The sequence below is a fragment of the Nasonia vitripennis genome, chromosome 5 (assembly GCF_009193385.2).
Source record: "Nasonia vitripennis strain AsymCx chromosome 5, Nvit_psr_1.1, whole genome shotgun sequence".
NCBI classification, from domain to species: domain Eukaryota; kingdom Metazoa; phylum Arthropoda; class Insecta; order Hymenoptera; family Pteromalidae; genus Nasonia; species Nasonia vitripennis.
Window position 1 is genome coordinate 9,705,705 of NC_045761.1, and position 279,421 is coordinate 9,985,125.

A 279,421-nucleotide genomic window follows, 5' to 3' on the forward strand; every position below is an offset into this window, starting at 1 on the left:
TCGCATACCCTCGAGACACAATACTCCCAGTTAATACGTACACATCTGGATGTACATACACACACACACGGCTCCGTCAAGTTTCACGCATCCGAGAAAGAACTTTCTCTGCCGCGGCGACGGGTGAAAATATGAAAGTAGCTCACACCGCGAGAGCTCGACTCGCTATACGTATAATACACGAGTTACATGTGTGTATGTGCGCTGGTCCCACGGGAGAGGCCGATAAGGTGGATGGACCGGTGACTGCTTGTGGAGTAAAGCGAGAGATACAGCGGAGATTTATCGGGAGAGTAGGTGCTTTTCTGTGCTCGGCTGCAGCGGCGAGAACAACGTATGTTTTAGAGCCGATCGCGACGCCCATCTCCGAGATTACAAACTTGGCTGACTAGAGCGCGCAGAGAAAGCTGTTTGTTTTTTGAAAAATCGCGTTACAGTTCGGAAACTTTCCTCTCGGTGAGAACGTAATTATTACGGTCGGAGCACGATGTATGCGTGTATATAGCTTCAAGTTCATTAAATGTGTGTGTATCGTTATATCGTGACCGGGCGATTTACGACGCGCTCTCATTTCGCGTCATTAAGATGATTATGGTACTTTGTATTATGCTTACAAGCCCCGTGTATAAATTATCTAAGAGCGGGAATTTTCTCTCAGCGACTTAGAGAGGCTGTGCCGTTAAAATTTTTGGCTCGTGCTTTTTTTATATAGCCGCAACGATTTTCGCATTCTGTGCACATCCTCTCCGAGATAGATATAAATTCATTGTTTTAGAGCGCTGCAGCTGTAACGATGAGAAAAACACACATGACTGGACGCATTTGGAGAACAATCGAACATCCTCGTACACGCCGGTACACGTTCGACGAAAACGGGGTCATAATACACGCGTATAATGGTTTACATAATTGCGCGCGCGAATAATTCCTCGAAAAAAAGCGATCAATCTCATCAGAGCTACGGCTCTACGGTGTATACATTCAAATTTATACAAGCCGCTTGCGACACGAGGGACACGAACTTTTCGAAAACGAACTCACCTCGGAGAAATTCCCGAGCGCGCAATTTTCCCGCGCATAATCGAGCGCGCGCCTCGGCCGCTTCCAATTAAAGTGTGGCAAGTCCAATTTTCGAAAATTCTCACTACATTATACCGTGGAGTTCTCGTCGCACGTGCACACCGAGAAATAAATCTTCCTCGTGCGGTATGTTCTCCAGCTTCTCGTGCGGTCTTTCATTGTGGCGAACAGCGTCGTAAAAGCTAAAAATCTCCGGCGCGCTGTTTTTCTCGCATTTGAATGCCGAAGCGCCTCGTTCCGCTAATCCGATTCGCCAATTACGCGCCGGAGGAAACGGCTTTTACTCTCGCGAGAAGAAAGCGACGCCGTTGTGTTCTCCGTAATGCTGCGATAAAAGCGCGATTTCCATACGTCGACCAGCTGCGCTTCGGAATCGCGTATGCAGCGAGTAAAAGCGAAGCCTAATTTGACATTGAGATCGGTATGCTTAGCTTTAAATGAAAATCGTCCGGAGCTGGGCGTATCCTACTAGGATAACGTGACCGAACGAAACCTGGCACACGATATCGCGTGGGTGGGGCAGTACACGGGAAAAAAGGGTTAGTCAGGCTCTCGATCTTCGGCAGAGGTAAACAAGGCGCTATCCGCTAATGGCGTGTCTCCCAGGCCGCTCCGGTCTTTACGGAACGAACTGCAACGAGCGGTCGTAAAGGAAGGGAAAGTAAGTGACTCGCGCTTACGTAAGCGTCGCGCTACTCCGAAACCGGAGGAACACGAATGACGTCTCTGGTAGTGCGCCGCTGCATAATATACCGCTGCTACTCGATACAGTTCGCGTTTTTCGTCGTCGTCGCGATGTAACTAATCGCTGCCGATCTCGCTTAAAAAACATCGAGAGGGGAAGCATCGATGCTGGATGTCGGCACGGCCTTGCTTATGGAGGATGGGAAACTATCCTGTAACGCTATGGATCATCTAGTTCGGAGCTACGGAGAGAGGGACGCGCGTTGCGAAACTGACCGGTCGCGATGGAGAGTATAAAAGTTTGATTATGATTTCTGCATTGCTTCACTCTTCCTCTTCTTTTTCTGACTTACACCTTTCTCGATCTTCCGTCGACTGCTGTAACGATCGGCAGCTTCGCTTGAACGAGATATTTCTTTCTCGTTTTGCAACAATAGCTCTCGGCTTACCGATCTCGAACTCGATCGTCGACGGCTCGACGAAGACATTCGTTGACAAAGAAGCGGCTGCGTAACGGTAACACCTTACAAGGAGTGCACATGCGTGCGCGTTCGAAATCGGCTTACGGAGCAGCATGCACGCGGTAGTGGCTTCCTGCGCAGCTCTAGCTTGGATCTGCCGGCTTTATAGGGGATCTACCGGATTTTCCACTCGATCCTCGCGTTGGATAACGATCGTTACCGTTAGGGCATTATGAGATTTTGTTTATTTACGATTGGTTGCGTAATCGTGTGTATGTAGGTCGGGTTTTTTCAAAGATGAAATTACAGGTCCTTCGAAAAAGCGTCATAATCGCGAGCGCGGAAGCGGTTGTTGTTGTCGCGCTTTAAGAATCGCCCGAAGCTACACGTAGCGCGCTCGGTTGCAAAAATTGCGAAATAATCGGCTTACGCAAGCGGCGCAACGCTCAACGTGTATATAGAGCTTATTGCTTCATGAAAAGTTAATATCCTTCCCGTCCGCACGACGCGGTGTATATACCTAGAAGTCAATGGGGGAGTGACGCCGGAGACCCATGAGAAACGCCGTTGACGATTTGGCAATAGTTCCTTGGCTATCCCTCTACTGTGAAATCGCGAACTGTATACCAAATAAAATATTAAAAAGCTTATTCATCTCGATAGTCGATCGCGTAGATAACTTTTGAGCCTCAGTGTATAACGTGTAGCCGGTCTCGGAGAGAGTTAATATCCGCGCAGCTGTGCAGCGCGAAGTAGTAACGTTCGCGAGAGGAAAGCCGCACCTATATGCTTTCCGCGTCCCTTTCCAAATGTGTCTATACGTGTGCAGGAAGGAATATACACTTATGCAGCGGAGACACTGCGGCGAGCGTGTATATTCGCTTGTAATTCGATTCGCGCGCCGGCAACTCATTTCCGCCGCGACTGTTTTGTTACCGAAAATCGAGAGCCGAGCGATCGGCATACGGGATGTCGTCTCTTTGTTCGGCTATTTATAAGATACAGCGAGTAAAAGCTTCGAGAATATTCCAGCGAATATAGGAAAAAAAAGAATCACGCGCGTAAACGCGAGCGAACCGACATTTCAAGTTTTCAGTATAGACCAGAGGTGCTTTGTCGTCGTTTCATCAACTTTTACCGGAGGCTGTTCGCCCGGTAAGGTGTCCTATACCATTCTGGGGACTCCTCGTTAGAAAAGTATTCGCCTCGATTGCTTTCGATTTGATTTTATTGCTTCATTATTACTGCGCATTTTTAATGCCTGCGTGACATAACGCGTAGAGACAATAGAAGAAACTTTCCTTGATCTGCCTAATGCATTCCGGAATATCAATGAAACATTTTACACAACTTCTATACCGTGTCGCTTCTCGTTTATTATTCGAACGATCTCCATCTCCTCGTTTCTCGGGGGCTTGGAGGTAACTCGCGTCAAACTCTTCGAGTCTCTACGCTAGGTGGCGCATAGGTATTTTTCCATTTCCCTCGTCACAATCTGCGAGCACAAACGTATAAATAGGGCTGTGTGTGCCACCTTTGCCAAAACCGCCTTGTTGGGGCTTACTGCTTGGGCCGCTCGTACTATAACTGACATGACTCGTCTTTCTAATCACGTGCACAGGCATTATATAGAGAAGCGAGAACTCGACCAAGATTTTTTAGCAAAACGTATACATACGCAGTAAAAAAAAGTGGACGATTTCTCACTGCGGACAACAGTATAGCGGGGGAGATCCGCTCTACTGCGGGATGAAGGTTGCAAGTCAAGGCTATACATAGGAGAGCGCACTTTCACTCTTGGGAGCGCTGCTCCGCGACACTTCCCACCTTATAATGCGCTCACGCTCGATCGCAGCTCCGCGAGATATCTATATGTGTATATGCGCGCAAGCGCTGCTTGGGGCTATTTACCTCTCGTTCCCTCCACTATTCACTCTCTTTCTCTGGGGAGTGTACAAATCCGAGCCGCTGCACTCGTTTATTCTGGTTCGCGAGCCGACTCGCGGGCATCGCCGATTCAATTAGTTTAATTACCCCCCGTTCTATACAGTATCGTGTACGACTGTTTACGGCGCATAAGGATTTCCTCGGATCCGACCAGCGGTATTTCTGCAATTTGGGAAAATTATAACGCTGCAGAATAAACACGAAAATTACAGCGCGGATGTGTGTCCGCAGTCGTTATAAAAAATCCTCATACGAGAGGAATACGTATATCGAAAACGAGAGTATGATTGGCCGGCGGGAAAACGAGTTTCTCTCTTTTGACGCTAAGTACACCGGGATATACCTCTATACCCGAGACTTTCGTAACGCCGGCGGTGCAGCGGTCTACTCGCTGATCTTTTTTTCTGAGCGAATTACAACTTTGCGCTGCAACAAGTATGTACACAGTTATTATTTTTAAGCTTGACACGCGGAGATCTCCTTCAGAATTTTAGGATGTATACATTGTATCTTTCGAAATTCGAGCGCGATAAAGTTTCACAAGCCGTATATTAGCATTCAATAAACTCCGTCCCGACGGCGGCGCGCAGAGCTTGTCTGATCGAACTCGGTATTGAACTACTCGCTGGAAAAATAATCGCGCCGCGCTTATCGGCCTATATCGCGCACTCGTGTACAAGTATACATGCATACGTCGTAGAAAGGGAAAGCGCATATCCCATCGGAAAGTCGCTGAAACGATCAGTTCTACTTCCCACAGAACGTTTATATACATACGAAGCAGTTTAAACATTGGCGCATAAACGATAACGTTTTCAGGCTCGCTGGCGCAGAAGGGCCAGCAGGAGGACCCCTGCCAGACGAAGGCCCGCGTCGTGGGCGACTACGAGTACTGCGACCGCTACTGGGAGTGCGTCAACGGACGCCCCGAGCTCTTCGACTGCCCCAACGGTCTGGTCTTCGCCGGCAAGCATCGCGGAGTGACCGAGGGCTGCGACTACCCCTGGCGCGCGAACTACTGCGAGGGCAAGCGCCAGGCTAACCCTCCGATCTCCGCCGAGCACTGCGACTGGCTCTACGGCATCTTCGGGCACGAGACCAGCTGCACGAGGTACTGGACCTGCTGGAACGGCACCGCCACTGAGCAGCTCTGCATCGGCGGCCTGCTCTACAACGAGAGAGCCAGGTCCTGCGACTGGCCCGAGAACGTCGAGGGATGCCAGAAGCACCGTGAGTTTTACATATTCTCAGCTCCTTCGATCACTTATTTCAAAACATTGAGCTGTAATTCAATACGAATTCTCTCCGCGCAGCCCTCTGCAACGACGACGCCAACGGCAACGTGCCCCTGGGCAAGTCCTGCAACCGCTACTGGCAGTGCCAGGGCGGCTACCCCCGTCTGCAGCGCTGCCCAGCAATGCTGGTCTTCGACCGTCGCTCTCTGCGCTGCGTCGTCCCGCCGACCGAGGACTGCGACGTCCCCACGACTCCGGCCAGCCTCGACGGCGACCTGCCCGACAATCGCAACGAACAGGAGCCCGAGGAGGAGAACCTACCGCCCGGCGTAGCGCCTCTGCCTCACGGAGCCATACCCATACCCATCAGGGGCCAGGGACGACCCAGGAATTAAAAGCCTGTGACGAGTGCTGTGGGCTGCGACGCGACCGGAGATCGTATACCTTGTACCCCGACATCACACGCGCACGGACGCACTGCTTACCGATTTCTCATCCGATCCCTTTCCTATACACTCGTATGTTAACGAATATCCGACGAAATTACGTAAAACGTCGCGTTGCGTAAAGCGGAGAGATGGAAAAAAAATTAACGCAACCGAGGCGTGAGAAAAATCTCATCTTCGTCGTCTAAAAGTCCTCCCGAATCAGGCTCTGCGCTTTCTTTTTCTAAATTTCTATGCACACACACACACACACTTCTATAACGCTTTACATCACGCGAACGAATCGGAACTTTATACCTACTATACGGATTGCGCAACGTAGAGAATATACGCGTTATACGCGCACGCGCTTCTGTCATTTCTTTCACTTCGACTTCCTGATCCGTTACTTCTAATTCTACTTACTCCTTTTGCGGACGTGTGACGGTTACGATCTGATATTATAAACACACATACACACACGATTATATATCGGAGCTGACGATACGATATATTATCATCATGTGGACACGAACACACACGCACACACACACATACACAGGAGCCATCGACTACTTTGCGATTTTTAACTGCGCGAGCGCGATACACTTGCTCTTGCAATGTTTCGTTATTATTATTATTTTATTATTATTATTATTATATTATTTGTATTATTAGAGTTTATCGTGAACCTGAGATCGAGGATCCCCTATTTTACGTATATGATTTATATATACTTGGTGTAACAACGAGAGCGTCGAAACTATACACAAGCGGTACAATTGAGTTATGTCATACGTCGAGACCAAAAGTCCTTCTAAAAAGTCCTTGTACTACTGTAAAGTTCGTCTGTCGAAATGTAAATACTATATTTTTTCTCTGTCCTCTTCTTCTTATCCTATATACCTTGTAGAACGAAGAAAAGGCAAACAAACACACAAACACACGATGATTAAGGACGATAAAACAAACATTATTGTACGTTATATTGTGCCGTAGAATTTCTTTTCTTCTGAAAATAAAGTGAAATAATGTATTTTTTTTACATAAAAATAAGACACGTAATACGAGTCACGTATTATTATCTTCTTTCCTCTTTATTACAATCGACGTTTTTGTACTCGTTTATGTACTTATAATATCCAACGTTTTGTTTTTTCATATACACGCACAAGATCAACAAAACACGTATACGGAACGATCACAAAAGGTTGTCAACGTTTTGATTATCATATTTATTCACGAATGTGTTTAACCGCAGGTACCAAAGCTCGAAAACAGAATAAAACAAACTAACGACTTCGCCTCGTCCTCCCGCCTTCTCTCGTATACTCGAAAGACTCCTCCTGATGCTCATCGTCCATTGAATGATTATGCGCTGCGAAGAAGAACAAAAAGTCAAACGACTTTTTCCGGCTACGTAATAATCGCATCGATATGAGAGAAAAAATATGCTCACCAGTGAGGAAGCTCGTCCTTGTCGAGACAGCTGAGAGTCTCGGAATCGAAGAGCTTGTCCTCGCCGCAGGTGATGAGACGGGGATGACCCTCGACGCAGGTGATGAGACGTCCGCAGTCGCCGGGCACGGGGAACCTAAGGCGAGAGTTTATGTAAATTTTCAAGGATTTTCACGACAGAGTTTTCCACATTTATGAATTTTTAAGAGGCATGTATACCTGGGGAACGGCCAGAATCTAGCGGCAGCTCCAGTGGGCGGCTTAGCCGGACACTTGAAGCCGACGACGGCCTCGGGGTTGCAGTAGGGTATCAGCTGGTCGGGCCAGACGCAGGTGTGGCTCTTGTCGTCGTAGGCCAGTCCGGCGTCGCAGTGGGCCTGGTGAGGCTCGCCGTAGGCGCACTTGATGTACGTCGTGCTGCAGGAGTCGCTGTCGGGGTAGATGCCGAACTGGTACTCGCAACCGGGCGAGCTCAACGGAGTCACTGAAAATTTTCATTACCATAAGAAATATTCATATCGTTCAAAGATCGAATCGACTTACGGTCAGCCTTGCGGTGTCCGCAGTGGACGGCCCAGTTGTAGTTGCAGTGGTTGTGCACGGCGCCTTTGCCGTCGAAGAGCAGGCCGTTCTCGCAGTGCTCGAGACTGAGGGTTCCGTTGGTGCAGAGGAAGAACGAGCCGCAGTCCTCCGGGTGGGGGTAGGCCTGGACACCCCAGGGCTCGGGACAGGTCGGCACATCTCCGCCGAACAAAGCTGCCGCGTCGGCTGCTCATGCATACGTCGAAGAGATCGATAAGTGCATCGGTCGAATAACTCGTTTCGTATGCGCGAGACGAGCCATGCATTTCCTCCTCACGTATACGCGCGGGCCGTTATCACTACTCTACAAAAGACGCGAAGGGAAGTCCTCGGGACTGCCCGTGCATGTGCAATGCGACTAACGCTTCTCTCGTCTCCTTTGTGAACCAGCGGCGAATGTTAATCGCCTCGCGGTGTCGTCTCAAGTGCGCATCGATCGAAGAGTTATGCCACCGTCCGATACGCGTAACCGGTGCATGAATTATGGATGTTGTACGCACGACAGCTAAGATTTTTTTCGTCGGCCTTTCTCTTTTACGAGAGCATGGGCTCCTCATTTTGTTCTTCTTAATTTCGAGCGCGAGACACGGTGTAGCCCGTGCATTGATCCGTTGCTTCGTGTGAATACTATCGAGAGACGTAAAAGTTTCTCTCAAAGCAGCAGCGGCAGGTATAGTCGCTTATAAGCGCGGTGTGTATAATTATTTCGTCGTAAAAGCATATTAATTACGCTCGTTCGCTTTTTTGCGAGCGGTTCTTGTGCGAAAGGAAATTTTTAAGGCTTGTCATTATATTCACGCATGGATTTTATTTTCTATTTCACTGCTTTGGATGATACCAGGCGGAGGATCTTCGATCGGTACAATATTCTACGGATTATACGAGGAGTCGATGCGTTATGTCAGTCTCACGTCCATATGGCAGTGAAAGCAGTCGACGCAACGAGCAAGCGCATACCCGACGAGACGAGAGCTCGCTCCGCATCAATAGCGCGAATTTTTCTCCAAACGATTCTCCGCCGATTTTCTCGCGCAAGAGCGCAGAGCGATTATTATTATATATTATCCCGATACGCGCGCGCGCCAGAGGAAAGAACAATGGACGCGAGCGGTGTAAGTTTACTTTCACTCTCGGGCCTGGATTTTTCTCTCGGGGAAACAAAACCCTTTGTTACCGTGCTTCCTCCGTTCGACGCTAACAGGTTTGACGAAACGATGATTAAAATCGCGTAATATACAGCTATAAGAGTGAGAGAGACTTACCGGTGGCGACAAGGGCGAGAGCAGCAACGACGGCGGCGAGGGCTTGCATCGCGGGACGGCTCATGTTGGTTCCGGTCTGCGCTTTGCGGCCAGTAACAACGACTACTACTGAATTTCGTGGCCGCGACGCTGCGTGATCGGCTTCTCTCCTCTCCTCGCCGGCCTCGAGAGCTGCGCGCCTGTGTATGTGTTGCTATATATCCCCTTCACCTGGAGCCGACTGACTGACTGACTGAGCGATCGGCCCCACCTTTTCTTACTTGTACATGTACCTACCTATATACACACGCGATGGATATCCAACTCGTTTTACATCGTCTCGATTGTTCATTGTCTGCGAGTTTTCTCAGCTGCGTGTTCACTGGTTCTCGAGGCTCTGACGCGCTGTTTTGGGAGATGGATGGACGTGGGATTTGATTTTCTACTTGTAACTTGGATCTATCGCGCACGTGTAGCTTTTGGGGTGGTGTTTGCACGGGTTATCTACTTTTTCATTGATGAGAGTCTATGTACGCACGAACGTCACACGTGTTTGCACTAGTTTGTGGCGTGAATTAATAGGTACATAAATCTTCAATGATCAAAATTGTCGTTTGATTAATCTATAACCATACCTCGTGTTGGCATACGACACATGCACGTGACGCAGCTTTCACCGCTGGTGCATACGCTCTTATATCGGTTTTGCATTCCTGACTATTTATCTCCATATCGGCGCCGAGTATACAGTAGCACAATGATACAGCTTGCGAAAGCGACGCATATATGACATTATTTTTGTATCAAACTTATTTTGACGTATAAAGTATAGCTCACTACTTGAAAATAGAAGAATCAAACAGCGACTTTCGACAAACACACTATGTAGAAAATTTATTTATTCTAAACTCAGTTAAATACGAACAGTCTGCGTGATTTCGGAGTATTACATTACATAATAGTAAAGATTCGTTAAGATAATAAATTACACCTTTAAATATAGTTACATTTTAATAAAAAAAAAAAGTAGAAGAAAAAGTCTGGCAAGGTCAATGATCATCTGCGGTCGATTTCAATATAAGGGTTGTACAGCGTCATAATCTCATCGATGTTCACGACTCGTTACACAATAATAGTAATAAGTAATATAAGGATAAGAGTAAAATTAATAGTCGGCTCGTTCGCAAGCGCCAAGTCAACGCATCGTATCTGCGCCTGGCACATATCACGTCGTCGTGATCTCCTCGTATGATATCGTAAATTCGAATCGAACGTTTCGTTCGCTTCCCATGTCACTGCCCCCTCTCAGTTGTTTTTGCCTTTGTAGTAGTCCTCGCTGTAACAAAACGTGAAAAAAGAGGCCGAGTGTAAGTAAGTGAAAACATATCGTAACGTGAAATCGAGCGTTCGGCCGAGATATCTGGAGCAGAGGCGGTTTTAGAGTGCTAGGAAAGGCGCCACTATTAACGTTTCTCCTGTACATACAGTCGGGCGAAAATCATTAGCCGTCTATGCACACAGCCCGCAGAGTTTAATGAGCGTTTAATGACTTCATCGTGTCCGACTGTACCGCGGGCGCACAGCCGTTCGGTTAATTGAAAGTTTTGTTCGGTCTTTGCATGCGCGCGGTCGCGACTGAATGTGGCTTTTCGCTCGAGAGTGGGTAATTCGTCGAGGTATAATGAATGTGTCGCGCGGTTATAGGAGCTGTTTTTTTTCCTCTATAGTGGGTGTCGAACGAATGTAGTTTGAAAAATCGGTTTTGCTCGATCGATCGATCGGATGAGATGAAAGGAGATAAATCGGCTTTTTTTCTAAGAAAAGAAAGGCCGTGTATAGTATATTTTAATTCGTGTATTATGAGGAAGAGAAAAGAAAGTCGAGGGTTATAGCAAAGGATGATTATGCGGAGAGATTATTATAATAAATTGGATTTCCTCGCGATCAAAACGAGTGTTTAATGACTCGACGCCGGCAGTTTTGTAATAGATAAATGAAGCTTATAACATTGTAATAGCCCGCGGAGTCGTGCATAACGAGGAAAAGAATAGCTGCAGTAAATTTGTTGATATTGCAGTGCGGATTATGACATTACGTAAACTTCTGCGATCAAGCATAAATGAATTCAAAAATTTCATCGGCGCAGCAGCAACGCGTTCGTGACTCAGAGAGAACATCCTTCGCCTCCCCCTTTCGAAAAACCAGTCCCATCCATCCTTCTGACACACGTTCGAATCGTTTGTTTTTTTAAAAGTATAATTACCATCCAGGCACGAGGTCGGCTTCGGTACACCTGAACGAGTCCTCGTTGTAGACCAGGCCCTCCTCGCACTGTCCCTTCTGCGGCACCATACCGTTCCGGCAGATGTAGAACTTGGCGCAGTCGTCGGGGTGAGGGTAGGTCGGATGTGGAAGGACGCGACCCTGAGGGCCGATCACGTCACCAATGGGACAGCTGAATCCGTCGTCGAGGGTCTCCCGGTTCGTGTCCGAGCACGTCCTCGTCGCGTCGGCCGCCCACACGCACGAGGACTTTTTCTCCTCGTAGACCAGGCCGGGAGGGCAGGGCATCACCTGCGATTAATTAAAAAATTTCGATTAATATTAATATTCATATTGCGTTTAATTTTTCATTCCGTTTTCGAAGCGTACCGAAGCGACGCCGTCGATGCAGTTGACGAACTTGTCGCAATTCAGGGGGTCCTCGTGCTTGAAGTAGCCGTTGGCACGTGGACAGTCCTTGGTCGGCTGCGGCTCCTCTGAAAGAGCCAGAAGCAGAAATTGAAAGTGAAACACGCGATTCTCGACTGCATGATAATCTATTTCGGGAATGAGAAACGCGAGAAAAAAGAGAGACGACTGCAAGGATAAAGGATCGAGGAGCAAGAGATTTTTCAAGAAGAGCCTTGAGGAGACCGGTTTCGCGTGATCGCGGACTTTTCTGCAGTCTGAGACGCGGTATACATTATCGAGAATCGGGGAAAGTTGCGGGCGACGTTCGATGCGTGGAATATGGAATCAGCCGAAGTTCGCATATTGTGAATTTTCTCCCGTTTCGAAACGGCGATCGAGTAGCGGAAAACCGGGTGAAAATGAGCGATTAATTAGCCGTACCGATTGCGAGCCAGAGCTGCGAAATTTTCCGGGAATTAACAACGAGCATCGCGGATTCGAAAGCTGTTTGTTTATTCGCGCGCCTACGCTGTTGTTAATATTTATCGAGAAAGTAATACAACCCATAGACGCGGGCAGCTTTCTCCTATAAATTAGAAATTGATACGAGCCCGCCAAGTGTGTATGCTAAGACATACGGACGTACGCGAACATAAACGCGATATTTCACAAGTTTCATCCCGGCCGCGAGGGCAATTTCCGAAAAATTGCACATCAACGCGCGAGACGCTCCCGGTAATTGAAGCGCGAGCGAGTGACGCAACGAGAATCATTGAAAAACCGGTAGGTTATACCCGCGGTGAGAAGCTGTGTACTTGCCAAGATTCATACACGTCCCCGCGTAATACCTGATGTAACCCACGAGGAAGCGTCTGGGTATAATCTCGAAAAATAGACTTACGCAGAAGAGTCCTGTCGCCGCACTCGACGTTGGCGGGAATATCGCAGAACTCCTTCTTGGGGTTGTCGTCCCTGAAGACGAGGCCGTCCTTGCAGAGCCTCTCCTCGGCCTGTCCGTCGATGCAGGCGTAGTACAGGTCGCACTGCTCCGGGTCGGGGAAGAAACCCTTGGGCTCGGGACAGCGGAAGGACGAAGCCGCTTGCTGCTGTGCCTGTACGGCGCTACCGATCAGCGCCAGCGCGACAAAAAGCCCCGTAACGAAGCGCCTCATTGTCTCCGCGTGTATAGGATGTATAGAAGCAGGAATCGACGTTGTTATAGACAGGAGGAAGCGGCAGAAGAAGGTGCTGAGAGAAAGAGAGACCTCGGAGTCACTTCGTCCTCGTCACTGGACTGGTTTCGCTCGACTGCGTTTGCCGCGAGCAGCAGTTCTTGCTCCCCGCTGCATTTCACAAAGCTAAAGGCCCTCCCCCCCTCTTTCGCCGAATTCACCTATCGACTTCGCTCGACGACGCCAAGTTTCTGTATTATATTCCTTGAGCCACATCGGCGCTTACGTTTGAAGGTAAGTGTGGATTGTAACCGATGATGATATGGGTGTTGTCCTTTTTCGGGGGTATTGGTGAGGGTTTTCCGGAGTTGGTCGTCAGGAGGGAGAACGAGACTCGCGTGAATCGTTGGCTTTATTAGGTGCGCCGCGGTTATTCTAACGGAAGACGGTATGCATGCGAGACGATTTTGTGATCGCGATGGTATACGAAAAGGGTACGTATTAAGCCGTAATAATTTTGTTTGCATTTACGTATATTCGATAATACTCGAGATATGCGCGCGTACGCGAGTCGAACTGGATCACCGATTCAGGTTTAAATATAGCTAGCCTGTATGCGAGTATAGAACAGGTTTTATTCGCACAATTATGTAACAGCTCAAAATTCGATACGACGCGTGCGATTCGAACTATTCCGGACATTTTTCCCCCGCGCGCCTGTTCGAGCTTTCTTAGTTTCACGTGTCTCGCTTTTTCCCTCTCGCACGAATTTATGACGAAATTTCCGTAAACATTACGAGATGTAAACTTTCTCGCCAACGACAATACCGATTGACAAGCCATTAATACAAGCTATATGTGTCGATAGCGCTCTTATCAGTCGTCTCGCAATAGGATACACCCATAAATTATGTCACAATGAAAAGTAGAGTGTCTAGATAGACTGACGAAAAGCTGTTCTGTTATTATCTGTATAGGAATGCTTGAAATTCCGCGTTTTTTCGCTTAGTCGTAAAAAATGCCAGCTTTTGTTGTCAATGACCAGGTAGGTATCCCACTGGATTTTAACAGCCACTCCTGTGCATAGTCAAGCTTTCGCGATCGACGGAATTCTATGCAAATGCAGCTATTGTTGAACGGGCAACGTTATAGGGACCTGTATAAAAAGGTCGTTTGTCAAAACTTTCTTTCAAGCTGCTCTCGATCGATATAATTAATACTCTCGGAATGGATAAATCAACTTTTCCCGATAAATTATAACCAGGAGAACACGAATTCCCCACGTAGCTTGCAACAATCAGATAAGCTCGTAGCTCACGAGCAAAGCTTAATGTGGCACTCTCGCTCGGGATGAACTTTTCCCTCTAGAATTCGTTTCGCTAGATAAAATCGAATCGGAAATCTCTCGAGCAGAATCAATAGTAAACGGCCATTCGTACAGGCGCATGATCGTCGTCATTAAACCTCGGCATCGTCTCACCCACGCAGTCGGACGTCGGTATTGCACACGTACACAGCCAAGGTCCGTTATTGACCGAGAGAGACGACTAGAGGAAAGCGGAACCGATTTCCGATAAGGCACTTTTAGCCACGGCGCTGCAGGAGATCGATCGATCGAAAGTCTACGGATCATACGCGCGTTCTTATAATAGTACACACGCACACAATGCTCTGTTGAATATTCGAATGCAAGAAAGGGAGAAAAAAAGAAAACTCGTTTTATCATCTCGTGAGAGAAAGTCCGACATTCGGCATGAACGACTGCTGGCCCAAGGCCTCTCTCGTCGTAAAATGCGCGTGTATCCTTGGCACTATGCCCGCAGAGACGACGAAAGCGAGTAGGAAGTGTCTTCGCTGGATTACGTGTTTCGTTTCTCGTTTTGGAATATTTTACGAGATTTTAATTAATTACCGATGCTCGGATGCACCATTTTTATTGTATTATTTTGATTTTTGCGAATGAAAGACAGAGTGGAGAGCTTGGTCGATTTTTAAGTATTTATTAATTACAAAAAAACACACATTTACACATCTACAGGATCGACGATAAAACGAAGGTAAAATGAGACGGAGATATATTTATAAGTATACGGTGTCCCGATGCGGGACAAATCGATGTCGCGTCAATGATTTATGGCTTCTTGTCGTCATCTTTGTACCAGTCCTCGCTGAAAGCACAGAAACAAATGTTTCAATTCCTCATTCGAAATAAATCCTTAAAAAAAAAGCCAAAGATAAAAATACACACCATCCGGGTACGTTCTCGGGTGCGTCGCACCTCTGCTGGACCTCGTTGTAGACGGTGCCGTCGCTGCAGCCCTGTTCCCGGGGTGTGACGCCGTTCAGGCACACGTAGAACTTCTGGCAGTCCTCGGGATGGGCGAATTTCGGGTGATCGACGGCCAGTCCACGGCTGTCAACGCCGGCGTCCTTCGGGCACTCGAAACCGTCCGAGAGGGTCTTGCCCACTACTCCGCAGCCCTGTGTGCACGAGCAATCGTTAACGCGTTAGTCGTTTTTCCACGCCTCAATTTCACGCCCACGTCACCCGGAAGGAGACGGGAAACTCTTTCCGCGGGAGAACAAAAGAATCGATGCTTTTCGAGAATGACATGTCACTCGACTATACCCTCCATTGTCCATTGTTATGAGTGGCGGTTTAGCAAAGCTCGCTAATGAACTCTTTGTAAGAGAAAACTCTACGTTTGCATACCTTGCGTCCCGCGCTGTCGGGCCAGACGCAGGTGCCGCTGTACTCGTCGAAGTGCAGCCCGGTGGTGCAGGTGATCTCGATGGCCTCGCCGTCGATGCAGTTGTAGAAGATGTTGCAGACCGCCGGGTCGGGATGGGCGAAGAAGCCGTTCTTGCGCGGGCACTTCTTCGTGGGCTGGGGCGGCTCTGCGATTTTTTAAATTTATCCTGTTATCGGGGTTATCGGGGTACAACAGCGAATGCCTATACATCGTGGTATTATGTGCTTACGGAGCTCGAGCCTGTCGCCGCAGTCGACGTTGAAGACGTGGTCGCACTTGTTGATCTTACGGTTGAGCGGGTCGAAGACCAGACCGTCGGGGCAGTACTTCTCGATGGGGAGGCCGTCGATGCACTCGTAGAACTTGTCGCATTGCTTCGGGTCCTCGTACTGGCCGTCCTCTTTGGGACAGCTGTAAGCGGCGTCTGCAATAACGTAACAATGTGTTTCATATAGCTAACTATAATGAAACGAAGTCGTCTGTTTACACCCGCGCCTTCTTCGATTACACGACGCTTGCGTAATCTATCAGCGAAACTCGCAGGCATGAATTTTTCATACGCGTCCCGCCTCGGCTTTCGATTTTGCGGGCTCGAAATTATTTTACGTAACCCCGACGTATACGCGCTGCGCGAGTGTGTGGCGGGGCCGCGTCGAGAGAAAGAGAAGCAGTTCTCTGACATTTACGCTTTAGAAAGTACGCCCGAGTTTGCGAGCGAGCGCAATAACGTCAATTTCTGCAATGCTCGTGTGTGTGTGTGTGTGTGTGTGTGTGTATGAGCGGGTTGAGAGTTACGCGCCTATGATAGAACACAGCACCGGCACTATTGGAATATGTATAGATTCGAATTTCGCCGTAAAAATTCAAGTCTACCGCTTTCGGCCTTGACTTCGCCCGATCGTTTCACGACGTTTGATATAAGCACGAATATATAGTTTCTAGACGGGACAAGAAAGGCTCGCGGGGAAATTTCACTATCCATTAATTAGTGCGCTCGTATGTGTATGCAGCTGAAAATGGAACTCCTAACGGTCTCTCGCCGCGGCCCGCGAGTCGTGTACGCGCGTTAGTCTAATGATGCGAGTTTACACGCGTACAGGCGCATTGCGCAAAGGCTCTCTCGCTCTACGCGCGCGTAAGTACATAGAAATTGGAAGAAAAAGGTCGTTGACTCGCAGTCGCGTTCTCCACACACACACACACACGCACAGACCGGCGAAATTTCCTTTCTCCGAGTCGAGATCTATGCGCGTACGCAACGTGCTCTACGTACACACTTATATAGCAGTCATGCGGTTTACCGATCCGATATCGCGCTTTCGAGAGCGCGTTTTTCCCCGGAGACTTATGTGCGTTATACACTATGGGCTGTGGCGTTTGAATTTGCGGTGAGATCGAAAGTTGTTTTGCGTGTACGTGAGCGCGGACGCGTTTTTTGGAAAAATGGATTTTTTACAAATAAAGTTTTTAGGAGAAAAGCCTGGGTATACTTACGGCTAGCCGCTATCACAGCCAGGAGGCAGACGCAGGAGACGAACACTTTGGCCATGTTGCGTGTTTTTCTGTATACAGAGATCGGCGTTAGAAACGAGAGGGAAACTGTGTACTTCATATATAAAACTATAAGCTATGAGCAATAACTTACGGGTAAATCCTCCTTTATAGAGCTAGCGCAGTAGTTCAGTCTTCGAAAAATCGTGGCTGTCCCTCGTGCCGCTGAAAAGTCGTCTCCACGCGCTCAAGACTGCAGCCGAGAACAGTTCTCCACGGGGTATACTTTGTCATCCCCCACCTGTCGGGCCCCGCCGCGCATTTCCCCACTTTCGCCTGCCGCTTGGGCCTTAGGAGAGACACGCGCCTCCAATCCTGTCGCTCGTTCGCCTCCGCCGAACCTCCGAAAGTGTGCTCGGCCAGTAGGAGTATCGCATAGTAATCTACATATAGCTATATGTTAGAGGCGCATTTTTTCTCATTTGATATCCTACGCATGTGTGTGTGTGTGTGTGGGATGAATTTTGGTCGCGGTTTGTATGCATGCCGGGAGCTTTGCTCTCCGAAGCAACTGTTCCTTTGCGCTTTTTTCGGCTCATTTGGGATGCAAAGTGAACCTTTTTTTGGTCACTGGATCGATGCACAGCTGCACCGTTGGCGCAGACAATTTGCGGTTTGATTCGAGTATTTCTGCTATTTGCCTATTTTCATAATTGGCGGGTTAATATTTTATCCTGCACGTTTTGCAATAGGCTTGTTTGGAAAAAATAAAGATCTACCGGGTGTATAATTAATTTATTCGAATTTGAGAATCAATCTCTCGGCATAAATCATCGGATTTGCGTACAATATAACAATTTACGTAATACAGCGACGATGAGGAGGAATCTCCGCAAAATATGAAATCGCCAGGATCGAAGAAGCTATTTTTAAAAAAAATGTCGAAAGCATTGCTTATCCGTATCGAACTTTTACTCGGATTTTCTAATTTTCGATCTCTCGCCGTAGGGCCAAAGCAGCCGAGGAGATTTTTGGTGGACTTTCACTGATGTATCCCCTTTCTCCGTGTATCTTCCCCTCTCTTTCTCTTCTCTTTGACCTTTCTTCGAGTCCGGACTTTCTCACTCTCTTTTTCGACGATCCGTGACAGACTTACGGCCGAAACGTTCATTAGCATTTCTTTTCTTTTTTTCAAGCTCTACTTAGAATCGGAATCGAGTTTTAAGCCTCGATCTAAAAGAGTGTATGTGTGATCAAGAAATGAGCGTAAATCGTGCACTTCGTTGTTGTTTGTCGTTCTCGCGAGCAAGAACATCTTTATTATATTATCGTACAAAAAAAGAGAATTCTTATAACAATTTAATATCGTAGTAGCGTATAAAAACATATAGAAACTTCAGTCTTTGCGCCTCCAAATATTGTATCATCCTCTATCGGGAACATCATCGCGTCGAAGCGCGTACAAAAGCAGTTGTTTATTTTTCACATTAAGTTGCATAATTTATTGCGATTGAAAAGGAGGTCGTGTCGTTGCTTCCTAGAGTTCACAATCTATTCCGCGGCGGGTTCGGCTCCGCGCTTGGGTCCCTTCCTTCTGGAGGATCCGCTGGTTTTGGCCTTGGGCGGGTTCTCCAGGGCGTCGAGCTCGGCGTCTGTCAGCACACCCTTGTACCATTCCTTGCTGAAAGTCGAGGGTAATTCGATTACAGGGCATTGCTAAACTTCGATTCTCCAGCGAAAACGGAAACTCACCACTCGGGGACCTTACGGGCCCAGTCGCACTTGCCGGTGCTCTCGTCAAAGGCTTGTCCGAGCTTGCAGCCGCTCCTCCTGGGCGTCTCTCCGTTGATGCAGACGTAGAAGAACTGGCAGTCCTCGGAGTCGGGGTAGCGGGGATGGGTTGCAGCGACGGACTCGTCGACCTTGGGACAGGTGAAGTTGAAGAGCTCCCGGGAACCGCAGCCGGTCTTGTGGGCCTCGTCGGGCCAGGTGCAGATGCCGGTCTTCTCGGAGAAGACCAGGCCGTCGGGGCACTTGATCATGTTGAATTTACCCTCGACGCAGTAGTAGAAGGTGTTGCAGTTGGTCGGGTCCTCGTGCGCAAAGTAGCCGTGCATGCGCGGGCAGTGGGCCGTGGGTATCGGCGTCTCTGCGCGTATCACATTCATTGTTAAATAATTCAATTTAAACATCACACATACGACAGCGAAGAAAGCACTCACGGAGCTTGGGCCGCTTGCTGCAGTCAATGCCGAAGGGTAGGTCGCACTTTTCGTGCTGGGGGCTGAAGTCGTTGAAGACCAGGCCGTCGGGGCAGAGCTTCTCGGTGAGCTTGCCGTCCCGGCAGTCGTAGTACTTGTCGCACTGCTCGGCGTCGGGGAAGTAGCCGTTGGGCTCGGGACACTGGTCCGAGAACTCGCCGGCCTCCTCCTCGTCGTACTCGTCCTCAGATGTCACTCGGGCCGGGTGTCGGTTCAGCAGGGGCTGGTTGTTCTTGCGTCGGTTGATCTCAGCGGCTTCCTGCTTGCGCGTCAGCAGCGGCGACGTGACCGAAGGTGCTGCTATGCGAGGAACGAGATACGATTAGTATTTTTTTATAAGATTGATCGTCACTGGATTGAGTTATCATCTTCCGAACGGAAGAGTCCCGGGTGGGTGGCCTTTCTGCCAGGGCAGTTGGGTGAACCCTGAGATTTCGGTAGCCTCGGTATACCCCCCACGAGAGGAAGGGGGAAGGATCAGTAATGATCAAAACTAGTATACCCAGGCTCTTGTAAGCTAGTCGGGCTCTAACTAGCTGCTTGGGACTCTAGCCCTGGGAACGCTCCGGCGTAATGTATGGTTGGCCAATGCCAAAAACGAGTGGGACGTTTAAAACGTGGTAGCTTGCTTAGTACACTCCGGTGGAAACGTTTGTGAACTTTCTACTGGGGAGGATAAAATCAGTACCACGGGGTCGGGGAGCCGCAGGATAGTTAATCCTGTCCCGACAGGGTAAAGGACTCGTGCTGGCGGTGGTTAGCCCCCATGCTGAGCAGAAAGTTTATCTTTCGATGTGTGAGTTGCAGTGTACAACTCGGGTATTGACCTGCAGAGTCATGAGGGATTGGATGGGATCCCGCCGCCCATCCGAGCGGCCGGTTGACTTCCCACTCAATGTCACCAGGCATCGGTAGGTCATCGAATGTTAACGTGCATTCATTGATCGCGTTGGCCGAGCGTATGCCCATGGGGGGCCGTGCGGGGAAGCTCAAGGCATAGCCCACACGTTAAACAACTAGATTAAATGGATTGAGTTATCAACTAACCGGTTTCCTCCTCGACGGCAGCGTCGTCCTCCGGAGCGGCGGGTGTGGGTGCGACTCGGGCTGGTTGTTTCCTGTAGAAGGGCTGCGAGTTCTTGCGCCGGTTGTTCTCGGCGGCCTCTTCCTTGCGCGTCGCCAGCGCCGTCGCGACGCCTGCGTACAGAGAGAAGGAATCGTATTGAGTATAACAGTAAAGGTTTCTCAATGCGCCGCATACAGTTTTTTTCCTGCCCGGAGAAACGTCGTATCTATGCATTTATTTAGGCACTCCTAACTGTTCTTCGAAATTCAGAGCCGCTACACTTTCGTAAATCGTTATAACAACGCATCACCGCCAATAATACCAAGCGTGTAAAGTCCGCGTCAATGCGGCATCCGATCTAATCTCCGCGCGAAACCTCTCCCGGATTAATCATTATCACCGTCTCTCTGCATACACAGCAACAATAAAAGCCTGTACGCGTCGAAACTCGAGATTACACAGCCTTATCGTTATGTATATGCACTGGCCGAACGATCACCTTGAAATCGATACACATCCCATCGGATCCTTAAAGCCGAGTATAATTTCGCGCCGTCTCGCGAAAAAAAAACCCCAATTATAATTATAACAATAATGATCCGAGTCTGGGTCAATGTCATCGAGGGCAAAAGCTATCCGGCTCCCTTATCGCAGCTCTTCCGTCCATCAGCTGCTGCGCAGACGACGACCTCGAGGCTCGTCCCTGAAACGTCGGTCGACCTCGCGAAAAAGAGAGAAAGCACACTTTGCGCGTCGGATTCCCTTTCGTTCGCCTTGTCGCCGTGTGTTATACCTCGTTTTCCTTATTTTCGCCGATTCGAGAGAGGAGGAGGACGTGTTTTTGCTTTTTAGTTTCTGGTTCTCTTCTTTTTTTCATCTTCGCGCGTGCGTGTGTCACAAGGAGAGAGCGGGTTTTTTGAACTTGACAAGGACGTACTTTAAATGATCGTATAGTAATATATTCGTTTGCAAATTTACTTTTACAACAATCCCCGTATAATAGACGCGTGTCGTCGTGTTGCGTAACGTGGAATCCCGCGCGATTTGAATAACAACGATCGCGACAATATTTTTTTCCAATCACGAAAAAAAAAAACGAAAGCGCCGCACACAAAGACTTTCGCCGATTGTCGGTATAGCTCTGAGAGTCTCAAGCTTTCCCCAATCGCAGAGGACACCAAGTACAGCTAATCCTTATATACATTCTCGTGAAAATTCAAGTGCACAGAGCTGCAGCTTATACAGGATAGATCGTTTTCCTTTTTTAGCCAACTATGCTGCACGCGCGTCTCATTTGGAATGCGGCGGCAGAGCACCACCGCGACGCATACGTATATAGAATGTAAAGTTCAAGGTGGCAGTCGTCTCGGATATACTAGAAAGACGTTGGATTTTTCATCGGGATTTCGTAAAAAATGAAGAATTATATTAGAAAGTCCCCGCGGAGGATGACGATTTTTTAATGCAACGTACAGCCGATATTCGAGATATTTATGTAAGGATTTGTCAACGCCAGGATTTTACGGAGATACTCGGTGAAACGGAGAATTAATCAAGTTCGTATGAATTATGCAATTCGACCGAAAAAAAGCCATAACGAGCGATGAGTTTCGATAAAAAAGAAAGATCCCGTGCGCGCTGGTAAGGCAGCGCTCTACTCGGCGGCTCTCCCTGCCGAGAAAGTTAAAAGCGAACGAACTTTGTATAATATAATGCAAGCACTCACCGAGCAGAAGTAGACAGCAGAGCAGCACCTGGGTCCTCATGTTGCCGGCCTAAAAGAGCTCGATAGGGCCCAGAGTGAGAAGGAGATCGGTCAAAAATCGATGTGGCCGCACAGCTCTGCTTATGTGTGTTTGTGTGTGTGTGCGGGAGTCCCCGGGCTGCTGTGAATGAATGTGTCGATCACTAGAGACTACTACTGAACGGGACCCCTCGTGGGCCTTATATGCGTCCCCACCTTGAGGCCCCGCGAGCGCGCCTGCTGCTGGCCCGCGAGTGTTGTAACCGCGAAGCCGCAGCGCCGAGCGCGGTGCTGTGTGTGTGTGTGTGTGTGTTATATAGATATATACTCTTCAGCCTCATTGCACTCCGAGGATCGTTTCTGTATGCGCGCGCGGACGTGCATTGTCCGGAGGCTTATAGTCTGTGTAAGCTTAGCCTGTTGTAATTATACCGTTAGATTTGCTTCGTGAATTTTTAACAGGGCCGGCCGACGAGCGCGGCGTTTAGAAATTATGTATAGTGGGATTGATCGTTTATTCAATTCTTATAAACTCGACGAGTGTAATTGGTTTTGTTAACTTTGGTGGTTCGAGTGTTGATGCAACGGGTACAATTGTATAATTATAAGATCTTTTGATCGGATGGATAATTCAATCCGAAGTAGGCTGATCTCGAATGATTGATTTTGCATGAACAATTCGATCAAACAGAATATTGATATCGGATATACTCGGTTTATTCTAATGCGATGACGAGTGATTTTGATCGATCAAGTTTGGATCACCGTAGAAAAATCGTTATTTTAATTTTAATTCTATAATAAGCACTTATGTAAACAGACTTGTTAGCAATTTGTTACCCAATATTCACTCGTTATCTCATTACAACAAACATTGATGTCATTTTTTGTTTATCTTGTAGATTCTTATTCGCGGGAAACCAATGCATAATATGCATCGCAGAAGCATGTGCACCGAATCGCTAATTGTAAATAACAAATGCACACATGCGAGAAACGTATAGCAGAGATTTACACCGACCTTGACTTGACTTCTCGTTACAGTTATATACCTAGAACGCTGAACGTGATCGAAATTCGGGATACTACTATACTCTTGAAAACGAAGAATTCCTTGGTTATTTTTTCACAAATATTAACAAGAATCTTAATTTTGCGCGTGCGTATCCCACTTAATCGATCAGTGACTCCCGAAAAGCCAGTGTGTGCGTTCCTATTTATAGGAATTAGCACAAGGTGGTCGGGCGAGTTTGGTATTGTTATCGTCTTTTTAAACCAGACTTTCGGGGCGGGAATGCGAAAACGCATAGCTCGCGTGAGTCAAAGTCTTCTGACGGTATTCGCTAAAATAATAAAAGGAGAAAGCTCTCCAACCGCACAATACACGCATAAGTATCGAAAAGTATTTTCTGCCTCGACTAAAGTTGTTATTCTGCAGATTCGTGAGATTCTGAGGAATAACAGCTCGTTTGTGTATACTCGCTTTTAACTTTTGGATTTTGTCGTTTAGATATTTTCGATTAGCCAATTGTATATCATTTATTTGAGAAAAGAAAAATTATCAACGGATAAATACGTTTAGGCGTATATGAATGATTCGACAAAAATTTCCGCACATGATTTTTCGAGATAACGATTCGAAGCTCGGTCAGAGAAAGTAAAAACTTCCATAAATTACAAATCTCATCGTGGAAAAGTATAGACTCCGAACTTGAAAAATTTTCCTAAACACATGCAGCAATACGCATGTTATACAGTGTGCATCTTGCGAAAATCCGATTTTCAAAATCCATTATAACACCTCGGCTCTCTCACTCTCGCACGTGTCATTATAGGAGCGATTATTTCCATCATAAGCGCAAAAGAATTATGAAACGTTGTGCAAGCATAGCCGAGAAATAATTCGAGATCAGACCAATATTTATTTCACCTATTGCGGATTCGCGCGTACGAATAAGACTTACACGCGTGCGATGGAATATTTGGGAAAACAAAAAAAGTACAGCCGCAGTGTGGAGCCTTATCGCGCGGCAGCGTCTACTCTATATTATATCGTCATCGGCGGCGGCCTGTGTACGTGTACACATGTGTGCATACGCGTGTCTGCAATACTCGCGAAGTTTATTAAGTAGAATGTTTATATACTCGCGATGATCGTACATGCTTCAGACGAGTGTCGCAGTCGATCTTTACCTTTCGCACGGACCGGTCGTTTTTTTTTTTTTTTTGTTCACGGGAATATGACGGTAGTAGTAGTGCTAGACCATTATGTGTCAAATTTACACTGTTTTCTGTACATTATTGATTTTGTTTATTGTGTGTTTTTCCATGTGTACAGTCAGCTATAAGATACTCGTACAAGGGACTGATCGTCCCGGTGTTTACTCCGTTCAAAGCTAACAGGTGTAATGAAACAATAACGATTGATGGAGTAGCGCGTTTTAAAACCAAAATCTTCTCTGTTAAAGCGAAAGAGTCATCAATGCCTACCTCATCCCCCGCTACTCGGACTACCTCAGGTCCAAGAATATGCCGGGTGTGCTCGGTACGTATAATCGTTAAAAAACATCCCTACCGATTTTGATTTAAAAATCTGCATAAAAAATCTCTTCCAGTTAACGGCACTACCGGCGAGGGTATGACGATGTCGGTGAACGAGCGCAAGGAGATCGCCGAGGCCTGGTCCGAGGCTACCAAAAGTCACGACCAGCACATGGTGCTCCAAGTCGGCGGCGCGCCTCTGGCCGATGTCAAGGAACTCGTACGTACAGCGAATTAGTGAATCTTCGATCGTTCATACATATACACGGGGCTGACGGGAAATTTCAGGCGAGTCACGCGCAGAGCTTGAACGTCGACGCCATCCTCTGTCTGCCCGAGCTGTACTACAAGCCCAGCAACGTCGAACAGTTGGTCGAGTACCTGCAGGCCGTCGGTGAAGCTGCTCCCGAGACGCCCCTGCTGTACTATCACTTCCCCAACATGTCCAGAGTCTCGAGTGAGCCGATTTTGATATTATTGCTTTCGTTACATCAGTGTTATGCAGCTGATAATGATGCCTGAGCTTGCGACGATATAGGCTGTGAAAGTTGTGTATTATATGTAACCGATTTTCAGTACACATGGGCCAGTTCCTGGAAAGCGTGAGGGATCGGATCCCAACCCTCGTCGGCATCAAGTTCACCAGTACGGATCTCGAGGAAGGTTCTCGGGCACTGCGCGTCGAAGACGGCCGGTACACCGTCTTCCTCGGCAGCAATCAGGTATAATATTTCTTTTTTTGAACAAGGTACGTCTCAGCTCTCTTTTTTTTGCGCAAATCGCGATAAACACAACTCGGGATTGCTTGACAGCTGATACCGGCAGGCAGCGCCGTGGGAATGGACTCATTCATGCCGAGCACCGCGAATCTCTTTCCGGAGCTCGTCCGCGACATAATCAGGTACAGCAAGGAAGAGGACTACTCATCGGCAAAAAGCAAGCAGGAGAAACTGCTGCGAGCCTTCGAAAGCCTTTCTCAATTAGGTAACTCTCTATTCGCGCAACCCATTGTTTCGCCGTTGCATTTTTACGAGCGAAAAGAGGAAGAAAACATTTTTTTGACAAACGTCTTCTTCGTTGCAGGTCACCCGGTGGCGAGTATGAAGGCTGCGATGTCTCATTTGAGTCCCATCGAGGTTGGACCGTCCCGGACGCCACTGCCTTCGCTGGACAACGAGAACGACCAGCGCAAACTTCGCCACGTGCTGAAGGACATAATCTAGGAGCTAAGGAACTATATTTATCGTTGCGTAATAAATTATTTTTATAGTATGTTGCTTAATAGTATTTTGTTTGTAGCCCATTCTCTTTGATATTGGTAACTGGTTCGGTGCAGTGTACAGGATATATCTTATCGAAGAACTGTCGATAAGATTATTGCTGTATACAGGAGCTTTGTTGACGGGAAAGTGTTGCACCTTGGACCGATGAGTATTGCGTTGATGACGTAATTATAAGCGACTTGTCAAACTTATTTCAGGTGTTCCGATCTCCTCGGTATAATACAGCAAAATTTTGATTTCATCGTCATCGATAAAATGTAAACATTCCAAGCTTCCTAAATCGAAGTACGCGTTCGAACGTTCATTTTTCGCGGGCTTAAAGCGACCTCTACCGTAAGCATCGCGAAGCGTAAGAATAGGCAAGTATGTACTCGCAAGATAAGGATATCCATATCATGGTATTGATTAAAAAACGCTGCGCACTTCTCGCACATGAGCGAACGCGGTATCAACGTAGCGAATACGTCTAATGCGATGCGCGCAGTATAGGTGCCTCTTTGAAGCGAGTTCGTAACAGCAACAGCACCGCGAGTCGAGTGTAGAAGCGACTGCAAACATGACGGTAAGCTTATTTATTCGCAGTGGTTTATAGACGTATGTAGAGAATCGAGTATTAACGATTTAATTATTGTTTTCTAGGCGGCTGCAAAATTCAACTTCAAAGGCATCATCGCCACGGCTTTCACGCCGTTCAGACATGACAGGTAATTGATGATACGGATTATTATTCTGTTTATTTACTGTGCAATTAACGATTTTCTTTGCTATTAACAGTGTGCGAAGCCTCAATTTGGAAGTGATCCCTCAGTATGCCAAGTATTTTCAAATAAAAGAGTTCGGCGCCGTTTTAAGTATGTTTCTAAGTTATAATTATAATCATATTTCATTTATCACATTTAGCTTGCAATCGTCGCATTCCTTATCTCGCGAGTGATTTGTCTATATTATAGTGCAGACACTGAGAGGGGGTCTGGCAGGAGCGTTTTTCAACAATTATTCTCAGAACTTGAAAATCTCTTCAGATTTATTCTTATCCAACAATTCAAAGTAAAAAAGTAAAAAAAAACTTTTACCACGGCTATTACCTCCTACATTGATAGAGGTGCACTTGATATCCCCTTCAGTGCCTATATTATAACACACCGGTCTATCTCTTGATTAAGTATACTGCGCACATTCTCGTATTTCAAAAAACCGCCGCGATTAGCAAAAAGAAAGACGCGTACGGATAAAGCGTAAAAACTCTCTCCAAACAACTGTCCCCAGTCAACGGAACCTACGGCGAAGGAATGGCAATGTCGACCGAAGAGAGAATCCAGGTAGCCGAGGCCTGGTCCGAAGCTGTGAAGGAAACCAAGCAACATCTCATGGTCCAAGTCGGCGGCACGAATCTACAAGATGTCAAGAAACTCGTAAGAATCGGTGCTACACTTTGTAGCCTTTATCTCTAAATATTTGAACTACACTCCTTTGAGCGGCCCAAAATAAAATTCGCGTGTTTACACCGCAGGCTAGTCACGCGCAGAATATACGCGCGAATTCCATACTCTGTCTCCCGGAGCTGTACTACAAGCCAAAGACTGTGGAAGAGCTGATTGATTACTTGAAGGAAGTCGGCGAAGCAGCTCCGGAAATACCGCTTTTCTACTATCACTCGCCCGACGCCACTGGCGTGAATCGTAAGTTGGCACTTCTTGAAATAGAGGCGAGTATTTTGTATGGTAAATTTAAAAATGTATTTTTTTTTGTTCAGTGAACATGGCTGAATTTTTCAAAAAGGTCGACAACAAGATTCCCAGCCTGGGCGGTGTCAAGTTTGCCGTTGCCGATTTAGACGCCTGTTATAAGGCGCTTCGCGCTGCCGCCAATAGATTCAAGATTATCTTGGCCAACAACTACGTGAGTGACGTGTATTAAAGATTCGCGAAAAAAAAAATAGTGCATGACGATGAATGATCGTTGCAGATTCTACCTGCCAGCATATCCATCGGCATAGACACGTTCATGCCGACGAGCATGAACGTTGCTCCGGATTTGGTGAAGAAAATCGTTCGCCTAGCCGAGACCGGTTTCTTCTCCGACGCTCAAGTGTACCAGACCCAGTTGGCCCACGCCATAGACCAGATAGCCGATATAAATAACGGTGAGTCTATGTACACGACGTGTATTTTCGATTCTGCGCAAACGACGGAGTTAAGCTAATTTTTTTTTTTAATTATATACTTTTGCAGGTGTGGCGATGGCACCTATGAAGTACGTGACGTCTCTCACGGCGCCGATCAACGTCGGACCGACGAGGAAGCCCCTGCGCACTTTCGACACTCCGGAAGACGAGGCTCAGATAGTCTTGTTGTCCAAACATCTGATGGTCTCATAAACCCTTTTACATCGTGCCATATATTTATAATTATATTTTAAAGTAAAAATACTGGTGTAAGCAACATTTCCATACGCGCGCACGAAAGACTGAATTCCTGTACAATCAATGCGTCAATTCCTGTACGATGTACCCATATAACAAAGCGTATCTCGTAAAAACAGTACGTATCCAAACTCGTCTTTTTAAATATTCCCGCCACGCATCTCCCATCGCGTCCACGGCCTCGTCACATCCGCGAATCCGCGGTCCTCGTGTGGCATCGCGCCATCTCGCGGTGGCGTCCTCGAACCCCGGATCGTTAAAGCGACCTCTCCCGCAGGCGCAAGAGCGACAGCCAGCGCCACTAAGTGACGCTTACCATGGGAGCCGCTATACTCGCGCAGCACGTTCCATTGCAGTTCTAGGCGTGGGTCCGATCGGGAAGAAGCCAACCAGGCAGCATCATCATCGAAGCGACGCGCTCAGTCCGCAACGTATCGCTGCAGTCGCGCGCCGTGTCGTCGTGTCGCCGCTAAAAGTGTACCTACAGCCATCGTCGATCTCCGCGCGGCGGTACATCAAGCCACGGAGAGTCTGAGAGAGAGTGCGTGAGAGACCGCCGGACTCACACACACACAACCACACACTCACACGTTTGTCATCCGGGGGACGCGTCGTCGTCGTCGTCGGCGACTACCCGGGCGCCTCCATCTTTGCCGACAAGCGCATCCCCTCGCTCGCGCTCTTTCTCTCTCGAGTCTTCCTCTCCCGACAGGAAAGGAGGCGGTGGTCGCAAACATGGAGAACAGACCGGCGCCGTTGCGCTCCAGGCGCATCTGCAGGTTCTGCCTGACGGAGAACGAGCCGCTCAACTTCATCTACGACCGGGAGCTCAGCCGGCCCTTCCAGGTGCCGCTCTCCCTGCAAATCATGTCCTGCGTCTCCATCGAGGTAAACACTCTTACAATGCGATGAAGGCCGCTTTCTCTCTTCTCTGTTGCACTGGTCCTTGTCGCCGTCGTCGTCGTCGTCTCGTGCCTTGCTCAGTTTTTATTCTCTATATTCGCGCGACTTGAAAGCTAATGCAGCTGTGAGTTTTTTTACTCCTCTATGGGTTTCGGAGAGATGCTCTTGCTACATGTTGTCTTGGTGATTAGACTATTAGGGGATATGTGCATAGATTTTCTCCGGTCTGTCTAACTTAGATTTGAAATTTGATGCTAGGTTCAATGACACGCAGAGATGCATGTAATGGCATAAAGTGTCAATTTTATATATGCATTTTTCTCTGATCCTACACGGATAAGTTAGCTTCTTAACAATTTTGTCAGACCGACTAGTTTTACTTTTGAGAATTTCACATTTGCTCCAAAATTTATGGACTCTTACACAGATGGTAATGTGTCGGTTAACTGTTTTTTCAAGTATTTATGAACAAGAGAATATGAGAAGAAAATAGCAAAGTCAATAACACTTGCTATAAGGAAGGCATCTGTCGTACCTGTTGAGCTAAATATCGACTGTGTTCTTTCTTACCTCGCGAGCAAGACAGTTTTTTTTTGTTGATTAATCATTTTGAAAAAGACACTTAAATATTTTCATGCTTCAGGTGTACTCTGCGGATGGAATGCCACAAATGATTTGCTCAACTTGCCGTTTCAATCTGGATCGGTGTTACAAATTCAAGCAGCAGTGCAAGAAGGCAGACGAAGCCCTGCGTGCCTATCCTATTTCAGGAGTTCTTCCAAGACCAATGACTATAAATGTAAATGATCCATCCGAACAAAGTAACAAGAGAAATTTGGATGCCAAACAGACCAACGAACAAGCAAAGAAACCTCGACTTGACAATGGTGATAGGGAACGTCAACCAGTTCACCAAGGTATGCGTGATTCCTTGAAATTTGGAAAAACACTTCTATTTGTTTCATTATAACACAAATACTAATTTCTCAATCATAAATTCACCAGGTCAGCGACAAACTGAAACGCGCTCAGAGAAGCAGCAACGCGAGAAGGAGGAACAGCGCCGCGAATTGTACGAAGAAGAAGAACAGGACCAGGGCACCGATGGTGAGCAGGAGGCGATTGAAGGAAAGGAAGACGCGAAGCTCGAACCAGGTGAAATCCGCGTGCACGCGTGCAACCAGTGCGACCGCACCTTCCCTCTGCAACAGTCACTCCAGATCCACATACAACGGGCTCATCGCGATCGAAACTACAAGTGCACTGAATGCGACCGCATGTTCTTCTCCAAGTATGACCTGAACAAGCATATGACCACTCACTCGGAGGAGAAGCCCTATTCCTGCGACTTCTGCCCCAAGCAGTTTGCCCGAGGTAGTATGCTGCAGCGTCACCTCAAGATGCACCAGGAGGAGCTGAGATACGGTTGTCCAAACTGCGACCGCGAATTCTTGACACCCGAGGAACTCGAAAAGCACGAGGAGGCCGTGCATAAGGCCGTGAAGCCCTATCAATGCAATATCTGCAACAAGCGCTTCAATTACAAGCAAGGTCTTGAGAGACACGAGATGCTGCACAACGAAGACAAATCCTTCGTCTGTGACTACTGCAAGGAGGCCTTCCGCACGAGCACTAAACTCGCTCGACATCTGACCACTCACGCGGGCCACCGTCCTTACATGTGCAAGCTCTGTCCACGTACGTTCCTACTGTCGCATCATCTGACGCGCCACATGCGCAGCCATTCGGTCGAGAAGCGCCACCAGTGCGAGGAGTGCGGTAAGGCCTTCAAACGCAAGGAGAGTCTCGAAGTGCATCAGTTGACGCACACCACCAAGCGAGTCGGCATGGGGCTTACCTGTGACGTCTGCAATGAATCTTGCCGCAACAGGGCCGACTATGTCACGCACATCAAACAGCATATCGAAGCCGGCGAAAAGATGGGTCCGGATGGTCTGCCACCTGACAACAAGGAAGCTAAGCTCGCCGAGACCGAGAGCGAGGAGGAGGAGGAGGAAGAAGACCAGTACTCAGACGGCGATGACGACTACGAGCCACCGTCTTCCTACCACTATGCTGCTAAGAAGTTGCAGAAACCTTCGCCATCCAAGACTTTGGCCGCTGCCAAGATCGAAAGTGAGGAGGAACAGATGGATAAAGAAGAGGTTGTCTATATTAGAGGAAAAGACGGCGTTGTCAAAAAGACTATCAAAACTCTCATGCCGATACAACGCAGAGGTGAACAGCAGTCTCCTCAGGAGACGAAAAAGGTCGTGGCTAGTCCTCAAGTCGCCAATTCCAAGCAGATCAAACACGATGAGCCAGCCCCCGTGCAGAAAACTGGCAGACACGATGAGACCGAAGCTCAAGTGCAGAAGATCGTTGCCTCTGTATTCAAAGAGCACAAAATACCGCTTAAACATCAAGCCGGTGAGCAGGTCAAAGAGACGACGCAGACTGTTACACGTCAGGCCTCTCAACCTCTCCCAAGCATAATTAAAGAGGAAAAGCTCGATACACCCATTGCCTCGGCTAGCCCGAAGAACGTCAATACCGTAAAGGTAATTAAGAGGATTGTCGTCAGAAAGCCAGCAGGAAGCGCTAGCGATGCTGTGTCAACGCCGGTTAAAGAACTTGTTCAAGAAGCTGTGGCTGCCTCTCAGGCACAGGCTTCATCGACGACACCCTCGACATCTGGCCCAAAAGTAACGAAGCGAGTAATCGTTCGCAGGATCATTCGCCAGGGCGACACGACTCGCGAAGTTATTATGAATCCAGATGGCACGATCATTGATCCGGCCGAGCTTGCGAAGCTGCCAACCGGTAACGTAGTTAAACGCGTGGTTGTGAAGAAACCGCTGGACAAGGGTCAAAATATAGAGGCAATGTTGCAGTCCGCCGACGCCAAGAGCATCATAAGAATGGCCGAATGTGGTGAAGATATCTCTAAAGCTAGTAGCATCGTTACGACTCCCAAACCAGTTACGACGGTGCACAGGGTAGAGCATCACCCGCAGCAGAAACAGGTACATTTTATTTGACTGTCGCTTTTCTCTTAACTAACTGCAAATAAACTAATGCTTTTTTCACACAATCTTACGTGATCTAATTAGGTAACCCTACAGGAGGACCGTGCCACCAAGGAGAAGCTTGAACAGCTCGAAAAACGAGTCGAGCAACAACGACTGAAAATCGAAGAACTGCAAGCGCGAAAGCAGCAAGAATACGAGGCAGACGACATGATGCCGGAACGCCATGATGAGTCAGAGGATGAACAGCAGCTTCCACTTAAAAGAGTCTTCGTCAAGAGAAAGCAGAGCATATACGACGAAGAACGCGAGTACGCTGATGACACTGTCATAAGCTCAAAGGACAAAGATGATACAACAGTGCAACAATCTGGCATGGTAATTACTGCCGAGGGACTCAAAGAAGAAGAGCTATCACAGGCCTCGACCACCTACGAGATGGACCACTCCGAGGCCGCTGCATCCAGCAGTCCCACGAGAGCGATAGAGGACGCCAAAATTATTATCATCAAGCCGGAAGATAATGCGGCCGACGTTGACGAAATGAGTCGCGAACTATGCAGCATTCTCGACTCGACAGATAGCGTCGTAAAGATGCAAGAAAACGTGCTCAGCAATCTTACGCAGATCACGTCTTCTGTAAACGAAATGTCGGAGGCGGAAAAGAATTACGACGAGGTGGCTGAAATCGCTGCAAGCGTACAAGAAGAAGAAGCTGCACCGACCACAACGACGATGACAGAAGAAGAACCCATGGAACAGGAGGTTGTTGTCAGTAGCGAGGTCGAGGAACATAATCAGGAACAGGTGAACAATTAACACCGAAATAAAACCCAAAATGTTTTTGCTAGGATTATGTATTCGTTCTCAAATTTTATAACTCCTCCAAGTATGTTACACTATGTACTCTTAAAAGTAATGCATGTGATAAAAATTGTTTCTATTTCTATAGTTTGTGCTTTCAAATGCTCTTTGTTGCTTTTGCTTTTAAACTCAAATAAACACGAAAATAAACTCCAAATTAAACCTTCAATTAAACCTTAAATTACTGATATCTTAGGTTGAAGTCGGAGGCGATCTCGATCAAAATCATGCGGTGCAGATAGTCATAACTCAATCTGAGGAAGAAGGTATGAATCTTGAGGTACAGAGCTCTTCTGAAAACAACCAAATACAAGTCGCAGAGGACGGCACAACGACAATCGAAAGTACAACAGAGGATTGTCAAGAAGAATTGCCCTCGCTTACAGAGTCGAATGACATGTTCGAGACGTCCGAAACGGTAATGGAAGTAGACGGTAAAAGCATCCAGGAGCAGCCAAATCTCGACGAATCGGTCATTGAACTGTCTGCGAACAACGAAACGATCAATTTGAACGAAACCACCGATAGCAGAGACAGTTTAGAGGACAAACTTTCACAAATGGAAGGTTAGCGAGAAAATGTTGACGATCGATAGATAATTTTGTAAAATACTTATTGAACTGTGAGCTCCATGATGTCGAATATTGACGAAATTCTGGTGCGCGAGTCGTTCCAACCGCCGAGCAGCTACTTAGCGGTTTTTTAAGAACAGTTATTTTGATACGTTACAGTTGAAAAGTACATTAGCGACGATAAAATAATCATCTCACCAAAGATAATTTGGTGTTAGTTTTTAAAATCGTAAAGCAGCAATTGAAAATAAATTGTAAAAATGTAATTTCGTCGATGAACATACTTTTCTCCTCGTGAGAACTCGCGACCGTCTTAATAACTTGTTGATCTTTACGTGGCATTGTTTTTTTCTTATTCCTCTGTGAATTCTTTAATTAAGTCTGCTTGCCAAAGGCTCTCGCATCGCGATCTGAAGTATATATTATATACATTTAAATACTGTTATAGGCATACTGGTGGCTATTGATCAACTGGTTACTGTCAATCATTGCTATATCTGACTATTTTGTCACTGAATATAGAATTTTTTCCATTTATTCTATATCAAATCTATTTCATACTATTTTATATGATTAAAGGAAGCTTACACGTATTTGCGATAGGTCGAGTTGATGGAGAATTTAGGACGATTGTACCAGCAAAACTTTGTAAATATCTGACCATTCCTTACAGAATGAATTTTATAGTAACTTTTATCGACTATTGTAATCGTAAGCACATTTAAACTTAATTTGCAAACAAAATAATAGGAGAGAAGCCAAACTTATATGACTACAGATCAGATTTAAAAAAATATTTATGTACGCTTGAGGTGACAATGTAAAAAATAAGAAAACATTCGGGAACAAGTACACGCAATCGTTAAATCGAGTTTCTTTTTGCGATCTGCAGTAAAATAGGTTTCTGAAAACACATTATACATTTATGCAACTAAGATATACTTATCTCAAATATCACCATTCTAACGATGTCAGTGCAGCTGTATGTTTCAAAAAGTAGATTTTTTTTATTTGCTACTTTAGTAAAAAGTAGAGGAAAGGTGCCGATATAAAAAATGTAATGTTCGTTTATATGAAGAGTCTTCTTGCGGAGTCGAAAGATCGAAACAAGATACTTCTTCAACTAAAGAAGTACTGGCAAATTGTGTAGATTTATGTGGTGATCGAAAAGAGTCCATTTTTATTTCATATTTACAATTACTCTACGAGTTATAAAAGCGATTTGCTGTCGAAAATCAAAACATAATTTTATTTTGTTTAATACATAACAAAGTAAAATTAAACATGTACATTGTAATGCAGTCTCTTTTCGATGACCAATTTTCGTGTAACATGGTGTAAGAAAATATTTTACAAAAACGGTGAACCATCGCTATTACGTTAACAAACTCTGTATTAAATACAAAGTGTGGTGTGTACGTACGGAAAATCTTGCGTTTTTATTATCCTCTCATCTGCTTCTTATTCAGAGGTACACAGGATTCAAGCAATTATGATTTTTAATTTTTTCGTATATAAATTTATTAGTTTGTATAAACGTAACAGTGAAATCAATGTTTGTTTCGTTGATCAGAATGGATTGCTTGCAGTTATCCATTTTACATAGTCAGGTACAATCTAATTTATATGAGTTTTTACAAAATACAGAATGGACTTTGTAATTTAAAAAAAAAAATGTATCTTATGCAAAATATATGAAATTTATTATAAAAGAATAATTCTTATACTTTGACAGCAACTATAAAAAAAATAAAATTTGCTCTCAACACATAACTCTCCGAAAGCGCACATTCAAATTAAACATTATGAAAGATAATAAATAAGTATATTTCGTACATTAGTATCTACTCTATTTACGAGTGAGCTTAATGCTAAATTAATCATATAGATCTTACTATATTCAACATTTATAGGTATCGTGTAAAATAATGAACCGATTTGAATCTTGCATCTTGAACTTGGCGCAACAAAATAAAAGATTTCGATGATTTTTATCAACTGCTTTCATTAGTAATTACAGTTTTTTTTTCTATTGTAACAATGAAATTCGAATAAGATTGGCATACACATAAAAATACTCGCAAATCGTTCTAAATAAAATAAACGTCGGCAAGCTATATAAAAAACATATAAATCTTAGTCTCTTAATAAAATAATAAAGCGAAGCAATGTAGTTTCTGTTACGGAGTTTCACATTTTACAAGGAAACGAAGGTATTTCTGTATACAGTTGTAAGAGACACGAATCCGAATTTTTTAAATGCAAACGAAAAAGGCAATGACCAAAGCTCGTCGTTGTGTGCGTTCGTAAAGTTTGCCCCTGTATAGAAGAACTGGCATTTTCATTTAGTATGAATTCTCAGGCTAGAAAAATCAAGAGAACCGAATGCGCAAATCCAACTCGGCGACTTTCCCGCGGTGATGCTCAAGACTCTCATAGAGGCACTTTGTATAAACCACAGCAAAGCTGCATCACGAAGTCGTCGCGCGCCGATCGTGTTCGAGATAAGAGAAGAATCGAGGAAGAGAGAAAAGAGAGGCAAAGTACAAAGGAACAGCGCACAGGCTCGGGCACGTGCACATGCAGCTGCGCCTGTTTTTGCGAGCGTTAAGGAAAGGATGCTGGCGACTGCTGTAGCGGCGCAGGTCAAGCGGGCTGAGCTCCCTTCCTGGTGAGCCGGTGGAGCTGCAAAATAACGGACATACGATCCTCGATCAGTGATCTCTTTCTCGCTCTTGGGGGCGCGCGAGCGAGTGCGCTTCTTTCTATATTTTCTACAGGCCGCCCCGTCCACTGTCTATGTACTCGAACCGCTGTGGGGCAGACATAATAACGCTCGTTCAGTTCTGTCAGAGACTTTTTTTTGTTGTATAATTTTTTCTTTTTTCAATATAAAAAAATCAATGACGAGTGCTGATACATGTAATTCATAATTAATCTTAGACGCTATATTCAAGCAAACTTAGAAAAATTGTTTTTCCGACCCAAATTGTAGCGTAAAAAGCTGTGACATGCCGTCGAAGACTTTTCTACGAGAATGTGCGAAATGTGTAAACTACGTGTGTACAAATACTCTTAGATATGTAGTGGCACTTATCTTACTTAGATATTTTTCACGAAAAGTGTAGCTTTGCAAATTCGTTAATTTCCTTAACAATACACGCATCTTTATCCTCTTAATGTCTCTGAAATTTCATATGAATCGAATGAATGTCAATCAACAGTTATTAATAGACCATAAAATTGATGATAAGCCAACGGGAAAAAGCTTGATCTAGTAAACGCCCACAGCGATACTTGAAAATATCCACGAAAGCAGTAAAAAAATTATTTCTACTTTATAAATTTATTTTTAACTGCTACCAAGAGATATGGTGAATCAGCTTACCTCTTTCTCCTCGGTAGCGACGGTCGTGTACGATCTGGGCAATTCGGGCTCTTTGGCAGCGCCAATCACATGCGTGTAGATAAGGGCACCAGCGGCGCCTCCCAGGATTGGGCCTACCCAGTAGAGCCAGTGGTCGGGGAACTCGCCAACGACGACCGCACTGCCCAGTGCTCGTGCTGGGTTCATGCCGGTGCTCGTTCGCTCGATCTGGTGAATTTCGAGAAGACGGCGAGCTTGAGATTTATTATTTATAGATATATGCGTTACTTTTTGAGGTATAAACTTTTTCGTGGAACCGCATTCGTGACGCAAGTGATTTTATTCATAGCTTTGTGTAATACCGAGTACTTATATTAGTGTGTCGAATCGGTACGCCGACGAATTTCTGATAATTTTATTTGCGGATCTACAGTGGAATTTATGCGCGAGATTAATAATTGGAATCTTTCCAAATATTGCAGATGGCTTTACGACTGATGAGACATAGTTTCACGGACTGTGTATCGAGAGATTAATGGTTAAGCACGTGTATAGAAAGCAATAAGTATTGTTTAAAAATAATATTAAAAACAAATACTTATTGTTACGAGGTAAAAATACTTAGTTTTAAAAAAACCTGCAGAGCTAGACAGGATCGCATACTTTTAAATCTAAAGCTGCAATAAACCAGCAACAACAAGAACAATATTTATGATATACGTCGCTTTCGAGCTTTGATGTATCATCGCCTTATGTTGGCAAGACCTTTAAATCCCATAAAACGTTCCAATTTTCGCCACCTCGTTCCATTAGCACGTAGCCGTTTGGCGCTAGTGTGCCCTTATACCAAAGCGAAAAAAAGAGCTGAAAATTAAACTTACACCAACGATGTGTCCAACGGTGACGGCGAGGCCAATAATCAGCGGCGCCAGTGGCTTAGCTTCCGGTTTGCCAGGATCACAGGCACCGCAGACTACGAGGACGAGTATGAACGCGAGGAAGAACTCGACGCCCATACCCTTGGCGCCATCGGTGCCGTTCTTCAGCGCCACAGCGCCGAGCACCATTTCCTTCTCCGGACTGGTCAGCGCTCGCAACACCGCTGAGCCCGCGATCGCCCCGCAACACTGGGATATCACGTACAGCAGTCCACGGATCACCGGAATCTATAGGTATCGAAAGGAGTGCGGTTTTTTATAGGCTTTGTTGCGCAACATAACCTCCAAGTATAGTATTTACCTTCCCGATAGCAAGCATGCCGAAAGTGACGGCCGGGTTGACGTGTCCGCCGGAAACGTGTCCGATGGCTTGGATGACCGCGGCGACGGTCAGGCCGAAGGAGAAGCTGATGGCGAGAGTGTCACCGGTGATGGCCGAACCGCAGCCGAAGAAGTTCAGCAACATCGTGCCCAGGAATTCGGCTACGAGGGCGCGGTACAGATTGGACTTCTTGTCCGTGAGCTCCTGCGCTCCCAGGATATTCCGAAGGCTTGCCATCTGAAACGAGGTGAGGTTTGATATTTTTTTCTTGTATTATTTCTGTTTTTTAATTTATGGCTTACACTTGTAAAGGTTATTTGTGTGTTTACGTCTGTGCTCGATGACTGGCAGCTTCAGTTGAGTCAACTGACGTTACTTATGCGTTTTCTGGTATGTGTTTGAGCTACAGTTTTGATGAGTTAAAGAACTGTATAGCAAAGTATGATAAACCTAGAAAGTTATCACACGTATAGTTTGTCCCCAATTTAAAGTAATTAAGTGCTGAATTGTGTTTTTGGGGAACTTTTATCTAATGGCCAATTAAGCGATCGTTTGATTTAATCGAATTTACACGTAATTAAACTACTTTAATGAATATAAATCAAAATCCACCTTACGCTTAATGATCTATACCGAGTGCATCTACGCGTACAACACGAATATCACGATACGAACAAATGACTTTTATCTCCTCGGTACATACAATATTTTCGAGGTTCCTCGCTAAACACTCAAGATTCGTTCCGCTCGACGATAAAAAAAAATCGATAAGACATCAAACAAGTAGCCTAGGATTTGTTGGAGTACATCGAAATCATTTTAATTTGCATGACCAATCGATTTTTCGCCCCCGGTACAAACTAAACAGCCAAAATTTCCTACCACTAATACATCTATATAGTCTTGGAAAAAAACGGGAGCAACGATCGCATTCCGATCGTATCGATTCCAAACCGATCTCCTCAGCTGTCTTTCTATTTTAACTGTCTCGCGTGAGTATTATCCGTGACACAGTTATACGTTTTTTTCTCCGTTGTTTTTCGCGAGTTGGAAACACCTGGTTATCACATCTGCCATGAGTCTGTGCATGTGACGCTCAGAGCATACAGCTATACTAAGCGACGATGATACGTTTGAAGCGTTATCAGACGGCAGTCGTTAGAATTATACGTGCCCTGCATAAACATTGAGCGAATGTTAGTAGCTAATGGGCTGACGCTAGTGCTGTTATGCAGTCTATACAGCCTCGATTTTCGGAACATTTACAGTGGTAGGATACGGTGTATGATCGTTGTTTGCAAAATACGGAAAAATCCGGAGGATAGGCTTTAACGAAGTGGGCAAACTGCGGGAGATGACTATGCTAAAGATAAGAGCACACAAACATTTTTGTGTTTGTTTACAAAGACGTACGGCGCGGTAGGATTGTAGGATAGAGGTTTTAGTTTTATGAGTGTCGTACGTTCGAAATTGATCGAAGTGTTCGAAAGCACTTCAAACTCGCCTGAAAACACACACGCGTGACATCACTCGGGGCCACTTCGGCATTTCGCGTCCCTGACTGTTTTTTAAAAGTCCCAAAAAAATCTATCTCTCGTGCAACCCGCGATTCATTGTTTGTTTGGGCATATAATTATGCGTATAGGAATGTCAACATGAAATGTTCGCCGTTATGTATCGAGAAAAATCGTGAGAGAATCCAGAAACGGAGTCATGCGTAGGCAGATTGGGCGTCAGTACATAATATCGTGTAACAGCCTCTCGTCAATTAAGTAATTCCGCTCAATTGGCCCAAAGGAGGATATGCGCCGCCGCGAAGCATCGCGCGACACGCGCGCGACTTTATCACAGCCGTTTAAATATAAAAGCGCTTTCTTTGCTCTTTTTACGCAACGATATAACCTGCGGCTTGATTTCGTCGTTTTTTTTTTTCCGCTCGATTTGTTCCTTCGCGTACGCGAAACGACGTACACTCGGGCGGTAAAAACGAGCTGAGTGAAATGCGGGGATCCGCGTTTAATTGCGAGTTCTCTCTCTCTCTCTCTCTCTCTCTCTCTCTCTCTCTCTCTCTCTCTCTTCGCGAAAGCAGAAAGCTACCGTTAGGCACTAAAACGTGCATACAATCTTCCCGCGGCGAACTTTTCGGAGAAGAAGAAAAAAAGAGCGTAATCGTCCCCTAACTGTTCTCTCTCTCTCTCTCTCTCTCTCTCTCTCTCTCTCTCTCTCTCTCTCTCTCTCTCTCTCTCTCTCTCTCTCTCTCTCGGCGGTAATATACTCTCCTCCTCCTCCGACCGCTACACATACCGCATTCAAATTACCCGCGGTTCGCCATAATACATACACACAAGAGGGGAATATAGTCATCGCATAACAAACCGCAAATGAAACGCGCGTAAACCGCATGAGCGAGCGTAAGCATCCATCGACTCGTACACGCAAAAAGACAACATCGAGGATTGAATTTCGTCGTGAGACTCCCCCGCGACAAACAGTTGGTGGGTATATCCATTCTCGTGTATACACTTGGAGTAGCTCTCGCATCTTGGTTTCGTGTCGAGCGACGTCTCTCTCTCTCTCTCTCTCTCTCTCTCTCTCTCTCTCTCTCTCTCTCTCTCTCTCTCTCTCTTCTGTCCTCGATCTAAATTCACTAGCCCAAGCCGCCGCTTCTCTCTGCAGTGGCTCGTGTATAGATGTATAAGTACACATATACGTACGTGTGTGTAGAGACGCGGGAACCGCTAAATGACCGTTGCGCATATCGCGTGGGTGGCTAATTTTCATCGGTCATCCATCTGCCTGTATACCGACTATGCGGTGTGATCCGCAAATCAAAGCGTGAACTCTCTGAATTCCGCGGTTAGCTGCACTTGCCAATAGAAGCTATATGTTGTATCGTGTATGTGTGTGTGTGTGTGGCTGGGATTTTCGTTGGTCGGGTGTAAAGCTCTTAATGAAGGCTTTGGGATATTTTGCAAGTCGACGATTGAGAAGCTCGCGCGGTAGTTGGCAGGCATAAGCGTTGGATCGAACGGATCGAGGCCAAAGATAATATGTCGCGCTTGGCGCCGATTTCTTTGAGTAAACGTCGTTCGAAAGACATTATAGTTGGTATTGTGCGCGATTTTTACGAATCAGTTTTTTCCACGTATAGGCGCACGTGATTAAATGGAAATCACCTAATACCCAGGTTATAGCTAATAATAACGCGTAATCGTTCAAGTGTAAGGGGATCGAGATTCTTCTGGCGGCGCGTAACAAAGAAAACATTTGCATAATGATAGGAAGAGAACTGGGGCGATTAGTGTTGTAATATGCAGCGACGCGACTTTATCACCCGTGTACAGCCCGAAATTGCCTCTGCTTGCAAGCTCTCTACACCTGATGCACACGTGTGCGTATAACCGTATAGGTTTACGTATAAACGAGCGTTGAAAATTCCAGCGAATCCTTGCGTGACTTGTAAAAAGTATCATCGCTCGTTTGTATCGTCAGACTGTGTGTGCGAGACACGAGTGTAATTTGAAATCGGCATATCCGATCGCTGGCGCCGCCGCTGTGTATTGATTCATAATGAGCCTGAACAATCGCACACGCGGTGAATGACGAATCTATTCTCGTGCGGGCTCGGCCTCTAGATATCCGTCAGTGGCAATTTTTAATTCCGCGTAAGCTGGAAAATATCCGAAGGACTATACCCTCGTCGGTAATACACGACAGCGAAAATTGTTAATGCTATATACTCGATACAATAATCATATCCGAGAAATCGTGAAAAACTCGACGAAAAAAAAAGTTGCTGCCTGTATGCGATTGGTATTCCAAAAGGCAGCCCGCGTAGTTTGAGATTAATTGATAATCAGCTCGCGCACTCTTGCCAAAACGGGCTACATACACACGCCGCCGAGTGCTGAGATTTTTCACGTGTATTTCATAGCGAAAAAAACTGAACGGGCACGACTTCATAGCGTTAATATATCCTACACACACCATAAATACAAAACCGACTTCCGTTATAACGAGCGCCACACTGCGAATCGCATAAAATCCAAGCCAGCACATACCGTGTCGATACAGCCGAGATCGTATCGGATTATACTTAGCAGAGAGAACTTGTAAAGCCGACCACTTCATCCGTATACACTTCCCCGAATACCTCGCGCGCTTCGTACCGCTATATAGACGGCAAACGCGTGGCTTCGAATATTTATACGATCCTCCCCTAAATAATCCGCATATGGCGATATCTCCAACCGCGATCGTAGGCCCGCAACCGGTACAGGCCTTTCGTTCTACTTTTCAGGTAAGAGAGAGAGAGAGAGAGAGAGAGAGAGAGAGAGAGAGAGAGAGAGAGAGAGAGAGAGAGAGGTATACTGTGTAAGTATAAACGATGTTCTGTCCGATTAGGGAGAGCGCGTGCGTATACTCGCCGTGGAAAACCGGTAGATCGGCTCGCGTTCCACTTTTTCCGCCGCGAGTCCCCTCGCGCAGCTTTTATACGGACGATGATCGGCGTGGATCAATCATCGACGCGGAGATTCATCTCTCGGTGTATATAATTTTTCATCGAGTGTCCTTTTGCAGCACACGGCTTCCGGAGAGAGATCGATCGGCAATTAAGCGCTGAGAGATGTATACTTATGCTTTTGGAAGCGTTTGAAGTTATAACCGGTTGATTAAACGGTTATGGGGTATCGGTATCCTCCGAGGCTCTGCGTATTAAATTAGTTTTCTTGGGTGTGTTATGTGCGTAGATCAAATCTTTTGTATGTAGCTTATAGAGTCCGAGATTCATTAGGGCGGTGTACACGAAGCCTCTCGAACGCATACCGATCTTTTTACGATCGGTATAACGCATGAGAAGCTTCATCCGCTTTCGAGTTGGAAAATTCGCTCAGCGAAAAACACCGTAGCCTCGAAAACTCCCGTGATTTCTCTCATTAATTACGCGTCACAGATAAGAACTGTACATCAGAGAATACGAGTCGCTATCATACGTACACCTCGCGAAATGTTCCTAGTCATTCATCCGTCCCTCGCTGTATAGATATAGCCTATACGTAACTTCATCCCGGTCGGATCGTAAGTATTCGCTTTGTATAGCCGATTTATACTTCACGACGCTCGCTTTACAGAGCGAGACGGAAGATCGGTATTGCCTCTCATTATACGTTTTCCAGCAACTCGCGCAAATTTTTCCGCTCGTAAACTCCTCGTCCTTCCTTAGTGGATCATCATCCATACCTATAGATTACTTATATATCCACAGCCAAAGAGACATCTGTACACGGAAAAACGTATACAATCGCCAACTAGAGCAAACTCGCGCGGCGGCGCTTTCGCGATTTGTCCGAGCGAGAAGGAAAAGCGGCTCTCCTCACGCGACGCGCGACTTTTCCGAATATAGTTTCGCTCGCGCGCGTAGCTATATAGCTCCACTGTGTGCTGCAACGCGAGAAGCTGCTCTCTGCCGCCCCGAGTCCTCGGAAAACGACGCTTATATAATGGCACTTTATAGCTGTATGCACTGCGGGTGTATCGTCGGAGAATTTCGGGGATGTGTGTGAACAATCGGTTTTTGTCGTATTACACGCCGATTGTCGCGTTGATCGAAGTATACGAGTCGAAATTGAGATTGTCGCACGCAAAGCACCGGCTATTGTTAGCTGCCAGTGTTTTCATCCTGCATACATGCGGGTGATTCGCTCTAATCCAAGGCTATACGCGAGTGTGTATAACAGCACAGCAGCTCCGAAACTAAATGGATAACGAGTTTTCCGATGTACCTGCAGCTGTGCACAAAGCGATTCACTCTCTTGTATCGTCATCATCGTTGGATGAGCGATTATCTTTAATGAGTTTTCCGATTTCTCGGTAAATCGCTTCACTGTATATACTCGATTCGCATTATCCAGTTATACTGCAGTCATACGTGTCGTCACGATAAAAAGTAGCAAAGTCGTAAACGAGAGCGAAGAAGAAAAAGTTGACGATTAACAATGGCACCTTCAATATAAGGCTAAATTAAAGCTACTCCCGAGAAAGAGTATACAGTCGATCGTCCAATTGATTACTCCACCTCTCTCGACCGAGTTCCACATTCTCTGCTGGAGAATAACGATCTGTCGTAAAAATTCTTCACCCTCTCGCGCGACGAGCCCATCGCACGTGCGTATAATCATATCTGCTGTACTGCTCTTTATATAGAAAAACGACAAAGGCCCCACCTCGTTCTCGCGGTTCTAATAACCGTAATGTGCCGGCCGCGCTCTGGGCTTTTTACGAGCTTTGCGCGATTCCACGTAGAAATTTATCTCGGCCGCGATGATGCTGCGCGAAAATTATCTCCGATAAGCACCTGAGCCTATAAGTATATATATAGGTATATATTTAATTTGATCGTAATTCAGTATATTTTTATTCCGAAATCATAACGTTATTGGAAAGTTTGGCAATGGCAAAAAAAAATCTTGTTGTGTCTCGCTTTCTATCAAGCTTCCATATTTATGAATCACGTGCTATTGATACACACTGCAACGATGCGGGCCGATCCCAATGTTTGTTGTTACGATGTGTAACCGACTTTTTTCGCGCGACGACAGATTGTATACAAACTCGGAGGTGTCTAAATTTACGTAAGCTTCGTCAGAGAGACGCGAAAAAAAGCACATGAAGGTCTGCACTTTTCGAACGCCGCATCAGATGTGTATGGTTCACCGGATTGTGTGTAGCAATTTCAGAGCCCCCATTAAAATTCTTTTTTTGCATCGTAAACGTCAGTTTTTTTCGCAGGGATGCTATATACTCTTCATTCACCGACGCGCGCGGTAGTAGTAAAATGAAAAAATGTAGTCGCAAACTTTTTTACGGTTTTGAATAACAGCGCGCCGCGTCTGTAATAATTACATTTCGTTGGATAATGCGTGCGCTGTCACTCGCGGACTGCTATAATATATCAGTATAACAGTCGAGACTCAAATTAGCTCTAACAAGACAGTAACGTGTCCAGGCCAGAATTAGATCGTACTTATCGCGCGCGACACTAGCTGTCACCGTTTCTCGAAGTAAAGCCATAAAGTATATCATCCACACACACACACACGCATATCACCGCAAATAACATCGAACAACTCGAAAAAGATAAGCTCTCTCGCGCTCGTAAACGGGAAAAAAGCGTAAAATGAAAAAATAAACTCACAGTGCCAGGAGCGGGAGAAGCTCGAGTCGACTCGAAATTCGAAGAGAAGAATAATAAAAGGAAACCACCGGTCGCACTGGAACTTCACGCGCGCGCAAGGGTAGCAGCAACTGAACACACCGCAGCAGCCTAGCTCTCTTCTCGAACTGAGCCCCGCTATAGCGTCTGGCAATCTCATATAGGTGTACCTCTCTCTCTCTCTCTCTCTCTCTCTCTCTCTCTCTCTCTCTCTCTCTCTCTCTCTCTCTCTCCTCCTCGCTCCGCGTAGCTGTTGCGCGGCGCGAGAGAAGAAGAAGTAGAAGAAGAGCCGCCGACGTCGTCGTCGCGCTTAGCTGACTTCCTTGATGCGCGCGGCTGCAGTGCGCTCTGGCCGTGTAGCCAGGGCGCGCAGGTGAGCGAGGGCCGTTTTTCCGCGAAGGCTAGGAGTGCTCTATATACGCGATGCGCTTGTGCGAACGGAGTAACGAGCTGCTGCGGCGAGAGGATGTTTGCGCGTGATTGGAAATTCATTAGGGAATTAGTTGCGGAAATTGTATATATAGACTCAGAGAGGGGCCGCGGATTTATTGTGAATATGGAAGAAAGCAGCACTAGTTTGTTTGGATAAGGCTCGATTGAATAACGTGAAAGAAATTCAGCGTGTGTAAGAACGGGACTTGTCATAGTCGCCTGTTTCTACTGCGAGAGCGCGACACTTGTATACGCGCTGGATTTTTACTATCTAATTCAAAGCGGGAATTGAAGGTGGAGCGATTTTTGAAAGCGATCGTTCTTCCTTGTTGAAAAAATGAATAAGCCACGATTTTTTTTTAAATATACGTACAAAATACTGTATTTCGTCACTGTTTTTGTTCGATGGTTACGATTATCACAGAATTTTCTTTTCTTTCAACGCCAAACCTTATCATCAGATCTACAAATCCGACACATTAACGCAATCAACCCACGCGCCGTACTTCAGGGTACCATCAGGACGCCTGAAAGGGACCGTTTCACTCCCGCTGTACAGGCAAATCCGTCCGTTCTCCATATCGAATATCTTCATTCCGTAGTGCCATATTTTCTTCTCCGCTGCCATCATGGGCTCTCGAGCTTTTCCATCAGCGTCGATGCGCTGTAGGTAGTGACGTACACGTAAGAAGGATCGATCGCATGACTGAATATTTTTATTCGGTTGAAATAACGCTTATTCTACTTTCAGGCGCTTACAGCTCTCGATTCGTACTCGCCTCTCCGCCGCACATAACGCCTGACACTGGCGTCTGCGCGCTCCAGCAGATTAGGGGGATTTCTGACAATGAGTCATTACATGCATAGGTATCATCGCGCGCCATTTTTTCGTCTGTTTTAGTTCGCTAATATAATAAATGCATCAGGAGTTAGAAATGGTTCAATCTTATCTTCTCTAATCTAATCTCTTTTCTTACGTGCACGTTGCCTACTAATTATTGTCATAAAAAATAATAGATCATTTCAATTTTTCACTGCGAAGAATTCCTTAAGCTACTCCAACGAATCGCAATCGCAGTGATAATTCTCCAAGTTACCCAAGACGATTTCGCAAATCAAAAGCGATATCCTAAGCGCGCGTGCCTAATAGACTCAACAGGTCGCGCACACTTTAAAGCGTTCTCATGAATGAAAACTTCGCTCACGCCTACAATCATCAAGTTTGCGCTAAAATCTTCCAATTCCTAATCTCAAACGCTCCCCGACTACACATGCCCTCGCGTCGTATAATACCCGCGAAATATAACACACAAGAGTCGCCCGCAAGCCGACGAAGCTGCACACACACGGCGGCATTATAATACATCAAAAATAGCAGCCGCGCAATTATAGCTTTCCCAGCCACGCGCGCGAGAGAAAGGGGGCGAAAAGCACGAAAACACTCGGTTGCCGCGCGCTCGTTCAAAAATTCCGCAAAATTTAGAACGAATGTCAGAGTATAATACACAAAAGAAATAAGCAACCCTCGACGTATAGCATCAGCGTCAATTAGACTTCTCCAAACATTATGTCGGCGAGTAATAGCGGGCATTAGCGTGTATAATGTAGGTCTGGAAGCGCATCAAGATAGTCGTATAAACTGCAGCAGCCACGTAATTAATACGCGTCACGCGCCGCGCGCACTTTATGCCGCACTGCACACACATGCATGCGCGGAGAGGCGACTGTCACTTTTCAGCGCAGAGAGAAGAAAACGCCTACTGCGCGATTTAGCGGTTTCGTTATATAGGAATAATGCCGTGTGAGAATTATACCGCTGCGGGGAGTTTATCGGGGAGATTATCGTTGCGGAGGTGATGATGACGCGTGGGTTCCTTTGATGAACGCGTTGAGAGGATAAGTAGATGGTATTTGGATTTACAGAGAAATTCGCCCAAGATTAGCACACATCTCGCGGGATTTTATTATTTTTTGGCAAGAGTCGCGCAAATTTCTCCGTAATCTCCTAGCATTAGCCGATCGCCGCCAGAAGTTGCGGAATATCGAACGATATGTGTATAACAATATATCCGTTATTCCCCAAACTGTTCGCACACGAGCATGCCTCCGCACGTGTAGCATCGCAATATTATAATAGCTGACCTATGCGCGTACAACAACAACAAAAAGGATCTCGCTAACTGCCTCGGCTTCCACGAAGCCTTGCACATCTCTCCTATCTCTGGCGATCCAACTCCCGTGTTTATACCCAGCCACGAACATGCAGCGGAACAAGCAGTCCAGGTAGGTATATTCCGGGGAGCGTTTCTCAGGCGTAGCGTCTCTCTCTCTCTCTCTCTCTCTCTCTCTCTCTCTCTCTCTCTCTCTCTCTCTCTCTCTCTCTCTTGCTCGCCGCGACGAGCGTGTCTCCTGTTGCACAATGCTGCTCGCAAAAAGAACCGGTTGAGAACCGTTAAGGCCCTCGTGAGTCAGGAGAACGAATGCTCTGCTGCTGCAGGTATATGGTGTGCACTGATGATGCACACGTGTATACCGCGACGCATATAGGGCGACCTGTAGAGGGAACCCTTTACGATGTGTGTATGTGTTGAAGTGGTATGCACCGATGGAACGAGATTTGTTATTGTTAGTGTAAGTTTTTGCGGATAGGAAAATCGCTAAGATGATGGAAACAATTATTCCGAATGTCGGATGCACTTATGATACACTCGGTGATTTCATTACGTCGATTTATTTCCGTGAATTATATCTTCATCTGACGTTATACGCTTCGATGCGTTTGTATATAATATGATGGCATGTTGATTTGTGCATCATGGGGAGATTAGCGCAGACTTATAATTAAATCGTCTGTCGAACGGTAGCTCGTGCTGCTGTAACAGTGTAATTCTCTTTACTTATCTCTTACGCAACGCTACATTGGACGCGTATCTGGGAAATTTATGGTTTTTCTTTTTTTCTAGAGAAGTGTCCGAAATTTTCAGAATTCGATCGAAGCATTATGGTTGGATTTAAAGCCGTGTGGTTGGATTTAACTACATAAGGTTGTAAGAGGCGCCTGTTATGGATGTGCGTCTTGCCGTACCCGCGATTATCTACTTACTGTGCATTGAAGGTTTGCGCAGTGCATATTATTCAACATTTTTTGTATCGTCTCATTAAAAGATTAAGAATCATTACGTGTTTACGTGTTTACTGTCTGGCTAAGATTAATTTTTTTGTCTCTGGATTTAAATAATCACAGTGTACGTTAATTTGTTTCACGTGCAATTTCCAGTAGTTTATTATCCGTCTATTCTCGTAACAAAACAATCGTCCTCTTCAAAAACGCTATTCTCGTACGGTATTCATCACCCACAGCGTCTCCAAAAACTCACCAACATTTGTAATCACGCTTATAGTCTCTCATTTAATTAGCGAACTGGCAGCTGTCCAAAAATCCAAACAACACTTCAAAAGTACCACGCACACTCCTCGGAAAAAAGCTAATCGATTAATTCATCTCTATCACACCCGCAATCAACCCGTATTACCCAGAAAAATAATTCATCAGCTCTAAAAGCCGGAGATCGCATATCTCTTTCTTGCTCTATCCGAGAAATAAAAACTTCCTTCCGCAAACATTCAATCGGTAGAAATTGCTTTGGGTGCGGTATACAGCCGCGGGATCGATCGATCATCGTCATCGTCTAATCAGCGACGACGACGAGTACATACTCGGCGTTGAAATAAAAAACAGGCTCGTAATTAAACGTTATGCCTATGATATATCTGAGTTTGCATGCAAAAAGAGACCGAGAGTCGTGATACCTACGCCGGTGTAGTTGACTGCGGGACACGCACGTCTGACTGGCGGGTTGCGCTGTGCTCAGGGGCTCGAGTTGATTGGAGGTTTAATTTGCTTGAGTGCACGGGGAGGAGTTATCGGTTCTTCGTCGTCCTAGTTTTGCTCCTGTGTTTGTTAACGAATATTCGAACGAACTAATATTTTTCTTCTCTAAATCAAATTGAATATAATCGCGAAAATAAAGCAATTCCACGAAACAGGATTTTATCTCCCAATCCTCCTTCGCAGCGTTTGAAATACTCGAAATTTCTCTCGCCCGTATATATCCTATACTCGTGTCTCGAGATAAATAAACTTCTCTCAATGGCCAATTCCCCGAATACCATGAGGTCCGAGTGCATTTAAAACTCGCGCACAGACATACGGGTCACCCTTACAGTCCATTTTTGATTTATCGCCGCGAGAGGATTAGCAGCAGCTGACCTCGGCCCGAATATACTCTCGCGGCGAGTCTGTCGTCCTTATCGCGTTGCCGGCGTCTCTGTCTTTTATCAGACCGAACTGGACTGGTTCTTATTGTTGCAGTGTCCGTCTCGGATTGATTAGACACTAATACGCGTCGCTGCGGGTGGTTCGTTGCAGTGGACGAGGAAGCACTCGAAGCTGTAATACGTGCGTTTTGACGGATCGATATGGGAGGTATTCTCGAGAGATCGTCTGGGCAGTTTGACGTCCTCGAATGAGAATTTGAAGGGGCGAGATTACGCAGACGCTTATTGAGGGATTTTTCGTTTTGACTGCGTACAAGAAAAGATTTATGGGTGTATGAGTGTGAGCTACTACTTCAATGAATGTTTGGATAGACAGACGAATTGGTGATTTGAGGAAGCACGTGGTATACGACGTGTGCTTTACAACGAAAAGTGTGTCAAGCTAAAATCAAACAAAGCGTAACGAAAACGCTCAGAAATTTGTCGCGCGTGCGTATGTATATGCCTGTGACGTTAATTTTTATCATCACGATACGCTGCACATGTGTAAACTTTATTACCTTAACACGAAAGTTATCAAAATTTACGACTTGATAAAAATGTTGAGTATAATAGCGGCGAAACGAAAAATTACAGCTTAATTATGTAGTACACTTCTGCGTAGCAGGAAAGTCAATTTATCAAACAGCCTCGATTGAAGATACTCCTGCCGAAAGCTAGCCCAGAAATGCCCATCATCGGATAAAAGACGCTTCTCGCACGGAATGCAACTATTTGTTTTTCGTGGCAACGGCGCCACGCGACGTGTTCCATTGATAAAGCCGAAGGCTGCACGTGCGAGGGGCGCATCAAACGCGAAAGAGACATTACTCTCTATAGATGGTAAGGATATAAGGTACGCTGATAGGAACGTTGATATCCGTTATCTCTAGTCGTAATGTGTAAATACAGCGTTATGTCGTTTGATAAGGATACTTTGTTGCTGTATGACGTTTTAATTGCTTTGAACTTGTCAGGACAAAAGTATGGATCGGTTCATTAATGCAGTCGGATCTATAACGATTTACGCATTTAGTAATTTAAAGTCTGACACGTGTCGATATTGTTTCACACAGAAAATGAAAAAAAGATTTTAAAAAATTCGATAACTCGCAAACACCACTTCAATCAACCAAAAAGCCCGCGAAAATTAAAGCACGTGCCTTCCCTCAATATAATAAACAAAGCTATAAAACCTCCACGCGAAGTGTAATCACGTGCGCGGTAACTTCGATCCATCGCGAACAATCTCGGAATCGTCGCCTGCACCTGCATCGGATCCTCAACCAAGCGCACAGCATGCACGAATCGATCGTCGAAAAAAAAAGTACATTCATCCAGTCGCGGAGTATAAGCATACTTAGTAGTCGTTTGACAGTCGTCGCGAGATATCACAGTACAGTAAAGGATCTAACGATGGATCATAGAAAGTTGGTGGGCTGTTAGTATTTTAATGGCGTGACTGCGGTTCCGCCGATCTCGCGGAATGTCAATGCGATCTTGTGCGCGAGGCTTTTGGAGTGCATAAAGTAGTGCAGGAATTGTAGTGGAGTTGAGACGTTGTTCGTGATATTCATGAGAAGGGAAATGAGATTTCGACGAAGGAAAATGCTCCAAGTGTGTGGATGATTGTATAATGTATGTTTAGGTGCTTTGGTTGTTTATTTATTGAATCTGCAATTTGTACGTGTTGTATTGACGTACCATTGATGAGAGAGTATGATGGTGCTTCAGTAGGTAGAGGTAACAGCCTTCTTTTCTTAATTATTCTTCACTTTATTTGTGAAAATTCAGAGCCAGTAGAAAATCCTTTCCTCGGAGCGGTTGTGTACAATCGGAGGATCTAAAAAACATAAAAACTATTATAATGGCATCACTCATTATTCCTTATTTATTCATACAAATCTCATCCCGTTACATTACCAATCACGCAGCAGCAGAATCACGGTCATCACCGTATGGAACACTGTAATTTAACAAAGATAGTGGATAAAAAGACCGAACGAAATCTCCGACACCGGCAATATCGCGTATCTCTCAAACAAACATTCTAAATCCTACGCCGCTCCTTCATTCTCTCGCGCACGCGGTAGCCGACCTAAAAACTCCAGCGAGTATATAGATCTGCGATCCAATTTCCATACTAATGCAATTATTTAACCCTCGCGGACCAAAAAGTGTACGCGTCATTATTGCTCTAATGGATGTACGGGAGGTCAAGTGCGAATATTCCATGCATCGTTACAGGTGAATTTGATAACTCGATTCATATATACGTCAATGAAAGTTCAACTTTGTAAGACTCTATCAAAATTTCACTGTCGGCGCACCAACGACTTCACCGAAGTTTTGGCATAGCCATTGAAAGGGCCTACCGACAAAAGCCCCATTGAACGCACGGCTCATCGATCGCATCAAGCCTGAAGCTATGTAGTTAAAGAGTGTGACGTATCGGCGAGAGAGCACGAGAGCGTGCAATATGCTAATCGTTCGCGAGGAGCTTATCTGCTCGGCACGCGAGCCGCAGCGGTAGTCCGGCTTTTATAATAAGACCGTCCCTGAACAGAGCGCGATGTGGGATGCAGCGAGAATTACGCGAACGATTGTTTCGATTTCGAAAAAAAAGCTCGACTCAACTGTGAAACCAGAAATAACTGAAAAAAATCGAGGCAAAGGCAGTCGTTTAAAAAGGGACGCCTCGAGTCGATCCAAAAGCCGATGCACATAAAACACCACATAGAGCAGCTAAAGAGAAAGTATAGCCGAGCTATAAAAGAGTTTCGCGGCTGCATTAGCATCCAGCGCGCGCCTATGTCAAGGTCTCGCTTTTTCCACCCGCCCTCGTCGTCACGCCAATCTCTCCCAAGCCCTAATACCAGAGCGCACAGACAAAAGGGGTTACAGTAGCCTATATAGAAGGCCATGTCCGCGCGGAGCTGCGCGGCGAACTTCCGCTCTGAATTCGGCTGACGAATCCAAGCCCTACTGATGATATGGCCAGTCTGGGAGTAGCCAGTCCGGCCTCAAGAGCCGAGCTCTGGGTCGACTTTTGCCGAGCTTTCGCCGATCGCCATCAGCATCAACGGCATCGCAGACGAGGCGTCTGGAGTAGTAGTAAGAGAAGCAGACGAGCGAAGATCGTTGATGCCGATCCCAAGGTCAGTTATCGCTGCAGCGGCCAGATCGACGAGAGACAGGGCTGCAGGCTTTTGTGCTGGTTGAGGTGATGAGGTTTTTGTGACTTGTGCAGCTGTCTGTGTGTGCGTTTTGTTGGAGAACGTACCAATTAATTATAGCGCGATCAACTCGCTGCATGTGCTTGTTTATTTTTATCTCCATAGCTTTGTCGTCACCACTTCTACACTGGATTTATCATTGATCTGCTTTCTCCATGAGTCACAGTAATCACCGGCTTTCGTATTACAGCTGCGCCATAGGATTTCTTAATCGTCGCTGAAAATACGTTTGTCGTGCATGTGTCTATTGCATTATTCGCCAGAAGCGCACTTTATATTTATTGTGACGTGTGGACACCTCAGTTGGTTTAAGCCATGCACTCTGAAATTGGTGAACGTTAATTTTTGACTGTATTTTGATGCACAACATAAGTGATTAATGATTTGAGAGTTAGCGCTTGGTGGTGTACCGAGAAACGATTTGCAACGCTGTTCACGTAACGATTTACGTTCACGATTAGGAGTGTGAAAAAGCGTGGGAAATTTTGAATTGCCGAATTATGTAACTATTGGTGCTTTGAACAATCGCTTGTGCAATATAACTTGAACAAAATAGTCATAATAGCGTTGTTCTTCTGTATATAGTGATATTGAAATGCAAAGTGTACGATATTGATTCATCAACTGCTTTCTTTTTTCCTATAGACACTGCACAATAGCATGAACGTATCCACGGTGTTTCCAGAGGAGTACCCCGTTCATCAGGAAGAGAACACCGAGCACCAGCCTGAGACCAATCCCGAAAATGAGCAGCCAAATCACCAGACGTCTTCGCAGCATCAGCAGCAGTCGAGCCAACCAAATCCACGTGAGTCTTTCTTTCCTCTTCTTACGCTTGAACAAGACAATACATTTTACATCAGTATTCGTTTGAACGTTTAAAAATACACAAAAAAGAAACAGGATAAGGGCTGACTTGCGCATCTCCTTTGGTATTTTTGCTTGTTTTCGAATCGAGTCGCGAACGTACACGACAATTCTATCTCTCTCCGCGAGTGCTCTGGGTATCGTAAGCATGCATGTGATGAGTGAGTGAGCAAATAAACATCGATTACGCTCAATGATTGACAATTGCCTTTGCGTCAACGATGAGGTAAATTGGTAAGGAGGTACGGATTAATTTCCATTGTTTTCCTCGGAGTCACCTCGGAAGTTTGCATTACGTTAGCGAAGTTTAACAGGGTGTTTTTAGAGCCATTAGTGCGAGATTGTGCTATTATTGTTCGTCTATTGTTCGGGTGGGTTTTAATCGTACGTCTAAGTTTATTTTAAGTTATGATACATATTTTCTTGAAGACAAAAGTCTCACAATTACATCTATTAGAGTCTGGTTTCGGATACTTCAGATAACCATCACATCATTAATTGATCGTAGATCCATCATTCGGAATTCCCAAATCTCTCTTTACATCGTATTACGAAATGAACAATCCTACACAAGGTGGGGAAATTCTGAAAATTCGTTATCATCCAGAATGATGGGTAACAATTAAATGACAAATGCTTTCAAACTACATTGCCGGAAGCTTATTATACAAATTCTGTTCAAACGATGTTCCCAGAGTCGGTCGTTTCTAATGAAAACATCAAACTGATGTATCAAACGAAGATACCGACAAATATTTCCTCTAAACAATTGCGTCGCTTGCATCTTAAAGAATTCGCCGCAGCTATCGGAAAAATTGGATCGCCTCTTTCGCGGAAGCAACTACACACCACCAGATGATAAGAGTCCCAAGCTCTCAATTTTCCATGTAACAGCCTCTGGCACTAAGAACAATCGCGCGACGATCTATACTCCTCGCCTATAATTGTAGAGTCTCGGACGCCCGCCGCGGGATAATTTTCGCCCGCTCGCAAAATGAATATACCTACATAGATGAAACAAAGTCTTGTCGCTTCTTCGGTTTATCGTATGCAGTGCGAAGGTGGCTGGAAAATTCTGGTGGCGTATCGCAGCATGAAACGAAGACAATAAAGCAACACAATGGAAAAATTTAACGACACGGAAGCTACTCCCGTTTCTGCTTTTTACGGTTTCTCAGCTACGTCAGTAGTGTATACTTTAACAGAGCGTCGAATTCGCGCATTGTTTTCGAGCACATGCATTGAGGCTAACTTCGTTCCGAGCTGTCGTTAAGTGATGGTTATGGTCCCTGGTGTTAATTTGGGTGGTTTATGTGGTTGTGTAAGATGGTTTACGCGATTCGAATATTTACACTTTTTAGTGATATTCACCCATGCCTGTATATTTTTTAAAACGAATTATATTAAACAGCCGCGCAATGAAATCCTTCAATCGGATTCGAAAAAAAGACACATCTACTTAGTAAGTGCGGCTGGACGGTTGTAACACGTTTCGTTTAACGACGATTGACAAATAGAAACCTGACATAAACGCGCGGCGTCTTCTTGCAAAATACGAGCACGAAGACGCAGATAATTGGCCATAACTCGGAAGCAATTACTAGCTATATCTTCGGTATACTGCAGCTTTTCCATGAGCTCAACGCAATGAATTTTTCTTGGGACATTGTAGTGCAAATGAGCCTATGTCATCGGCGTTTTTAAAATCTCATAGGCAAATAACCGTGTGATATAATAATAATGCGAGATAATGCCGGCTCCCATTATGTGATGCTTATATTCTCGCAATGCAATTTAGCGGGTGACGAGCAGGTGTCTGACTAATTTCGTGGAATTTATAAAGCTGGAGATGATTTCGAGCGATGAGTCGATGCTTCGCTAATCGTCCATTCTGGAAGTTTTCTAAAACATTAGAAAATTGTAAACGATCGACTAGTATTATATCAACAATACGTGTATGGAGAAACAAGATTTTATTTTTATACTTTACCGTAAGTACACGTAGGCCTGTATCGAAATAGCAAACGTTTCTTGCGAAGAATTTGATCCCATTATCTTACGTACCCCGCAGAGTGCTTCTTACCTCGCCCACTTAAATCAAAATATACTTGCTTTGTTGTTCCTTCTGCAGCTAATACGAACCTGATAAAAAATGCACCCTCGTGGATGAAAGAAAAAGAAAATAAGCGCCACGTACATCATCGATACGGAAAACAAACGCAGAAAATAAACTAAGAAAATACATCGAACGATTTGCATAGTTGATCAAACAACAATGTATATCCGGTGCATATTCCGCTTTAGGCTGCATATACAAAGTATTTACGCGGATATAGCTCGCCCACCCCCGCGCCTCTCGGTAACCGCTGTAGATCGCGTGCTTAAGGCTAAATGCCCTATATCACCGTAAATTACACGTTTATTTCGAGAAATTTTTTTTCTCTCGGCACGAGAAAAGTGCAGTGTACTTAATGTATATCCGCGATATGCTCTGCTCTTGTGGGGTGTTCTTTTTATTTTCATGTGTTTACGTAATAGCCGTTTGATCGTGTGTGTAAGCAAAGAAAGAAAAAATGTTATTTCCGCGATACGTTTATAGAATTACGGTAATAGGCAGTGAGGGAATTTTCTGCATCATCTTCCGCTGACGTGGAACAATAGTAGAAAGTACACGTATACGATGTCGCGTTTGAATTATTTTATGAAAAAAATTAATTTTTCTGTTTAGAGGCCAAATTATTTGTTTTCTAAATGTTCTCCCGAAAGAAACGAAAATAATTTATGCCAACGATTATTTATTGTTTTAAGTAAAAAACACGCAATAACTTTCGTATTTTGGAAAATATATAATAGATTGTTCCGATGGTTAAAAAAAATTCAGGCGCTTCGATTTCTTTCGAAACTACGTAACAGATGACAATACAGTAAAATAAGACATCGACACTCGCATTACCTACAAAAATTAACAATCGCTTGAGAAAAATATATGAATATGTGAAATGTTTAAAGAACCTTCATACCGCAGCAAAGTTTTCCAAACCAAGAACGTAAATTTTACCCGCCGTCAAATAGGATGGTTTCTGACTTCTGATCATCATGAGATTCATTATTTTTTTACTTCTTACAGAGAAATCCTTCCTGTACCAATTGGTAGCATAGCTGTAAAACATATTAAATTTCACAAAAATCCAATACAGTTTTTATAATTATACATTATTATAATAATTTACCAAGCCTCGTAAATAAGCATACTATGATCTCTGATCTTTTGTCCAGGCCAATTGTAGTAAAAAAGATGGATCATTTCGGCGATTGCGTACATCGCGTATCTTAACATTTCCCCAGGATTTCCTTTATTCATCACAACCTATAAATATTTTCTGCACTATTATACAAATGATTATTATCTGAGTCATAATATTTTATTATTAAAACTTTACTTCGAATCCTGTTATAGTTAAAGGTACCATCGCTAATGCAATAGAGATGACATTGAGAGGTGAAAATGCCGTTTCAATTGTATCTATGAATCTATAAAGTTTAAACAATTGATCAATAATACACGTGTTGCACAAATTAAATGTAAAAATTGAATTTACTAACGTACGTTAATACGTATTTATGCAAAGTAATAGTTTTTACGAAATTTCGGTAGGAAATGTCTTCTCTTAAATTTGAACATTCGTTTATTGTACTATTTTGACTATCGATTTCATCATTAACGGCGTCACGAATTTTGTGGCTTTAAAAATAACAATAAAATTCATATTTGAATTTAATTTACGAATTATTGGCTATTTAATATTTTGTGCTATTGTTCACTCACGTCACGATTACAAAAAGTGCGCATATATGATACGCAAAACTTAAGAATAAAGTATCAAAACCTATAACAAACACGATTGCCATCATATCAGCAATACCCCCATGGATAATGATGAACAATATATTGTCATCAAAAGTAGTGATACAATATTTGACAAGCCTAGGTTTGTATGGCAATCGAGAGTAATTCAAAGGTACAAAAGTGTCCAGCATATAAAGAGTAAAAGGTAGCATACTGTATGCACCAACCACCATGAACATGTAGACTAAAAAATTGTAATACATTTACATTATTAAGAATTAAAGTAACTTTACATATAACCAAAGGGTGTATGGATAATGAAAAGTTGAAACCTGTATAAAACTTGTTGAATTTTTGAGCTTTTTTCGAATATTCGTGAAGCACTGCTAAATCCTCACCTTTGTAAACTTGAAAATCTTGTTGAATTTTATCCAAAACATTTTTAATCTACAATACAGAGAAGAATATAGCAGCGTTCTGGGTTCAAACTATATCATTTAGAATATCATGAAATATAAATAAACCTGTTTTCGTCCAACGAAAGCAAACACATTCTTCGCTATAAATTGTGTATAATATAGCAGTGACGGTAAGCTTAGTATAAAGTAGTGAAAGTAGTGTCGTATTTCAATCATTTTCATGAACTGTAACAGTAGCTTGATACAATTTACGTATTTGACAATAATGAATTACTAATATTAATTATACTTGTGGCAAAAATATAGACATGATTAGCAGCATTATTACAATTTGATTGCGAATTTTAACTATGACATTCTGGTAAGGCCAATGCCCATAAAAACTTAAATACTTGTTACACCGAATGTAGTAAGAACTCTTCAGAATATCCATGACTTACATTTGCCTGCGCTGGTGTCTGATCGAGCAATAAATCTGCAAACTATCAGATTTTTTCTGTCTCCCTACCACTGCCTGCTATTATTAATAATTCACTTAGCTTAAAATGGAAGCTGTTGTACCCGTCGATCAAACGTACCCTCCGAATAAAGGAGACACTACATTATTTACATACTTGAACATAGAAAATGCGAACGATTGTAAACTGTGTATTTTTCATCCCCTCTTTTCTAGAGAGGGCTTAGATGTCATTTGCTGAGTCTGTCATTCTCTGAATTTCAACGGTTACGGATCTCAGTAGACAGAATAGAAAGTCTAAGATTGGTTTACAATACAAAATTAACCGTGAAAACTGTATATAAATTAAATCAAAGGTTTTCAACGCGAAAAAGTAAATTAAAAAAAAATTAACATACTATTTAGTCTCTTTCAAGTGATTTCAATGAGTTTAAAAACAGTATCAACACTTTACGCCTTGTATTGATTAAAACTATAAATACTATTTGCTGCCTCAACTAAAGCTATTACAGGTATCTCAATAAATAAGTATGCGTTTCTAATCGAATCAATGTTTGACCGCAATTTGATAAGAATTTATTAAAATATATAGCTTACAGGCTGTTTCAATATTTAAAATTCATACCCAATTTTTGCAGGTGACGATAACCAAAAAATAAATAAATTAAGATTACATTACCGACGATAAAACGGTGAAGTAGGACATGGATACTTTCATTACCTAAAAACAAATCAGCATGATTAACAAAGCATCCATATATCCGTAAGACATTATAAAACAACAAAGCCATTCAAAATTTACCGCCGCAAAATTTTCTAAGCCAAGAATATACACCTTCCCAGCTGTTAACGAACATGGTTTCTGACCTCTGAGCATCATAAGATTCAACAACTTTTTGCATTTGTCGGGGATTTCTTCTTTGTACCATTCGATAGCATAACTAAAACGGTAAATAGTGTATTAAAATAAATTATAACCATGTTTCGAAACTTGATCTATAACTGAAATTATACACAATATAATTTTTGAACGCTCACCATGACTGATAAACGCACAAGCTATGATCTCTTATCTTTTGTCCAGGCCAATTATAGTAAAAAAGATGAACGATTTCTCCGAAGGCGAAAAGTGACCATCGTGCCATTTCGCCTACATTACCTTTGCTCAAAATAAACTGCAAAAGAAATAATAATAAGAAAAATCACATAACTTGCAATATTTCAAGTAAATGTATATATAATCATCTACTTCGAATCCTGTGATAGTAAGAGGCATCATTGCAAATCCAATTGCGAATAAGTTAAGAACAGACAGTGCAGTTTCCACTGTATCTACAAAACTACATGTCAAAACAAAAATAGCATTAGTTAGTACTATATTTCTAATTGGTTTTCATAAAAGTTTTTTTTCTTTACTCAACTCTAACGCGTCTTTGTGCATGATAACTATTTTAACAAAATTGCGATAAAAGATATCTTGATCGACTTCAGAATGTTTGCTTGTAATCCTTTCATCAATGGAATCTCGTATTTTATTTCTAAATCAAAAGGAAAATTACTGCACAACGTGAACATGAACAAAAAGTTTAAAAGTTGATATTATACAACTACATACGTGACTATCACAAAGAGGGCACACACGTGATACGAAAAACTAAAACATAATGTTTCAAAACCTATTATGAAAACTATAACTGCCGTATCGACGATCACTCCATGAATTATAATAAAAAAAATATTTTCGTCAAATGCTTCAATGTTGTAATTTATCAGTCTTGGTTTGGTTGGTAAGCGTGATTCATTTTTGGGCAACGCAATATCCATTACATGCAAAGTCAAAGGTAACATACTGTACCCACCGACTGCCATAAACATGTACACTAAATAAAATGAAGATAGAAATATTGTCTCATAAACGATGGGTTATAAATCGAGCGTTATTTTTATGAGAACAATTCCATATCTAATTTTATTACCCGTATAAAAAGTATTTATTTTATTAGCTTGGCCCGAATACTTGTGAAGAATTTTAAGATCTTCGTCTTTGTACCGCTGAAAATCAGATTTGATTTTCTCTAATACCTTTTTAATCTACAATAATTGTAAAACACTTAAATAAGTATTGACTAGCACAAGGTTAAATTCAATCATTGTACACATGACAGTAAATTTAAATCATACTTCTTTCGATTGTAACATACTGAACGAATTTTTAAATAGAAAAGCACAGTAGTAAAGCATCGATGGTAGCGCAGCAACAAAAACATGTATATTGTGTCGCAACTGCCAAAATTTGATGATCTGCAAAATATTTTTAACATTTGACCTATACTATGCAAACATTGTATGGTGTAATTCAGTTGAGTTGGAAAAGTAATTTACTTGAGGTATTAAAATAGTACTCATCAAAAACATCAGCAAGACGAAATTACGAATTCGATTTCTAAGACTTTGATACGGCCAGTGTCCGCAGAAACTTAAATATCTGTTGCAGCGAATATAATAAGAACTCTGAAAAATATCCATGTTTCTTGCGTTTTGATAACTCGATCACCGCTGAGGCTGAGAAAGAACTGAATGTTTAGCTTTATTTGTGTGCATCGTTCGGTTATTAATAATTAAATGGGCATTTAAGGGAAATACAGCGCAAGTCACTCATGCGCACTATAGTGCTGTTACTGTAACTTTGGGTTATTTGCATAGTTGATGCAAAAAATATATCCAATAGTCGGTGTGGAGTATTTTTTTGTCCATCCCCTCCACAGCGACTTTTTGCGTTTATTGCGTTCAGTCTGTGTCGTAGACACGGTGACGCCGTAACAAAGTTTCTTTTCTATTCTTTTGATCATCGCAGTAGTTGTTGTGCATACCACATGCAATAATATTAAAAACTATTTGTAAAAATGATTCAATTTCAGTAATGTTATATTTATGTTATATTTACTAGTAAAAACTTTGTTATTATATAAACCAATAAGAGTATAGCGTATAATATCAACATCTATTTTGCAACTGTCACTAAATCACGCAATAATAGGGATGAATAATCAGACTGATTGTGGAGGAAAGTCAATGACTACTGCACTGATCGTAAAACCGTAAAGTACGACATCGACAAATTTTCATGACCTTCAACAGAATTGGAAAACAATATCATTAATAAAATAAGGAAAATAAAGTCGAATCGCACACTTACGGATGCAAAGTTTGCGTACGACAGCTTGTAATTCTTTCCTGCTGTTAGTCGACAGGGAGATAAACTGCGTTGCATAATGATTTGTAGCAACAATGTTAATCTAGGAGAGATCCTGCCCTCATACCACAGACACGAACAGCTGGAAAAATTTAAAAACGTATGTATAAGCGATTAAAACATTGTTGAAAATTAATGTAAAGTTTTTTCGCTTTCGAGATGTACTCACGCAGAATTGTAAATACAGTTGCTGTGGTTCGTCAGTCGCTGGCCGAGCCAATTGTAACAAAACCCGAAGTCATAGACACCGAACCGCATCATTTCATCGACGTTCGAAATGGTCTGAATGCGTAAAAATATCAGTTTTTGTTTATGTATCAAACTGACTTCAATATTGTTCATTTCTAGTATGCCAGCTGTATATTCACCTGGATTCCCGTTGCAGCAAGCGACAGGACAGCGTATCCGAGTATAAACAAATTGATGTCCGAGTAAGCCGATTCCACGTGGTTGGCAAATCTACAGAAACAATACGAACTTGTAAAATTATGGAAATCCTAAACGAACTCAACTCCAAAGCACGATTGTGTAAAACGACAAAATTGACCAGGTATCCACGCACATCTGATCTCTCGAAAGTGTCCTTCATTGTCCTGTCAAAATCGCCGGTGTCATAGGCACGCCTCAGCCGTTCACTGATGACAAATCATCGCTATCACAAAAAGTAAGAGATAAATACGCCTACAATACTGTATATCTATCATACCTAGCAATGACAAATGAAGTACACGAATGCTGCACCACGCTGACGAAGGTGGTATCGAAGGCCACGAAAACCACGACAACGAGCGTACCTATAACGAAGATATTGTGCGCCAGGATCGAGTATTAGTACTCGTAGGGGTCTACGAAGTACTCGCCTTCGGTCATGAATCTCACCGGAAGAGACTCGTTCAGCGGCGATATCAGATCCAACAGCTGAGGCATGAGTGACAGCATAGTAAAAGCCCCTAGACCCCCTACGAACATGTAGACGGCATAGATCAGGTTGAGCTTGCGAGCCTCGTCCGTGAGCTTGTCCTGCGCGCGTAGTGTTTGGAGCTCGTCGTGGTTTTCCTTCAACAGGAGCCAGTTGGACTGTATTTTGTCGAGGATGAACCGGATCTATAAATCGCGGCTTGTGATTTTAGATAGGGCGTAATTGTTACAATATGCTAAGATCTCACCTAATCCTCCATGACGATAACGCAGAGATACTTCAGTATGCAAATCGAGTTGAACAGAATCGCGGGTAGGCACTTAAGTAATTGTAGTCGTCTCAAACTTCGACGATCTTGATTATCTATGATTTTATAACATAAGATACTACAAAACTAAAATTAACCGAGGACAGAAGTACCTCGAAGAAGTACGTATAATCCATTGCCAGGTTCATGAAACAGTGCATCCCAAATTTAAGCCTCTGACCCTGATATGGCCACAGGCCCACGAAGCTCATCAGACTTCTCACCAGACTGTAGTAATGACTCTTCTCCATATCCATGTCGACCAACGTCGATTTCACCACCGCCCAGGCGATTCCACCTACGTTTCTCGTCACCCCCTGTAAATTCCAAAAGAAGCTCGCAACTTACTCGATTCCCTTTGATGTCCGCAGCGGAAAAACACTGCAGTCTTGTATTTTTAACGTGGGAATAGTTTGCGGGACAGATTTTTCCTCGCTTTGGTGCGCGCGTAATGTTTGCCTTCGCAATTGCTCTGTAAAGCAGCGGCGCGGGACTATAATGTAAACTGCAGGCACGTTACGCGTGAATAATTTATCGACTTTTCACTGGGTTCGCACGCTTCTTGCATTTCACTGCTGTGTACAGCCCACGCGAGAGCGTATTTCCGCTCTGAAAAAAGTCGTCGAGTTTTTAGTATCGGAAGAGTTTCCTCGATAGATCGAAAAAAAAAAAATATATATATATATAAGTATGTTTTGTAGTAAGTTTCTTCCTTTCAAAGATAATGTCCACAATTCACATTCCTCATGTCACTTACACCGATACACCGAAAAGCGAAATCTCGTGAGAGAAAAAGACCGGCCGAAAAACAAGCCAAATAGCTCACGAATACATAAATTCATTACAAAACGTATAAGAGGCTTAAGAAACAATCGAGTGCAGCGGCTACGATATAAATGTAAATATACATTGCCGCCGCGTCGGGGCAACAAACGGCAATGAAAACAAAAAATCCATAACTCGCTCAGCATGATATATATCCCATGATACTGCTGCTGCGACCTTTATCCTAATAATAATACGGGACACTATCATATCTGAACGTATGTAAGCGAGAGAGAAAAACCGGTAATGCGCAACCACTTTTCGAGAGCGTTCGTCGACCCTGAAAATGCGCGGGTTCTTTCAAAACGCCGCGAGATGACAATAATATAATGTCGTCGCCGCTATTTGTATGTTTGCGTGTGTATACACATATATAGAAATCCGGCGGGACTCCGTGGGAATCTAACGAATCACCTGAATACCAAGTAGCCGAGCGATCTTTTTTTTCTTCTTCTTGCGCCGCGAGCGTGTACGTAAAGATGCGACGAGTTTTATTGCGCGAACGTCTTACGCTTCTTCCGTGCGAGGATTTGGAATCGTCACGTTCGGCAGATTCGCTACCGCGAGAATTTTTCTAATGACGCGCGCGCGAAGCGCATTTTTTACCGTGACGAATTGCTATTGACGTTGTGTGGATGCGATTGTCGTATTCCGATGCTTGTGTCTTTTGATAAAATAGTAATTTTTGCGAACAAAAAAAAAAAAATTACATCGCGCCACCCAAGACTGATCCGAACGAGATGACGACTGTTGCGTCACTCGGCCGACTGATAAGAGCTGACAACAAAAGACGCTTGGGCACACAACGCACTTATTCATAATAATACATACACGGCTGTCGTCGTGAATTCACGTCGTAACGTTTGGGCAATTAAAATATCTCGCTCGTTCATTGTGTCGGCGAGTCGAGGAGAGAGAATAAAGGAGAAGCGAAGATCGAGGACACGCCCGATTTTGTTTGTATAGGGAGAGCTCTGAAAGAGACGATGGGCTTTTTGCATCGCAGGTGTGTGCTCCGCACGCGAGCTGTCTTTTTATAAGCGAAATTGTAACGGTCTCTCGGCGTCGATTTATCGAGACCTTTTCCGAGAATCCAATACTTTTTACGCGTATAATGCACCGCGTCGAAGCTTCATAACAAAACGGACAGCCTCATCGCGTACGACTGAAACGAGAGCGCGCTGCTAATGCAAACTTTTTTCTCTCATCGTTGGAAAAGGCTATGCCACTGCACTAAAGGTATATAGAAAAAGAGAGAACAAGCCGCTGCCCTTTCCAGTATATCAGCCGAGAATGAGCGAGTGCGCAGCGGGGCCGTTAGAACCGTCCCAATTAAGAGGCATTTAATTACCGCAGCAGTACAGAGCGTTTGCTCCGAGAAGAATTGCCGATTATTCTAGGAGTGCCGGCAATGATTGAAAGTCGGTCAATACGGCAGCATAGCCGTGTGTCGCGCTCATGGCCGGCCGTTTTCTTACATACATCCCCATCATCGTTGATGCTGTCGCACGGGATGTCGTCTTATAACTTTCGCTCGAGAGACAGAGATGATCGGTATAAACTTTGTGAGTTGTGTGTGTAGTTATATTTTGAGCGTTTGGTATGCAGCGGATGGCTGCGATTTGAATGATCGGGTAGGCTGCCAAGTTATGACTGTGTACATAGTAGTGAATCATGCACAACAATGTATCGCGCGTAAATCTCGATGTGGAGGAAAAAATATTTGCTTTGTGGGAAGGATCAAATATATTCAAGAGAGTCACTGCGTGAGGGTATGCGATGGAAAGTAAACAAGAGGGACGAGTGCATCAAGTGCTATCATCTAAACACCTCTTGATAACACAAATTAAGTTCTTAAACAATATCACACACATTATATTTATCGTCAATCTATTTAACATTCCAATGGCTTACTCCTTCAAGCGCATCTCTGAGGAAGTGCTTACGAGTACAAATGCGACATATCACGTAATACAGTCTCTTCCGACGTCGTAATTCGCGCCGCGCGGTGAGGTGGAGATAAAAAAAAATTGGCGCCCAGTCATCGGATCGTTCGTTACTGCGCCGGAGATGCGCTGCGGGAACCGATGCTAACGTCGAGATTGCGAACTACATAAGCGGATAGGACCTGTGTAAGAGGATGATGATAGAAATTGCCGTTCGATTGTTAATGGAAGCAGCTTGTAATCGCTTATGGTTATTTCCTCCTTCGTTCCTTCCTCCTTCCGTCGAACCGATTATTTTTTTAATCCACTCGCCGGTTGCGTTATATTTTGGTCTCCTTTTTTTTTGCAAGATTATGCGAAATTATACACGCGTTTATAGAACTGCTCCGCAATGATTGGACATTCGCAGCGTTGAACGTTTTCTTCTACGACGTTCCAAATATAATCGTGTGCAGAATGCGAATCCTCTTGATAAAACTTGCATTCCGCGTTTCGATCTCTCGACAAAAGACGTTTGAATTTCTTCAAGCAGCGCTACACGATTATTGTTTGGACTCGAGAACACGTACCTCTCGATAACGAATTTTCTCCTACATACGTCAACGATACAACAGCGCACATCATAGACGTTTTTCATCGCTTCGGAATTTCGCAATTCGAGCTATTTTCATCGTTGCACCAATTTTTCCACGCGTCTGTCACTTCGCGCCATTCTATTAACCAGAACAGGAAATATCGACTCGCGGAGATGCGCCGCACTCGACGAGCAGGCGCCGCCGTGAATGTGTACACTAATTGCAAGTCAAAGCTCGTAATGTAAGTCGGACGGAAGATTACGACGAATTTGGATTTATCTCGATCCGCTTGCGGCCTTATTTCGCCGGCGGACCACATCGGCTCGCCTTGGATTTCGTCGCGTCCATTTTTTATTCGAGACTTGCGGACGTGCGACCTTACGAGGTCTTCTATCCGGGAATTTGCATGACTCTGTGGGATATATTTTTTTTTTTCTGTTATTATTGCAGTTTGACGTCGCTTGGTCTTGAGGGGGTATAGGAGCGATGCTAAAAATAGACGTTAGAGAGTAAGCGATAAGGTATAGCCTGACCTTTTCTATGAAGTTTGCACTTGCAGTATATAGGTGTACGGGATACACGCGTTATAAGCGACAGTTGGGCCTAAACGACGTTTCGGAAGATTGATCTCTCCCGCGATAAGATACACCTGAATTTAAGTCATCGCGCGCGCGTGTTCAAAGTGGAGAAATATCTTTCCTCGAGATAAGCGCCCGCACTATCAATTTCGTGATCTATGACTTTTCGGCTCTTGTATTCTCCGAAGCATAATAATTCGAATCCCACTTGTGGAGCTCGACGCTGTGTGATGTAATTATTTTTTTTTTTATACACAGCAGCAGCGACGCGTGTCAGTATGCTCCGTCTTCATTAATGTACATCATCTTTCATACGCATGAACTCCAGACATCAGACCCACCGATTTTCGGCCAATCAAGCCCCACTTAAGCTTCGATCCCGACGCCGATAATAGCGTGCTATGCAACTGCCGAAAATAATCTCCAATCTGCCACGGAACAATAGTTTACACAGATACCCTCCCAGGAGAGCTGCTCTCTCCCCTTGATCGCGTTTCAAAAAGCAGCCGCGAGAGAGGTGTACGAAATTATTTCTTACATAATTTATGGAGATTTATTTCTCGAGTTCATCCCGGCCCCCGTTGAGTCACCGGCTTTTCTCTCTCTCTCTCTCTCTCTCTCTCTCTCTCTCTCTCTCTCTCTCTCTCTCTTGCTCTCACTCTCGTCTCGGCGCAATTTCTCGACATGACACTTCAAGTTCGCGAGCCGCGTTGGCTTGTGTGCGTGCGGCTATCCTTGTCTCGGCGCTCTCGGGAACTTTTGTCCCCCGGGCGCTTATCGTCGAGCGAACGAAAGTAAAATTGGTCCTGATGTGAATTGCACGTGTGTGTGCCTGTGCGGAGAGGAAAAAAAGAAGGTTGTCGGGACGAATCTCTGTGTGCTTGTGTGTGGGCTAGATTCGCATTTATTAGGAGTGGAGGATGTGTCGTTTTGCGCTGACACGATAATTATGTATTTTGTCGATGATGGGCGTGTACACTTTGACTGATAGGAGACGTTAATGTGCGATAAATATGAAATTCGAGTTTTCGATATTTCTTTTCTGCTTTTATTTTCCGCGCTTATTAAGAGCCGCGAGCTTACACAATACACTCACACGCGGACGAAATCTGCGCGAATCTCTTTTTCATCGCCTACCAGCTCCTCGGAGAAGCATGTAATTTTCAAGCACGCGCGCGCGCGAATTATGATTATCTATCTCAAGAAGGCACGGCCTTACGCAACGCCCAGACACGGCTCTTCATTGAGACGTTATTTGGGACCTGTTTTCCGAAAACACATTTGCCAACACAACGCGCCATCAGCTCACCGTATGTGTAATTATACACGGCGCGCTGGGAATCGAAAAAAACGCACTTGTTCAATATTATCGTGCACGGCAACTCTCGTATAGTGATTCATCGGGGCAACGTTAAAACTGACGCGATAAAGAGATGGATTTAATAAACGTCCGATCCGATTCATGGAAGCCTCGATCTTGCACACGTGCTCCCGCTGATCGATTCGCGTGAAAGGTAGAAAGGAAACGAAGAGATAAAAAACAAAAAAAAAACGTTATGCGAGTTTTGTCCAAAAATACCAGTTACGCGGCGGTCTGCGCGTGCTCGACTTTAAAATTGGGTAATGATCGATGCGGGGAGATTCATTAATAGCGCGCCGCCGCCCGCGTAAAAAAGGTGTTGACCTTTTTCTGACGCTGCGGCGGAGAGACGAGGGCCGTTGATTAAAGCATCTACAGATTTGTTTGTATTTCTCTTTCATTGCGCTCATTCAATTTAACCGATTCAAGGCCGATGCATGTGTGCTCTGTGCTAATTAAATTGTCAAAATCGTGGATTTTATTACTGGTACCCGTCGCGTAAGGTCGAAATCATAGTGAAATAAACTATCCTATAACGTCGCAGCCAGTCTCATGAATGAAACCTCAGTATCCGAATAATTCACATCGGTCTTCTCCCTCTCGCGCACATGGCTAGAGTCCAAATAGTCCTTGGCGACGAGTCTTTCCCGCGCAGCAGCAGCGGCAGCAACAGCCACAGGTGGGGAGCACCTACTCCCGCGTGTGTTCTGTGTATAGCTGCGCGAGAAGAGCGCGAAGCGAGAGACGGAGAGAGAGAGAGAGAGAGAGAGAGAGAGAGAGAGAGAGAGAGAGAGAGAAACGGAAAGGAGGAAAGGGGCCGAAGAGCGATATAACGCGAAACTTGCCTCTCGCGCACTCAATAGTTCGCCGCCTGCCCTCGCGATTGTCAAATCTTCTCGGTGCACCCTTATACTCGAGTACAGTCGAAGCGAATTGTCGAGTTTTTTTTCTTTAGTTATATACTGGAGCTTCCGAGTGTTCTGAGGAGGATCCTGTTTCGGAAAGTGCGTTTCGGAAGTGTCGGCGGGAAGTGTGAATATTTTTTGAGAAGCAGCAGGACGAACTCGACGGCGAAATGAGCAAATCGTGGCAGGGTTTGTGGCGTTTGCCTTTATATGTTGCCTATACGCGCCTTTAGAGTTTGGAGTTTGTGCTTGTGCGAATTATCTTTAGTCATAGATTTTTTTTCAAAACATTTTTGAATCGAGTGTTGCAGAATCACGTTTTCGCATTTCTCGCCGTTTTCTTTTTTTTTTTTAACTGAAAATCGCGCTGAAAGCTAGGCATCTCTGACTCATCAGAGAGGTCGCGATAAAAGATTAGTCGCTCGAAATTGTTTTAGAAACGTTAGCACGCGTGAGCTCGTGCCACCTTAACAACTGGTAGGAAAAACAATATGATGAATTCGATCGTAAAAATGTCATTAAAAAGTGAGGCATAAAAATAGAGACGAATGTAACGCCACAGCCGCGAAGCTGCACATCGTAAGACACAGATGTGAAAAATGTCTAAAATGAGAAATTACAATTGCAAATATGCACTGCTGCAGTCGCCGCTGCTGATAAAGAAATTTAAGCACCGAACGAACACTACGCGTAGAGAAACAACGGAAAAAGACGTAACACAGCTCGATTAGTTGTCCTGTGAAATTACGGCGTTATAGATTCGTCACGCAGGTGTAGATGAGATTGGGAAGTCGGCGTTTGAGAAAATATTTGGCGGAATTAGGAATTATGATAGCACGGTGATCGGAAATTTTCGTGATTAATATTCTTAAAACGTTTTTTGAAAGGAATTCGGAGCCTATTTCCATGAGGTTTTTATCTTATCGAGGGAGCCGCCAACAATTGTATTAGAGCACTACTGTGCATAATTTACCGCGTTCAAATAGCTTTATCTTATCACAACGTTTGTTCGCGCGGGCATAATTGCCCTGAATAAATGAGCGTATCCTTCATTTCCTCGGAACTATATATGCACCTTGATTAATTAATCGCGAAATAACCTTATTCTATTATCATAATTAGGAATATTAACGAATTTCAGCGCTGCAAATGACACACGAATTGATTCAATTAAATCAAGCAATCGCACCTTTTTTGCGTTGTGTGTCAGAGTCACGATACGAGCGAGATTAAAGTAGTATGAAGAAAAAAGTATAGTGTCAATTATCGGTCATTAGCGGCGAGCATCCGATGGCAATTTCGGTCGAGGATCGACCTTAACCCGATCAGTACTTCCAGCCAGCCCTGTTCTTTTTTCTTCTCTCTCGGCGAGTTTGCACAGCCGCAACCGTCGCGTACTCGGCTTCTTTCCCCTTTATTTTTCTTCTGTTTCGCGAGAGAGAAAGAGACGCGAAATGCTTGCGCAACTTTGTTCTCCAGTGCAATTATTTCTCTAGATATATTTTGAACATTTTTCTTTGCGCAACGAATTGATTCGTCGTCGATAGAACCGTTTGTATACGACTATTAATAGATGTTTCAGGTATTCGTGTAAATCACTCGGACAATTAAACTGTTTTGAAAACAATACGGAAGCTCGTTCGAAATGTCAGTCAGTCGCAGATGGGATAGGTTTACGCGAACGCAGCTGTTATACAGGATTTCCCGATAAACCTTTGCGGATACAATGGATTATACAAGTTAGATTAACTGCTTAGACTTACACGATTATATGTATTATAAAATCGTATCAATAATACTGCTGTATACTTTGTAACTTCGACATATATTTACAGTATATATCTAATCCCAAAAATCTCGGAACGCGAAAACGCGATGCAAAATAAATTATTCGCGAATACACGTCCAAATTTAAATCCAAAGCGATAAGGGCGCAGTAAACGCAATCGACTGCGGTCATTCGTAAATCGTTCGCGTCGCGGGCGATCGACACGACGCGCGGCTTAGATTAGCATCGCGTTAAGTTTCCGAATCCGGCGGTTGTAGTCCTCGAAATTTCCATGTCACGGTTCGCGGCAATAATCGAGACACACTTGCGTACCGAGAAAAGAATAATATTCTCGTGAAAAAATTGCGAGGCTGCTGGAAAATTTTTCGTGTTTGCTCTGCAATTGGAGACGGGGTGACGATTCGCTCTGTGTAATCGATTATAATAGGCGTAACGTTTGCGCGAAGACTTCGAACGCGACGGCAAATGTCACGGTTTAATTTCGATCAAATACGAAAAAATTCCGTGTTCTTTTTTTTTTTTTTTTTTTTTTTTTGAAAATTTGCTCGACTATATACTTAATTACAATAATACACGCTCGCAGCTGCAATTCTCGTTATAACTATTTTGGCCGCGCGTAACAATGCCTAATGAGTCGCAATTACGATTGCGGAAACACGAGCTTTAACTCTTACATCTATACTTATAAAACAATAAATTCTCCAAATCAAGCCTAATAACGGCCAATTTCAAAGCGTGCAATTAAACTGTCAAAAGCACGGCGATTCGAACAGCGGGTCGTAAAAAAAATCGACGTATCCTTCACTCAATCGGCGTACACCTCTTCGTTCTACATCTCTGATTCCAACACCATACTCTTTGTGGCTTTCATTAGCCGGCCGTAAAAGCCGGCGTCGCTCTCGTTAAACTTTCCGAATTTTGGAGCACATACTCCGTTGCAACAGTAGGCCCTCCAGCTGCATTATTTGCACTCTCCCGTCGCGCGCTACCGATCTTATCGTGCTTCTCATCGAGAGCCATGTGTATATTCGAATTGCGTAATAATAAACGAGGGGAGCGTAAGATTTTTTCGCGCGACCTCGTGACCCCCCGAATCAATCCTATATCAAGCGGCGGCGGTACGACACCGCGTATACGGCTGATACGTATCTTTGATCGCGGCCGGCGATTATACACACAAAAGCGGCGTTTATAAGCGAGGTCTGATCTGCGTGTGTGCGCCGCGGTATAATAAAAGCGCCGATGTGAGACAAATTATATATTTGTTTTCGACGTCGGATTAATGCCGGTTGATTTATATTTTGACAATAGGCCGCCCCGTGTAATGTGTATGCCAGGCTGTATATAGAACGAAAACAAATTTAAATATGGGTCAAAGTCTCTTTCGTTTCGTATACAGCGTCATCGCTATTAGTACGCTGTACGCTAACAAGTTTTAATTATTTTCACACGCTCTGCAAATTAATTGATGGTCATTGTCGCCTATCATCCGTTACATTGTATACATATGAACTATATAGTGTATAACGTTGAAAAAAACACAAACATTGCTTCCAGCAGGCGCTAAGGACTACGTGGGCATCGACGAGGTGACGAAGGTGGGCTTCCTCGTGCCCCTGTTCGCCGAGGCTCTAGGCACCTGTCTCCTCGTCATAATCGGCTGCGCGTCCTGCATCAACTGGGGCACCGCGCCCACCGTCTTGCACATCGCCCTCACCTTTGGTCTCGCCGTTGCCAGTTTAGCGCACGTGAGTAGCTATCCTTATACATAGCGATTATTACGCGCGGTAAGTCGATAAATAACACGCTTCGTGGGTTTATACGATCTCGAGAAGGGAGATAAAAGTCGCGTTTGTTTGAACGTATAGCTCGTAATTCTGTTTCGATATCTTTAAAGCGAAGTTTACAGTACACGAAAACAACATACACCGGTTGTGGTTTGCAATAGCTTGACAAAGTGGTTATGTACTTCATCGGTATACTTCGATTCTCCCGGGGCATAAATTTCGCGTCTCCACCGCTTCAGAACTTGCGCTCACGGTTTAACCCGTTGCGAAAGTATCCCAGCGCGCAGTCCAAGGAGATATGCTTGGGACTTCGGGGAAGGATTTCGGTAGTCGCAACAAAGTGGGACGCGTACTTGGGTGTAACACACAGGCCCGCGAGCTCCGCGTGTAGCAAGAAACTTAGGTCCAGTGCTGTAAGAGATTCCGCATGGAGATATGTATAGGATAATATACCGATGACGGGGTACGTAATTTCCGCGAAAATATTTGCGCGAGGTTCTAGAAGAAAATACAGGTACCCTTGGATCTCGGCTTAAATCGAAATTAATGCAAACCTCTCGCGTATTATACCCACCGCCGCGTGAACGATTAATCAATTCTCGGCTCTTCTTTCGGCTCTCGTATTATATCGCGCTCGATTAATATTGACGCTCGTCAATCACCGCGAGGAATCACGAGCCGTTTCGCAAGGCACGACTGCAATGAGCGATTAATTAGTTTATGGGTATAGCTGTATATGAGCCAAGGAGATAAGACATGGCGAATAGAATATCTGCACATCCCGAAATTAATAGAGACGCGATGATCGCTAGAAAGCGTGATCGGAAATTAATGTTCGATTTTGCAAAGACGGCGAATAGTGTATACGAGTAGGATTAAAGTATCATTATTCAATTAGCGAGATCGGGTCTCGTTACGAATATTCAATTACAGAGTCCCGCTGGCTTTTTGCGGCTCTGCGGTACGCGAGCGCAAAAAGTTTCTCTATTTACCGATCGAGATAATATCGCTTCGCGCCCGCAGACAATGCCTTCGTGTTACGTCGATTACTTAAGGACTGGAGAGAGAGAGAGAGAGAGAGAGAGAGAGAGAGAGAGAGGGGAGAGAGAAAAAGAGAAAAGCGTTTCGCCAAGCCCGGCAGCGCAGTGCGTGTTGCCTCGCGGCCGAATATCGCTGTTGTACTTGTGTTTTGTTTATTCTTGTATGCCAAAGATTATTGAGAATCATTGTTGCATCGATCGAAACGACTACATTTATTTCATGAATTATCCACACCATATACTTATATTATGAATCAAAACGTTCAATCGCGTCACGCGACTCTACACCACAGCATAATACACTATATACAGACGTACACACACACACACACACACACACACACACACGGAGAATAAAATCGCGAGCCAGTGCGGCGACAGCCGCCGCGGGACATATACACGACGAGTAAGATAGAGAGAGAGGGAAAGGGGGTCTCTCCATTCACCAAAACTTCGCCTTCGCGCTTGCGCGAAAGACGGAGAAAGAACGAGATATACCTGCTCTGCTCGCTCGCGCACACGTGTATATTTATGTTTCCCAGGACCTCGACACAGAGTCTGGCGCGGCTTCTCTTTTTTTTCCTCCACATCTCTTTGCTTACATTGTGTGCGGCGACAAATTGCCGGGGAAAGAGAGGCTCTGATGTGTTAGTGCGTAGCTACCGTGTTTGTCGAGATCGTAGTCCCTAATTCGGAATTGAATCATATCGTCGTGTTTTTTTATGCTGGTAAATCTAGAACGACGATATCGAGACGATTGATTTAGAGATGATCGTAATAAATTGTAATTCAGTAGATTAGGCAATTTCCGGAATTGCATCTTTTCGTCGTAATTCGCCAATAGGCCGTGCCGTACGCTCGTTTTTATTATACAGGCGACCGCAAATCACATACGCGAATCGTTGCGAAACGTCGCGCGTTTCAAAAGCTCTATAAACCGTCGCGCTTGCTCTGGGATGTTGACATTATGGATATCGTATAGATATATAGGCTCGAGCTGAATGTCAAAAGGAAGCCAACTTTCCGCGATATCTCCATTAGAAGTTTAAACATCGTTGTATCGTAGGGACGTTGCTTTTGAATCTCATTCATAGAATAAAACGATCTCTCAAATGCACATTAGCAGCGCGCTGCGAAATTCAAAACAGACTTTTTTAGGTCATCAGTCCGCCATTCGGATACATAAGCCTCCGGGCAGTTTCGAAAAGGTGCTTCGCGGCGCGCGTGTGTTTTTCAATGCTGAATCAGACCGAAAATATTCTTTTCAAAATAGCTCGCTTCGCCAACTGCATAATTCATTTCGCCACAATCGCGACGTTTTCCCACGATCAATTCCGTCCATTATCTAATATCCATTAATCGATACATGAGCAAAAAAAAAGTGTAACGAAATTCGCGCAATCCATCTCTCTGTCCCAAAAGACAAAAGGCGCAGCTCTCATGCATAAACATAAAGTGGATCAGGGGGGTCCGCGCAGGTACGTATTATAACACCGCGCACTCGGCCTATCCCTGGCCGGAGGGCAAAGTCCTCGGCTCCAAAATCGGTACACACGCGCGAGCGCGACAAAGCGAGCCGCATCGCGAAAAGAGAAGGCTGCGCACTTAGAGATCACGCCGTGTGCGCGCGCGCGGCGAAATGAAAGACCGGCGAATGAGATAATCGCGCGAGGGCCCTCACCTACATGCCGCACTTGCACAGCTCTTATTCCCTTTCATCGAGCGCGAGAGCCCCTCCGGCGATCCTTTTGTGTTGTCCCTTTTCTCTCTCTCTCTCTCTCTCTCTCTCTCTCTCTCTCTCTCTCTCTCTCTCTCTCTCTCTCTCGTCGCATCGATGCAAGGATAAATATTGTAAAAAGCTTTCTCGGCGACGATCTCGTGCGTTTCACTCGATGCGAAACTGTAACGTCGCGTCGCTAATCGTCGTTGAAGCTGCGCGGATTGTTATTGCTACCGACCTCAGAGAATACGGGGCGGGCTGTGTTATAAGGTCCCGGCGATCTCGAATTCAAATGAGGGATAAGGTCATACGTGTATACAAAAGAGCGAGAAAGAGAAGCTGCTCTCGAGAGAGATGTGTTGTGTTATCCTACATTAAGCCGACTCTCGCTCGGCCGATTGTTCCGACGGGATGAATTTGACTTTCGCGTGCTGCGCGTTTATTTATTTTCCACTCTCAGCTAGCATCATTGAATCAACCCGCGATGGTTATCGCATGCGTTTAAAAATTTGACACTCCGAAAAACAGAATCATCATCAGCACACGACCTCTATGCATCAAAGATGAATCGGTTAACGTAAACACATCCTACACACGATCCAGCGGCTGTCTAGTAAATTAAGGGCCGTCCTCCGCGCGAAATAAATCGCGACGCTTGCGGGAGAATCGTCGCGTATTATTACATATACGGTCAAGGTAATTCCGTTCGCCGTCGAAAGAATATCGCCGGATCGAGAGCACACGCATACGCGGCGCGGAAAAAAGGAGCAGGAGTCTCTCCGCGCGAGAGACTAGAGCACACACACGCCGCGCGGAGATATATCGAGAGCGAGAGAGAAAAAAAAAGCGCGAGAGAGAGAGAGAGAGAGAGAGAGAGAGAAAAAAAAACGGTGAGTAGGTTGTTGGAGCCTTCGGGCGGTCCGTGTGTGTACGCGTTGCACCATCGCGCGCGAGCGAGAGACAGTTAGAGCCCCTTGGGCAAATCCGCGGCCTTATTTACCCTTCTACCTTGGGCCTCCGCTGCTGCTGCCCCGGTGCGTATCTTGTTAACTTTGTTGCTTCGTACGCGCTTTACTGACTAATCCGCGAGACTGGATTTACCGCCGATCTCTTTCTCGAATGTGCAGCGTGATGGCTCTGTGGTGCCCGCCGATGCGTCGTGATTACTCATGGGACGATTTTATTTGAATTCGGTGCGATTGTGTTTACTGCGGTCGAGCCAGCTCTCATTACACTCGTCCTGGGTATACGTAGGGATAAGTTAATTTCTCGCTCGGCGTTGTTTCGAAATCCGCCGCACAGCACAAATGATTCACTTTTCTCTCGGCGAAGAAGCAGCGAATGATCCACAGCCTCGGGGGGAAAGAAATTACGCGCGGAGAGCTCATTCCTCAATACGATCATCAGAGTCACGCGCGAAAGGAATTCGGAACTTGCATAATATGCGCGAGCGCGCAAGGGGAGAGAATAGAGAGACTATGTGCTTCGCAATCTCATTTCTCTCGCTCGCGCGTGTCTTTGTTACGCGTGGGATTTCGACAAGAAAATTAATATAAGGATGGATTTTTTTCTATAGTAATTTTAAAAAGGTTTTATCTTCTTCTTCACGCCCAGGTGCTGGGACCGGTGTCCGGCTGCCACGTGAATCCTGCGGTGACTCTGGGCCTCCTCGTCAGCGGCAACTGCACGATACTGAAGGCGATATGCTACGCCGTCTGCCAGTGCTGCGGTGCCATCGCCGGCGCTGCAATTTTGAGAGTAAGTCGCTTATTTATTTCATCAATGACTCGCGCGCGAATCTAGAATCCGCGCGTTTCACAACCCAAGCTCATTCATTTATTCATTCGTTCATTCATGCGCATATACCTACGCCTTGATTTGACTCGCGATGTGCGATTATATTATATCTTCTTAAATCCCGACCATCAACAGGCCGCGCTACCAGCGAAGGCGACGTCCCAAGGTCTGGGCATGACGCTCCTGGGCAACGAGGTGAACAACGGCCAGGGTATCCTGATCGAGGCGATCATCACCTTCCTCCTGGTCCTCGTGGTCCACGGAGTAACCGACCCAAAGCGCGAAGACTGCAAAGGCTGGGCTCCGATGGCCATAGGCCTGAGCATCAGCGTCTCGCACTTGGCGGCCGTGCCGCTTACCGGCAGCAGCATGAATCCCGCCAGATCACTCGGACCCGCCGTCATCGTTGGCCTCTGGACCGACCAGTGGATCTACTGGGTCGGACCGCTTCTCGGAGCTCTGGTCGCCGGTGCGCTTTACAAGATCAGTCTCAGGGCCAGAAGCAAGGAGGAGGAGCAGGCGTCGTACGACTTCTGAAGACTCCGGATGACGACGATGCAGGGGGACGCTTTATTGTTGTTATTGGAATTTTTGGGGATTTCTAGTCAGAGATACCGAGATGGCGTTCCTTTTATCCGGGCTTTGGAATCTTGTGGGTCGATCGAATCAAACTGTTGGAGCTTTGGCGCTGTGTATTCCTCGCTATGTGGGTGAGCGTCGTGATGTTTGCGTTTTGCGTATAGGTGAGATGCTGGGATCGATTGGATTTATTACTTCTTTTTCGAAGCTTGTTTCTGTCGTTTTTTACGAGGAGGATGTTGGCGGGCTGAAACGTAATATTCGTATGCAGTGAATACAACGTCGAGACTGCAGAGAGAGAGAGAGAGAGAGAGAGAGAGAGAGAGAGAGAGAGAGAGAGAGAGAGAGAGAGAGAGAAAGAGAGAGACAGAGAGAGAAAGAAAGAAAGAAAGAACTCATATTTACGATTATTAGCATACCGTCAGTTTCGATGCGCATTTTCATTACTTACATATGTATGGTAAAGAGCCATTCATGCACATTGTATTTTGCAAACTTTAACTTCAACTTTCTTCTTGCCGAACGAGGTCACATTCATTACGCTCTATACGAATATGTATATGCTGTATCTGCGGTTACAAACGAAAAAAAAATTACACAAGGTCGCGAGCTCATAATATGACCGCGGGCATCCTCCTTAATTTTTCCTTCGCTCGTTGTTCGAGACTCTTTATTTTTGCAAAAACAAAACGCGTAAGGCCGAAATTTCGATGTGTATTTCAAGTGATACCCCCAGCACTGCCAAAAATCGAACTTGGATAAACTTCAGCCGCGAACGCGTTGAGCAAACTCGATTATATTCCGATGGGCCGTCGTCGATTTGTATTATATAGGGTAATGTAATAACGTTCAGAGGAAATCGAATATTTATCAGGAGCATTTTAGTGGATACAGATACAATGAGGACCAAGAAAAATCTTGTTTTTTTTAAATTCAAAATTTTCTTATTCTCTGTGTATGTATTCTAGCCTGAGTACACACTAATCGTGTAGCAATAATTCTTCCGTAGTATATCTGCTATCTATATAACGCCTTGGAGAGAGTCTCATAACGTAGTTATAAACTTTTTCTCTCGATTTTTATCCGACCATCACAACAGTAAATTCTTCCTCGACAAACCGACTCAAAATGTAAAATTTGTAAAGAGATCATCAACGATTTCGGTAGCGGGTCTACTTGTGTACATATATATCAATCACGGAATCGTACAAAGTTTCGAAAAAAAGAGAAAAAATTATTTTGAGATTTTATTGTATGTCTTTTGTGTAGACTAGTTTGTGTTACATATATAATATATTATTTATATTTGTAAGAGTGTATAAGTATACATTAGATATAGAATATAGCTTACGAGTTTTATAATTGTCTTCTGCTTCGATAATTAACTTTGCGCAAACTTCTGCCAAATATGCCAAAAATAACAATCACTCTTAAACAACGTATACTTTTATTGTGTAATCCTACGATGAGATCGTTAAACTCCGGCATAATAAAGTGAGCGTACGCTTTTTACTTTTTTTACCTAAAACGAAAATTGCATTCAATGTATCGTTTCGAATTTTAAGATTATTGAAATTATGAAACATTATATTTATATGTTAAAAAATAGTTAACGGATTCCAACGTTTTTGGTAGGCTTATTATGTAGTGTTTGTTGTAAGTACTGTAAAAATGCAGAAGTATTTGATGTGAGTATTATTAAATAAATATAATTTTAAAGAAAAAAGGTGTAATCTTTGAGTATCCCTAACTCTTCTTGAATTTAAATCTATTCAATTGTTGTATAGTATATTCTAAGAAATACTTTTATACGAACAAAAAATTATTCTCTTATGTTTACCCGACTATTATCTGATCAACAATAAGTCAATAAAAGATCTCTAGGCCGATCAAGCCGTTATTTACTGCTGTTATACTGCTGTCGATGTTGCCGATGATGATGCGCATATTCGAATTTCAAACTATGGTGGGTAAATACAGCAATGAAGTGAAAATGTCAAATTGCTTAAAAATAAAAGAAGAATTGTATCACCTCCTTAAGGTGGAATAATTGAAGTTCTACGAACACATAAGCAGCAAGAGAGACGAAGACATCAGGCCGAGCCGAAATAGATTCTTCAAAAATAGCCCGAAAGCTTAGCGCTGCGTCGCCGACGAGAAAACGCAGAGGAGGCAAAAGTGCCGCGACGTCGACCGGTGCGGCATCGTGTCGTTTGCCCCATAGCAGAAGAACAGAATAGGAAAAGCGGAGTCGACTACAGCTGTTTCAAGCATGTAAATGTTTTTATCGTTTGATTGACTGTTGCTTTTCTCATAAGATTCGACTTTTAATACATAGTTTTGACCAACTCATTTTTGAAGATATACTTTGTGTGTTCACTGTGTCGTAGTATTCTATCAAGTCAGTTAAGTAGGTAAACGTCGCTCTACGTTTCATCGATTTCATATTAAATTATATTTAATCTTTAAAGTACGTATTTCTAATGTACTATATATCACTTTGATCAAGGCGCATCGTTGGTCAGTAAATTCCACATTTTCAAATATCATCGCCTAACTTTTCGCTTAAATAGAGAATGCGGGCTTCTTCCTTTTTCAATGGCTTATTTTGATGAGAGTCAGACTTCTTTCCTGGCATTCGTTGTAACCACTCTGCATAAGAGTATTTTGAATCTCCATCTAACCACTTTGCCAAGTCGATACTTACACCATCAGGTGGTTGAACCGTTGCTAATGAATCGATTGTTTTATCCTGCAAGATGAATTTTAAAAATTTACAACACACACATTAGATTTGATTACAAAGCAAAAAAGCACGGATCTTACCTTATTCTTCTTTGAGATTGGTTGTTCAGGTTTTAACAGACTCTGTAGAATCTTCAAACAAGGCAGTATAATACTTTCCATGACAACCGGACTCTTTGAATCTTTGCAGGCCATCAAGAAAAGTTGCATCACACATCTTAATTTCTGTTCCCAGCAAGTATCTTCCTTCTGTATAAGAGCTCCAAGTAAAGCCATTTCATGTCTCACGGCAGTGGACAGGTCGGACGTTACGACTCTGCCCCTCAACGTCATCGTTACCCTGTTCGTTAACAGCGAGCACAACTCTTTCGTAGACTGTGCGTTGTCTCGAGTAACCAGGCAAAGCAACTGCCTCACTTCCTCCTGTACTTGAATTGTACCTCTCCTCAAATTGTGCTCTACCAACTCTTGAATCAGTCCCTGCTTGCATAAAACTTCCCTGGCCGCACTGTTGGTCGCTAGTGCTCGAAGCAGCGTGAGGCAGTGCTCGGTAGCGGACGAAGCACAACCGTAACACCTTCCAACTGGTGGATTGGCTGGAGATGTGTTTTTCTCTGTACAATCGCTGACGCAGCTTGCACGTTGATACTGTATGGTACCTTGTCCCCGTTGATTTCTATCGTATGCAACAAGCTCGCGTCTGCAGGCCAGCACACGTTGTATGATCTTACTTAGTTCTTCGAATGATATCTTACATTCACCACAGTATTTTTGGGCAAGCAGCTGTATGGCGCGGTTAACCTGCGTGCTGCCAGTGGTTGTTTGGGTTGTGACACCATCATCCAATGATCTGTCCAATCGATGTTCCGATATTTTCACCAGTAACATTTCTAGTGTAGGCTTATTTGCTATCAGAGTCTTGTAAACTCTATCAGCCTTCTCTAGCAAAGTGTTAATTGTGACAACAGTCTTCTTTCTATCCTCATCACTCTCTATCGGGTCCACGGCGCAACAAGGTCTACCGGTGAGCGTGTAGTCGAACTTAGCATACTTGCAGAATCCGCAAGCATGGCAAAGGAACGGATCTTTTTCGTCGTAATTGATGGCTCGACACTTGTGGCACTGGAACACGTTCTCACCACAATTGGCGCAGACTCCTGGATTAGCAGGCACGCTGGCCGAACAACGAGGACACTGTAGAGTCTCTGACGAAGCTTGGATGTTCTCGTAAAAATCGGAATACTCGATCATAAGGTTGCACGCAACAATCGGTAATGGGAATTCCATCTTTACTTCGGTTTGGCCCTGAACCAAGGTTACCTTCTTGGCCTTGTGCCACATGGCTGGTTTGTTCTTTAATTCTACAACAGCTTGAACTGTCCTGTTGTTGTAAAATACATTGATAGAGCGAACCATTTTCGTACGCTTTAGATCTCCAATACGAAGGGTTATACGGCTGATAGTGTGGCTGCCAACGAGCTTAATAATTTGCGTAGTCGTGGTAAATTTGGAATCAACTTTGATGGAAGATAGTTTAATGGTACTCATTGGAACTTCAGGATTGTTGCACACAAGGCAGGGCTGAAAAATAAAAGTAACATAAGTTTATTTAAATCTTCATTAACAGAATCTTTTTATCACTTATACATACCTCGCTTTCTAAGTAATAACCATCAAGCTCAACAAATTGAGCCAAGTTTGCATAGAGATTGGCATTTGGATGACGGGACAGAAGTTGGTTCTGAGCGTGAAGTACAGCTACTGCCTGTTCCATGTAGGAATACATCTTCTTGCCTGTGTGAGGTGTTCGAAGAGAGAAATACCCGATTAAGTCGACGAACTGCGCGATTTCATATTAAATTATATTTAATCTTTAAAGTACGTATTTCTAATGTACTATATATCACTTTGATCAAGGCGCATCGTTGGTCAGTAAATTCCACATTTTCAAATATCATCGCCTAAACAGTTTTGATGGATAATGTATATGACATACTAATTAAAAAGATTCGAAATTTTTAGATCAAAATAAAAGAAACACCATGTCTCTGGAAGACTACTTCGACGAGGACTACGGCAAGGACTTCAACAAGCTCGACGAGGACTTCGAGTACGATGTCGGCGAGTTTTTTCGCGACAACCTCATAAAAGTTCGCGCAGCTATCGACAATCAAGCTTTCCGCAAGTTCGCCACCCTGGATGACAACGGGGCTCGAGTCGCTTTTCTTCTGAACTACCCGGAGTGTCACGAGCTGCCGGTCGAGGTAGAAAACTACGAGCGCAAGGATCCCATCAAGGCTAAATCACTCAAGGACAGCGGCAATACGTCCTTCGGATTCGACCATTATGAGGTCGCCATCGAGGAGTACAATAACGCGGTTCTCGTTGCTCCCAAAAAAGGTGAGTTTAACGAGTACGTTAATCTCGAGAGTCTGTCTATTTTGACGAGCGCATAAGAGCGACGCACTGTTATGCAGGTGACGAGCTACAATGTCAACGCAACGTTTGCGATACGTTTGCGATTGTGCTTCGATTTGAACTGGTAGCGATTTTTTTTAAAACGTGATCCACCCTATACGTTGAAAATGAAAAAGCAATTTTTATGTTGCCCTTTAAATTTTATACTTATACAGACTGCTGACGATTTATTCCAAAATTTTAAACAGCTGATAAGGTTTTCGTGTCGAGTGTTCGTTGATAGTCGAAGCGACATCGATAAAATCTGAAAAGGAAAAAACTTTTATGACTTAACTTCCTCGGTACGCTACCTGCATGGAAGGTCAAAGTGTTCATCGCGCTATTAAAAGCTTTAAAAATAGCTGAATACGTTGCACTGAACGATGAAAGAAACGCCGACAATGAAAATAATAATCTTTCGTTCAATTAGCGTTTTTAAATTGACTTTAATTATGTAATGCCACAGTGCGGTGCTAGGCAATTTTAAAAGCAAATGTCTTGCGCGTCCAGAGCTTAATTATACTCAGACGCTTAGAGCGTGCACTTTTCATTGATGTACTTCATGCAAGATCATTAAAATTAAATGCTCAATATCATCCTTACAGAACTGGGCGTTATCCTGGCGAACCGATCGGCGGCCTTTTACCACCTGGACAAGTTTGACTTGGCCCTGCGAGATTGCGAGGAGGCTCTGAAGGTGGGCTACCCCAAGCACTTGACGTACAAAGTGGCTGAGCGTCGGGCCCGATGTCTTTTGGGCCTAAAGAGTCACACCAAAGCGATGGAGGCGTTCAAAAGCGCAATACAAGCGCTCGACGATGCCAAGATGCCCAGCGAGAAGAAGAAAAAGTGTGAGTCCGACATGAGGATCATGCTAGCCATGATGCAAAAAGGTCAGCAACTGAATGACAGCAAGGGAGTTACTAAGGAGAAGCTCATCGAAATGGAGAACAATATGTGAGTTGTGCAGCTTGATACTGTTTAGCCGTTAGATGAGGCGTAAGAATCTTTCATGCTCGAACGTTTGAAGGTTGAAGGAAAAGGACACGACGCCAAAGATCAAGGAATGCAATCCCCTGTACCCGTCGTGCAGCAAAGCCGTGGAGATAAAAGATGCCAGAGGTGATGTCGGACGATTCGCCGTTGCAACCAAGGACATTCAGCCAGGAGAACTGCTCGTCGTTGAGAAACCGCACTGCTCTATGCTTCTAGGAGAATATCGGTACAAAAACAAACGTTTTAAAAAATTATCATGTACGAATGATGACAGTATAATGTAACAAATATCTTGAACGAAATGGCAGGCTGACCCACTGCCACAGATGCTCGATACGCATAGTCGCTCCATACCCGGCGAGCTGTTACCTCTGCAGTTCAGTCGCCTACTGCAGTCCCAATTGCCGGGACCTCGATGAGCGGGTTCACTCGATCGAGTGCGGCCTGCTGGGTTCTCTCTGGTGTTCCAAAGCCTCCGTCACCTGTATGATGGCTCTGCGCGCCATCATCCAGAAGCCCTACGAAGAGTTTATCAAGGCCAAGAGCGAACTCAAGAAGACCAAGGGCAAGCTCGAAATTGGCAAGGGCAAACCCTTTGTCGGCAGAGATTACAAGGCATTCTGCAATTTAGGTGAGTTGTTCAGCGTGACGATGTTTTATGCTGTTCGTTATACTTGTATTTCAAACGCGCAGTTACACACGAGGATGAGAGGACTGCCGAGGACTTGTTTCACAGAGCTTACATGTCGGCTTGGCTGTTGAGGGTCTTGAAAACCTCGTCGTACCTGCCGGCGAGCGTGAAGACACCTGATGCTGCCGAGATAGCTCTTTCGGAGGGCGAGACTCTGGTAGCAGACGCGATTCTGTATCATCTTCAAATGCTGCAGTTCAACTCTCACGAGGTAATGTTGTTTGCGATTCTAGAAATAGTTAGTGTCATTAGTAAAAGTTTCTGTACTGTTTAGATTTCGGAGCTCGTGAGACCTAGAGGAAAACCCGACCTGTCCAAGGGTAAGAGTCTATTCATTGGTGGCGGAGTTTTTCCAACTGTAGCACTCTTCAATCATTCCTGCAACCCCGGTGTCGTAAGATACTTCATAGGAAATACTATGGTTGTACGAGCTATAAAGACTATTCCAGCTGGTGCCGAGATTTCCGAAAACTACGGCCCCATATTTACGGAGGAAGAAGAAAACGACAGAAAGCGGAAACTGCGTTTACAGTATTGGTTTGACTGTGATTGCGAAGCGTGCAAGAATCATTGGCCTCTTTTAGCAGATATTGATCCTAATGTTTTAAAGTGAGTACTTAAATAATACTTGATGAATTTTTAAAAACTTTTTCAATTTGATGGTTGCTCAATTTTAAACCCTGTACAGGTTTAAGTGCGAGACGGGGTCTTCTTGCGGCAACGTTTTACCTGTGAACATAAACTCGGAAATATTTATGATTCCATGCTCAAAATGTGGAAACAGTACAAATTTGTTCAAAGGCCTGAAGGCTATACAAGACACAGATGCGATTTACAAGAGCGCACGTAAGAATTTAGAACTTGGCCATCACGATGACGCTCTCAAATCTTTCTTGGAGATTCTCAAGATCCTCGATGAGACGTTGGCGCTGCCGATGAGAGATTACCATTTATGCCAACAAGGTGTCAGACAGTGCATGCTTGCCTGTGGAAATTCGTCGTTTGTACGATAGTAACAAGTTGTCATAAACACAATTTAATTTTTTAAGATGTATACCATATTTATTTCAAATTACGATTCGTAAACTTACAGATTGTATTTCAGTATATAAGCACATAAATGAAATGTGACGCGATGAATTACACGCAATTTGTAACGAGAAAAATCCTACAATTTTTACAAGACTATAAAACAATAAAATTTTTTTCAGATATTTTATCCATTTACTGTCTCGCGCACCCCTGTGCGGCACGCGCACCATGTTTGGTTTTTATCACATAATAATCGTTAAAGAAAGCAAATCAATAAAAAAAGAACGCTTGTGTTAGTTTTTTTTTTTGTAAGGCTCAATTAAAATTAAAAAAAAAAACATTACTTGATTAGGCGAGACTTTGCAAAAGATCGCTTATAAACGTTGAGGGGTTAGAAATTTCTTCGAGCAGTCCTGTAAGAAAAATGATTTTGTAAAAAATAATGTACATTAGATAAATTAAGCGATAGTCATACAATTATAAAGTATGCTCACCTGCGACATCGCAAAATTCATCGAAACTGGCACAAGGCAGTAGCTCATCTCGATAAGCTGCGAGAATTTTCTCGGAGGCTTTCAGCAGAGCTTCATCATTGTGTCTAATGTATTCTGCCAAAACAGCTGGCCACTGATCATCAGTCAAAACATTGACTTTCTGAAAAAATAAAATTAAATATTGTTGTATTAATTATGTTGCCACAAGTTCATAAGGCACTTCCGTCTAAAAATGATACTGTAAAACGAATAGTCTATTGAATACTTGTAATAACAAATAAAGTGTACTATTTTTTGCAATAAATCTATAAATTTCAAATCAAATGCTCACTTTAAAGAAATGTGCGTAGATATTGTCAATAAGACCGAAGAAAATCAGTACGCTCTTGTAGACAGAATAGTCCTTGACATTGGTGTCGAGCAGAGTTTTCGTCGTGGCCGAAGGTGATACGTATCGTTGATGAGCGAGAAGTATCAGTCTTCGAAGATGCGTTAACTTGTTCTTGTTCCAACGGGCCGGTGTCAAGATTAATATGGACAGGGTACACTGATATAGCGGGCCCTCAGCTTCGTAACAACTATCCAGCCAAGGAGAACCGGCATTCGATTCCAAGTAAGTGATGAGAGCTTTGTCTTCCCTTGACGCTGACCTCGTGCTGTACGTTAAGCGATAATAGAATTAATGGTTAGGATGATAACTAATTGCGAAATATTTTATTAATTTTCTGATTTAAAAAACTTACGTATTAATAACATAAAGTGCCATGTGAATGAGGTAGGGTATCATGTGCATGTTGGATTGAGGACCGCCGCCTCCAGTATCATCGTGGAAGCTCTTCTCCTGGGCAAAGCGCAACAATAACAGTTTGAGATCGTGAACTGTAGACGAGTAGGAGATGTCGCGGTGGCCGGTACATTCCTGCAGGTAAGTGTTATGCCTAGCCAAGCAACTGGCGAACGCCGACTCGGGTACTTGCGGTCCCCATAGTGGCAGAAGACCATTGCACTTGGTGTTGGCGTTCTGCAGAGCTGCACTTTCCCACTCGTCGCGAGCTCGGGCCAGACGCACAGCCGACATGTGACAGTCCACGTGAACTACATTGAAGTGTGAGACAGTGGTATAACCTACAGTCTTACGCTGCTTTGTCTCGAATTCTTCGACATTGCAACGCTTTGTAAATGTATAGACACCGAGAACCTGTGAAATACAAACAATAATAAATATAAGAATAATTTTCAAATTGACATCGACAATTTATGATTTCACAAAAGATTTACCATATTTGGCTTGAATTTGTAGCCTTCTCGACAGATGACGCATACTAAGCCGGTCTCGTCGCCTAGATCCTCCATTTGCTGAAGTATCGTACCACTAGCCGTGACCTGGCCCTTATCGTTGGTTCGCATACCTAACGCACCAAGTTGTCGCTCCCGCATGGCCATAGCCAAGCGTTTCTTCTCGCTACGAGTGTGTTGCCGGGCTTCTTCGATCAGTTCTGCGACCTTCTTGTTTGTGCAAAGGGCCTCTAATAAATTCTCGCCAGCGACGCACAACTCATCAAGGTAACCAGTCAACAAGAGTAAAACTTCCTTCTTCCGGTCGGTACCTTGACATAAGTTCTCCACCATGTTACAAACAACTTGACGAGCCAGACGTGAACTTGGATTGAAAATGACTTCCTTGAGCCATGACCCATTGGTAAGTTTGAGTGGCTGGATACCTCGAAGACGCATACAGCGATAATACCACCGATGGCCGTACTTTTCGCTTAAATAGAGAATGCGGGCTTCTTCCTTTTTCAATGGCTTATTTTGATGAGAGTCAGACTTCTTTCCTGGCATTCGTTGTAACCACTCTGCATAAGAGTATTTTGAATCTCCATCTAACCACTTTGCCAAGTCGATACTTACACCATCAGGTGGTTGAACCGTTGCTAATGAATCGATTGTTTTATCCTGCAAGATGAATTTTAAAAATTTACAACACACACATTAGATTTGATTACAAAGCAAAAAAGCACGGATCTTACCTTATTCTTCTTTGAGATTGGTTGTTCAGGTTTTAACAGACTCTGTAGAATCTTCAAACAAGGCAGTATAATACTTTCCATGACAACCGGACTCTTTGAATCTTTGCAGGCCATCAAGAAAAGTTGCATCACACATCTTAATTTCTGTTCCCAGCAAGTATCTTCCTTCTGTATAAGAGCTCCAAGTAAAGCCATTTCATGTCTCACGGCAGTGGACAGGTCGGACGTTACGACTCTGCCCCTCAACGTCATCGTTACCCTGTTCGTTAACAGCGAGCACAACTCTTTCGTAGACTGTGCGTTGTCTCGAGTAACCAGGCAAAGCAACTGCCTCACTTCCTCCTGTACTTGAATTGTACCTCTCCTCAAATTGTGCTCTACCAACTCTTGAATCAGTCCCTGCTTGCATAAAACTTCCCTGGCCGCACTGTTGGTCGCTAGTGCTCGAAGCAGCGTGAGGCAGTGCTCGGTAGCGGACGAAGCACAACCGTAACACCTTCCAACTGGTGGATTGGCTGGAGATGTGTTTTTCTCTGTACAATCGCTGACGCAGCTTGCACGTTGATACTGTATGGTACCTTGTCCCCGTTGATTTCTATCGTATGCAACAAGCTCGCGTCTGCAGGCCAGCACACGTTGTATGATCTTACTTAGTTCTTCGAATGATATCTTACATTCACCACAGTATTTTTGGGCAAGCAGCTGTATGGCGCGGTTAACCTGCGTGCTGCCAGTGGTTGTTTGGGTTGTGACACCATCATCCAATGATCTGTCCAATCGATGTTCCGATATTTTCACCAGTAACATTTCTAGTGTAGGCTTATTTGCTATCAGAGTCTTGTAAACTCTATCAGCCTTCTCTAGCAAAGTGTTAATTGTGACAACAGTCTTCTTTCTATCCTCATCACTCTCTATCGGGTCCACGGCGCAACAAGGTCTACCGGTGAGCGTGTAGTCGAACTTAGCATACTTGCAGAATCCGCAAGCATGGCAAAGGAACGGATCTTTTTCGTCGTAATTGATGGCTCGACACTTGTGGCACTGGAACACGTTCTCACCACAATTGGCGCAGACTCCTGGATTAGCAGGCACGCTGGCCGAACAACGAGGACACTGTAGAGTCTCTGACGAAGCTTGGATGTTCTCGTAAAAATCGGAATACTCGATCATAAGGTTGCACGCAACAATCGGTAATGGGAATTCCATCTTTACTTCGGTTTGGCCCTGAACCAAGGTTACCTTCTTGGCCTTGTGCCACATGGCTGGTTTGTTCTTTAATTCTACAACAGCTTGAACTGTCCTGTTGTTGTAAAATACATTGATAGAGCGAACCATTTTCGTACGCTTTAGATCTCCAATACGAAGGGTTATACGGCTGATAGTGTGGCTGCCAACGAGCTTAATAATTTGCGTAGTCGTGGTAAATTTGGAATCAACTTTGATGGAAGATAGTTTAATGGTACTCATTGGAACTTCAGGATTGTTGCACACAAGGCAGGGCTGAAAAATAAAAGTAACATAAGTTTATTTAAATCTTCATTAACAGAATCTTTTTATCACTTATACATACCTCGCTTTCTAAGTAATAACCATCAAGCTCAACAAATTGAGCCAAGTTTGCATAGAGATTGGCATTTGGATGACGGGACAGAAGTTGGTTCTGAGCGTGAAGTACAGCTACTGCCTGTTCCATGTAGGAATACATCTTCTTGCCTGTGTGAGGTGTTCGAAGAGAGAAATACCCGATTAAGTCGACGAACTGCGCGATTTCATATTAAATTATATTTAATCTTTAAAGTACGTATTTCTAATGTACTATATATCACTTTGATCAAGGCGCATCGTTGGTCAGTAAATTCCACATTTTCAAATATCATCGCCTAAACAGTTTTGATGGATAATGTATATGACATACTAATTAAAAAGATTCGAAATTTTTAGATCAAAATAAAAGAAACACCATGTCTCTGGAAGACTACTTCGACGAGGACTACGGCAAGGACTTCAACAAGCTCGACGAGGACTTCGAGTACGATGTCGGCGAGTTTTTTCGCGACAACCTCATAAAAGTTCGCGCAGCTATCGACAATCAAGCTTTCCGCAAGTTCGCCACCCTGGATGACAACGGGGCTCGAGTCGCTTTTCTTCTGAACTACCCGGAGTGTCACGAGCTGCCGGTCGAGGTAGAAAACTACGAGCGCAAGGATCCCATCAAGGCTAAATCACTCAAGGACAGCGGCAATACGTCCTTCGGATTCGACCATTATGAGGTCGCCATCGAGGAGTACAATAACGCGGTTCTCGTTGCTCCCAAAAAAGGTGAGTTTAACGAGTACGTTAATCTCGAGAGTCTGTCTATTTTGACGAGCGCATAAGAGCGACGCACTGTTATGCAGGTGACGAGCTACAATGTCAACGCAACGTTTGCGATACGTTTGCGATTGTGCTTCGATTTGAACTGGTAGCGATTTTTTTTAAAACGTGATCCACCCTATACGTTGAAAATGAAAAAGCAATTTTTATGTTGCCCTTTAAATTTTATACTTATACAGACTGCTGACGATTTATTCCAAAATTTTAAACAGCTGATAAGGTTTTCGTGTCGAGTGTTCGTTGATAGTCGAAGCGACATCGATAAAATCTGAAAAGGAAAAAACTTTTATGACTTAACTTCCTCGGTACGCTACCTGCATGGAAGGTCAAAGTGTTCATCGCGCTATTAAAAGCTTTAAAAATAGCTGAATACGTTGCACTGAACGATGAAAGAAACGCCGACAATGAAAATAATAATCTTTCGTTCAATTAGCGTTTTTAAATTGACTTTAATTATGTAATGCCACAGTGCGGTGCTAGGCAATTTTAAAAGCAAATGTCTTGCGCGTCCAGAGCTTAATTATACTCAGACGCTTAGAGCGTGCACTTTTCATTGATGTACTTCATGCAAGATCATTAAAATTAAATGCTCAATATCATCCTTACAGAACTGGGCGTTATCCTGGCGAACCGATCGGCGGCCTTTTACCACCTGGACAAGTTTGACTTGGCCCTGCGAGATTGCGAGGAGGCTCTGAAGGTGGGCTACCCCAAGCACTTGACGTACAAAGTGGCTGAGCGTCGGGCCCGATGTCTTTTGGGCCTAAAGAGTCACACCAAAGCGATGGAGGCGTTCAAAAGCGCAATACAAGCGCTCGACGATGCCAAGATGCCCAGCGAGAAGAAGAAAAAGTGTGAGTCCGACATGAGGATCATGCTAGCCATGATGCAAAAAGGTCAGCAACTGAATGACAGCAAGGGAGTTACTAAGGAGAAGCTCATCGAAATGGAGAACAATATGTGAGTTGTGCAGCTTGATACTGTTTAGCCGTTAGATGAGGCGTAAGAATCTTTCATGCTCGAACGTTTGAAGGTTGAAGGAAAAGGACACGACGCCAAAGATCAAGGAATGCAATCCCCTGTACCCGTCGTGCAGCAAAGCCGTGGAGATAAAAGATGCCAGAGGTGATGTCGGACGATTCGCCGTTGCAACCAAGGACATTCAGCCAGGAGAACTGCTCGTCGTTGAGAAACCGCACTGCTCTATGCTTCTAGGAGAATATCGGTACAAAAACAAACGTTTTAAAAAATTATCATGTACGAATGATGACAGTATAATGTAACAAATATCTTGAACGAAATGGCAGGCTGACCCACTGCCACAGATGCTCGATACGCATAGTCGCTCCATACCCGGCGAGCTGTTACCTCTGCAGTTCAGTCGCCTACTGCAGTCCCAATTGCCGGGACCTCGATGAGCGGGTTCACTCGATCGAGTGCGGCCTGCTGGGTTCTCTCTGGTGTTCCAAAGCCTCCGTCACCTGTATGATGGCTCTGCGCGCCATCATCCAGAAGCCCTACGAAGAGTTTATCAAGGCCAAGAGCGAACTCAAGAAGACCAAGGGCAAGCTCGAAATTGGCAAGGGCAAACCCTTTGTCGGCAGAGATTACAAGGCATTCTGCAATTTAGGTGAGTTGTTCAGCGTGACGATGTTTTATGCTGTTCGTTATACTTGTATTTCAAACGCGCAGTTACACACGAGGATGAGAGGACTGCCGAGGACTTGTTTCACAGAGCTTACATGTCGGCTTGGCTGTTGAGGGTCTTGAAAACCTCGTCGTACCTGCCGGCGAGCGTGAAGACACCTGATGCTGCCGAGATAGCTCTTTCGGAGGGCGAGACTCTGGTAGCAGACGCGATTCTGTATCATCTTCAAATGCTGCAGTTCAACTCTCACGAGGTAATGTTGTTTGCGATTCTAGAAATAGTTAGTGTCATTAGTAAAAGTTTCTGTACTGTTTAGATTTCGGAGCTCGTGAGACCTAGAGGAAAACCCGACCTGTCCAAGGGTAAGAGTCTATTCATTGGTGGCGGAGTTTTTCCAACTGTAGCACTCTTCAATCATTCCTGCAACCCCGGTGTCGTAAGATACTTCATAGGAAATACTATGGTTGTACGAGCTATAAAGACTATTCCAGCTGGTGCCGAGATTTCCGAAAACTACGGCCCCATATTTACGGAGGAAGAAGAAAACGACAGAAAGCGGAAACTGCGTTTACAGTATTGGTTTGACTGTGATTGCGAAGCGTGCAAGAATCATTGGCCTCTTTTAGCAGATATTGATCCTAATGTTTTAAAGTGAGTACTTAAATAATACTTGATGAATTTTTAAAAACTTTTTCAATTTGATGGTTGCTCAATTTTAAACCCTGTACAGGTTTAAGTGCGAGACGGGGTCTTCTTGCGGCAACGTTTTACCTGTGAACATAAACTCGGAAATATTTATGATTCCATGCTCAAAATGTGGAAACAGTACAAATTTGTTCAAAGGCCTGAAGGCTATACAAGACACAGATGCGATTTACAAGAGCGCACGTAAGAATTTAGAACTTGGCCATCACGATGACGCTCTCAAATCTTTCTTGGAGATTCTCAAGATCCTCGATGAGACGTTGGCGCTGCCGATGAGAGATTACCATTTATGCCAACAAGGTGTCAGACAGTGCATGCTTGCCTGTGGAAATTCGTCGTTTGTACGATAGTAACAAGTTGTCATAAACACAATTTAATTTTTTAAGATGTATACCATATTTATTTCAAATTACGATTCGTAAACTTACAGATTGTATTTCAGTATATAAGCACATAAATGAAATGTGACGCGATGAATTACACGCAATTTGTAACGAGAAAAATCCTACAATTTTTACAAGACTATAAAACAATAAAATTTTTTTCAGATATTTTATCCATTTACTGTCTCGCGCACCCCTGTGCGGCACGCGCACCATGTTTGGTTTTTATCACATAATAATCGTTAAAGAAAGCAAATCAATAAAAAAAGAACGCTTGTGTTAGTTTTTTTTTTTGTAAGGCTCAATTAAAATTAAAAAAAAAACATTACTTGATTAGGCGAGACTTTGCAAAAGATCGCTTATAAACGTTGAGGGGTTAGAAATTTCTTCGAGCAGTCCTGTAAGAAAAATGATTTTGTAAAAAATAATGTACATTAGATAAATTAAGCGATAGTCATACAATTATAAAGTATGCTCACCTGCGACATCGCAAAATTCATCGAAACTGGCACAAGGCAGTAGCTCATCTCGATAAGCTGCGAGAATTTTCTCGGAGGCTTTCAGCAGAGCTTCATCATTGTGTCTAATGTATTCTGCCAAAACAGCTGGCCACTGATCATCAGTCAAAACATTGACTTTCTGAAAAAATAAAATTAAATATTGTTGTATTAATTATGTTGCCACAAGTTCATAAGGCACTTCCGTCTAAAAATGATACTGTAAAACGAATAGTCTATTGAATACTTGTAATAACAAATAAAGTGTACTATTTTTTGCAATAAATCTATAAATTTCAAATCAAATGCTCACTTTAAAGAAATGTGCGTAGATATTGTCAATAAGACCGAAGAAAATCAGTACGCTCTTGTAGACAGAATAGTCCTTGACATTGGTGTCGAGCAGAGTTTTCGTCGTGGCCGAAGGTGATACGTATCGTTGATGAGCGAGAAGTATCAGTCTTCGAAGATGCGTTAACTTGTTCTTGTTCCAACGGGCCGGTGTCAAGATTAATATGGACAGGGTACACTGATATAGCGGGCCCTCAGCTTCGTAACAACTATCCAGCCAAGGAGAACCGGCATTCGATTCCAAGTAAGTGATGAGAGCTTTGTCTTCCCTTGACGCTGACCTCGTGCTGTACGTTAAGCGATAATAGAATTAATGGTTAGGATGATAACTAATTGCGAAATATTTTATTAATTTTCTGATTTAAAAAACTTACGTATTAATAACATAAAGTGCCATGTGAATGAGGTAGGGTATCATGTGCATGTTGGATTGAGGACCGCCGCCTCCAGTATCATCGTGGAAGCTCTTCTCCTGGGCAAAGCGCAACAATAACAGTTTGAGATCGTGAACTGTAGACGAGTAGGAGATGTCGCGGTGGCCGGTACATTCCTGCAGGTAAGTGTTATGCCTAGCCAAGCAACTGGCGAACGCCGACTCGGGTACTTGCGGTCCCCATAGTGGCAGAAGACCATTGCACTTGGTGTTGGCGTTCTGCAGAGCTGCACTTTCCCACTCGTCGCGAGCTCGGGCCAGACGCACAGCCGACATGTGACAGTCCACGTGAACTACATTGAAGTGTGAGACAGTGGTATAACCTACAGTCTTACGCTGCTTTGTCTCGAATTCTTCGACATTGCAACGCTTTGTAAATGTATAGACACCGAGAACCTGTGAAATACAAACAATAATAAATATAAGAATAATTTTCAAATTGACATCGACAATTTATGATTTCACAAAAGATTTACCATATTTGGCTTGAATTTGTAGCCTTCTCGACAGATGACGCATACTAAGCCGGTCTCGTCGCCTAGATCCTCCATTTGCTGAAGTATCGTACCACTAGCCGTGACCTGGCCCTTATCGTTGGTTCGCATACCTAACGCACCAAGTTGTCGCTCCCGCATGGCCATAGCCAAGCGTTTCTTCTCGCTACGAGTGTGTTGCCGGGCTTCTTCGATCAGTTCTGCGACCTTCTTGTTTGTGCAAAGGGCCTCTAATAAATTCTCGGCCAACGAGCCTACGTGTTCATTAGATGATACTTGTTCCAGTCTATGAATTATACTGATTGTGAACTGTGATGCGGCAAGCTAAACCAAATAGAAACGTCGTTTTGATTGAGCATATAGATTACAATATAGAAATTAAGAGTTTTTAGGGTTCATAGTAAAAAAAGGTACCTGTGTTGGTTCGTGATCCGTAGCCAGACCAGTGAGGAACCGTAATATATATTTCAGTGCTGGTTTCGATATAAAATCTTTCAGTTCGTCACTGTCGGTTCGGAGAAGTGTTGGTTTTACGCAAGGAGCATGGACCGTTATATATTCAAAAGCATCCTTTACAATGTTCATGCTGATAATATGATCTTTTAAGGTGTTTCCTATGGCATTCCTCTCGATGCCTTGGGTCAATACGCAGAACAGTTCAAGTTTCTGTTCGTCTTCGGGCGTATGTTCAAAGTCAAATTTGTAGAAGTTTAATACAGGCTTAAAATAGTCGCAAAGCAGTTCCATCTTTTCCTTATTGCCGTATGTCAAAGCTGCTAGCACCCTTGCGAGATGCAGTAGAACGTTCGCGCTTGTCCGAACTGCAGTCGACTGGGTACACGAGAGAAGAGCCTTGACGTGCTCTGGGCTGCCTAAAGTTCGAGAAAACTCCTCAAATGTCTCCAATGGTTGAGAAGCTGCGTTTGACAGAATAGTCTCCATAATCTAAAATTGAATATTAATCATGTAAAATAAGTCCCTGTTTCTACATACATAATTAAAATAATTTTCAAATCAGTGCATTTCACACACGAGAACAAAAAATAAAACTCACATCAAGTAGCTGCTCTGTAACTTTCGACTGTGAGTTGTCGGAGTCAGTGTCGATAACCCGTTGCAGCACATCGAGCAGAACAGTTACCGCTCCCAACTCTGGTTGGCTCAAAACCTCTTGATTCTTCTTAACCTTGACGGAAAGCCTGAAGAGCTTTAATAATACTTGTAGTAAAGGTTTGGCCCTGTTGACGTCCTGTATCGATGCCAAGCGTTCGATCATCACTTGAAGACCACCACAATCCGCGAGAACATTCGCCATCTTGTACACTTCTTCGTTGTTCACCTCTTGCTCGCTATTGACATTCAGGGTCTCGACAAACTCCTCAGTGGCATCGCCCAGAAGACCGCGCATCCTGTATACGACTCGCATCGCGTCGCACTCCCCGCCTTCGAGTACCCAAATCTTTTTGTAAACCTCTTTTACTGGAAGATCTAAACTGATGATCTTGTTATTGACGAGCAGCTCCATTCCGTTATCGTCCTCCAACAATGCCACCAATTCGCAGTCTTGACAGATTTTATTCTTTACGTCGCGCATCAGCGGCCCTAAACCAGGTTCTAAGCTACTGTATGGATTTCCTAACATACGGCCTTGTAAAAAGTCTTCTTGTTGCGGATCCTTCTCCAAAGTTAGGAAGAACTCGCCTACGTCGTTCTCCTCTGGATAAATAATCGAACACAGCCTTTCAAATATAAATACTGGAGTGCGAATGTCCTGGGGACTGTATTTCTGCACCGTTTCGACGCAAACTGACATGAATGCTTTGGTCTCTTCTTCGGTACCGGTGGTCATTTCTTCAAGCAGTTCAAGGAGTTTCTCTTGCGTGTCGTCGATGAGCCTGGTTCTCTGCACGACGAGTCGTCTCAAGGATAAGTATCCGTTCAAAACTGCTCCGACTAGCCTTCCTTTGTACTGCTGCTTGATGTTTTCTTGTTCGAGGAAGGTAGCTAACAGTTCCGTTAGCATTTTCAGTGAGTAACCCTGAGCCAAATCGCTAGTGAGGGTTGTCTCCTCCAGTCTGTGCAGTTCGGCAATCTCTTTGGTCAACAGATCTGCCAATATATTTAGGACTCCCCTAACAGCAAGGAACTGCTTCCACGGTGCCTGTCTTATCAAATTCTGATAAAGTGCGAGATACTCAGCGCTGCTCTCGCCAGCGACGCACAACTCATCAAGGTAACCAGTCAACAAGAGTAAAACTTCCTTCTTCCGGTCGGTACCTTGACATAAGTTCTCCACCATGTTACAAACAACTTGACGAGCCAGACGTGAACTTGGATTGAAAATGACTTCCTTGAGCCATGACCCATTGGTAAGTTTGAGTGGCTGGATACCTCGAAGACGCATACAGCGATAATACCACCGATGGCCGTACTTTTCGCTTAAATAGAGAATGCGGGCTTCTTCCTTTTTCAATGGCTTATTTTGATGAGAGTCAGACTTCTTTCCTGGCATTCGTTGTAACCACTCTGCATAAGAGTATTTTGAATCTCCATCTAACCACTTTGCCAAGTCGATACTTACACCATCAGGTGGTTGAACCGTTGCTAATGAATCGATTGTTTTATCCTGCAAGATGAATTTTAAAAATTTACAACACACACATTAGATTTGATTACAAAGCAAAAAAGCACGGATCTTACCTTATTCTTCTTTGAGATTGGTTGTTCAGGTTTTAACAGACTCTGTAGAATCTTCAAACAAGGCAGTATAATACTTTCCATGACAACCGGACTCTTTGAATCTTTGCAGGCCATCAAGAAAAGTTGCATCACACATCTTAATTTCTGTTCCCAGCAAGTATCTTCCTTCTGTATAAGAGCTCCAAGTAAAGCCATTTCATGTCTCACGGCAGTGGACAGGTCGGACGTTACGACTCTGCCCCTCAACGTCATCGTTACCCTGTTCGTTAACAGCGAGCACAACTCTTTCGTAGACTGTGCGTTGTCTCGAGTAACCAGGCAAAGCAACTGCCTCACTTCCTCCTGTACTTGAATTGTACCTCTCCTCAAATTGTGCTCTACCAACTCTTGAATCAGTCCCTGCTTGCATAAAACTTCCCTGGCCGCACTGTTGGTCGCTAGTGCTCGAAGCAGCGTGAGGCAGTGCTCGGTAGCGGACGAAGCACAACCGTAACACCTTCCAACTGGTGGATTGGCTGGAGATGTGTTTTTCTCTGTACAATCGCTGACGCAGCTTGCACGTTGATACTGTATGGTACCTTGTCCCCGTTGATTTCTATCGTATGCAACAAGCTCGCGTCTGCAGGCCAGCACACGTTGTATGATCTTACTTAGTTCTTCGAATGATATCTTACATTCACCACAGTATTTTTGGGCAAGCAGCTGTATGGCGCGGTTAACCTGCGTGCTGCCAGTGGTTGTTTGGGTTGTGACACCATCATCCAATGATCTGTCCAATCGATGTTCCGATATTTTCACCAGTAACATTTCTAGTGTAGGCTTATTTGCTATCAGAGTCTTGTAAACTCTATCAGCCTTCTCTAGCAAAGTGTTAATTGTGACAACAGTCTTCTTTCTATCCTCATCACTCTCTATCGGGTCCACGGCGCAACAAGGTCTACCGGTGAGCGTGTAGTCGAACTTAGCATACTTGCAGAATCCGCAAGCATGGCAAAGGAACGGATCTTTTTCGTCGTAATTGATGGCTCGACACTTGTGGCACTGGAACACGTTCTCACCACAATTGGCGCAGACTCCTGGATTAGCAGGCACGCTGGCCGAACAACGAGGACACTGTAGAGTCTCTGACGAAGCTTGGATGTTCTCGTAAAAATCGGAATACTCGATCATAAGGTTGCACGCAACAATCGGTAATGGGAATTCCATCTTTACTTCGGTTTGGCCCTGAACCAAGGTTACCTTCTTGGCCTTGTGCCACATGGCTGGTTTGTTCTTTAATTCTACAACAGCTTGAACTGTCCTGTTGTTGTAAAATACATTGATAGAGCGAACCATTTTCGTACGCTTTAGATCTCCAATACGAAGGGTTATACGGCTGATAGTGTGGCTGCCAACGAGCTTAATAATTTGCGTAGTCGTGGTAAATTTGGAATCAACTTTGATGGAAGATAGTTTAATGGTACTCATTGGAACTTCAGGATTGTTGCACACAAGGCAGGGCTGAAAAATAAAAGTAACATAAGTTTATTTAAATCTTCATTAACAGAATCTTTTTATCACTTATACATACCTCGCTTTCTAAGTAATAACCATCAAGCTCAACAAATTGAGCCAAGTTTGCATAGAGATTGGCATTTGGATGACGGGACAGAAGTTGGTTCTGAGCGTGAAGTACAGCTACTGCCTGTTCCATGTAGGAATACATCTTCTTGCCTGTGTGAGGTGTTCGAAGAGAGAAATACCCGATTAAGTCGACGAACTGCGCAGCTTTACGGCCATACATAGGTAACAGCGGCCATAAACGCCATAAATGATCGAGAAGACCTTCTTGATCAGCAGGACTTGAGTTTCTAATAAATAAAGTAAATTATGCTTATAACGAACAGAAGAACATTTTTAAGATGAGGAATAATCATGCTTACTTATAAATTGCAAGGACCAAAGAGTGACCTTGCCAACGAATGTTTGTATTATTTGTTTCCAAAAGGAATGTCTGTATGAATTTGGTCAAAAGAGCTGGTGACACTTGCTTCTGAATTTGTTCGACCAAGTTGATGCATTGCGTCTCTTCAAATTTAGCTTCTGTATCGGAATCTTCAGATTTCTCGCGATCTCGTCTTTCTTTTGTATTTATTGCAGATTTTAACTCCTTTAAAAACACAAGTAATAAATATATAGAAAATGCTGAGGTGATCGAGCTCGTTTTTAAAGTAACTTACTTTTCCTTTGATGTCCTTTGATTTAGATGAAGCACATATGGCACATTGAAGCAACTGTAAAACAGTTGGACTAACGCCTTCATCAAGAAGTGTCGAAATCGTAAACAAATAAGACAACACAGTGTTGTGTTTCAAGCAGAATCTTTGCCAGTTGCCAGTACGACTCGTAGCTATCTCAACGCAGCACTTGAGATGCTCAATCAACTCTACTAAGGAGTCATACGGTAAATTGATTGAATGAGGTATTGGTTCAAGAACATCATAGCCTCCAGTATTGCAACATTGCTGCACAGACTATAGAAATAATTTTGTTTAAAAAAAGTTGCTTGAAAATATTTTTTTTTCAAGTATCGTGAAATTCACTTACTTTCACGTGCGATACTAATGCATGAAGATCGCGAAGCTGTCTGTACTTGTCCTTGTTGCCACAAATGAACAGTAAAAGTTTTCGAACTTGTCGACGTACAAATGGTGTCTGATATGACATCATGTACTCACACAGGTAGAAATACCACGATTGCTAGAAGAATTATGAAAATAATTTATATTACACATTTGTAATGGTAATCAACAGGTAACCGACATGATATTTACCTGATCAAAGGCTGGTTGAATTGTATTACTTTCTGCATACTTATGAACTTGGTACGGTAATCTTAAAGCCATTTCTGTCAACAATTGAGGATAAGGTTCAAACACATCATTTGCATGACCCTTAACATATTGTCGTAGGAAGAATGGTGACATATCTGGCGGGGAAGTAGTTAAATGTTCTTTAAGCAATTGTCCACCAATAACAGCTCCCGAATCATCGGTAGAAACACTGAAGAAAAAAATAATCATTAGTACAAACATCTAAATATTTAAAACATTAAAAAAAATTTCTTACGTTTTCCAATACTCAAGCAGCGCCTTCAACAAGTTTAGGCAATAATCGATAACACCAGATTTACTTAAGATTGCTGCTGTCATTTGAGATGTAAAGTTAGAACTTTCAGATTGGCTCTTGGTGTTATATTTTGACCGGGACATCAAGACACCTGCACAAAATTAATAATAAATATTTTCAGATTCAATTATTGAAGTTTAGGTATGTATAAAGCAGAATTTTAACTTACTTAATAAACGCATAATAACTAAATGGACTTCTCGTTTATTTGTTCTGGCGCATATATCAGCCACGTCAGGCGTCTCCATGTTAAGCTCCTTGACAAATAGATTGAGTAAGTTCGCGAAGCAAGTTTTATCTCTTTCATCTTGACCATCCAGATCAGATGTCAACATCAAAATAACTTGCATGAAGGGAATGGCTCGAACTCCAGGAACATTTGATAGATTTGGTATGAACTGCATAAGTTTATCCAGCAGCATGATTCTCACGTCGTGCAGATTTGTTGTGATTTCACCAGCAACATCGCTTTCTGGCTCGATTCCTTGTTCTTGTTCCGTAGTTCCTTCTTGACTGGTACCCTGCAATACATGATTAATGTTTCATATCTTCATCATAAATAATTATTTTAAAATAGTCAAAACTACACTTACAGCAAAGGTTGCGGGTGCGTTGATGGAACTGCTCTCAGAACGAGCTTGTTGGTTGGATCTGCTACCTGCAGCAGACATACCATCTGCCTGACCATCTCCATAGGCAGAGCTGCGTCCCGAGACGCTGTGCTCCCCCATTATACTATCAACAGCGCTACCGCCGCTTTCACTGCCACCACTCTCACTTCCTTTGCTGCCTCCACTGCCACCCTAAATATGTAGAAAATTATATTAAATTATTTAATAACCTATAATAAAATGATATATACATTGATATTATTGACTAATTGACGTACTTGTTCGGCAGGTGATGTCCTTAGCGTACTACCATCAGTTGCAGCTGTCGAACCTTCATCATCCGAACCACCAGCCGAGGCAGTTGTATCAGAATAATGACCTGCCTCTTGAGCCTATATGAATATTTGAATTTGAAAATTATGTAGAATTGATCCTTGCTAATACAAACTTGAAAAACAATTTTGATGAGTGTTTACCTGAGCGGCACCCTGTGCCTGACCTAGACCCTGTGCAGCCAGTGCTTGTAAACTCTGCAGAGCTTGTCCGCTAAGATGTGCTTCGAGCCCTTGTAAGTTGGCTAGACTCTGTTGTAAGCCTTGTTGCAATGCCTGCATAGGTGCCCCACCCTCGTGATCTTGTAAACTAAGGGCGATAGCAAGTTCGACCATGGCTTCGTCATCCTCGGCTTGCGGCATATCCAACAACTGGGGGAAGCCTCCCGGACCCAGCAAAGCCTCAAGAGGGTTCACAGCTCGAGCTGCGGCGGCACCTGCCTGATTAGAACCTTCACCACCAAGCAGAACCATCGACACGACATTGTCTACGTCGAACTGTTCGTCTGCTTCAACGGGCTCTGGCGGTGGTTGTGTCTGAGGTACTATAGGTGTAGCCTTTTCTTCAACTTGTGCTGTGGCATCTGTGGAAGAATAAGAATAATTTAATATAATAAAAAATGTCAACATTGCATACATAATTTTTTTTTTCTCAATTTGCATATTTCACTTACTCGAAGCGGTATAATTTGGCGGACTTGGTATGTAGACCCGCCGTTTCTTGTACCGTGGGCGCAAAACTTTAATGATAGCTTGTTTCGCATTAAAGCTGACGGTCGTATCAGAGCTAAGTAGAAGCTGCAGATAGAGCTTTGCTGCTAACGGAGTAAAACCGTCTACGTCGCATATAGTGAATGCATGAATAATTTCAATGATAGCATGAATAACGGCTTCAGTGTGCGTGAGACCCGGTACTACTACTGGAGCTAGAGCCAGATTTTTTGGGTAAGCAGCGTGTAATAACCATAAAACGTTCATCAATTGAAGCATTAAGTGCGGATTGTTGTTCTCGCTGGTCGATGCTTGTGGTGTTGGCCTATCTTGCTCCAAAATAGGAACTACAAAAAAGCATTTCTCATTTATAATTTAGTTAAATGCATAAATTAATCTAAGTATTTTTTAAAAATAATTTAACGCACTATGAATCTCTTCGCTTGTCTTTGTACAATGTTGTTCAGCAAATTTATACAAATTTTGGGGACGTGTGACTGCTATGCTTCTTACTATAACAACTAATCGATAGAAATTTTCAGCATCAATATCACAAGGATCCTCCGTTTCTCGCATTGCCTTCAGTGAATCAAGTACATGGTTCAGCAACACTTGATCCTACAATTTTAAAAATTTAATTTTAATCATTTAATATATTTAATTCTAAAAATAAGTGAATATTTTCTAGATAAACCAGTACCTTATGGGAATGATAACCAGATCTGGCGTTGTGCAGAGCTGCAAGAAGAGCTGTTGTATGGACTTGTACTGGAGGAGGTGTTGGCAATGTCAACAAAGTAGAAGCCACTTCGATTGCGGTCTGCTTCAATGGTGCTTTCGACTCATCATTGGACAATGTAAATGATGATTCTAGTACTTCAAGAATACTTGAGATCATTCTAAAACAACAAATCATTTTTGTATTTAGTTATCGAAATTTTACAAGGTCATGAGTCGATAGTGAAAAGAACTAATAATAAAAATAATACTTATTATAGTAACTACAGCAGTATGAATAATAATAACAATAATAATCAATTTAAATTAAACACTACGAAAATTAACGAAAAGCTCACACAGTTACTCTATTACACCTATTGCTCTCTCTTACCTCTCGATATTAATTGATTCGTCCTTTGTCGGTCTGATTGCATTACAACAATTCATAATGTTATTAAAATTTGTATTTGTCATTCAACTCGGGGTTTTGAAGTTATAAAAACGTGCTGATTTATGTTAGGTTGAATTGAAAATTGCCGAAAATTAAAGAAAATAACTTACTTATCCACAGAACTTAAAGGTGTAGGCGAAACCGTGGGATTATCTGCATCATTGCCAGTTGTCGTTCCTGCTGTAGCCTGAGCAGGTGTTGACTGTCCAGCGGGTATGTCTTCAGGCTCTTCTGGCCATCCAAATGCGTCTTTAGTCTTTCCGTAACTATAATTTTAATTAGAGCATGAATGAAAATGAATCGAGAAATTTAGTAATAATTTACCGTTTAAAAGCACATATATTAGTATAAAACTTACATCTTAATAGAATCGACCATGATAACGCCTTCTGGATCTTGAGAAGGTCCAAAAGTAATGGTAAGTTTCTTATCCGCTTGAAGGCTTTCTTCTCGTGTCAGTGGTATGTCGAACCATCGACTACGAGTCAGTGTTGTTCGTATGCTTCTGCCGAATACTTCGATATACATGGGAGCTCGCTGTACGTCCTGACTTCCCAGTTGCACTCTGATTCCCGTCATAACCAAAGTCGCATCGTTGTTCGTAACTTCGACATTAAAGCCCATCGCCTTTGTAGATACAACATACATTCCGGTAGTATTTAATCTATGCTTGATCTGCACGACGTTGTAAACCTGTAGCAGATCATTGCCACCGAACTCAACGTCGTTCATTGCCTGACACTGCTCGAAAAAGTCGATGGGGAAGTTAACTGAGCCTGATGGTTTGCCCGCTTTTAAAGCCTTCTTCTTTTTAGTCTGCTTTAAACTTGAAATTAAGCCAACCGGCTGAACGCTCGAAGACATCCAGAAACCAGTCTGTTCCATTGCAGCCATGTAAATTCTCAAGCTTCCATCTTCACAAAGAAGAATCAATGTTGTGCGGTGCTCGGCGTTAGAGCTTGGATGCCTTATGGCCACCATATCCATTATCTTGGCTTTTGCAGGCACAACCTTAATCTCTTGGATCATAATGGTGGTTGGCTTGATCATCAGAATAACTGGATTATTGCTAGTCTGAAGAACCGAACAGACAAGGCCTGGATGATTGGCTACTTCGCTCCACTGGCACAAAGGTTGAGGTTGATTATTGTTGGATTTGTTACCACTGCCACTGCCTCCGCTACTTCCATTAGATTTGTTGGTAATGTTAATCAGGTTAACGAGGTCGATGTCGTCGACGTATTTCATGCGAGCAACGAAACTCTTACCACTTACATAACTGAAGAACAACAGTTGGAGTGCATGCGAATAGTAAATCGAAACTCCGCCGCCACAAACCTGCCCGTTGTCTTTAATATCCGAGTGATAAACTTCGAGTGTATGAGTAACATAGAAAGGGCCATGTTTAGCGAGGCTTTCCTCGTCCATAGCTTGGCTGTAGATATAACCAGCAGACGACATAAGCAGTAGGTGAAACTCGTTATTCTCCGTATGGATGAAGGTACAGTCACGAATTTTGCCAGTCGGCACAAGGAAAAAGTACTGAGGACTCAGAGCATCTTTGCTTAAATCGTAGATCTTGACAAAATCGGCGGTAACGAGTGCTAATTGCGTCTGTGAGCCAGGCAACCAAATCGCTTTGATAATAAAGTTACCAGTTTCAAGATGTGGATGGAGCACCAGGTGATCAGAAACTGTGCCGGTGCTATTGAAAGTCAGAACGTGGCAGTCCTTGAGACCACAGACTGCAAGGAAGTCTTCATTCCACTGGTTGCCCGTCATAGAAAGAACCGTGAAGGGGATTGGAGCTGACGCAAGACGAGTTAAAGTAAGCTTACGCTTGGAGGAATCAGCTTGCTTCAGAAGAGCACTTAGTTGAAGAACAGTGATCTTGCCCTTTTCGTGAGATACAGCAAGGTGTTGCCTTTTGCCATGTGGAGAAGATAAGCAACACATCGCTACTCTTCTGATCATGTGAGCAGATAGTAGTTGTCGAATAGTTTGTCCTTGATCTCCAGAATAATTCATGCGCACGTTTTCAAATGCTCCTTCCTGAGATCCTAGTGTTGGCAACTAGAAAGAAAAAGTGAATTCGTATATTACGACTATGCTTTTAAATATTTTCCTATGGAAATATTTAATCTATTTGCCTAGCTAAAGATGAATATTTACCATAAGTTGATCAGTATGTTCAAATTTTTTTTCCACATAGTGGAGTTGTGATAGAGCAGCTTGCGCTCGTGAATGACAACCAACAGGAGAAAATTTTTCACAAGACATTTCTACCGCTGGTATTAAGGCACGAGTCAGTCGTACTAGGGACGAAACTAATCCGCTACCCCACAGTTTCGATAAGACCCATTCTTTCGATCCCTCTATAAAATAAATAATTTGTTTAAAATACAAAATATTTATACTATCATTAAAAACTATTTTCTTTAAATCAGAAATATTTTACCTAATTGTTTTGCAAGAGCGAGCTGTTTCTGCTTATCTTTACTAGTCCTTTCGTGTTTCTCATTAAAATGCACCGGACTCGATGCTCTGCGCCTCAGACTACTTGTCAGCATCATGTGATTATCAGCAGTGCCGGAGCTTGCATGATATGAAGCTCCATTGTTCGTAGGATGTTCCGAACTCTGGGGACTCCTTTTGGTCAACGCTTGACACGACGCATCCTCTTTAGCGCCACAGTCGCAAAAGAAATTTCCATATTTAGCGTAAGTCACATCATGTCCACGATGGCATACTCTTGCGCAAACCGAACATACGCCAACTCCGTCGACCATATTGCACGTATGACAATGGTACCAGTGCTGATTCATGAACTCTTTTTGCGTGATGGTAAATGTACAGAGCTTATTACAAAGACTATCCTCGTCCGAGTCTTCAGCGCCGCTATCTTCCTCATCGTGAGCGATCTCGTCGATCCAATCGCTATCGTTAACGTCGTTGGTAGGTTGTGCGCCTTCCCAGGGTGGACTTGTGGCGCGATCCTGGCCGATGAGGAGCTTCTGTGGACAAACCGCATTCACGATATCGGCCACATAATTGAGTATGCAGCAGCCAGCTTCAATGTAGGACGAGGATTTATCAAGATTTGGATCTTTGCTTAGGAATTGTTGCTTGCAAAGCTCTAACCATTCGGTAGCAGATTGGAACAACAAGATGTGACCCTTGTCCGATCCAGCGTCAGCCAGAGTCGACATTACTTGCATCAGTTCAGAAAAGCTTACACCTTCCGGTGTTGTCGACAAAATTCGATAAGCTATCGGTATGAGGGCTTGCAGAATGGTAACTGACACACCATCGCTAATATTGCTGTTCTCTTTGACTATGTAATTAGTAAGAGCTCGGAGCAATTGGTTATTCTCTTGCAACGACTGTTGCTCATCATTGGAAATTGTTGTTTGGTTATTAGGTGTCGTCGTTTCGGTTAATAGTGATGTTAACTGCCATGGTCCCTGAGTTTGCTCATTATTAGTCGCATTATTTGGCACACCATTCTTAGGTGCATCTTCTGGAGCCGCAGCAGGCGTAGTGGAAGTTGTGGTAGCGGGATCTGCTGAAGACGCAGGGGCAGGCAATACTGCCGTAGATGCACTAGGAGACAAACTTGCTGAGCCGAGAATAACGTGTGCAAGCCACGACTGAAGTTTCTCGTTTTCTACTTTAGCTAGATTCGCCACTGAACGACACAATCGATCAAGGGATCCGTCGCTATCTTTTTCTGATACTGTTGGGAAATAATAATGATAACAATAAACTATATATAATCAAAAAATAAATGGTTATTCGTTTATGTTCTTTCTGTTGTAAATTTACCTGTTTTGAAAAGTTTATTAAAGAAATGCAATACGTGATTACTAAATTGATGGGAAGATTGTGGCGATGCTATGGAGAGAAGAACTGAGACGAGAGTTCTATTTGTACTGGGTGCAAAAAATTGATCCAAAGCCTTACAGCCAACTGGTTTTTCTAATAGTTGCTCCCAGTACTTGATGCATTGTTTCAATATTTTGCCATCGATCGATATGCTAAATAATAATACATGTTATAAAGCAATGCAAAAAAGAAAATATTTCTATAAATATTTTTTTTTTTACTCACTTGATTGTGTCTTCCAAGTTGCTGGTATAGTCAACAATTAAATTGTATGTATGATTAAGTACAAACAAATGCTCTCGTATCTGTCGAGTTTCACTATCAGGTTCTCCGATTAAAGTATTCAAAGTTTTTGAAGCCATCTCATGGAAGTATTCCATACGAACATCCATAGTTAAAGAAATGAGAATATCTGTTGCATGTCGATGTATGCGAGCGTCGGTATTTTCTGGTGCAGTTATGGAACTGGAATTCAATAAAACCGTTTAATAAAAAATAATTTGAAAGAATATATTTGTACTTACTTTACATACTCCATTATAAACGATACCAAAGAATACAACAAGTTCTTCAAAGATGGATTGATAGAAAACGACCCATATTCGGATAAAGAGCTAATATGGTGATTAATCGTAGCCAAAATGTAACTTTCGGCCGGAATGATATCATTAGCGTACGTATTCTAAGAAAAAATTGATTATTAATAACTTTTAATTTTATACAATTTAGAGAAAAAAAATAAATACACATACCCAAGGAACGTGAGCAATATTAATAGCTTTCCACTTATCAAGTACAGACCGTACATTGTTTGGTAATAAACTAATTAACGAAGCTTCACTTGCCCAACTGGCGCCGCTCATACAAATAACTTCATCGAGCACGACAAAATCTCTCATTGTATACTTTTTACTACTTTCAGAAGTTTCTTGAATTTGGTATAAAATACTAGATCTACACGAAGCTAACATTGCATCGGTCAGTGATAAAATATGTGGTAATATATCCACAACTAATTTATTTACATTTGAAGCTGTAGACTCTGCCGGTTGTTGTACTCTAAAAATTATTAATAATTATTACCTATCGGAAGTGTAAGTATAAATAAAAATAATTACGTTACTCACTTAGATGCTTCAATATTATCATTAACAGACTTGTATATACTTTCATCCATTAAAACTTGCAGTTTTCCAACAACTGCCGATAAAATGCAGAGGGAACTCAATTTTGGTAACGACGCTTTTGGTACTATTTTTTCAGTTGCGCTGACTTCCGGTTTCAAAGATTTAATGCAATTTTTCGCAAGTGCAACGTCATATTTTAATGAATTGACAGTTGACGAAACTGTTTTTAATAAATTTTCGGCATACTGAGTATACATCCCTTGTTTGACCAAACAATCCTATTTAAAACAAAAATTTTTATTTATTTTCAGCATCTTATGTAGCATTGATATTATCTAATTGGGTTATAAATTTTACCTTCATCCAACCAGTAAATGTTTTATAGGCAGCTCTAGGGCCCCAAATCAAAGAATGAAGCAGCAGTGGTCCTGCTGGTATTTCTTCGCCCAAAGCAAGCTTATCCATATACGGCGTTGACGGTGGCAGCATAAGCAGTAATCTGAAATTCCAAAAATTGAATAATTTTTCACTTACATGTTTTTTAAATTAATTTTTAATTCAAATTCAAATTAATATTACCTCCAGCAGATGGAGAAACAGTATTGTATTGCACACAGACCAGTGAAAGTCATTTTATCTTTACCATCTGGTCCAGTTTTTCTTGGTAAACTGGTTTGATTTAAAATATTTAAAATATCGATAAGGGCATCAACCAGTAAGGGATATTTCATCTTATCCGGAGTTCCCAAAATAAAGTTGCAAGCCTATCACAGATTAATTAAACAAATACTTATTAGTGCATACAACTATAATAGGTAACTGATAAAAGTGAGACAAAAAGTACCAATCCATCTAATTTAGGAGTGTCTTGATTATTAAAGTCATAAGCAGTGAGATTATAAAAACGTGGTTTCATCGAAAATTCATCTTGCGGTCCAAACTTTCGATAATTATCTTCGATTTCTTTCCATGGAGTATAAATTCTTGAAGCTTGTTTATTTCCTTCTTTAGTATCTGACACTAAATTAGTAGCGGAAAATAAATTCCACTGAACCTATAATAACAAATTTTATTAGATTCAATCATATGAATCTTAGAGTTATACTTCACTTGCAATTTTTTTTTTTTATTTTGGAGTTGTATGAGATTTTTACTACCGTTCAATTGTCACTATCAAACAGACGGCCCTGGTATCTCGTATTAATTTATAAATAATAAATTAATTTTACTTGCTTTAGCATTTGCAGTGGTAACAAAATGATGAATAATGAGTGTATTATGAATGATGAATGATGAATGAAGAAATTATGTGAATGACATTGATAAGCCATCACTATCCACTGTCTAATGCATGTAACTTGAGAGAAAAATTATAAATATAAAACTCACTTGTTCAAGTAACGTTGAAGGTGCATCATACAAATGCTTCATCATATATTCAAGTAGAAGTAAAAGTCGCGACAAATGCAATATTTGCGAATCCTTCATTGGGCTTTTGATAGCTTCACTACATCGAACTGCTCCACTGCCAGTTACCAACAGTACAGATTTCTTCTGCATTAAATTTAATGAATGGAACAAAAAAAGAACCAATTGGGCATGCTCCACATTTAAATCTAAAAGAGCATTAGTACATCAATAGAAGAAAATAAATTTTTAAATAATGATATGTAACATTGATAGCAAATATTAAATTATCTACCTTCATTTTCAGTCTCAAAAGTTGTTGGAGGATTGCAAACGTTTTCTACCATTGTTGTTACTAATCTTTGCCAAATACTAATACAAGCAGCTTCTTTCTCGGATTGCGGCTTTAAAAGTAGTATCTAAAATATAAAATTAAAAAAATATTATAGCAAAAATTTTATATGCTCTAATAAGAAAACATATTTTTACTTTTAATGTTATCTACCTGAGCTAGAACACTAAGAGTTCTTGGATACACTTGTAAAGGCCAGGAAGATGGACTAGCATTCTCAGTAGACCATGGGCTGACTCCCAAGTGATGAAGTAAGGTATTTTGTAGGGTTTCACTCAGAGTATTTCTTGCTAATAGGTTATGGGTATATCTACTCAAAGCTTGTGAAAATTCCGAGTACATTGCACCCAATGTGGCACCATAAAAAACAGAAATGGTACCTAATAAAAGACAGTAATGATATCAACAATAAATTACATAGTTATAAATTGTATAAATTATATCATTATCATTTATTATATTCTAATTTAGATACCTGTCTCTGTGCGCGCTGCTTCGTGATCTAAATCTCTTATTATCGCGGCTAATATAACCATTTGTTGTTCCACTAAGCCATTTACAACATATTCTCGTACATACGCGCTCCTACTTCCAATTAAATGTTGATTCATAAATTGAAAGATTTTCGTTGCTAACGAAATATACTGTTGAAAACAAGAAAGAAATTAATATTAATAAAATAATAAAGTATACATGAAAACAAATGGGAAATAGCAATACCCCATGAGGCTCTCGGTTATCAGGAACAACTGTTGCATTGCGTTCTGTATTAGCTTCTTCATTACTTTCTTTTGATGTATTAGCTGGTGGTCCATCAGATGAATCTAAAGTTTCTTCAAACCAAAGACCTAAAATGGGCTCACTATCCTCTTCTGAAAATTAAAAAAAAATCAATAGTAGGTTTAATTTTATAGCCATTCAATCTTGTTTAAACTAATTTATAACGATTTAATTTATTAATACCTTGATCAGTAGAACTTTCAGAACAACTATACAAGTCTTCATAGTATGTAGTGGAATCAGACTGACTTAATGTGTCTCCTTCAAGAGGATGTTTTTGTACTCTCTTAAGTGTGCAAGCCTACAAAATAAATTTTTCAGTTAATATTTATTGAGCCTACAGGTCGATAATAGATTATATTGTAATAAATTACTTTTCGGTAGCTTATAGTAGCCAAATAAAATAGCAAGTGGTTTAAAGGTGCAGCTTGAAAGAAAGTGGATACTCTTTCCAAAGCTGTTGCAGTCGCTAAAATATCCAGAGGAGCCGGTTCTGGAGGTGGAACTTGTTCTATACCAGCTTCAACAGAAACATCCTCTAACAGTGCACCCATCAATGTGAGTGCATGCGATGCTAAAGCTACAGATAATACTCCAAAACCTTGTTGCCTGTATTTTGCAAGGAACAAAAAATGTAGTATTTAATATCGCACTTGCGTCTACTAGCAAGTCTAAAATAAATATAAATCCATTCTTACACTTTCATTAAATTTATGCGGCCACTACCATCTCGAGCTTTACTAGGCGATTTTCCCTTCTCTTCTTTGCCTTTATCTGTAACACTAAAGCTACTTACAGATAATTGAACTTGTAAACTAGCAACCAACAACCATACGCCAATCATTAGATGATTTTGAAGAATCTACAAATAACCATGTTTATACATTAAACATTTTAATTTTTAACCATAAAAATCTAAAATTACAATATTGTCTTACATGTCCACCAGCTCTTGTGCTATGTCTAATGATATTCGATACTAAAGTAAAAATTTCTAAACTTCTTTCTACAACAGTTATGGCTAATGCATCATATTCTTCTTCTGTACTTTTGGTACTTTGACTACTTTGTGGATTTGCACTTGTATTTGAACTACATTTTGGTGAAATTGCATTAGTGATACCAACTATGCTTGATGCTGTAGCATTGGCAATCGAACAATATAAACAAGACATGGTCACCAATGATAATTTTTCCAATTTTGCTGGTGTCAATGGCTCAAGAATTGGTAATGAAACTACACTATGCACAATATTAATGTCATTGACAACTGAATGAAGGCTGTGACGAATAGATTGAGCTTCCAATTGATTTGCTGGTAGACAGAAACTTTTTCTGTTTAAATATGCTTGGTATTTTCTTGCATAACGCGATAAATGTGGTAAATTAGAGCACATATTAAGAAGCATATCTCCTGCTCCCATACTTTGTAATGTATTTATATTATTTGCAGTGAACATCATCTAAAAATAAAAGTATAGTAATTTTTAAAAATCAACTAATTCAAGAAAAAAAATTTACAAGTTTTGATAAAAACCTTTGTATCTGCTCCTTGTTCAGTATTTGTTGCCTCTGAATTAGATTTATTAGCCGTATCAAGGGCAATATCATTGCTAATAGCAAAATCTTGCAAAGGCATAGTTAATTGCTCTAAAATACTTGTTGATAAGTCACTGCGAGCTCTCTTTGTTTCTTTTATAGGTTGTGGAGTACCTTCTTTTTCTCCACTTGTTGGTGAACTTTTTACGCTTTGAGGAAGTTTTGCATTCTTTAAAATAGTTATTAGAACAACTTCCTCTGATTTTGCAAGTAAAGACTGTCCAACACATAGTGCTCGGATGGGTAGCAATAATTGCCTTGTGGTTAATATTGTTGAAGCACTGCTCTCTCCTGTTTGTGAACTTGGTTGTGGCAATTTGCCGACCAAATATGTCAGTAATATCCGACATGCTTGCCAAACAATAGGTATTTGACTTTTAGAATCTGCAATAAAAATAATAATTTATTACTTTTTCTGTTAAAATATTAATTAAAGTTATTTATTAAAAAATACCTACAATTATTTGCACAGGAACCAATATAATCGGCTGCTAATGCAGCAAAAGATGTGTAGAAAGCTTCGTATTCTTCATCGTGTGAGACTAACTCTGCTTCACTAAAAATTTTGATATTACATCATGTATTACAAAAGTATCCAAATTTGTCAAAAAAATTAAATAAAAATGTGTATAAAAGCGTAACATCATAAGGACTCATCATCATAATAACTATGTATAACTATTTGGTCAGATATAACAAAGAAAAAATGCGATCCCTCAGAAAAAGAGGTTAAGTTAATAATAGATATCATAGTATTGTCACGATTAATAAATCAAGTATTTAACAATTATAGCGATAACAAATTTTGTGCACAAATAATTTTCAAATGTAAAATTGTGATTTTATTGTGTGCGAATCAAATAATTGTTTACACTCTGATCAATTGTACTTTGTATATTTGTAATCCAGAATAGAGTAGCAAAAATGCACGAATTGTAAAAGATTCTATTTGTAACTACTACAGAAGTAGAATGAACATTCTAAATATGTTGCAGAATAATGAAAAAGCGTTGAAAAATGCAAATACAGAATATAAACGAGTCGAATTTCAAACGTTCATTACAGTTTCTAGCGCAATTCGTCTAAAATAGGGAGAACAATTTGAAGCTCAAAAGACTCATAGGAAATCAATAGTTGCCCAATTTTTAATACTCCTAAGCGATAAAACCGACAACAAACCGTTTATTTTAACGAATTTCTACGCCTCTAACTTCCATTTCTGTACTGTCACCTTGAGAACGTCTCAGACAATCGCGATTATCTCGCTTGTTAATTAATGTTTGGAAGTGAAACTTTTTCCTACCTCTGTATGACAGCTTTGACTAGCTCGATAATATCAGTTTTGTTGAAAGATCCATAATAGGCTGCGAAAATCGGTTTTATAATAGAACTCCAATCGACGACACCACCGCTCTTTGCCGCCATCTTGAAATACTCTGGCCGCTGGTCTGATTCCGAGCCGAGAAGTTCGTTGCGAGTTTTGCGGACGGGTTTCCCCTATCTAGCAACGCGAGTCGCGAGAGATCGTTGCTCACGTCGCGTTTGATTGCGTTGCGGGCGTGATATCATATATATGTATATATAATGCACATATAAGTGTGTGTATATATATATATATATATATATATATAAAATACACGTTACCGGAACAAAATTCGAAAACGTAATTTAAATTGTTGTAATTATATTTATGTTGAAGTTTTAGATTAATTTGTTTATAAAATTTAATTTAAAAATAATGACGACCAAATTTTTAATAAAAATTTTATTTACAAAATAGTTATATTATACAAAATTTACAGAAGTATAAGTCACGCATTATTTTTAATAACATTGTAAACTTCAAGTCTTTGAATTTCTAAAAGTAGCTTTGCAACTGCATGTCTCAATTGATGAAACCGAGACAACGACAATTCAAATGTATAACTCTCTCCATTGCTCAAAATCCACTCCATGAGTACATGAGGCTCCAATACTTTTGACATAAAACTAAAAGTATTAAAAAGTTCAAATTATTGTCCAATAAAAATTATAAAACTGATTTATTATAGTAAATTTTTAGTAGCAAAATATTACCTTGAAGAAATTATGATATCTACTCTCCATTTACAAGCATGTAAGTGAGGAAGAAACTGTACTTTGTTTGAAAAATTTCGCATCAGATCTGGTCTTTTGGATCCGGTAAGAACTGAAAAAATGTCTTGTATACATTCTGGAGAAAATCTATAAAATTAATAACGCATTAACATTTTTATTGTCAAACTGCACCTTATTTGTAAATGAAGGAAAAATAAATCACTCACTTCAGTTCTTGTAAACATTGTTTGAATTCTGCAGGTTTTATAGTAATACTTGGAGAACGTAAATGCAGTTTTAATATTATGAGAACAGCGGCGTACCACTCATCAACAATTGCTTGTGGTATATCAAAGTTTTTGCTGACAATTTCAAGTGCTCCTTCTTCAATATACTCCTGGTCGATGGCCTTCACCGCAACTAGATTATAGTTAAGTATACTATTAATGAATTTAATTGTAATCAATAATGCAAGTGACAGCAATGAACTTACGTTGCAGCAGAGGTCTAACAACAGTCTGTTTCAATTCTGATATGTGCTTGGTATGATTACCTAACAAGGAAGTTAATTGCATTTGAAAAGCCATACTAACAGCTTATTCTTGTTACTTGCGATAATCACGCCAAACAAAAACAAAAAGACGGCTCAAAAATGAGGCGGAACTGTTTCTGCTGATTACAAACAAAATCAAAACATCCCTCGTTCATGTTTTGACAGTTGTAAAATAAGGTTAAAGATCCAAAGCTATATATATATATATAGCTATAGAATTATAGAAAATCGGCGGGTGCGCATGCGCTTTTGAGTACCGGAAAAAGAGCAGTAGACAGCACGCAGGAAGCTCGCGCACAACGTACGTCGTATTATTATCGTATACTTATTATATATACCTATATGTAAGTATAGGTATATTCGTTGTGTTTTTGCTCTGCGAAGATTGTCAGCGGGATTTGGTGTGTGCAAAATTTCTATTTCTAAAAAAATTCGCGGTTGATTGTAATGGCTATGTGGCGAGTTCTACCTCCCAAACTAATAGAGTCGTCGAAGAACATATTTTCTAATACCCCGACTCTCTATTATCATCCAAAAGTGAGTAAATAAAGACACTTGTCTATAACCCTCAATTTATCGCTCGAAGTGCGTGCAAATTCCGGTATATTGATGATTATACAAGTCTAAATTACTTGAAAATTGTTTTATTCTCTGCTTTAGAACTACTTTCTCTATTTATTGCGTGACACAAAATTAATGTATGTAGCTACATTTTGGTGAAAAATATTGCAATCAGTTGTGCAACAATTTTTTTTTAAATACTTACTTTTATCATTGATTGAAAGTACTTTTAAATCATTCTTAAAGTAATTGCGTGAATTATTTTCTTTTTATTGTGAAATTATTTTTTTGCGATTGCTTTATTTGAAGTAAAAAACCATGGATTAAAAATCTCGTTTCTGTTAAGTGATAACAGATATAACTGTATGCAAACATATATACCAAGAATGTTGTATTAGCTCGTGTATATAAAAAGAATTGTTTATTTTCAGGTTTTAGATCACTATGATAACCCTAGAAACGTAGGTAGTCTTGATAAAAATGATAAAAATGTGGGAACTGGCTTAGTTGGAGCACCAGCATGTGGTGATGTTATGAAACTCCAGATCAAAGTTGATGAGGGTGGAAAAATCATAGATGCTAAATTTAAAACTTTTGGATGCGGTTCAGCTATTGCATCTAGTTCGCTGGCAACCGAATGGGTCAAAGGCAAAACGGTAATTTTAAATTGAATTTTGTCTGTATATATATTATGTTGTCTACATATGTATGTAGAGCTAAATCATTATTCATTATATTTTTTTCAAACTGAATTATTTATATGATGACTAATTAATATATACAATTTAATAGGTTGACCAGGCATTGAAACTGAAAAATACTGATATTGCTAAGGAATTGTGCTTACCTCCTGTCAAGCTACACTGTTCAAGTACATAACTGATTCATTCTTTTCAATTAACATTTAAAATATGAAAATATTAAAATTCAAAACATTTTTAAATTTTGCTTGCAGTGCTTGCAGAGGATGCTATCAAAGCAGCTTTATCAGATTACAGAATAAAACAGCAGTCTAAAGAAAACGATTCCAAGTCAGAAGCACAAAAATAGAGCGTTAGATGATGTTAAATGAGAAAATTAACTTTATTAGTGCTGTATGTTATTTTTGTATGGCTGTATGAAGAATACGACATTATTTATATATAAATTTAGATTTAATCTAAATTGACTATTATATAAATTCACATAATTATTGAATGTATATTTTAATTATTAAAAATCAAATGTAACATTTTTTCATTAGTTTTTACTTCGAATATAAAATATAATTTTATTTAAAATTTAATTTATTCAATACCACAGCTTACTTTTTTATACAAATATATTTTTTATGCAGTAAGTAAATCTTTCGTTAAGTCATGAAGATTTGTATACAAATTGATTCCTTTTTTATCTTAAATAACTTGGAATTAAAAAAGCTGATTGTATTTGATTTCATCTAAATAAGTTACAATAGGGATTTAGGTATTTAAAAACTTTTTTGCAAAGGTGTAGAAATTTATTTAAAGGAACAGGTGTTTCTTTTTATGATCATTGATTGTTGATTACCACACAACTTACAAAATATAATCGTCGACTCAACCGCTAAAGTAACTATCAAACGTTCATATTTAAACATGACTCGTAAGGGCATGAAAAAAGCTACAGATGTGATTGCAAACAATTAACAGTGATAAAGAGTTAACATTATTTCGCTGACTGTTTATTGTACCTTCGGAGTATAATTGCTTGATATATTTCGTTTCTTCAAGCAAATATGAGAAGAAAATCTTTACACTTCATTACGCGCGCTTTATTTATGATTATGGAATGTAATCGGCTAACTCACGCGCAACACGTCACATAACCAGAGAAAAATTTACTATTGAGAGCTTATACATGAATAAAATTCGTGCGAACGATTCTGATCCGTGTTGAGTGCTCAAGAAAATGACATTTACATTTAAAATAGTTTGACGGTAAAGAAGCGTTCGCTCAATTCACAGAATCCGCATCTCAGATATTATACAATATAATTAAAAATTATGGTCCAATGACAAAAACTTAGCATTTGACCTTAAACCTCGCTATAACAAATAGTTTACAGTAAAATCGAATAATATCCTTTAATCACAAGAAGCACTTACACGAGTACAAAGATTTACAAAGACCCTTCTTAATAAAAAAAATTTGGGTCAAAAACGTTACATCAATTGGAGTATTGAATATTTAACAGATGCTTCTGTGACGCACCAACTTGATTGGAGGACTTGATTTGATTATAATTATTTTTACATCGAGGCAAGATCGAAGCGGATATTCAATTACTTCTTCCCCGCGATTGCGTGGCTTTTCGGTGCATGGTGGCTCATGCCCTGTAGGATTTTTTTTTTCTGTAAATTAATAAATTCAATCTAATTTGGATGTTGGTCAATCCGCAGATGACTTAGTGCGTCTCCGATGATGATTGCGCGCAAGAGCATGAATAATTGTTATTAAGAAATAGCACACCATGAGCATAACAAATTTATCAAACAACCAAGAAATCGTTGTTGCACCCTCCTATAATAAGAAAAAAATGTATTTAATCATATAATTTGTTTACACGCCATAATTGTCTTTAACATTAAATTACTTACAGCTGACGATTTATCATGCAATTTTCGTTTTTGCTCTACAAGGTATTTTTTTAATGGTTCTTGGAATTTGGTGCCTACCACAGGCACGTATGCCAAGAAACTAATTGCTTTATCTAATAACTCTTCGTTGAATGCTATTATCACAGCTAATTGCTGTATATGCATTTTAACAATGGCTTTACCTATCAGCGTGGCACCAAAGAATGTCCAAAATGGAATAAGGTAGTGACCACAAGTCAAACCAGCAAGGTCAAATAGGGGATTGGGAATCTGTAAGTTTGAGAAGAAGTTGTTGTTCGTAATTCAACACATTTTTTAGTTTCAATTTTAAAAACAAAAAAAAAAACATTATACTCACAGACGCACAAGCTAAAATACCAAGGAATCCAGCTTTTTGAACAAAATGCTTCATAAACAATTTAACACGCATCACAACTGGAATCTTTTCTCCGCTTTTATTGGCTTCGAGAGCTTCCAATTCCTTGAGTTCCTCTTGATCAAAATCTTGATCTTTACTACTTTGTCTACTAGTACGTGCAGCTCTAGCCATAAAATAAGGTGGCAGTTCTCCTAGAGCTGTTCCAGCTCCCCACATCATGGCTTCAACTCGCACTTTCTTCATTATATTCAAAATGCCTACTGTCCATGCTGCATCCACAGTTGTTGGACAGATTATTTGATCAGGATATGGTGGCTCTGGGAAATTTAATGCTCCACATTCATAAGCTGCCATTGTTACTGCAGCTATATGAGGACCCAAGTATAAAACAAATGTATGCAGTCCAGTTCCGAGACCAACACTCGAAAGCACTCCTAAGCCTACCCAGTACAACCACCATCTTACTTGTCCTTCCCAAGCTTTAAATATCTGAAATTTGTAATAAATTTTAAGAGATATTTAATTTAATTTAAATTCTATTTATGCATACCTCCTGTTGTGGCCCAGAAAGTCTTCCCAACACAAAAAATAACATAATGAAAATTAATGTACAAAATACAGTTTTTCTATATTGAAGAGTTTTTCTTGCAAAACTAAGGCAGTCAATTAGCAGTTCTCGTATAAAATAATTAAGGGTAGTTATAGGATGCTGCCACAATGTCAAGTGGTCTGGATCAATGTCATCATGCGATATTGATTTCGCTTGATCATTCTGATCATTAATTGATTTCGGTCGAGCACCATTTGTTGATGTTGATGGCACATCTTTCGTTCGACGCGTTGCGCTTGTATTCCCCAACATGGTGGCTCCTAATTTATTTGTCTAAAAAACACAAAACAAAATTTGTTAGATATGTTACATAAAGAAAATTATAAATGCAACCAAAAAATAACTGGCAAACATAATAATAATTTGCAACAAAAATCATTTTGAATAACTTCATAATAATATGTTAAAAAATATAAATGGTTTGATTTAGGTTATTAAATACAATTAAGACGTGATTTGATATTCTAACCCAGATTGTGGTTAAGGCTACATATTTTATAACTTTACTTCAGCTTCCAGGAAATTCATGTCAATAATAAGATAATTTCTCCTAGTTGTAGAAAATTCATTCACATCCACCATTTTTCTTTTTCCACAATACAGACTCTACACGGATGACGTGAAACTATCATTAGCGCCACGAATATGTTAAAACTTCTATTGAGCATGTAGTCACAGTCTTTACACAGCTGGCTAACAAGAACCCAGTTCAGTTATCAGTGAAAGAAGCAATATAAACACATGGGTCACTTGGGATCAAGGGTCCCTCCTCATTGTAATTCATTATCATATTATGTGCCTACGTTTATGTATTAGTACTGATAAATGACTAGTGTGTACAAAGCAAGAACATAAATGACCCAGCTGTTTAAAAAAAAAAAAAAAACTTATCAGCTATGTAGAAACCAAAATCATAACAAGTTTCATTATTATCATTAACTTAAAAATATAATCAACTTTTCAATTTACTATATACTTTAGTTCATTGATGAATGAAAAAATTGTTAATTTTCTTTACTTCAGATTTTAAAATATCGATTTATAAAATAAAATAAATTATATAAAGTTAATGCATTAATTGTTGAAAACAATTGTTTAAATTATAAATCTAATAACAAATTTTTTTTATTATTTTTCTATGCTTTTAAGAAGTTGGATGGTAAAGTTTTTTTGAACTTGGAAGAAACTAAAATTTGTACTACTAGAAAAAAACTTTACAAAATGTCTTTATCTATGCATACATTCTTATCTCCTTAGAAGATTCACGTTTCGTATGTCGAAGACACGATTTTTTTATCTAGTTGCTAACAGCTTGTAGGTATGATTTCATATTACATTATGAACCTCATGTAACAATTAACAATTATGATGAGAGGAGCAATATTTTAAACAAACTACATAGGGACACAAATGAAAACTTTGATTTAAAACCATATATAAATTGCCATAACAATGTTAATTTTTAAATTGTGAGAAATATATTTTGAATTTTTTTCTGTGAAATAGTTTTATACTAATACTCAAATGTGCAGTAAAAAGAACAAAGCATTTAAAAAAGCTACATAATAAAAAATAATCATAAGAAGCTAAATAAAACAAAAGAAGCTTCAAGATAAGTGCACTGAAAAATACCGTAGTGACTTTTTTTTCACTTGCAGGATTATCTGATATAGGTTGAGCATGGCCCTTTATAAATATGTCAAGATCATTGTGAGACATTTCTTGATCAGGTGTCACTGCTGTGACATTGGTCAAGTCTTCATGAAAGATCTGATTGCAGCTTTTCTCTATATTATCCACAAGTCCTGTAGCATTTGCACTACTTGAAGCGGTTGCCTTACGCTTTACACGTTTCCTCACCATTTGCTTGATGAAGAAATAACTACAATAATGTTCATCACATTTTTTTTGTAAACCATAAAGCCTTGCAATTTAGCAAAATTGTTTCTATTAATGAAACCACGTTTGATTATAAGCAAATTATATTTATAGAGCTTACTGCTGTTGTCTGAAGAAACTAACTCAAAAACTGAAGAAAAATGGAAATGAATCACACCTGCTGAATTACAGCTTGGCACACATATTTCCATCTAACAAAAGAGAGACATATTTAGTACATACAAAGCCTAAAACATTTATACAAAAGGGAGCCAAAAGTCAAATTGAGTTGCCAAAAATTTTTTTTCTACTTCATGCTTGACGAAATAAATTATTGTTGCATTGACACAAATACACAGACTGGGAGACATATAAGTAATCATCAAACAAAACGAAAGTTTGAACAAGTGTACAAAATATACATTGGAAAAAAAAACACTTGAATGCCCAAAAAAAGACTCGCACTTGCTTGGGGCATTTTTAAACCTTAACACTCTGCTGCTTTGAAAGAGAAAAAAAAATTCTCCATCAGTGAACAATTATGAATAATCAATATATGTACGTATATGTTCATACTCATTTAGTTACTACTTATTTTTAACACATTAAACAAAGCAAAGAATCAATATATCCAGGGGCACTTTGAAATTTATTTTTAAAAAAAGGAGCTGGTGTTGCTATGTACAAAGATATCACAAACACTGGAGGGGTGAAATGTGTAAAAGTACAAAGAACTTTAATCGAATTAAGATTACTAACATATGCTCAAGAAGATAAGAGATCGACAAAAAAAAAAATAGCAAGTTCATTGCAACCGTTTGACGACTTAGACAATAAAAAGTCGTCACAAATGAATCACATAAGCTGCTGGATTAAAGGCTTCCGGATCGCACCGACAACTAATTCTCTCCCGACAAATAAATGAAACAACGTGCATTGTAAAAATCGACATTAATAAAACAAAGTGGCCATCTATAATTAAAGTTTTAGGTTACGTAAACCGAGGTGAGAAGAGGCAAAAAAAAGAGAAATCAACGACAAATCTAATCACGTGAACGCCTAATACTACAGACAGAGCGAACAATGTATCTCGGTGCTAGAAGCTCTAGGAACTATACAAAGCATGCTATATTTTCCGGAATCGCCCGATCGTCCCAGCACAGACGACACAAACGGGCCACGTAAGGCCGTGACGAGAGGCAGACGTGTTCAAATCCTTCGTTGTATATAAATGCAGGCTCTCGCTTTCTCCCGACCGCGTATATAGATATATAAGCGTACGCACAACAACAATCGCGCGGAGAGAAAAGCCTAAGATTCGCTTAACTCCGAGAAAAAATTTCACTTTATTTCTATTTATTGATAATGGCAACGAGAGCCTAAGCGTAAAGCTCGCTTTGTTGTTCCTTACGTGTCTTTTCTCACTTGGACAGTCCGCTTACTCCACGACGACACATCGTCCGCGCGATAATTAATTAAATATCGAACTGTCAAGCACTCGGCTGCGTCGTCGGGATATATACAACGTGTCCAGTCGAAGAAAAGAGATCACCACCACCCCGCGCGACACCCAGAACACACATAGTAGCCTCGTATCGCGTGAGCAGAGAAGATTTTCAGAGTCGGCTGATTTTCCCGCAGACTCGCCAACCTATCCCCAGTGGGAAGCCTACATGTCACTAGGTTTTTTACGCGTTATTCTAGTTACATTTGGCGCCAGCACAAATCGTGCCAATAATTTTAAATATAAACTACTGCAACTCAATTATTGATTAATTATGGCTTAAAAATAGAAGCCTTATTCGATCATCGCGTTCATATTGACATTAAAAACGGCCAATAACTTCTCGCTAACGTATCATCTATACTGTCGCTTATAACATACTTTCTGCGATGAATTAGTATTATACGCATACGCGAATAAATAAACTTTATTTAGTAGTTGCGATTATTCATGTTTACACTCTTACCATCTATGTCGAGTTGGGATAACTGCAGAGTATATCGCTATTGTTAATATAATATATATGTATACCGCTATTGTTAAAAGTAGAGTTCAAAATTTATCATTGGAAAGCGCACGACCTTTAAAATGTAAACAAATTAAAAGCGCTAGCTATAGTTATTGCTACACTTGTCACGTGCGACGACACGCCCTAATAAATTGCAGCCACGTGATGCGCGCATACATTTTTTAAGTGAAATTTGATGTTCTTTAATAATAGTATAAGATCATTCTTAGCTTAAGCTGAAATACCTATGAAATTGTTAATCTGTTGCACAGTTAAGATCGGGTTTGCGAAGGTTTTACTAATCTTGATTTTTAGGTTTGAAATTCGCGCCTGAACATTTTGTACATATATATGTATAATACTATAATTAGTACAATGGTACAAATCTTGACCACGGATCAGCGCCGTGATCCTTTAAAGGAACAATTGTTGCGCGGGCAATGCGGACCGTGTTCGCGTGTGCGGTACGTGCCGCTCGTGTTTACATATTTTTGTTGCAGTTTATTTTGCAATATAAATCACGATTTAAACAATTTGAAAATGTATTCGGTTAGGCTGATTTGCGCCGATAGTTATCAAGCTACACCGATTCCAGAGGTCGATCCAACCTTCTCACAATTTCGGGGTAGCGACATCAAACAGGTTCCTGTTTTACGAATTTTTGGAACCACACAAAATGGTAATTTTTTGTTTGCAGTAAAAATTCTAGTACCTTATTGTCAATAATAAAGGATAACTTTTTAAGCTATTCTTCGTTGACTGAGCCTGCACTTGTACATATTTTAATGTGTAAATATACAAATTAGCATTTTATGATTGTAATGTTTTTAGGTGAAAAAGTTTGCTTGCACATTCACGGAGTCTTTCCTTACTTGTACGTGCCTTACTCAGGTCAAATCAAAGCAGATATTTTAGCATATCGTCTTGCTGCTGCATTAGATACAGCTATCAATATATCATTAGGTTCGGCTAAAGCAAACACTCAACATGTTTACAAAGTTCATCAAGTTTCTGGAATGTATGTTGAATTTGATACCAGATTTCCATTTTCTTCTATTTGTTAATAAAAACTCATTTGATTTGCAGACCTTTTTATGGGTACCACAGGAAGAATCACCATTTCTTCAAGATTTATTTCTACAATCCTGCCATGATAAAACGAGCCACAGATTTATTACAGGTTTTTTTACATTACTTTTAAACACTGATTACATATTATAGATACCTATAACTATTAAATGTAATAATTTTAGAATGGATGTATTCTGGATCAAGTATTTCAACCACACGAAGCTCACATACCATTTACAATGCAATTCATGATTGACTATAACATATATGGCATGAGCATGATAAATTTAAGGAATGTTAAACATCGTCACAGTGCCACAGTTTCTCAAACTGAAGAGAAATTATCCAATAATTCAAACAATCTTTCTGATTTCGAGTCAGAAGTTAAAGAATATTTGCCTTATTCAGTCAAAAAGCAAAGTGTTTGTAAATTGGAAATAGATGCTTGGGCTTCTGATATTCTGAATCGAGAAGTTATAGACAAAGGAATGGATCTAAATCCAGGCATTGATGCAATTTGGGAAGAAGAAAAAGCTAGAAGGGCTCAAGCTGGTTTGGTTGGGGAATCTCAATTAACACATCCTAGTAGCCCTGAGAGGTCTCAAGCAGCACGTATTTTAACAGATAATGATATTTATCACCAAAAACGTTTAGCTCAGCGTTTATGTGTGATTGAATCACAGGTAAATAAATTAACTTTTGATCCTAAACTAAATTATTCAAATTTTTTAATATTGTTTTTTTTCTCCACATCTAGGGTGATGAAAGTTCATTGTCACCTAATTCACAAAATTCTTCGTATCCTTTACCTGTACCAGATGATAGTAATTTATTAAATGCTTCACGGTTAGAAATACATGCTGGGCCCCTAGGTACAAGTGCTATCCAACAAAGTATTAATCAATCAGATTCAGATTTGAATAATGAGTCCATCATGCTATCTTGGCAATCTCAAGCATCATTCAGCGATATATCTTTGAACAGCAGTGACCGTATGTAAAGTAGAGTAATTATGTAAGATGTAGAAGTATATAATGTTAAAAGCTCATTTTATTTCAGTTGAAGTTGTGGATTTATTAGCAAATTTAGCCAAAGATCAAGAAGATATTCCTAGTTCGATTGATTCAAATAGTATTCTGGGATCACAAAAATCGCAACGAAATTTGGAAGACCTTGGTGTTGAACAAGACAACCCTGCTGATGTAGAAGATGAGGGAGAAGAAGTGACAGATTTAAATCTCACAAATTTAGAGTTGGATCTTCTGAATTTCAGTTCGTGGGAAACTAATGTAGATAAATCACAACCGCCAAGTAAAACTAATGAATCCCAAATTGGTAAGAAACAAAAAATATGTTTAAAGAATGTTTAGGGTTATTCCTCAAGTGATAAATAATCGTTTATGCACTGGTTTTAGAGCTTGTTCTCGAGTCTCTGAATCCTCATACACCGTCACGTACCGATAATATTCCACAGCTCGATGGTCCTATAGACGATGAAAACGCTCGGACGAGCGCTGAGGATCCAGATATGACCATAGAAAGACGAGAATTCGTCATCTGCGAGTATAGACAAGGAAGAGGTGGTAGACGTTCAACCGCAGTGACGCCTGGTAAAAGAAAACGCGTTTCCAGCAGTGACGATGACGATTCTCGTGGAAGTGAAAAGAAAACTAAAACGAAAGATTCACTACCTAAAACACCCCGTAGATCGCCGTCGAAACGAATGAACAAACTAACGAGCCCGAGCTGTCCAAACAGGACTTATTCACCGTTAAGCTTAGAAATATCCTGTGGTCAGAAGACTCCCAAAAGCTCACCACTTAAATCACCGACCACAAGACCATTTGATAGACGAAAAATGAGAGAAGCTTTTCGGCGCAAACGAATATTTTCGCCGGTTAAAGAATCGAATCTCGGTACAATTATATTTATTATTATACTATTATTCATTGAAATTGTACAATTTATTAATCTGCCCTGACATGATTTTTAGAAGAGGAACACGACGAAGGAACTTCAAATGCCTCAAAGAAACCATCAGCTTCTATTTTTGACGAAAAATTAAATTTGCCGATTCCTTCAAATAAATCGCCTTCAAGCGAATCAGACGAACAACTTACTCCAATCATAGAACAAATACACAATTCTAATGAATCTCCTTCAGAAGCTTTACATGATCAAGCATCGCCTCTTCTTTTAGAGCAACCACATATTTCACCACTTGATTTCGCATCTATCAAAGCACCATCAGAAGCTTCAGAGGAACAATCTCCCCTCAAAACACCCGTGGATCAACCGCTCGTTTCTCCAATTGATTTGGCATCTATCAAAGCACTATCCGAAACATCAGAACCATCATCTCCTACTATAGAGCAACGGCGTATTTCGCCAGTTTTTGGTTCTATGAAAAAATCTTCAAAAACTCCTTTGAAGCTATTTATCTCCAATCTGGAACAACAGCACACCTCATCGTCTGATTCTATACCACCTTCTAATCAGCTGGGCCAAGAAATATTCACATTCGATATGAAAACTCCCGATAGTGACCGTACTTTGGTAGAAGATTCAGATGAGTCATTAGAAACGCTGACACCTTCATCGCCTGAAAATCCTGCGATCATAAACGAGAGCGACACCAACGATACAGAGGGCTCTCAGGAAAAGAAGAGCACCCTTTCTTCTTACAATTTTCCTCACGATGTACTACACACCGTAGCAGAAAAAGAAGAGGGATCATCTCTAGAATTTCAAGTCTCGTTTACGCAGGTGGAGGAAGTCTCTGAGTTTATGATGACTTTTACGCCTACGAGCATCGAGCACATCGAGAACAGTTCAAAGTCTCAGAAGATACCTAAGCCTAAAGAAGAAGAGCTGTCTGATAGTAGCGAAGATGATGAAAACCTGGATAACAAAGAGGAACCCAAAACTCCACCTGGATTCGGAAGTTGGCGTAACATGGAATTTACTGATAATCGCCAGCTGGGAGAAAATCAAAAGACCTCGGACCAAGGCTGTTCGTCATCATCAAAAGGTACCGAGTTTGTAATGACTTTTAAGCCTCCAAGCTTCGAACACATCAAGAACAGTGCAAAGTCTCAGGAGATACCTAAATCTAAAGAAGAAGAGCTGTCTGATAGTAGCGAAGATGATGAAAACCTGAATAACAAAGAGGATCCCAAAACTCCACCTGGATTCGGAAGTTGGCGTAAATTCACGGGTAATGCAGATACAGTGTTCCAGTTCGATGAGCACGAAGAAGGCCTTATAGCGATTAGACCGTTATATTCGCCGCCTAGCAGAGAAAGTGTGGAATCTTGGTTGAAAGCTAAAGAGAAAAGAGAACAAAAAGAAAAAGAAGAGAAAGAGAAAGTAGAGAAGGAAATGGAGAAAAGCAGTATAGCAACGCCGGACGTTTCGCTAAGTTTGTCAAAGATATTTCATCCTGAAGATTTCTCACATCACTTGGGTGTATCTTGTGGACAAATTGAGTTTAATTCAAGGTCGAGTGTAGTTGATATTGAAGATGGTAATCTCGGAAAGGCAAAGGCTTTGACAACGGTATGAGAGTTTGATATAAGAGTAAACAATTTCGGCTCTTGATAACAAAATATGATTTCAGTATCAATTTTTGACGGTTCTCTGCTTGGACGTACATCCCATCACGAGACCAAATTTGTTGCCTGATCCTCGACAAGATCGAATTGCGGCTGTCTTCTACGCTATACACAATGACGTACCTCCAGACTGGAATCAAGCAAAACCTCTGGACTGTGGTACTTACGATTTGTCATTTTTTTAAATTGCATATTAGTTTTTTTTAACAATTACGTATTTTTTTACAGGTGTGATTATCGTGGATCCAGAAAAAGTCAACTCCAAAATAAAAAAGCTTAACGGCGGAACTGAACAAGAACAGTCATTGATCTATGTGGAAAAAGAAGAGGACGTATTTGAAGAAGTAGTGTCGCTTATACAACGTTGTGATCCAGAAATTTTAATCGGCTGGGATATCGAGTTTCTGTCGTGGGGCTACCTATTTCAACGAGCATCTGTTTTCGGAAAAAATTTGAGCGGAAAAATTTCCCGCATTCCAAGCGCTAAATGCAATTGGGAAACTAGAGCACACGATGAGTCTACAACGGAGCTACACTTGGAGACTTTGGTAGAGGTAAAGCTACCTGGGCGGATCGTTTTGGATATCTGGAGAATAATGAGGAGTGAAATCGGTAGGGAGATTGTTTGTTACCATTATTTTTGTATATTTTTACGAATTGTAATTATTATTTATTTTTTTTTTTTGCAGCTTTAACAGGTTACACGTACGAGAATGTCATGTATAATGTTATGAATGAAAGAATCCCAAATCCAAGTTTTGATACCTTAACAAAGTGGTGGAATAGTAGCAATACTCAGTGGAGAGTAATAGACAACTACAGTAACAAGGTCATAGGTGTCCACAGACTTCTTCATCATTTGGATATCATTAGTGGGTATACTTTAAATGCACTTATTCTGCTATGCGTGTTTTAAAATAACTTTTTTAAACTTCAATTTAGATCGAACGAGTGAGCATGCTAGACTATACGGCATCCAGTTTTACGAGGTCTTCTCTCGAGGCTCACAGTTTCGAGTCGAGTCGATGATGTTGCGTCTAGCCAAACCCATGAACTACATAGCTGTTTCACCGTCGGCACATCAACGGGGCTGTATGCGAGCACCCGAGTCGTTGCCTCTCATCATGGAACCGGAATCAACAATGTATCTCGATCCCGTTGTCGTACTTGACTTCCAAAGTTTATATCCAAGCATCATCATCGCTTACAATTACTGCTTCTCCACTTGTCTTGGGCGCATCGAACACATTGGCTCGTGAGTATATGAAAATTTTGGACATTTGAAGCTCTATAATGTTTGGGAATAAAATTCTTGTTACCATTAGTCCCCATCCATTTGAATTTGGCGCAACGACTCTTAAAGTACAAAAGAATCTGGCAAAGAAGCTACAAAATAAAATGAATTTCGCTCCTTGTGGTGTTGCATTTGTAAAATCGGATGTTCGTCGGGGAATTTTACCTCGTATGCTTACTGAAATACTTGAGACCCGATTAATGGTGAAGAAGGCCATAAAGGATCATTCAAAGGAAGATCGCGCTTTGCAAAGAGCTCTGCATTCGAGGCAGCTTGGACTCAAGTTGATCGCGAATGTAACTTATGGTTACACGGCTGCAAATTTTAGTGGAAGGATGCCTTGCATTGAAGTAACTATCCTCGTGTATTTTTTAGGCAAAAATTTCATTTCTAATTGTTTATTTCAATTTCAGGTTGGCGATAGCGTTGTTAGTAAAGGAAAGGAAACTTTAGAACGAGCCATAAAAATGGTAGAATCGACTCCGGAATGGGGAGCGCGAGTTGTTTACGGTGATACCGACTCGTTGTTTATTTTATTAAAAGGTAAGACCAGAGAAGAGGCATTTGCAATCGGAGCAGAAATGGCTGATGCAGTTACAGCAGCGAATCCAAAGCCGGTGAAACTAAAGTTTGAAAAAGTTATGCAGCCTTGCATACTCCAGGTATAAATTTCTAACTTTAAGCGCGAGTTTTTTTTTTATTTTAACATGAAATTAAGATAATAGATTTACAAATCTTTTAGACAAAGAAAAGGTATTGTGGATATATGTACGAAAATTTGAACGACAAACCAGTATATTTGGCCAAGGGTATCGAAACTGTTCGCCGAGACGGCTGCCCTGCTGTAGCCAAGGTATGATTTTAAATTATAAAAATAAAGTAAATACCATTACATGAAAAAAATTTGTGAATTCCAGATCCTTGAAAAAAGTCTAAGGATACTATTCGATACTAACAATATGTCGATGGTTAAACAATATGTCACCCGACAGTTGGACAAAGTTCTTAGTGGAAGAGCATCTATACAAGATTTGACATTTGCTAAGGAGTTTCGCGGTATGAAAGGATACAAAGCTGCAGCTTGTGTACCGGCTTTAGAACTTACAAAAAGACTGATTCAGAAAGATCCGCGCGCCGTTCCGAGAACAGGTGCCAGAGTGCCTTACATTATCGTTGCAGGTGCTCCTAATGAAGCACTTATTCGGTGTGTACGAGCGCCGATGGAATTGATTCTGGACCCTGGTTTGAGGCCGAATGCTACGTATTATGTTACGAAAGTTATCATTCCACCTCTAAACAGATGTCTCAAGTTGATTGGAGTTGACGCTTACACTTGGTAAAAATAATCATTAAAAACTTTTTAGGTATTTCATAAGTTTTAGTAAAATTAATTTATCTTTAATTTATCATTTAGGTACATGGAAATGCCACACCGTCAAGCTCTTAATAGATTGCAAGGTCCAGCATTATTAAATGCTAATCGCAAGCAAAAAACGACGATTTCTCAGTATTTATGCAATGCAACTTGTCCATCCTGTGGGCAATCATGTGATAGAGGTATATGTGCTGAGTGCGTTAATAATCAAAGTCAAACACTTGTTGTACTTCATGAAAAATGTAGACAATACGAAAGAATTTATTCTAATATTAAGATGGTATGTACCAATATAATTTATATATAAAATAGCGTCAGTTTATAAAAGGATTACAATATTTATACTACTATTTCAGCTCTGCGAATCTTGTATTGGTGTGAAGGACGCTGATAGTTGCACTTCTCTCGACTGTCCAATATTTTATCGAAGAAGCCAGGCACAGAGAGACAATACACAAACTTCATATTTATATAATTTAATGCAGTGCATGGAACATTTGAACTGATCCACTCATCAACAAGTTAAAGAGATTCTAGTACAAAATTGTGATATGCAAACACAGAAAATGCACCTGGAGTTTCAAATAATTTATGCAATGTACACTATTGTAAATACTGTTACTTTATCAAAACTTATTTTGTATAGATCATATTTTTTTACAAAAATTTGTTAACTGTATCATCAATGATTCATCAAAAATATATTTTGTTGTACAAAACAATTCCATAGTTGTTTTGTGTGAGCTTTAATATTTGTTGTCAACATTCTACTTCAATCATCAATTCCAACTTGATAGAATTTGTACAAATGGACTGTTCAGGCCATAAACTTTTCAAAATTTAAATACAATTCTGTTTGATTCACCTGAAAATAATAAAGCACACCATAAATATATGAGTATTCACGAAGACGAGCATCTTCTACTTCTTTGAAACAACCGTCAAAACTATTCTCAAGATTCATGAATAATGTATATACACAAGTTAAATTTCCAACAGCACAAAAGTTTCAAATCAGTAAACGCTTTCCATCTAACCCTCCAGAAATGTTCCCTCGCACTTACATGCTGTTCAACAAATTGGATAAATAAACAACCACCACACGCCGCGTTAGAGTACAGTGCAGGAGCTCTTCTCGCGGAAGGGATTTGACTTCTGCGAGGAGAAGCCGACGAGTAAGCAGTCCTCCTGCTCGTGCTCGATGATGAACTTCATGAGATCCTCGACGGCTTTGCTGACGCTGATCCGCTTGATCGCGGCCTCCCTGCGCAGCTGCTCCGTCAGCTGACGCTGCTGCTGCAAGTTCGAGATCACCATATCCATAACCAGGAAGATCGTTAGCCTCTGGGCGTGGTCTGAAGCTCTCGGTTACTCTCCGAGCACCAACTCCGCGGCGGCAGCGGCAGTGAGCGACTTTGCTCGACTGTGTCTGTCTGAGCTTTTTCTTCGGGATCTACACTCGCTGTCTTGCACCCCACGCTGCTGCTGCTGATTTCGTTATTTTTGCACTATAGCTGCGATGATGGTGATGCTGATGATGATCCGAAGATCTAAATCTAAGTAGCATGCAAATGAGCGCGGCTATTGGGATCTATTATTACTCGCGCGCACTAACTCCGCCCCGGACCGGATGGCATAGGCTTCCTGGACTACTCACGTACTAATCGTACTGTACGTCTCACTCCTACTGTTGCTTTTGGAATAAGAAATGAGATGAGGGCGCGAGTGACGCTGTTTTGGAGTTATCTCGTGAGATTACTCGTCTGAACTCAACTTTCAAATAAAGTTACAAATTAGTTAAACTATTCTTAAACTATACTTGCAGACTACAGATGAAAAAACTGAAAACTTTGTTATAATGTTCGTTAGACTATTCATTTGTCTAACCACTGTGGCAGCAATGATAAAAAACAGTAGCAAAACTTGAAAGTCAAGATCTGAAAAGTCGGTAGAACAGATTTTTCAGATAACTGGTAACTTAGATAATTTCATCTGAAATGGATAACGTTCGACCAATCCTGAATCGAGTGGAGAATGAGAGTTTGTCATTCGATTTAGCTTCGCGGACTTGGCGGACTCGCGGTGTGAGCAGTGAGCTGCTGGCAGTAGTGTGTACATACATAGTAAATAGTGCATATATAGAATTTAAAAAGTAAATAAACAACTATGGAGGTGCAAACGTCGAGTACGCGTCGAAAAATTTTGAGTCATTCGATCTGCAGTATTTTGACCGAATGTGGTTTCGAGTCCTGCGAAAAACTAGCCCTGGAAACTTTGACAGAAATGTTACAATCCCGTTAGTGAATTTTCTAACCTAAAGTTTTCACTTTATACCTTATTTTTGACTAATGTTATGTTTTTAGTGTTGTGCGAAATTGGCGAATCAGCGAGGAATTATTGTGAACTATCCGGCAGAACAGAAATACTCATAGCAGATATTGTGCTAGCTTTGGTAAACAATGGAATCAAGTTGGATAATATTCACTCGTACAGTCTCAGGCCAAACAGATCAGTATTACCTTCACTTCAACAACAGACGCAAACAAAACAGCTGAACATTTTACAAGCAGGAGTAAAGCAGAATCATCCCCCTCACATACCTAACCATTTACCACAGATGCCTGATCCTCATGCTTACATTAGGACACCCGTAAGTTTGATAATTATAAGAAATTTGTAACTATCGATACAAGATTTTACTATATTGATTGACGATTGGTTTCAGACACACAAACAACCTGTAACAGAGTACGAGGCCATAAGAGAAAAAGCTGCACAGCAAAAGAGGGATATCGAGAGAGCATTAACAAGGTTTACCGCCAAAACTGGAAAGACTCATAGTTTATTCCTTAAAGATGACAATAGCATGTTTCCATGTAAGAAATTTGAAAACCATCCAATATCATATAGTATGCAACTCACTGCAACTTACTGTAAACTATTCTTTTTTAGTAATTGGATGCACACCTCAATTCCCTAACTACCTGTCTGCTCTTTTACCACAAGATCAAATTTTCGACTCTGATAGTGATTTAGAGGCAAGTCCTGTCAAAAAGAAGAAAGAAAAAGAAACTGAAAATAAAGATAAAAATAAAGAAGGTAAGAGATTAAGGATTTAATAGTGTTTTGACTATTCTAACAAAACGAATTTTCAGGAGCAAACACAAAACAAGAAGATCCAGAACAAAGTGAAGAATCAAATACTCAAGCTGAGGTGATAGATAATCCATATTTAAGACCTGGCAAAATGCCAAAAAACAAAACGCCTTCTACAACAAAAGGAGCTGATAGTGGTGCGTTAAGCTTTTGATTCAAGTCTAAATTAGGCATTTATAAATACATATAAGTAAGAGGGAATCACTGTTGCAACTGAATATCATTAGATGGATCAAGGTGTCAGGAAAATGTACATAAGAACAGTTTTGTTTTAGCATGATTACAAAAATCATTGGTAGATTAAAAATGCTGAGAATTGTTTTTTTCAACAATATTTCCTCTTAGACATGTATATTTTCTTATCTTGTAAATCGATTTAAAAAATATCAAACATTGTAAATATTGTACAGTCTTTTTATAAAAGGGAAAATGAGAAAGCAGTAAGAAAATAAGATGTTTAATTTATTAAAACGCTTTATTACATTACAAGTATCTATAATGGGTTATAATATATGCAATTTTCTTCATAAACAATAAATATAAAATCACGTTTAAAAACACTCCAGTCCGATCTATAAAAGGACGGATACTCGATTGGTCAATATTGTAAGTAGTTAAAGGCTCATTTTGTTTCGGCAAGCTCGATACAACAAGTACACGTCTCTGCGATTATGCTTGTACGACCGATTCCTACTAATATCTTAGCACCATATATATAACGTTCTTTTACTCTTTATCGGGAAGGCTAGTATGGCAGAGGAGGGGTTATTCAACTTTCGATTGTATTGCACATTTGTCGAGATACAAAAATAAATAGTCGATTGCATTGAGTTATCGCTCGCACATTTATAAAAAATAGCGGCCTTGCGCGCATTTGAAGAAGGATCAAATCTTCTATTTTTGCACCTTATTGCTAAAATACACGCGTGTACCTTGTATCCGCGCGCGTATACATATAAGTATTGCGTAGCTCGTGTATCCCTTATTTTTTCGCATTAGTACGCGTTCATACAATTAGTCATAAATCAATTCGAAACGGAGTCGGACAGGTGTATATATATATATATATATATATATATATATATATATATATATATATATATATATATATGTATGTATATTTGTATTAAGCTCCAGCATTCGACCGCAAAATTAAGTCTACATACTTATTAACCCAAACTTTATACTTTGAGTATATGTAGGGTATAGCTGCGCATCTAATACAAAAATCAACTATTATCGCTTTGTTAATATCCAAACAAGCAGACTAATTCAGCGGTCAAAAGACAATAAATCCGACCACGTCTCGAATCTCTAGAGAAACAACAAAAAGAGAAAGAGAGAAAAACTCGTCGTTACCTAAACAATTATCTAAAATATCGCTATCTTTAATATGGCATGAAAATCGTGGTGTGAGATATAAGACAAGACGAAGTCGACGCGAGAATGGCGACGGTGACGGTATAATATAATGAGACGACAATGGTGAGGGATGCTCCTAATACTGGTACCAGGGCTGTCGGCGCACCCAGCGCAGCTTCATACCAGAGGCCGTTCGGATCTTGATGCTGGCGCATTCCGCAGCACGTACCGTCTCCTTTACACTTTGCATGAGGTTCTGCGCGTTGCCCACCAACATGTCTGTTGCCTCTTGGTCCTCCTCCGTACCTACACGACGCATACAAAAATTAGTATCTGAAGAATTTACGCACATATTTGAGCCAAGTGCCACACTCTTTTATATATTTTATGTACTGTGATGAATTTTGACATCTGACACTGTTCTTTACATCATGCATCATTTATTCTACTGAATTCTTATTTATTGCTATTTAATTTAATCATTCGGATTTCGAAATATTTCATTTTTCTCACCAGATTAGTTACACCATTCTTATTTTAAATTAAAAAAGAATATTGTATAAAGATAATAATGTATACATGCAATTATGTAACTACAGCTTTAATATATAAATAAAAAATATAGATGCAAAAGCATAGAACCGAAGTGAAAATAAAAGTCATAAATCAGCTATAATAATTTTAAAACTAAAAATACCACCACTAATACTTAATATTAACGATAAAAAAATAATTAAGCAGTGCCTAAAGTGTTTTCTAATCAACATAGACAGTGTATCATACAGCTGGCCTTTACCGTATAGCATCAGCTCTTCCCAGGTAGGGAGCGTTTCTAAGCACAGAGAAATCAACGAATTTGTTAGTCGATTAGTAACTATTTGATGCTCCATTGATGACGCTTTTTCAGATCTTTGTTTAGCGAAAGCCGCGTTTTTACACTTTGTTAGCATTTTTTCGAAGCAAAAAACATAATGCACTATCGTACCTTGGGCGCCGAGCATCGTTGCTTTGACAGTTGACAAGATTTTGAGCTGCGTTCCGATAGTGGGAATACGCTCGCAAACTTGCAGAAGATTCTGTAAAACAATCAAATTATACATTTCATGACGAAACTCGATAATCCTTACAGATTTATTAATGTGAAGAGTGGAGTAGTTTACTAACCGTACGAATACGTTTGTCGGTACACTCCCTTGCGAGTTCCTTGGCGAGTCTCGTAACTTCTTGCGAGGCCTCGGCGATGGCCTTGGCGCAAGCTATAAGGTCTCGTTTGTTACCGCCCTCGCCCCTTACTAAACCGGACAGTCTGCCCATGAGAATGGCCATCTTCTTGGCTGCGGCGATAATCTCGTTGTCCTTGCTCGACCATTGTCGGACTTCTTGATGCAGACCGTGAGCTGCCATCTACGAGTGTACACGTTGATTAAAGTATTGCTCATGATAACAAATTTTAAAGAATTTTTGGACGATGACTTACCATAATGGGCTGATTAGGTTGAGGAGCGTGCATGAACATCTCGTCTTCGTCGTCAGTCTCTGGCGGCGGCGGTCTCGGTGGCGGAACCTCGCCGCTCGGTAGTGGCGGCCTTGGTGGAGCCATATCTGGGGGATTACAGGTTTATATGTCAGAAGGAAGAATTAAAAAATTGTCAGCAAACTCGATCACACTATGAAGAAGGAGTGATGCTTGACAGGCGATGCTGTCATTACGTTTCAAGTCGTATTATCTTTCACAGAACTGGTTTTTTGTAACACCTCTTTATTTATATAATATGGACAACAACTAAAAATCACGTGCAGGGACTGTCAAATTGTTAAGAAAGAATTTTTATAATTTTGTTAGCTGTCATTGGGATAAAAAAATGCACAACGACTGTTATCGGGAGAAATAATCACTGCACACAGTTTGCCGTGAATTACCTTTCGGTTTACTGTACTTGTGACTAGAATATTCATCTTTCGGCAAGTAAGTTTTCTGCATATGATCAGGACTATCTCCTGATGAAACAATTCATTTGAGAGTGATATTCTTATTTTTTCTTAGAAAAGATCAAATCATCATAATAGGAGTTTTCTCACCTCCGTCGTGGATGCGAAGCTGAGATAGACTCGGTGGTGGTGGAGGTACCGGCGAGACGCCCTCGGGCTCCACGGTGATGGCCTTTCTCACTTGACCGACACCTGCCAGCAACTGCGCGCAAAATCAGTCAAGTAAATCAAACGCGATCTTACACCTCATTGTTTACAACGCGTATACAGATCGTATTGATGCAGGCGTGTTATAACAATGGATAGATCAAAGGTATCGCTTACCGCTCGGTTACTGTCCCGCCAGCGCGATACCGCCGGTCCGTCGTTAGTGTTGATTGCCACAGCCTTGGCGTCCTGGACCATTGGAGCCACGCCTGCAAAGTACCAGAGGTGTGAATCTAGGACTCGTTATAGGTGTATGCAAGGCTGACTCGGTTTACGAGTCTACGCGCCTTATTTCAAGAAGAATGTTACGAATCTTATTATACTTGATAATCATCGTGAAACAATACAATTCTTCTTAAACTATATTCTTTTGTTCTTTAGTAGTAAAAACAGATCTTTGTCATGTATAGCAACTCACAGTTTTGCAGAACGTCAGCAGCACGATTGACGCTCTGGATGAAGGCAGGGTCTTCGCTATTGTCACTCTCCTGCTTAGCGACGAGGATCACTCGATTAGCTAGCCTGGCAATAGCCGAAGTGTTGTCGACCATTTTCTGGGGATTGTTCTTGGCGATGGCGTCCTCGCAGAGCACCGAGTGCTTCTTCATCTGCTCCTCGGAAGCCTTGACGAAGTCCGCGCTGTCGGTCGCCTCGTCGCAGAGGCTCCTAGCGCGTTGTATCGTATCGGCGTACTGCTGACGCAGATTCTCAAAGTGCTCGTCCGCAGCCTTGCTCTCAGGGTAGGTCATGCGGATTCGGCCAGCGTTAATCAGCTGCGGTGTCAAGGATTCGAGCTGCGAGGCTGTCGCGGTCAGGGCCTCGGCGAGTTTCTTGTTACCGCCGCTACCTGTGTGTGAGTAAATTTTTTGAGTGTGTATGATGCTCGTTGCGCTTCATCGGAATGCGATTTTGTAATGCACCGAGTTTTCGGTTTGTTTGTAAATATTGCGACAATTTGAGGAAGTTGACTTCGACGAGGTGAATGAATGTGACTGAATAACGAAGTAATGGATGATCAGGGGCTTGGTGAAAGTAGAAACAGTCGGTATTGGTCAGACGCGGAATTTTAATGAGTGCTTATATAACTCACCACCAGCTGCGACCATCCTAGCAGTCTTGGCAGCCCTGTTGGAGAAGTTCTGCAAATTGAGCGTTTTATCGTTGAAATTTTGCTCGCGTCCAGGCGTTCCTTCGGGTGCCAAAACTGCCTCGGTGAACTGCTTCAGCGGTGTGGTGATATCGATGAAGTCCTCGACAACGCGCGACACCACGGCTTGCTGGATCTTGTTTTTGAGCTCGTTCAGCTTGTGCGAGAGCTGGCGGGCGATCTCCTGGGCACGAGGACTGTTACCCTCGCCACGAGCACACAGTTCACTGAGCTGGTGCGACAGGTTGTCAACTTCGTCGCAGAGCTGCAGAATCTCGGCCTTGTGGATTCCAGGGAGACCCTCGGCGACCTGCGTGAAAGAAGGTTTTTCTCAGTGCTTTGATTTCAGGTTGTCAACTGTACACCAGAGAGACAAGCCTTATCTTTGCCTCCCCAGTGTCGGGACTTGTCCTAGGACTTACTTCGAGAATAGTCCCGTGATTCTATCGTCCAACGATAGAGTAATAGCAACGAAAGAAGCAGACAGAGATAAAGCAAAACTGTACTTGGCAAGCTTTGTATTATGTACACAAGTTAATATGCATTAGCGCTAGAGCGATATGATAATTTATGTAGATGTAGAGAAAGAGACAAGAGATAAGGAGAAGTCGGGGGGATTACCTTCTTGCCCTCGTGAATAATAAGGGCAATGGCCTTTTGGCCAAGGCCTTTGTCGTCGTGCTGAGGATTCAGCAGCCACTTGTTGGCTTGCTCCAGACGACCTGCTACCGTGTGAGCGGTCTGTACAGTTCCCGACTTGTCAGCGGCAACGATTGCCGACGAGATGTTCGAGCGCAGCTCGTTCACCTTCTCCTTGATACCGCGGGCCAGAGCTTCTCCTTGCGGCGAAGTTCCTGGAAAACGTTATCGACGCTTATCAATCTTGAGCACAATGCGAGCATTCGCAACGTTGCTATTCATTCGCGCGCATCGATCTCTACAACCAGATATGCTCAAGCTTATGAAAATCACCTTTGTCATTCTGACGCAGCTCGCAGAGGGCATCCGTCATGGTAGTCAGCTGCGAGGAGAGTTTCGAGATCGGATTGGCCTGCGACGGTGGCAGGTATCGGTCTGCCAATCGACCGGCCTGTTCGATGATCTGTCTGAGGCTCTTCTCGCCTACTCCACCTCTGAGCGCGTTGCCGTTGTCCAGCCAGTCGAAGGCCGGCTTGACTCGCGACTCGATGGCGCTCTGTGCCTTCTTCAATACCTATACAACATTCAACGAGAAGACGTTCGCGTATCAGTTCTCGATAACGACTCATTCAACGCGCAATGAGAGCGACGCGTGTATACCGTCAATTGATCGGCGTCCCATTCGTCCTCATCGTAAGTAGTTAGCTGCAGCACGCGGATGATTTCGTTTATCTCCTCGGACATGCGTCCCGACAAGTAGTTGCGGTTCTCAGCTGCCTCCTCCGCTCCCTTGCCACCGCTCGATATGATGTGGATGAAGATCTTCATCGAGCAGATCAGAATCGGCGCCAGGGTCTTCACCTGTATTTAATCGAGTTACAGGGCGTTGCAATTTTTAGAAAAATATGATCTCCGCATGAATACTTTTATATCAACGAGCGTACCTGGTCCAAACACCTGATCAGGATCTCCCTGTGCACCTGGTGGGTGAGCTCCTTCTCGCGAGCGCTCACTTCTCTGGACACTTTGCTAAGGCACGGACTAAGATTCTTCAGGAAATGCACCAAGTCTTCCATGGTCTCGATCACTTCGGCCACTGCCAAGTAGTCGAGGACGCGCTTGCACTCGCGGATTATTTTTCGCACTTCGCTCTCGTCGAAACACAGCAGCAGCGAACTCGTGCCTTGGAGTATACCCCGAGAGCCTTCTATCAACTTTTTCCTAAAAACAAAGCATTCGAGTTATAGGCGATTAGCTCCATGGAAGTGTGGGATCGTTGATTTACGTCGTTTTATATTATATACTGTGAACTGCATTAGTACATGTCGACGATTGCGTAATTATATCGTTGTTGGTTTTTTTTTCTGTCGCGTAGGCGTATGCGATATGATGATTACATGGTATGGAAAAATTACTTTTCGACGTAATTTTTGATGAAATGTATGAATTGTATGACTAGTAAAAAACACGAATATTCGAATATCCTCCCAGTGAGTCCGAAACGAGTTGCGCTCAAAAGGCTCGATGATGTCACTGCACTTTCAACTCGATCGTCGCTTTATTTGCTGTGCATTACTCCCTGTTTAGTTCTCGAGCCTCTTAATCAATTTGGTTAAACTCCTGCGGGTCAGCGCTGTCTTCGCTCGGATTTTTCCAGACTATCACAGTATACTGCTTTCAGGTCTTCGGCGATGGAAACTTTCGTAACTTCGTTTCGATTGTTATATTCGAATAACGATATAGAGCGTATTCGCGTGTATGATATAAGTGGCAAATAAATTTCGAGAGTGCGTCATGCAAAATAATAATATAACGATGTATCAAATAATAATAATAATAATAAAGAATAATGCGATGATTTGTTAAAATTCGTTCATAATATCGAAGATAATAAAAACGTGTATGATATTCCATTGTTAACGTAAGTATAATAAATTATACAAATCCAAAAAATAACGCTTTTTTTATAGAAAGTAGTGTTACGAGCACACTATAAAATGCATCGTTTAATTTTCAGCAAAGCGTAAAAACTCTTGACTTACTCGTCCGTCCGCCATATCTAAACATACCTGTATTCCATTTTATACGAGTAAGTAGTAGAAGTAGTAGTGGTACTACTGTGATAACTACTGTACGTCCGGCGGGTATCGGTACACGAAGAGAACACAATAAATCGAATTAAAAAAGGTTACTCGCATGTGTACGCGAAAGTCTATGTAGCGCCTCGGACAATATTTCATTTTTCCTTTCTCGAGACTATAGTAGCATGTATCGTTTTATTTTCGCTGTCATAACGTAGCGAATGATCCGCGTAACAACAATTACCTGGCGGAGCTGGAATAAGGGTCGTTCTTCAACATCACCGAAGCCTCCTCGAGGAGATGGGAGGCCCCTTCGACGCGTTTCAAGGAACCCGGCATGTCTTGTTTCAGCAGGGCGTCGTCCGAAGAGTTGATGGTCTCTTTGCCAACCTTGAGAGAAGAGATCGACAGAAATCGTGAGAGAGAAAAATATGTGGATTCGTAGTAGTTTTGACGATTGAGATGAACGTACCTTGACGAGATTGGCAACTGCCATGCTGACAGCCTTGACAGGCCTCTCGAGATCTGGCATGGCGTTTCCATCTTCAGCCTCTTCGTGCAAGATGACCAGCCTCGATACCTGCGGGAAAGTTTACGGTGAGTGACGATGAAACATTTATTCAGTAGCGTAACTATTACAACGAAGTATACATGGATGCTTATCTCAACTAATTACTCGAAAACGCGAGAAGCCGTTATCTGAGCTCATTGTCTAACCCGAGCGCGAATCGCACTACTGCTTTCTATCATCGATCAATCAATCATTCATTAAAAAATCAACGAACTCCAATCATCCTCGTATAAAAGCAAAATAATACATAAAAAACCGCCCAAATAAGCAAGCCTGATGATGTTGTTTTTCCAGTGTTTTGTCACACCACTCGCGCTAACGTTATATTTTTAAACGTTTGTGAAACACTTGACCTTTCGTCTAGGTTTCCCTCTAAAAACACACGATCATAACTAATTCTAATATTCTTGACATAGATTGACCCAACCATTAGTTTCGCCGCATGAAATCCTCCTCTGTATAAATAGTTCTCCCCCTGCAGATAGAACGCGACGGCGACATTGTAAGCTCTCGTAGCTTTCAGGCGCGACGAATCCACCTCTAGTAGGAAGAAAAAAAAGCGAAGAAATCGCGCATCGAAGAGAAAGAAATCTGCCGGTATACACGCGACAGAGCTCACACACAGCAGCACACCTATCGATTCTCCTTTTAAGGGGAGACGCATAATCGCGCGGCTATTCGGATTTTCATATATCAGGCATACGCGCGTATTGTAACATCAGGTGGGCGCGCAGCGAAGGCCTGTTTACACCTCGTAGATCTCTCGCTCTCTCGTGACCAAGGAAAAAAGTCCCTCTGCTTATACGCGTGAATGTGTATACCTATATAGACGGCGGCGGCATTGTGTAATCGGGCCTTTGGCTTCCACGCACGCCGAGAGCGAGTGAGAGAGAAAGAGAGAGAGAGGCCTAACCAAGGTGTCTTATTTTAACCCCATGTATTTTTAGAGAAGCCGCCTCTGGCGTACACTCATAATTACTAAATTTCCGATTTCGCTGCCGGCGGCGGCAGCGGGTGTGGCCCTTATACACACGCATATAACAAGCCGCGCCGGAAACCAAAGTGTCGATATGTGCGAGAGCTATAGTCGGCAGCTTTTGTTGCGAGAATCTGACGATGACGATCCAACCCCCCGTCCGTCTCTGTATGGAATATAGGGTGTGGGTGTACATTCGCATCGAGTGCAGCGACGGGTGGATTAAAATAGAACACGCGATGGTGATTTTATAGCGTTATGTAAAATTGATTCGTTTCGGGAAAGCCGCACGTGTGTGAATTTATAGTACGGCTGCTGGCAACAATGTTCAATGTTGCGGATTCTACACACAATATGACTCAGGCTCTGCTCGGATGTGTATATGCAATACTTATAACGCGCGCGAGTCTATTTATTTCGTGATCTTTTGCGGGAGGCCGTTATATTTTTTGTTTATTTTCGCGCGTTTCAACAGCTATTTTCGCGACGTTTATTTACTCGGCGTCAACGCGTGTGTTCTTTACAATAGAGACACGACGATCAAAGCTTCTACTGTGTCTGGGGCTTTTGAAGCTAGAGCGAAAAAAAACGGACTTTCGGTCAAAATCTCCGATCGAGACGGGAGATAAGTCCGTGAGTAATCCTCAAACATGCCGTCATCGTCGGGCGCGTACTTATGTACACACAAGCAAGGTGTTATTTTCTCGCTCGACAACACGTTCTCTTATTCATTCATAAAAAGAGTTCGGTAGCTTCTCCCACCTTCTGTCTTGCAAAATAATTGCAAAAGTATGTGCGAGAAATACAACTCGAGAATTTTCACCGAAATATTGCGAAAACCCCAGAGACGTATAACTTGTACAGCCGTCGCTCTGGTCGAACAACCATTTTTAGTAGCGCAAGAAAGAGAGCTAAACCGCATATACTCGTATGTGAACCCGCGAGTTTTCTCTTTTCTCAGCACATTTTCCCTCCGATCAATCGAATACACGCACACGTATACACAGCATCCGCGGCTACATACGATCTCCAGCTGCACGACGGCAGCTCTCTTCTCGTGATGTCACGTCTATATATACGTGAAACTCGCGAGAGAGAGAGAGAGAGAGAGAGAGAGAGAGAGAGAGAGAGAGAGAGAGAGAGAGAGAGAGAAAAGTGTACAGGTTATAGATGCACCGGGCATATACTTATGCCACTTTTCGTCCGGCTCTGGCTTCGGGAGCAATTATATCTTTCGGCCGGTTCCATTGCCAAATTGATAAGTGACAAAGTGGAGCAATTGGCAGAGTTTAGCACCGGCCCTGGACCTCTTTCGCCCAATACATCACACACACACACACGCACACGCACACATACACACGCACATATAATAAGCACTGTGTAAACAAGCAAACTACTGGACGCTCACAGCCGCCGATGCTAATTCAATTATTACCTGTTGTGCAACAGGATCGAGGATGCTCTCGATGGTTTTCGTGTGAAAGACCGGCATCCTGCTGCTGTTTGTCTGCTCAGCTTCCTCGACGTGGACGATTCGGTCGTTGAAAAGAAATACACGAAGCTCTGTACACACGGAGCAGCGAATAAATAGGTGTTGTAAAAGGGTATAGAGAAGAAACGCCGACGTCCGCTGTGCTGATGTATACCGTAATAACGCGGACGGAAAAAGAGCGAGATAAGCGATAGCGTGCGAAAGAAAGTCACGGAAATAAACAAAGAATTCTTTAACCGAACGGAACAAAACGAAGCGCGCGCTTTGAGGAGGCCTGCTAACCGAGGCGACTCCCTAACCAATGCGTCCACGGCGTTCGGCGAACGAAAATCAACTGCTGCGCTGCGGCAGACAAACTATATCACTGTATAGCTTCTGCGTACACGCTCTTTCTCTCTCTCTCTCTCTCTCTCTCTCTCTCTCTCTCTCTCTCTCTCTCTCGCTTTCTCGTAAAAGTATATTTAACCGGTGTGGGTGTGTTGGAGAGTCCGAGGCCGACAGAGACACCCGTGGCCAGGCGGCGAATCAGAGCCCACTCATGTGCAAGAAGACGACGTCTCGACTTGAGAGAATTGAGAAAAAGAAAGGGAGACCTTTTTCAACTGAGTTATTGTAGATCGTGTACTGCACGGAGAGATGCAGGCGTGCACGGATGAATGAGCGCACGCACGTGTGGACGTGACTTTTTGGAGTTCGAAAGAACAACATGTGCTGGAATAAAGGAAGGTTTTCAGTAGTAGGAGGCGGAGAACGACCAGACGGGCTTTTTATAACTTTAGCTACTTGTTTATACTGCACGATGATGTACAGTACGGATTGATGTTTGAATTCTTCAAGTTGGAAGATTATATTATTTACTGTATAATAACAGACTTAAACAAAGTGCGTATTGAGCGTGGACTCTGCTGGTGTATTATTATTATACATTCATAAATTATCTCGTAAATTATAGTATCTGTATAACAGTAACCATACTACAAGATTACAATGCATGCAAAGATTACTTGACAGTTTTATTGTTACAAAATAATAAAAAATAAAGGACAAGTGTTTAAACAGAATACATTTGAATATTATAATGACAGCTGCAATCTCTTCAATACCGTGAGACGATAAAGAAGGTCTCCCAAACTGTATCAGATCTACAATAGCATTATTAATAAATATACTAATCACAGCGATGTGAACGAATCATACCTATAATATTTATAATTTTATAAAAATCAAACACTTCTTGAAAAACCCAAACACACATATGATACAGCTTCATAGAGTACGTCTCGTATAATTTAGCATAAGGAGTTTGCCAAAGACTCAAAAAAATTCGTTCAGAGGTACCAAATAGTGATTGTATAAGTACACAAATAAATTGTCATCAATTGGTTCATATAATTAATTCATTAAGCTGGCTGTCAGAACGGTAATACAACCAGGATAATATCAACCTAAAAAAGTCTAAGTTGTAGGAACTAATCGAATCTTTGTCCTTGTCGCAAATCTCCGCTCTTCGTTTCATCTCCCATGCACACACACGCATAAGTTATATATTCGCGAAAAGCCCGAAAAATCCATGATAGCGAAATCATCGCTCGTAAGTAGAAATAGTACGAGCAATGTACGGCAGAGTCCGCTAACTCGGCTGGTCATATGATCGTCATGTGAGCATCCCACCACCTCGTGAGCGACAAAGACAGACCGACACCCATCTCCACGAGTGCAAGCGAGACAGAGAGCAGACGACGTCGCCCAGCCGCGCAGAAGCACTGCGGGTCAGCACCACTAACCGAGTAGCAGCAGAAGTAGCGTGCGCTCACGGGACACCTCGACGTCTTGACTGCTGCTACCACTGGGCGTTGACGTCTGCTGACTTGCTTCGCAACTAGCTCGTCGTCGAAAACTCCACGACACTCTCCCCGATCACCAGGAAGTCTGCGCAAGCTTCCCCTTCGTTTTAATCTACTCGTCGTAGCTGCCCAGAGGCCAGCGCACAAGCGAGCAACATGGCTCTCAGCGATGCTGACGTTCAGAAGCAGGTTAGTGGCGATTGAGATTTTCGCGACTGGGGTTGATATGGCGTTTCGAAGTATTTTCGAGGAAGATCCGGGAATGACCTCGTTTCGAGAGGGAAGTTCTTTTGAGGGATGGAGGTGTGTCGTTTTCAGGATGAACAAGGGAAAATGGTAGGTATATTTTGATGGCTGGCCAGAGTGTCAAGAGGAGTTTTGTCATTGATTGGCCAATGGCATAAACTAAAGGGGAAGATTTTGACACTTTCATTAATGTTGTTTACTTACAAGTCCTACATGTTATTTGCTAGTTAGAGAGTGAAAGCTTTTTGTTAATACAACCATTCTTTCAAATTGCAGATCAAGCATATGATGGCCTTCATCGAACAGGAGGCCAATGAAAAAGCTGAAGAAATCGATGCCAAGGCAGAGGAAGAGTTCAACATTGAAAAGGGACGTCTGGTCCAGCAACAGCGTCTCAAGATCATGGAGTATTACGAGAAGAAGGAAAAGCAAGTTGAATTGCAAAAGAAAATGTAAGTATTGTGAAAATTGTTGCTTCCTTTTTTGCAAAGTTCTACCTTTATAATGGAGTCCTATATTTGTATTTCTCTTGAAACAGTCAATCGTCTAACATGCTCAACCAAGCCCGTTTGAAGGTGCTGAAAGTACGCGAGGATCACGTCAGGAACGTATTGGATGATGCCAGGAAAAAGTTAGGAGAAGTCGCTAGAGATCAGGGAAAGTATGCAGAAATCCTGAAGCTTTTGATCACTCAAGGACTTTACCAGGTATAGCATTTTATGGATTTCAATTAAATTGTTATAAAACTGTGACTTTTGGAACCATCCTGAAAATGATCTTCTTTTAGCTCATTGAGTTGAACGTAGTAGTCAGGGCACGACAAGCCGATCATGATTTGATTGAATCATTGATGCCAGCGATTCAGCAAGAATATAAAAATGTTGCCAAAAAGGAAGTTCACTTGAAGATGGATACAGACAACTTCTTGCCTCCTGACAGCTGTGGAGGAGTAGAATTGCTAGCCGCAAAAGGTAATAAATCAGCTATTATGACGTTATTACCAAATTGTACTGATCATTCAATAAATAATTTCACTATTTCTTTTCTAGGACGTATAAAGATCGTCAATACGTTGGAGAACCGACTGGAGCTGATTGCTCAACAACTTGTTCCCGAAATCCGTACAGCGCTCTTTGGCAGAAATGCTAATCGCCGATTCACCGACTAAATTCGCGAGCGCGCTAGACGCGCCGAAACATTCCCGTATTACATCGCGTTCCGTGCATCTGTATACAGTTTGAAAGTGAAACCACGTTATTTTTATGCACGTGCTAAGATACAAGTTTTATCGTACTAAAAGAAACGCGATTAGTCTTTATTGTTATTCATCGTGTATTATAGCACGTAAGTTTTCTCCGCTTTAGTATTTTCATCGTTTAAATTTGGATATAGGATATAACATAAGGGCCTCTGTTATGCATCTACGATCTGTTTCAGAGAAATTAAAAGTTGTAAAAAAAAAGTTGAAGAAGAAAGCTTCCTAGTGTTTTTGCCCTCTGTATTTCATTGTAAATCTGTTGTTGTTCGATTGATTAAAAAAAACACAATACTCTTGGTGGAATGTTGTTTCTTTGTACATAAAGCAATTATAACAAAATTAACAACAACAATGATGTAATAATAATAATTAATAATAATAAAAATCGTAATTTACGACAATATAATGTTGCTGTCATTTCTTCAAAATATATAGGAACTGACATAGAATGTTTAAAAACTCATTTTGTCCGTTTGTATATACTGTAAGCTTGTTCATAATATATATATATATATAGTAACATAAAAATATTACATAGTCAACGCTTGAGCGCATGCAGCATACTGTAAAGCATTACAAACTAAATAAGGACAAAAGGGTAGATATGTTTAGCGTAAAATACATTCAACAACGCGCGGCATTCGACACAATCGTCGCGCCGTTTATACATTTGTTAACGGCTCACAGAGTAATATATGTACACATTAACATTGCTGGATATAACCCAGTAATAACAAGACGACAATAAAGGAGACAGTAGAACGGAATTTCATTTCATTACAATAGTAGTACGTGTGCGAAAAATCGCAGTCACTCGTTGCAATTATTTCAGTGGAAGAACTGGGGTACTCTAGATTTAGACTAAATTGATAGGCAGTTTTTTGATATATCGAGCTTAAATGCTTCAAACAGTTCTCACTTCAAAATAGATATTGAGTAAATTAATAATCTTTATACACCTATAAAGTATCACTTGTAGCATAATATTTTAAGTGCTTTCGACTTGAATGTTGCGGCATATTTTTGCAGGTACCATATCTTACTTTCTCTTTGTACGGCTAATATAATCGGCATATGACAGACATGCTTTGAAAATCTTATGTAGGATTATTTCGTAAAAGTATTATTGTCGTTTGTATCGAGCAATTGACTATTGTACGCGTAAACGCTCGTTTTTAGGCTTGTATGTGTGCCTACAATTAATTAATTAAAGCTTTCTCTTATTGGAGTCCCATTAGTTTCTCAGCGACTCCGAGGTAATAAACGGTTTGTGCAATTCCAAATAATGGCGCTATCACAATCATCCTGCACGCTCCACCCTTGAAGAACGCCGTGGGGCCTTCATTTTTCAAAGTTTTTCTACAACAAGTATTACAAATTATTCTTTAATCTGAACATTAAAAACTTAAAATTATAGTTTGAGCTTTTAAAATAGCATATGCGACGTTTAAAGATGTTACGTAAGAATATTACAAAAAACTTGTTATTCATCTTACCCGATGCAGTCAATAACTCCATCATACGTCGGTTCACCAGGCGCTTTATTTATTGCCTGGAGTCTTGTCTTAACTACATCAAATGGGTTTACCATTAATGCTGCTGTCGAACCAGCAGCGCAACCCGATAAGAATGAGCACCAAAATACAGCTACAAATATGTGTTTTATATTATGAATGTATCATTTCATATATTAAGCAGTTGCAAAGAAATAAGAAAATCTTACAAGAGCCATCGGGACGTTTTGGACCAAGGTCATTTAATCTAGCGAACAGAGGGAAGTAAATGACAGAGAATGTAATATCTCTCAGACCAGTTGCTCCTGTTCCTTGATACAGCCCTAAAATTCCTCGTTTTTGCAAAAGTTCGCGCGTCAAAGCCAGAGCAGATGCTTTCTTGGGTGGTGCTCCTCCTTCACCTACACAGCAAGCAAAATAAAAATAAACCGGGAGTTATAAAAAAGTGACATAAATGTAAGAGATTATTTTTAGTCTGGCAAAATACTGTACTTTTTACTTTAGCAGCAGCTGCAGCTGCTACTCTACCAGCATCCTGCATTTGAATTTTCAGCAATTCCATTGGTGTTGTCACAACTATTTGACAAGCACCTGCTGAGCCTCCAGCTAACATCTCTCGTAACAAGGGTAATGGCTCACTAATTAGGTGACATCAAAATGATTAAATGATATAAATTCAAAAGCATCGCAAGATCTATTAAAACAGTATTCATAAAACAGAGCAAACTGTTGTTATATTTTAATTTGAATCAGCTGATATTTTTCTAATAAATCAATAGAAATGTTTATAAATGAATAATAACACATGTTGATTATGTAAGGTAATAAAATTAATATACTTTACCCTGGTCCAGTTGATAGATAATGTCTGAATGTGTCGTTGGCAGTCAATTTTATGGCTTTTTCTGGAGTGATCAGAAGAATATTTACAGCCGAGCCTTTGTACATTCCTAAATAGCCTTCAGCCTTGTACGTCCGTTTAAAGCAGTCCAACCTAAGACATCATAGATTACTTTTAGAGAAAACCAAATTCATTCAACTAAAGAAAATAACAAAGTAGTTATTATACAACATTGTGCACAGTGCCTATTATTGATATTAATTGCACTCATTAATCTAATGTTGCAATTAGATAATGAGACTCTGTAATTGATATTTTCAAACGTATAGTTCAAGCTACTGTGCGATAACTGCACTGTGTTTCCTGAGAATGCATAAATTAGAGCCAGAGTTCAAGTTCTATATTTGGCTCCCAGCCTCATTCACTCACGCTACGTTAATGAAATAAAAAGCAAAATGTAGAACTCACATCGAGGAATACATTCTCTCTCCATTGGGCCCCACAACTTGGTTCTGCAGCCGCGTTTTGACCAGGTCCAGGGGGAAAACCACCGAGACCCCGATGATTCCCGCGATGCCGCCATTGATGATCTTGGGTACCAGCCTTCAAAAACGTCAAGCGAACGGTCAGTTTATTCAGATATAAAAAACGTCAATACTCGCTCGTTGAGAAATCCTATATGTAACGATACCCACTTGAACTGTCCGGCGGTTTGGAGCTGCTGTTGCTGTGCTTGCGACATTTTGGAGCAGCGACAATCTGGACGTTTGTACAGCAGCAGCGAAACGACGAAGTTCGAGCACGCGTGGGCCTGGTGGTTTTCCTGAAAATGTTCAGTTAAAAGCTCAGTGCACTCGGCTAAATTTAGCAGCAAACGACACTGTCACAGCTCGCAGATAGACCGCACCGTCTGCACTCTGCGAATCGGGCCGAAAATCGAGCCGCGACGCGAGTATTATTCGCGAGATTCTTAATATCCACTTTGTGTGGCATATGTATAACTGTATAGTGTATATACACACATGCACACACATATACATATACGTACGATAGGTTAGGGAAGGGAAGACACTGTGCAGTGGCCGGAGCAACCAGTCAGCTCGGCGAGAGCTTCGACGAAACTGCTGATGATGTGTAGGTATCTGAGGAATGATCCGGCGCTACTCGACTCTGCAAGTTGCACGACAGGCTCAGCTGTTAGCAGTGGTGGTGGTTGATGGATCGTCGCGTTCGTCGCGTTCGTCGCGTTCTTCAATCCACTAGCGCGCGCGTGTAATAGCTATTTTACATAGCACAACGTACATACGAGCTTTTACTCGAGGAAAATTAATATAGCTCCGCTGCAGAGAGAATATGCACTTTAATGTATGGACAGTATATTATGCAATAACGTCAGCTAGCTAGTAGCCTGGAATTATTCTATTGGGAGTCAAGAGAGATCTATTTTCAAACGGTCGATACTGTCACAGACAAATATTTCTATTCGCGAGTGTTTCCCTCGTGTTTAGATTTCGTCGTCAGCGGCATATTTCTATAAACTATACGCACTATTTGAGTTGTAGATAGGCGCTTATTTGAAGTGTTTCGTACACGAAGATAATTTTTTTTTATCAAAATCTGTCTTCCACAGATTACGCACATGACAATTCGACGATTACGCGCATAACGAACAAAAATTCCTGGTGAAACTTATAGGTGAAACGAGTTTTTTGCATTACCGCAATACCGCAATAACAATTTCGTAATTGAGTATCGTCAATTTTTTGCGTTAATCGCCAGAATGTTTACAAAGTCAGACCTGCTTCTTATATTACAAGACGAAAATAGATTATGCATACGAGGGAAAATTCGGAAGAAATTATATTTAGCTCTGACAAGTCCAATCGATTTATTAATATTTGTATCTGGTTTTGTCTAATTTATTTAATAGTTCTTAGTTAGCGTCAAAGATATACTGTCTACCTGTTAAGTAATTTATGCTTTTAGCGCGTTTTTTTACTTAAAAAATTAACGCTGTTTTACAAAATATTTCATTTGACACGAACGAAGCGCTGACTAGACATCCCTGCGGTCATTCGCATTTCTTCTAGAGTAAATATTTTATTGATTGAAAGAATGCCACTTCTTATACTGTGCGGGTACTACATGTTCTGTTGTACGAATGGCCAAGATAAACGCGATGATAAAACAAAAAGTTTCTGGCACGCGGACTTGGAAGAAAGCATATATATAGGAGGTAAAATGCCCGAGCTGACGAAGCAGGTGTTTATGCCAACAATTTTGCTCTAACCGCTCCAATAGCCGAGCTTCGCATTGTTCGCGGTACGAGAAATTTTTTACGCCGAATTTCAAATATTTGTTTTCCGATCTTCTACGTGGCGATAATGACACTATTTCTATCGGGGAACTCGATCAATTGTGACATGCAGCAAGCGATGGGTTATCACGTGTGATAAGCAGCCGTTCAAGTGCTGATTCTCTGAAGTACAAGTTTTAATTTCTCTGCGAAATAGAAAGAGGAATCAGGAACGAGGATAGAGTGCTAACAGATTGCTAGACAAGTACGGATTCTCTTAAAATTTCTTTTCTTATTTTATTATTAAAGCCATAAAATAAAATACTTTTTATAATACCTTATCAAGACTGGCTCTCTATATTCACAGGATCTCGCAGAAATGCAACGGTATTAAAAACTATTCTTGGACGCTGCGCAATTATGCGCACTGTTTATAAGTATATGCCTGACACGCTTCGTTATGCCAAAAACCCCGATGCTTCCTTAGTTCAGGCTTTTCGTTGTTTCATTGAGAAAGATGCACCTTTTTTAAACTCCGGTGCGTTTAAGAGGGTGCCAAAATATCTAAATATAAATATATATTTGAGAGGAAAAAAATCATAGTAACAGTAACAACAGCCAGTGTCACGCGTTTCGCTTATAGGGCTAGATAAAATTCGCTCTGCCGTATTTACAGTAATTAACTCGTATTCCATCCGGGTATCCAACTCCTTTTGTGAGACACTATTTAAAAATATATCATTATGAAATTCTCTGGCACTCATATACTTAGGCAGAATAGTGCGAGTAATTTATATACATTTAAAATCTTGTTGGAAAAGAAATTACGGATAACTCACCTCCTCCAGTTGCTGATACAATTTCTTCCAGCTTGTGAGTCTCTTCTGGACTTAACTTCAGAATAGTGTCAAGTACAGGGACCAATCGACTGCGTTCATCACGGTTTTCTAAAGTTACAAACTGTAGAAAAAAAATTAGATTTAGAAAATCAGATATCCGGTAAAAATTGAATTAATTTTATATAAAAATACACACTTTGAAAACGACGTTTTTTAGGTACTCAAAGTTTACCGCTTCCTTTTCTCTTTCGACATATCGCTTCTGTCGTCGAATGTCTTCTTTAAGTAACTGATTAAGTTGCGTGAGCTTCGCTATGTCTCTCTCCGCGTCTGCCAGAAGTTCCGTCAGATGTTTGACACGATTTTTGTAAACAACGACCTCCGGACTGTCTTCTGGTACCCTTGACACTACTTCATGCTCGTCAAATGGAAATTCTAAGAGCTGATCCAGAGGTGTAAGAGTCGTTATCGGCGTTTCCGGTGCTATCGTTCTACCTTGACTGCGCTCAGAATTCTTTGATGATTGTTGTAAAGAGTCTATACTTTCTGATCCCTAAATAAATTTCCCATTTAATCATCTTGAGTTAAAACAATTAGTTACAATCTATGTAACATAAGCTATCATGAAACTGATTTACCTCGCACTCTTCCCTTTCAATAAGAGGTGGAGATGATGCTGGAGGTAGAACTGGAGGCCCAGTCATAGAAGTAGTTGATTGCGACGTAATTCTGGAGTTTAGAGTAGCTTCTAGCTTTACATTCTGTAGCTCCTCTTCATGCCTTTTCTTGAGATTATTAATTTCTTCCTAAATAAAAATATGAAATATTTCCAATTCATGCTTCTATTTACAAGGATTAAATTCTATTTATGAAATATATTACCTCATAAGTTCTTCTCAAGTCGTCAATAGTTTTCTCATGAACGATATGCAATCTGTGCATCTCTGCTTCTTGATTTTTATATTTCTCCATTAGAGCAAGTGAATCTTGCCTCAACATTGACAATTTCGAGACTAATTCTTCTTCCGACGCGGCCGAACGACTTCTTTCATCTTTCAGCAAAATAATTTCTCTCATCAATGACTCTGTCCTTTCTTGATAACCTTCACATTTTTCAGTAAGTAGAGAAATTTGTCGCTTGCAGTGTTCAACTTCTTCTTCGAGTTCACTGCTTGGAACATTTTTAGACCTCAGTAAAACGCTTTGAGCTCTCAGTTTGTAGTTTTCAAATTCTTCCTGCAAAGTACCCGTTTCACGTTTACTATTCTCCAGAGCTAAATTCAACCGAGACGTTTCGCGTTTCAAATCGTCAACGTGACTTTGGAAGGCTTTGATACGGGATCTAGAATAATACATCTGTAAGAAATAATTTAAAAAGTAATATCAAGAAAATAAGGTAATTAATTATAGCCATACCTGTTTTCTTCTTCCAATTTAGCCATTTCAGAGGCGAGTAGCTCAACTTTAGCTTCTAAATCTTTTTTGGAGGTTTCCAAACGTCTGGATTCCCTGGTAAGAGATTCTTTTTCTTTTAGGGCTCTAGAAGCTTCTAGTTTAGCATTTCGTGCATCCGATTCTAAAGTAAGATTCTTTTCTTCAAGGGTAGTTATACGATTGGTTTTGGCTAAACAAGAATCTTGTAGTTCAGAAATTCTAACATTAAGAACTTCAATGGTTTCTAAATGCTGACTCACTGTTGATTCCAAATTTATTCGCTCATTCACTTCCTCATCAAGCTTACTTTTAATAGTATCAATACTTTTCTAAAATGAATCAAGTCAATTAATTAATAAGTAGTTGAGAATAATTATAAACACAAATGAAAGTATAAATATCATAACATACCTCATAATTAGCCACTTCTAAAGATAATACATTGTTACTTGTACGATCATGTTTCATATCATCTAGACGTGCACGAGTTGCTTTATGAGCCTTAACTTCAGCATCTAAAGAATTTTTTATATCTTCACATTCTTTTGTTTTTTGTTGACGTACAAGTAATTCTGCTTTTAGTTCATTATTTAAATCTTTAACTTTTTTTTCAAACTGTTCACATGCAGTTGTTAACTTTGTTTTTTCTTCTGATAGAGATGAAACTTTGGCAGACAATTGAGTTACTTCTCTCCTCTCTTTTGTTATAGTATCTTTTAATGAATCATTTTCTAAGACAAGATTTTCTAGCTTTTTAGTCAGTCTTTTGTTTTCATTTTTTACCAGCTCTACATCATCTTGCAGTTTGTCATATTGGGATTGAATAGTCTTAAAATAGAAATTTGGGGATTGTATATTTATTTGCATAAATAAAAATGGTATTTCTATTAACAATTCTTGAATTTCCGTACCTGCAATTTTTTGGCACCTTCAGACATACGTAATATTTTACTCTGCAATTCATCCTTCTCGTTGCTAAGTTTTTGATTTTCTATTTCTAACAACTTAGTTTGATCTGTCAAGTCGGATACTTTTTTCTTGAGTTTAACAGCGAATCCTCTAAGCTACACGCAATAATAGCAATTTATCAGTATTTTATCTCTATATTGCTGACAATAATTGATATCACAGGTTACCTTATTATAACGTTCTTCAATGTTCGAATTGCTATCTTCATTATTAGTTTTATCAACGATACTCTTATTTTCATTCCCATCACCTGCTGCAGTGTTTTCACTTTCAGCTGTTATTCCTGATGACATTGATTCGTCCTGAAACAGTTAAAGATTAGGTTTAGAACAATTTTTATATAATATTAATACTTGGAGATAGTGCGTAGTATTGTTAAATTATGCTTGATTATATATGCGTTAATACAGACTTCATTTTGAATGGTAGTAGAAGTCGTCATCAAAACTGACTCTTCCATCATATCTAATCGCTGTCAATATTGTTTGGTTAGGAACACAAATCCAAATATGTAAAATTTTGTGTTTATTCTTCAGGAATAAAATATCGACACCGCATTTTTATCTAAATCTAAAGCGTACGAATATAACAAAAACTGATTATTAAGAAATGGAATGTTAGTTCTATAGGTAATATAGGCTTACATCAAGCAAAACTGCTAAAAACTAAAAAGTGCAGTATTCGTCGCGCAGCGCGCTTGCTCTGACATACCACTAGAGGGCAAGTGTAAAACAATAACAATCAATTGTTTCACTGTTGTTCCTATGCTATTTTATAGTATAGCCGAGAGCTTATTTCGTTATCTATATAAAATTATATTATTAAATTGCTTTTGTTATTTTAATATCAAATAATTAAATATTTTTGGGATATGAAATGGGATGCCGGGGAGACAGACCCATGAAATAATTACTAACAGTTAACAACAGATTACTTTAATTCATAAAAATTAAGACATTAAATTATTTTTGCAAACGCACAAAATGTTTTTCAATAAGAATTAAAGATATATCTGATTTAATAAACTTTCATTCGAAAAACTTTCATTTATAGTTTGGTCCGCGTCCATATTCCGCACGTCTCGCGTTGGATGTATGTATATTTAATTTGCACACTATTATACATAAGTACTGGGAACATGTAAAAACCAATTGCATAACTTGCATTTTTTACATTGAAAATATCGTTCTTCTCTACTTATATTATAAATAGTGAAAGATTGAACATAATTTGGACACTGCGGAACGTGTATCGGATCGAATGATTCGGATACGACCGTTGAGTAAATCGGACGCATCAGCCAATCCGCGATCAGAAACGTCGTTTCTTCTTTTTTCGCGTTTTCTTAGAATTGGTGGTGAGCGCCGAGTGGCGACAGGCGAAGTATGTACCTATGTACAAAGAAAGTGACAACCAGAGAGTGTATCAACATTGACTTATTAGTGTGAGTTTTTATATTTTCTAAAATTTGAACAAAAGGCCGAAACAAACGCTAGTGAAGGGGAATAGTAGAGTAGCTCGACATTTTGACAGGCTGCATGATCAGTGTTCGTTGCGGTATAAGCGGGGAACTATATACATGTATATACAAGTTCGCGGAATTGACTCGGCGGCTCGGCGCTGCACGCATTGACGCATCCTACGCCTACCTACACAGTGAAAAAACCGCGTATCCCGTGTGCTAGTGTGCGGTGGACGGCCGGCAAGGTGTAATAAACGAACACGTGGTGCCTGTCGTTGCACGTCAAGGCTTTTCATAAGCAGCGTATGCTTTGTTTTTCTTCGATCGTCGTGGACGAAAAAAGTTCTGCGCGATGGCCACCGAACTGATGGAGAAGATCCTGGACCGCCTTTCCAAGCACGACGAGGTCGACTCGCTGGATTTGGCCCAGAACTTCGGTGTCGATCACCAGAAGATCGTTGGAGCTATCAAGAGCTTGCAAGCCTTTGAGGATGTAAGTACTTACCTGTTTCTCGCTCATTAATTATTTAATCGATATCGATGCTGCGTGGTTATGTTTGCTTTATGCTGTTTTGGCGTCTGTTGGTTGACCATTAGGGGATCGAATGTAAACAGATAAGATTAACACAGCGTAGAGATTTGCACCTCTGATAGTTTGGGCGTATGAGTGGAACTGAACATATTTGTTGCAAGAAAGTTGGTTTACGTTAGAAGCGAATGATGCAATCCTGCTGATTGTTCCCTCTTATTGTGCATACTTACCCCCAAAAATAAATTTTACTATTCTTTACATGCTCAGTTATTAAAAGTAGAATCTAAGAGTCGTAAGGAGTGGGTTCTAACGGAGGAGGGTCAACACGTGCTTGAAAACGGTAGCCATGAAGCTGCCGTGTTCAACGCTATACCAGCTGATGAGAACGGAGCCAAACAAGCCGATATTCTTTCTAAAGTTCCTTTTGCCAAAGTTGGTTTATCCAAAGCTCTAGCGGCACAATGGGTTGAGCTGGTAAAGAGTAAAAATGACACCTTTATTAAGAGAAAAGTGCCTTCTATTACGGATCAAATTCAAAAACATCTGAAGGATCTACAGACTTTATCTGATGACTCGAAAAAAGAGTACAAAAAAAGAAAGTTAATCAAGGAAAAGTAAGTTTAGAATAGGTATAATATATAATATATTTTTGTAATCATTCTCATAATATAATATTTGCCATTCAGCATTATTAAAATAATGGTACTTCAAAAAGGAGAAAACTTTTCCACAAAAATTGAAAAACCAGAAGCTGATCTTACTGCCGATTTATTGGTAAACGATGCATGGAAGGAAAAGAAATTTAAACCTATCAATTTAGATGCTCTAGGTGCACCACTGGATGTCGGTCATCTGCATCCGTTACTCAAAGTTAGGACAGAATTCCGAAAGATATTTCTTGAAATGGGTTTTCAAGAAATGCCTACTAATAATTACGTAGAAAATTCTTTCTGGAATTTTGATGCTCTATTCCAGCCTCAACAGCACCCAGCTCGAGATGCGCACGATACCTTCTTTATATCAGGTAAAACAACTTGAAAAATTGTATAATTTTTCCTTCTTTCAATTACTTACTCAGTTTGGAGGTTTCGAGGTGTAAGAAGAGATTGAAATTTTCTATTTATACAGACCCTGCTGCAAGCACATCTTTCCCTGAAGATTATCTCAAAAAGGTCCGTAAAGTTCACAGTGAAGGAGGCTATGGTTCACAAGGTTACGGTTATGATTGGAAAATTGAAGAAGCTCAGAAGAATTTACTAAGAACGCATACGACAGCTGTCAGTGCTCGTATGCTGTACAGGTTAATGAAAAAGGTAATCTATCTGATCTGATAGTTTATTAAAATACTTTCCTTCAAATTTTTCGTAATTTTAAATTATTTTAGGGTAAATTTGAACCAGTAAGATATTTCAGTATTGACAGAGTATTCAGGAATGAAACCTTAGATGCCACACACTTGGCAGAGTTTCATCAAGTTGAAGGAGTTATAGCAGATTATGACCTCACTCTTGGTGATTTGATCGGTACACTTTATGAATTCTTCAGCAAGCTTGGTATTACAAAGCTTGAATTCAAGCCAGCTTACAATCCATACACCGAGCCTAGTATGGAAATATTCTGTTTCCATGAAGGTTTGGGCAAGTGGATTGAAATTGGAAACAGTGGTATTTTTAGACCAGAAATGTTACTGCCAATGGGATTGCCAGAAAACGTTAACGTGATCGCCTGGGGTTTATCGCTTGAGAGGTATGCTAAAATTGAATGGATGAAAAATAATCTTTTTCTTTCAGATAAATCAGTTTACCAAATTATTAATGGTAATTTATTTCTCTAGGCCTACGATGATCAAATATGGCTTGAACAATATAAGAGATCTGGTTGGGCCGAAGGTCGATCTGCAAATGGTCCAGGACAATCCGTTATGTCGACTAGACAAGTAATAATTTATTTAATCTATATACTGTTTTTTTAGCCTTTGTAAAATGTTATTATATTTAAGTGTAATAAAAAGAAATGCTTTAATATTATCCACGTGTAGTTGAGTTCATATTGTAGTGTATGTATAGTGATTGTTTTTGTTGCATCCTTGTATAGTCACGTCTGTTTGTGTATTTAAACGTTCCCTTATCGCATAGCATTCGATCATCTTCATTTACCTTTTTATCGAAAGTAACAAACCCGGATTTTGTCGGCAGATGCGAAGTCTCGGCAGCAGGCTCGAGGCAGGCCGAGGGTGAAACCTTTTCTGACGAATCGCTACTAGCGAGAAACCAGCGAACATCCAGTACCAATCCCATCGCCGAAGATGTCGTAGTGTTCTGCGATCCATCGCGGATGCCTTACTTCATGAAGCCTCTTCTCGACCTCTTGAGACAAATCTTTGCCGTGCGGGCGAGTGTCCACCGGCATTCGTCGCTGTCGAGTAATAACGCGAGTTCTCAGGAGCTGCGCAGTTTCTCCGAGAGCTTGACGAGTGCTCCAGTGGATACTTCGTTACCCGAGCTACGATTCGTACTCATTTGGAGGCGAGACGAGGCTGTCTGTATCAGTCTGAGGTATGGTGCTGGTCACGAGATAGCAGGACAGGTGAACGTGGCACGTTGCCTGGCGAGACTCGTAGAGCAGAGACGGCCTGAATTGCTGAGGTACGAGAGCCTCGGTGCTGCTTACGCCAACCAGGTTGATTCGGTGCTCAGGAGGCTACAGGAGATCGAACCGTTTGACAAGGCTAGATTGGAGGCACTGTGTAAGAAGGAGAAGGCGCATAGAAAGTCAAAGTACTTTTTCGGGGATGAAATGAGTGTCATTGATGTCTTTTTGGAGGCATAAGGTGGAAACGACTTTTCCAAATAAAATTTTTAACGAGCTGTCAGCTTTCGCGTTTAATGATGGAGGCTATGAATTTTTTTTCAAATTCAAATTGATATTTCTGAACTTGATACTTTTTACTTTATAAAAAATGTTGGATTGAATTCAATCAATCAACTTTCAGACAAAGTAATCCTACATTCTATGTTAATCATAAACTATAGAACTTTGCCGTGAAATAAACCAGTGTGATATCGAAGCATCGACGTTTGTACTTCAAATGTTTTCTTTCACTTTTTGTCGACACTTGTAGTTGCGGATGTCAAATTTTTATAAATTCAACTTGGTCTCTAGTAAAAGTGCGCAATGCGTCATTCATCTTAAAAAGTGCATTATTGTGATCTTCTCGCACAATATTTCGAAGCAAAAATAATGGATTTTATATTTTTGGATAAACATTTAAAGTATGGTCATTCGCGTCGTCCAAAGTGTTGTAATCTCCATGACAAAGTGATTTATATTGATTGTAGATATAGATTTGTGATTTTAGTAAGTGATTGTAAATAAACCAAAAATCAAGTTACATAAAAGTTGTGTGTTCTTGTCATAACGTAATATTAAGTAATCGAGTAATCGAAATACATGATTAAAAATCCAGTGAATCAACATTATTCAATTTTAGCAACATTTATTATTTTGTACACTGTACGTAAATAACAATTACAATTTCCTTGTTGCATGACTTATGCAGTATGCATGAATACGAAATGTTAATTGGTCCATTGTAATATATGATTTTTCTTTTGAGCCTCACGCATATGTGTTTTTGTTATATTACATCATAATTGCAACATTAGGCCCATTAATAGATTTCTTCCATACTGATTGTATATTCTTCCACTTAAACATATTTTGTTTGTATGCTATTTTGTAATTTATTTTTGCTCTCACCACAGGTGATGGAGACAAATAGTTTGTGTTTTGTTCTTAGTCATCCATTTATAATATCTTTTCTGCTCTCACATATACATATATAATAATCTACATATTTTTTATGTAATTTTCGAGTACCTGTCCCGACCTCTTGAACGAATTAATTCAAATTGATGACTTTTTTACACCAGGTTTTCGTATCGAATTCCTTTACTCAAGTTGCTCGATAAATTTGTCGCTGTAATCTGAGAACGAAAGAATGTTTATTTACAATAGTTATATAACTAGAAGGTACTATCAGGCAGCATGTAGCGTTTTGATTTAAATAGATAGTATCATTTAAGATTTTGCAAGATTTTTTTTTTTTTAATAAGAATCGAGAGAAAAAATTTTTTACAGTATACTCAAAACGTAAAAGCAGTTATACGACGAATCTTATACCAAGTCTAGCAATCATAACTTTCGTTTCAAGTAAAAATGACGCACCGTCAGTTTGAAGTGTCTTCCGATGCAATGCCAGATATTAATATTATTATCGCAAAAATTTCGTTAATCAATTATTTGAAAATTACTAATTGATTTTTCTTACACAATACGAGTGACTTTAATTTTTATTGATCATGATTTTGGGATACATTGTTTTATCAGAAAATGCCATGTTTTACAGTTTATACATGCTTATATTTTATTAATAAGAAATCTATAAACTATACAATTAAAAAAAAATAATTAAATTTCAAAGCTCTCACATTTTGTTATATAATTTACGGTAAAATACATATATTATATAAAAAATTCTTAAGAATAAAATCTCATGAAAAATTATATAACTGCGCGGACGTCGGGAAATATTATTATCCCGGGACGCTCTCGGCTTCATATAGACTTCGTGAAATCGAACTTTATAACAATATTTTTCACGTGAAAGGTTGTTTTAATACGTTTTTTTCACAAATGATTTATATTTTCATATACGATCGACGTATATATAATATAGTGTGAAAAACGGTAAAAACTCAAAAATGCCATTCAGGAGAACGTCGTTGAATTATCTGACTAGACTTATACGTAATTTTTTTTCGTCCATAAACAGCTGATCCTTGTCGTCGCCAAATGGGCTGACGTTAAACATTGTCGATTGTGGTTGATTATTTCTCGCAATAAAGCAACAAAATGCAGTGTATCGATCTTTCGATTGCAGGGCCAAGCATGATTCGAATTTTTTTTATATACCTGTGTAGGTTATTTATACTATTCGAGAATTCAAGTTTATCCATATATTCGAGAAGTTAAAAGAAAACTTCGGAAATGCTTAGAAAATAAAGTATAGTGATTGTGTAGCGTGTATAAAAATATGCTTTTTACATAAACCGTTTTACAAAACTATACTAAACAAAAAAATATATGTATTTCTATTACGGGAGATACAATTGCATAAGAATAATTTCAATTAACTTTATATACAATCATACACATAAACTATGTGCTGAAACGATAACTTTTTTTATTTCTATATGTGTATCATGTGTAACATTATGCGTATAGAGGAGATTGAATTCAAGTCAAAGTTTCGTTAGATGCCATCTCAATTTCTGGGAATAACGTTATAGCCTCTCGTTCTCCCCCAAAGTTATGCAATCATATAAAACCATACGTAATTACTTATATATAGCTAGGTGTTGATTGATGTATAGAAAGTATGTATATGTATACGACTTTGAAACGAACGTTGTCGAGGCGAAAGACCTTTCCAATTTACTTTCTTAATCTTACCTATACGATAATATCAAGGTATCTTACACTTATTCACGCAATTTTTTTGTTTTATTTTACAGACACATCCTTTTTATGAGACATTGATTTTCAAGTAGAGTATACACACCCTTAAAAAAATATATATATATGTATGTATAAAAAGAAAAGGAAAACGTCAAATAAACTGTTTATTCTCTGCGAAAACCTTGCATATTAGTATATATTATAACATTCATCTTTTAGTTATACGTCAACTTTTAGCATAAACTATTATTACACGCGTCGTCTCTCGATATATCATTATAATATTAAACGTACTAAGTTCCCCAATACGGAAGATTTTTTTTATACCGTTGGTACTTCCAAAAATATATCATTACCAAAACAAAATATATAGGCCATATTATACATTCGACCCGTTTCGCCCTTCCACGACAGCGTGTACACATGACATAAATTAATGGAAAAAAATCTGTCGCCTCGACAAAGTGCCGGAGATTCGCTGTGGATGCAGTTTTGTTTTTCTTGCGCTATTATAATTTATTTTCCTATATCGTGTATGTACACAACGTTAGCCTGTGCAGCGTGTATAATAGAAATATCTCTGATTCACGCACAATATGCAACAATCATACCCGCAAAACACCTCGATTCAGACAGTGTGCACAGCGTAGGTTGCATCGATCGAGATGAGAGAATAGAACGAAAATTCATACGACATCGTTACACACCTCCGCATCAGCAGTTTCACTGAAAAATCAAGCAGCCGCGTCTCGCGACTAGCTTTACGCACATCAGATTAAGCTGTCGGTCAGCTCAGAGCCAGGTGTTGATTCTCACCCGCTGTCTTAGCTTGACGGTTTCGTCGTCGGAATTAGCCGTTGGAGCCGCTGAGCTGTCAGGTCAGGAGGCGCAGTCGGGTTGAGAGTCGAGCTTCTGAAACCTGGCGGTATAGGGCAGCCGTTGCTTGTAGTTGAAGTGCTGGTTGCCGTGTTGCCGGCGCGAGTTGCCGTTCTCGTGGTGAGGGTCCGCGAAGCTGCCTCGTCGCGACGTTGCCAACGTCGTCGTCGTCTCGGCTGTTGTGCCCTGGTGGTGCAGCGGTAACCGCATCGTGCCTGCAGACAGATTTCGTGGGTCAGACGCCTCGATGCGGTTGAGTGAAAGGAAAAGTACAGTTTTCTTTTGGCTTGCCACACTCGGAAGTTTCTACTCGAGGGATAAATGCGAGAGCTGTAAATTTTATGCGTTATATACGTGCGTTTTATATGCATAGCGAGTCGATGCTTTTTTTGGTTAGTTTCGATGGAATGAAATCGAGAAGTATGGGTTTTAATGCATGTATAGGTTTAGGCGAGAAAAGATATAAAGAACAAAAGAAAGAAAAACGTGTTTGTGTACCGGAGTAGTGTACTCGCCGCTCGATCAGGACTCTATTACTGTGGAGAAAGATTTTCCTGGAAATAATACAAGTTCGATCGTCGTCTTTATACTGGCAGATGCAACAATGGCTTAATTATTCTCTTATTACATATACTATCATAGTAGAAAGGCATGGCATTAATATTCATGGGTGTAATTATACGCCGCTCCTTTTCCCGAAGGGCTTCCTTTTTTTCCTCTTCGTTGTACAATTCCGCGAGTAGTAGTAGTACAACGCGGCGGCGAAGTTTATTAGCGCGAGTATGATAACGAAGCAAATATGATCGAGTCGAAGGGCTTTAATCAACTTTTTTTCTCGATGCCCGCGCTTTCGTTTCTACGCCGAGTACGTGTCTGCGAATGAGATTCCGTCGTCCTTTCGAGTTACGCGTCGTCGTCGTGGCTCTCGATGATTAAAACACGACTTTTATACGCGTCATTGGAAATTCGAATCATTCGATAGCTCGAGTCGGAATGAATAAGTAGAATTCCAAAGCCTCGTCCTCGCGAATTTCCCCGCGTTGTATGGAAAGTTCGTAAGATAAGTGCGAGATTAAATTTTACGGTCTGACATCAGAAGTCTATCGCTATCGGAGATTCAGTTAAGCTGTGCGAGGGACCTAAGCATTCAAATCTATGTATATATACCTAACCCTGCGAGTGCGTCACACACACACACACACACACACACACACACACACATATATATCCTGTGTTCGCGCGGGCTGACCCTTTTATCGCAGATTTATTGTCTCGGCGAACTTGGGCCGCGCGTTTTCTACTCTTAATAGGCTTTTACCCTACATACAGACCCCGATATTTCCCCGAACGCGCGAGAATCATAATTTTGTATCTCGAGCTATTCGTTCTCGTTATATTCTATATAACTATACTACTCCTCTGTGCAGGACACGTCCACATTCGCGCAATATACGCCTGCGTCGTACATCACGTATAGAAAGAGAGTCGGATTTCTAAAAGGATTCGCGCCGGTGTCAGGAAGCTTTTGAAAAACATACAGCACAGAGAGACGTGTGTGCTAGTTGGCGGAAATTTTAAAAGGAGCTAACACGCATACACCCGTCTGTAGTCGAAATCCAATAGAATGGAAAATCCCGAGGGAACAAAAGCCCTCGCGCGCCGCGCACAATGTACGAGAGAGAACGAAGATAAAAAAGCGCAGCTCGCGTCGTTTAACATTTAACGAAACGAAGCCGCGGTGGTCGTGTCTCGGGGCGTGTAAAAAGGAAGTCACGCGGCGGTTCCTTTGAAAGCCTACGTCCTGCGGGGGAGGGGGACTACAGGATTTCAAAAGGGATTTTTCAGAAAAGCCGGAGTATAAGAGTTGCTCCGCCTGTGGCTGCTCTCTTCTAATTGGTTTTCCTCGGCGAGATGCGAGATCTTTTGTTTCCTCGAGAACAAACAAAATTAGAATTCCGAGCGAGGGAAGCACGCGCGTACGGTGTATAACAAAGCGTTCGGGCTTGTGTCCCGTCCTTCCAGGCTCTTTCTTTCTTTCTTCCTCGCCTAAAGATGCCACGTGGGCTTATTAGGGATCGTCGCTGCGGGGATAAACAGGATCACCCCCGCTGTCGAGAGATAAGAGTCGCGGCTTATACATGCCGGCATATACATAAATCGTCATTCCCCGCGGTGGATCGTGAGCTCAGAATTTCATTCAATTACGCCTGGATTTCGGACATGGGCGCTAATCAACATTAATGGCCACTATTCTCTCACCCCTTCATCCCCGTCGAGATTCGCTCTCGCCTCCTACTTGAACAAATGAAGAAATAAATTGGGGGCCGTCCAAGATAAACACGGCTTGAAAATATTTAATGAGCTATGATATCTCTCACCGAGTTTAGGACCAGACCCTGAGAACGAATTCAACTCTGAAAAGCCACGGCGATGAGCTTAGTATTAAAATGTGCAATTACTCGCGTTAAAGAGCCGGCAGAGCGAATAAAATTACAATTCGCGCCTCGCACATAACGCAATCATTTTAATTTCCTGACACACGGACGCCTACTCGCTCTCGCGCGGTGAAAGACTCGCATTCATTCGCAGTTCTCTCTCTCTCTCTCTCTCTCTCTCTCTCTCTCTCTCTCTCTCTCTCTCAAAATGATCAATATTTATGGCCGCAGAGCGGGCGTATGCGAATGAGGGAGGGATTAAATTGAAATTGTTTTCGAGGCTCTCTTCTGGAGCGATTCGCAAAACAATGCGCGGCGCGTCATTTTTCATTAACGAGGCGTATCGTAAATTTCCGTCTTTCATAACCACACGAGAAATATAACGCGTCGTTTCACGATTCGAATATATTGTACAGAAATTTTAACGACGACTCGCGCATGTCCGCAATCCACATGCATATGTACACAATACGCGTATACCGGTATACTGTACGTTCGGCGCGACGTCGGTTCCAATCTTCGCTCGCCGCGACTTAATATACGCGAGTCAGCTCTTGCATAAGAAAAGCTTATATATATATATATATATATATATATATATATATATATATATATATCGGTAGTGCTCTGTGGGACAGACACGCGAACTCGAAAGCCGAATAATCAAACGTGAAAATCTCCATACACTGCACCTCGAGAGTCGTTAGCCGATCAATTATTATCCGGGATTGCCGGCTGCGCTCGCCTGTGTGTATACACGTATACATAGGTGTATATAGGTATACACAGAACATCACTGGTGCATTTCTCTCTCCGCGATGTTCTCCGCTCTCTGTGTACACTCGATTCGATATTATTTATTATTTCGGTGTGCTTTAAACGAAGCGGCTTAATTGCTCCTGTTATTGCGGGGGAGGGAAAACGCGTTTTTCGCGCGCGCGATTTCATTCGGCTGATACGCCGTCCGCTGTGGTTTTTTAATTTATTGTGCGTGTGTGCATGTAGACATATATAACGCGTTCGAGTCGTTGATTAAATTAATGAAAAATGCTGTCGTTTGAAATGGAAAACCAACTTGTTTTTTTTAATGTAAGATATACTTTATGTTTTTCAAAGGGATCGAGACACAGTATAAATACACATTACGATGCACATCCGTTAAACTACTTTCGAGGCGCATCAGCTTGTACAGCCAACGTCAAAGGGGATCGGTGAGTAGTATTTCAATTCAAAAATTATACACATCGACAAATATAATATAACGAAATATCATATATAACATATATACAATATTCCTTATAAGTAAACAAAAAAAGAAAAAAAAAGAAAAAGAGAAAAAAAGAGGTGTATGTGTACCTACATTCTCTAATAGCACCCCCCACGGCAAGTGTCCGGCAGAGTTCTTATACTCGCTGGGCAATCGATTCAGCGGCAATTCCAGGCTCTGCAAATTGCCGCGGTCATCCTGCAAACTGTCGATGCTTGCGCTCGGATATATCCGTTATACACATTCACACTCACACATGCATACACTGCATACAGTGGGCTGTACATGTATACACACATATGCATGTATAGGATGTATAGGATATAGGATGGGTTTAGAGGTTGCGGTGTGGTGGCGGAGAAACTATTATTGTTGGGTGGACGTGTGTGTGTACACACATATATACGTACCGTTGCGGGAGATCCTTGCGCGAATCTCGGGGCTACCAGCGCAGCTGTAGCGGGACGTGACAGCTTCCGAGCGCGAAAGCGCCGGCTCGTGGCCGATCCGCACAAGCGGACACCACGAAAAGAATTGAGCGAAACCCCGTCGGAACCTGTGTGTGCACGAAATTTAATTATTTTATTTTTTTTCCGTCGTGGGTATACAGAACTTTATGTGGCCGCTGCAGAGAAGGCGGATGCTTTCGAAATTAATGTTTGCGGGTATAAACGTTAATTTCTTCTTTTTTTGTCACTTTGATGTAAAGTTATGCAACATCCCAGTGTACGCACAGCGTTATAACGCTGTAATTAGGAGTTATTTGCTTGCGCGGCTGGAATTTTAAATTAAACTTATATGCGAGAGTGACTTTTTGACGTTTATCGTAATTCGCTTAGCATATGTTTGAATTAAGTATTATATTAAATTAATTTTTCATCGTGTAGAGAAAAGGAAAAAATGTATTCCTATAGGTGTATTTCCCCGAAAAGCAAACGATTTCCGTGCTTGTAAAGCGAGAAAAAAGCTTAGGTAAGTCGAGCATCATTATTTAAGAAAAAAGTGCGTAGGAGCTTGTTATATCGCAATGAATACGAACGCAATTTTCTTTCGCGAAATTTCAACGGAAACCAGGAATTTTTCACTTTTACGCCGCCGTCACCAGCTGCGCGAAGCTGAATTTCGCGAAAAAGCAGAGAAGGGATGATGCATCACGCGGTGTGATGTGAAATTTTTTTACCCGCTCGGAGATGGACTGCCGGCGTGTATTTTTTTCTCTCTGCCCATCAAAACTTTCTTCAGGATCGTCCTCGCGAAACTTTTTTCTCGGAAAACTACATCGACGCTCTATTTTTCGTCGCTACATATAGCTGCCGTGAAATGCGCGCGAATAAATTCAAAAGTGAGGCGTGTTACGTGGAATTTAAGAACCTTTCAAGAAAAACATTTTTCGCGAGCCGTGCGCTTGAAGTAGCAGCACCGCTATGCGAGCCTACGGCGATTTTATTTTGGAAAACGCGCGTAATTTAAAAGTTGGAAATTTATGATTGAAAAATATATCGCAAATAGAAAAACAATATACACGCGTGTCTCTTCTCGGAAAAGCAGTCTGTGCGCGTATATCCCAGCGCAAATATAAAACGAGAGCGAATAAGAAGAGGAGAAGCAAATATCGAAACCGCGCGATAGCTTTCTCGTGTAATCCAATCTACAGGTTATACGATTCCAATAATTTCCAGTCCGCACGCACTCGACGACAATTAGCGATATTACATAAATCTCCCTTTCTCGGGAATCAGAATCCCTTAATACCTCGCGTGTCGCTCCCGAAAGCTCGCGCGCGGCAAACGCAAACAAACACAGAGAGAGAGGCATCCGTTGCCAGCGCCGCAAATTTGTTTGCCTCCGATAATTTGCGCGCTGGCGTAGGCACATACACTGCTGCGGTCATTATTAAAATGGGATTAAACTTGCGCTCGCGCTTGTGTATACGTATGCGCGTAACATACCTGGAATTCATCCAACAATAGATGATCGGGTTGTACATGCTGTTGGACATGGCTAGCCAGTAGATGGCCAGGTAGAGCTCCTGGATGTAGGGCTCGTTTGTCAGATGGGGCAGGTACGACGTCACGATGAAGTAGACGTGGAAGGGCAGCCAGCAGACGGCGAATATCATCACTACGACCATCATCATCTTGACTACCTGCAACGTGGTTAGGCTTTTGAGTTATAATACGGCTTGTTGTGCGGGGCACAAAGCTCTCTTCCGTGTATATTGTAAATACACAACTGGGAGGACTTATATGCATATACACATATAAGGGTCGGGCAGCAATTGTACATCGTGTGCAACAATTTCCACAAGAGGGAGATTCGCCTTTGCTGAAAATTTCGTTATACGTCGAGCTTAGCCAGGCGAACAAGAGCAAGTTTGTTAAGGGCTTTATACCGCGCGGTGCAAATTGACGAGTCAAGAGGGAATATAATGCGCCGGCTCGGGGGGGATGTATAAGGTTACGCTGTGTATATAAAATAACGACATATGCGCGCGGGTATACACGCGGATGTGCTTGGTTCCCTATATAAGACGTTCCAATTTTGCCGCAGTGTTTTGCATTTAGCGTCGCGGTGATGCTGTGCCGGGTTATATGAAGGAACTTCTCCGTCGCGTAATGAATATACGGCGACTGCTGCGGATCGCCGGAAATTGGATGCAAGCTCGCGCGTGTGTGCTTTCTTGTGCGGTTATCATACTTTTTTTTCGTTTTTCACTGCTGGGATATAGATTGGAAAATATGACGAGATCGTTTGTATTTTTAAGCCTAGGTATATTTTCGCCAAGGAAATAAACTGTTCCGCGTTGATATATTTATGTAAAGTATACATAATACAACAACTCGCATGTTAAGACGCACTTGAAACTTCGGGAATTATCGGATCTATAAGTTATATCAATTTCCTGGTATACATAGCCGTGATGAACGCGTGTTGGATCGAGTTTCGAATATATAGCGCTAATAATTTGTTCGATAATACACGGCGATGTTATGTTGATAAACTTCCTAATCCGTCTGAATTATTATCCGATGTAATAGCGAATATTATCTATCTGAAAATAATTGATGCGCCCACTTCATACACATAGGCGCTCCCATTATACCGATCGCATCTCCCGTATAATAAATTTTCCATAATATCAAGAGATCCGCACCGATTCGATTAGCCAATGTCGGCTGATTAAAACAACACGCGCAAAGAGTTTTCGATCGCGCGAACCGATTTCCTCTATCATATATAAAGGCTCTTCTGTGCTCGCGTCGTCCCACACACACGTATAGGTATACACGCATGGATTATAAACGCTCGCGCATTATGGCTTCGAGCGAAATCGCATAGAGAGCTCGCTGTGTACACTACGGCACTTAATTGCTTATAAAAGGGAAATATCTTGACGTTTTCAGAGAAAATTGGATTACTCTATACAGGCGTCGTATGCGGATGTATGTCAAGCCGCGCGTGAATGACTGATCTCTGAAAGAAATCGATTGATTTTCGTTCCACTAGTTCTGAAAGGAAAGATAAAGCACACGCTATAGCACGATCTGCATTATACATCCGCGAAAAAGTCTCGAGTTCGCTGGCAAAGACCGCGACTCTGTAAAAGACGACCTGAGTAGAGCACACTCGAGACAAAGACCAGCAGCTTCCAGGTGTGTACCCATCAGAATCGCAAAAAGAGGCTCGGCAGTTTGCACTGCCGTCGCCGTTTGCATTGTACTCACGTTTCGTTATGAGTACGGCTCTTTCTCTTGCCCTGTACCAGCTACTGTTATACGCTCCCTTTCGCGCTAACAACAACCTGCGCAAACGCGAGATGGAGATTTCGCATCATTAACGGCGCTTTAAAGCCTCCATGTATGGATATACCATTTCGCGCTACTTGCGTGTGTCTGCGTATCTATGTGGTAGAGGATGAGGTGAAAGGTTCAAGTTTCGCGCGATATAGCTGATGATTATTCGCTTTTGATTGGGAGCTTTGCAAAAGCTCATCTGCGGGGGCTTAAAGTTTCAGCTATCGTGCTGCGTTGTTTTCTTTTGTTATTTCAAGCGCTTCTCAAGAGAGGAGATGTTTTTATTGAGGAGCTGGCCGAGAGCTCGGACGATTAAATATTTGTCCTCCCTATATGAAGCTTTTCTCGATTCTTCTAGCGGTTCGGTACCGTGTTTTGGTATCTTTAATAAAAGCGATGGCAAATATAGCCGCTGTTTGTATATACGCTTGCTTAGTGCGTATTATACAACTGATTTAATGTTTATCACCGCGAGGCTCGGGTAATCGGCTTATTTGGGAATCGTGTAAATAAACATGTTGCGTCATTGAAATTGAATTCAGATTCGTGTTATGCTCCTACGAATGAAAACGGGCGGGGTGTTTGGCGGGTGTTTTTATATTTATTCAGAAAATATTCGACAATTTCACGAAAAACAGCAATAAAGATTTAAAACAAATTCGCAAGCTCTTGTTTGTATAAACTTTTACCAAACAATATTTTATTTACGAATTTTACGCCATTAATGTTGCATGCTGCATATTATATAGATTTAACTCTGTTGACGCGGCTATACCTCGACATTTCGAGCGTGAAATCGAGTCAACGTTTATACATCGCGGGTAAATAAATCATCTCTCGTTAGTGAAATGCCAAAATCTAACCATCCTCGGGGAAGGTCGCAATAATTTAATATCGTCAGAGAGGGATGACCCTTCTGCTCTCGCTTCAGTAAATTCTAGAACGTGCGACACATACGAGTACATTACATTTGCAACAGAATTTATATAGGTACCTATCTATAGCTTTTGTTACCATTGTCCTAAATGTACAAACGATTCTCCAAATTGAGCTGTATTAAAGCGTAGGATTGTGATAGTGAATTATGATTTATTTTTAAAAATGCATAAATTAAATAATAACAGAAATACTACTCAGTAGAAAATAATACACAAATTGTATGCAAAGTCTCGAAAGTGGCCAATTAAGGTTTTTTTTTGCCTTTGCATCTAAAAAGGGAAAAAATAATAACTAACAAAAGCGGCCGGAAGCAGCGCATCACAAGTTAATTATCTTATGCAGCAGAAAGCATGTAGTAATTTCAGCCCAGAGGCTGTTCCTCTGCAGCGTTAATTCTCCGCTCGCCATTATCCCTAGTGATCCTACTTAATGCGCTGCAGGCTTGCCTGCGCCATAACTCTGCAACCGACTAATATAATGGATTCTTCGTATCGAAAATCTTCAAAATTTGTTTCTGGCCTCATTAATCTTCGTGCTAGGTTAGAGCCAAATATGCGCTTAAATTTACGCGGTCCGTCCAAGGTATAAACTGCCGGAGGCGGATAAATTTTCATTTATCGAATGTAATATTAATCCTGTGCCCTTTCTTTTCGCGCGACTCTTTCATTAACCATAAGGGGATCAACTTTATTTCCCACGTATATACCTCCCTTTTTCAAACGCAGATTCTGCAGCTTTGCTTTTACGACAGGAAACTTTAATTTTTCGTAGACACCTATCTGCCGCGCGGATAACCTAATCCTGACCTATAAACTTTCGCCACATTAAAAAGATCTAACCTCCTGTTAAATTTTCAATTTTCCTCTACCGCAAAAAGTTTTTCAATGCGTGAGATTCTCGAAACGAAATTTTATCAATTTGAGCTCCTTTGCTGAACTTATCCGTAGTCTCATGCAATGGAAATTATTAATGGCGCGCCAAAATCAAGCAAATCATAACCAGCTCCTCCGCAATTCGGTTTGACGTCGAGAGAAGCCTTCTCAGCCGTCGTGATCAATTTCAATTATCGCCCGGACATATCCGGTAGACAGACGGAGCGACGATGCTGGTGCACAGCTTCTCCGATTAATAATGCAAGCGTTTGAGAAGCCAGTCCGGCTTGTAGGTATACATCCTCAGCTGGCTATGGCAACTTTAGTCTTTGTCACCGACTCACGTCTACCTTAAAGAGCGAGAAGTCTTTGTACAGTAGGAAGGCGAAGAGGGAGAAAGAAAGGCGAACATTTCTGTTTATGTATGCACCGGACTGAAGGAAGATAACGAGAAGAGCGAAGTTTGTCGCGAGGCCGTGCAGTTGTGTTGGGCAAACGGGAGCAAAAAGATAGCGGTGATTAAATGTGTATTAGGTGAAAATATCTGAAAAGACGCTTTTTTGAGTCGACAAAGAATTGAACTATGAAGTTTTATTTTACAATTTTATCGAGGATCGAGGTAGTATTTATACGAATAAGGTTCATCAAATGCACGACATTTCAAATGCGCGTTTTTCATCAAAAGACATCCTGCCACGAATTTTTTGTTTCTCTGAAAAAGAGCAGCACATGCGAGTATCTTTTTGAAATTCAGATGAGGCAGGAACCCTAGAAAATTATGCTACAATCGGATCACGCTCTCGATTTCGTTACTCTTCGCGAAAAAGGGTTTCGTTATCATATCCGATGTCAGGTGCCCAACTTTATCTTTCGTTCTAATACTGTTGCTCGGAACGCTTGAAGATATAGAAACTTTTTAAAAATTTGGCACCATGATTAAAAAACAAAGTTATTTGAAAGTTTCGGCGACTTATCAACTTTAAAAGAGATTATCATACTCGAGGGCGACAAAAACTGTCGATCCAGTTCAGGCACTTCTTAGACAGGCAAAAATAGCCCGCGAGAGAACTAACGACGCAAGGAGTATTCAGCCTCAAACTCTAATCAAAATTCGATAAAGTTTAAATATCAAAAAGAAATCGCGCGCTTCTACTTACTTTTACTCTACGGAAGTTGGCTCCTTTTCTTCGGACGTGTCAGGGCATTGTATACGCATGCCTCATCTGTGCCAGCCACGAGACAGGAATACGAAAGATATAGGTATATGAGGTACTGATACAAGTTTTGCGCTAGTTCAGGCCAAGTTTTACATAAGCGCGAGTAACTTCTTTTCGATCATCGAATAGTTGCTAGCAGTTTTTCTCTTTTCCTTTTTATTTTACGATCCTCGTAGCAATTTCCCTGGCTTGAATGAATCGAGCATGAGGCTCTGGGGAGTTTTATGATTAATTACGTAATATGAATCGGGATGAGAGAGTGAAAGAAGCGGAGGACGGAAATCAATCTCGAATAGAATCGACTTTCTTGAGTTGTATTTATACCCGCTCTTTAAGGAGACTTTAGTTCAAGTATATGGATGTTGATTTTTGAAAGCTTTTCGATGCATTTGTAATAAAAATAAGTAAAACAATATTACAAGTAATTTTCAAGCTTGCAAACATAGATTAAATTTTCTAAAGCAAAGTACAATAAATGATGGTTAGTTAATAGCTGTCGAAGTAGATACAAGAAGTAAATTGTATGTTATGCCTTTATGTTTATTGCAATAAATGATTAAAAGATAAATTTTATTGGAGCTATTCTGTTAATATAAATATAGTGTTATTTTTTCAAGGAAGATGTTACAATATGGCGCTATTGTGGGGTTTTCAAATATAACTCGCTCCGTATACTTTCTTATAGCTATAGGATTGAGCGTAAGCTACAGTGGCTTATGAGTTTCATCGCCATGAATGGCAACGGGATTCTAAATTGACAGCAGAGTGCGGCGCATATTAAATAAGTTTCTCTGGGCGTGGCTACGTTCTTATTCGACAAAAATAATAGACCGCTCGTCTACAATGTAATAAGTATAATGCGATGCGAGAGTCATATATTTTTCTATGAGTTGTTATTTTCCTTCGATATTTGACGCGTGATTTACGAGATGATTTCCGGGTTCACTTTGAAAATATAGCTATACGATTGGAAAATCATATAATTCAGCAGGGTGACATTCCCTTGAATTGAAATTTCGCGACCGAGCAATTTATGTACATTTTAAAACGCACAAAAGCTCATACATTTACATTCAAAAATCTATTCTTAGTAGCTACGATCAGATCTAGTGCCAAATACATCCCTTCAAATGCAAGAACAATGAAAATCCCTACTCGCCCTTGAGCTCAAAGGGTCAGCTTTCGGCTCTATTAAACTTATTGGCTGCGATTACTCACCCATAAACGCTATGCAAAGCTACCACCCGAAAAAAAAATAAAATATACCCTCTCAACGTCACACATGATGGACACGGAGTCATCAGAGATCCTCTCGGAAATGGCCGACGCTATTTTGCATCGTCCTGCGGCGTCAATTCGCACAAAAGATACCCGGGAACGTATCTAGGACTCGGGCAAAAAAGCCGTTCGCCCGAAGAAAATAAGGCTTATGTAGCTCGAAGCGAACGAGTTATAGACTTGCTCTTCGAACGGATTTATGACCGCAAGAAAGTCGGAATTTTTCATGCCAGCGCTGACGGGAAAATATAGTTGCGCGTTAATTTATTTCCTTTGACGCGTCATGTAAGCTTCCTTTCCTTTCCAGAAGCTTTCGGTGAACTCGGTCTACACAGCTACTACTGGGGAGATAATGAGGAAGCAACTCTCATGGAGGGATAAGGGTTAGTTACAGATCCGGCGCAAGTTTACGCACATAATTAGTGCGGTAAAACTACATGCGTTATATCTCCGAATTATACACTCGGACGCGATAAGGGTACTAATGACGATGATTTGAATATTCAACGCTCGTAGAGTGGTTTTTCAAACAAATCTGTTAGTCGTACCGACAAAGTGTTCTTCAGTTCCGCCATAGTCCAACGATTTCGCAAATTAGACGCCAGCGATTGTCACTACGATTAACGATCCAATTAATACCCCTCTCTCGTGTGCCAGAACTCGGAGCATTCGGCGCGCGTTTATACGAGTCGACAGAGCTGCTAATTACCCACGTATAGAGTATTGTGCATTCGCGTATTCCTTGATTTCCGAAATCTCTCGCTCTCAACTAACTAAAACCTGCTCGCTACGTGTATTAAATAGATGAACTTCTCACTACGCGCGCGCTCGCGGTATTAATTTTCCCTAGGGAATATTTTCGCGCGGCGAGTTCAAAGTAAAATCTTCTCTTGACACATGGAAATTTCACGCGAGATTAGACCGACCGCCGCAGCCCGAGCTTGCATCAAAAGCTCGCTCTCACTTTTAGGTGAAAAACGAAGAGCGCGCGCATGCGGCTTTTGATATTGGCCGAATAATGAAATTGCCGGGAAATTAAACGACCCGTGGTGTGTTTTTGCTGCTCGTATACACTATACGCTCGCGTTTGCGCTATTTGTCTCTCGCTCTATTAGAAAGCTCACGTATACAAGCTGTGTTATAGGGGTGCGTTCAGTAACGTTATCCGAATCGCTTGGTTGTATACGAACCATTTGGCTTCAAATCGGCAATGCAGTTCGCAGTTAAGTCGGCGTTATAATTTTGGCCGCGGCGGACGACTGACTGTTTTCGAAATTTAAATCCGCTTGGGAAAGTTCGAGTCGTTTACATTCGTTTACATTAGCACACTTCTAGCGACGAATTTATCTCGCCAGCGTAAAACTTTCTTTTAACCACCGGCCCCCATTTAGGAGGAGGGTGATTCAAAAAAATACGGCAAACGTAATTAACTGAAACCCGCGTAATGTCAAACGTTTTCAAGCTCCAAATTTTAATGATTCCTCGCCTGCGCATCATCTCTTTTTCGACGCGGTTATTATTTAACGTTATTTCACTAATTGGAGACGGGCGCGCAGAACATACTGTGTACATAATAGCCGTCGTCGGTAGCTTAATGGCTTCGAGGAATAAGGGTCAAGAAAGGAAGCGTCGAAAATTTTTTTCCCAAGCGCTGCTTTAATTTGCTTTTCCCGAGGTGAGTAAGTGAGTTCGTATATATGTATCGTCTCCGGAGAATTCCCCAGTTATGGCAGACGATTAAGATCATCCGATTACCCTGGTTGTATACGTCTATACACTGCTTGATACAACGGATCGAGTTATGAAATAATGTGTTTGTACCGCATGTAATAATGTTTTTCACGATAATTTTATGAGATTATATCAATTACTATGACTCGCGCCACGGTCGTCTGGAACATAATTGACTTATTGAGTGCGAATAAAAAGAACGAGGGAAGTTCACTCCTTACCCCGACAAAAGTGTTGATAGCGTAAGCATATAATCGGCGCGATTGAGGAGAGGTAGCGCCCGGCCGACAGATAAAAACTTTTCTTGTTAACGGGGCGCAATTTTTCTTCCCCGGGCTATATGCATGGCGCCATGTATACACAGGGCCAAGAAAGAGAAACGCTCACGAATTTATTTATACTGCCGACACAAACGTGCGATGGGGGTTAGAGAGAAAAAGAACGAGAGAAAGGAATAACTGATGACGTTCGTTCTGCTCCTTCCTTTATCTGCTTTCTAAGAAAGTGCAGGGACTCGGCGGGCATAATTTTATTGCGCTTTAAGCACTCTGTCGCGGATAATTTTCGATTTATGTTTATATACTCGGCTGTACGTTTTGTAAATAGACCAAGACGCAAAGATAAGGATAACAAGGACGAGCTAAGTTATAAATGCGTCACTTGGCATTTTACGAGCTCGAAAAATTAAAAGGATGCGCGGAGATGAATGGAAATTTAACAATAGTACGATGGTGTACAAGTATGTGAGACAGTCCTTACCCTGCGTTTGTTGCGAATGTTGTCGAGTTGGCGCTGCGTCGCTTCGCCGATGCTCTGCGAGCCCCAAAGCTCGACTCCGATTCGGGCGTAGGTGAACGTCATCGCGCCGATGGGCAGGAAGTACGTCAAAATCATGAAAATCACGTTGTACCTGTTAGCAGACGAGCGAGATTCGCGTTTGTTAGGATTCGTGGAATAAGTTTGCGTTTTTGATCACGCGAGCGTACGAGGTCACTCGGAATAGATTTTTGATATATACCTATGTAGTTGATCGTCAATGCCATCGATTCGAAATTATTCGAAAAATTACGTGTATATTGTGTGGGAAACGGTTTATATAGTACTCGATTACGAGGAAAATCGTTGTTGCGCCAGACTCTCGGGAACTGACGTGTAATTTAATTAATATTTATTCAACGGGACGGTAACTGTTATTGTAAATGCCTTTTGAGAGAATTTAATTACCCTTAATTACATGCCAATTTATATTAATAACCAAGGCGTGTAGAAATAACGTTAAAACAAACGCATTCCCTTCAATTTATGAATCAAATCTATTGTACAAAAAACGGAACATGATCGACGCGGGTCTAGAGATTATACCGTATAAATTCAACACAATATATCTTTCCATATCGTCTAAAGACTCGACTAGTTGAAATAAAGGGATAATTCAGATGGCCAACGACTAGATTTTCGCTCTCTTTATCTCAAAATTAATTACCAAAGACTTGATAGTTAAGGAAATGAGCATTTCCTTAACTATCCTTATCAAGCCTCCCTTCATCAAAGTCATGAATACAAGCTCTCTCTCGGCGCGAATTTATACGAGCCAAGTGCGCGCATCAACCTAAAATACAGGACACACGAAAATCCTCGCTCCTCCGGAAGTGAACTCTCGGCAAAGTAGCATCAATCAGACGGTCTCTCGCGTCGAGAAATGAGAGAGAAAAAAAGTGCGAAGAAAAAGCTCCGCGTGGATGGCAGTGTATTATACTCACAGATACTCGTTGTAGCTCTGGCCGCTGTTGTCCTGGTCGGGCCAGCTGGGGTAGCAGATTACCCTCACCTCACCGTTGGGGAAGTTGTGAGTGAAAGTCGTGTAAAAAAGCAGCATCGGCAAGGACAGCACGGCGCCCACTGCCCAGATGGCCAGGGCTATGCACAGGGTCGTCCTCTTGCCCATCCGAGGCTTCAGGGGATTCACGATCGCCACGTATCTGCGAACAAATCGAACGGAAATCCCTCGCATGAAAAGCCTTTTTTACTCTGCGTGTGTGTGTATGTCTGTATGCGTGGATACTGCTCATTCAAGTCGCTCGTAAAAGTTCGAGGAGCGATTTCGTCGGACATAGATCATAATTGTTGATCTTCAAAAGCGGCATGACCTGTCGCTCTGAAAATTCACTGGGTCTTGCTCGTTTTTCATGCTTTGAGGAGACAACGTGCGTAACTTTGACCTATACATATACTAGCCTCGCTGTATATCATACCAGCGCCTAATCTCTCGAGATGCTTTTTCATATTGACCCCCGAGTGGAAAATCGCTCTATCTAGGCGGCGGATTCCAGAACGCTTTAGCTTGTAGAAAGCTGATTATTATTTTCTTCTCTCGACTCGGATTGTATACAAAACATTTGGCGACTGGCTTTGATTATCAGAATCTGATTAATTTTGGCCTATCTGTTCGCAATATTATCATGAGTATAATGCGTCGAAAATCCGTCAGTAATTTCCCAAAAATTGCTTTACACGGAGCCGAACTTTGTCTTACCAACAAAGTTCGTCGTAAAGTAATTTTTGAGCGCGAAAAGTGATTAAACGTAAAGTCCATAAAAGCTGCCTCCGGTCGAAAGCTCATTCGAGACGCGCGCACGAATCATCAGTCATGCTTAACTAAAGTCCAGTTGAGCCACTTTTTTACCTTCGATCAAAAACAATTAATCGCCTGGACTAAGCCCAGATGGCGAAAATAGTCGAAAGAGAGATTGTGCACTGGCCGTACACGTCGAGGATGAAAATACCCGTGCCGCAGGCTCTTCTATTGGGGACAATCTGCGCGGCGAAATGAAAATAAACTGAAACGAATCCTAGATCATTTCACTCCTCCGCAGATTGATTTTTATTAATAAACCGAAAGCCGTAAATCGCGGGGACAATACGAGTTTTTTTTAATTTTATGGATGCGTAGCTCGTAAATAGCAGCGGCAATTCATTACGAGATGAAAATTGCTCGTTGAGAGAGAAAGCGGCACGCGGCACTCGTTCGAGTGGAAGAGCATGCATATATCATCGTAGCTGGTTTAACGCAAAGAATGCGCTGCTGCGGGAGCGGCATACTCGACATGCTCGGAAAAGGCAAACGGAACTGCATTGCCTAATATGAAGAGTACAATGACGATGAGGCATCTCTGATGCTAGATACGCGGGGGAATTCATCTCATCACGTAGAGCGAATTGCCATTGAAACAGACAGTAAAAAGTTCTCGGAAGTAGTCGCAGATAAGGAAAAAAATCCCAACTGTACGACGCATTTACATTTTAATGGAGGTCGCAGTATAGTTACTACTAGGTGTATAGCGATAAAATTGACAGGCGCTTTTTATTCATTCGCACGTAAGCTCTGATATTCAAATAAGCATTTTGTATATTATGTAATATAACGCGAATAAACCTACGGGCGCAGTTAAAGCGCTTATCAAATAAACCGAGAATCGTTATCAAATTGAATCCGAGCTTCGTGAAAAGAAAAACAGCAACGAAATCCCCGCAGAACTGGCCCACGCGTATAACGAATTGTAAACACAAGTCGCGACGGGAGATAATCCCCCCCCCCTTTCTTATCTAGCTAAACAAAAAGCAGAGCCGGTATGGAGATAGCAAAAAATTTATTCCCCTGGCTGTTTCAATCGTCCTTGAATCCTTTCGAATCCTAACCCCCTATCCGAGGACTGCAGGCGCAGAAATAAATATAGAGGGTTACACTCCGCGCAAGAAAAACGCTCTAAATCATTGGAATTCTGACAGTAGAGTCCCCCTGCTGAACTTTTTTGGCTGGGAATACGTTAAAAGGGAAGATCTTGGACTGATAAGGAGCAAAACAACTGCTGCGCGAGGATAAATATGTATAAGACTATTTGCTCACTCTGTCTTTCTTTTGCCGCAGAGATTTTCTCCTATGTCTGTATAGCCGCAGGGGAGGTTGTGGGCATTATTTTTTTATGCTTCTACGCATAGACGCTCCTTTTGTTTGCTCGCTACACGTATTTTGCTTATCACTGATAACGTGATAATAACGCGATGGCTGGATATGTGACTTTTTTTGTCGTTTTTCAGTACAGTTCGTTCTCGCGGTTATTTTTCTACACAATCGCGGTAACACCCCGCAAGTGAGTCTTGAAAACAGAGGGAGTGTATAATGATGTAGAACGTGAGCGAGTGGCTATAATAGTAGGTAAAATTAAGTGGTGATGCGCCAGTTAAAGCTCTCGTGACGTTTTTTAAGATTATTTTAAGCAGCTACTAAAGAGGCTGTGTTAAACAAAAAAAGACGGCTGTTTACTATATGAACGAAGGGGTATACTACTAATGTTTGCACCTCTCGGTGTCGTAATTTCAAGACGTGATAGCTAAAAGCTTTTTAATGAGGTCGAGTGGAGCACCCTGTAGCTGCACATTGTTGGAACTATAATCTTTTATAAGGGAGAGTTTAGCAATGCTGCGCATTTTTAGTTCACATTATTATATCATTAAATTTTACCTGTCAAGCATGAAATGATGCCCTTCTGTTAAATGCTTTCTTTTTCATATTGGAATAAAAGTATATGTATATGGTTAATTTTATCGTATCCAAAACCAAATTTCTCTCGCTGAATCAATAATTCTCTCTTGACGTCATTTGAAGCTGAAGTTGTAGGGCTCGTTAACAAAAAGCCCTTTTCGTCCTATGTAATATGATAAAGCATCAACGTCAAGAACCTACTCTAAAATATGCATCATTTTAGCAAGCGTAAAGCAGGAAGCGGATCATTCTTTCCGAATCCGATTTAAAATTCTAAATATACGGCGCGACTCCCGAAATTCCACTAGATTCCCAAAAAGCTCTCTTATACTTACATACGTTTACATAATCCGGCGAGACAGACAAGGGAAAAAGTGACGGGAGCATGAATAATATTGAATAACATGACTCGCAGAGAGCGTTCCTCTGTCGTATCCTTTAAGATAGTATCAATAACAAAATAAACAAACAACAGAAATTTAAATATCAATGTCGGATGTTTAATGCGTAACGCTGGCTATGCGGTGCATGTATAAACTTAGCTGAATCATTCGCAAAAACAATAATTTTATGCCTCAATAGAGGGACTCAGTTGCAAAAGCAAAAGAGAACTACGTGATTAATCACGAAGACGAGTCTATCGCTCATGCCTGGATTCACTCGGTTGAATCTAGAAATCAAGTATCAACCTTTTTTATTTCTTTCTCTTCATAAGGCTTGGTTGGTTTTCTTAATTTTTCAGGTGCACGATTCTTCATTTATTTTCATAAAATAGCTCTTAATGCGACGTTTATATTATACACTATTGAACTCTGAAAGAGAATCTTAATTGGAGAAGTCCGTTAACAAAACGAAAACAGCATATCCAAGCGTGTGAAAGAAATTTAAATGGAAAATATCAATCAAAAATATTTTTTAATCCCCGTCGTGTATAAAGTTAAGATCGATCTGAACAATCGTTTAATCCTATCGACAGCGTTAATTTTTTCCGTGCTCGCGTCAAAGGCAGACTCGACATACACGTCATTGTAACCCCTTTCAATTCCTAAAACGTGCTGTTTAATGCACCTCTTTTTTCACTGCTTGTGTCAGGAGTAGGAAAAAAGATTATTGGAGAATGTTGAATTCGGTCCCTTGAGGCAAGTTCAATTAAAATACCGATTTGTCGTAGTTTTTGCATAAAAAGTAAGAACAAAAGAAATTATTAAAGAGAAAAACGGTAATGCATCGAGAGCGCAGTATATTCTATAAACAGTCAATCCATTAATTCTCCAACTTTTGGCAAGCATTCAAGTGTGTTATATGAATTTCAGTGAGTGTGCAAGTGAAGGCTATAGCAAGGTTGAACGCGATATACCATAAGCCGAAAGGTCTCGCGAAGTAGAATGAGGCCGGCTATGGTCGGACGCGCATTTGGTTCGCGCTTCTCATTAGGAATCGAGCTTGTTTTGCTTTTTTCTCAACGGCGCGTGTCGAGTTTCTATTGTGTGTAGTTTCACGTATACAAACGCGAAAAAAGCAACGCGCATCCCTTGCTTTCGCAATGTTTTTGCTGCCTCCTCCGCAATTTATCAACGCTGCGAAAATTCGCTCCCGCTTGTTTCCACTAATTTCGCAAGCCCGCATCGGCAATACTCACGTACGCGATTCAATCGGAATACATTTCTCGAGCCTCTCGTGCGACGTGTAGCGGCCCGCTCTTCTCTCGATTTAATTACAATTAAATCGCAATTGAGGGTTCGCGCGATATATATGATTTCCGGCCACCCTTGCAGCAGCAGTAGGGCATTATTAGTTCAATCAACGGACAATTTATTTCCGCTGATTGATGGCTCTACTCCGTACGGCGTCGCGTCGTAATTCGACACGATTGCGAACCGCAGCAAGAGACCTCGTGATCGTCGTTGAAAAGTAAAATGCCGTCAGAGAATAAAAGTTGAGCGGTTCCAGCTGACGCGTCATCGAATGATGGACAATTGAGTGACCGGCGCTGTTGGATGCTGCCCCGCCCCCCTCGCTGCTTTCCTGTTTTGGGAAGCTGCATATAGAGCTCGGTGTTTTGGGGCTGATAATAGAAGAGAGCGAGTGACTGGATTAACGAATGGATGAATAGCGGCTCGACCAAGCGGGGATCGAGTTAGTTATGAAAATGTCGCGCCACGAGCAGCAAGTGTCCTATAACTCAAAATTTTGTGCGGTCGTTCAAATTGGGATGACTCGCGCTTATTTATTTAAAGACATTGTTTTGATAACTAGAATAAACATGGAGCAGTTTTTAGGTAAAATAATAGTAATCGTTGTCCGGCTACTCTCGTCAGTCATCTATAGTGCAGCCATTCATCTTCTCGAATACACCACCGTGATCGTATTACAAAACCCAAAGAAAACACTGCCAATAAATCGGAAGCGGATCTGATAAAATTCGGTTATACGTCCGAGGAAAACTCATCAGGCATATCGTCGATCCTGGCCACTGCCCACATATACCTATATGTACAAGGCTTCCTTGAAATTGATTCGCCGCTCGTGCTCTCGTCGCAACAACCAATACATAAAAGCATCTCCGCAGTCCGAGCGCGTTTCGAACTCTTGTTGACCTCGGATTATCGGGAACTCATCAGCCCGAACGATTGTTCTGCGCATCTTCAATCCACACACATACACATGCACTCAGTCACGAATTAGATTATACGTAATTTTCGGCGTATGTAAGTTTTTGTTTTGCTCAGACACAACTAATAACGTGGCTGCTTTTTCAAGCAAAAAGCTAATGCGTATGTAGGGGAGAGCAACTCTGCGTGTTAACTGCAGTTTCGCTCCGTGAATTATAAAGGTTAGAATGATAAATCACGAGTGCAAAGCTTGCTCTTCTTGCTGCGCGGAAAATTGCAGTTTGATTAAACACGTGTATTTCCGCTAGATATTTAATGTACAACAAAACTTACAGTGTAAACATATTTTTTATAGAACTATGGTTACGTCAGTTTGTGCGGCATACTGTATAGACGACTATCCTTTTGTATCGAGTTGTTGAATTTATAATCTTGTGATCCGCAAAATTTATTAGTTATCGGGAAAAATGTACTATGTGTAATACCGTACTCACAACACGCGGTTATATACACATATAAATCAATAATGATTCAAAAGTCGCTGGTATTATGACTCGCCGAAGCGTATAACCCTGCAAAGTATACAGACATCGATGATCGTCGCTTTATATAGAGTGTAATATTTCAAATTTTATTATCACCTTTTTTACCGCTTCGTGGAGGGACAAATTTACGGCCGCAAAAAAAGAGTCGGAAAATCGTCGTCTCGCCGGTTATATAACGTATATCGTGGGAAAGATAAAACGCCGCACGCGCGGTAATTCTGTTCCTCTTTGTTGCGAGTTTTCGCGTTCAGCTAGTACTTAACCGCGACGAATAAGAGTAAAAGAGCCAGTCGTAAAGGTAGAGAGAAAAGAAACAAAATCGGAAATTAAGCGCGAAACTCGTTGGAGCGACTTTGTTTGACGCGCGAACTCGGAAAAACTCTCTTTAATCCATTTTATTTTCGAGTTCATCAGTGGCGAGCTTTTTGACGTTAATTTATTTCAGTATCTGCAAATTATTTCCAAATTTATACGTTGCGTGCCGAGTGTTTACCCCCCTACCCAGAATTATCTTCGAGCCCGGATGTTTGTCTTGCGCGAATTTGCGAGTTACTCTGAGTGAAAATCTTAAGATAAGACGTTACAACGTCGCATGTGAAAAAATTTTACTCTTGCTTGTCACTGTTTCCAAATCTTTTAATGAACTTTTGGATTATTCTATTAAGCTTCAGTTGATGGAATACATGATGTGCGGAGGACCTATTCGATTGAAAGCTTATCATCGTGTTACACTTGACGAAACAGAAGCGAAAATTATCCTTACTTGAATAACATTTCTCATTAAAGTGTGCCAAAGTAACTTGAGCAATTCGCATCAGATAATGGAGTTACAGAACACCATTTCAATATGTCGGGAGAATTTCAGCTGTATGTGCTTAAAATACTCTAATTCTACTGAACTGTTCATTTAATCTTTTTTATTCCAATATATAGTGTGCATAAAACTTTAATTTTCAACATTTCCGAAAAATCGGTACACATGACAGTGGTTGAAAAAAAATGGTTAGGGCCCTGACAGCTGTTCGTTTTTCAGGTCAAAAATAAGCTACGAATAGTTTGACATACTTTTAAAGAAGCATCGTACAGTCTTCGCGTGTTATTTTCTTGTTTATACTCATCGTTCTATTCGACAGCAATGAGTCGTATTTCGCTCTTATGCTTTCATCAGCTGAAAATTGCCTCGGATGATATAGAGCTGCATTTTTGTGAACAATACAGTTTCGGCTTCCCCGAAATATCGATCTATCTCTCCATAACAAAGAAACAAAAACCCGCGGGCTCTACCTCGACAAGCACACTTCTAGTCCAGTCCACAAAAAAAGTAGCAGAGCCAATCGAGCTCAATCCTGCAAAATAGAGCTTACACCTCGAAAACATAAATCAAAATAAATACTATTTCCTCTCGGGTGCTCGTCAGACCACGATAATAAGAAATACGCTCTTCCATAGCATCTCGAACATCCGCTTCCAGTGCATTTCGCCTCATCGCAAACTCGAAGAAGCTTCCCCTCGGCAGGTATACACGTACATAGCGAGAGACTACTTGCGGCCACCGTACGCTCTGATAGTGCGAAACTAGAAAATGGATGCGTCCTGTCAAAGTATCGCGCGGAGACTCAAGTTGGCTCGATTTCCCTCGCGCTATCTCGCCTCTGTCTTGTCGTCGCGTCCACTTTAATTGTCGCGGGCATTGGCTATAGATGCACACACAGTGTGGCGCAGGCCTTCGCTGTGCGGAGAGAGAAACTCGGGCGGGCAATTTTTCGCGAGCCGAGAACTTGCGTGTACGGTTGCGGCTGATCGATCGTCTCGGCGAATGAAGGAGATATGGGTTTTCCAACTTTTTGCGAGGTCTTTGTAATTTTTACGATCGACGAGCTCCTTTTAACGCCGCGGGGGGTCTGTTCTTTTACGATTTGTGCTTTACACTGATAAAATCGTGTAATAAAAAGTGTCCTGATTAAGTTTGTGGTAATTTTGGATATGAAAGTTGAAAATCGAAATACTTACAAAAATTGTATCACGGACTACTTTTTGTTTCGATATCGTCAAGAATTTGTCTTTTATCACTAGCGAAATACACGTATGGTCGACGAATGGTGAAATTAAGTGTGAGTGTACGTACTAAAACTCTTTGTTACAAAAAAAAAATTTTTGAAAATCCCCGTTAAATTCTTTAAATAAAGACCTTTAAACGTTTGAATAAACGAGCAAATTTGAAAAATAACGTAATAGAGAGAAAAAGCCAAATACGTATCACACGAGCTGCTGAATTCTATTCAGCCAAAATTCATCACAGACCGAAAGAGAGCTTTCGGCGCGCTTTGACTTACAAGCCCATTAAAGAACGTTACAGCACGCAGCATTCCCTTCTTTATTAAATCTCAACGCAATCAACTTCATCACTAGAGGACGCGCGTGTGCGCTGTCCCGCGCGCAATATCATAAAATTCCATCCAAATATACGAGTTTCAAAGTTAATAAAGCTAAAGCTCGCTTGCGAGAGGCGCAGAGTCGCGTAAGAAGGTAATCCTGTAGATCTTAAAAAATAAAGAATCAAGACTCGGGGGCAATTTATCACGCGGAATAAAGTGTTCCTAGACACGTAAATATTTGCCTTCATTTTTTTCTCACTCGTCGGAATCTCCCCTACACTGAAAAAAAACACAGTCATTTCTGCTGTAAAGTCCGGTAGTTTTAACCGTTCTGCCACCGTAACGACTGTTCAGTAAGAAAAACGATGTGTCGCTGGTAATTTTGGCGAGTCGCGACTCGTAAAATTGGTTGCTTACGTGGGACACCAGCAAAAAGGACCGAACTGATTCTTTAAAACTACTGAACTCTACGGTAATTTTGGCGAGTCTTCGTACAATGACGGATTACTGGTGCGATTTCAGTTAAAATGGCTGAGTTTTTTTTCAGTGTACTCCCCTACTCTCGGCTCGCGGCCGAGGGAGACGCTGTACATTATATTCCGCGCACGGAAGTGTACAGGCGCACGAACTTCAATTTCGGAGATGCGTTTGACGCAGCCGCGCGTCTGACATGTTATGTCCCCTGAAAAGATACATATCTATAATGGACTTCATGAGTAGCCGCAAACTAAGTTTTCCCGCGCGCCGAGAATGATAAATGTAAAAAACTCGCTGGATTAGGAAAAGGGAAGGAAGGAAAATCAGTGGAGCATCTTCAAGCTGTTATTCAAATCAATATAGAGGATTCTAAACGTGATATGGAAAAACGGGGTGCGATGTTACTGTTATTGCATGCCGGCTTATGCGCGTTGCGATTACAATGGGCCATGATTTAAGCAGAAACTTTGGCTGGTAATTCATAGATTATGTCTCGGAAGAGGTAATGGCTGTGAAGAAGATGAAAAAGTACATTGTTGATCGTTTACCATCTCGAGGGTAACGTAACTTTATACTATCGTCGCATTTTTTTCACGAGGAAGAGCCATCGCGAGCTTTGTTCCCGCCACCCAAAAGGAATTCCGACCTCTCGATAGCGGAAGTGATGCAAGTGTCAACGCCTGATCTTTCTCGCTGAAATTCCTCGTTTCCGCAGTCATTTTGAAGCAGTCGATAAGCATATACGAATCGAAAAACCAGCCGATTTCGTCGAGGGGAACGTAGAATCTCGACCCCCTCCTGGTCATTTATCATATAGCCGAGCTCCCGATACAAATGTCACGCAAATTTGCACGCACACGTGACAAATTAACACGGCTAGTCGACCAACACGTATATTAATGTACGCTTGGAATTTCTCGGAAACGTTGGAATATGTAAAAAAAGGGATGATCCGTGTGGTATAACGCCTTTGTTATTAAGTCTGGTCTTGGCACATTTGTTTCTTTTAATATAGGGTTATCGCACCCTACACTCGCCCTCGCAAAAAAAAAGACTTCTTATCTCTTCTCGTTTCCTCCTCAAGCGCCGTGAACATTTTTTGTTTGCCGGCAGCTCTATCACTTACGCAACCAGTTTCTTCTCTCCTTCTCTCGTGAAGAAATATGCCTCTTTCGCAGCACGATCCTGGTCTCGGGCGATTAATTTACGAGAGCAACTGTTGTGTATGTAGGCTTAATGGTCGCTCGTTTAGCGGCTTATTTATGGAATTGTTTTGGAATGGTTATGTGCTCGAGAAAATGTATTTCGCGCCAATCAAGAACTTGTAACAGTTGTAGACGAAGTCGTGGCGATAATTGATATGATTTTGATCACCTCGTGTTTCATCAGCATAAAGTTCGTAAATTGTATAATTCCGCTTCCAGGTCCTAATTGAATGATAAGCTGAACAATCATAGCTCGAAGGAAGATGATAAGGTAAAAGTTGCCGCGAAGCCAGACGTGAGAGACATTGTCACTTTAGTAGGGGGATCTCAAAGATTGTGCTTCTTCTCTCGTTGCACTATTCATCCGCACTTCGTAGAAGTTCGGAAAGAAAGCAATCGCTGGAAAATGAGCTACTCTTGGCCAGAGAGTGGCATCAGAAAGTTAAACTTACACGAGAAGTGTCGCACCTGGAAAAATCTTTTCCGCGTCCTCGAATCATGTTTATTCAGAAGTTTCTTTCCACGGAGTCGCTCGTCACCTTTTCACTTCGGAACAAACGTTGACTACATACTACAGGTATTCTATACCTGAGCAAAGCGAGCTTAATTTGAATGAGCTCGATTCATCATTTTCACTGTATAAAGCTAGAATATTTAGCCTTTAATAATTAGTTTATAAACTAGTTTAATTAGTTCACAAGTTGATAGTTTAACTACTCATATTCGAAAAATTAATGCTGTACATTAAGAATGCACATACGCTGGATCATTGCGATTCAAATCATACTATTACTGGTTAAGTAATTTGTTTAAAATCCGCGGTTTTAACGTTATACAACCAAGCAGTTCATTTAATTTAGAGCTTGATGACGTTCAGTCATAGAATCGATTTTGTTATAGCACATACAAATTTAATGATAAGGGGATATACGCAATATCTCTCTCGAACAGTTTCAGAGCGATTTATAACTGTTACGGTTAAGTCTTCAAATAGACATGAATTTTAGATATTCTCTTCAATAAGTGAAAGGAATTTATTGTATATGACTACGACATGGCGCCTGCTGAATAACGCATAGTGATATTATATTGCATATATACCATGGAACTTTAGTACTCAATAACCTACTAGACATCTTCCAATACACTCGCAATCAGTAAAAATGAAAATTATTAAAAAGTTGCCACAAACTTTCATCCATAATAATGCTTTTAGCAAAGAAAAACATAAATTTGTATTGTTGTATTATTCGATGGAAAGAGCAAAAACTTTAGTTTATTATCAGTTTCCCAGGCGAGATAATAAAATCGATGTCTGCTACAAGCTCTCCAAACTAAACAAACTATGAAGCCTCTGTTCTGATCTAGTTACAGTGATTTATCGATGCGTTTATGTTACTTAGCTTTTACCACAACTCTTTCCCTGTCAGTCTCAGTATACGACTTTATGAAAATAAACATTTGCATTTTGAGAACAACATCGTTTCAAGTTTTATATAACACCACCAATAAATAATCAAATATTTTAACTGCCCATGAATATATGGTAATACCTTTTATATCGAATTTTCGAGTTTACCCGCTGTAGATATTACGATCGTTCCGAAGCTGAACCAAAAAACCTCGAGTCGAGATTCCAGCGCGTTGATATCATCAGATCGTCCTGCGAGAATTGATAAAGCCGCAGACGGCGGAACCGAAGAACCGTGCTCGAGCTGTATGCACACCGCAGGGGCTCCGTAATCCCTCTCTCTCTCTCTCTCTCTCTCTCTCTCTCTTTCACTTAACGGCGCGCACGCATGGGCTCCGTTCGGACTTTGATAATAATTCACGCCGATCGCACTACAGGTATACGACATACGAGTAAGTTGCAGCGAAGAGTTTCGCCAGACGCTGCCGGCCATCGCCCGAGGAGCGCAGCTTCGCGCCGACTAGTTGGGCGGATCTCTGCCCGGCGAAGTATATAATATAATTAGATATGGAGCCGCAACTTCTACTTATACCATTAAACGCGCGCATATCTTTGGGCGCTCGAGCGTCTAACGCAATCGCTCTGCGAAGAATCTTCATAAATCGCTGCAGCCCCAAGTTTCGGGAACGGGTATAGCTTTTCTGATATAGCCGATCGATAAATTTCGAGTATGTGCTTCGCAGCGTTATTGCGGCTAATATGCAACTTTCGTGCCCAACTCGATGATGGATTCTAAATTTTTCTGTTTTTTTTGCACTAGTCGAAGTCGCAAAGAGGAAATTGAACAAGTGAATTGCGCCGGAGGATAAGAGAATCACCGAACATGTAGGTTAAGAACCCTTGTATGGGACAAGACTACATTAAAGTGACCTTCTCTCACAAGTTGTCGCCGAGAACTGACGCTCTACTCATTAAACGCCACCGAAAACTCGGGCCCGCTAGAACAAAGACGCTTTCCCGAGGACTACCGAAGGGACTCGAAGCAGTGCGCGCGCTCCTCTATATCTATAGCTATACACACCCAGTCATGTGCCCGCGCGAACGCCTCTCGCCACTCGACTCTCTAGCCTGGCAGTCACAGATCGGCCCTTTAGCCTCTTCGCATTGAAAGTGACCTTCAAAATCCGGGGAGTAAACTCCCTACTGAGGTCGTGGCAGTCTAAGAATGATTATATAATCACTCCTAACCGTATTGGCCTGAAGCCACGAATCGCCTTGTCGATTCGCGCATATGAGAGCCAAATGACGGAAAAACGTTCGCTAAAACTACTAATAGGTAGAATATATTATTAATAAAGAATAAATACGCCGCACTTACTCTTATCCCTAGTAGTCCTGTTACGTCCGCAACAACCCTAAAGTGTGCGGCGGGTGAAGCGGTATAAGTCCATTTTGCCGAGTTGAGCCGAGATAAAAAGACTTTAATCTTTCGAGTAGATTTGCACTTCTCGAATGAAGAAATACAGTGTGAACTCGTCCGGAGCTTATTGCAAGGGTTCATTTAAAAAACTGAGAGCAAACGTAGAATATCCATATTCATCAATCAGTGAGAGCGAGAGCGTCGGTCCTTCCGAAAAAGGAAAAATCTTAATCAATGAACACCCGCCAGGAGCTCGATTCCTCAATCCCGCGTCCCCATAAAGACCCTCGGCAATTTTTGCCTATCTTGCGCAGAGAGTAGCCGATGACAAACGTTTTGGGCTCCTGACGCCTGACATAGGTGGGGCGATCGGTCCTAGTTTATACGCGCATCGAGGGGTGTGCGGCGTGGATCGAAAAATTATTATACAGCATCGGAGCATTACGACCCGGCGAGAGGGACTGGGACGTGGCGGGAAGAGCCGGGCGGTGTCACGACGTGGAGAGCAATCAATAGCGAGGCTAATCGGCCGACTCTATATGGGCGAAGATGGACTTTTCGCCGGACCTGCAGTCTCGCGCGACTAATCCGATTAGGCGAGGACTCGTCGGTCCGCGCTTTGTGTAATTTGTAACGCCATCGCGGCTGCAGAGGGTCGACTGGGCAGCCTATATTATTACACTGCACCGAGAGTTTTGAGGCTTTGAAAATCCCCAGCAACAGTTCCTCTTCAAGTCCGTCCGCTCACTCAAGCGCCTGGTCCTAATCGCGCGCACTTGTCGGCTATTCCCACGGGAGACGCTACTGCGGTCGATTTTGTCTTCCCTTCCGGATTCATATTATTTTTTATACGCCTACCTCTGTTGCCGAAATCTAGTGGATACCGGGGTTACGCGAGCACGAGGAGTGCACCCATGGGCCTCTTGCGTACCTACCCTCCGCTCACTTCCCGTACCCAAAATATCGCCGACCGCCCAGTGTGATCCTTCCCGCTGCTACAGGTATACCGCCGTCTTTCAATTTTGCCTGATATGAGCAGCCGAACTTTCTTTGTTCTTGGCCTGCATATAGATGTGATATTTTTCCGACCCCCTTTATGCACCTAACGGAATTCCGGGCTCACTCGATTGAGGCGGCGATCGATGCCCGCGACTATACTCATACACGCACGAATAGAGCCGGTCGCTACACTGTTTTGCTACCCTTGGCTCGGATCTGGCGTGCGCTGCCGGCTAGAATACATTATACGGTATAGAAATTTTCGATGCGTCATCCTCTCTGGTAAATCAAGAGAGCGGCTGGTTATACTTTCATCCAGAACACCTACGCCGATACATGCGTTGTTTTTTTCATCCATCATCGGGAATTTGATGCGGTTAATCAAAATTTTTATTCTCGAGAGTTTCATCTGGATTTGATATTATGCTGTGAAAAATTCGACGACGAGTAAACTTTTTGACGCTTCATAACACTCTATATCTTTACTGTTAAAGTTTCATTTAGAGGAACATGATACGCTTTCGTCCCGACGATCCCAAAATAAAATCTACTTCTTTTATCCAGAGGCCATTCAAGAAGTCATAAGATTACTTTTATTGTGGAAGTCAATTTTTCCGGAAATATTTATCTTCTGACATCATCGGATATTTTGTTCTTCCTAACTTTCTCAATTACGCGTACGCGTGTACAAATCTATGGAGGCAAGTTTTAAATGATATCTATACTTCATTTCTGTATCTTAATTTGTGTAGAATCAATTCGGGTTTGTTTTTGTTATTAAATGAAATATGAATGATGGAGCCGATATCGATAATTTTGACGAATATAAAATCAACACAATTATTAAGTCACAATTGTGTTGTCGCAGGACGTCACACAATAATAGTCGTAAAACATGTGTCTCGGACCAGCCGTCTCTTTTGATCAAACAAATCCTCCATAAGCGTAAGATTTAGTAATCCAGTCACGCAGCAGTTGCCATGGCGGTTCGAAAAATGTATATAGCGATATTACGATTCAACGGCTCCTATAGTGTGTAAATGGCCGAGTTTCACCGAGTCTGCAAGCTTCGCGTGTGTGATATTATGAGTGTAGAGAGTTTGAAAGTTCGATTTTATTTTCAATTCTTGGATCGATTATTAGCTGAGATTTTCAAGTTATCACAATATCATAAACTGAATCCTCAACAATTTAGCTAAATTTAACAAAGAACTTACTTAATTAGGCATATAAATTTCGCAATGATTTTACGAAGATCTATTAATTTTGGATCGTCCTCTGTGAGCTTAACTTTTCCCGATAGCCAATCAACTCCTGCACACTTTAACCGAATTACAAACTGTAACGTCGAACTGTTTCACAGCTGCGCAGAGACTAGTATTTCGCCGGTGTGGTTTTCATATTTTCTCGGTATAAGGAACGGTTTTAGAAACGAATACTCCATTTAAATTGCTTTGTTTCCTTTTCTAAACTGATGAGCAAGGACGAGGAGAAGCAGATGTTAAGTAGTTCAGAGCATCCAATTCATGACCTATGCGATGGATGCTCGATTGAAAAGGTTCACCCTGCGCTTTTTCCCCAGTTGTGCGTGTCCACATCCTCATGAGGGAAACATCAGCGACACGCCGGTCGTCCGCGGGAAATTGACATGTCCTCTCGCTGTCCGCGACAACGTACACGCAACCGCACATCGAATTCCGGGATTGACTCTTTGTTTAAATATATATGACGCAGGCAATCGAGGTGCATCGATGGGCTTGTGAGAGGCCACTTTTTAGAGGAAACTTTTCGCGATTCTGCTGCCGTTGTATTGTTGTGCCGATAAAGCGGGAAAGCTTAGCTATAGAGCGCAAGATCTCTCGCGTGTGGATGGATGATTCTTTAGAATCGAGAGCTTTAATATGCGGCTGTCTATGTCCTATAGATATCAGGAAGAGAGTGTCGGACAAAAAGCTGTTGATTCTTCTATTTTCGAAATCCTACTAGTTTCACGAATGTTCGTTCAGCGAATTATTCCGTTTAGACGTTCTCGAGCTCATAAACTACTACCGTGAAAATTACGCAATAATAATCGTTCGAAATATAACGACAAATGCATGTATAGTTTCGTGTGTCCGGTGAAATATCTCATTCGCTATTGGCTAACTGAGAGTTCGTCATCTGGTCCTACTGAACGAGATAGAACTTTCGTTACTTTCCAACTTTTGTTCGAAAAGTTATGCGTATGAAATCCGGTTCCAGAACTTGTCTATTTTGAATCGTTGAAACTCAGTGAATTTTCACGCTGCAGTGTGCGGGGAAGCTATTGTCGTAGTGGATGTGTATACGAGAAATCCAAATAATACAGTTATTTTAAGATGGTTTTCGGGTATAACGTTCGGATAAACCAGAAAAAGCTTTTACAGGTTTTTGCGACATTTTACAAGAGTTTTTGTAATAGTTTCAAAATGTTAAAGACGGATTTGAAAACAAGCCGTTGTTTGCGCTTTCGTCTTTTAAAAATTGAAAAATAAGACTCACCTGTCTATAGATATGGCCATGAGGGTGAAGACACTGGCGCATATCGTGATGACCGCAATGAACTGGCTGATCTTGCAGTAAAGGTTGCCGAACGGCCAGTGGCTGTTGAGCATGTAGGTGTAGTTGAATATGACGTTGAGCGTCGAGACCATGGCGTCGGCGATGCTGAGATTGACGAGAAAGTAGTTGGTGACGGTTCGCATGCGTTTGTGCGCGAGGACGATCCAGATGACGATGAGGTTGCCACCGGTCGCGACGACGATCATCCCGGCGAAGAGGACGGTCCAGATGATCTGTCGCCACCAGGGCAGTATGAACTTGTTCGAATTCTGGGCGTCGGAGTCGTCGAAGAGGCTGGCGTTGCCGGTGCCGTTGATGAATCCATCCAACTCATAGAAGGCTCCAGGCCAGGTCGTCGAGCCGATGATGCTCGGGCTCAGCTGGTCCAGCAGCAGACCGCTAGTGCTGCTGTTCAGAATAGGCTGCACCGACTGCAGCAGCGTCTCCTCCAACGTCATCTTCGATGGTTTGCCTTGAAGACACTGCTGCTGCTGCTGCTGAAGCGTCTAGGCTCCCGGGGTCGACTGCTGTGATCTGACGATCTGGAACAGAATTGGAAAGATTGATGCGGGTGTTATACTCGTGGGTTTTAGGAAGTGCGAAGGATAAAAAGTTCATTGGGCTGTGGAGAGGAGAGCTCGCACGCGAGCAAGTAGAATGCGCCGAACTGGGTCAGACGCGCAACGTCGCTAAATGATAAACTGAAATGTGCTAAATTCAGCTGTAATCTAATCATCCTTTTTTGGATGTGCACTTTTGGAAATTAGCAAAAGGGACAGGTTTGCTTCGCTGATCCGAATAAAAAAAAACGCTTTTCACATCGACAAGAGCACGAAGTTGATTGTTGCTGCAGTAGTGACAGTATATTCTAAATTACGTCTTTCCGATCTCATCACAGTTACAAGCTCTCGACTCGCATGGACGTTCTCGAAAATTTGACAGACCGCACAATATAGATACAAAATAAAAAAGGGGGCTCTGAAACCCTCGGCGCGTCCGACAGCTCTCTCGCTCTTTTTCGCGTCTAAAAACTTTGTCGCTGCCCGTCCCAATAAAATTCAAATCGAAGGGCGCTCGCGTAGCTGGAAAAACTCCCGATCCGATAAAACCCCGCCGGCAAAAAGGCAGTTTCGTGATCGTTAAACAAAACAACAGAAGCGAGATCCGCGGCAGCAAGAAGAGGTGTATCGAAGACGGGAAATCCTGCGGTGTCGTTTACTCAACGGCGACGCAGTGGCTTTTTATTGGCCGATTTCGCGGTCGCCAGATTCGGGGCCAAGCCACCTCGTCATCCCTTTCAGCTTCGGTCTTTTGTTCTTTCGCTGCTATGCCGTGAGCGAGAAGCCCCTCGTTGGGGAGAGTTACGTTTTACGAGCGCTTTAACGCCCCTATCGCGATACGCCACGCCGCGCGCGAGTTAATTAAGGCTGCGGTTATTTGACGATTTCTTGGCTCTCCTGATCTCTATTTTATTATTATACGAATAGACTTTATATAATGCTCCGATGCGGATACAATCTCGCGATTGTATCCGCATCGGAGCTTTCGCGGTTCCTTTTCTCTTTACGAAGATGTCTCGCGACTTTCTCGCCTCCCCTTGATTTTGATTAATGCACGTTTTATGAGGCCGCGGTCCGTCCCTTTTTATGAGTTCTTATATCGGCTGATATGCGCTGGTCGTCAATAAATTGATCAATCGGCGATATCGGGCGCGTTTTCTCATCAATCATCCTATTCTTGTCGACTAATCAAAGCTCTGATTGTAAAACTTTCGCGACGGGAATTTTCAAAATCATCCTCTTATTGTCGTTGAAAGATAAAAAGCAGGCTAATAACCTGCCCCTATCTCTCTCTCGTGTGCCCCTCAAACGCGATTTCGCTAATCGAGTGATCCTTAATTCTCTCTTATCATCGGATTTTCCCTTTTCCATCTACTCGTACTACTTTGATCCTCCAATTCACTTCCCTTGCGACTTTGATCTTTCTCTCATTCCGTTTCTCCCATAGTGCTATCGGCGCAAAAAGGGGTAATAGTAGGCGGACAGTCTAGTCGGCGCCGGGAATGAAAGCTCTCGCGAAATCCAGCAGAGGCTCGGAAAATAATTTTCCCTCGGCGCGCAGCTCGTTACACGAGCCAATAATGAGATTTAAATGAAAAAGTCGCCGCACCAAATGCGGACAGTCGTTTGTCGCTTTTTCCTATTGTCAGCATAGTGGATGTGGATTACATCAATGCGCGGCGATCTGTTATCGCTGATCGACCGGACGATTACCCTTGGCTCGCCCTATCGTATCCCTATGCAATACGATTTTGTGTGGATTTCCTTGAAGGCGTGTCGGTTTCTTTTTCAATTCTCAAACGCTAATCGCCACAGTGATACACGCATGTCTACTCTTTAATATAACGTTGGAATCTCTGTGGCCTATGCCACTTTTCATTATTGTCGGTCTCTCTGTCGATATTCGCGGTCGCAGAGTTTGTTTCCATTCTGCTCTGCCACTCGAGGATATTTTATCCCCGAGTCGGAGCAGGACTTTTAGAAAAGTGGCTGATGCTGGCGGGCGTGCGCGTGTTTGTCTGGTGTGGGAGGTTTTGGCGAAAGCGGAAAAATCAAGGTAGGCGAGGGCAAAGCGAATATCCGTGTTTTTCTTTCTCTCCGGTAAGCTGTTTCGGGAATTCGAGCGACAGCGGGCTGTTGAGTGGAGTGATTTCGAGGATTATGTTTGCTCGCTTTTCTTCATAAGCCGTTGAAAGTTTCATATTCGATTTTTTATTTACGAATCTTTTTTTCACTTTTTCAAGTAGAAAAGTGCAGACTTCACTTTCGTGCGATTGAATTAAATTTGATGAGATTATGCTCTCGTTAAAATTTATGATTCCTCAATACCTGCAAATGTATGCTGATTGACATTAGCACCTGTGGATTTTGATATTGAATAAGCCTTGCGAACTTGAAGAAAATGTAATTCTTTCTCGAGACTGACCATGCACCATAAAAATATGTTTAATTGTGCAGGAGAGCTTATAACGGAACATTCTTCCGAAGGCAGTTTTTAACTTCTCATAGCAAGATTATACATATTTCAACGCGAAGTAGGACGGTAATGTAATATAAAACGCGGCAACATCCTCAATTTTGAAAATCCTGACCTGGATATGAGGAAGCAAGCGGAAGAACTAATGGGGCGCATTTTTAGTACATAAAAAAGCTTTCATATTTCAGTCCTAACGAGTGACACCTTTTACACAGCTTTAGCTCTCAGAAATGCTATCTCAGATAGCAGAGAGATCTCGTGAAAATTTATCGTGATATCACGCGCACACTGCTTCTTTTATCCGATGACAATTCACGCTCTCCACATGAAAACAATAACAATTCACGCTATATAATAGAAATGCATAGTTCGAAACGATGAATATTAACGAAGCCGTTGTACACGAATTTGGGTAACATAGCCAAAGTAATATATGTTAAACTAGCGTAGTTCCGCGATACGCAATAATGGTACTTCTAATTAGCTCCTGATTATAGCTTATACTTTAGTGATGAAGCCAATTTTGCTCAATACCGATAAACTCATTATACAGCCACGCAAAGAGTCATTGTTTTCCCAGATATTACACAAGTATAGTATACTCAACAGCACATATATACATATACGATATTGCACTCTCTCGACACCTGCGGTCGGCGAATAATCCAGCATTTTCCGCCACCAATTTGTCTCGGAATCCGACTCTACTGTCTAGCTCATGCTCACCCAGCAGCTATACGGTATACTATAGCTCGCTGTCAAAAGGAAAAGTGCAACCTCTCTCTCTCTCCCTCTCGATTTTCCCAGAGAAAAGCTCGCGCAATTTTCCTTCCTTATTGTCTCGTCTCTTTCTCCCCCTCATCACAGCGTGTGTAAGCCACGCGTGCACGTACGTACGTATAGAGCGGCGATATTTTTTTACGGAAGCAAGAGCAAAAGAGGGAAAGAGCGGGACGTACTTTGCCGCGATTGGCACGGATACTTCTGTAATTGGAATTTTTCTCGGCGAGAGAGGAAAAGATAGAGAGTATAAACCTGGACTAGAGAGGCGGCGAAATTCGAAGAAGAGAGAATAGTTGCTACTGCGCGAGACGACGGCTTACGGAAACGAGTCGAGAGAAAGAGAAAGGGAGAGGGAGAGAGGATGAACAGCTGATGCCTGCGATTGAACTGTCTCGTCGCCAAAGCTTCCTCCAAGTTTGAATTATCGCGACTGTATCGTGGCGTGCGTGAACTTGGCGCGGGAGAAAATTGAAAAATTTCGTATTCCTCGGCTGCGTTTGAGCTCTGAAATATTGCTCGGAGGGCGCCAAGATAGAATTAGAGCCTTTTTTAGGTATCTTGGACGGATGGGCCGCTGAGAAATTTCAATGGTAAATGCTAGAACAATGTGGAGGCGCCAAATAGAGCGAGTTCTGGCATTGTTGGAGAGTGGTCCTTGTGTGGCATCTAGGAAATTCTGTATGGTTTTTCGGGGAAAAAATGAGCCAATAGATCGACCGAATCGAAGCTTGAATTTTTGAACGTTAAGCCTATGACATTTTAATTTTGTATATTTTATCGCAACTAGGTCGAACCTTGTAGAGCCATGTAAATGGAATCAGTGCCAGTATCGTATTATACACTCTTCGCCTCGATCTGTCTCACATATTCAGCGCACAAAATACACGCGCATAATCCCAGTACGCAAAATTCTAATTTCGAGCGGACTGCGTCTCTTTGCAAAAACTTCATGTTTATATTAAAAGATGCGAGCATTGATAAAACGCGAACGTCCATATATGGATACCCCGCTAGCATATACCTCACACTTGTAGGTGGTTGATGCACGCCCGGCGTGACGTACTTACACGGAACTCGACTTTATTCTCGCTCAAAAGTTCGTACGTATGACTCCTGCGGAGGAGAGCTGTCGCAATGAATTCTCTGGGTTGGCGAGCCAGAAATTAATGGCTTCACTCGCGTGGCGCTGATTACTGATTTGTCAATGCGGTTTTCCTATTATTCTCTCGTATCACTTAGCGCGAAACGGCGTTGCTGGCGATGGGAATTTCCCCGCATAATCGTTTGCGCACCAGGCAATTTTGAGCTTCCCGCGAAATTTTAACAAGTCTAGTTCGCGCCGAAGTGCGCGAGTGCGAAAGTTATTTCAATCCGTTATAAAGTTTGAAGAGACGGCGATGATATCAAAATGTTCTCTCCTCGCCTTTTTAAAACCGGTGAGATAAGAAAAAACAGCGCGAAATCCACTTGCGCAACGAGGTGTAAAACGTCATAAAAGTAAAACTCGCCCGCCGGCGCTAGGAATTTCAACGGAGAGTCGCCGTGGTTTTGACGTTCGACTGCGAATTTAATTTGATTCATAAAACCAGAGCTCTTGCAGCTGCGCGACCGCCGTGCGTAAAAGGTGTAACACAATTAGTGTAGTAACACAATTGTTCTGGCGTGAAAATACCAATGCTTTTCCGGCTCGAGTTTTCCGAAAGGCGGAAAAATAAGCTTCGGGTTTACTTTTCTAGATAGAAGCACCAAAATGGAACTTCAATATTTGATCGCGTAAATTATGAACAGACCTGTGAGCGGGTGTTTATTCATTTTTTAACGAAACAAGCGGTTCGTCTATCTTTTACTCGAGTATTTTATAATGAAACGGATCAACGATAATCTTCGAGTTATGGCTGCGTATAAAAGTTCCAAGTTCAGCTTTTTTGCGAATCTAACGTTCCTTTACTTAGCGCGTACTTTTCCTCGGTTTCAGTGAAAATCATATTCCACTTTTTGCGCACTAAAGAGAAAATTGAAAAGAGTGAATCCTTATTTTAAGATTCTTTTATGTTTTTCTTAACTGTTCTTCATTATTTCTATTGGAAAATATGCAATATTTTGTAGTTGCATAGTTTGCACTTATAGTCATTTTTGGCTGTTTTAATTTTGATGAGTATGTAATAATGGATTCTACTTTCATTATAAAACTTTCGTATGAGTAAACAAGCCTACTATGTACCATAGTCGTTTGCCATTTCATGTAACGAGCAATAAATTCAATCAAGCAATATTTGATCCGCGGTATTATGCGCGGATGATTATTATTGGTAAACAAGCTTTGCAATTCAATTGTTATTAACAGTAGAACCTGTATCAGAACTTGAAAATTCTAAATGTCTAGTTTCTATTTTTAAATATTATTTAGCCACGATGCCAAATTTCGATATATTATTAAACTCTGTGAATCTCAGTCCCCTCTCACGCCGGTCTAATTAACTTATCGCAGCTAACTAAACTTCGATCTCGATATCAACACATACCACAAATTAAATTAGAATCGATAATCGGCAGGGCATGTTTGAGCTGTATTAAATTGCCGCTACGAAATTATAATCCAACGGACAACAACAATTTTGATCGTGCCCTACAATAAGAAAAATTAAAACAATAATAAAGTTCTTCATGTATAAGTCATCTAAAAAAGTCCATTCCGAAAACTTTCTCGACGAGAAAATCGAAAACTAAGCATCTTTTCTCACTAACCACCTTTACGAAGTATATCCATCGCATCCCCCTAAAAAGCTCGAAACTTCACCCGGAAGTTCGTCTGCGGTCCACTAACCCCCTAATGAAATCAAAACACGCCCTACGTAAACTCGGAACTGCAGCAACAGCAGAATACCTATCCAGTAAAGAGTTATAGAAGAAGTAACCGCCACCCAAGGAAACTCGTGTACTTTCTAAAACCTCGTATCTCTCCGTTTCCGTCAACTAATCAGCGCACAAACTTTACCTTGGAATTCCAAGGGGCATCCGACGCACGGAATAACAAATCGTAACAGTTTTGGCTCAGCCTATATATATATATATGCACACCCACGACGGGTATCAGGCGTGTGACGCAACACAAAAGCTAATTCCCAGGGCCTGTCTCCTGCGGGTGTGTGTGTACGCAGCTCTGCTTTGCGGCTTGCTGCGAGCGCTGCAGGAGCTTGTAACGCTGTTAGGCTCGCGATAATGGAGCGTGTGAGCTGCGGAGAACCGCCGACGAGGACTAGACTGGTTTTCGCCCTGTCGCTCCTTCCTTTCTCCACAAGCACGCGAGGGCTGTCTTTGCAAGAAGGAGCGAGAGGCTTAGGTATTCTGCAGCGGCGCGACGAGCACGGCGCACAATATAGCCCGTCGGAGCGGTGATGGGACCGCGCAACCATTTTCAGAAGAAGAGGAGCGAGAGTATAAGAAGTGCAGGCCCGAGTGCTCCGGATGCTCTCAAGGCTAGTGCTGCTGCTGCTGTGTGTATAGGTCGCGCTATGAAAGTAGGGGGCGAAGATTCTTGCGCCAGGAGAAGTGCTTCGTTAGCTTTTTAGTTCGCCGGACCGAGTTTGATGAGCACATTTTCGAGCGGATGTACGGATCCTTGTGATCAATATTGCACGAGACCATACTTTTTCACAGCTAAAAAACTTTTGATTATACTTTTCTCCAGAACCGGGGTAAAGGAACGCTCGAACAGATTAGTTCCGCGAGGGTCGCTCGGAAATTCGAAAGCAACGCAGCTTTCTGATCGTTTCGTTGATTGAAAAGTAAACTGCACTTTATAACCGATGATCAAACGCTCGAGAAAAATAAATGAAAGAGAAAGCAACACAGTTATTCGTGCAAGATATTGAATTGGAATTTCTTTTTATGTGTGACGAGCACTTTCAGTAGAAGCGGTCACGTTCCGGTCAGGCGAGGCAACTCGATGTTACGACATATTATGGACAAACAATATACAAGTACGAGGGTATTCTACCGTTACTGACACGAAACATCGTGTGCCCATCATTGATATTCAAAGTCCCTACAAACGACCTCCACGAAGTCACGCGTACACTAAGCCTCGTAACAAATAAGCAATAAATACCGAATTTAAGCAGGTGCATTCACCGCACGCTTGTAAATCAATGCCTCGACGTTGAACTGCCATAGCCGAGCAAACAACGCGGTTGATCAGCAGACCCACGAGTGTGCATATTAATGTAAAAGCCGCAACTCAAGAAAACAATGCACCCCCTAAATGCATGCGTGCGTATAGCTCAGAACACGGAAACAATCACCGGGCTGCGCGTCTAAAATTAACTCGAGCGCGTTTGTTTCACTTGGCGCGCGAGCCATCGTAACTTCATAACGCACACACCGCCGGCATCACGTACTCGGTGTTGCAGATGTACACGCGCGCGCACTATCGGAGCGCTCGCCGTCACGTGTTGCGGCTTCCAGGCTCTACAACTTTGTTGCCCAAAATTGTACGTGACTGAGTTGACGCCGACGAACCCGTAGGGAGCGGTTAAAAATTTCAGATTCGCTGCGCGTTAAACCGGCGTTAAATGGCAGGATTTTGAGTGTTGTTTGATTGTTCGAATCGCCTCTGATGTTCTACGTGCTTTTTTGCATCAGGTTTTTCTCGCAAAAAGAAAGTTCGTGTGGCGAAGAATACTTTTGAGTAATGCTGCGACGCCTTTTCATATTTACGGCCTTACATTACTTCCGACGCTCGGAATAGCTCTCGGCTGCACTGTGCACGGATCGAAATAAATGGCAAGGCGCACGACGTCCTTTTACGTTGCTGCCTCCGCGGGAAGACTTATAGAGGCAGCTGCTTAAAATCGCCGAGTCTCTTGCTCTCTAACTCTTCTTCTTCTTCTTCTCGTCGCGGGATGTAATTCGCTTTCCTTATTATTGATTTTCGATGCGCATACGTGAAGCGAATAATCGGCTATCACGCGCGCGCTCGAAAGCTCGGTTATATAATATACCGCAGCTCGTATGTGCGTCAGGAGCTTTGTTTTGTTTTTTTCCTCGCAAGCGCGGGTGATTTTCCCGCAACAGGGGCGACGAGAGTGGAACTTTCTCTCGCGCTTTAGTTTGTTTTACTCTTTGTCCTGAAAAGCTCCGCGCTCGATACTTGAAAGCTCCGCGGCGAACTTGCACGATTTTTAGTTTGAATCCGCACAAATCAGAGTGGTTCGATTTTTATCTTAATTAAATTCGACGAAATACTCTCAGGTGTGCCTTTGATCTACGCGCATGGGATGCGTAGATAAATAACTCATATCCTCTTTCCGTAAACTGAAACCCGTCGACTATAGAGGTGGAGAGAAACCGCGCTCATGATTTTTTCAACGCGCGCCTTTTTCGTGAGGTGCGAAAGAGGCGCCATTATGTGCGAGGAAAAACTCAGCTCGGGAAGGTGTAAAGGTCTTCTGTTGCCACGCGCATAGGCAACGCTAAATCATCTAAACGCCTTTGCATTTTTTAGCCCACGTGTGCTTATACCCGCGAAAGCGCCTCATTGGTCGTTGGAAAACTTTGTGTTTTATATAACAGGATTAATGAGTGCGCGTTATTATACTTTTCGTTATGTACTGTTGCTGCAAGTGGTAGGTACATTTTAATGAAAATTTAGCTACGTTTAGGGAAAACTTGATATTTTGGTTGTGCGAGTTGGGAGTAAAATATTTTTGCGCATGTGTGGAGTGACGAGATTACACCTGTTGCAATTGATGGGAAGGATATACTGGAAATGTAGGTTACGTCGGTTTTGATGTAATTAAATCGGAATTTTCGCGATCAGAGATTAGAGTCTTCCTCTTTCCATCGTTTTTGTATAGATGTTCGCAGATCAAGGCATCCTGCGCGAATAGGCATTAATGAAGCTTCAACGGATTGAGGTTAGGTATCTAAATCTGAATTGTTTAAATATAATGCAAAAATCATTTAACCACTGGAGCTCTTCCTCCGCAGCACGATGACATGGGCGAACTTTCCAAGCACATGTCAGCGCCGGTCGGACAAAAAACGAATGACCCCGGCCGGACGCGGACACTCGAGTTGCGCAATAAAAAAAGCCTGAAATAAGCGTAAAATCCAGCCCATTACACGTCGCGAGACTCGGCTCTCCGCGTCCATTTCTCCAGAGCACAAACAATCAATCACACACGCGCGCAACTCCGTGGAAACAACAAAAAAAAATCACTCCCATTAAATCGAAGGAAAAACGCAAAATTCTACTTGACGGTTGTCGATCGCACGTCCCTAGTCTTACCTACTTTTAGCGCTCGTGCATCGGAAAACAAATGAGCTTTTCTTTCTTCTATTTATGCTATGCGTGCGAACTTGAGGACGAGAGCTTGCAGCATTTGCAATTAGGCTGAGCGGGAAAAACCAAAGTTTTCTCGCCGGGGGTAAAAGGTGAAAAGAATCTTGTTTTACCGTTGTGCAGAGGTTATCAACGAGCCACAGATGCTTGGGCTATCAGCCCTTTGGTGTATAATTAGAAGCCTGAAATATTAATGACATAAAGTCGCAATTACTGTCCTTTATTTATTAACACTATAGGAGCATAGCGCTCAGCTCAATTCGTGAACTCTTGTTTGCTCATGCACGTGGTGTCGCATCATTCGCTTGTCTGCAAATTGATGTATCAACAATGCAAAGCATGTAATTACACGAAACCAAGTATTTCGTGTCATAGACTGCACTTAGTGTATTTGGGAGGAACGATAAACTCGAGAATAAAAAATCGTAACACAAGGAGTATGCGTAGGAAAAACGGAGATTCTGAAAATGAACTATACTTACAAAGGCTGAAGAATTTTGCTTTTATCTTTGCATCAACATATTCCAAGTTTTATGCCAGTAAGTTTTATCGTTGCTGTACGTGTATTCCGCAAGAGAAAGGAAAAAAGCCTCGATTTCACAATGTCAAACGCCATCAAGCTGTCCAGAGCACAGAAAAAAGTCCAGCTCTAAATCATCGGCGATTGCCGAATCAATCGCAAAAAGCCAAACACACGGCGCGATGCTAACAATCCAAAACTACCGTAGCAATCGTGCATCTCTGTCTCGATGAAGCAGCAAAACGAGCGCCGGCAAAAACGCATCCCGTCTGATTACAGCTGGCTCGTAGTCGTGGGTTTTTCTTCCACGTTATTTTCGCCAATGAAAAAACGTCGCGCGCGTGTCGTTATTAGCGCGCGAAAAAGAGCTTGTACCACCTAGAAACGGAATAATAATATTCAGGGGAAGCCGACATTTCTTTTGCCTAGAAGCTATAGTCCGTCTTGCGCTTGCGCGGCTTGAAATAGCCAACGGAAACACTTGTAAATGAGTTAGCAAGTAGTCGAGGCCTCAGACGAGTGTCGCGTTACGCGGAGTGCCGTGAAGAGGAAGAGAGGAGAGCGTTTAGTGTTGAGAGTGATAGGACTTTATAGCCACGTGTCACCGTTTGAGCAGTTTTCAAGGCGCTTCGAGTCGTGGACGGAGCGGAGCTCTTCCGTTTGTATACGAATGCATTATGAATGAGTAGGTCCGAGACTTTCTAACGTATGGATGAAAAAGCCCCCTTTTAAGCGGATTCGAGCTTTTTTTAAATATTTCGGCGAACACTCAAAGAGAAAGCTCATGCAAAATGAACAGCCAGGCTCCATATTCACCATGAATGCGAGAGCAATATAAAGCATCTGCTTTTGAATATATTTCGAAGGATTACGTTTTTGAAAATGCTTCACGCAACCGTTCGCTTCTGACGTTGATGCAACGTTCACACGTAAATAGAAACCAGAATCGTTTGATCCATCTGCTGATACACCGATTATAAATGCGGATTTATGAAGCCTATAAATATACGAGCCTATAAGTATACAAGATATGTAAGTTACGCAACTAGAATATAAATAGCTGACGAAATTTGACAAATCTATAAACGTGCTCTGTCGAAAGACTGATTAATTTTATTAAAAATCCGCAGACACCCTGCAATATTTCTCAAATTTACAGCTGTTTTGATTAAAATTAGTAAATAAAAAACACCGTAATGCTATATGCTTGTTAGCTTGAAATTCTTGCGCTACAACCGAGTGTAGAATTACGAGTGAAATAATTTAAAACTGAGTTAATTTTACATGCGAACGGCGCAAGCTCATCGATACCTCGCCGCTTGCTTTACCATGACGCACATAATAACCGCACAAAATTCGGGTGCGACGCGTTCGCTATCGCTCAGCAAAATCTGGAACGATTTGTCAGCAGACCGAGCGAATTAAAGCGATCACCAAGGCCTATTCATGCGTTACCATATGGGCCGATTTACTGGTTAAGAAAATGTTATTCGAGCTGTAATAATTTCATCACACACGGAATGCAACGTTTCCACATTGGCCTTGACGGAAAAGTATCTGAACAAGGTCAGCCACGAGATAATCGATAATTTTCCGTACGTGCAAGGTCGTATGGAAAAAACGTATAAAATTCCATTGGGCAACTCGCAGCAGCCGAAATAAATTCCGGAACACAGACTCGGCAGTCAAGGGCGAATCGAGACATCTTTCGGAATAGTTCTCGCTCAGCAGCAGCCGCGGCCTGTACTTTCAATTCAGCTCGCTGGTAACCGGACGCGCTTAATTGGTGTTCCGGGGCTCGCTCGCTCCTATATGCATGTCATCAAGGTTCTCTCTCTCTGTGCGAGCTGGCGACAGCACGACGACGACGACGACGACGACGACGAAGCTCCGCCGGCGCTATTGTTCTCTGCTGACATCAGCTTCAACCGTTGTAACCCCGCTCAGTCGTGCACTTTCGAGTCAGACGACCGGCTGCTATATACCGAGGCTGTGTATGTAGGTGGTTGGATATGGGTATATATGGGCATACTTTCGAGGCTGGTCGTTCAAGCGTGAGATGCTACTGGGACCCTCCTCGGGCGTGGCGGATGGGGTTCGATCTTATTGAGAGACATGGGGAGGAGATCCTTAGCCATGGGGATGAGCTCATGCTGCTGCTAGTCGTTCGATGATGATGCTCCGGACTGCTGCACAGTATTACTCCCCGGAGGACGTCGAAAGCATTGATGTAGGTACTAATGTGCCCTTTTTGAAGCGTTAGAATTCCGGTTTATCCCAGGAATGTATACCTTTGATTCGATCCAATGATTATCGTTCTAATAATCGGAAAATAAAGATCCGCTATTTCAACCTAAAACTTTCCGACACTCAAGATTTCAAGCAAAGAGTGTGAAATCCGTACGCTATACAAACTGCTGAATTATTTATACGACGGCGAAAAAGTGCATCGTCATGCCAGGCCTGTTTACAACGGCTTTATTGCAGCGCGAAGATATCGAAGCCCAAACGCGCTTCTATATTTACGACTCACGCGCGCAGGAGATATCTCCGCGAGGAATTTGCGACTATCCTTGTGGATTCCTCGTGTCAAAAGCTTCTGTCATATATACTCGGAACAGCTTTTACGCGGGAAAGCTCGTTGAAGTAGTTCTTTTGCCTCCCCGCCTCTTCGCCGTTTTACGCGCCGAGGGTCGATTCTGCGTCTATCATCGACGGCTCCATTTTCCTCTCGGCTTTTTTGTTCTCACCATATTAGCGCATGTCTATTTCGGGATGAACACTGCCATAAATATCCAATCGGTGATGATGGCTTGCGTAACACGCTGGTTGGATTGCAGACGGTGCGGAAATTTTCCTTCGTCACGGTTTCATATTGAATTGAATAAAAATAAAAAGCTCGTTGCTATTACAGCACGCGCGTTTTATTTCAAGTCGACGACTTGTCGCGGAGTCAGCTCTTTGAGTGCCGTCGAAAATCACGCGGTTGCGCGCGTAATGGCGAGTAAATTATTCGGTTGTCTCCCCAGCTATATAGTGCAGTGCTAGGTGCGGATATAATGACATACCATGCCGTTGGCGGATGTTGAGCGTTTCGAGCTTCAAGATGACGGCGCGCGAAATTATGCGTCGATCACGTATAATGGTGTTTTTCGAGTCGTGAACCGAACCGTTTATTTCTCATATCGAGTATACATGGAGTTGCTGAATTTGCGGGAAATTTACGCCGAGACATGCATCGATTCATGGGGTGTGACTCGGCTTTAGAGAGAGAGAGAGAGAGAGAGAGAGAGAGAGAGAGAGAGAGAGAGAGAGAGAGAGAGAGAGAGAGAGAGAGAGAGAGAGAGAGAGAGAGAGAGAGCAGGAAAAAAACTAACTATAATTTCAGGCCAGCGAGTCAATCTTGTCGATTTCCTATCCGGGGGGAATATCGATCAAACGTAGGCCAGCAGTGTTTCAAGCGCCAATTGGGCGTGTACATATAATACAGATATACATGCGCGAACTGTTTAATCGGGCTTGTCATCTGCAGATCATCTCGACATCAATCATTTGGTAGTATATAGTTTCGATGAATTGCGTTTGATTCATAATACTAATAATAATTGATGAGAATTTTCATCATCCTTTCGATTTATGCTTCACGACGTATAAGAGAAGGAGCAATTAAATGCCGGCAGAGAAAAGTGCTGCTCGTGACAGCTGTCGAGAAGGCAAGCTGAGTCGACTAATTGTAACGCCGAAAATAAACTTCCGCTAATTCTATTAATTACTCGAAATTGAATTTTCCACACCGACCAAATCGTCGCTATATGCAGCGCGAGGAACTTCGCAGAGCGAAATCTACATATTATATGGATCATTTCAAACACATATACACATACACACACACAGACCCGATAACCAATAAACCGCACGAGACCCGCTCTCCTCGTCGTCGCGGATATCCGCCATCACCGCGACGACTGCGCGCTACATTACTATGTTAGCGTAGGGAAAATTTCGCTCGCCCAGATTTTCGGATATTATATGAAATCAAGTTTTACGCTCGCAGCAACGCTTTTCTTCGATTTTTCTTATTGCGTATATACATAGGAGAGAGAAACGGAGAGAGAGAGAGAGAGAGAGAGAGAGAGAGAGAGAGAGAGAGAGAAAAACGGAGAGAGAGAGAGAGAGAGAGAGAGAGAGAGGGGGAGAGAGCTCAGCAGCAGCAATTTACAGCTTGTCCCGGGTAATCGAGTGAGAAAGGCTCCTGCCATAGAGAATTTCGAGAAAAATGCTGCTGCAATGCGAGCGACGCAGTTTCAAAGGTCGCGCCGCGAGACGATCTATTTGATGAGCTTGCACGTGTACTTTTTTCGAGATTTTGTACGATCTCTGATTGCGAGCTTCATTTTCGGCTCGAGATTATGTATGCGCTCTTTATTCTCTAGTGATACTTTGCTTTTCATCCTCACCCTAATAGTACCATCGTCCGACTGACTACGTTTTTCCTTTTTCACATTTCATGCGCTAGAGAGAAGAGACATTTAATCGTTTACTATGGCCGTGATTTTTCGATCCCGAATTTAAGCGCCGTGTCTACTAATTCACACGCTTGCGGACGGCCAAGTTCCCGTGGGATACTCAAGGCTAATCAAGAATACTCAGTTGGGCTTCATACTTGCGTTACCTCGCGAGCGCGTTCGCTTACTAATTTTCATTCATCAGAAATTCACGTGTCAGCCTCACTCTTAACCGGAAATTTTCAGCCGTGGCGTTGTATCCATGTTGAATATTATTGAAAGCTTGCGCTTCGATTTTATAGTATACTATATGCATGTTTATATTCTTTTCGACGATGCACTTCATCGTGTGCGATCGTTAATTGTATAACGAGTGTTTTCCATGTATACTGCGATTGTGAAGCCCAAATGTTGACCGCATATCGCGTGTGAGTCTGTGTGAAACTCGGCGGATATCGATGGACATAGTTGTTTTTTTACGGATTTTTATACCGAGCGCACGTGACGTCGAAATAACTTTTTTTATAGGGTTTGCATTACTCCGTTTACGCGGCGTATGGTCGTTCCGCTCGATCGGATTACGCTCGGGGACTACTTATAATTTGATTGCTCATAGCTATATACAACAGCATAAGCTCGTGGAGTTGCACCAGAAATCGAGTTTTTGACGTATATAAATAGAGTTGTTTTCGCGACTTTTCGCTCAAAGTATCCTCCTCTGAATCGAACCAAGCTGATAAGTCCGTCTCGCAAGGCTTTCTTCGAAAAACCACGTGATAGGCCATTAATTTTAAGGCACCGGCACAAGCATACAGTCGCGAGGTACTCACGAGGCCCTCCCTTTGCGCCCATTATACATTTACAACGTTTCTCCCCGAGCTTCAATCCCTCGCTAACACTCTGTTACAAGTTCCCGGCTATATATACGCGCTTTTCATTTCGCTGATGGAGAAAAAGACGTAACGCGCGCGGAAAACAATCAGGCTGCGGTATTCAAAAACGTTGGATTTTTTAGTGCGCGTTTGAGTGAATTTTACAAGCCCGCGCGCGCGGCAAATCTCTTCGGGATCTGACGAGTTTAATTCCGTTTTTGTTTACTTTCCTCCTCTGCGTATTAAAGTGTGTCTCCGGCGATGTTGAACTTCCAGGATGTATATACTGTGTAAATGTTGCCTTTACTATACCAGCTGTACATCGAAGAGTTATTCCATAGAGGAAGGTATAGGATTCGCGCGTATCGTGACTTTAGCTCCGACTTATCTTCGGCTCTCGGCGATGTGTCCTCGGTTACCGAGGCATCAAAGATCTATTTTCTTTCGCATATATAACGTCTACGTTGTATGCTAATTTTAAAAAACGCGTATACTGCGTCGATAACCATTTCCGCATATTATTCTTGCGATGCTCGAGCAAAACTAAAACACGTGTTGCTCTGAAACAGCGCATTGCATATACTATATCCTATACTCGGAGTTATTTATATTCAAATATCTCTGCGATCGGAACATCGATTCGACTGGCATCACGCGATCCGCGAAACAGTACATTTTGAGATTGACTCGCGCTCCGGGGTGTCGGCCCTTATCGAAAATCCGAGATCTTCACACATCCATATGGTCAATTTCGCTATCTCCATAATCGCTGACTTTGAGCGATCGCGGTGTGAATCTTCGGGGATGTACCAAGCTGCGCTTTGTTCGCGAACGTATAACACGACCACTGCGATGTATTGAATGTCCTTGAGAATTGATTAGATCGAGAGTCGTAGGTCTGGTCGATTATTTTTAGGTCGGTCCGCTGAGCCAAAAGACAACGAGTATGTTGGCTTTTTTATGGGATTTTCTCGGCTGTATATAGCTAGTGCCGAGTGCAAGTGTGTGGGTGTGTATTTTTTTATTTCAGTTGGCTTGATTGCGGGGAGGTTGATTGTTAGATGTGATTGCTGCCGTATAGCTGCTGCGCGTGAGAGAGCTTGGAGGTAGATGGAATTTGGTAATGAAATTTTTAAGAGAAAGTTATTTTGCGATTGAAATTTCGCACTAACGGCGTATTCTAAGAGCGAGAGCAAATATTGTGCGCGTTTTTCGCCTAATTGCAATTTTTCTGTGCACAGGGCATTTACGTTTGCATGAAATATTGGACAAATTACGCGCTAGTTCGTCCTTACACTTTTACTGTGATTAATTTATTTATTGATTACCCAACACATTGTGTTATGACATTGTGTTTACCGGATATTATTATTGCCAAAAAATTCAGATATTTTTAATGAATTCAATACTGTGCTGTGCAGAATGCACGTATGTCAATAAAAACTAATGAAATACGCTATATCTCAAAAGTTATAACAAACTTTTTGTATATCCACCTCGTATTGCAGAAAAAATTTAATCAAAAAAAAAAAAAAAAAAATTGGAAAAAATACCGAAACCCGGCGCCATTTTCGCCATATTCCATTTCCTGGAAAACCGCTTGATAATCGAAGCGTCGAATGTCCACAAAGCCCATTCATTTAAAAAACACACGCGAATACGTATTGAGCTTAATTACAACGACACGAGATACCCGAATTTTTTTTTCATCCGTATAATTTTATTTAAAACCGATCGTGCACGTGCATTTTTTCGCTGATAAAATGCAAATCCACTGCAGTTTTTCTTAATTGACGTCCTAACTATTTTGGGGAAATGATTACGACGAACGAATAACGATAACGATGTTTTTTTTCAAATAAATTTATTGACGGAACATTTTGAATGTTAACCAGCATTTATAACTTCGCTCGCTGTGCCAGAGTAGTGCAGCTAGGGTACGCTGCATTATTCGCGCTTCAAAAATATCTTCTCGCGACACGTTAAATTAAATTTTAATTGGAAACGAGAGTGTTACGTAAACAGTGCACAAAGGTTTTTCCCAATCGCGTTTAATTTTCGGTTGATTCGAACCGCAGACGTTCTCGAGCTATACGTCTCCAGCTCTGGCAGAAAGGAGAAAAGAAAAGATCCAAGCTTGGATAAATTTTTCCGAGTACGCGCAATAATGTTTTATGGCAGCCCGGGGTTGTTTCCGTCATTTCTTTTCCTCGAACGCGGAGAAACGCGTTGACCGGCTTCATATTGCCGCGCGCTTTAACCGTCGTCGGAGAGAAGAGACAAAAAGTAGACAAAAAAGACAAAAATGAGCGGACTCGCTCGCGTTCTTCTGCAGTTACTCGATTAAAGCGAGCACCGCTCTCCACACCTTATCGCGAGCAATTTGTAGCTGATGATGAGAAAAAGACTATAGATATGGGTACACGTAAACTCGACGAGCAAAAAATGTATCAGCCTAATCTTATCACCGTTGGTGCGCTGAGACAGTCTGAGAACCATAAAAGCGCCACCCGCGTGTCGCTCTCGATTTTACGTGGGCTTTGCACGAATTTTCATACGTCGGCTGCATGGCGCCTGATAAAGCACAAGTTGCTTGCGAAGTTTACTTTTTAATAGAACATAAGCACCAAAATAAACGGTCACTAAAATCCTGAAGAAAATTGCATTTCCCAGGCTTTTTCAAATCAGCTTTCGTCTCTGGTGAGCCGAGGGCAATTAATTAAACGGTATCGACCGAATTAGCAGGGATGTGAGAGAGATTTTCCTGGTAAACACGAAGGCGAGTGTGTGTGTGTGTGTGTGTGTATACAGAGTCACTCGGACGTTCAGCGCCAAGCATATAGAGATAGAGCTTGATGTAGGTGCGCGTTAGATACACTTGTGCTCTTTAATTGCTCCTCGATGATGGGATCCCAACATTTTTTACACTGCCTGTCTGTTCCGGACGAGGAATTAATTGTCGGGGGTTGACATCCCACGTAACGTCTAAGTTGACGGGTAATTAAGTATGATTGTATGTGTTCGCTCCGTAAAAATATTTTTTGCCTTTCAACGTTCGAGGTAACAGTGTCAGCTTGCGCTCACTTCGAGCCGCAGTCTCAAATTGAGTAAAAAATCTGTCGGAAACCTTCTCCCTTCTTGTTTCTGTTCATTACTCGAATACGAATCGCCTTTTCAACCTCTCTCTTACCGGCCATTATGCAGAGGAAGAAAGCAAAGTTTTTTGTTCCCGCGATTTGGAAACGCGATCGTCGATTATCGCCCACCGATATAAAGATATTCGATTTTTCAGTCTGCTCGCTTTGTTTTCCCGGCGTAATTCTACAATCTTAAATTTTCCCATATTAAATCCTTCTTCATTCGAACAATTTTTCCAACTCGCCTTTGACTCTCAGTTGACTAGCGTGCACGCGGTAAACTGGACTCGATCGAACAATGGGGAAATATTCGATTGCTTAGGAAACCATAAAGCCAACAATTTGAACTGCCACTGTATGCGCTGCAGCAAAGTTGAAAGCTGCTTTCGGAGCTATTGTTTAACACTGTGAATGACGATGTGCATGAAACGTCTCTATAGCAGTGGTATACTTGGCCACAGCGAGCTTTATCGTTCCAGTTCACGTATTGAACAAAAAATGCTTTCGTTTTTATATCTATCGCATATATCGCAGAACCACTTCTGCGGATATATTCGCCTTGTAAGCTTTTATTAAACTTAGGCACACTTTCTAGATATTAATTTTAGCTGATATTTGCACTATAAAATTTTTACGATTTTTCGTCATTTTTAATCGCGATCAACTTGGTACCTGAGCATCTATACTTAACGATCATTTTTTACTAAAATTATCCTGCACTTCGATCTAGAAATATGCTTTTTTTCGTTCGCACTTCAGACAAATACATCCCGTTGAACAATGGCTACCATGGCCCCAGAGGGATTCATTCCTGTACTTTCACATAAAAAAGTCGCATACACGTAGGCCCGCAGCGGCGTCGTGAGAAACTCTCTAATTTTGATCCCCGGATTCAGTGTACGTACTTATGTGAGTGTGTGTGTGTGTGGGGGGGGGGGGGAGGGTGAGAGAGCGGACTTTATAAAGCGTGTAGTCTAATCACGCCGCTCGATTAACATGGAGACACCGACTGCGGATAGGCTAACTTCGAAAATTCGATATAAGTATAGCACGCTGCTACGGCTCCAGGCTTTATATATGTGCGCCATGTAAATGCGAACCGAACTCTCTCACTCCTGCTCGTTTGGGTATGTTGTAGCCGTATAATTTTCTTATCCTCGTTACCTATCTGTATTCTGAATGGTTGTACACGAGAAAAGACCCAAAAAAATACGATCCCTAGAAATCGATCTGGTCACATTGTTTTCTCGGGTTATCCGAATTCTCTTATGGAAATTTAACGCAGAAATAATAACGAAAATTTATAGCTACGATATATTCAACGGCATCTCCCATGTAGTCCATGTCTAGAGGCGTAAATAAAATTCCATAATAATTTGGTTTGGTTTTTGTTTTTCAAACGGTTCTTACAAGACTCTCAACCTTTTCCGAAGAATGTTTATTTTCGGCCAAGTTTATGACCCGCAGTGGATCGAGCTTTTATGTACTGCCCGCGCACGTAGTTTGGGTATATGCGCAACACTATAATGCAGGGTCGTGAAGTGAGAAATAATATTGCGCAGGAATTCGGGATTCAATGTGTGAGTGTGTATGTGGGTTGCATAACACAGATTCATTCACACGCTCCAAAGCAATGTTTGCATGACGTGTTATGCTGGAAGGAATGTGTTCGATCTGATTCGGCTATGAGCTTGTGAGCTTTAATCAGTCACGTACGTACCGTATATACTTCCTCTTAAGAAGATAAGATTCAACGAGTTTGAAGTTATCATTGAATATGCTTTTTGAAGATGCTAGGTCCACGCATAACCAACCATAAGTATTTTAAAGCAGTTGCATGTCCAACTATATCCAGACACTATCTACTGCAAGATCCCCTCTAAAAAAAGTGATGGCCTATGTTTTCAAGCATTTGTTGTGAATCATTTAATACGTGATTCTGATTGGTTGCCATGGTTTATTGGTTATGAAGCGACATCTGTGTTAAATGGCGCCAAAATTAAAAATGTAATTTCAATTATAACAATAAAATCATTATTTTCAAATCATTCTGAATCAGAAATTTGAATTTAGCATTTTCAGCGGCTTTACTTTTCCCGTGACACTTTTTAAAGAAAGGATTGTAAAATTTTAAGTAAAATTTTAGAGGTCAAGTAACGAATTGGGCAACAAAAAACTGAGCGCGCGTAGCGAGCTAGACTTTGCTAGTTAAATATAAAACTTGCTTGGTCTGGCTTCATATGTCTTTAACTTTGACAATGATAGCTACGACCAGTACGAAAACAAATCTTCATCGAACGCAGACACAAAAAAAGTCAAGCCGCACTCCAACAAGAGTCAACAATAATACCCCCGCCCCAGCCTCCGCATTGCATTCGATTCTCATACCGTGCACGTTCTCAATAATCGCGCGGCGACGTATAAAAAATTAATCCCCACGCCAAAGCCCATCGCACGACGCACAAACTTTCTCTCGCTTCCTTCCCTCCCTGCCCCCTGTCTCACGTGCTCACCTCGTCTATGACAAACACACCCATACAGAAGGACCAACCGAAGTCCATCGGAGTCAGTGAAGCGCCTAATGAAAGTATCGCAATCGCTCTGCTACAATACGTCGATTGGTGGCAGTGAAAGCTGTTCTTATCTCTTGGCAACGGGCACACTTAAACCCCTCTTATTCAATTCGAAAAGAGGGCATATTCGGTAGCCTGCACCCGCGCACTACTGTATACAGTGCGGCCTGTGCGCAACTATTGACCTGGTAGGATGGCAACGACGAGTTGCGTAAATAAACGCGGGATTGCGAGAGCCGGCGCCTGATGTCAAATACGCGCGGCTCTCGTAGCCTTGGATGACTTTGCGCGAGGGGCTTGATGCCGCGTATAACTGCGTGCGGTGTGACTATTCGCTCGGGGAAGAGTAGCTCGCAGCTAAACGCGGCAACGACTCGACCGTCGAGCGGCTACTCTGCTGTGCGCTGAATTGAGCGATTTGTTCCGAGTGCCACTGTCAGTGCTATACTGCTGGGGTTGATTATTTTTTAGCGCAGTGTTTCAATTTTGCTTTAAATCATGTAGCGGTCTCCTTGGCTTCGAGAATTATAATTCGGAATTGCGCTTGAGGGCTCGATTACATCGATGCTTGAATTCGGAAATCGCGATAATCCAAATTTACAAGACGTCACAAACATCGTATCCCACGGAATAACTTTTATGAATGGGGTCTTGGAAAGCTATATAGAAGGTCTTTCTTGGAGAAACGTCTTCGAATCGGCTGAGCACTTGCACGGATGCCGGAGCTTGCGCAAAAAGAAGCCGCGCGCGAACTGCATAATAGTCATCGCGAATCGACACAACTCGCACGACAAACACTATCGACATCGGCGAATCGAAAAAGGCTCGTCTCTCGATGCAGTATTGGAACCGGCGAAAATAAACAATCTACTACAGCAGCTGTGTAACATCAAAGTGCATTATGCCCCGCAGCGCGCGACGAGAGTTTCTTTTCTCGCTGCAAGCTTTAACTACGTCTAAAGCTCGCTCTCTGTTCCTCGCATGTATATGTAGGTCCTCGCAACAACGTGATCGCGCGTGATAAATATCTGCATAAAAATCGCTATCGCCTGTTCCCTTTGCCTTTACCCGAAGACTCGCTTCTCGCTTTATTTACTCGTCCGTTGTGAAGACCGAACAGCTCTTGACTTTTAATGACCCCGAGAAGCCAAGGAAAAAAGGCGCGCGACCGGGAGACAAAGAACCGACGAGAGCAAAAGAGGAGGAGGATAATTTGTCCTGCAAAGGCCGCTGCTGCAGCTCTTCTTCGACGCGATGTGCAGCTTTCTTCTTTTTTACACCACTTTTTAGATTGACTGGTGCGGCTTGCGTTGCATCGGTGAACAAAGCGTCGAGGCAACTTTGTAATCTCGCGGGAGAGATGTGAAGTGCTGTTTTCACGAGCTTCTAGTTGCTCTTGCGGTCGGAGAATCGTTCGTTTTTACGGCACAAGAGAATGTGTGTGAGACCGCGCAACTCTGACATTTCGCCGAACGGCTTGTTTACGAAAGCCATACGTGCGCACATCGTGCGATTGAAAATTAGAAAAGCACTGGTATACGAGAACTTATGGTCGGAAAAAACAAATGGAATTCATTTCACCGGCAAAGCTAATAAAAGCTGCCTTTCACTGCGTGGGAATAACTTGTAGAATATAATATAGTCGTACCTATATATATATATATATATATATATATATATATATATATATATATATATATATATATATATATATATATATATATATATATATATATATATATATATATATATATATATATATTCGCATCCTACATGCGACTCTCGGGGTTATTCAGGACTTGTAACCAAATTTGACCAAAAGAGAAACCAGGTATTTTATTTCTATTTTTTGCAAAATACCGCGTGCTCGGACCATTTATTATACGCTGATGCGAGGCTCCGGAATGTATTGTGGGATTTTTATGAGAATGTTTCAGGAGAAAAGGAAGGTACATGTAAGACAGTGCAAGTAGGTTAATGAACGGTTAAGCGACGGCGGATAGAAAGCGCCCAAAGTGCTTGCAGGCTGAAAAACATTTTGCCATTCACTCGTCGGAAGCATGTCCAAACAACGCCTACGCGCCGCCTCGCCAACCTATGCAAAGTCTATTGTCGGCAATGATGTTCCAATACGGAACACGATACGATAAATCTCCTGGCAAAAGCATCATTATATCCTCGGCGAATCTCTCGAATCCGAGCCCTTGACCCCTTCTTCCATCGACCGAGTCAATCCAATATTCCATCCCCTCAAAAATTGAGCCAACCAGCGTAATCCGGCACTTCCAGTCCCGGCCCGGTAATCGCGACTTTCCTCGCTCATAGACGAGTTCTGCTCCCCGGAGGGGAAAAAACATCGCCTACTTCGCCCTCGGAGACTCGGGATCAACACAGAAAAAGCGAGCCGATATAGAGATGGTCAACAACATACACACACTCAAGTCGGTGGGCTTGTTCCGCTCGACGGAGCCACCCACCACTATTGGCTCAGCATTTTTCACGTGACGCGGTGGAAGATCCTTACTCTCGGCCACGATTTGCTTAATTGCTCGTAATAGAGGCGACTGTGAGTCATGCGCTACTGCAGTTTGTCTTTCTTTTCGCATTGAGCATAATAACATTTTTTCTCTTCCTACATGGGGAGGAACTACTCCGCTGCTGTGCGTTAATGGGAGCTGCTTTTCTTCGGAGTGGAACTGCTATCAGACGCTGACCAGCGAAATTTTGCCAGAGTCCGAAGTTGCGAATTTTACGAGAGTGCATCGGCGTGAAAACTTTTTGAGCTGAAGCCGGAAAGCTCTTTTGAAGCTCGAACGCGAAGCTTTGACGAGGCAGATCGAATCGGCTATAATTATAGAGTGAGAACGAAGCCGCAGAGAGAGCCATGCTCGGCTTATGAGTGGTTTCGTGACATTATCGGGAAACGCTTTCATTAAATCCGCGAATTCAATATGGGTCGACAGATTTTAATGAAATTCGGGTTTCGTAGAATTCGCTCGATGAACACTTGGGCTTTGTGAATCCATCGCAATCACGTGGCTTGTAGCAGTGCTGCAGACTATTTACCGTCGATAAAAGTAAACATAATCGATGTGCGTATAAATCCCGTTTAAATTTTCTTACCGAAACAGATCGTACGTCTCTGTTTCGATTCTCGAAACGACACGCGAATACACAACAATAGTAACAATAAAAATCGAAGCATTGTGTCCTGAAGCCATGTCAAAGTATAACTTCCGACGACAGGTCGAACTATAGCCAACTTTCAGCAGTAGCTTGTGCGCCCCACTGCGCAAGACAAACTTCTTGCCCGAAATTTACGACTACGACCACGTGATTTTCTTTTCGAGACGCGACAGCATTAGGAATTATGAGGTGATATCTCCCTGTCCTTTTTCACTAAGAATACCATCCCATTCTATCATTATACACTCACATTACCCAAAGCTTCATCGATTCGCCATTTTGCTTTGAACTGTATGCCTAAGAAGATTTTGTAAATTTACGAGAGAAAAAGAGTAAGCAACCTTGAAAAGGGCGCAGTTGAGTGGAAATACAGCAAATAGGGATTCGTGTGCATCAACCCCCTATACACGCCAATAGTTCTATTTGGAAGATCAAGTTCTGCCCAGCGAAAAGTCGGCCAGCGGAACTTTTGACTACTCGTAAAAATATACCCACTTTTGACCGAATGATCCGTAACTCGCGGGGGAGGAAGAAAAAAGCGGGCGTAACCGAGAGAGCGAAACGCGCAGTCCGACAAGGGGGAGGGAGCGTAGCGCGTCAGCAGAGTGTGATCGAGCGCTGGGGATTTTTCGAGGGCGATGAGGTGCCCACTGGCCGTAATTATGGACGATAAAAGAGCTGTGTGTGCCTGGGGTAAACAGCCGATTAATTACCCGCGCGGCTGGTGCTTCCGACTGTTGCCCCGTTACTACTGGTATTTGCATCGATTTACACTGGGTGAAAATTTGTGTGAAACCAAACCGGACACAACTTGTGTAATCTTCGGAAGAGGCATTTGCCTTATTGAACAAGGAAGCGGATTATACGAGTAAGAGGAGCCATCCCTAATAGACAGAGAAGCTAAATATGGATCATGTTTACTTTCGCACGCGCCTGCTCGGCTTTAACAATACCTCGGCATGATATCACCATAAAGATCGGCATCTAATGCGCGATGAGTTACGTCAATACGATAAGGGTTTCTAATCAATTAGCCGCTCTGTGTTGTGTGTAGCAGTAGTCGGGAAGTTATTAATTTCCCTCGCAATCGCGACCAGTAAGAGAGACCATTATACTTTCCACGCCTGCTTTACGCGCGAGCATCAAACCGAAGGCGCACAGATTTTCAGAAAGGACGTAAAGAAAATCAATTTCGAACGGTACACGCTGTATTTGCATGAGAAAGCTGCCGCGTCTCGAAAAGCGAACGCAAGCGGATTCTTCCGAGGACGAGAAAAAAATAAACGTCTCCATTCGTGGAGCTGCTCTGTTTCTCTCGCGCTCTCGAGCACCGTAAACCACTTTCTCCAGGGAACCGAAAAAATCGATTTTCCAGTTATTTTGACGTAAGAAGCTGTAGAGATATTACTTATTTAAGAGCGTCCTCGTCCCAGAGAAAACTCTCTGTACGCGCAGATAGGCCGAAGGGGGCAATCTTCAGAAAAAGGCGGGTTGAGAGAGGGCCGTGGGGATCCTTTGGCGCGCAAGGAGAGCAGAAATCTAACGAGCTCCTCGACAAATCATTTTATTTTCGTCTGCTGCGCGCCATACTTTTACATCGGCTCTGCTGCAATTTTTCAATTCTGCGCGGACAGCTTGCATATTTCAAGTGCAACTATTATCGACGGTATGCGCACGAGTATCTGGGCTATTAAATCGCCATCGCGGGAAAGAATGTTTAGCTGCAGGTAAACATAATTTGCAGTGACGCTTACTCCTATTTGTACAAAGTCACGCGTGAAATTTATCGCGCCGACGCTTTTTCATTTGATTCACGCGCGTGCGCGCAGCTTATAGTGGAGAAATTTATGGCCGCGGCTAAAAAGGATAGTGCGACGAGGCGGCAAAAGGGCATAACTCGATCGACGTTACGTCGCCGGCAGCTTTAATCGATACGGAATGTCCCAAAGTATGCATAAAATAATGATTTACCGATAAGAGCCGGCGTGTGAGCAGCGTTAAATTTCTCAAACTTCCTGCGCCGCCAGGGTGTTTGTGACCAGCGTATTTTCCGATACAAAACATTCGAATGTATTCGCTGCCGAGTGCAAAAGCAAATAACAGTTACTCAACTGCGTGCATGGGTGAGGTTTATGAATTCACTGACAATAAAGCTCGTTAAACAAGCGGCACGCAAAATGTAACGTCGTTCATTATGTACTTACGCGCGGTGTGGAGAGAAAAAGCCACGGGCTGTTTTCGATACACGTAGTTTGTTATTGACCTTAACACAGTTTCTAAAAAAACATCATTCAGAACATACCTCAAGCGTCGATTTCATTTACCCAAAAATAATTCACGGAGAGTACAGCAAAATCGTAGAATAACAAATTCATGAAGCACCATGTCCGCAAACTTACCTCGGCGAGCTTTCAAAGCAACAAGCATAGTATAGCACTCATAATGCAGAGGCCAAGAGAAATTTGTCCGAGAAGTCATTTTGCCAAAAATACAGCCGCATTTAAACTCGAAGACAAATGGCGTAAAACATCCGCCCGATATCTCGCTCAAACGTCAGAAAGCTAGAATGGGTATATTCTCTGGCTACGCTTTTTCTAAAAAGAAAGAGAAACATTCAATAATCCCACAACAGTACCCGAGAAGATGAGTATCGCATATTGGATTCCCGCGGAGGTGCAAAACAATGACTTCTCGTCCCGGAGGTTCAAAGAGACACTGGCGCCCGAAATTAGGCTGTCTTTCATGCGCGCTCGAAAAAGTATCAGGCAGCGACGTGCATTTGAGATCGTAGCCGCTAAAACGGGACGGGCTCGAGAGTTTTGCTAGATATTCCAAAAATCTGATAACGGAATATTGGTAGAAAGTTTATGTTAAAAGTTGATGCATACCACAAGCTATTAGAATAAAGCTTTACATCCTGTTTATACTTTTATTTCGTAACTTAAGTTTTTTATTGTTTACATTCTTGTGGTATTTTGCTGTATTCACTGTATGTTTTTAAGAAAATGTTTTCAATTTTGGACTCATTTCATCGAAGACAAATGTCAACCAGACCTATAAAAAAAAAGAATAATCGCCTTTTACTCAAATGCATCGCGGCAAACCTGTGCAACCATCAAGTCTTGCCTTACCGCATATACCTGTATGTACGTCCCACCGACCTCGCCCCAAAAATCGTCGCTTATACGCGGTGCGATGCGATTCACGAATTACACTTGCAAAATACTTTGAGCCGTCTCATTGGTTTGTTCGGTTTGATACGCAACGATTTCCTCGGCAGCGATAATTCCCGACTTTGCGCCCTAAAACGAGTTAAGACAGTTTCCAGTTAAGAGTTCGCTCGGCGCACGCGGTGTTGCGCCAAAACGAGGTATCCGATTAAGGCGTTAAAAACTTGTACCAAGTTGGAGGGAGGAAATAACAGACGAAACAAATTTCTCTCGATAATTAGAGAGGAGAATACAGCCGCTATACTGTATATACTATACGGCGCAAGAGGTGCCGGTGCGCAGGCGAAATAAGCCCGCGTTGTGTTGTTAGTCACTTTTACCCGCGAGTTTTCGGCCGGCCAAATTAACGGAATGAGCAAAACTTCGAAAATAAGTCGAGGCGATTATTTTTGGATCGCAGACGTATTAGGGGCTGCATTTTTGGGGCTCGCTCTTTTTCCCTGACGTCGATGACAGAGTTGCCGCATAGTCGTGCACTTGTCACATGTCAAGTTACGCGCGCGAATTCGAAATGCGCGAATAAAATTGCGGTCGAGTGCACGCGTGCGAGTCGGGGGCTAATCGTGTGAAGAAAATTTTGCATCTGAAATTTTCACCGCTGATATGCTAATTAGCGCGATGTGGTGAATTTTAAATCAATTTTAAACGCGTCGTTGAATTCAGTCGACGCGTGTATGAGAAATAAGTGAATATAGTACGCTTGTTATTTGCTGCGGCTTATACGCGTGTGTGTATATAGGAAAAGCAATGCTATCGCTTGTGTGTGTTTTCGTGAAAAGTCGTATGTAACAGCGTGACTAAGAACATAAGTTAAATCAACAAACGGTCGCGCGCGCTCTCTTGTCAGCATATCTAAACAATCACAAAAATACTTCAACTAGTCAGTATCTTTGACGGGGAAAAAAACAAGGCACTTTCAAGAAAAAAAAATAAAAAATTGTCTATTTTCCGGAGCCAGTTGAGGCTGTACGTATGTAGTACAACCTGGCATTGAGGGATTCGACGCGACGACGCACATCGGAATATGATTAAGGTATAAATATGTTTATATATGCTACAGCCGGCGTCGCGTACAGTTTTACGCGGGATAAATCAAGTAACGCGTATCCCGTATCCATGGTTCAAAGGAACGTATGCTCAGAGAGGAATATATCTTGGCGGTATACATGCGCGTATGTAAATCTAGCGAAGCTGCTACAGTCCAAGCTACTGCACCGTGCACGAAGGCAAAGTCCACTGCGGAGCTATAAACCGCTATCAAATGTCGCGCGCGAGGCAAAAAATCAGCGTCGTAAAACTCAAGCATATTCACCGTATGCAAAGCGCGTACAACAAGTGGTACACATATACACATGCGTGTGCCGATAGAGCTGTATAATAGCACCTATATAATACTCGTCGAGCGTCAAACTCTTCTCTTCGCCCGTCGTCGTCGCGCGGCCCTCGTTCTAATTCGGTGTTCCCTCCGCGCGCGCCTTCGCGTATTGTCGAATCGGAATCGCCCTAATCTTCCGACTGGTAATAAGGTCTTCTTGAATCTTCTCTGTTATTATAATCCCGATGATGCAACGGCCCTCTACTAGGCTGTCACAATATACGCGACGATACACCGCATAGAGCGACCGAGTGTGTGCGCGCGAGTGTCTATATAGTGAAGAGAACGGAGCCGCAGCGAAACCGCAGCCAGTCAACCACTGGCTCGTCCGCAGATATAGAAGAGAGAAAAGCGGTAGCGGAAAAAGACGCTGAGGCGGCGCGCGTCACGGTCACGAGGCTAGCCCTCTCTAAGATTAGCACGACACACGCGCTACTGCCATACTACTGCTGCAGCTGTCCGACCGAGAGAGCAGAGAGACCGACCTTCGAGATATAACTCTCTGATACTTCGCGTTTTTTCTTTCCCGAGTTCATGGGAGAGACGGTTCTTAAATTATTACAAAATACCTACGCGATACCGGAGTCTCGTTACCGTCGATATTTAGCATTGCCCATCAGGTCGTATTTTCCGTTTCGTCCGCAAGTATATACCGAGCATTTCACCTCGTTAGTCCACGATGACGCCCGCGTTCTTGTACGATGACGTTCGAGAGGGAAAAAATGTGGAAAATATTTTTTATAGCCGATGTATTTAATCCCCGCCGTTCCGTCGAGATTCGCTTCGTTATTTTTATTACCGCTTGGCGAAAAAAAAACGAAGAAGAAGAGACCTTCGTTAATACACCTACGCGGCGCCTCGCGAATAGCTTAATAGGTTCAACGAGCCAAAATCGATGTTGTTTATGCATGTGCGAGAGCTTGCGTGGATGTCGCGGCGACTCATACTGCGCGGAAAATAGCCGTATTTTTCACTGAATTTGCAGTCGTAGCATATAGCATAGCGACTTAAAATGCGCCCGAGAAACTGAATCAAGGATTAAGATCCGAGCGTTTTGTCAACGTCTTCGCTGCAGCATTTCCCGAGGATAAATCGAGCTAATTTTACTACTTTCTTCCCGGACATTTATCTCGAAAGCTTCGTCGCTAACACACACACACACACACACCGAGATATATCGTTGAAACTTCATCGGATACACCGAAATCGAAAACGACGATCGATCAGTCGTAAAAGATTCGTAAATAACAGCGTCACCTTTGCGATCTCAGGTGCGCAACTTTAACGCACTCGTAAACGCGCAGCAGCACAAGCTACGCGGTACGTATATCGATATGGAGAGAGCCGTAAATCACAAAAACGTCGTTTATTGAGCCGCCGCGCGTGCAATCGGATCCTCGGCCTTATTATGCCAGCCGAGCCGGGCTTATCGTCTTGCGGGAACATCGAAGGCCTGACATTTTTCCCCCTCAATTATGTCACTTTCTTCAACGCGGCCCTCGTTGTTTACACGCCAAGACGTACACTTACTACAATGCGACGAAAAAAAATCTTCCGTTGATGGAGCTATAGCTTACGTGCAGTTTCATTAGAATTTTTCACGCGCCATCGGTTCTGCGCGACGGTATAGTTGTGTGTCAGCTGCGATAATGCATTTTAAAATATGCTCGATCTGGCAAAAAGCGAAGTCGCTTCTAAGCGCAGCTCTTTGTTCCGTCGAAATAAATGGTATCATCTTCTACTCGCGTCGACGCAGGTGATGCGCGCACCTGCGGCCAATATCAATCAGGCTGTTGCATGCCTGGGGAAAAACGAGACGAACCGAGGTCTCTTCCGGTGCACCGACGCGCTTACGTAAGTCGTCTTCGTCGGACGTTCCTTAACTCGTCGCTCTGGCGTCTTAACGAGTCTTCGCCCGACTGCATGTAAAAGCGTCGAGATTAGGCGTGAGCGGAACAATGAGCCGCGATACTTGGCGCAAAAGGCGCGCTGCTGTACTCGTATACGCTATATACAGTATAGCGCGTAAGAAAACAATGGAGAATTCAAAACGATCGGGAATTTCGAGGAGCCGTGTGCGGGGAGAGAGTTTTTCCCTCGAGCGGATTACTTACACGCGAGAGTGGGGTGAAAGAAAGCTATATAATATAAGCTGCTTACGGTGAGGAGGGCCCGAGTGTCAGGGCTCCGGCATGATGGTCCTTCCCTCGACGCGACGGCTCTTTCAGCGGACCACTTGCTGCCATGCGAACATAACTGCTCACCTGTGCGCCGAATCATGCGGTCAACTTTAGCATCTTTGTCTTAGATTCGCGCTGCGATATAATATAATTGTAGTATTCACTCGAGCTCGAGAAGACGTACATGTACATGTATGCATACGCGTGTCTTCTCTTGTCGATGCTTGGAAACTCGAAATTTCGGCTGTACTTTCTTATTTCTCGCATATTTAATTGCTTTTCTAGTAAAAAAATTCTTGGCCTTTGTAAACAATTGCTCGCGCGAGGTATTTATTTGAATAACGAATCAGCCGGAGCATAGGCTGGATTGTGTAATATTGTTTAAAAATATACGGACATTCTGCAGGCGGCTTGGTCGTTTAGAAAAAAAGCGCGCGCGCGCGCGCTCGACGAAAAAACGATTGGTTTTTCGCGAGCGTTATGTATCTCGGCTTCTCCTCGACGTTCCATTATTATAACAGCTGCGGTACCGTAGCGCTCGACAATTTACACACCAGATGACAACTGCACGCGCGGGCCATTCACGGTACTAAAAAATTGTTTATCCATTTGTAACAGTAATAACGATGATCTTGCGATAACCGCAAACGATGTTTTCGAAATTTTTTTCTTCAAGACTAGTTAGCTAGGTATTTATTATTCTCATCTCATCGATAAATAATAGTCCACAACATAGCACATCGTCACTCTACAAGAAAAAAATTTCGAGTTCCCATGAGCACTCGACGCGCTACTTCTCGCTCTCTCTCTCTCTCTCTCTCTCTCTCTCTCTCGCTCTCTCTCTCTCTTTCTCTCTCTCTCTCTCTCTCGCTCTCTCTCTCTCTTTCTCTCTCTCTCTCTCTCTCTCTCTCTCTCTCTCTCTCTCTTTCTCTCTCTCTTTCTCTCTCTCTCTCTTTCTCTCTCTCTCTCTTTCTCTCTCTCTCTTTCTCTGCACACCTGCCAAAAGTCGCACCATCTATGTATATGCGTATACCGAGCTTCACATAATAATCGCTCGCAAGCTCTCACTTGATACAAGTATTACGTTATATCCCTATGCGTGATGCTTATATACAGCGCAGCACAATAGACCGTTATAGAGATAGGCTCCGTCCGTGAAAGACAGACTCGCGACACGCGCGCGGCTACGCAGCGACTGGCGGCGATCCGCTGACGCCGCCGCGACGCTGCTGCTGCTGCTGCGGCGCCTCCTACTCTCGCTCTCTCTCTCTCTCTCTCTCTCTCTCGCGCGCGCGCTCGTTCTACTAGCGCGCTTTTTGCGGCCGCGCCGTTATAGTGCAAGAGAGAGAGAGAGAGAGAGAGAGAGAGAGAGAGAGAGAGAGAGAGAGAAAGAGCTTTATGCCGTGGCGCGTCGCGAGCTTTTTCTCTTCTACGGAGGGATAGAGAGAAAGAGAGAGTAAGTTCCGGAATGTATAGGAAGCTGGACCTTCGGTTTGCTGCCTCCCATAGCTGGCAGCTTTATATTCCGCAGTCGAGGAACTGGTTACGCTCCGTGCTCTGCTTGCTTCCGACGCGAAACTGTGTTTTTTCGATCGAGTTGAGATTCCGCCGCTCGAGGGCGAATGTCTCAAACACGGCGAGTAAATAAGCAATAAAATTGAATTATTAAAGAATCCTTCAGTCGAAACGCGTCGTTCCATCGTAGTTCGACAATACGGCGAAATATATCGAATCGCTGCATACACATTTCAAGTTCAGTCTCTCAGCTCCTATCCGCAGTAGCACAGCTGCTGTGCCTCCATTCGATCATCCTCCAATTTACTCCGCCTCCCCTCCGCTCTCAGTTTGTCCATGCCTTCGTTCTGCACATTCCGCACCTCCTCTCTCCTGCAGCAGCCCATTCCATTCTCTGCACCCATTTCTATTCGAGCCATTTCGATTATCTTCGTATATCTCTCTCGTGCACGATGTGTTTATAATATGGCGCATGTGACAGCTCACTACTGGCTGCTCGTTTCCTATACTTTTTTCCAACCCCTCAGGCTAACTTTTTTCGGCTAATTGTCTTCGCGCCTTTTTATACGCATTTATACTGGAGAACCGCTCGGGCGGCGCATAATTGCTTTTTGTTTCAGCTTGTCTTTTGTCGCCTGCATGTACGCATACTTTCTTTCGAGCTCGCTTTGTCGTCGCTACGTATGTCTTTAATTCTCCGCAACCCTTTCCTCTTATACACACTCGTTTACGTGTTCCTCTTGCAGCATCTTGACTTTTTTTCAATTCGAGTATTTCTTGGGGGGTGTAAATATTCCCCGGGAAAATTTCGCCATTCAGCCGCATACGCAAGTAAACGAGACAAAACGCGCCGCGATAAATTCGGCTCCTCTCCCTCCCCCGCAAATGCGATCTCGTCGTTCGCATCCTTTTTCTCTCTCCACGAGTCCTTATATCTACGTATATACAGAACACGCACGCTTTTCGCGCCAGAACCCCTTCCCCCGCCTACTATTCTTCTTGACTCGCGCGCGCGCACACCGCCCGGGTGTGTATAACTATATGAGGAGGAAAGTGGAGTGAACGTCAGTGAGGCTGCCACCCCTGGCTTTGGGCAGACTTTCGTTATCGGGCTGCGACGTGCAGCGATCTTCCGAGGCTTTCGCGCAAAGCAGCCGGATATAGGAGTTTTAACTGGCGAATAAGTGGATCTACTTAATTTCGTCTTGGATCAAGCTGCGACGGCGGAGCTTTTTCGAGCTTGGATTTTCAACGGATTGCGTAGTACTTATGTATATGAGGGAAAAACTAAAATTTTATTGTTTGTGCTGAAAAGGCCGTCGTTGTTTCGATTATACGAAATCTAAGTTGCAGGCGATACTTCGAACTTGGAGCAAACAACGTATACTCGCGCATTTAGTGCACTCGATTTCGCAATAGCTGCCAAAGCGCCTTACGCTTTCATCTGTTAGCGGCGATTTCGAGCTGAACTTGCGTCGTTTCTATCCCGTAACTTGGATAATCAGTTTAATTTGATAAATCAGAGAAATGGACGGAAAGATTTTGCAGGATGGATACGAGGGAAAATCCAGTTCAGGTGCAAGTTAACTTCTAATTAAAATCAAAAAGAATTCCCTGAAATTCGATGTGAAAGTAAAGAGAGGCATTGTACGATGTACCGTATAGACTGTTTTATAATCCTTGTTATTAAGTTAAAACATTAAAAGTGCTAGAACTGTCCACAATTAATTCGTAGCGATAATACCGCTTATTTTAAACTGATGAAAAAGCCTATTGATTAGATAAACGAGAAAACGTGTCAAGGTATCGAAAAAGTCCGATAAGTGAATCCTTCTGTAAAAAATGTTTATCGTTGGTAAACTGCCCGCTACACAACGCCTGTTTGCTCAGTGTCTGCAGAGGTGGACGGTTGAAATTTAAAAAATCTTGAATGAACTCTTTCCTTATTATCTGGTCTTTGAACGATGATACGCAGCTGCGTGCAAATTCGAAATTTCTATTTCATACGCGTCCAGTTTGTTGAGAAGTCAGAAAAGTCCACGAGCATAACGCATCGAAAATTACGGAAAACGAGAACCGCTGCGATTCATCAAGTTCCATATTCTCCGGAAGAATAGATGCAATCCGAGCTTGCGGTCATCTAATCAATTTACATCCTTCGTTCGTCAACATGATACGGATTAATATCGTCCCCCTTGCATGTGGTCCATATCGTAAACACTGGCGTCACGTTCCCATTACTAAGTAAAAACTTTAATTCTAATTATCTCCTCCCCGTACAGCCATACTTCTCATTCCCTCATGCATTCGGCCCACACAAACGGAGCTTTCGCGTGCACTCCGCTCTGACGCACATAAATCGTCGCGCGAACGGACAGAGGAGATGCACTTTCTGCCTGCCTCTCCTCCGTTATCGTTACTTCGATCTTTTGCCGGAGTAGAGAGTATACTTACGCGCTGTATCTCCTTCGCCTCTTTCTCGCTCTTCCCGACGTTATTCTCCGCATCACCAACAGGAAGAGGGAACCCGTCGTTGCGTTATATCTACCTCTTCTTCTTCGAAGCTTTTACGACCGAGAGAGAGGCTACTGCCACGGCACATTTCGTTGGATTGAAATTTCTTATTTGGGTTAACTGCGCAAGTTTTTTCGAATTTTATCATATTGTTAGGGGGAGGCGATCGATTGCTTTTCTGCAGGAGACTCAATTGAATGATTAGACTTGAAGCTCACAGTCTCCATAGAAATAAGGCGGGTTGACGAATCTTCGAGTTCCCGAGCACTCGAGCTTATTGAAGGGGTTTGTGGATGGATCCAATGTCATATTCGGAATGTGAATGATAAAATTGTCGATAGTTTCGCTGAAAATTGACGCTCTCGTTACGCTTCAATTTGCTTTTCGCGGTCAACTTTCACGAGACAGGGGGTGGACTCTTTGTGCAGCGTAGAACTAAGTTTACGACGTTAAAACTTGCACTATGAGGTATGCAGCGGGTGTGCGTATTTAAAAATCTTCTAGTGCAGCTCTTACACTCATGAAAGCGTGTCTGAAATACTTTTTTTTATAAATTATTTCAGTACTTTCTGATGCATCAACATTCTTTGTACAAGCTAGTGCTCATCCATTGTTCTGGTTTACTCGCAGATAAGACCTACAAATGTTTGTTTAAAAAGTGTAGACATCTATCAGTTGTGGCTTATTCGTAAGTTGTTTTCATCTATACACGAGTTTGTAACACGACGACTGCTGTACACAGTGAGCTGGTGAGACAACCAATTCGTAAGCAGGGTCAGGTCCGAAATTTGCATTCTCTCAGAAGTTGGGAAATCTGTCTAATTGAGAGACTAGATCCAAACTAAGCGGACGAAACCGGTGAGTGGCATACGTAAACCTTAGTTACAATTCATGCTAATTGTTCTGGGCTCGAGATACTCGCTTTTATTCTCTGTACTACGGGATTACTTCATGCTCAACGTATCCCAAACGCATGCGTTGCAAAAAAAAAAACTGTTTGATTTACAAAAAATTATTAAAGTGATGTATTATTAATATCTATACCATTTCAAACAAAATATTCGAACACATACATCTCATAATTTACCATTTTGTTTGGCCATCAGGTCACGCATAGTATACTCAAACAAAATTTATATAAAAATTTCAGCAAACGCTATTGTCAGAATTCCACTAGTGCCCTACTGCTAAAAATTTCCAGTCGAGTCAGCTTTCCCGCAACTTGGTGAATTTTCATTCTCATTTAAAAAAGTTCGCGAGTATACATACCCTTATTTAATTGAAAAGCTGCGAGCCTCATCGAAAATTCATCCGCACCTCGGAACCATTCCCGCTGTAGCGTTTATAGCGCGGTTCTTTGGTCGGATAAATTTTTCAGAGGACATTTTAGAGAAATGAAAAATGTTTAAGTAATGAAAAAACCTGTAGTATAAACAAAATCGTCGAAAAAGAGAGAGAGAGAAAACTATTTTCAAAAGTGAGCCATTTTACCCGCCACCCAAAAACCCTTTCGCATATCAGCAGCTCAGACAGTAACTCATCCTTTATGGGTAATCTTCAACGCGTCCAATAAATCTCTCTCGCACCGATCGAACGCACATTTCCGCAAACGCACTTTTCACTCTTGTCCTATATACACATACGTACGGAATCCGTAGCGTTGGGCTCGTTAATCATCTCAAAGCATCTGTTCGACAAGCTCGCGCTTGTGCAGATCCCCCGGACTCTCCGAACGAGCTGTGCCCACACCTCTGCTCATAATTAACCCGTTAAGAGCGTCCACAGCACCTGTATACGCAGCGTTTCTGTCCGCGATATTTCGCCAATTAAGATCTGCCTGTGTACATTTACATATCCATCAAGGCTGTGCGGAATATATACTCTGGAGAGTTGCTCTCTGGCAATAGTAGTTCGCAAATCGTGCGGAAACGTATGTGGCATCATAGATTGAAGCATCAATCGCCCCCAACTCATTTTCAATTAAAGCCCAGAAGAGCGGATCCTTACCTCGGCACATGCGATCGTTCTCACGCCAAGTTTTGCGTCATTTCTGCACTCGTTTCTTCTCCGCTGCTCGTTCATCGAGGCGTGATCTGCGCGTATATGCTGTGTACACGAAGCTCTCTCGCAGATACTGAAAAGTGTCGACGTCAGTACTCGGTGAAGTTTGCCTAAGAGTAGCTGCGCGCTATTAGCAAAGTTTGCTTTAATTTCATCTTTATTTTGCGCTTAAATCACGCTCCAAAATTTAACAATCGCATGCGCGCATAATACTCATCGAAATAACTGAACACGCATGTAGCAACAGAAGGCTTTTTTATAGGATTACGCAGGGATGCTTTATTGCATTATCACTCATCGCGCAGCAAAATATCGCGCTCGAGAGCTGATTACGTTGTTTCCTGCCATAGTCGCGCGCAGTGCTGGTCCTCGCTTCAGTTTTACACGCGCAATCGCGAATAATACAATTTTATCCTTTGTCAATTCAACTGGATACATTATATCCCTTGAATAAATTAATTCGCTACGCACATCTTTGTAATCATAAAACGACGCTGGTAATCCGCGCCAATTACGATAATTATCTACGCCCGGACAGAGGCATAATATAACCCAATTATCCTCGTTTGCCCCTTCTTTTATTGCGTATTCCAATTTCAATTTCAATCCCTGCGCGGATTCTGGCTTGGTGTGCGCGCGCGAGTATCCTTTCTCCTCTCGCCGAATAATCGGCGGACGTGATTAAAACCGCAGCGTTCATTAAAAATTTCTCGTATAATTAGCAGATCCGATTATCACGTGCGCCCCTCGATATACTCGTTACAACGGATTCTTCTTTTTTTTCTTACTTCCCAAGCTATACATCATCAGCGAACGGCCTGATGAAGAGAAAAATTAAAAGCTCCCCCGCGATCGATTCGAATCTCCACTTCCAGTGCGAGTGTACCGGCGGCGCGGAGCATATACGACGACAAGTTATTGAGTTGAGCTCTCGCGAGAAGCAAGTTCAAGATTAATGGCCGCTTATTAAATCGCTTCCTCTCTCGTGTATTCCAATTGTGCGCGCGCGCGCGCGTGTGTGTGTGTGTGTACACATTGGAGGCTCTTACAAGTTACGACGGCCTTTCTTTGCGGTCTTCGTTCATGAGTGTATGCATGCGTATACGTACATATTCCTCTTTCAGTATAGGCTCCGTAGAATTGAACGAATTATGACGAGCATGTGTGACGATCTGCGTGTGGGTGAAATGGTTCGTTATACCCGCACGATTATATAGCTCGAATTCAAATTGGCTTTGGCATTGGCTTTGCTTTTCAAGCGCTGGCACCTGATGTTTTTTTCGTCGCGGCAGAGGGTCTTGAGGTTTTACTTTGCGCCGAATCAGGTCACGGTCGGAGATCGATCACGCGTAGGCTTACGAATAAGCTTTGTGATTTTTTTAATCGTATTTTTCTAAATCTGACGAGCTCTTCATCGAGTTAAGAGTAGAGCATGGGCCTCGATAAAACATCCCTAGAATGATTCTTATTGTTTGAAATTCAGTGTATGTTGTATTTTGATAATAAAGTGTATAATAACAGTGGCGAATACAACGAGCCTCGCGCTAAAGCGATAAGGAAGTAGTAGTTTCCATTTTACGCTCGATTTCTGTACGTTTCTTCCTTAACGATGAAGCTTTGTTTCCATTTTACTATAAGCGAGACTTGTACCAGCAGCAGGCGGCCCTAGTAAGGTTTTATAATGCTGTATAAAGGAGCACGTCGCCTGCACTCTTCCTATTTCTTATATAAACGCGTAATTCAACGAGCAGTAGCTTAACATTTTAATCTGCGTCTACTTTGTACTTGGGAAACTTTGAAACTTTAGAAAAATTTCAATCAAAATGTAACTGATGTATGATTTAGTTTAATTTAATAAGTTATTATTTCAGAGAAAAAAAATGTTTGTCAGAACTTTGTACAAAAGTATCGTTTTCATACCGTGGTTATAACCATATATCGTTATCGTGCAAGCTCTACAAGCATCAGTATCTCCTCTTTCCAGTGGCAAGTCGGCGGTCGTCCTTGAAGCACGCAAAATATTGTGTGATCTCGTGAAAAATAAAATCGAGAGAGATGCACTATTAATAAGATGGTTATAAGACATCAGCACTTCTTAAGATTTTTTTTAAAACTCTCTCATCACTCTCAAAACTCTTAATTTTCAAAATTGCATCGTATCAACTATCCGTCCATTGACAAAAATATTCGTCTTCCCATCAGCGAGCACATCTTCCCGGAAACTTCTCCGAGTTCTCCAACGCATAAAACACAGTCTTCCGCCGTCTCTCCTCCGCAAACTTCGTCTCTCGCTTTCCTTCCGTCACGGGAACGCCGCGAATTCTTGTTGCGCGTCCTCGTAGCCTGCTCCAGGCATATATACACATACACCTACGCACACAGAGGGCCTTTTTTATTATTCACGAGGGGACGCGCGGAAATGTACGGCCGCGTGGCCCACATACTCTCGGGGCGCTGAAGCTTCTAATTTATTATTGCTTGCGTGTGTTGTAGAACTGCTATACGCGTTCTGCATTCTTCGTGTCTTTTCGCGCGTGGTAATGGATAGTATATTATGCCCGATGCTGACTGGTCTCTATAATATTGTATGTTGTTAGCTTGTTGGTGCAGAGAGCATGCTTTACTTTCTCGCGATTATCCACTCGCTTCTTTGCTCTGTTTATTTGAGTAACCGCTGCCGTTTGTGTGCTTTTGAATAGAGAAGGAGGTTTGGTCTTTCGTTGGAAGTCGTTGCAGTCCCTGAGGTTATTATGTCAGCTAGACTGTGTATTTATTCCTTTCTAGACGCGCTGCAGTGCTTCGTTGGATGTTTATTGCGGTCTCGGTCGAGCTGCGATGCTTTTGTCGCGATTCTGTGTTTATCATTAGGAGCTTTATGCACGGTATCGGCATTAAAATTTAAGAAGCGTGATGCGATTTTAAGTTTATTGGCTTAATCAATTTGATGCGCGCTTCTGGATTTATTCAATTATTAATTTATGCAACGCAACCTGAAAGCGCGAGGGCGAAATTACGAACGAAATTGAAATTTAATTCGAGACAAAAAAAGTCGCGCTTACGTTTGGGAGGTTATAGCGCTACTTATAATATTATGGATCCCATCTCGTGATTTAGGAAAACGTTAATATTGAGGTACTTGGAAACTCTCTCTAAGTGGCACCAATAGCCTCGCGAGACCAAATAAACTTCTCTTTATTACATTCTGCCATATTAATGCGCCTTAAGTAATCATCAATATTCCAAAAGTGGCCCTATAGTATCGTCGTCGAAACATTTTCCGAGAGTATAGTAATGCAACAGCTCTCGGTTCATAATTTATTAGCTTTCGACAATGGAAAGTAACTCTAGGGTCGTGTCTCCATACTGTAAGAGGGCTATGGTCAAATACTTATCATTAAAATAGTTTATTAATTATCTACTCGAAATCAGCTTTAATTTTCGTCTGTGTAAAAAGGTCCTGATTCATTAGGCTATCGACGTATGTGAACAATACATTAAAGAATAAACGAGTTGACCCGAGGGAATTCGGCCTGTGGCTGACATTCAGCCTGCAGTGTGTAGACTTTCAGCGTCGTTCTCTCTTTCTCTTGCAAACATTTGCCAAAAACCACGGCTTCGTGTAGCTCCGTGCGCATGAATAAATATCGTCTCAAGCTGAACTTGCAGTTGCGTTCTGCTATGCGCTCGCAGTGATTCAAGGGAAAAATTGAATTCACGTAATTTTCCGTGAAATGGTTCTAAGAAATATAAATATTCTTGCATAATCTTATATAGTTGTTTGCATTTCCTTAGAAAAGCGAACCACGCAAGTAAATATAAGCGAGAAACTCAAAGCAAACTGCAGCTCTCTCGGTTGAAATAGAAGCTTTAGACTTTTTCGATAAATTTTTCAAATTTCGACCCTCCTCATATCGACCTGGCTCTTATCGCTTTGCCCTGCAAATTGATGCATCCGCGCTTTCCTCTCGCTGTACATGCACACATGATATAGCCCGAGAAAAGAGCTGGAGGGGAGGCAGAGCAGCAAACGTGCCGGCATTCCCATGTGCGGCCGCAGAGGCCAAGCAGGAATGTCCGAGATTCTTGCTGTGGCCGACGACGCCCCCGCGACGACCTGACCCGTATAATGTGCCCTGCTGGTATAACGTTTGCGCGCTGTGCATCAGGACGGCGATGCTAACGCAGCTGGGTGGACCATCACGATTTTCGTTTAGCGGCCGGTTTTCCTATGCGTGACTTTATGCGAGAGCTCTCGCGCGATGTTTTACGGGGATAATTTTCGTTGAGAAAATCTGGCGGTTATAATATGAGTTTTGAGAACAATACCGATGCGTGAGTTGGGGTATGGTAAAATAAAGGAAATTGTGGAAAACACAAATGCATGGTACTGGTTTTTCTTCAAATACCATAGCCAGTTGCTGATTGACCCATTTTAATGTGTTTACTATTGCGTACTGTGTGCTTACTTTAATGGCTCTAAAGGACGATCATAGTGATGAGTAGAAACACCCGAGTTTGGTTAGACAACGCGATAAATTATCACCGCAGACTCGAAGAGGTCGAGAGCTTTCAATACTTGTTCTCAACATTGCCTTTAAGTGCGCGCAAGCTGAACCCAGCTATTTTTATGTACGCGCACAACAAGAACGAAATCGCCATTCCAGTTTCATGACGCCGAAAAGCTGCATCGTATAATCGAGTTCCGCACTGTGCTACACATCCTCTCCGATATCGGTCCGGTAACGATCCTCCTCATGACGTCAGCAACCCTACACCCGCTGTCGGATCAAGCTCCTTTGTAACTTGCACTGCGTTCCCCCCCTCTTTTCTCGCGACCGGAAAATCCCTCTCGATTTCCCAATGACATCAAAGTGCGCATATAATGTGCACCCCCTCCCATCTCGGATATTCACGTATAGAGTCTGAGAGATGTCTCTCGGCACGTGTAAGTGATCGTTATGCTTGACTGCATCATCAGCGAAACAGAGATGTAACGATGATGACCCCTGATTACCGACTATTCTCGCAGCGGTGGTTGATCGATCGAGACGACGACGCGATTTTTCTTGTTTCGTAATACTCAAGTTGATGGGATGAAGAACCGGAGTCGCTGTCTTTCGCGTTGAATAATACAGCCGCGGGGCTTTACCGGTATCCGCAGTCGAATTGAAAGCTCCTCTTTCCTATAAGAAGCGAAGGCTCACAATCTACTGCGTGCGTAATTTGATGTCTATGTCTGCCTATATAGATATACGAGAGTTTCAATCAGATCAGTACCAAAAGTATACATTTTCGCGTTTAAATATCCGTTTAAAAATGTTCTTTCTGTGCGCACTCGTCCCTCAGCATGCTTTGAACATTAGCGCTATTTAATTGGTAAAAATAAGCGAACCAACCAAGTGTATCAATTATCGAGCTCTTTTTCCTTTCTCTTGCTTTTCATCGCGCGCTTTTTTCATCGCCGCATGCACTGCTGAACAAATTTAAACGCGCAAATTAATTGAGAGCATTCAAAAATTCTCGAAAGCTCAAGAACTATTACACGGCACGCAGCTTCGTCCTAATTGCAAAATACTTCATCGTGTACTTACTTGAAAACGCGTCACCGAATCAGCGCACTTCTTCTACAAAACTCAACGCGACAGCAGCAGAAGATAGCTGACAAAAGGATCGAACTTTCTCTCAAGGGCAGAAATTAACAAAGTCCACTGGACACACCCCGTGAGTAGCTTTTCTTAAAAACTTCTCCTTTATTAAGAATCTCAAACAAAAAAGAAGTGCAAAATTAGACGGCAGAAAAAGTAAACTGAACAAGAATTCTTCTGGTTGTATCAGATACGTCGCACTGCAAATCCAGAGTCTCGGTACCGTACGAAGGCGTGTCTAGGAGTCCAGGAAGTCCTGGTGATGTCGCCCACGACGCTGCAATCAGGTATGGGTCGAGCCGTAGAGAGGGCGTACTGCAACATACATATACATAACATGAAGTTGACTGCGAGAAACTCTCACCATCACGTAACTCCCAAAACAAATAACCGAGCCTTTTCTGTCTTCGGGGACGCGCGCGCGGTCAATATCACGCCCGCCCGGAGCAAATACATTTTCCAACGACCGTATTCGCAGCCACACCGATTGTTCTCCCGGTGTTTGTCTACGTGTCGCGAGGCGAGAACAGAGGCCAAATTTAATCCCCGATGGAGTGTAGCAATTGAATACTCCGTCATCCGACTGCGAATGCAATCACCCTGAAATTCAGCCCCTTCGACTCGTAAAACACAAAGAAAATCGTAAAAAAGCTCTCTCGCGCGCGAAGTGGCGTTTCGAACAAATTAGATTCTCGCCGGCATATCGCCGAGAGCTTGCGTAATCGATAGCTGCATCGCCCAGGTGTAAGACGCATCTCTCTTTCGCTCCGGTAGAGTCAAGGAAACCGCACCTGGTAACTCGATTCGCGCGGAAAACAAAGAACTCTCGGATCTCAGCGAAGTGGAAGTGCGCGACGATGACAACGGCGAGGTGTATATAGAGGAGACGGAACCGCCCACGATTCTCTGTATACGGCCAGCAATTAAACTTCTGTAACGGAAAATCCACTCGGAGTCTACGCAATTATCGATGTAACGCTTTCGGGCGTTCGACATCTGGCCTGTGCGGCACACGTGTGGAATAACTCTTTCATTGTACATATATGTACAAGTTGGGGTGGTGCTTTTGACCGATTGCTTCTTGAGTGAGAGCTTTCCTTAGAAGGCGCTTTCGCGCACTTGGTATAAGGTATTGTGAGAATATATTTCAGAAATTCGTGCCCGTATAGAAGAGCTTTCAATTTTCTGCTTCTTCGTTGCCCACGCGGAAAATCATACCGGCGGAAAATGAGATGAAACTTTTACGCATAGCGGTGAAATCAAAGCTAGCGATGCGTATGTTACGTGAAGTTCATGCGTTATTTTATAATCACATTTATAGAAATGTCATCTGACTTGAGGAGACGAGAGCATTCGCCAAGGGGAAAACTTCATACGGAATATTGAGTATACGTCAGCGCATATCGGTACACAGTCTTGCCATATGTTTGACCCGAAGATATTGAATGTGGCATGAATGTTTTAGGATCAGTGATGACGTACGAGATGGTAGAACAAATAAAAACTGCTTAGAAATAATCTCGTTTGTAGAAATCGTCTTTATATACCTGTTTGTGATGCAAGAATAATAGAGTCACTAAACACGCACTTTACTTGCAATCAGAGTGAGTAAATAGTTTCTCGAGAGGTAGGCGCCAACGCCAAGCAAATAGCAGTGATTTGAAATAGTTTGAGTTTCGTCAAGATACTTGACAAGCTACTTCAAGTCTGGATTTCGTAAATTTCCATTTTCGAGTGCTAACTTTCCTCGCGCTCTCAGAAAAAGTGAATAAGCACACTTACCATTCCCTCGGCTTCCTCCTCGGGTGTATGCATGATCTTCTCGAGCTCAAACCTGACGTCGTCGACGAACTACTGGGCCACCCCAGGCTCGGTGTGAACGTGGCTGGTCACGCAGGTATGGATGGCACTAAGAAACTGCAGCGTGTTCTAACCTAGAACGTCGAGCGCCTGGGATAGTCAATGGATCGTGAAGTCGCGCGAGCCCGCGGCTATCAACGAGGTTATCAGCGCCGCGACCACGTAGATGTCGTTCATCCCCCGGAGTCTGCGGTGTTTTACGCAAGTATGTATTTACTCATGCGGGCGGAAAAACAAGGAAAGAGAAGGAAGTGTGGTATGTAGGTATGTGATCGTCGGTGGGAATTAGAACCTGGCGTAATGAGTTTATCTTCCGGAGGAAGATTATAGCCCAATTTTATTTCTTTGATTTAAGATTTGTTTCATCGAACTGGAATATTGGTTTTCGTTAAAAGAGAAATCAGACAATGTATTATTCAGAAAAGCATAAATATAAAGTTAGCGGAGAAATTTATGGTGTAAGCCGCCGTAAACGATGTTTAAAAGTAAGTCGTAAAAAGTATCAAGCTCCCATTTAAAAAAGTTAAGACAGCTTGGAGATCGTTATCACAATTAGCGCGCGCATCCCTCCGTGGTTTTATCGCAATGCAACTTTAAACGCCGTATTTCATGGACTGTAATTATAATCCAATTACACTGCAGATGCGCAAGTTCAACAACAAAAAAAGCTCTATCCGAGAAATTTCCAGACGGGATAAGCTGCGTCAAGCTTTACGCGTTTTAATCCAACGAAATGAAATTACAAGCATTTGGTGGCACGTTATGTTATTGCATATTATGCCTTTTGAATTTATCGTCAAATGGTAATCGAAAGTGTATCATAAATAATAAAGCTTTACCTGAAAATAAGTTGACGCAAAGTAAAAGTTCGGTACTAAAAAATTTTATTGTTATTTGTATAGTACGCGAAACCTTATATTATCGTTGTAAATTAAAGCTGCGGACCGCAACAATGTATCTCAGATAAGAGCGCACATATGTAACCTTCGGAGAATGTCTTGCGAAAGACATACGAAACTCTAAGCGCATCACGTACAGCTAATGTATCTTCGTTTGCTGCTTCCGCGTTGTCTGTTCGGACATCACCTCCTTCGACTCTGTGTGATAAAAGTTTATTTTCAAACAGAACTCAAGGATGAACTTTTTGATCTTTTCACGGGTCCAAAGAATCTTCCGATATTTGTTTGGCCAACAATCTCCGCCTCATAACGACTAATCAAAAGAACCGAGTAAAATATTTGCAGCTGGCTCCCTTTCATCTGCGTTCAATCGGAAGGTAAAAGCGCATCCATCACGGGCTGTCTCGAGAGAATAAGATTCCCGTCGTTCAATCGTCAGCGAGCAGCATCGATCACATTCCAACAAACCCAACGTCAAAGTCGTCTCTCTCGTGCAACGATGTATACGTACATTGTATGATAAGCCAACTTACCATCACCGTGTTCCTGTTAATCGCTCTTAATGCTGATGGTTAGACTGCCGGGGTTGACAGACACGAGGTGTCTCAATTGCGTAATTGCAGAAGGCTTTGGAGGCCAGTAGGATCGACTCCGTGTCACCAGAAGTCATCTGTTCGAAAAACTCAAAGTAAGTAAAGCATAGAAAACATTCGGACTCTATGAAATCTGTACGGCTGCATCGCAACATCCGCCACGCCAACGCACAGCAGTGTTATATTTATACGATTCCCGCCCGCTTTTTATTTTCACTCCTGCAGGTATCCGAAAACGTATAGCAGTGGTAGTAGCACGTCACACTATAAGGGGTAGCGGCCGTGCTTATTCGACACCGCGGAACCGAATGCGCGCGAGGCGGCCAATTTTTTACAGTTGCGGATGTGGCCGTACTGCCTGAGAGCGGTAGAATTTTTTATTGCATGCGCCCACATTTTTGGACCATGGCCACAGCGTGTAAAGGCTTTTTCGCCGAGTGCAGGAATGGAATTTTCCGCACTTTCAAGTGTATTAAAGGATAAAGTGTCGAGATGGATATGGAATATGTGCTTTTGACACCGCAGATACGCCCACACAAGTTGGAAATATTATAGATTTAGCCATTTCATGTATCCCTGCTTGTACGTTTAGTATCCTACTCTAAAAAAGAGAGGAATCATCGTTCTCTGATTGGTCGTCGATTGGCCAATAAGATTACAAGATAGATGGTGGGACGCGCGTGATAATTTGTTTCTAACCTATAAAAATGTTTAATATAAAGCAGAGCGCGCGGAGCGTGCATTGATCTTGCTAGTAAACATAAATATGATTACTACTTAAGATGCGTGATTGATAAAAATTTCTGCACGTATAATGCTAGAGAGTGGATGGAACGCATAGCAGCAGACTAAGTATAATCCTCTCAGAAGAGAAAGTGAGTGGCAGCTGATCTCGGGGCAAAGAAGAACCCGTGATCTTCAATAAATCCGGGCACAAAGAATCCTTATCGTTAGGCGCGAATTCTCCGCGTCGACAACGCCATCACGATGAGAGGCTGAGCCGTGCAGGGAGAGAAATCCATAAGTGGATTATACTCACGGTGCCGCAGGAGTTGTTCTGACCACCTCGGCTTCCATCTTGCAGGCGCTGAAGTAGACGTCCATGCGAAGGGACACCTCTTTCACGAGGTCCTTTAGACCCAACTAGTCGTAACTACCGTCGTATATGCGATTGTTTTAGTATATGGTGGAGAAGAAATATTTTATTGCGTCTAGATGCACGGGCTCATCGCCGACTCGCGGCTAAGAGGGTACTTTGCTTTTGCGGCGCTACTAGTGCAGGAAAGCTTGCGGTATTGGGTTTCGTGCGGCAGGTAATAGTCTGGATCGAGGATGAGAGTAAAAAGAGATTGCCGCGCGGTTGCCTGGTGGCTTTCATGGCTTCTTAAGTCTCTCTCGAGATAGATATGCGATTAGTCCATGGGACAATTTAGAAAATGTCATGGCTATGTAGTACAAGCTCGAGTAGAAAGTTTGAGAGGATCAGGCGCCAAGTCGAGTTTTATCTCTCTAGTTTGAGATACACTCGCAGTTTTATGTGCTGCCTGAGGTTGATGGGCGTAAGATAAAAACATAGGATTGCGATTTAACACATCCCTTATTTCATCTTCAAACGTGCGGCTGCATTAAATTGAAAATATATGCTAATCTACACGGGATATTTCAATTTAAAATTTCAATTTCACTATCGATTTTTCGCGCGGATTAAATTTAGATGGAAAAAAGAAGAATACCCCGGCCGTTATGCAATATTTGTTATTGGCAAAGAATAAAAAATATAATAATTTAAATAATCTTATGCAGTTGCCTTAATTTTGCGTGGCAAGACTAGCGCGCGAAGATCGAAAATAAGAAGAGAGCCGGGATAAAATTGAATTTGCATAGCAGCTCACTCTTAAGTACACTATAACGTGCATATATTCATTTGCATAAGTAGAGTAAATGTTTTTGCGTCTGACCTACTTTATTAAAGGAAACAGATGTGGGAATCAATTGATACATTCGAAACTTGTCCTTAAAACCACATAATTGATAAAGTCGATCTTTACTATCCTTGCTTCTTGTAATTGAAATCTGGTTAGTCAATTATTCATCAAGTAAACTAATAATAACCCAAAAAATTTGCTATAACAATTTAAATATTTCAATAATTTCAATTCAGAATGACGTTTTTATCTCGCGTGTAATTAAAAGTATAAAACGTCTGTCAGCTGAAAAATTAAATTTTACTTTTCACATTTTTTCCTAGAATCGTGCTGATTCAATTTGAGCATACTTTCGATTAACGAGGAAACGTGGGAAGAGCTTAAAATTTTTATTCTGCGTCGAGTGCTGCTGTTTTAAATGAGGGTTTTATGAAATTTTTTCTTTAAAGAGAATCTGCGCAAAAAGCACTTCTCCAATCACTACAGCACTTCATAGCAGTCGAACAAGAGCGAAGCATACAATTAACATTTGGCACTATAAATATAAATAAACGAAACGTTCGTCGAGTACGATGATCAGGTCGCGATCGATATTCTGAGTGGGCAGGTTAGTTACGTACAGAGTATACCCCTTCATCCTATTAATCGTCTCGCGCTCCAACTCCTCGTTCAGCTTTTTCAATTCGCTATCAATCTTGTCGCACATCTTGGGACAGCAGAGCACTAGCCGCATGGCTACCTCCCTCACTCGTTCCACATGTACCTGTGAGCAACGGCAGCCATTCGTCCCCTAACTTATATACTCTACAGACACATGCGCCGCTGTAGCTATATTGTCTCTGTGCGAGAGTTTCTCTCTTTCTCTTATTCTATATATGCCGAGAGGGAATGGAAGGATCGACGGGCTAGCGACGCACCATTAAGCGCGTTTTTCTCAAAGGTTCTACACGCTCCTCATTAATCTTTGGGGAAATAATTAAGAGTTGTAAAAAGCGCAGGTAATTTTTCTCTCGCTTCTGCCGCACACCTGTCCGCCACGGAGATGACACAGTGCTTCCATTTTCTCGGAGAGAATGACCCTTATCCTTTGTCCTTCCGAGCTCGAGAAATAATATGGTTGCGAAAAATCTTTAACGAGAATTTCATTGATCGCGCTTTTTTGCAGCGACGAGCCATACTGCAACGATTCATTTTTCTCGCGCTGCGCGAGGATGAGCGTTGTTATATTTAACGAGAACGATTGATATACTTGCGCTGTTTTTTTGATGAAGCTATACGCGCGAGAAATAATTTGAGAGCATTTTACGCTCCGAGAGGCGTTTGATATGAAGCTCGTAGAAAAGTGCAAGCCTGTAATTTTCAAGAGGCGAGAGAACCGTCCGCAGTGTGCCCGTTCGCTGAACTATTTACCTTAATTAAGCTTTCAAGCGGTTTTCCCTCATTTATCTTTGAAACCAATTAATAGCCTCAAAAGAAGACAGCGTAGTTTCGAAGAATGCGGGGCTTCTTGCCGTATTCCTGTTGACGATTTAATGATCTATAGGTAAATTTTCGCGAGTAAAAATGAATTTGTTCGAGGAAATCGATTTGCAAAATACATACTTAAAAGTTAACTTTTTTGATGATGTAAAGCAATGACAAAGCTGCTTACTCTTGTCGTCGTCGTGTACGAAATTGTAGAAGCAGACGACCGTGAGATCGGTCGTGGACGTTCTGCCAACGATTTCCCGTGGCTATTTGCCTTTGAACGCTTCGTCGATGTCGTTTTTCGTCGGCGCAAATTTATTACCCATGGCGTCGGACGTTCCTAGAGGTTGCGAACCTTCTGTAATGAGATTTTGATTTTATTCGATTTATTATACATTTAGATTTTATTTCATATTGTAAACGAAACTGAATTTCGGTTTAAAAATACTTGAGCAGGGAGCTTTTTGCTGCAGCAACACTTCGTTTTATAAAGAAAAAAAGGTGAAAAGAAACGTTGCCTTGGCTTTAAGCTTGGCCGCGTAAAAATATGGTTTTGATGAGAAGGCATAAAAAATTCTTAATTAAAACTCGCTTATATATAGAGCTTTTCACGTGACATATATCTTATCTATGTATAAAAAGTGGCTTCATTCATCCTCGTATATTAACTATTTTTCAAATGATATTTTTATTGTTGTTACACGACCATCTTAATCCAAAACGTAATTCGGCTCACCGCCTCTTTTCAACGTCTCATCAACGGCTCGTCATTCAGCGTGTCTTTACCGAAGAACCTTTTAAAAGACTCCTCTGGCGCGAAAACGAATTGGCAAGTGTTTACTGTAGGCTCATTAAAAGTTGAGAAAACTCGAATAAACGATCGTCATCGCCTCTGTGTAATCGCCCTCTCGTTAAACTCGTGGAGAGATCTTGCTAATAAACATCGATCGAGCGAATCGCGCACGTATGTATAGGATACGTCCATGTGCAGGCGTTATTCGGGAAGACGACGCACCGACTTTAACGATCCGATAAAAGTCGCTCTGCTTTTCAGCACAAAATACTGCCTCAGCCGCAGATTACGAGGCCTGAAGAGCATTGTAGTAAGTAGGTATATACGACGATCTGCCAATTTCGAGGCTATTCCGTTCTCGCGTGAGAGCGGCTTCCGCAGTGTCTATTGGCGTGGAAGGGAGTTTAAAAATAAACTGCCGAGAGTGTTTATTTTCAATTTTGAATTCGGTCATCAGTACTAGGCGTTGTTGTCTTGAAGTCACAGACGCGCAGAAATTTCTGTGAGCGCCTTTGTCATTTGCATGGCGACGATGGCGAGTTGTATTCTAGAAGAATATAAATTTTAGAGTGGAACGATAGATTTATGAAAATTTAAAAAAATGTCTTCACACAGTATCTTCTTGTATGTTACAGAAAAAGGATGTCGTTGAACCGACGGAAAACTCTGCTGCATTTCAAGGCGAATCTACCAAAGGTGTGTCGATGTAATATTCTACTGCACAGGTATGTTATTTAATTATAACTGCATGTTGATTTCTATAATACAAGATTAACTACAATAAGGCGATGATTTTATGAAATATGATATTCATTTTAAAGGCAGCATCCCTCTTCAGAGACAGACTCGCACATAAAGTCCAAATACACGAGTTTTGTATATAAACAATATGAATCGAGCTTATTCAAAATCTCAGATAGAACATCCAATAGTATACGGTCAATGTTTGTTCCGAAGTGAAAAGCCAACGAGCGTCTCAGCAGAAAGAGAGTTTCTAAATAAAGATGATCCGGGGACACGGAAAAGATTTTTCCAGGTGCCTCACTTCTTGTATAAGTTTAACTTTCTCACGTTGCTCTTGAGAGTAGCTCATTTTCCAGCAATTGTCTTTCTTTCCGAACTTCTACAAAGTGTGGTGGATGAATAGTGCAACGCGAGAAGGAACACAATCTTCAAGATCCCCTGCCAAAGTGACAATGTCAGCTCTCTGGCTTGAGAGCACGACTTCTACCTTATTATCTTTCCTCGGAAGACGATCGCCCAGTCTATCATTCAATAAGAAACCGAGAGATGAAAACAATACACGAGGTGATCAAAATCATATCAATCATGCGAACGATATACCTAGTCTATACGACTGTTACAGCTTCTTGATTGGCGCGAAATACATTTTCTCGAGCACATAACCATTCCAAAACAGTTCCATAAATAAGCTGCTAAACGAGCGGCCATTAGGCCTACATACGCAACAGTCGCTCTCGTAAATAAATCGCCCGAGACCGCGATTGCGCTGCGAAAGAGGCATATTTCTCCACGAGAGAAGGAGAGAAGAATCCGGTTGCGTAAGTGATAGAGCTGCCGGCATACAAAAAATGTTAACAACGCTTGAAAAAAAAAACGGGAAGAGGGAAGAAGTCTTTTTTTTGCGAGGGCAAGTATAGGCTTAATAACAAAGGCGTTATACCACACGGATCATCCCTTTTTTTTATATATTCCGACGTTCCCGAGAAATTCCAAGCGTACATTATACATGCTGGCCGACTGGCCTTGTCGATTCGTCATGTGCGCGCTCGCGAATTTGCGTGAAATTTGTATCGGGAGCTCGGCTGCGTGATAAACGACCAGGGGGAGGTCGAGATTGTACGTATCCCCCGACGAAATCAGCTGATTTTTTGATTCGTGTATGCTTATTGGCTGCCTCGGGATGACTGCGGAAAGGGAGCGGATTCCAGAGAGAAGGATGAGGCAAGTTCACCCTTGCGTCACTTCCGGTATCGGGAGGTTGAAATTCTTTTTGGGTGACGGAAGCAAAGCTCGCGATGGTTCTTCTTCGTGGAAAAAATGTGGCGATTGTGTAATGTTAGTCTCAATATGATAAACGAGGGGTGACGTACTTTTTCATCTTCACAGCCATTACGTCACCCGAGACATAATCTATGAATTACCGGCTAAAGTTTCTGCCCAAATCATCGCTCATTGTGATACTCGCGTACAAGCTTGCAATAACGTTGAATATTGTGAACCCTCTTTATTGATTTGAATAACGCACCTACAAGATGCTCCACTGCATCTTCCTTCCTTCCGGCAAGTTTTTTACATTTATCAGTCTCGGTGCGTAGGAATACTTGGTTTTGCGATCCATTACAGATATGTATCGTTTTAGAGGATAGAACTCGTCCAACGCGAGGTTGCCTAAAGCGCATACCCGACATTAAAGTTCGTCAGCCTGTACTCCTCCGTGTTTGGAATATAATAGTGTCTCTCTCTTGGCCTCAAGCTGAAATGAGGGGAGATGCCGACGAGTAAGAAAAAAAAAATGAACGCTAAATATTTACGTGTTTAGGAGCGCTTTATTCCATATGATAAATTGCCTCTGAGTCTCGATTCTTCCTTTTTGTAGCTTTATGAACTTCGAAACTCGTATGTTTGGATGAAATTTTATGATATTGCACGGAGTAGCGCAGACGCGTGTCCTCTAGTGATGAAGTCCATTGCGTTAAGATTCAATAAAAAAGGACACACTTTCGTACAGCACGTTCCTCAATGAGCTTGTAAGTCAGAACACGGCGCGGAAAGCTCTCTTTTAGTATGTGATGAATTCATCGCTGAATATTTAATCCAACGGGTCACGTGCACGTATTTGGCTTTTGCAGAAATGTAGGTACTGTTTGCTTTTCACTGCATTTTGTTTTAACTTTGGGCTTATTTGAATTTTTGAAGCGTATTTACTCAAAGAATTTAACAGCAGGTTCATTTTTCAAATTTTACTCCCTCAAGTTTTGCTATACTTTTCACGCCCCGCTTTGCTCCGGGGTATGCTAACAACAGTGATATGTTTTTTTCAATCAGAAAGTTTTTTCTTTATGTATATATTCTAGTTAAAAAAATAAGCAGTCAGGGAAATCCCCTTTTGAGTAACATAGCCACAGTAAAATTGACGTAGAGAAAAAAGCTATAGCCAGCGTAGAATAAAACATTTCCTCAAATTTATAATAAAAAATAACCGAGACACTACAGTAATTTTTACCACACGATTTTCTCCGAGATTTTCTCAGTATGCGATAAGCCACTAATCCTATCTTCTGGCTATCCGCAATAGCTTCCGGTGTTAAAAAGTGCGCGTCGATCGTAAAAATTACATACACCTCGCAAAAAAGTTAGGAAACCCATATCACTTTCTTTCGCCGGGACGATCGATCAGCGCACACAAGTTCTTGACTCGCGAAAAATCGCCCGCCTGAGTTTCTCTCTCCGCACAGCGAAGGCCTGCGCCACACTGTGTGTGCATCTATAGCCAATGCCCGCGACGATTAAAATGAACGCGACGACAAGACAGAGGCGAGATAGCGCGAGGGAAATCGTGTCAACTTGGGTCTCCGCGCGATACTTTGACAGGACGCATCCATTTTCGAGTTTCGCGCTATCGGAGCGCACGCTGGCCGCAAGTAGCCTCTCTCTATGCACGTGTATACCTGCCGAGGGAAAGCTTCTTCGAGTTTGCAATGGGGCGAAATGCACTGGAAGCGCACGTTCGAGATGCTGTGGAAGCGTACTTGTTATTACCGCGGTCAGACGAGCACCCGAGAGCGAATATTATTTCTCTTTGTTATAGAGGGATAGATCGATGTTTTGAAACAGCTAAGTCGAAACTGTATTGCTCACGGTCATGTAGGTCTATATCTTCCAGTTCGATTTTCAGCTGATGAAAGTATAAGAGTGAACATAGTCGCAAGATCCCCAAATACGACTCATTGTTATCGAATGAAACGATGAGTATAAACACGAAAATAACACGCGAAGACTGTACAATGCTTCTTCAAAAGTATGTCGAACTACTCGGGGCGTATTCTTCACCTAAAAAATGAACCGCTATTGGAATACCAACAAAATTTGTCGATTCATCGCTGAATCAGCCACAAAAATGGTCGTGGGAAAGTCAGCCTTTGCCACATATTATCGAAAAACCTAGTTTAAATGTTAAACATTTTATAAAAATCAGTGTTTGTTTACCATGATGTAATCGATAATAAAAGATGTACAAACAGGTCCGACATTAACGAAAATCGTAAAACGCAACCTCTTAAGTGTTGCAGTTTCTCGAATCCCATTTCTCCGTAAATTATGTTACATATATAGACGTAACGTCTTATCGCGAGATTTGCACTCGAGTTAACTTGCAAATTCCCGTAAGAGATACATCCCAGACCCAAAGATGATTCTAGAAAGGAAGAAACACTTTAGCGCGCTACGTTTATATTAGGATATGCTTTTCAGATGCTTAAATAAATCAACATCAAGAAGCTCGCTGCTGATGAAAGAAAACAAGATATAACGATTAGAGTTTCCACGAGTTTTGCACGTCGAACTCAGTATAGAGTATCTTCAACGAGTGTCGCGCTTAATTTCCGATTTTATTTTTCTCTCTACCTTTACGACTACATAGCTTCGTCGCGGTTAAGTACTGGCTGAACGTGAAAATTTGCAACAAAGAGGAGTAGAATTACCGCGCGTGGGCTTTTATCTATCCCGCGATACAGGTTCTATAACCGTCGAGACGACGATTTTCTGTCTCTTTTTTGCGGCCGTAAATCCGTCCCTCTGCGAAGCGATAAAAAGGTGATAATAAAATTTGAAATATTACGTCGATGCTATACGTTTCAGGGTTATATAGGTACATCGGCGCATTATATTTCCCTCCGATATCTACTGAATTTTACGGATCTAAGCTCATGAAACTGCAACTTACTTCGAATTCGGGATATATTTACGCTTGTATAACAGTATAGCGCACAAACTGCAATTACCAGCTCCAACACAAGTGTATGCACCTAAAGTTATACTGTATGAAGGAACTACCGGAAAATACGCGTAAATATAATCAAGCTGCAAATTTCTCTGCTACAAGAAGAGCAAACTTTTTGCACATGAATTATTCCAAACCTTCATTATATTTATCGGGCGAAAGTTTAAACATGCAGCGTTGCTTTCAGGGCTGAACGAAGCGATAAGATCGCGATGGCAACCGCCAACTTTTATGTCCTTAAAATTACGTACAGTCTAATTTGCTGCTGTATATTTATTTCTGTGAACTTAAGGTACGCGAGCGGAATAGCTGTTTTGGCTGACGAGCTTCCGATAATCCGAGGCCAACAAGAGTTCGAAACGCGTTCGGACTGCGGAGACGCTTTTACGTATTGGTTGTTGCGACGAGAGCACGAGCGGCGAATCAATTTCAAGGAAGCCTTACATATAGGTATGTGCGTGTGTGACCGGGATCGACGATATGCGTGATGAATTTTCCTCGTTCCGAGTTTTATTGGATCCGTTTCCGATTTATTGGCAGTGTTTTCTTTGGGCTTTGTAATACAATCGGCGGTTGCAGTCAGCAGAGAACGTTTAATATTTTTTCAAAAAGCTTTTCCATGCTATTTCTGGCAATCGAAAGAATATACCAAAGCCGAGTCTTCAAATAAGTGAGAGTAGTCACACAATTCGAACGACCCCACGAAATTTTGAGTTATCGGACACTTGCGGCTCGCGGCACAAGGCAGCTCTCATGATCACTATCATCAATGACACGTCAAAAACTCGTATCCTCTGGCGGTATTTTACTTTCCAACGACGATCACGACGTCTCTTGCTGCGGTTCGCAGTCGTGTCAAATCATGACGCTACTCTGTACAGAGTAGAGCCATCAATCAGCGGAAATGAATTGTCCGTTGATTGAACTAATAATGCCCTACTGCTGCTGCAAGGGTGGCCGGAAATCATATATCGCGCAAGCCCTCGATTACGATTCGATTGTAATTAAATCGAGAGAAGAGCCCTTTGCAGGTCGCACTAGAGGCTCGAGAAGTATTCTAATTTAATCGTGTGCATGAGTATAGTGATGCGGGTTCGCAAAATTACTGAAAACAAGCGAGAGCGAATTTTCGCAGACGTTGATAAATTGCGGGAGAGGCAGTAAAAATATTGCGAAAACAAAGGACGCGCTTTGCTCTTTTCGTATTTGCATACGTGAAGCTACACACAATGGAAACTCGACACGCGCCGTTGAGAAAAAAGCAAAACAAGCCCGATTCCTAACGAGAAGCGCGAACCAAATGCACGTCCGACCATAACCGGCCTCATTCTACTTCGCGAGATCTTTCGGCTTATGGTATAGCGCGTTTAACGTTGCCATAGCCTTCGCTTGCATACTCGCCGAAATTCATGCAACACACTTGAATGCTTGACAAAAGTTGGAAAATTAATGGATGGACTGGTTATAGAATATACTGTGATGCATTACCGTTTTTCGCTTGAATTATTTCTTTTGTTTTTAGTACGTGCGACAATTGACTGAGATTAATTGAATTTGCCGCAAGGGACCGAACAAAATACTTTTCAATAATCTTTTTATCTATCTGCCACGAGCAGAGAAAGAAAAGGCACACAATAGCCCGTTTCGGTTCACAAGCTCGACGCATACGCGCGACTGTTCATCGCTGTGTGCTTTCGCCACGTCTGCGAATATTATCCTCGTATGGATGCTCATAGCAGAGGTTGAAATTCAGTATTAGTATAAAGACGAGCGGTTATGATGACGCGTATGTCGAGTCTGCCTTTGACGCGTGCTCGGGGAAAATTAACGCTGTCGATATAGGACCGAACAATTGCCCGAGATATCACTTTATGCATTTGCGCATAATCGCGCTTTGCACGTATATAAGAACAATCATACTTGAATTAATTTGGAGTCCGGGTATAATTTCGGAAAAATACATAGATTCAAACGCACATATATAAACAACGCTTTCATTGTTTTGGCCTCACTGCTTGGAATGATATAAATATTTACTTTTATCAAATTTCATTGACAATTTTCATGAATTTTTATCTCGTTAATTCGGAAAACGAATCATATCTTTCGTATTATAACGGAATGGTAGGTTCTACAAAATATAAAAAAACATACGTGTAAAACGAGTACGGGTTTGTTGACGGATTTCTCCAATTAAAATTCTTCCGAAAGTTCGACTAAGCGTCTACAAACGATTGCTTTACAAACATCGCTTCGGTGCATTGAAAGCAGTACACTATTACGAAGCAAAATTTTGGGGCTCAAATTGAGTACGCACGTAAATCCGAGCACAAACGGCTGCAAAGATTGGTTCAAAGCGACGTTTAAATAAAAATTTTATTGATTGCTCCCAAATTTTTGTCATTAAAACGAAACGAACTGTATGCATACCTATTTGTATAATACAAACTCCCCCTTGAAAGTTATAACGGAAATAACGGAAAAAGACGGAAATTGACGAGACCAATCGAGCGTGATAAAAAGAGAAAAATTAAAAAGTTGATGTTCGATTTCAAAATCTTACCTCAATCAACTACGCGCGTCTGTTTTATTATTTTTGGCCGAAATCAAATTCGTCGTTTTCGCCAGGAAAAATCGCACTATAATCATGTCTTTCTTTTTTCGAGAGCTCAGATTTCTATGAGCCGTCGTGACGCATACATCAAAATTCGATTCTAAAATTTCTGGACAGAGGTTTTCTCATCCCTATACCCATTGTCATTCGTCGCCGTGACTTGTGTTATCGATGCGTGGAATCTCGAAGGATACGACAGAAGATAGATTTCACGCGGGAAAAAGAAAGAAAACGCGTGGGTCTGTGTAAGAGAGTATATTATTCATGACCCTGTCACTTTTCCCCTCCTTCGTCTGTCTCGTCGGATTATGTAAACGCGCAAGTATATAAGAACGCATTTTTACACCTAGTGGAATTTCGGGTGTCGCGTCGTGTATTTGGAATGTTAAACGGTTTCGGAATGAATGTTCTGCCCTCGACTGTATGCTCGTTAAGATTATGAATATCTCGGTGAAGCTTCTTGACGTTGATTCTTCGTCGTATGTTACACGGAGAGATAGGGAGAGAAAGTTCTTTTTGTGCAGAAAAAAAGGTGACTGCGTATAAAAGTTGAGCAAAATATCGGCTCTCTACTCGGCATTATTTTCCAGCGAATGAGTTCCCGGAGATGAGAATCGATTCGGCGGTGAACGAATAACCCTGCAGAAAGTGCATTACCGTATTGCTCGATCAACCATGTAATGCGATTCGGTTTAGGATACAATTTATAACTATATATACTTTTACTCCAGTATGAAAAACAAAGTTTCACCATAGGCATAAGTGCTTAATAGGAACAATTTAACGACATGCCCTCCCTTACGGAAGATTTTAGTTTCGACATTGTACAAGTTGCGGGATGCTCCCCTCGGCCTCATTAAAAAAGCTCTTAGCTATTAAGTACGTCGCGAAATTGCGACACTGAGCGGTGCAAACATTAATCGTTCATATAATAAGCAGCCGTATACTATGTTATTTTACACAGCCTCTGTATAACTAGTGCTTAACACATAATCTAAAAAAACCTCCCTCTGTTTTTAAGACGCACTTGAGGGACGTTACCGCGATCGTTTCGAAAAATAATCGCGAGAACGAAACCAACAACAACACGACAAAAAAGTCACATATCCAGCCACCGCGTTATTATCGCGTTATCAGCGATAAGCGAAATGCGCGTATAGTGAGCAAACAGAAGGAGCGTCTATTCGTAGAAGCATAAAAGAATAATGCCATGAGCTCCCCTGTGGCTATACACACACAAATATGCACATGTAGGAGAGAATCTCTGCGGCCAAAGTGAGACAGAGAGAGCAAATAGTCTTATACACATGTGCCTCAGCGCATGCATTATACGCAGTATAGTCGTTTCTCTCCTTATCGGTTCGAGATCCTCCCTTTTAATGTATTCCAAGCTGAGAAAGATTAGCAGGGGAGCCACAGTCAGAGGTCCAATGATTTACAGCGTTTTTCTTGCTCTCTATTTTTTTCTGCGCCTACTCTGTTAGCAAATGGCCGATAAGTTCTGGCCCGTATCCTATAGCGACTTGGTAGAAATGAAACCCAGAATACGTCGAGAAATATGCGTAGTTTCTACGCTGAAACCCGAGTAGCAGAAGTTCTCTTAATTTTTTGCGCATGCGCGTACGGTTCAGGCCGGGCACAGGCATACTAGAAGTATATGACGCGTATTGTAGAGTCTGTCTGCTATGTTATACAGCAGAATAGCATAGCAGACAGAACTACAGTTCTCCCAGTCAATGTTCAATGATGAATATTTAGCGTATTAATTCATCTAGAATGATTTTGAAGGGAACATATGATTTTCAAAGTGCCCATTAAGAGTGAAAACCTAACCCTACACATGCATACTGTCATATATGATGTACAAGCATGCTGTACTGACTGACTTTGTGTTGTTCAAGTGCAATTACTGTGTGAAGAGTGTCATCGATGCTCAAAGTCACCAATGATGAGGTTTGCACAGGTATTACAATCTGATCAGTATGCGAGGGCAGTCACTGTCAACCACTAAATCTCTCATAATCTTGCTAAATCCATGATATTGAAGTTTGATGTCTGTTCTTTTACATTAAGACTTGTTAAATTATTTAGAAACAGACTGCCATATCAGTTTTTACTTAACAGTCTTGGTTCGGCTTTTCACCCTGGACCCTATGGCTTCGGCGTCAAAAAATGCAGGTGGGTCTGTACATGAAAGTTGAATTCATATCAGCTAGAATGAATTCAACTTAATATATTGTTTCAACATGCCAATACAAATTAAGTTGCAAAATTTCAGCTCTCTAAGTATGATAGTTTTTAAATGAGAGCCAAAATAAAATTGTGAAAAAAGTAATCGAAATCGATAAATTTTGATTTTGCTCTCACTTGAAAACTATCATGCCAGGCATGTTGTAACAATATATTAAGTTGAATTCATTCTAGCTGATATGAATTCAACTTTCATGTACAGACCCACCTGCATTTTTTGACGCCGAAGCCATAGGGTCCAGGGTGAAAAGCCGAACCAAGACTGTTAAGTAAAAACTGATATGGCAGTCTGTTTCTAAATAATTTAACAAGTCTAAATGCAAAAGAACAGACATCAAACTTCAATATCATGGATTTAGCAAGATTATGAGAGATTTAGTGGTTGACAGTGACTGCGCTCGCATACTGATCAGATTGTAATACCTGTGCAAACCTCATCATTGGTGACTTTGAGTGCATTGATGACACTTTTTACACAGTAATTGTACTTGAATAATACTAAGTCAGTCAGTACACAACACTGTACATACTGTCATGTATGAAAGCATGCATGTGTAGGGTCAGGTTTTCACTATTAATGTGCATCTTAAAAATCATGTTTCCCCCTCAAAAAACATTGTAGATGAATTTATAGGGTATATATATTTATCAATTTAAGAAAATTTTCAAACAATGTCAATGCAGAGCAGGATCATTGGTGTGAAAAGTATAAGGTTATATGAACAAATCATAGTGGAGAAAAAATCCTACCGAGATTTCTTCCAGAAATCATGTCTGATTTATCGGGGTTTTCATTTAGATTCTACTCTGGAAACCTGCTAGATTTGAAAAATCTCGGTAGCTTTCAGGTACTTTCTCGCGAACGCTGCTACCAGGGTGCAGTCCTCGGATAGGGGGTTGGCGTTCGAATGGATTCAAGGGCGATTGAAAAAGGCCAGGAAATGGGTTTTTTGTTATCTCCGTACTGGCTCTGCTTTTTGTTTAACTGCAGGGAGGGATTATCCCCCGTTGCGACTTGTGTTTACAATTCGTTATACTCGTGGGTCACTGCTGGGAATTCCTGTTGCTCTTTTTTTTGCACAAAGCTCGGATTCAATTTGATAACGGTTCTCGGTTTGTTTGATAAGTGCTTTTGATGTGCGAATGAATAAAAAAAGCGACTGTCAATTTTATCACAACACCCAGTAACGGTACACTGCGACCTCCATTAAAATGCAAATGCGTCGTACAGTAGGGATTTTTTTCCTTATCTCCGACTACTTCCGAGAACTTTTTACTGTCTGTTTCAATGGCGATTCTCTCTGCGCGATGAGATGAATTCTCCCGCGTATCTAGCATCAGAGATGCCTCATCGCCATTGTACTCTTCATATTAGGCAATGCAGTCCCGTTTGCCTTTTCCGAGCATGTCGAGTATGCTGCGCCCGCAGCAGCGCATTCTTCGCGTTAAACCAGCTACGATGATTTGTGCATGCTCTTCCACTCGAACGAGTGCCGCGTGCCACTTTCTCTTTCAACGAGCAATTTTCGTCTCGTAATGAATTGCCGCTGCTATTTACGAGCTTCGCCTCGCGCGCAGCCATAAAATTTTTTGAAAATAATTGTGTCGTCCCGGTGATTTACGGCTTTCGGTTTATTAATAAAAATCAATCTGCGACGGAGCGTAATGCTCTAGGATTCGTTCCAGTTTATTTTCATTTCGCCGCGCAGATTGTCCCCAATAGAAGAGCCTGCGGCAGGGGTATTTTTATCCTCCACGCGTAGGGCCGGTGCACGATCTCTCTTTCGAATATTTTCACCACTTAGGCTTAGTCCGGGCGATTAATTGTTTTTGATCGGGGGTAAAAAAGTGGCTCAACTGGACTTTAGTTAAGCGTGACTGATGATTCGTGCGCGCGTCTCGAATGAGCTTTCGACCGGAGGCAGCTTTTATGGACTTTACGTTTAATCACTTTTCGCGCTAAAAAATTACTTTACGACGAACTTTGTTGGTAAGTTGAATCTTCTTCCAGATCAGCTCCGTGGAAAATTATTTTTGGAAAATTACTCGGTTGGCGCTTGACCATCATCACTTATGATAAGGGAGGTTGCGTATTGGTAAGCTATTGAATGACTAAAATTAATCTAATTTCGTATAATAATCCTTTAAAACATTTAACGTTACGCTCTTCCCTGGTAGAAATCGCAACCAATTTTAACACAAAAATAAGCTTATAAGTGTCGAATTAGCCTATCTAAGCCAAGAATATTGGGTTATAATTGGCTAACAGCGACATCGTTTTAACCCAAGAATAAGGTTATTTTTGCCCATATTGTTGTTAAAGAAGAGATACGTAACCTCAAATGTGAATAATAATGCAGCAAAGCAAAAAACGCGGTAAATATTGATGAGAGAAAGTACACTTTTGTTACTAGGGGGTTTTTGGGGTCGCTGAACACGAATATCGCGACGGCAATACTCTCAGAAGTACCTGGTGCCCAGGGTAGACAGTATTAATGTTGTCTCCTGGAGTTTTGTTAGAATTTGAAACATAATTAGTCGAATCCCGTTACTCGGGGGGTTTTGAGGTCGCTGAACACGAATATAGCGACGGCAACGCTCCTCGAGGTATCCGGTGCCCAGGATTGGCAGTATCAACGTCGTCTCCTAGAGTTTCACGGAAAATAACGACATATTTCGTTGAGACTCATTGATTGGGAAAAAAAAGAAAATATATATAGGAGGCACTAGAGATTAGTCGCTCGTATAATATACAGGTCGAAGTAATGCGCGTCATCTCCTGAAAGCATGAAAAACGAGCGGTTCCAGTGAATTTCCAGTGTGCCTTGTCATGCCGCTCTCGAGGGTCAACAATTATGATCTATGTCTGTCGAAATCGCTCGTCGAGCTTTTACGAGCAACTCGATAAAACGGTATCTACGCATATACATGTTATAGAGCAAAAAGAGGGTTTGCTGCGAGGCACTTCTGTTCTATCTGTTGCCAGATACGTGACGATCGCGAATCCTCTAAAGCCTTGGATAGGCAAGAGGACAACCCTGTACTTAGTTTTGTCCATCTGCGCGGCAGGCATTGAGCTGTCCTTGCCGATGCCGCTTTTTTACGCGACTTTCACTTATATCTTCTCCAACGACGAGGTTAGGGTCATCTCTGCTATCCGAGTTGACCCGACCAGGACAACAACGGACACGGTTACGACGAGCTTTTCTTTCACCTCCCTACGCGCGAGACGTTGATTGATACTAGTTTGCCGAAAATTCTGCTAAAGAAGAGCATTTTCGTGTATTCTGTATTTAAGAGGGCGGGGGGGGGGGGGGGGTTTGTACACTTGACTTTGATGAAGGGAGGCTTGTTTCGGGTACTATAGTCGAGTCCTTAGACGATACGGAAAAGATGCAGTATGTGAATTGATCACTCAAGAATACTAGTAACAAACGCAAGGTGTACGGACTGTCTCATATACCTGTACGGCCATCGCACTATCGTTAAATTTTTATTCACCCCTGCGCATCCTTTTAATTTTTCAAGCTCGTAAAATGCCGAGCGATGCAATGATAACGAAGCCACGGATTAATAATAAACCAAGCTCATCCTTGTTATCCTTATCTCTGCGACTTCGTGTGTTTAGAGAACGCACAGCCGAGTGTCCAAACATAAATACGAAATTATCTGCGACAGAGTGCTTAAAGCGCAATAAAATTATGCCTGTCGAGTCCCTGCACTTTCTTAGAAAGCAGAATGAACGTCATTAATTATTCCCCTCTTTCTCTCTCTTGACCTCATCGTACCTTCGTGCCAGCATTATAAATAAATTCGTGAGAGTTTCGCTCTCACTATCTCTCAGCGCTGTGTATACACGGCGTCATGCGTATAGCCCGAGGAAGAAAAATTACGCCCAGTTAGCAAGAAAAGTTTTTATCTGTCGGCCGGCGCTACCGCTCCTCAATCGCGTCGCAATCGCCAATCATGCAACAACCCAAGCTATTATATAATAAATATAGGCTATCGTTCTCAACACTTTTGTCGGTAGAAAAAGTAGACTCCTCCCTTCCTTCTCACTCGCGCTCGATGGATCAGTTATTGATACGTTGTTTTTTATTAAGTAATTATTTTATTCGATTTTTCAGCAATGGTGAGAACGTCGTTATAACAAATACCGCTACAAACGCGTTTTATAACTTGATCCGTCGCTTCAAGCAGTGTACACGTGTTTTCCTAGGGTAATCGGATGATCTCAATCGCCTATAACATCGCTGGGAAATTCTCTGAAGGCACTACACATTTACGAACACACTTACTCACCGCGGAAAAAGCAAATTAAGTCATTGCCGTGGCAGCGGGTAAATTGACATCTGACCGCGTTGGAAAAAAATGTTCAAGGCTTGCTTTCTCAAAGCCATTAAGTTGCCAACGGCGACTCCTATTTTCTCTACTCGTCCTCGCAATTAGTGAAAAAAAGTTATAGTAAACATACAGCGGCAATAGTGTACTTGGATGATGCGAGAGGCAAGGAATCATTAAAACTCGGGACTTGAATACGCTAGACTTTTGCAGGTCGCATTCTTTTGAATTAAAGAGCGGTGGGTGATTACGGAAAAAAATCTACGCTCGCGAGATGACTTCGTCGCTAAAAGTGTGCTAATGTAAATGAGATCATCCGGCCAAAATTGTGACTCCAACTTCAACGCGAGTGAACCGGATAACCTTACGGTAATCACTCTTTTGACACAGCTTGCTGTACGCGAGCTTTCTAATAGAGCAAGAGACAAATAGCGCTAACGCGAACGTGGTGTGCGACCAGTAAAACCACGCGAGTCGTTTAATTTCCCGGAGATTTCATTATTCGGCCAATATCAAAAGCTGCGTGCGCACGCTCTTCGTTTTTCTCCTAAAAGTGAGAGCGAGCTTTTAATGCAAGCTTTGGCTGCGTCGGCCGCTCTAATCTCGCGTAAAACGTCGCCAGAGAGAATTCCGCGCGAAAATACGCCCAGGAAAATTAATACCGCGAGCGCGCGTAGTATGAGAAGTTCGTCTATTTAATACACGTAAAGTAGGTTTTAGTTAGTCGAAAGTGAGAGATTTCGAAAATCAAGGTACGCGAATGCACAATACTCTATACCTGGGTAATTAGCGGCTCTGTCGACTCGTATAAACGCGCGTTGAATGCTCGGAGTTCTGGCACACGAGAGGTATTAATTGGGTCGTTAATCGTGCGGTGACAATCGCTCGCATCTAATTTGTGAAATCGCTCGACTATAGCGGAGAGGAAGAACATACTTTGTCGGTGTGAATAACGGGGGACGAAACTATCCCATTGTGTACATCTATTTTTTTGAAAACAATTCTGCGAGCGTTGCATATTCAAATCGTCGTCGTTAGGTGCCCTTAACGCATCCAAATGTATTCCGGGAATATAACGTATACAGTTTTACCGCACTAATTATGCGTAAACTTTCGTCGGATTTGTAACTAACCCTTATCCTTCCACGAGAGTTGCTCCCTCATTATCTTCCCAGCAGTGGTGTGTAGATGAAGTTCACCGAAAGCTTCTGGAAAGGAAAGGAAGCTTACAGGACGCGTCAAAGGAAATGAATTCGACTTTCTCGCAGTCATAAATCCGTTAAGAAGAGCAAGTCTATACCTCGTTCGCGTCGAGCTACATCACAAAGCTTTATTTTTTTCGGACAAACGGCTTTTTGCCTAACTCCTCTAGATACGTCCCGCGTATTTTTTTTGTGAATTGCCGCTGTTGGACGATCCAAAGTAGCGACGGTCATTTTCGGGAGAATCTCTGATGATCTCGTATCTGTCATGTGCGAGAATAAGAGAGTATATTTTAGTTTTTTGGCTAGAGCTTTGCAAAGAGCTTATAGATGAGTAATCGCAGCCTATAAGTTTAATAGAGCCGAAAGCTGACCCTTTGAACTGAAGGACGAGTAGGGATTTTCACTTTTCTTGTGGGAATTCGTTGTATTTTTAAAGATGTACTTGGCACTTGGTCTGATCGTAGCTACTGAGAGTAGATTTTTTATTGTGAATTATCTTGTAAATAAAGTGTTGAAGAAAAATAACGTAATTTTTAGACGAATATGATATTGAAAAGAATTTATAACAATATGGGTATAAGCGTCTATTTAAAAAAAAAACAACTAACAGTCCAAAGAAACTTATTTAATATGTGCCGCACATTGTTCTCAGTTTAGAATTCCGTTGCATTCATAGTGACGAAACTCATAAGCCAACGTAGCTTGCAGTACTCAATTCTAAAGTAATCAAAAGCCCCACAGTATAGAGCCATAAAGACACCCTTTATATGGAAAATAAAAATATCAGCATATAGGTACCTAAACTAGCAAAATCTTCTCACACACAATCGTTGTTTGGGCTATTGTTTACCATTTTTTAATGCTTCAATATCATCAAATATATTTCAAGATATTATTTATTTTTATGTCATTGTCACACTAGGACGCCTTTTAAATTTTAGAAATTGAAGACTATTAAAACTAAGGCACTTGAAACGAGACTAGGAAGCACTGAACTGGAACTGTAGTCCAGGAAACTTTTTCAGTTAATCTTGAAACTATAAATAAAAGTTATAAATTAATAATTTAACTAGTTCATGGATCAGTCACGTTCATCATTTCTAGACTTGAGAACATCCGGTCAAAATTTTTTCAAGAGAGGATAACCGTAAACTTTTACACTTATAGACTTCAATCGAAATCTTATCTTCGAGAGTTTAACACAAGAATGTCGATCTCATTCGAAATTTATTTTCGTCCTCGGTGGCTCCTTTCGCTCTCTCATCCCGATTCATATTACATAATTAATCGTGAAACTTCCCAGAGCCTCTTGCTCGATTTATTCGAGCCAGGCAAATTGATATCGAGGGCTATAAAATAAAAAAGAGAAGATAAACTGCTAGAAACTATTCGATGATCAAGGAGTTACTCGCACTTATATAAAACTTGATCAGAACTCACGCAAAACTTACATTGGTACCTTATATATCTATATATTTCGTATCCCTGTCTCGTGGCTGGCATATATGAGACATGCGAATACAATGCCTTAACGCGTTTAGAGAAAAGGAGCCAACTTTCGTAGAGGATGAGTAAAAGCACGTGATTTTTTTTCGATATTCAAGCTTCATTGGATTTCGATCAGTGTTCGAGGTCGATTATTCCTCGCGTCGTTAGTCCTCTCGCGGGCTGTTTTTAGTTTTTGCCTGTCTAAGAAGTGCCTGGACTCGATCGACTGTTTTTGTCGCCCTCAAGAGTGAAAATCGCTTTTCGCAGTCGACAAGTCACCGGGAATTTCAAATAACTTTCTTTTTAAGCCCTCTGTTGAATTTTTAAGAAGTTTCTGTATCTCCAAGCCTTCCGAGCAACAGCATTAAAACGAAAGATAAAGTTGAGCACTTGACGTCGGATATGATAACGAAACCCTTTTTCGCGAAGAATACGTAAATCGCGAGCGTGATCTGAATGTAGCATAATTTTGTAGGGTTCCTGCCTCATCTGAATTTCAAAAAGATACTCGCATGTGCCGCTCCGTTTCCGGAGAAACAAAAAACTCTTTGCGCAGAATGTCTTTTGATGAGACCTGCAGCACTTAAAAAGTCGTGTACCTGATGAATCTCATTCATATAGATATTATCTCGGCCCTCGATAAAATTGTAAAATAAAACTTCATCGTTCAAGTCTTTCGAGGACTGGAAAAAGCGTCTTTTCAGATTTCCTCACCTTCTACATATTTTATCCCCGCGATCTTGTTGCCCCCATCCTGCACATCCTCGCGACAAACTTCGCTCTTCTTGTTATCTTCCTTCAGTCCACTGTATACATATACAGAACTGCCCGTCTTCCTCTCCTCTTCTTTAAGGTATTCTGCTATAGCCAACTGGGGATGTATACCTATGCAAGCCCAGTTCGCTTCTCAAACACTTGCATTATTAATCGGAAGTGCTGCTGCACCAGCATCGTCGCTCCGTCTGTCGACCGGATATGTCCGGGCAATAATTGAAATTGATCGCGACCGCTAAGGGGACTTCTCTCGACGTCAGGCCGAATGGACGAGAAGCGGGTTATCATTTGCTTGCTTTTGGCGCGTCGTTAGTAATTCCCGTCGTATGGAACTGTAGAGGAACTCAACAAAGGACCTTTGGTCGATGTAATTTCATTTTGGGGCTCTCTCGTATTGAGAAACTTTTCGTAGGGGAGGAAGAATTGAAAATTTAATAGGGTTAGATCTTTTTGATGTGACGAAAGTTTGTAGGCCAGGATTAGGTTATTCGCGCGGAAGATAGGTATCTACAAAAAGTTTAAGTTTCCTGTCGTAAAAGCAAAGCCACGAAATCTGCTGAATAAAGAAGGTATATAGTGAGAAATAAAGTTGATCCCTTTGTATAGTTAATAAAAGATAGCCGAACGAAGAAAAAACGCAGCAACATAAGGATTAATTTATCTGTTTTTCCGGTATATAATGAGCTGAATCCAACAGTATCCCCATTTTACCTTGAGTATAGACTGAGTAAATTTACGAGCATATTTGGCTGTAATCTAGCCCGAAGATTAATAAAGCCATAAACGAATTTCTAAGATTTTCGATACGAAGAAATCCATCACATTATTCCGTTGCAGAGTTATAGCGCAGGCAAGCCTGCAGCGCGTTAAGTAGGATCACTAGGGGATAATGTCGAATGAAGAATTAACGCCGCAGAAGAACAGACTCTGGGCTGAAATTGCTCAATGCATTTTGGCGCATAAAAGATAATTAGCTTGCAATTCGCTTCTTCTGGTTGCTTTTGTTTACAATTTTTTGCTCTTTTTTTAGGACTATTCAGAGAAAGTAGAACATTAATTAGCCACTTTTGAGATTTTCCATGTAATTACTGTTTCCGCTTGCTGAATGAACGCTAATTTTCTAAAGAAGATTATGGTTGTCTTATTGTGTTTTACACTGTATTCTGTATCGAGGTATTCAAAACATCCTACGCGTTTACATTCGTAAAAGCATAACACGAAGCTGAATTCAATTTCAATGACGCAACAGTTTATTTACGCGATTCTGAAATAAGCCGATTACCCGATCCTCGATAAACATTAAATCAGCTGTATAATGCGCAGTAAACCAATGCATGAGCAGCACTTCTTCATCAAGAAAACGCCTCTGCGACTCAAGATTTTTAGTAAAAATATAAAAACACGCTGAAAAATCGAGAAAAGCTCCACATAAGAAGAACAAATACTTAATCTCCGCTGTCGGCCAGTTCCTCAATAAAAACATTTATTCTCTCTTGAAAAACGCTTGAAATAGCGGGAAAAACAACGCAGACCAAGCTGCAGCTTTAAGCCCCCGCAGATGAGCTTTCGCAAAGCTCCTAATTAAAATTGAATAACCATCAACAATATCGAGCGAAACTTGAACTTTTGCATAATCTCTTATTATACGTACTTACATAGGCCCATTCAACTAGCGTGAAATAGTATATTACACACGTTGTTAGCGCGAACAAGGGTATACGTAGAGAGAGAAAGAGCTTCAAAGCAAACGGCGACGACAGTGCAAACTGTCGAGCCTCTTTCTGCGACTCTGGGTATACAGCTGGAAGCTGATGGTCTTTGTCTCGAGTGTGCACTAGGTATTTTTGTACAGAGTCGCGGTCTTTGCCGGCGAACTCGAGACTTTTTCGCGGATGTATAATGCAGATTGCACAGCCTGTGCTGTTTTTCCTTTTGGGAGATGAGGGTAATGAGCGATGAAATGAAAGTTGACAATGCGGTACAAAACGAGTAGGACAAAAATCGATTGATTTCTTTCTGACATCTGTCACATACGTGGTTTGATTTACGACGTGAACAGTGATATACTATGACGACGTATACAACCGTCCATCGCATATGGGAAAATCCACAGTACTTTCAAGTTTTGATTTTGTTTTTTGAAAACTCATTTCAAATCGTATGAAATTTATCAATCGCGTTTGAAATTGGCAGTATAATGAAGAAAGGTTTCTAAAAATCAAAATCCAAAAATAAAAGTACGAACTGCACATACATAAGTATTTCAATTTCTTGAAAGAGCGTCAAATGCCGCGCATTTTTCTCTTATAGGCAATTAAGCACTGCGGAAAATACACAGAGCTCTCTATGCAATTTTGCTCGCGGTAAACGCAACTGTTTGCAATTCAGTACGTGCGAAGCCAGTAGACGCGAGATATACAAAGAACCTTTATACTACGCCGTCAGATTGAGGAAATCGATTCGCTTGATCGAAAGCTCCTTACGAGCGTTGTTTCAATTATGCGATGACATTCAGATAAAGATTCATTAAATATTAAAAATTGCTAGACGAGACTTGCAACTTTCCGTCTGGCTTCGCTGATCAAAACGTAATCAATAATCAACGAAGAAACTTTTGTGGCCTGTCGCTCTTTGAAATTCGCGAAAAATATTTCAACACCCGCGCGCACCTTGAGCTTCCGCTTGGTTTACTATCACTGAAGCGAATAGTAACTTCTCCGCTATCTATTTCTCGCGCTGCTGCGTACTAAGTGCACTTCTTTTGGCTCTTTATTTTCGAAGCCGATCACTTCTCCTTTTTATTATTTTTATGTTTAAGCATTGGCAGTGCCAATGGTACACTGTATTTCTTCGATTTTTAATTTATTGGACGCTCGCTGAGCATAACATTTGTCAAGTCGGTTTTCCAACGTATTCACTCTTTACGTCTAAGCTCTAATTCGACTGAGCCTAGATTCTTAACCGAGAGCTTCGGACTGGGGCCCGATTCACCAATTGACCTCATTGACACAAGGTCAGCTCGCTCGTTCTCTTGTTATGCAGCTGCATGCTGCCATGCTTAGAAATCACTGTAATAAAATTGAAGCTATTATCGGTCAATCGTTTGTATGTTGATCCTCGCTGCAAGTGTAAAATCTGTTTTGCATTGGAAACTGACAAGTACTCCTTATCCTAATTGATGATACTTTGATCAATCTCTAATGTAACGTTTATAACGAAAATAACGATGCCAGCATAAAAGCAAACTCTTATGTTTGTTACGTCTTTTTCGCACACGAAATAATAGAATCGATGCTTGCTGTACGTTCTCCAAACTAAACATACCATAAACACTCTACCCTGATTTAGTTGCATTGATTTATTGATATGCTTATACTTTGTTTTGCTTTTACTACAACTCTTTTCCTGTAGTCATGAAATACGATGAATTATATTTTCGTTTAATGCAATAACATATTTTAACATTGTATAGTGCCGTTAATAAACAGTACAACATTTTGAACTGCTCATACTATATAGATTTCAAAACCATTGCAGTTTAAAGAAACTTTCGATTGATTCCATCGATCTATAGGCCGCGTTACAAGAGTTGTATTTTCCACAGAAAAGTGCATCCTTCATGCTCTATATAATTTATGTTGTCTTGCAATCTCGTTGCCTGTCGTGTGAGTATATATTTATTTCATATACTGTTCGCTATAGTAAGCTGCGCTGCACGTTCGTAAGCGAAACGAAAATCAGAGGTGTCGTCCAACGTTAGTAAACTGATACATCAAGAGGATAACAGTGCAGCGATGGGGCTTTGTCGGAAACTTTAATAAAACTCCAACGTTGAACGTTTACGCTGCGTAACGCTGCGTGAGATGAATTTTCGAGTTTAACACCTACACACACGCACATATATACCCGCTGTGGATATTACCATCGTTCCGAAGCTAAACGTAAAAACTTCGAGTCGAGATTCCAGCGCGTTGATATCATCAGATCGTCCTGCGAGAATTGATGAAACCGCAGACGTCGGAACCAAAGAACCGTGCTCGAGCTGTATGCACACCGCAGGGGCTCCGTAATCCGTCTCTCTCTCTCTCTCTCTCTCACTTAACGGCGCGCAAGCATGGGCTCCGTTCGGACTTTGATAATAATTCACGCCGATCGCACTACAGGTATACGACATACGAGTAAGTTGCAGCGAAGAGTTTCGCCAGACGCTGCCGGCCATCGCCCGAGGAGCGCAGCTTCGCGCCGACTAGTTGGGCGAATCTCTGCCCGCCGAAGTATACAATATAATTAGATATGGAGCCGCAACTTCTACTTATACCATTAAATGCGCGCGCATATATTTGGGTGCTCGAGCATCTAACGCAATCGCTCTGCGAAGAATATTGCGGCTAATATGCAACTTTCGTGCCCAACTCTATGATGGATTCTAAATTTTTCTGTTTTTTTTTTTTTTGCACTAGTCGAAGTCGCAAAGAGGAAATTAAACAAGTGAATTGTGCCGGAGGATAAGAGAATCACCGAGCATGTAGGTTAAGAACCCTAAAGTGTGCGGCGAGTGAAGCGGTATAAGTCCATTTTGCCAAGTCGCGCAGAGATAAAAAGACTTTAATCTTTCGAGTAGATTTGCACTTTTCGAATGAAGAAATACAGTGTGAACTCATCCGGAGCTTATTGCAAGGGTTCATTTAAAAAACTGAGAGCAAACATAGAATATCCATATACATCAATCAGTGAAAGCGAGAGCGTCGGTCCTTCCGAAAAAGGAAAAAATCTTAATCAATGAACGCCCGCCAGGAGCTCGATTCCTCAATCCCGCGTCCCTATAACGACCCTCGGCAATTTTCGCCTATCTTGCGCAGAGAGTAGCCGATGACAAACGTTTTGGGCTCCTGATGCCTGACATAGGCGGGGCGATCGGTCCTCGTTTATACGCGCATCGAGGGGTGTGCGGCGCGGATCGAAAAATTATTATACAGCATCGGAGCATTACGACACGGCGAGAGGGACTGGGACGTGGCGGGAAGAGCCGGACGGGGTCACGACGTGGAGAGCAATCAATAGCGAGGCTAATCGGCCGCCTCTATATGGGCTTTTCGCCGGACCTGCAGTCTCGCGCAACTAATCCGATTAGGTGAGGACTCATCGGTCCGCGCTTAATGTAATTTGTAACGCCATCGCGGCTGCAGAGGGTCGACTGGATAGCTTATATTATTACACTGCACCGAGAGTTTTGAGGCTTTGATCTATGCTCAGGAGCTTAAGTTCATGGATCCTGCGAGTGTCGCGCCTGACGCGTGCGCGAGTCTTACTACTTGCGCTGAAAATACCCAGCAGCAGTCCCTCTTCAAGTCCGTCCGTCCACTCAAGCGCCTGGTCCTAATCGCGCGTACTTGTCGGCTATTCCCACGGGAGACGCGGTCGATTTTTTCTTTCCTCCCGGTTTCATATTATTCTTTATACGCCTACCTCCGTTGCCGAAATCTAGTGGATACCGGGGTTACGCGCACACGAGTAGTGCACCCTTGGGCCTCTTGCGCACCCAAAATATCGCCGACCGCCCAGTGTGATCCTTCCCGCTGCTACAGGTATACCGCCGTCTTTCAATTTTGCCTGATATGAGCAGCCGAACTTTCTTTGTTCTTGGCCTGCATATAGATGTGATGTTTTTCCGACCCCCTTTATGCACCGAACGGAATTCCGGGCTCACTCGATTGAGGCGGCGATCGATGCCCGCGACTATACTCATACTCGCACGAATAGAGCCGGTCGCTACACTGTTTTGCTATCCTTGGCTCGGATCTGGCGTGCGCTGCCGGCTAGAATACATTATACGACATAGAAATTTTCGATGCGTCATCCTCTCTGGTAAAATTCCGTATAGGTTGAACGGAATTTTATGGTTCAAAAAGTTAATTAAAACAAAGCGAAGAATTCATACTTTTATGATGGCTGGTTATTGGCATAAAAAAAAGAATCGCTTCCACTTTACCGTTGGCAGTTCCATTGTCTTCTTGCATCGATCGCGTCGCTCGTTATGCATTCACGTTTATGTTTTTATAAACGAAACGGATTTAATTTTGAAGACAGCCTCGACGTTTAAAAAAGTTCTCTGGCTCATCCGATTCATCGCGCAATCGGCTCCTTTTTTCCCCGGGAAACCATACAGAATTTCCCGGATACCGCACAAAGGACCTCTTTCCAACAATGCCATTGTTGGCTGTATAAACGGGTAACCTTAAACCTCCGAGCGCGGTCGACTTAGCGCCTACACATTTGTCTAGCCTTTTCCATTGAAATTTCTTCGCGGACCATCGGTACAAGATACCCCGCACCCGTAAAACAAAAAAAACTAGTTCGACCTCGCCCTCTGAGCAATATTTCATAGCTCGAACGCAACCGAGGAATACGAAATTTTTCAATTTTCCCGCGCGCGCAGCTCACGCACGTCGCTATATTATGCAGCCGCGATAATTCAAATTTGAGAGAAGCTTTGGCGACGAGACAGTTTGATCGCAGGCATCAGCTATTCATTCTCTCTCTCTCTCTCTCTCTCTCTCTCTCTCTCTCTCTCTCTCTCTCTCTCTCTCTCTCTCTTTCTCGGCTCGTTTCCGTAAGCCGTCGTCGCGCGGAGTAGCAACTATTCTCTCTTCTTCGAATTTCGCCGCCTTTCCAGTCCAGTCGCGCAGTACTGGCTTATACTCCCTATCTTTTCCTCTCTCGCCGAGAAAAATTCCAATTACAGAAGTATCCGGGCCAATCGAGGCAAAGTACGGCCCTCTCTTTCTCGCTTTTGCTTTTGCTTCCGTAAAAAAGATCGCCGCTCTATACGTACGTACGTGCACGCGTGGCTTACACACGCTGTGATGAGGGGGAGAAAGAGATGGCACGATAAGGAAGGAAAATTGCGCGAGCTTTTCTCTAGGAAAATCGAGAACGAGAGAGAGAGAGAGAGCGAGAGAGAGAATGAGAGAGAGTGAGAGAGAGAGAGAGAGAGGTTGCACTTTTCCTTTTGATAGCGAGCTATAGTATACCATATAGCTGCTGGGTGAGTACGAGCAAGACACTAGAGTTGGATTCCGAGACAAATTGGCGGCGGAAAATGCTGGATTATTCGCGGAGCGTAGGTGTCGAGAGAATGAAATATAGTGTATGGTAAGTTCTATATCTACTTGTGTAATATTCGGGAAAACAATAACTCTTTGCGCGGCTATATAATATAATGAGGTTATTATCGAAGTCAGATGTATTGAGCGAAATTGGCTACATCATCAAGCTAATTAGAAGAACCATTATTATTACGGATCAGGGAACTGTGCGCTGGTTTAAAATACATTACTTTGGCTGTAATACCCAAATGTGTGTATACAGCTTCGTTAATATTCATCGTCCAGAGCTGTGCGATTCTATGTATAAATTATAGAATAACGCGTATGATTGTTTTTCCTGGCACACTGCAGATAATTCGCACTCGTGAAACGCAATAGTATTTTTATTTCTTTAGAAAACTCGAAAAGAGACATCAATAAAACGTATGCGGTCCATGAATGTAAAATTTTCACGGGACTATTCTGTTATCTGAGATAGCATTTGCTAGAGCTAACGCTGTGTAAAATTTGTCACTCGTTAGGACGGCAATATAAAACTTTTATGTACGGAAAATACGTCCCATTAGTTCTCCTGCTAGCTTTCTCATATCCAGGTCAGGATTTTCAAAATTAAGATGTTGGCGCGTTTTATATTACATTATCGCCCTACTTCACGTTGAAATGTATGTATAATCTATGAGAAGTCAAAAACTGCGTTCAGATGAATGTTTCATTAAGCTCTCTTATACAATTTAACACATTTTTATTTGACATTAGTCAAGCTCGAGAAAAAATTACATTTTCTTCAAGAGTAAGTTCGCAAGAATTCACGAGGCTTTGCCGAATGAGTACGAACATACATTTGCAGATATAGAGAAATCATGAATTTTAATGAAAGCATAATCTAATCAAATTTAATTTAATCACACAAAAGTAAATTCTACTTCGAAAAGTAAAAAAAAGGATTTATCATTAATAAAAAATCCAATATAAAACTTTCAATGAATTATAAAAAGCGTGGGCGAATATGATCCCTGAAATCACTCCACTAAGCAGCCCGCTGTCGCTCAAATCCCCGAAACAGTTTATACCGGAGAGAAAGAAAAACACGGGTATTCGCTTTGTCCTCTACCTATCCCCTATTTTCGTGCTTTCGCGTGAAACCTCCCACGCCAGACAAACACACACGCTCGCGAGCATCAACCACTTTTATAAAAGTCCTGCTCCGCCTCCAGGAAAAAACATCCTCGAGTGGCAGAGCAGAACGTAAAAAACTCCGCGACCGCGGAAATCGACAGAGAGACCGACAATAATGAAAAATGGCACAAGGTTGGACTAAAGCATGGATAGCACGCGTGTGTCACTCTGGCGATTAGCATTTGAAAATTTGAAAAGAAACCGATACCGTCAAGGAAATTCATATAAAATCCCTCAATCGTCCGGTCGATCAGCGATAGCAGATCGCCGCGCGCTGATGTAATCTACATCTACTATACTGATGAGAATAGGAAAAAGCGACAACCAACTGTTCGCATTGGTGCAGCGACTTTTTCATCTAAATCTCATTATTGGGTCGTGTAACGAGCTGCGCGCCGAGGGAAAATTGTTTTCCGAGCGTCCGCTAGATTTCACGAGAGCTTTCATTCCCGGCGACGACTACACCGTCCGCCTACTATTACCCCTTTTTGCGCCGATAGCACTATGGGAGAAACGGAATAAGTGAGAGAGAGAGAGAGAGAGAGAGAGAGAGAGAGAGAGAGAGAGAGAGTTTTTAGATTTATTTATTTTATTTTTCTGTACATTATATTGTACAATATTTACATTTTAGTAATTGCTGTATATAGTGTTTTTAATTTAGTTTGGGTGATAGATGTGAGATGGAATGTGCAATGGAATGTGCAATGGAATGTGATGTGATGAGGGCGACATGGGAAGATGCGAGCTGTATGTGGAGAGTGAGAGAGTGTCGACTCGATGTTGTCCTGAGCCAAGAAGTGGCGTTTGGCCAGTGTTTTAAAAAGTGTGACAGAGTTTGTGTTCCGCAGATGAGATGGTATAGCGTTCCAGAGATATTAGGCGCTGACATGAAATGACTTCCGCAGCCTCTCTGTGGCGAAGGGAGGTATGTCCAGGGGGGTCACCTCCCCCTTCACAGGGCGGAGTGCAACATGGAAGTCGAAAAAGGCCATGATATAGGCTGGAGTGGCAGTGTTAAAGAGCTTCCTTAAGAAGCAGGCCATGAAGTATTTTCGACGTCCAGCGGTGGTGAGCCATTGCAACTCACGCCTGTAGGGGGAGATGTGCTCGTCCCTTCTTACACCATAGATGTAACGGATTCCCATGTTTACCAGTCTCTGTAGTTTGGTATATAGTTCTTGAGTCAGGTCGCAGTACATTAGTGAACAGTAGTCAATGATAGGGAATAATAATAATGCGAACGTTTAGTTTTAAATGATTCTGTGCAGCCCAGCCTGAAATCCTGTCGGCGTTAGCAGTTATCCTCTCGGAACAGGAGTCGAGCTCCTCCAGGCGGCATTGGCTGTAAATCTGCAAGTCATCCGCGTATATGAGATGAGAGAGAGAGAGAGAGAGAGAGAGAGAGAGAGAGAGAGAGAGAGAGAGAGAGAGAGAGAGAGATAGGGGCAGGTTATGAGCCTACTTTTTCCCTCATCGACAATGAGAGGATGATTTTTAAAATTCAGAAGCTACTAAGTTTTGCAATCAGAGCATTAATTAGTCAAGAAGAATAGGATGATTGATGAGAAAACGCGCCCGATATTTCCGATCGATCGATTTATTGACGACCACCGCATGTCAGCCCATATAAGAACCCATAAAAAGGGACGGACCACGGCCTCGTAAAACGCTCATTAATCAAAATCAGAGAGAGGCGATAACGTCCGAGAAAGTCGCAAGACGTCGTCGTAAAGAGAAAAGGAACCGCGAAAGCTCTGATGCGGATACAACCTCGTGATTGTATTCTCTATTTTACCATTATATAAAGTCTATTCGTATAATAATAAAATAAAGAGGAGAGCCAAGAAATCGTCAAATAACCGCAGCCTTAATTAACTCGCGCGCGACGTGGCCTATCGCGATAGGGGCGTTAAAGCGCTCGTAAAACATAACTCTCCCCAACAAGAGGCTCCTCGCTCACAGCATAGCAGCAAAAGAAGAAGAGACCGAAGCCAAAAGGGATGACGAGGTGGCTTGGCCCCGAATGCGGCGACCGGAAAATCGGCCAATAAAAAGCCACTGCGTCGCCGTTGAGTAAACGACACCGCAGGATTTCACTTTGTAATATATTGGGAGTAGGTGGACATTAATAAAACTATAACTGTGTAATATAGTGAACTGCACTTTTATTATAAACGACCTAACTCCAGGATGGCTATTGTGCGTCTGGCCATATACAATAAACCGGGCCATAGGTGGTATGTTCGCAACGCCATCTATTGCTTGTTTCGCAATACATTACACACGTCTTCGATACACCTCTTCTTGCTGCCGCGGATCTCGCTTCTGTTGTTTTGCTTAACGACTGCAACTGCCTTTTTGCCGGCGGGGTTTTATCGGATCGGCAGTTTTTCTAGCTACGCGAGCGCTCTTCGATTTGAATTTTATTACAGCGGGCAGCAACAACATTTTTAGACGCGAAAGAGAGCGAGAGAGCTATTTCAGAGCGCCGAGAGTATTTCAGAGCCCCCCTTTTTTGCTGTGTACCCCCTCTGTACGGTCTATTAAATTTTCGAGAACGTCTACGTGAGTCGAGAGCTTGGCCTGTGATGAGCTTAAAGAGACGTGATTTAGAGTGATGTTAATACCATGCAGCAACGTTGCGGTTTCTGAACTTTGATAACAACAGCGCAGCTTCCTCGTCAATATGAAAAGCGTTTTTTTTTCAAATTCGGACCAGCGGAGCAAATCTTTTTTTATGCTTATTTCTGAAAGTGCACATCCAAAAAAAGAATGATTAGAATAGAGCTAAATTCAGGACATTTCAGTTAACCATTTAGTGACGTTGCGTGTCTGACCCAGTTCGGCACATTCTACGTATACTCGCATGAGAGCTCATCTCTCCACAGTCCAATACACTTTTTCCTTGACCCCAGAGAATTGAAAAATCCTTCGTACCTCCGAAAACCACGAGTACAGTACACGTGTCAGTATTTCTCTCCGATTCTGTTCCAGATCATTAACTCGCAGCAATCGACCCCAGGAACCTAAATGCTTGAGCAGCAGCAGTAGTGTCTTCAAGGTAGATCACTGAGCGACGTTAGAAGAGACGTTGCTGCAAGATTAGCCAGTTCAGTGTCTTCACCCTCGTGGTCATATCCATCGACATTATTATTTTTAAATTTTCAAGGGACTATACAATATTTGAAAGCTGTTGCAAAAACTTTCGTAGAATGTTGTAGAAACGTGTAAAAACTTTATCTGACTTATCCGAAGGTCATTTTTAAAACCATCTTAAAATAACTGGATTGTTTAGTTTCATCGTGTAAACATCCCCTACGTTAATCGCTTTGGCATTGGTAGCCGATATGCGTAATTTGTATATTCTCTGAGCAACGCTGGCCTTTTCATTTTCATACAGAAATATTTTACAGAGTAGCGCACACTCTTCCCCCGCACACTGCAGCGTGAAAATTCACCGAGTTTCGACGATTCAAAATAGACAAGTTTCGGAACCGGATTTTACGCGCATAACTTTTCAAACAGAAGTTGGAAAGTAAAGAAAGTTTTGTCTCGTTTAGTAGGACCAGAAGGCGAACTTTCGGTTAGCCAATAGCAAATGAGATATTTCGCCGAACACACGAAATCACGAACTCGTAGTTGAATTACGATTAACGTTGACTAGTTTTTGTGCTAAAGATTAGTTGTTTGTACAGGCCAGAACGTCTGAACGGCATCTAAGCTGGTAAGATCCCACCGAAAACAGAATAGTTGAATGTGTGAATGAAAAAGGCACCTTTTGTTCATGCATATAGAGTACAGACAGCCGTACATAGGGCTCTCGATTGAAAAGAACCATCCATCCACGCGCGAAAGATCTTGCGCGCTGTACCTCAGCTTTCCCGCTTCGTTGACACCACAACAACAATGGCAGCAGAATCGCGAAAAGTTCCCTCGAAAAAGTGGCCTCTCACAAGTCCATCGATGCGCTTCGATAACCTCCGTTGTATATATATTCAAATAAAAAGTCAATCCCGGAATCCGATGTGCGGTTGCGTGTACGTTGTCGCGGACAGCGAGAGGACATGTCGATTCCCCGCGAACGATTGGCGTGTCGTTGATATTTCCCTCGTGAGGATGTGGACATGCACAGCTGTGGGATAAGCGCAGGCTGAACCTTTTCAATTATACACGCTTTGCGGACCTATCGACATCCATCACAACGTATTATAAATATTGGATGCTTCAGCGAAGGTTTGTGGGTTGTATCGCGCTTAAAAGTGAACTACTGTAGTAAGAATGTGCAGTGTGCGGAATCAAGCAATTTTAAATAAAAATATCCTTTTATATGGAGTAAATGTGAAAACCACTGATGAAATTGTAGTCTCTACATCAGCTGCGGAATAGTTTGACGTTACAGTTTATAATTCAGTTAAAGCGAACAAGGATCGTTAATTGGTTATTGGGAATAGTTTAAACTTCCAGTAGACTATCCAAAATCAGAATAATAATTAGAGCTTCGTGAAATCTGCTCGACTATACTTGCTAGGAATATTTCAGAAAAATTTTCGGTAAAGTTGGGCTTAATGGTTGAAAATTAGGTTGTTCACATCGCAATGATGCTTATAACGATTCCAGCTAACATTCGACACGAAAAATTATAATAAATAAGCGATTTTCGGGAACTGATATGGGCTTATATTTCGGGTGGTATAGCAGGGTTTGCACCCGGACTCACTCTACGAGATTTTCTTCGTTTTTCCGATCCCTTTAAGACTGAATTCATCCAGTGACATTAACTGGAAGTCGAATGATAGAGAATTATATGATGCCTTGCTTCAAACAAATATACGTGTTCGATCAAACCTTACAGAGTAATGCAAATGAAATCAGTGCCTGCAGCATCTTATTATATACTCTTCACCTCAATTTGTCTCACATATTCAGCGCGCATTCACATAGAAGGCGAAATTCGATTTCGAGCGGACTACACCTCTTTGCGAAAATTCCATGTTTATATTAAAATTTGCGAGCATTGATAAATCTCGCACGTCTATATCGATACCCCGCGAACATACTTCATACGTGTAGGTGGTTGATGCACATCCGGTGTGACGTACTTACATGAAACTCGACTTTATGCTCACTTAAAAGTTTGCACGTATGATTCCTTTAGGAGGACTGTCGCGATGAATTCTCTGGGTTTGTGAGTCAGAAATTATTGGCTGCACGCGCGTGGCGCTGATTTGCCAATGTGATTTTCCTATTCTCTCGTCTCACTTGGCGCGAAACGGCGTTGCTGGCGACGTGAATTTCCCCGCATAATTGCCTGCGCGTCAGGCAATTTTGAGCTTTTTGCCAAATTTTAACAAGTCTAGTTCGTGCCGAATCCCGCGATTGCGGATGTTATTTCTATCCGTTACAAAGTTTGAAGAGACGGCGATGATATCAAAAAGTTTTCTCCTCGCCTTTTTAAAACCAGTAAGATAAGAAAAAACAGGGCGAAATCCACTTGTACAACGAGGCGTAAAACGTTATAAGAGTAAAACAGACGTTTTCGACGAGATTTATGAAAGTTTCTAGATAGAAGTACCGTAATGGAACTTCAAT

General features: G+C 42.1%; 28 protein-coding genes and 2 long non-coding RNA genes across 87 annotated transcripts in view; 11 read left to right on the forward strand and 19 right to left on the reverse strand.

Annotated features, from left to right (window-relative positions):
• Nucleotides 1–6,897, forward strand: part of Cpap3-d2 (cuticular protein analogous to peritrophins 3-D2) — an 18,373-nt gene extending 11,476 nt beyond the window's left edge. Inside the window, exons 3-4 of one of the 2 annotated variants that reach the window (XM_031931626.1) lie at nt 4,992–5,402; nt 5,486–6,897. In XM_031931626.1, coding sequence (XP_031787486.1) covers nt 4,992–5,402; nt 5,486–5,802 — 728 coding nt within the window. In that variant the 3' untranslated portion in view covers nt 5,803–6,897. The remainder of the gene's footprint in view (nt 1–4,991; nt 5,403–5,485) is intronic. The other variant, NM_001172382.1, reaches the window with a different exon arrangement.
• Nucleotides 6,456–9,225, reverse strand: Cpap3-d1 (cuticular protein analogous to peritrophins 3-D1). The gene is given in 5 exon segments (NM_001172383.1): nt 6,456–7,210; nt 7,292–7,426; nt 7,510–7,774; nt 7,834–8,058; nt 9,135–9,225. Coding segments are annotated over 5 exon segments (696 nt in total). The 5' UTR covers nt 9,199–9,225; the 3' UTR covers nt 6,456–7,203.
• A 760-nt stretch (nt 9,226–9,985) lies between these two features.
• Cpap3-a2 (cuticular protein analogous to peritrophins 3-A2) lies at nt 9,986–13,098 on the reverse strand. The gene is given in 4 exon segments (NM_001172380.1): nt 9,986–10,449; nt 11,377–11,687; nt 11,766–11,872; nt 12,688–13,098. Coding segments are annotated over 4 exon segments (720 nt in total). The 5' UTR covers nt 12,959–13,098; the 3' UTR covers nt 9,986–10,418.
• Nucleotides 13,099–14,938: 1,840 nt separating this feature from the next.
• Nucleotides 14,939–17,476, reverse strand: Cpap3-a1 (cuticular protein analogous to peritrophins 3-A1). Its single transcript, NM_001172384.1, has 6 exons — nt 17,357–17,476; nt 17,206–17,273; nt 15,941–16,135; nt 15,672–15,856; nt 15,207–15,439; nt 14,939–15,126 (listed from the first exon to the last, which is right to left on the reverse strand). The coding sequence occupies exons 2-6, from the start codon at nt 17,258–17,260 to the stop codon at nt 15,090–15,092; spliced, it is 705 nt and encodes a 234-aa protein (NP_001165855.1). The 5' UTR covers nt 17,261–17,273; nt 17,357–17,476; the 3' UTR covers nt 14,939–15,089.
• Nucleotides 17,477–18,481: 1,005 nt separating this feature from the next.
• Nucleotides 18,482–22,528, reverse strand: Cpap3-b (cuticular protein analogous to peritrophins 3-B). 2 transcript variants are annotated; one of them, XM_031931627.2, is made up of 5 exons: nt 22,256–22,528; nt 20,511–20,660; nt 19,425–19,760; nt 18,955–19,351; nt 18,482–18,883 (listed from the first exon to the last, which is right to left on the reverse strand). In XM_031931627.2, the coding sequence occupies exons 1-5, from the start codon at nt 22,293–22,295 to the stop codon at nt 18,754–18,756; spliced, it is 1,053 nt and encodes a 350-aa protein (XP_031787487.1). In that variant the 5' UTR covers nt 22,296–22,528; the 3' UTR covers nt 18,482–18,753. The 2 variants fall into 2 exon arrangements, with proteins under 2 accessions (XP_031787487.1, NP_001136346.1); NM_001142874.1 differs by having other exon boundaries at nt 18,485–18,883; nt 19,425–19,763; nt 22,256–22,428.
• Nucleotides 22,529–24,435: 1,907 nt separating this feature from the next.
• On the forward strand, nt 24,436–28,650 carry LOC100124084 (N-acetylneuraminate lyase-like). 4 transcript variants are annotated; one of them, XM_032601174.1, is made up of 15 exons: nt 24,436–24,519; nt 24,612–24,818; nt 24,889–25,034; nt 25,103–25,271; nt 25,391–25,536; nt 25,627–25,798; nt 25,898–26,064; nt 26,295–26,659; nt 26,737–26,801; nt 26,872–26,948; nt 27,364–27,509; nt 27,608–27,776; nt 27,851–27,996; nt 28,063–28,240; nt 28,329–28,650. In XM_032601174.1, the coding sequence occupies exons 8-15, from the start codon at nt 26,654–26,656 to the stop codon at nt 28,472–28,474; spliced, it is 933 nt and encodes a 310-aa protein (XP_032457065.1). In that variant the 5' UTR covers nt 24,436–24,519; nt 24,612–24,818; nt 24,889–25,034; nt 25,103–25,271; nt 25,391–25,536; nt 25,627–25,798; nt 25,898–26,064; nt 26,295–26,653; the 3' UTR covers nt 28,475–28,650. The 4 variants fall into 4 exon arrangements, with proteins under 4 accessions (XP_032457065.1, XP_032457064.1, XP_032457066.1 ...); XM_032601173.1 differs by having other exon boundaries at nt 25,898–26,659; XM_016986331.3 differs by having other exon boundaries at nt 24,459–24,818.
• A 204-nt stretch (nt 28,651–28,854) lies between these two features.
• LOC107981198 lies at nt 28,855–35,316 on the forward strand. Of its 2 annotated transcripts, none has more exons than XM_031931853.1 (5): nt 28,855–29,407; nt 30,066–30,339; nt 30,428–32,448; nt 32,536–33,258; nt 33,512–35,316. In XM_031931853.1, the coding sequence occupies exons 1-5, from the start codon at nt 29,255–29,257 to the stop codon at nt 33,884–33,886; spliced, it is 3,546 nt and encodes a 1,181-aa protein (XP_031787713.1). In that variant the 5' UTR covers nt 28,855–29,254; the 3' UTR covers nt 33,887–35,316. The 2 variants fall into 2 exon arrangements, with proteins under 2 accessions (XP_031787713.1, XP_031787714.1); XM_031931854.1 differs by having other exon boundaries at nt 32,548–33,258.
• LOC100124089 (aquaporin AQPAn.G) lies at nt 35,114–46,072 on the reverse strand. Of its 10 annotated transcripts, none has more exons than XR_004345091.1 (7): nt 45,710–46,072; nt 38,817–38,964; nt 38,494–38,751; nt 38,136–38,420; nt 37,276–37,482; nt 36,990–37,072; nt 35,384–36,700 (listed from the first exon to the last, which is right to left on the reverse strand). XR_004345091.1 is itself a non-coding variant. In XM_032601176.1 (6 exons), exons 3-6 carry the CDS (start codon nt 38,749–38,751, stop codon nt 36,662–36,664), a joined length of 789 nt encoding a protein of 262 aa, XP_032457067.1. In that variant the 5' UTR covers nt 38,817–38,964; nt 45,710–46,072; the 3' UTR covers nt 35,114–36,661. The 10 variants fall into 10 exon arrangements, 6 of the variants coding, with proteins under 6 accessions (XP_032457067.1, XP_031787721.1, XP_031787718.1 ...); XR_004345092.1 differs by having other exon boundaries at nt 38,817–38,917; nt 45,710–45,873; XM_032601176.1 differs by lacking the exon at nt 36,990–37,072 and having other exon boundaries at nt 35,114–36,700.
• Nucleotides 46,073–52,283: 6,211 nt separating this feature from the next.
• On the forward strand, nt 52,284–80,401 carry LOC100124094 (aquaporin AQPAn.G). Of its 2 annotated transcripts, none has more exons than XM_016986305.3 (5): nt 52,284–53,634; nt 54,358–54,520; nt 73,317–73,507; nt 77,921–78,064; nt 78,239–80,401. In XM_016986305.3, exons 1-5 carry the CDS (start codon nt 53,470–53,472, stop codon nt 78,638–78,640), a joined length of 1,065 nt encoding a protein of 354 aa, XP_016841794.1. In that variant the 5' UTR covers nt 52,284–53,469; the 3' UTR covers nt 78,641–80,401. The 2 variants fall into 2 exon arrangements, with proteins under 2 accessions (XP_016841794.1, XP_016841799.1); XM_016986310.3 differs by having other exon boundaries at nt 52,286–53,634; nt 73,320–73,507.
• Or192 (odorant receptor 192) lies at nt 53,767–59,278 on the reverse strand. Of its 3 annotated transcripts, XR_004227876.1 has the most exons (11): nt 59,135–59,278; nt 58,951–59,070; nt 58,759–58,873; nt 58,406–58,670; nt 58,187–58,321; nt 58,020–58,110; nt 57,810–57,946; nt 57,600–57,738; nt 56,570–57,532; nt 54,629–56,481; nt 53,767–54,546 (listed from the first exon to the last, which is right to left on the reverse strand). XR_004227876.1 is itself a non-coding variant. In NM_001190639.1 (9 exons), the coding sequence occupies exons 1-9, from the start codon at nt 59,276–59,278 to the stop codon at nt 57,482–57,484; spliced, it is 1,197 nt and encodes a 398-aa protein (NP_001177568.1). The 3 variants fall into 3 exon arrangements, 1 of the variants encoding a protein (NP_001177568.1); XR_004227875.1 differs by having other exon boundaries at nt 53,767–56,481; NM_001190639.1 differs by lacking the exons at nt 53,767–54,546; nt 54,629–56,481 and having other exon boundaries at nt 57,482–57,532.
• Nucleotides 59,973–61,828, reverse strand: Or191 (odorant receptor 191). Its single transcript, NM_001190638.1, has 9 exons — nt 61,685–61,828; nt 61,484–61,603; nt 61,279–61,393; nt 60,918–61,182; nt 60,724–60,840; nt 60,552–60,642; nt 60,341–60,477; nt 60,105–60,243; nt 59,973–60,023 (listed from the first exon to the last, which is right to left on the reverse strand). Exons 1-9 carry the CDS (start codon nt 61,826–61,828, stop codon nt 59,973–59,975), a joined length of 1,179 nt encoding a protein of 392 aa, NP_001177567.1.
• On the reverse strand, nt 79,759–83,333 carry LOC116417650 (E3 ubiquitin-protein ligase UBR4-like). The gene is made up of 3 exons (XM_031931857.2): nt 83,079–83,333; nt 81,509–83,008; nt 79,759–81,434 (listed from the first exon to the last, which is right to left on the reverse strand). The coding sequence occupies exons 1-3, from the start codon at nt 83,211–83,213 to the stop codon at nt 81,222–81,224; spliced, it is 1,848 nt and encodes a 615-aa protein (XP_031787717.1). The 5' UTR covers nt 83,214–83,333; the 3' UTR covers nt 79,759–81,221.
• LOC116417649 (SET and MYND domain-containing protein 4) lies at nt 80,736–86,959 on the forward strand. 2 transcript variants are annotated; one of them, XM_031931855.2, is made up of 8 exons: nt 80,736–80,956; nt 83,450–83,827; nt 84,490–84,841; nt 84,915–85,106; nt 85,189–85,511; nt 85,574–85,782; nt 85,846–86,180; nt 86,260–86,785. In XM_031931855.2, exons 2-8 carry the CDS (start codon nt 83,470–83,472, stop codon nt 86,582–86,584), a joined length of 2,094 nt encoding a protein of 697 aa, XP_031787715.1. In that variant the 5' UTR covers nt 80,736–80,956; nt 83,450–83,469; the 3' UTR covers nt 86,585–86,785. The 2 variants fall into 2 exon arrangements, with proteins under 2 accessions (XP_031787715.1, XP_032457062.1); XM_032601171.1 differs by lacking the exon at nt 80,736–80,956 and having other exon boundaries at nt 83,340–83,827; nt 86,260–86,959.
• On the reverse strand, nt 83,821–85,996 carry LOC116417653. Of its 3 annotated transcripts, none has more exons than XR_004227898.1 (4): nt 85,882–85,996; nt 85,582–85,800; nt 84,488–85,500; nt 83,821–84,149 (listed from the first exon to the last, which is right to left on the reverse strand). It is a non-coding gene; the product is annotated as an uncharacterized LOC116417653 (long non-coding RNA). The 3 variants fall into 3 exon arrangements; XR_004227899.1 differs by having other exon boundaries at nt 84,488–85,092; nt 85,195–85,800; XR_004227897.1 differs by having other exon boundaries at nt 84,488–85,800.
• LOC116417652 (E3 ubiquitin-protein ligase UBR4-like) lies at nt 86,607–90,901 on the reverse strand (the record flags this gene model as incomplete). The annotated part of the gene is made up of 7 exons (XM_031931862.1): nt 86,607–87,016; nt 87,098–87,257; nt 87,429–87,753; nt 87,841–88,295; nt 88,376–89,053; nt 89,128–90,627; nt 90,698–90,901. Coding segments are annotated over 7 exons (3,387 nt in total), but the record flags the coding sequence as incomplete, so codon positions are not given.
• A 57-nt stretch (nt 90,902–90,958) lies between these two features.
• LOC100117361 (SET and MYND domain-containing protein 4) lies at nt 90,959–94,559 on the forward strand. The gene is made up of 7 exons (XM_008204274.3): nt 90,959–91,446; nt 92,109–92,460; nt 92,534–92,725; nt 92,808–93,130; nt 93,193–93,401; nt 93,465–93,799; nt 93,879–94,559. Exons 1-7 carry the CDS (start codon nt 91,089–91,091, stop codon nt 94,201–94,203), a joined length of 2,094 nt encoding a protein of 697 aa, XP_008202496.1. The 5' UTR covers nt 90,959–91,088; the 3' UTR covers nt 94,204–94,559.
• LOC116417654 lies at nt 91,440–93,615 on the reverse strand. 3 transcript variants are annotated; one of them, XR_004227901.1, is made up of 4 exons: nt 93,501–93,615; nt 93,201–93,419; nt 92,107–93,119; nt 91,440–91,768 (listed from the first exon to the last, which is right to left on the reverse strand). It is a non-coding gene; the product is annotated as an uncharacterized LOC116417654 (long non-coding RNA). The 3 variants fall into 3 exon arrangements; XR_004227902.1 differs by having other exon boundaries at nt 92,107–92,711; nt 92,814–93,419; XR_004227900.1 differs by having other exon boundaries at nt 92,107–93,419.
• LOC100124096 (protein purity of essence) lies at nt 94,231–115,372 on the reverse strand. Of its 2 annotated transcripts, XM_031931851.2 has the most exons (46): nt 115,158–115,372; nt 114,313–114,410; nt 113,793–114,238; nt 113,194–113,718; nt 112,954–113,117; nt 112,630–112,864; nt 112,439–112,556; nt 112,196–112,347; nt 111,951–112,119; nt 111,629–111,855; nt 111,419–111,542; nt 111,106–111,332; nt 110,561–110,770; nt 110,296–110,480; nt 110,074–110,215; nt 109,717–109,994; nt 109,342–109,648; nt 109,114–109,271; nt 108,815–109,054; nt 108,530–108,741; nt 107,163–108,440; nt 106,877–107,079; nt 105,063–106,777; nt 104,815–104,970; nt 104,645–104,677; nt 104,234–104,432; nt 103,962–104,151; nt 103,497–103,880; nt 102,967–103,406; nt 102,769–102,882; nt 102,473–102,682; nt 102,049–102,400; nt 101,820–101,970; nt 101,525–101,753; nt 101,298–101,450; nt 100,931–101,224; nt 100,634–100,860; nt 100,282–100,561; nt 98,712–100,211; nt 97,066–98,637; nt 96,426–96,956; nt 95,994–96,335; nt 95,459–95,913; nt 95,047–95,371; nt 94,716–94,875; nt 94,231–94,634 (listed from the first exon to the last, which is right to left on the reverse strand). In XM_031931851.2, the coding sequence occupies exons 1-46, from the start codon at nt 115,277–115,279 to the stop codon at nt 94,570–94,572; spliced, it is 15,897 nt and encodes a 5,298-aa protein (XP_031787711.1). In that variant the 5' UTR covers nt 115,280–115,372; the 3' UTR covers nt 94,231–94,569. The 2 variants fall into 2 exon arrangements, with proteins under 2 accessions (XP_031787711.1, XP_031787712.1); XM_031931852.2 differs by lacking the exon at nt 104,645–104,677 and having other exon boundaries at nt 115,158–115,286.
• A 232-nt stretch (nt 115,373–115,604) lies between these two features.
• Nucleotides 115,605–117,167, reverse strand: LOC100679138 (COMM domain-containing protein 5). The gene is made up of 4 exons (XM_003424512.4): nt 116,424–117,167; nt 116,158–116,350; nt 115,931–116,077; nt 115,605–115,843 (listed from the first exon to the last, which is right to left on the reverse strand). The coding sequence occupies exons 1-4, from the start codon at nt 116,515–116,517 to the stop codon at nt 115,666–115,668; spliced, it is 612 nt and encodes a 203-aa protein (XP_003424560.1). The 5' UTR covers nt 116,518–117,167; the 3' UTR covers nt 115,605–115,665.
• Nucleotides 116,333–119,195, forward strand: LOC100115291 (iron-sulfur cluster assembly scaffold protein IscU). The gene is made up of 4 exons (XM_001608205.6): nt 116,333–117,020; nt 117,476–117,700; nt 117,837–117,915; nt 118,000–119,195. The coding sequence occupies exons 1-4, from the start codon at nt 116,931–116,933 to the stop codon at nt 118,092–118,094; spliced, it is 489 nt and encodes a 162-aa protein (XP_001608255.1). The 5' UTR covers nt 116,333–116,930; the 3' UTR covers nt 118,095–119,195.
• Nucleotides 118,521–124,185, reverse strand: LOC100124097 (vacuole membrane protein 1). Of its 9 annotated transcripts, none has more exons than XM_001607896.6 (7): nt 123,941–124,185; nt 122,651–122,741; nt 122,284–122,533; nt 120,592–120,924; nt 120,021–120,530; nt 119,663–119,932; nt 118,521–119,585 (listed from the first exon to the last, which is right to left on the reverse strand). In XM_001607896.6, exons 3-7 carry the CDS (start codon nt 122,512–122,514, stop codon nt 119,454–119,456), a joined length of 1,476 nt encoding a protein of 491 aa, XP_001607946.2. In that variant the 5' UTR covers nt 122,515–122,533; nt 122,651–122,741; nt 123,941–124,185; the 3' UTR covers nt 118,521–119,453. The 9 variants fall into 9 exon arrangements, with proteins under 9 accessions (XP_001607946.2, XP_008215758.1, XP_032457074.1 ...); XM_008217536.4 differs by having other exon boundaries at nt 123,648–124,112; XM_032601183.1 differs by lacking the exon at nt 123,941–124,185 and adding an exon at nt 123,289–123,639.
• A 775-nt stretch (nt 124,186–124,960) lies between these two features.
• On the forward strand, nt 124,961–132,609 carry LOC100124098 (DNA polymerase zeta catalytic subunit). The gene is made up of 18 exons (XM_008217541.4): nt 124,961–125,220; nt 125,373–125,559; nt 125,628–125,721; nt 125,795–126,295; nt 126,370–126,604; nt 126,672–126,947; nt 127,028–127,528; nt 127,606–129,170; nt 129,232–129,385; nt 129,455–129,838; nt 129,916–130,098; nt 130,169–130,481; nt 130,552–130,870; nt 130,934–131,182; nt 131,263–131,373; nt 131,438–131,856; nt 131,935–132,175; nt 132,252–132,609. Exons 1-18 carry the CDS (start codon nt 125,082–125,084, stop codon nt 132,399–132,401), a joined length of 6,021 nt encoding a protein of 2,006 aa, XP_008215763.1. The 5' UTR covers nt 124,961–125,081; the 3' UTR covers nt 132,402–132,609.
• On the reverse strand, nt 132,123–133,781 carry LOC100115322 (guanine nucleotide-binding protein subunit gamma-1). The gene is made up of 2 exons (XM_003424513.5): nt 132,960–133,781; nt 132,123–132,760 (listed from the first exon to the last, which is right to left on the reverse strand). The coding sequence occupies exon 1, from the start codon at nt 133,216–133,218 to the stop codon at nt 133,006–133,008; it is 213 nt and encodes a 70-aa protein (XP_003424561.1). The 5' UTR covers nt 133,219–133,781; the 3' UTR covers nt 132,123–132,760; nt 132,960–133,005.
• Nucleotides 133,782–133,929: 148 nt separating this feature from the next.
• Nucleotides 133,930–135,609, forward strand: LOC100124099 (transcription initiation factor TFIID subunit 8). Its single transcript, XM_001607901.5, has 5 exons — nt 133,930–134,191; nt 134,259–134,545; nt 134,621–134,771; nt 134,848–134,994; nt 135,051–135,609. Exons 1-5 carry the CDS (start codon nt 134,062–134,064, stop codon nt 135,203–135,205), a joined length of 870 nt encoding a protein of 289 aa, XP_001607951.2. The 5' UTR covers nt 133,930–134,061; the 3' UTR covers nt 135,206–135,609.
• Nucleotides 135,508–145,857, reverse strand: LOC100124100 (vinculin). Of its 9 annotated transcripts, none has more exons than XM_031932293.1 (19): nt 145,459–145,857; nt 142,949–143,056; nt 142,721–142,866; nt 142,465–142,521; nt 141,340–141,616; nt 141,056–141,256; nt 140,729–140,969; nt 140,378–140,610; nt 140,179–140,199; nt 139,700–140,066; nt 139,028–139,456; nt 138,727–138,818; nt 138,493–138,604; nt 138,334–138,411; nt 137,891–138,015; nt 137,578–137,817; nt 137,399–137,489; nt 137,210–137,245; nt 135,508–136,719 (listed from the first exon to the last, which is right to left on the reverse strand). In XM_031932293.1, exons 1-19 carry the CDS (start codon nt 145,513–145,515, stop codon nt 136,550–136,552), a joined length of 3,081 nt encoding a protein of 1,026 aa, XP_031788153.1. In that variant the 5' UTR covers nt 145,516–145,857; the 3' UTR covers nt 135,508–136,549. The 9 variants fall into 9 exon arrangements, with proteins under 9 accessions (XP_031788153.1, XP_031788152.1, XP_031788156.1 ...); XM_031932292.1 differs by having other exon boundaries at nt 142,465–142,524; XM_031932296.1 differs by lacking the exon at nt 142,465–142,521.
• A 1,025-nt stretch (nt 145,858–146,882) lies between these two features.
• Nucleotides 146,883–149,630, forward strand: LOC100115358 (V-type proton ATPase subunit E). The gene is made up of 5 exons (XM_003424514.5): nt 146,883–147,548; nt 147,882–148,057; nt 148,144–148,312; nt 148,393–148,576; nt 148,655–149,630. Exons 1-5 carry the CDS (start codon nt 147,516–147,518, stop codon nt 148,771–148,773), a joined length of 681 nt encoding a protein of 226 aa, XP_003424562.1. The 5' UTR covers nt 146,883–147,515; the 3' UTR covers nt 148,774–149,630.
• LOC100115400 (mitochondrial glutamate carrier 1) lies at nt 149,156–153,094 on the reverse strand. The gene is made up of 8 exons (XM_008217543.4): nt 152,267–153,094; nt 151,914–152,041; nt 151,687–151,821; nt 151,222–151,371; nt 150,870–151,015; nt 150,587–150,778; nt 150,360–150,510; nt 149,156–150,222 (listed from the first exon to the last, which is right to left on the reverse strand). Exons 2-8 carry the CDS (start codon nt 151,958–151,960, stop codon nt 150,084–150,086), a joined length of 960 nt encoding a protein of 319 aa, XP_008215765.1. The 5' UTR covers nt 151,961–152,041; nt 152,267–153,094; the 3' UTR covers nt 149,156–150,083.
• On the reverse strand, nt 153,082–157,481 carry LOC100679366 (GRIP and coiled-coil domain-containing protein 2). Of its 3 annotated transcripts, none has more exons than XR_004345093.1 (12): nt 157,401–157,460; nt 157,169–157,326; nt 156,924–157,058; nt 156,699–156,851; nt 156,199–156,615; nt 155,770–156,116; nt 155,236–155,695; nt 154,992–155,159; nt 154,550–154,906; nt 154,354–154,474; nt 153,852–154,237; nt 153,082–153,720 (listed from the first exon to the last, which is right to left on the reverse strand). XR_004345093.1 is itself a non-coding variant. In XM_031932302.2 (12 exons), exons 2-11 carry the CDS (start codon nt 157,217–157,219, stop codon nt 154,194–154,196), a joined length of 2,253 nt encoding a protein of 750 aa, XP_031788162.1. In that variant the 5' UTR covers nt 157,220–157,326; nt 157,401–157,460; the 3' UTR covers nt 153,787–154,078; nt 154,189–154,193. The 3 variants fall into 3 exon arrangements, 2 of the variants coding, with proteins under 2 accessions (XP_031788162.1, XP_008215768.1); XM_031932302.2 differs by lacking the exon at nt 153,082–153,720 and having other exon boundaries at nt 153,787–154,078; nt 154,189–154,237; XM_008217546.4 differs by lacking the exon at nt 153,082–153,720 and having other exon boundaries at nt 153,798–154,237; nt 157,401–157,481.
• A 331-nt stretch (nt 157,482–157,812) lies between these two features.
• LOC100124102 (phenylalanine--tRNA ligase alpha subunit) lies at nt 157,813–162,148 on the forward strand. The gene is made up of 7 exons (XM_001608212.6): nt 157,813–158,711; nt 159,018–159,364; nt 159,437–159,774; nt 159,879–160,063; nt 160,135–160,496; nt 160,585–160,686; nt 160,946–162,148. Exons 1-7 carry the CDS (start codon nt 158,571–158,573, stop codon nt 161,577–161,579), a joined length of 2,109 nt encoding a protein of 702 aa, XP_001608262.1. The 5' UTR covers nt 157,813–158,570; the 3' UTR covers nt 161,580–162,148.
• Nucleotides 162,149–162,229: 81 nt separating this feature from the next.
• LOC100124104 (tachykinin-like peptides receptor 99D) lies at nt 162,230–229,841 on the reverse strand. Of its 16 annotated transcripts, none has more exons than XM_008217549.4 (9): nt 229,580–229,841; nt 228,564–228,667; nt 196,784–197,385; nt 180,440–180,658; nt 179,439–179,589; nt 170,798–170,994; nt 169,259–169,404; nt 165,645–165,700; nt 162,230–165,361 (listed from the first exon to the last, which is right to left on the reverse strand). In XM_008217549.4, exons 3-8 carry the CDS (start codon nt 197,299–197,301, stop codon nt 165,669–165,671), a joined length of 1,263 nt encoding a protein of 420 aa, XP_008215771.1. In that variant the 5' UTR covers nt 197,302–197,385; nt 228,564–228,667; nt 229,580–229,841; the 3' UTR covers nt 162,230–165,361; nt 165,645–165,668. The 16 variants fall into 16 exon arrangements, 14 of the variants coding, with proteins under 14 accessions (XP_008215771.1, XP_032457078.1, XP_032457079.1 ...); XM_032601187.1 differs by having other exon boundaries at nt 228,564–228,718; nt 229,652–229,782; XM_032601188.1 differs by lacking the exon at nt 229,580–229,841 and adding an exon at nt 228,768–229,424.
• Between the last annotated feature and the right edge of the window lie 49,580 nt (nt 229,842–279,421).

Coding starts and splice junctions, on each gene's coding strand:
- Cpap3-a1 (NM_001172384.1), bottom strand. CDS start 17,260: ATGGCCAAAGTGTTCGTCTCCTGCGTCTGCCTCCTGGCTGTGATAGCG. Junction 15,440..15,671: donor CCGACAGCGCGGGACGCAAG/GTATGCAAACGT, acceptor TCGTGCACACAG/GGCTGCGGAGTAGTGGGCAA. Junction 15,127..15,206: donor CCCGAGAACGTACCCGGATG/GTGTGTATTTTT, acceptor CTGTGCTTTCAG/CGAGGACTGGTACAAAGATG.
- Cpap3-b (NM_001142874.1), bottom strand. CDS start 22,295: ATGAGGACCCAGGTGCTGCTCTGCTGTCTACTTCTGCTCG. Junction 19,352..19,424: donor CAGCAAGCGGCCCAAGCTCC/GTGAGTGCTTTC, acceptor TGATACGCGCAG/AGACGCCGATACCCACGGCC. Junction 18,884..18,954: donor GCCCGTAAGGTCCCCGAGTG/GTGAGTTTCCGT, acceptor CTCGACTTTCAG/CAAGGAATGGTACAAGGGTG.
- LOC100124084 (XM_032601173.1), top strand. Junction 27,510..27,607: donor TACAAGATGTCAAGAAACTC/GTAAGAATCGGT, acceptor TTTACACCGCAG/GCTAGTCACGCGCAGAATAT. Junction 27,997..28,062: donor TTATCTTGGCCAACAACTAC/GTGAGTGACGTG, acceptor TGATCGTTGCAG/ATTCTACCTGCCAGCATATC.
- LOC107981198 (XM_031931853.1), top strand. CDS start 29,255: ATGGAGAACAGACCGGCGCCGTTGCGCTCCAGGCGCATCTGCAGGTTC. Junction 32,449..32,535: donor ATCACCCGCAGCAGAAACAG/GTACATTTTATT, acceptor TGATCTAATTAG/GTAACCCTACAGGAGGACCG. Junction 33,259..33,511: donor AGGAACATAATCAGGAACAG/GTGAACAATTAA, acceptor CTGATATCTTAG/GTTGAAGTCGGAGGCGATCT.
- LOC100124089 (XM_032601176.1), bottom strand. CDS start 38,751: ATGGCAAGCCTTCGGAATATCCTGGGAGCGCAGGAGCTCACGGACAAG. Junction 37,483..38,135: donor CCGTTGGACACATCGTTGGT/GTAAGTTTAATT, acceptor GAAATTCACCAG/ATCGAGCGAACGAGCACCGG. Junction 36,701..37,275: donor TCGCTACCGAGGAGAAAGAG/GTAAGCTGATTC, acceptor TCTGCCCCACAG/CGGTTCGAGTACATAGACAG.
- LOC100124094 (XM_016986305.3), top strand. CDS start 53,470: ATGGCCAGTCTGGGAGTAGCCAGTCCGGCCTCAAGAGCCGAGCTCTGG. Junction 53,635..54,357: donor TCGTTGATGCCGATCCCAAG/GTCAGTTATCGC, acceptor TTTTTCCTATAG/ACACTGCACAATAGCATGAA. Junction 73,508..77,920: donor CCGTTGCCAGTTTAGCGCAC/GTGAGTAGCTAT, acceptor CTTCACGCCCAG/GTGCTGGGACCGGTGTCCGG.
- Or192 (NM_001190639.1), bottom strand. CDS start 59,278: ATGGATATTCTGAAGAGTTCTTACTACATTCGGTGTAACAAGTATTTA. Junction 59,071..59,134: donor TGTCTATATTTTTGCCACAA/GTATAATTAATA, acceptor CTACTGTTACAG/TTCATGAAAATGATTGAAAT. Junction 58,874..58,950: donor CTTTCGTTGGACGAAAACAG/GTTTATTTATAT, acceptor TCTGTATTGTAG/ATTAAAAATGTTTTGGATAA.
- Or191 (NM_001190638.1), bottom strand. CDS start 61,828: ATGGATATTTTTCAGAGTTCTTATTATATTCGCTGCAACAGATATTTA. Junction 60,643..60,723: donor ATGCACAAAGACGCGTTAGA/GTTGAGTAAAGA, acceptor TTTGACATGTAG/TTTTGTAGATACAGTGGAAA. Junction 60,478..60,551: donor TTACTATCACAGGATTCGAA/GTAGATGATTAT, acceptor TTTCTTTTGCAG/TTTATTTTGAGCAAAGGTAA.
- LOC116417650 (XM_031931857.2), bottom strand. CDS start 83,213: ATGTATTCCTACATGGAACAGGCAGTAGCTGTACTTCACGCTCAGAAC. Junction 83,009..83,078: donor GTTATTACTTAGAAAGCGAG/GTATGTATAAGT, acceptor TTTATTTTTCAG/CCCTGCCTTGTGTGCAACAA. Junction 81,435..81,508: donor CAATCTCAAAGAAGAATAAG/GTAAGATCCGTG, acceptor TTCATCTTGCAG/GATAAAACAATCGATTCATT.
- LOC116417649 (XM_031931855.2), top strand. CDS start 83,470: ATGTCTCTGGAAGACTACTTCGACGAGGACTACGGCAAGGACTTCAAC. Junction 83,828..84,489: donor TCTCGTTGCTCCCAAAAAAG/GTGAGTTTAACG, acceptor TCATCCTTACAG/AACTGGGCGTTATCCTGGCG. Junction 85,512..85,573: donor CAAGGCATTCTGCAATTTAG/GTGAGTTGTTCA, acceptor TCAAACGCGCAG/TTACACACGAGGATGAGAGG.
- LOC100117361 (XM_008204274.3), top strand. CDS start 91,089: ATGTCTCTGGAAGACTACTTCGACGAGGACTACGGCAAGGACTTCAAC. Junction 92,461..92,533: donor ATCGAAATGGAGAACAATAT/GTGAGTTGTGCA, acceptor GAACGTTTGAAG/GTTGAAGGAAAAGGACACGA. Junction 92,726..92,807: donor ATGCTTCTAGGAGAATATCG/GTACAAAAACAA, acceptor ACGAAATGGCAG/GCTGACCCACTGCCACAGAT.
- LOC100124096 (XM_031931851.2), bottom strand. CDS start 115,279: ATGGCGGCAAAGAGCGGTGGTGTCGTCGATTGGAGTTCTATTATAAAA. Junction 113,719..113,792: donor AACAAGGAGCAGATACAAAG/GTTTTTATCAAA, acceptor TTTTATTTTTAG/ATGATGTTCACTGCAAATAA. Junction 113,118..113,193: donor GCACAAGAGCTGGTGGACAT/GTAAGACAATAT, acceptor GGTTATTTGTAG/ATTCTTCAAAATCATCTAAT.
- LOC100679138 (XM_003424512.4), bottom strand. CDS start 116,517: ATGGCTTTTCAAATGCAATTAACTTCCTTGTTAGGTAATCATACCAAG. Junction 116,351..116,423: donor TGTTAGACCTCTGCTGCAAC/GTAAGTTCATTG, acceptor ACTATAATCTAG/TTGCGGTGAAGGCCATCGAC. Junction 116,078..116,157: donor CAATGTTTACAAGAACTGAA/GTGAGTGATTTA, acceptor TTAATTTTATAG/ATTTTCTCCAGAATGTATAC.
- LOC100115291 (XM_001608205.6), top strand. CDS start 116,931: ATGGCTATGTGGCGAGTTCTACCTCCCAAACTAATAGAGTCGTCGAAG. Junction 117,021..117,475: donor CTCTCTATTATCATCCAAAA/GTGAGTAAATAA, acceptor GTTTATTTTCAG/GTTTTAGATCACTATGATAA. Junction 117,701..117,836: donor AATGGGTCAAAGGCAAAACG/GTAATTTTAAAT, acceptor ACAATTTAATAG/GTTGACCAGGCATTGAAACT.
- LOC100124097 (XM_001607896.6), bottom strand. CDS start 122,514: ATGGTGAGGAAACGTGTAAAGCGTAAGGCAACCGCTTCAAGTAGTGCA. Junction 120,531..120,591: donor TTTCTGGGCCACAACAGGAG/GTATGCATAAAT, acceptor TACAAATTTCAG/ATATTTAAAGCTTGGGAAGG. Junction 119,933..120,020: donor GTATTTTAGCTTGTGCGTCT/GTGAGTATAATG, acceptor TCAAACTTACAG/ATTCCCAATCCCCTATTTGA.
- LOC100124098 (XM_008217541.4), top strand. CDS start 125,082: ATGTATTCGGTTAGGCTGATTTGCGCCGATAGTTATCAAGCTACACCG. Junction 130,099..130,168: donor TCATCATTTGGATATCATTA/GTGGGTATACTT, acceptor ACTTCAATTTAG/ATCGAACGAGTGAGCATGCT. Junction 131,183..131,262: donor TGCAGCCTTGCATACTCCAG/GTATAAATTTCT, acceptor CAAATCTTTTAG/ACAAAGAAAAGGTATTGTGG.
- LOC100115322 (XM_003424513.5), bottom strand. CDS start 133,218: ATGGATATGGTGATCTCGAACTTGCAGCAGCAGCGTCAGCTGACGGAG.
- LOC100124099 (XM_001607901.5), top strand. CDS start 134,062: ATGGAGGTGCAAACGTCGAGTACGCGTCGAAAAATTTTGAGTCATTCG. Junction 134,192..134,258: donor GACAGAAATGTTACAATCCC/GTTAGTGAATTT, acceptor TTATGTTTTTAG/TGTTGTGCGAAATTGGCGAA. Junction 134,772..134,847: donor TGACAATAGCATGTTTCCAT/GTAAGAAATTTG, acceptor ATTCTTTTTTAG/TAATTGGATGCACACCTCAA.
- LOC100124100 (XM_031932292.1), bottom strand. CDS start 145,515: ATGCCGGTCTTTCACACGAAAACCATCGAGAGCATCCTCGATCCTGTT. Junction 140,200..140,377: donor TTATTCACGAGGGCAAGAAG/GTAATCCCCCCG, acceptor GTTGGACGATAG/AATCACGGGACTATTCTCGA. Junction 138,016..138,333: donor CAAGTACAGTAAACCGAAAG/GTAATTCACGGC, acceptor GTAATCCCCCAG/ATATGGCTCCACCAAGGCCG.
- LOC100115358 (XM_003424514.5), top strand. CDS start 147,516: ATGGCTCTCAGCGATGCTGACGTTCAGAAGCAG. Junction 147,549..147,881: donor ATGCTGACGTTCAGAAGCAG/GTTAGTGGCGAT, acceptor TTCAAATTGCAG/ATCAAGCATATGATGGCCTT. Junction 148,577..148,654: donor AGAATTGCTAGCCGCAAAAG/GTAATAAATCAG, acceptor TTTCTTTTCTAG/GACGTATAAAGATCGTCAAT.
- LOC100115400 (XM_008217543.4), bottom strand. CDS start 151,960: ATGTCGCAAGCACAGCAACAGCAGCTCCAAACCGCCGGACAGTTCAA. Junction 151,822..151,913: donor CAAACCGCCGGACAGTTCAA/GTGGGTATCGTT, acceptor ACGTTTTTGAAG/GCTGGTACCCAAGATCATCA. Junction 151,372..151,686: donor GAGAGAATGTATTCCTCGAT/GTGAGTTCTACA, acceptor ATGATGTCTTAG/GTTGGACTGCTTTAAACGGA.
- LOC100679366 (XM_031932302.2), bottom strand. CDS start 157,219: ATGATGGAAGAGTCAGTTTTGATGACGACTTCTACTACCATTCAAAAT. Junction 157,059..157,168: donor CTACTACCATTCAAAATGAA/GTCTGTATTAAC, acceptor TAACTGTTTCAG/GACGAATCAATGTCATCAGG. Junction 155,160..155,235: donor ACTTGAGAAGAACTTATGAG/GTAATATATTTC, acceptor ATTTTTATTTAG/GAAGAAATTAATAATCTCAA.
- LOC100124102 (XM_001608212.6), top strand. CDS start 158,571: ATGGCCACCGAACTGATGGAGAAGATCCTGGACCGCCTTTCCAAGCAC. Junction 158,712..159,017: donor GCTTGCAAGCCTTTGAGGAT/GTAAGTACTTAC, acceptor TTACATGCTCAG/TTATTAAAAGTAGAATCTAA. Junction 160,497..160,584: donor TGGGGTTTATCGCTTGAGAG/GTATGCTAAAAT, acceptor TTATTTCTCTAG/GCCTACGATGATCAAATATG.
- LOC100124104 (XM_001607906.6), bottom strand. CDS start 197,301: ATGACGTTGGAGGAGACGCTGCTGCAGTCGGTGCAGCCTATTCTGAAC. Junction 180,659..196,783: donor ATGGCCATATCTATAGACAG/GTGAGTCTTATT, acceptor ATTTGTTCGCAG/ATACGTGGCGATCGTGAATC. Junction 170,995..179,438: donor ACATTCGCAACAAACGCAGG/GTAAGGACTGTC, acceptor ACCACGTTGCAG/GTAGTCAAGATGATGATGGT.